Below are 288,358 nucleotides of genomic sequence, written 5' to 3'. Positions count from 1 at the left end.
TCTTCACTGAAACTCCGCTACCGTGGCACCCCTGGAAAATGTCATCACAAAATTTGTAAGGCTAGAAAATGGACATTAACTCAGTACTAACGTAACATTTTTCTGTTTTAAATGAAAAACTCTTCAATTTTCTTACCCCTAGACTGACCCCAACCCCATGTATAATTTTCGGTTTACCAAGAGGCAGAGACAATAAATTATTTATTTACTATTTATTACTATTTTTTTAAATATGTATCTATCTGGTCAGTTATAAAAACAACATTCACTGTGGTGAATGTGTAACCTTTTTTTCAAAACCAAACTTAAATGCCTAAAAAAAAGTTAAATTAAGATTTCAGCCAAAGTCTGAAGTAAAATACTTGTATTCTGTGGTTTATTGTGACAAAATACACTGGTCAACAAAGTCAAATTTTAATAAATAGTGAATGAAAAATTCTCTTATATTTTTTACTTTCACTGATGGTTTGTACTTTTAAATATAATACAATTTAGCAGCTTCAGTTTTGAAATGTTTAATTCTAAAAATTTGTTCCTGTTGCTTTTGAGGTGTCTTTACATTTGGTTAATGGTAGTGGAATATTAAATAAAATGCACGACTGGGGCCGCACGTACTTGCTCTTGTGGCTGAAATTAAAGATTTTCCATAAAAATTTAATTTTTTTTTTACATCATGCACTTCAAAATGACAAGAAATATCTGTCTGCAAATTTTGAATAAAATTGGTTTAGTCTTTGATGAAATATGCTATATTAAATAAAAAATATATCAATTTGGCAGAAAACGGCAACGCCATATTTCCGTTTCCCGAAATTTTTATGAAAAACTAAAAACGCAGTTTGGTTAAAATGACTAAGACTATAAGGAACACCAAATTTAATCAAAATCCTTAGAGCCGTTTTCGAGAAAACTGCAATACCTCAAAAAGTTGATCTAGGAGTGCGACTATGTTTATTATATGTTTTTCGGGTCGCTGAAACCAGATTCGAAGTCTTTTTTGCCCTATCACGTCAGGTTTTCGAGATAAACTCAAAAAAGATGTTCGTTTCTTTTTTGATGTTATCTCGAAAACCTGATGTGATAGGACAAAATAGACTTCGAATCTGGTTTAAGCGACCCGAAAAACATATATTAAGCTCTGTCGCACTCCCAGTTCAAACATTTCTGTGACATTTCATAAATTTCATTCATTTCATATCTGTTGAAGAAAAAAAAAATAAAAATAATAAACGGTTAAAAACGGTCAAAAAACCTAGGACAAAAAAACTTGTCTTTCCAGTTGTACGGTCAAAAATCATTTTAATATACCAATTTTTAGCACATGTATGCACACAATCATAGACTACATGTTCTATAAGTTTGAGATTTTTTTAAGGCTACGAAAAATTAAAAAAAAAATAAAAACTCACCCAAAAATACCCCAAAATAAGTAGGTGTTTTTCAAAAATTCATATTTCGAAAAGCAGATACTAAAAAAAAATTCGTATCATCATTCTTTCGAATGACGTTTTTCAAATTGTCAAAAAACATTTCTGCTACCTATAATCACTACTTCGTCAAAGGTCTACTTCATGTTTTAGTTTTAGAAAACCATTTATCATTTGGTTTTGAAATTAAAAAAAAATGTTTTCAATACCTTTGTCGGTCTTGTAATAAAATTATCTATCGATAAAAAAAAATTCAACTCTTTACATTGTCGCGTTTAGAAAATAGCCAATTTTTTGCAATTTTATTTTACCCCTTTTTACCCTATTAAAAGATAGAAATTTGTATAATAATTCAAATGTATTCAACTTTAGGTTATTATCTTTCAAATAAGCTGTAGAAGATTTTTGTATCTCTAATAGTTTATTTTTAATTGAAATTTTTGCCGCACTGCGAAAGTGCGAGAGTGGGACGGGAGAAAATGTCGTCACTTTTTTGTGGTGGCTGCCATGGTTCATCGATTTATAAGACGTTATCACGTCAACAACTAAATCCTAGTCTAGAGGCGAAACGAAAAAAAAACAGCGCAACGAAAAAGTAGACGAAAATTGTGCTTTTCGTTGCACAATACGCAGCTTAGGTAACGAAATTCTTACCTGTGCTGGAATATATGGAGAGTTTGTCACTCCCATTTATTTGTCCAGGCAATTTTTCTTGCAGCAAAAGTTTTTTGACTTTGGAGACTTATGGTGTTTTCGTTTGGTAAAAAAATCAATTTATTTTTTTGAGCTACATAAATCTGTCAAAAAACTGTTGTTGTGACTACTTAATTGTAGTTCAACGATCAAAAAAAATTTTTTTGACAGACTTAGACCAAAAAATAAATTAGAAAAATTTCCGTTTTGCTTCAACACCGTACTAGGTTTAATGCTTTATTCGAAAAATTAGATACATTTTAATTCACAACCACAGTTTTCTTGTTTTCCGTTCAAAAAAAAAATGTTTTCTTCCATTTGAGATCACTTTAGAAAAGCTTTCAAAATAGGCATTTTTACGATTTTTTGGGTAAATGTACCGCTATTTTATGGGTGATAAGATTAAAATAATTAATTATGGAAGCTTAAGATAGCTGAAATAAATCTACAAAGTTACAGATTTATTCATCAAACAGTTTTTTTCTGTTCTGAGGGTTTTTGCAACTATAAATGACTTAATTCTAATCTCTTTTTGTTTGTCTTTTGAGTTTATTTGAACATTTTATTAAAAAACATCGTTTAAGTTCTAGATTAACCAAAGAAAAATTAAAAATTTTCAAAAAAAAAGAAAGTATCCAAAAATGATATGAAACATTTTTTTTTTCAAAAATTAACTTTTTTTTGAAAACTTTTGATTTTTCTTTGGTAAATCTTTAATTTTTTTGGGCTAGTGTATAATTCATCAACATTTATTTTTTCACAATGATCTCAAATTTTGTTTAAAAAATGCTTATTGTTTCAAATCAGGACATCAAAAACCTTAGCCAAAAGAGTAAAACATTTAAGAAATAAAATGTTAAAATGTTTGAAATTCAAATTAGTGAATACCTGAGCAGATCCCTAACCAAATTTCTATAATAAAAAAACAATTTTAAACTGCAAACACAATTGACCAACAAACCATTTTATTCTTCTTAAGCTCTCCTTTTGCAACTTAAAAAAAGGAGTTACCAAAATTCATCCCTTATAAGCGACTTCTTGTCACATACACCACAACCTTAATTCTTACCACAGTTTCTTTACATAACTCTACTCGTTGACAGTAACATTCTTATACTAACATCCCTTCTGACATCCTCGTTTATCGGATGTACAAGTTGGTTGAAAAAATTTATTTTTACTCTAAATTATATTTATTCAATTTAAATAAATCAAAAAAAACAAAATAAAACTCCCTCTTTTTTTTTAAATAACAAAAAAAGTGAAATAAATTAATAAAACTTAAATAAACAAAAGTTTTATTAAAAAAAAAAAAAAAATCTTGTGAAATTTTTAATACCCTACCCATAATCCTTTTTCGCCGGATACTAAAAAAAAGGATACAATAAATTTTCAAATTCCAATACATTGTGTTAACAAAAAAAAAAAGGGGCAAAAAAACATAAATACAAATTCTTTTATAAAAGAACTTTCGAAATTGTTCAAAAAAAAGTAGTTAACTTTATCTTTTTAACATCAAAAGTTTAACTCCTTTAAACAAACTCAAAGAAGAAGAAAAAAAAATTAAAGTTATCAAATTCATAGTTAGTTGAAAAATCGATAGTTATCTCTCTCTCTTTTGAAGTGACTGTCATCCTAGAACGAAAAATAATGAAACAATTTCTTTCCTAAAAATAATGGTGCTTTTGGGTGTACTTGAAAAGCTCTAGACCACTGTCAGACTCACCATACATACCAGTTGATGAAACATCAAAATTTTCCACCCTTTCATAGGACAAACTAATCGTGTCTGGATTTAGTTCAAAGAAAGAAAAGTACATAAATTTAACTTCCTGTCCATTTTTAACAAAACTAACTAATTTGTTTTTATTTTTTAAATTGTGTTTTAAGCTTAAAGTCCCACATGAGAATATAAATTTTGTTGTCGGAATAAGTTACCAGTGCGATACAAATAAAAAAAAAGAGTTACAGTGTGATGCATCTGCATTTTGAACGTAACGTTACTACAAAATGCGATTGCACAATTTTGTCCTTGTCATGGATGGGAAAAGTACCTGATGACATACCGGAGGTAAGTCCTACTTACATTAAAATTAAAAAAAAATAAATTTAAAATAAATAATAATTCATAATAATTTTATTAATGGCCTTTATGTAACTTTTAATAACGCTAAGTAGTTCCTGAGTGTTTGATTTAGGGAGATGGGGGGCCAGATGGGGTAGGGGGTTGAAATTTATGCTCATATATTGTCTTGTTGCATTTGAAATCAATCATAAAGGTGTGTAGAATAATGTGTGTGTAGACAAGACACATATGTACATACTCATAGTTTGATTGGTAGTTTGACTTAAAGCTTATTCTATTATTATACTCGGTGTATGAGGATGAGAATGAGGCGTGACAGTTGCAACCCACAACTCAAGAGCCCTTCTTATACCCAGAGTATCAGTATAGGTATGTTTTTTTTTTTTTTTTTATTTTTATGAAGTGATTAAATTTATGAGTTATGGGTTAACCTATATCTATCTACTTGTCAATGTATAGCTTAGCTATATATTTATATGGCAACTCTAGAAATTTTTTGTATATTAACAATGATCGCCGTAAGTGCTGCAGATTTGCTGCAAGTGTAATTGTGTTTTGCTTTTGAATTGGTCCTAAAGTTATTGTTCAATAGACAAAAACAAAAGAAACTCTCATTGTCTAAATGAATATCCTTTTTATTGTTCTTTTTGTGGAGAATTTTCGATAGGTACTTGTGAGCTATTATAGGGTTGTTGTATGGCAAATTTATTAATTTATTGTAATATTAATAGAACAGTTTTATAGGATAAGTGATGGGGGTAAAATTGGTTTAGGGCATTTTTATTGTTTCCTATCTTTTGTAAATTGAGACTATTTTTTTTTTCTTTCATTTTTCTAACACTTTAGAATTATTTTTTAAACTAAAATTAACACAATATTCATAACTTGTTAGCATTTGATTTCGAGCCCTTTTCCCTTTATGATAGCTGACATTGACCAATATTATTAATGTTCTTTGCAAATGCAATAAAAGCTGATTTTTGTGATAATGTGTTCGAATTTCGCACCATTAGCTTGCAATTATTGAAGGATCTCATGTCAGTAAAAATAGCGGCCTTAATTTAAAGGTATAGATATTAAAATTACCATGTTAAACGGAACCCAAAACGAATTTAATAAGAGGAATTCCACACTAAACTAGTTTTTTAGGTTATAAAAACTAGAACCTTGTGAGGTGAGCTAGAACCCAAACCTATACCTATACCATTGTTCATCAAGGAAATTTCTATAATACATAGAATAGCTTTAGAGATACATATGTCGGAATACAAGACAGCATCAAATTTAGTTGGCTTGTTGAGAATGTGTTTGAGCTCAAAACTAAGTAGTAAGTAGCATAGCCGTAGCTAGGATTTCATTTCGGGGGGGTTAGCTCAGACCAAACAACATTTTTTTTAGGAATCACAATACTTTGTTTCAACTTTAATATGTAATAAATGCAGTCAATTCTCCCGATAATCCCGCTAAAGCAATGGTCATTAGAACTTTGTCGAAGCGAAAAACTTGCCAATTTCCTTTTTAAGTATTTTTTAGGAATGGAATTCGTAGTAAAAAGTTTAAAATAGCTCTGCTTACTGTAATCGAATTTAAAAATGCCCGAATATTGAGCGGCATCTTTAGTTTAAATTGGTACAAAGAGTGATAAGTTGGTTGATATAAATTGCGAGCGTTAGCGAGCAAGAAATTTTTTTTGGAGAAACAAATTTTAACCATTCTTAGGCTTTATACAAAAAATTATTTCGTACAATTTTATATATAAAACATTGAAAAATGGACTTTTTCTCGCACTGAAATTTTGTAGCAGAAAATTTTTAGGTAGGTACATTCTATCTATTGAGTTCTAAATTAAATTGGCAATATTTAAAAACAAAAATTTTAGGGCCAGTTGTACAAATATTCCATCCGTGGTTCAGCAACTTTTATCTTCTGAAATCAGTAGTAATGTTCCGGTTTAGCTCTGGTACAAGGTCCACATATCGTCGGCGTATAGCAAAATTGTTCTAAATCCACTTTTTATCCAAAATGAGTTAATGATGCAGTTTTACTAATTTGAGGGTGCTCTTTCCGAATTTTAAAACCGTTTTTGTCAAAAAAAATTTATTCCGCAGATAATATAATTTAATGGGACATAGAACAATGAAAACAGGAAGTAGCCTTTAGAAAATGAGCCCGAGTATTCTTGATTGTTTTAAGTCCCATCATATTTTGTTCAGGTCCACTTTTTATTTAAGGAAAAAACGTACTTATGTAGGAATTGTTCTATGTCCAATTTTGGGTTTTCAGTTTCAAAATATTATTAATATTTTAAAATAATATCCACCTACTAATGACGTAAACTTGTAAATTTTATTCAAGAGAAAAGAACAAACTTTATAAAAAACATAACTTTAAAGGCAAACGAGCAAAAAATTGTCACTTTAAACCAATTTGAAACTTAAAAATCGCCCATGTAAAATTTGCAAATACCCTATTTTTTTCATATTTTTATCTCTGACCCTTCCTGGCCCTATTTTGATGAGAAGTTACTATAGCAGGAGCGATATTCAGTGTCCAGTATTGGGTAAATGGCGGATGTTTGATCATTTATACATATAAACTTCTTAATCAAAAAGGGTCAGGAATACAAATTTGAAAAAATTAGGGCATTTGAATTGGAACTATTCTAGGGGCGTCCCCAATTTTTTTTCCCTAAGGACCACCCTAGTGTTCACAGGCATTGAAATCCTTGGGATCAATTTTTGTGACTGAATAATCGCGCGACTAAAATCGAATGTGTGCTCCTAGCCTTAACGGTGATATTTCAAAAACGAGATGTGATGGGATATGTCCGTCTTTAAATTCGAGTTCGACACACCGAAACCCTTTGAAAAAGTATAGTTTAGTCTCGGCACCAAAAACCATGCATAAATACTTGTGATATTTAAAGGGTTCTTAAAAGAGCATTTTAAGGTGTTAACATGGTGCTTAAGGAAATGGTCACAGAGGCAAAAACTCGTTTTTTGAAGAGTTCTTTACCAAACGTTGTAATGGACCAAAAAATTTTTGTTTTCCCTTATAAAAACTTCATCAAAAGCTTCTTTAATGATACAAAATTGGTAGAGACTTTAAAGGAGATTTTCAGATAGTTAATCAAATCACTAAAATACAAAAACAAACCATGTAGTGCTACACATATTAGCCATGAATTTGTTAATAATATATCTTTTGATTTTCTAAAAAAAATTTCGGGGGGGGGGGGGTTAAACCCCATACCCCCCCCCCCCCTAAATACGGCTATGGTAAGTAGGTACAGAAAATCTTCATAAAACAATCGTAAAATCGTCCTTAAACAACAATCATATCAGTTTGGTAAATAAAAATCTTATTGAACAGCAATAAGATTTATTTTTTTAATCGGAACAGTCAAAACACATTTTTTTGTTTTGCATACAATATCGTGCAGAATGTCTTCTTTTCGTTTTTATTAGTAAACTTTGAATTAAAAAGATAACCAATAAATTGAAAAGTTCCAATAATTAGATACTTTGCACTGCTCTAACTCTGAAAGTATAACTCTTATGGGAAAATGATGTATAAGAGAATAAAAGATAGTTATATTTTCAATCAGAAAGGTTCTTTGCGAGAAGTCGTTCTCGTGATATTGAGATTTACGCGTTTTTTTTTTAATGCTGCATCCAAACCTCTTCAATGCTGCATCCAATCTTCGCTGTCTTTTTTTCAGATTTTCCCCATTGACTGCACTAACTGTTTTGTTTTGAGAAAAGAAACAAAAGAAGAAGCTTAAAATCGTTTCCGGTGAGAAAGAAATGTTGTATGGAGTTACTATTACATTCGAGTTTCTTTTTGGTAATAGGTAGAGTAACATCATTCTGGGATTTCGGGAAATTCTTATTTTTTTTAAATAATACTTAACGTCACAAAAATAGTATGCAATTTGTGATGTGATCAAAAATGATAAAAAAAGCTACAGCTAGCAAGATTCAAATATAATTAAACTAAAACTCGTTTTTTGCAAACTAATTTTTTTTGGGCACTCAATACCACTATTTGTTTCTAACGTGTTATGAACTCAGGGATTTGAATATCACATTAGGATAGGATAGGTTTTGAGATATGGTTTTTCAAAAATTATTTCGTTTTTTTATCGAAGCATGCATATTATTCGGGCTATAGTAATAAATTATTATCAATCTGAGTAGAAGAACCGGCACCTGAATAAATAAGCAAGAAATACTAGCCATTTCAGATGCTTAAGTGTTAAGTCCAATGAATCAAACAATTAAAAAAAAAAAAAATGAAAGGAAACTTGACAAACAAATTTGTTACTCAAAGAAAAAAGTCAAAATCTTTCGAATCCTCATAGTTTAAAAATTTGTATCTGTTTTCTGATTCTTGACAAAGATAAGATACTTTTTTTTAAATCTTTTTATAAGTTATAAAGATATAACCATTTTTGTAACGTTAAAAAAAAAATCGACTCTTTTTGTTACTCTTCGAGTTATTGTTATAATTTGAAAAGAAAACCGAAATTTAAAATTTGTACAAAACAACCTTTTGTATAAAATGAAATTTCCGATTTCGATAATCATCCTTTCAAAAATTAAAAAAAAAAAACTGAAATATGAAAATTTTGGAAAACAGTTTTAAAAAAGAGAAATAAACGACAATTTTTTAGTTTACTCTAATGCTTTGAAAATTTTTAGATATTGTGATAAATTTTTACAAAAGCTCAAAATACTATACGATTTTTCTATTATTTCTATTAGGACGAAGGATGGAAACTAAACAGAACAAACTACTACCAAGAAGGTTGGCTTGCAACAGGAAATATACGCGGCATTGTTGGCGTAACATTCACAACATCTCACTGCAGAAAAAATGTCGAATATCCATTGCGAACCAATTACAATCTTCGAGGACATAGATCAGATGTTATCTTAGTTAAATGGAATGAACCCTATCAAAAGTTAGCATCATGCGACAGCTCTGGAATAATATTTGTTTGGATCAAGTATGAAGGTCGATGGTCAATTGAGTTGATCAATGACCGTAATACTCCGGTCACACATTTTTCCTGGTCACACGATGGACGGATGGCTTTGATTTGCTATCAAGATGGTTTCGTCTTGGTTGGATCGGTTGCAGGACAAAGATACTGGTCCTCGATGTTGAATTTAGAATCAACAATAACTTGTGGGATATGGACACCCGATGATCAGCAAGTTTATTTCGGAACAACACAAGGCCAGATTATAGTGATGGACGTTCATGGCGCAATGGTGTCACAAGTTCAATTGTGCAATGATGTTGGAATCACTGCAATGTCATGGTCTTGTGAAAAATTCAAAATGGAGGAAGGCGAAGAAGCTGAACCAGGTGTTGTGAATGCTTGTGAGTTTTGATTAATTAAAAAAAAAAATGTATATTTCTGAAGCTAATCAACCTTTTGTTTCAGCTAAACGAACCTTCGTTTTAGCAGTAAGCTTTCAAAATGGCTACATTTACTTGCTAAAGTCTTTCGATGATGTTTCACCAGCTCATATCAATACCGGTTTAAATGGTTCCCTAGGCTTGGTCATGGAATGGAGTAATTCCCGTGAATTACTTGCAGTAGCCGGTACACAAAATTCCGAACACACAACAGTCGACACTCAGGGCTCACCGATTTTTATAAATATTTTGAAATTTTATACCGAAAGTGGAAATCTTTTATACACGACGCGAATACCAAATACCACAACAGCAGTTTCGGCACTAACTTGGGGTCACAATGATAAACGGCTATTTATAGCAACTGGGACACAAGTCCATATTGCTTGGGTATCGCGGAGAGTTGCATCTTTGCAATTATTGTGCCGATTACAAATTCAAGCGAGCATTGGTACTGAATTGACATTGCCACTATTGCCTTTGCCATCGAGGATTAAATCTTTGATTGGGAATCTCTTTGCTCAAACTATACGGGTTTGTATTTCTTAAAAATTAGTTTTTAAGATGAAAACAGTTTTATAATATTTTGCAGTGCTGTGTACCTGATCTGAAATGTTTAAGAGAATTCGTGGCCCGGCCACCGATTTGTTCAACAAGGTTGCACTGTACAATGATTAGGCACGATGATGATTCTAACTTAAGTTCGGGGAACTGCTACACATTATATCTGGAGTATCTGGGAGGACTTGTGCCTTTGTTAAAAGGAAAGAGAACTTCAAAAATTCGACCTGAATTTGTCATTTTTGATCCACAAATAGAGGGTAAGGACTCACTTTCAGAAAATAATAATTGGCGCCCAATGCGGAACTCAATAACTATTTATTTGTTAGATTCTTCAATATATTCGCACTATTCTTCGGATACAAAAAGCTCCTCTGGGTCTGGGTCTCATCAATCAGGAACAGGTTTTAGTGGCCGAACTGATTCATCTGACAGTGAATATGAAGAGCGCTTTAGAGGCTCTCCCCGGACGCCAAGAAAACGGAAAACACGATCAAAAAAACGGAATATTAATGCAGCTGAAACAAGAGTTAATGGAGTTGAATCGGAGAACTTAGATGAATTGGCATATATCGATACCCTCCCTGAGGTTTGTATTTTTATAAAATCTATTTATACAATTTTGCTTCTATAAGGCTTTACAGAAGCAATATAAACTCCAGTAAAGCCTTACAGAAGCATAATTGTATATTGGGCTATCAACTACAGTTAATTGTTTATTTTTTCAGGAAGTTAAGTTGGTGGAAGTAACTTCAAACATTTGGGGAACGAAATTTAAAATCCATGGACTTGCGAAAACCGTCCCAGCCAATTTAGGCCAAGTAACATACAAAACGTCCTTACTTCACCTCCAACCACGTCAAATGACTTTGGTTATAACTGAGCTCCGTGATGACTATCCACCTGGTCCAGATCCAACATTCAATCCAAATGTATTCTCCGAGGATGAAGACGATTCAGCTCCAATCGACCCCAACACCGATGACAAAAGCGAGACAAAATTTGTCGGACCTCGCCGTTTAAATGACAATTCACCTCCAATTGCCCCAATGACCCCGCGTCCAAATCGAATAGTAACCAAACGTAGAAATTCACGTCCAAGCACCACTGCCGTTGGAATGAGTCCATTGGCTAGAGCCGAATCCTATGATGATGACTCTTCGAATGAGTCACTCGATTCGGGAAGTAATAATTTAGCGAGCAAAAATTACAGTGGTGCTCCATCAGGGACAAGTAGTACAAACAATAGCAGCAAACACATTAGGCCTAAGCACATTGACACATCATCTTTTGGAAATGTGATAGCTGGGGGTCGAGCTGGAACATCATTTTCAGGCTTTAAAACCCAAAACAATCGATCATCATCAAATAGTTCGTGTCAATCGAGACATGCCATATCACCGCTGTGCTGCGAAGGATCTGTTCCAACTCTGCAATCACCTAAAAATGCCGTCGCTCCCAGTGACATTATATTTGAAAGACCACCAGCTTCTGGTCAAACAACAATGATGAGCTATTCGAGTAATAATGATTATTCAAATAATGTTGCACACGTCAAAAATGCCTTAATGCCCGAAATGACACGTAGCCCCAATTCGCATGTAAATCCAGTTCCATTAAATTTGAATTTAAATTTGGAACGAATAGATGCAAGGATTAGAGAACGATCAGTAGCTTGTTCGAAGAAGAAAGATCTTCTATTTATTGATGAGGATTCACAATCGCCTGTAGCGCCAAGTGCACCATCATCAATGGCAACGGAATTACGCATGAAAAGGACTCCTACGGTTATATCTATTGCACCGGAGTTACCCGATTCGATAACCAGGAGTTGCAGTGTTGGTTATTTAGATTCTGTAGAAATAATTCCATCGGATGAGGCATTATCAGCTTTGCGCAAAGAAGCACCCAACAAACGTTTAATTTTAGTTGACAGCAAGAAAACCACTCGCAGACGGAAGAACAATAATGGAGTAAGTTTTAATAATTTTGAAAAAAAAAAAAAAAAAAAAAAAATAGCACAGTTTACAAAATTGCCACTAAAAAGACAATTGAAGGGTTGCAACTCGAAAGGGTCTAAGTGCCATGCATGCAACGGTGTAAACTCTGCTTAGACCTGGTATAATGGTAAATGTGATAAACGAGCTGTCAAACCCATACAAAATTTTGACACATTTACCACGTTTACCAAGTGTTTGCATTGTTTCAATAAAGTTGAGGTAACAATTTTCCATGATATTACGATGATAGAGAATGCGAAAAAAGTGGTTCTCGAAAGTCCGTCTGCCTGTCAGTCTGTCTGTCAATCTATAAAAGGAGCTACAGCCAAAATGGATTTGCCGATCTACTTCAAACTTGGTATGCAGCAGTTTTTGGATCATGTACAGAGGGGTTTTTGAAATTATTTTTTTTTTTGACCAAAAATAATGGTACCTGTCATAATACCAATTTTGGAAGTTTAACTTTCTCAAAAACGGCTCCTACGATTTTTATTAAAAAAATCAAGTATTAGTTTTTAAATAAGGTCTTTCTTCTAATGAAAGAAGTTTTTCTCAAAAATCTTTAATAAATGTACCTCCCATAGAACCCATAATTTTTTTAAATTTCAAATTATCTTCCAAATTATTTGTTCAATTATTACTAATTTTTTTATTCAAAAATATCTATGACAATAGGGCCCAATTTAATGACTCTCCATTAAACTTAAATCGCCATTAAAAAAGGGAATTTTAAAATTAAAAACCAATTTCGTTTAATTCAGCCTCTTTTAAGGATTTTTTTGAAGTTTGGCATCATTAACTAATTGAGCATTAAATTTAAAAGTAGTTTTAGTTAAAACACCAAATTCGACCTTTTAAGAGGGATTTTTAGAGCTAATGGAGGTTTTAAACAGAATTTCTATTTATTCACTCTCCATTAGTGTCAAATAATGTCATTTCATTTATTTTTTTTATTTGAATTGTTATTTTATTTGAAAAATGTCAAATGAGCTAAAGAATTATTAAAAAAACATCAAAATTATGAAAAAAGTCCAGACTAGAATTTTTTGTAGGTATACATATACACACATGCATTTGTACCATAAAAAAGAACAAAATTCAAAGAAATTAATGCATTTCTTGTCTACTTCGCACAGATAATACTAGATTATATTCTCCACTTCAAAACTAATCATTTTTGAGATGCTGCATAATACATACATAACATACATAACATTGCAATTGAAGCCATGAGAAGAAGAGATATAAAGCTTACTTCTAAACCAATGATACGAGATGAATGCCGATAACACTTAAATATAAGTTGTTATTTGACACCGATGGAAAAAATTAAAAATTTCACTTAACTCCTTCTTCTTCTCATGGTTTCAATTGTAGGTTGTAGCATTCTTTGGTTACCACTGGTATATCGTTAATCTCTTGCATTTTCTGGCGTTTTCAGCTGCAAAATACTTACGGGTCATAGTTTTTTGGTTTTTCTTCCAATTCAAATCTATTTGATTTGACAAAATTGTAGCTTTTGACAGATTATTTTTCAAACAAAATAAAAAATCCCTAGGATATTTTTAACAGAGTTTTAAATTTAAAGTTTCCATTAAAAGTATACTTAAAAAAAAAAACAATATCAATTTAACATTTTTTAATTATCAAATTAACATTTTTTAAATATCAGCCAAAAATGCTCTATAAAATGTGTTTTATGATATTTAAAATGTTGAAACAACATTTTTATTATCAGGATGATATTTAAATGTCACATTTTGGAAATTTTTTTTGATATTTTATTATCATTTTTTCATATCAATTTCTCATTCCAAATTATTGAAAAATATTAAATAAAAAATTCTTAATGTGTACTAATTTAAAGGCGCTTTGTGTTTTTTCGAAGTAAAATGTATGATTTACTGAGAAGATTTGATCGGCACTAAGATTTTACTTCACATAGTTTGGGAGAAAATAACAAAACAATTACATATATCACCTATAATAGAAAAAATAATATCACCATTATTTTGTAAAGAATATTCCCTATCAGTAATGTTTTGAAAAAAGAAAGAAAATTCTTAAAATAATAAAAATAATAAAAATGAAAAGGAAAGAAATAGGTTTCATTATAATAAACTAAAACGTAAAATCTAGTCAACATTGATATTTTAGTTGTCAAAGTGAAATTTTCACTATACACTTAAACTTAAAAAAATGTCAAAATGATATTTTAATTGTCAAAGTGAAATTTTCACTATCCCACCTGAAATTAAAAAATGTCAAAATGATAATGATAAAATATCGAAATTGATATTTTAATTGTTGGACGACTTTTGTCACTGAAAAATGTTAATTTGATAGCTGTTATTATCAAATTTTTTTTTCGGTGAAGGACTTTAACTAAAGAAGAGTGAATTAAACGAATTTTTAATGATGTATACTTAAAGGCGACAATAGTTTAACGAGGCCGTTAACTAAAGCGATAAATTTCAAAATTTAATGGAGGCTCAATAAATTGGTCCTAAGACATAACAGCTTAAGTTTAAAAAAAAAAAAGTTTTCAATTAAAATTTAAAACCATACAAAAATAAGATTAAAAATTAAATTTTCAAAAATTCGACATAAGCTACTCTGTCTTAAGATATAACAGATATAAATCAAAAACAAAATTTTGAAAAAAATAATTTTTGGATTTTTAAAGAAGTTTTGAATTTTTTTTTTTTTTTTGAAAAATCAAATTTTCGAAAATGGTATTTTACTAAAAATACATCTTTATACAAGAAATTAAACTGCATACTTTATTTGGAGCTCAATTTCATTTAAAGAGTTGTTTTTTTACACTTGAAGAATGAATATTAAGTTTTTTTTTATACATTTACCAAATTTGTATATACAAAGTTTTTAGTTCTAAGAGTAAGTTCGTGCGACCCAGTCGTGCCTTTTATTTGTATTTAGTTGCATTTTTTTGCGACTGTCGGGATTTGACAGGATTTAAAAAGCCGGTTTATAATTAATCGGAATTTTGAATCAACGGGATTTTAAAAAATCGGTATTTTGGAAGGCGGGATTTTAAAACTTTTTTTCGGGACTTTTGAAAAACGGGATTTTAAAAAACGAGAAACTAACTTTGACGTTGAAGACAAAGGGGTTGCGTGTGCCGGTGTTTAGAGAGTAATATTATACCTTTATACTTGCTCTACACAGAGAAAAATAGACCACATAAAATAGAACAAAAACAATAAGATTTCTCTATGGTTTTCATCCAAGAAGGAAACCTTATTAAAACAATCGGGTTTTCCTTATTGTTTTAAAATCTGCAGAAAAAATAAAAAAAACGATGACCAGGCTGGGAATCGAACTGGAGACTTCAAATCATTAGTCGCCCACCTTACCACCTGAACCAACCTGCCATGAAAATATTGATCGCGATTTTTGTTCTAGTGCTAAGTTGCAAAAAAAAAATCAACTTTTCAGTCAAATTTTAATAAGATTTTCTCTATAAAAATAATAAGAAATCTTCTTAAAAAAACCTTATTAATCGTTGATTTTAATAAGATTTCCTTATGAAATGTATGGACGGTAAAACAATATGGCAATCTGTTAGTTTTTAGCGGGTCATATTTTTCTCTGTGTATAGGGCAAGTATTGGTTTCGTGTAGAAAAAAAATTCGAGGTTTTAATCAAAACCAACATTACGATAATGGAGAAGATCAAAAAAGTGGTTTTCGTCATGCCGTCCGTCGGTCTGTGCGTGTGTGCGTCTGTGGGTCCATCTGTACATCGAGCTAGGGCCTAAACGGATGGATGGATTTACTTGAAACTTGGTACAGATGATTTTTGCGTAATACCCTAGGTCCGTTTTTTTTTAGTTTTTCAATATCTCTTTTTTAACGCATACCTCCCATATACCGTTTTCGAGGTATTGCAATTTTCTCGAAAACGGCTCTAACGATTTTGATTAAATTTGGTGTACGTTATACTCTTATTAATTCTAACAAAACTGCGTTTTTAGTTTTTCTCAAAAAATTCGGAGAACGGAAATATGGCGTTGCCGTTTTTCAAAAATTGACATTTTTTAAGTTCATATATTTGATCAAAGCACAAGTGAATTTTATTAAAATTTTTAGACATCACTTTGAAGTGTTAAATGTTAAAAAAAAATTAAAAAAAAAAGTTTTTGAAAATATATTTTTTTTTTATTTTGGATTTTTTTTTAACTTTCGATTTTTTTTTAAATTTTTTTTGTCTCGACACTTAACAAAATCTTTAATTTCCAATAGATATTTAAGATAAAGATACTTTGAACTACAAGAGCAAGTACGTGCGACCCAGTCGTGCATTTTATTTTAAAGCACAACCCCGTAACTAGCTTTCTGAATATTAGAAATTCGATGCTTGATTTAGGAGAGTCCTTAAATTTGTTAATCTGGGAATTAGAGGCTACTTTCTGAGTTGTCGTATCCTTTTCTTTAAGTAACTTTAACTTTATACGTTTATTTATTACATTATACCTTTTACACAAGTTTGCTTGAATTTTTTAATATTTTTTTTTTAATTTCAAGTATTTTCGAAAACCAAAACTTAACCAATGTGGCAAATCAAAGAGCTTAGATTCGTGCATCATTCTGCCATCACCAAATAATGAGAAAAGCAACACAAGAAATGACAAAACTTTGCCCAAATTCAAAGGCATTTCCGAAGGTCATCCTCTTGATTTGAATAGTGAGGAGAGTGATAAAGGACTTAAATTCAAAGTTGTGGAAAACTGTCTCGAGGACATCTACAGTGATAGTATGCTTGAAGAAGAAGATGAATGTGTTGCGAAGGCAATAACACCTCAAAAAAATATTAATAACCCCAAAGCAAATCGCCAGCTTTTTGACGCTTTTTGTCAGCAACAACAAAAACAACAAAACCGTAACGGTGATTCAATCAAAAAGAAGACTGAAGTATTAACCAGCTTTACCGATAGTCCGCTCTTTACGAGAAAACATCGCTTTGGCAATAGATTCCATAGAAATTCGAAAGAAAATGAAACTGATTCGCCATCGTTACGACGTAAAGCTGATAATGGTTTTAACTTTGTTAAACAATTATCAGAGGTACGCTGGAAGCGAAAAGACACACACGCTAACGCTAGTAGCCAGGCGGAAAGTACATCGGGTAGTAATAATAATAATAATAATAATAATAATCAAGTTGAAGCTACCCCAGTTGAGTCGAAAACGTCGGTTTCGTTACACACACAGGTTTTTTGTTTCCATGCTTAAGAAATCTCTTTATTTCTTGACCTTACTAATTTTCTTAAATCCCTAGGCTTTGACAACACTTGAGAACATTATAAGCCGACTTCGAGACTTGGATGAGGGTAGGCTAACACCACCATCTTCACCCCAACGCTTGCCTAGGAGTTCGCCAGCATCACCGGCAGTTAGTAAAAAGGCTAAACGGTACCAGAGTTCTTCGCCAATTAGAAATATTCTTAATTCGCCACTGCTTAATAGGCGCCAGCGGAAGAAACAGATTATAGAAAGCTCAGACGATGAAAGTAACTTTACCAATGCTTCGGGCGAGGAGAGCGTTACTTACAATAAACAATATCGAGACCTGGAAACATTTCAAAAAGCACAATTGCGACAAAAGGTGAGATTATAATGGTGAATAATAGTGTAACGCAAGGTTTAACTTAGGATCTTCTATTGCAGTTGAAACGAGGGAAAATTGAACCGAATGGTAGTTCGGCTTGCTTTAGTCCAGCTCCGTTGCGACGTGAGTTTGTTATGCACAATAAAGCGCCAATGTGGAATGAAATGAGTCAAGTATATCAGTTGGACTTTGGAGGACGTGTAACGCAGGAGTCTGCGAAAAACTTTCAAATAGAATTTCGAGGAAAACAAGTGAGTTGAATCAAAATTGATTGAAGTTTATGGTCTTAGAAATAGCAGCTCATTTTAGATTTGAAAGTATGAGGGTATTACCGACGTCACCTTTGACGTTCGTAAACAAATTTTTTAAAAATATTAAGAAATTAGTTTTTAGAAATTTAAAGTTGAATGGAACAAATTCGTTCAAGAGTTTATATTGCTGAATATGATTCCTTGGCATCATATTATATACTCCAGCTAAAAATGCTACTAAACCCATTGGTGCATTTCTGAGAAAACGCTGGTCGGTTTTCAGTTCTTTTATTTAACTCGAAAACAAAGCCTTCCTTTGTATTGGTTAAAAGACACTTTTCATAGCAAATTAAATTTTCTATCAAGTTAAGGTGGTTGCAAAATTTTAAAAATTAGATTTGACTAAAATTCTAACCTAAAATCAATGAACAAAAAGTTAAAAAATTGAGGATTTTATTTTTTTTTAACTAAATCAAAGGGCATTTTGTGTATGAACCCCGTACGTCCAAACTTTGTGCTAATAAAATAAGATAGAGGTAAAATCCTTTATGTTCAATTTTTATTTCCGCCGATTTCTGAGGTCAACCCGGCGAACCCCACAGGCGGATCACTAGTGTGAAGCAGATACGTGGGATAGTTATGATCCCCTCGACATCGAGATCATAACAGCGCCGAGAAAAAGGAAGAAGAAGACTTTTTTTAAATTCGATAAAAAAGTAATAAATGGTTGGTTTTAAACTTTTCAAGTAAACAGACCTGGAGAGATTGATGAAATATAAACTAAGTATAACAAACAAAAAATTTTATTTGCATCCTTATGGCCTTGTGTGCAATTTTGTGTATGTGCATTTTTATAAATACGGATCGATTGGGTGGAGCGACAGCCATTAGATTTGGTCTATTGCAAAGGAGATCATTTAATACGACTAACGAAAAGCTTAACTTGAAAAACGAGACAAACCCAAATAAGTTTTAAATAAAACTGTTTGGCAAAGTGTGAATAATAACACCGGCACACAAAAAAAAAAGTGTCATGAACCAGAAACCAGACCTATCTTTCTATATGTTTTTGGGACCGCTGAATCCGAATTTCAAGTCCGTTTTGCCCGGTCACCCTTCAGTTTTGAGAAAAATGCAAAAAACTCCAAAAAAGTCATAAAAATTCAAACAAAATGCACTCACAGCTCAAAACTGGAGGGTGATGGGGCCAAACGGACTTCAAATTCGGATTCAGCGTGCCCAAAAACATATAGAAAGATAGGTCTGGTTTCTGGTTCATGACACTTTTTTTTTTTGTGTGCCGGTGTAATTGCACTGTACTGATTTTTTGAGATATTGTTAGGATAGATACCAGTAGTTTAAACCCAAGTTTGCAGCTTTGAAAGACCGGTGCTTATACCTCAGTGCGCGAAAAACCGCGAAATTGTTGGACTTTTTTTTCAGTTTTTAGCTTTCAAAATGTAAATGGTGCATATTTTGGAAAATGTTTATAAAAACCAGTTAAAGATGATAAAATTTGGTATAATTTGAGCGTAACCACAGCTCTGTAAGTCCAAAGCTTCTTGAAATAAATCACTCCAAAAGTTGAATAATTTCCCCACAAAATAGATAGATTAGGCAAAATTTTAATGGACTTAGGTCAAAGTGGTACAGCGATGAGACTGGTGTCAAATTAAACCGGAAAGCCTCTGCTTATAACTTGTGAATTCGTTTGAAAATCGTATGAGTGGTTATAGAGATATTACCGTGTGAAGTTCATATTAAGAATGCATTTTCTAGGAGAATTTTGAATTTTTAAAAAATTCTTCTTGAATGGTTTTAACCTCCAACCGAAAATTCCATACAGACATGCAACACCAATTAATGCTTTTCGGTATAAAGACTATTATGTTCATTAATGAAATATTTTTTAATTTGTTCTTAACGAAAAGAATATAAATTTTTAAAAAAATTCTAAAAATTTTGGTAACATTATATTTTATTTATTTCAGGTTATGCAATTTGGTCGGATAGATGGAAATGCGTACACTCTAGATTTCCAATATCCATTTTCTGCTGTCCAAGCTTTTGCTGTCGCTTTAGCAAATGTAACACAACGTTTGAAGTAAAAACCATTAAACAAAAAAATAGTCTAATGAAATAGTTATTTATGTTCTTTTTTTTTGTTTCTTAGAATAAGTTAACATCTAATAAAAACAAAAAAAAAAAAAACAAACATTTTTAATTTTTATCTACATATATAAATGCCCGTCCATTCACAAACTTATCTTTAATATTAAAAAAAAATAAAAAACAAAATACATTTAATATCGATATAATTATAAATAATTTTTTTATTAATATTTATCGGGACAGGGTGAATATAATTATTTATAAGAAATAAATTAAAAAAAAAAAATAAAAATTATAAATTAAATGTCGTGCAATATTTGGTTATTTATACATACAAACATTTTACATATACATATTTTATGTTTCTATTTATTATTAAATTTAAAAAAGAAAACTAAGTTGTTAATATCTGTATATAGTTTTAAGATAATTTCATTATTCGATTTATTATATACATAAACATACACATAAATGATATGGCATAGTTTTAATATGAATTTTTCTGTTTTGTAAATTATGCTAATAAAAAATATATTACTTAGTTTTTACTATGAAAAAAAAAAAAAAAAAAAAAAAAATGTGTTAATTATATAATTTTGTTAGAAATAATTAAATTATTGTTATTTTTTCTTTCTTTTTATAATAATATTGAAGACAAATTTTTTTTTTAAATGCTGGATTATGGTAAATTTTGATTAAAAGCGATACAAAAATTGGCAGTGGTTATCATTTTTTTGTATGCAAAATTATGTGAATTGGTGGAGTTTTGTTTGTGTTTGGTTTGTGGCTTACGTCAAAAAAGTTTTTCAGTTCCTGCAATTTGAATTTTCTTAACTTTGTTTCAATGAGCATAGAAGGACTTAGAGGATATAATATATTGAGTGCTTGTGCTGTTAGTTCCGTGAAGCTTTTATATAGGGCTCTAGTTTCTTTAAGTTTTTCGATGAGTGCATGCCTCCATTTTATTTTCATTTGATGGCTGTCATCAACAAGCGTGTTTATTTACAGCTGCAGAATCGGACTTCTCATTGAAAAACGAAGGCAGCGACCCATTGGCGTTACTATGTATTAGGTATAGGAACAAGCACTCCATATATTATATCCTCTAAGAAAGTAGAAGGAGCAAAATGGTATTTATGGTAAGAATTTGGCATTCATACTTAAATGGAGAAATAACGATTAAAGAAGTAAAATACTCTTTTTTAAATTTTGTCTGTGTCAATTTTCAAAGTTTAAACGGTCACTGTGGCGTATGCGTACCCTATTTTTTTGTTTTCGATTTTACTTGTTATAAGTAAAAAGCAACTTTAGGATTCTACGAAAAAGTTTCAGTTAATCATGAACATAATACATTATGATGAAATCACCTATAAATATTAACATAATCTTGGAGGTTTGGCAGAGGCTTGAGCACTCTTAACCCTTAACTCTAAAAAAAATTATGATATTAGAGAAGAGGTTGCACGAAAATTTATCAACATTTAAGAGTAAAACAACCAAAAGTTATCATCAAATTCGTCAAGAATAGGTAAATTTAGTAAGAAAATAACTCTCAAGAATAATTATGACTCTCAAACGAAGAGGCACCCTAAAAGCGTGATTCACCGTTTTTTTTTTTAACAATTAGTATTTAAGGTCTAAAATAACGAAAAACTCAACATTTAGCATTCAAGACTTGCGATAATGTTTAAATTACTCTCACGCACATCTGTCATCTATTATCTGTCACCTGTAACCTGTAATTTCTCACCTGTTACTTGCCATCTCTAATCTGTCACTTGGCTCATGTTATCTGTCATCTATCATCTATTACATGTTGTCTGTCATCTGTATCTGTCACCACTCACCTTTCATCTGTCGATTGTCACCTTAAATGCAATACAAAATTGAATTAAACAATTTATTATGATCATGACGCGATTATTTTGTCAGAGATAGAAAATAATACACCAAGTGTTAATTGATTTTCAATAACAACAAAAAGATACGCATACACCACAGTGACCCATATTTGTATTATAGGATATGTTTCTTTAAAAAAGAACGGTTCCAAGCTTCAAACTTATTTGTTTTTAGCATTACACTTTTAAATCTATTTTAAAGTTTATTTATTTTCGATTTTTGCGATAAAAAAGTGTAATCTTACGGGTTATAATTAAGATATTTTATGTTATCTGCTTCCAAAAAAATCACCCTTATATCCATTAAATCCATTCCATAAATATCCTTAAATAGATAAATACTATTTTTTGCGCATGAACCTTTTTTGGGAAAAATTTTTCTTGACAGAAAATCAATTAAACTGAAAAATCAAAAGTAAAGCCCTTTTGGTTTGTTGGTAAATAAAATTACGACCAACAAAATCTTTGTTTTTTTCACCTAAAAAAAAAAGTTTACTTAATTCAATTTAATCATGAACACCGTACCTAACCACGAGTTTTTAGAAGTTCACACTGTCCATCAGCATCAGCCACATTGTAAGCAGCAATGTTTTGTGTTCACCGAAATAGCTGATATCGAACTCCCACCGGAAATGAATAAATTTACAACAGAAAAAATACGAAACGGTAGCATATCTTCGTGCAAAAAAGAAGTTATGGATTATGAGTCAAAACGAAGCAAAGGAGCATCTTCCAGAGGACGTAAAGTCCTTATTGCACTTGGAGTTATTTTGGTTTGCATTGCAATGGCTGGAGGGATACCATTGGCTCTGCAGCTTCGTTCGTCGTCTTTGTTGGAAGCACGTCTTGCATTTATTCGTCGATTGTTAACAGAATCTCCATTGGTTGAGGGATATTGGAGTCCCAAGAAGGATATGAACTTTACCAATAGCATTGGGGAAGTGAGGAAGAATTTTATCGGTGCAGTTTTGTGGCCAATAGCAGTACCTTGTGGGGCACAATATCTCGATGCGGTTCAACTTGCATTGGAAGGAATCGATGAAGCAAGGCGAATAACGCTGAACTCTGAATCCATGCATATTGTTGAATCAGCAGATGAAATGGAGCAAACCCATATTCGAGGAGAAGTGGCGATACTCATGGGATTGGGCGGTGGTCATGCTATAGGAGCTAGTTTAGCTGTTCTCAGATCAATGTACATGTTGGGGGCCCGATTTGTTTCAGTTACCAGTTTGGAATGTCCCACACCATGGGCGGCAGCTTCAATAAGAAGACACGACTATATAATTGAGGATAATTCCACCAATACTCTCACCGATTTTGGCAAAGTAAATGAACACAAAGTTCATTTTAGTTCATCATTTAAAAAAAATTAATTCATTTCAGACAGTTCTTTATGAGATGAATCGATTGGGAATGTTGGTTGAGGTGTCACAGTTATCCGAGTCAGCAATGACTACTGCTCTGAGATCCGCTAAGGCTCCGGTATTGCTGATTAACGCAGCTCCACTTTCAATCTGTAACAATACGAACTTGGCTTCGATTCCTGATCATGTTCTAAGGTGGGCTAAAAATATGAAAATTAATTTTAAATTTTATGTTTTTATTTTTGTAGCCTTCTTCCGGATAACGGTGGTGTTATCATGCTCAATATGGAAAAATGCGGTGAACGTTCTTTGGGTGTTCGTGAGGCTATAAAAGCCATTAATTATGTCCGCAAGATTGCAGGAGTAGATCACATCGGTCTAAGCGGTGCTCCTAAAAGTTATGCATTTCTTCTTGCCGAATTAGCCCGGGACAGAGTTTGGGGAAATGCTGCCATTAAAAAACTTATAGGTGGCAATGTTGTGAGAATTCTTCGTGAAGTGGAAACATTGAAAAATCGTTTGCCTTTGTATGAAGATTGGATTCCTCATGAACTAATTGAAAGTTCTTCCTATTGTCGCTATCCAGAGTCATAAATTATCATTGAGACTGCAGGACATGCAACAAATAAAAAAAGCAATATAATAAGGCACTAGTTTTTTGAAATATCAAGTCAAGCGTCTGCATGGCAATTTGTTGTCGTTATCTATACTTTTTGGCTATTTGTTTTGGCGGGAACACTATTTTATATTGAATTGGAGTTTTTGAATTAATTAAAATTTGTTGCATCAAATTTCACAAGCAACAAATTGCCAAATAGGCAACACTGGCATCTAATAGGTAAAATGTTTAAATGTTAGTTCTAAATGTTTAAGATAAATTAACTCATATAATTCATTAAAAAATTAAAAAAAACCTTTTGTTGTGATAGTTCATCTAAGATCTTTTAAATAAAAATAAAAACAAAACAATTTAAGTGTTGATGTCTTTTTCGTTTTAAAAACTCAAGGCCTTTATTATAGAAAAATATGCAAAGAATACTAGACTAAACAGAGCTTAGTTTTCAGAATTAATCTTGATGTATGTATGAATATTTTTTTGCAGGCAGTTCAGGACTTTTTTCAAGGTTAAATCGAATGTGTGTTAATATCAAGGAAAGGTATGCCGTAGTGGTACGGGTAATTATAGAACAAAACTCCACACCTCAACATTTATGTTTCAGTTTGGAATATTTTTCATACATTTACCCGTTCCGGTGTGGTCAAGCCTTTACTTTGAAAGTGGTAGAATCATGAGTAAGAATCTCTAGAGTATAGTACTAGCTCTACATTTTGTCATGTGTAGTCTCTATCACCTCCAAAGTGCCGGGCTACACGGTGATTTTTCAATCGCCTAACCAGTTAGTTTGTAGGCAAGAGGGGTGAGGATTTTCCTCTTTTTGACGTTTGTTCCTAGAAAATGTGAATTGGAACGTGATTGGGCACAACACTGTGTAGCCAGGCCCAAAGGCAAGCGGCCTAACAATTTACAAATTGGAAAACAACATACTTAAAAAAGTGTTTGTGCCCGGCTACACGGTGATTTTTCAAACGCCTAACCAGTAGGTTTATGCGAATCGGAACGAAGTTCATACATAAATAAAATCTTCCACTGGGTCGCACGAATACTTCCCAACTAAAAATTTCGCTTTTATAACGATGATGAGAACCTTCTCGTCATGATAAATTTCACACCTAAAAGACTCATATAACCCTCATTAGGATAAAAAAGTGACCTTTTTTCCTATTAAACCTATTAGTAGTACAATGTAAGACTCCTGTAAAGTTTCTCATAGATAGCCGAAAGTTATATTCGATCCTATAAGTGTGCGAAGAAGTACACTGTAAGACTCCTGTGAAGTTTCTTATCAACAAACGAGTGGACGAGAAATAAAAAGTGATGGAGGAGTTATAAAAGGAGGAAAAATAAAAAAGAAATAAAATTGTGTTGCATTTATATTGTCTTTTATTTTAATGTTAACTTATATTTATAAACCAAGTTTATCCGAGCAGCTTTGTTGATGCTAACGGCCATATTATTCACTAGTTTAAAAAATACATCTGGATGGATGTCAAATGTCAAAAATAAATCCAAAGTAGTTATCCCGATTTTAACTATGAAAATAGTTAAAAAATAGTTAAAAATGACAATTTTTTTCTCTATGTGATAGTGAATATTATGGATTTGGATTTATTTTTGACATTTTAATATCTTTACATCTAGATGTATTTTTTAAACTAGTGAATAATATGGCCGTAATAGTGTAAAAGAGAAATACTTAAAACTTTACACCAATTTTAACTGTTTTTATATTTTATTTTAACTATTTAACACAAAAAATAATTACATTAACGCACTTAAACATTTTTAAGTGTGAATAAAAATCAAACACTTCCCAACTAACGTATAATCCAACTATAAGATACTCCTTAGAAATTATTTCGTAGAAAAATAAATATCAGCGTTTACTGATAATTTCTTACTGTGGGTAATACACTAGCTTTTTAGGTGCAATAATAACCCTTTTGGTTCAAAAGTCGGAAGCACAAATGTTAGTTGGGATATTTCAGCTATGTCATCCATAATAAGGTATAAAATAAAAAACATTGAACAACGGTGCAAATATTTGAACCTATAACTCCAAGTTTAATACATCAAATAAAAAATTGCTGTTTTCTCAGACCTTCTGAATTTGTGTGGTCTTACCAAACAATATAGTGTCATCCGGCCTTATAAATCTTTTGTTAAAGAAATAAATAAATATGGACACATCTAATTTTTCAAGTGTTCGCTGAACGCACTAACTGTCAGTGTCAAAATTAGCAGCCATTTTTACAAAGCACATGTAGAAGAAAGTTTGTTTTTGTTTACAAATTTTCTTAAAAATAAAAAAAATTTAAATTGAAAAATGCCCGAAATAAATGGCTATAAAGGTAATTAAACATTAATTATTTATAACCTACTTACAGAATGCACTAACAATTATATAATTTCAGTTCTTCCTATTCGGTTAACTGAAAATTCAACAAATTCTCATGTTGCGTACGTGCGGGAGCACTTTATTCGACAAGTAGATCCAAATAAACCCAAAGGCCGAACTCTATTTCTCCTAAACATACCTCCATATGTAAGTGAACATAATTTAAAAACCTGCTTTAGTAAAATCGGCGAAGTGACTTCGGTTCGTTTCTCCGAACAACCTGGTCGCGAGGAAAGCAAGAAATGGGAACAACCTTGTCCCTTCACTTTGAATCGTATTCCTTGTGTTTTTAAAGTTGCATTTGTTGTTTTCAAAAACACCGACAGTGTTTCGAAGGCTTTGAAGCTAGATTCAATTGATTTATTCGATGAATCTGGAAATACACTTGTCGTATCGGGAATACAAAAATGGAAAAAGGATTACGCAAGTAGTTTCCTTAAAGACAAGAAAATTCAACCAATTATTGATGAATACATGGAAGCATATGACAAACGAGAGAAGAAAAAACTCCAAGATGAACGTAATTCGGCGGCAGACAATGACGGCTGGGTGACGGTGGGCAAACAAGGACGTAATTCAGGTTTCGAGCAGAAGGAATCGGTTGTAAATCGGTTGGAAGAGAAGATCGAAAGAGGTCGGAAGAATAGAGAATTGAAGAACTTTTATACGTTTCAAATTCGTGAGGCAAAGATGCAAAATGTTGTCAGTTTGAGAAAGAAGTTCGAAGAGGACAAGAGTAAGATTGAAATTTTGAAGAAGAAAAGGCGTTTTAAGCCTTTTTAGTTTTTTGTATAAGGGTTTGAATAAAGTTAATTAACACAAAATATTTTGGTTTGTAGTTTAGACTTAAATTACTATTACTATTTTATTTTCTTATTCGTATCCCGTGGATCGATGTTGAGTGCTATGGAATGTCAAGACATAGGTTAAAATCCAGCATTCAACGTATAATATTAATTTTTTTCAGGGGTACTGCCTCTTATGAGGAATGGACAAAGCCCTTAAGAGTACCATTGTCATAAATAAGTGCATCCTAATTTATCCGGCGTAAGACTCTTCATAGAGTTTATGATAATCTATAGAACAGATATCAAAGTTATTCAGAAAAGAGATAGAGTGACGCACGAATCAGAAACAGCAGCTTTTTTGATGTAGGTATTTTATAAAAGAAACCCTCCGTCATGGGTTTTAAATTTGTAAATGGTAGTTTTAACAATCTTTTGCAAACAAGAAAAACAAATTGAAAGTGGTTTAAGCAAAATCCGCCCACTGTCTACTTTTGTTATTGCTTGGTTTCTCAAAAAACAGCCCTACAAATTTGAATTAAAACCCACAATTTTATAAATAAGTTTTATTTGATAAAAAAGAAATTAATATATACATTATGTACATTAGACTGATTCAAAAAATAAATTTTTTTTTTGTTCAAAGCATTATTGAAAATATTGTTGGAAATGACGAAAAAAAAAATACTGTAAAAGTTTCAGCCCTTAATATTAACATTTATAGCGTTTTCGTTTGGTCGTCCGGGACTGTCCGGAATTCTCCCGAACGATTCTGAAACTGATCGTTTGGCACTCAATGACAGTTCTAATTCTGAAAAGAAAAGAAAATCGATTCCGAATTTTGAGACAGAATCAAAACCAGAATCACGCACACATGTTAACACTTAAGACGTCAAAGTAATGAAATGTCATTCTTTGTTATTCTTTAAACTTTTAACTATATTAAAATAATGTGGAGAAAGAAAACAAAAATAGATAACTTAATGATAATAAAAAAAAAATAAACAAAACAAAACTTTCATCAGACGTTCGCATTTGATGTTTCACAAATACAAAGAAACCCAAACTTCAGAATAAAAAAAAAGTATCTAACTCTGATCGTTTGGCATTGCGGATCGGACAGTCCCGGACGCTTCTAAGAATTCCCAAACGAAAACGCTATAAGTAAATCTATTTCCCATATGATTTACATGGGAAAGATTGTATTTTTGAGTTTGGAATTTTATAACTTTTTAATGGTTCATCAAAAAGGCTAGATTTAATCATTTTCTTGTATAAAATTGAACGCTCTACAAAATTGCATTTATAAATTTAGAAAAAAAACGACGCGAAAAATTAATAAAAATAATTTTTAGTTGAAAAAATTATATAAAAGGATCTGTGAAACCAAAACACAACATAGAATACAAATATTCGAAAAGTTTGCCAAAGTTTTTGAAAAACCTAATAATTTCGTCAAAAAATTGAACAAAAATGAAGAAAAAATTACATTATACACTCCTTTTCATCAGAATAGGTACACAACTTTTCAAATGTTCAGTATTCGTTTTTTTCTTACAGTGTAGGAAAAATAATAATTTTTTTATGTCAAGTCATTGTTTAAGATGTTAGCAGAATCAGAAAAAAAAATAATTCAAAACGTGTGGTTATTTTTCTTGTTTCTCTATGACAAAGCATTTCACATCGAAAAACTGAGTTATTTTTTTGTTTCATCAGAATAGGTACACAAAGAGAATGATGTCAAAGTAGTCCATGAAATGAATTTAAACCAAGTTCTTCTTAAAAATGTATTTTACTTATCTTATTCTTTGATAAAAGAATAACAAAACTGTCCAGTAACTGCATTGTTAAATCTCTTTACGCAATCTATCTGAATCTCTTCCCTAAATTGTTAAATGGTGGGTTAGGAAATATTTTTGTCTTAAAATAGACTATCACAAATTTCATCAGTACGTGCTAGCCATTTCCAAACATTTTCAACAAGGTTCAGGGTTATTTTATATGGCAGATACTGAAGTGCTTCCTAAATTTACACTTCCTCCCAATATTTTCCAGAGCATTTTTTGTGGTAGGAGGCATGGTCCTGTTGAAAAATTCAGTATACTGGTTCACAAATACTAGAGAATTAAGGAAAAGTTTCTTGAATATTCATTTACAAATAATTGTGACCATTCTTCACGTTTGAAATTCATTATTTGTATTATCGTAGTAGATTACTTTCTTCCATGCCTTAACACTTCTTTTTTAACAATGAAGTTGGTCTCAAAATGGTTTCTCCTTTCGCAGAATATTAAACTGATAGTTTAACTCACCAATGACATCAAAATTAAATGTTCGTTAAATGTTCGTTGATACAAAAAACAAGAAATACCACTCAACTTTTCATGTGGTAAAGGATTTCAAAAACCTTAAACGCATACAATTCTGTTCTTGGTGTAGTTATGGTGTCTTATCAAAATTTAGCCATTTTAGAAGATTGGGACTAATGACCATTCTATTTACTGTCCTAAAATTACAAATAACAACTGTTTTTCACCTTTATTCTTGTCGTTAATCCACCAAAACTGGTAGCACCATGTAAAAATTTACTCGTGTTAAAGTGTTTTTTTTTGCATTTTTTTACCACCATTCATTTTTTTTACCCCCAGAATGTTTGTATCTGAAGTCTGGATAGAGCATAATTCGTAATTTTTTAGGTCAATTACATTATTTTATAGTTTTCAGTACGTGGTAAAAGCGTACTTTTAGGTTTTGAAACTATATGCATTATGTATTTTCTTTTGAACTTTTTAGTCTTTTACTCGTAATAATGGAAAGTAGGTAAAAATTGACTGGGGTGGTAGTGTATAGTTGTCCAGTTGCGGCCGTCTGCAGATTCCGGCCACCTTTCGGAAAATCGTTTTTTTAACAATTTTCCGAAAGGTGGCCGGAAACTGCAGACGACCGAAATAAGGCTTCTCTACCCTATGAGCTCACAAAGCCTCTCTGTTTCGCTGGGTGCAGGGAAATAATTCCACGGGAATCTGCTCCACATGGGAATGTATTCCACCTCATATGGGTATCTGTTCCACTTTTTGAAGTGGAATAAATTCCCGCGCCGAGTGAGAATTTATTACACTTTGAATTGGGAAATAACTTCACCTTCAATTTTGGTGATTTATTTCTTGTCATTTTGGAGAATGATTTTACTTTATGTTTGTATTGTATGTGTAATCTGGAAAAAAGCTGCGTTTTGCGGAAATGGATAGTACCTTCAGTTTATAAACCATAAACATGGCATAAATAATAGTAGGGATCTGGGAAAATAAAATATATATCTATTGTAAGTTTCTGAAACATAGCTACATATGTCTTGGATCGAGCCAACTGGTACACATTAACTACTTACATGCTCTTCATACGAAAACTGATCAAAAACTTAAAAAATAAAACAGCACTGTCACTTATAAGTAGGTAGTCTAAAGCCGACTTTGATTTTTTTTTGTTCCAAACCAAAGTAAGACATAGCAAAACAATAATTTACTGAAAAGAGGAAGAAGCAGTCCCAATCTTTGACCTTCCTTTGATATTCGTATCATTATTCACTTTACTTATTAAAAATATTTCTTTCAAGTCTCATAGTTTTCAGTTCAAAAAAATACCAACCCTTCTTGTAATAATTGGTTGAAAGCGAAGCGGAAAAAAATTTTCTCACATGAGAATGTACTTAAAGGAGATGGGGCAAAATTATATGGGACTTGGGCCATGAGCGTACATTAATGAGACTAGTCTCGAATTGAAGCTGGAGCTTAGTATATTCAATATATGAAGTTTTTTTTTAAATCGAAAGTCAGGGTCCTGAGATATAAGGCTCCAAAGTTCGTTCTGATAACCATTTTCTGTCCCTTTTATATGCAAATATCATTAGAACTATAAGAGCTATATGTAAGTTTTTGATGTCAAATGAAAGGTTTTTTTTGTGCCTTTTCAACAATATATAACACATATTACACATAAAAAAGAAACGGCGAAAAAATAAAGAAAAAGTAAAATATTTATGAAAAAGAGAGTAATCCTGAACAAGTTTAAGGTTGACCTGAAAAAACGACAAAAACTAAGGATGAGGCTTTGTTCCTGAAAGCCTCTGCAATAATAATCCGCTTTTACCAAAATCGGATTAGATATTTTTTCGAGATATCCCCGTAAAAGGGTTTTTTTTTTGTGAAAAATTCATACCAAAGCAAGGCACGAGTACGATAACTTAGGCGCCGAGAATTGACAACGGCTATTTCTAGAGGTGTTCAAAACAAATATTTTTTCTTACGGGAGGGGGGGGGGGGTCAATGTCCCTCCCTTTAGGCGGGAGGGGCAATTTTCAAAAGAAATACTTGAAATCATAAAAAAATTATTAAAAAACAACGGCAACACTTACAGTTATCAATTATACTTTTTTCAAAAGCTAGAGTTATACACTTGATTTTAATTTTTAAATCAAGATATTTCAATCAATCGTTTTTGAAATAATCGATTTCAAAATCAACATTTGGGAAAAATAAGATTAAAAAAATACATTGGATACTATTTTTGTCAAGTTTTTCAATGAGAAATTGATTGATGAGTAAATTGTCTCAATAATTTCCTAATCAAATACTGAAAACCATATCTTCTTATGCTTTCTAGTTTTTGAGAAAATTGTAAAATAAGAAAACTTTTTTCAAATCCTTCAGTGGATTAAGTTTTTGGGGACTATTCTCTGCACCATCAGGGCTCGCCTGTGGTGAGCGTACAATGGGAATCTAGTTTTTTTTTTTAAGAAGAACAAAGCTCTTTACTGACTCTATGTATGAATATCGATCTTTTCTGATTTTTGATAATGGTAAACAGCCAAGAAAATAAAAATCTGATTAAGAAATTAGTTTTTCTATTTTTCATTTTTCTCAAAAACTAGAAGCAAGGCATAAGAAGATATGGTTTTCAGTGTTTGATTAGGAAATTATTGAGACAATTTACTCATCAATCAATTTCTCATTGAAAAACTTGACAAAAATAGTATCCAATGTATTTTTTTAATCTTATTTTTCCCAAATGTTGATTTTGAAATCGATTATTTCAAAAACGATTGATTGAAATATCTTGATTTAAAAATTAAAATCAAGTGTATAACTCTAGCTTTTGAAAAAAGTATAATTGATAACTGTAAGTGTTGCCGTTGTTTTTTAATAATTTTTTTATGATTTCAAGTATTTCTTTTGAAAATTGCCCCTCCCGCCTAAAGGGAGGGACATTGACCCCCCCCCCCCCTCCCGTAAGAAAAAATATTTGTTTTGAACACCTCTAGAAATAGCCGTTGTCAATTCTCGGCGCCTAAGTTATCGTACTCGTGCCTTGCTTTGGTATGAATTTTTCACAAAAAAAAAACCCTTTTACGGGGATATCTCGAAAAAATATCTAATCCGATTTTGGTAAAAGCGGATTATTATTGCAGAGGCTTTCAGGAACAAAGCCTCATCCTTAGTTTTTGTCGTTTTTTCAGGTCAACCTTAAACTTGTTCAGGATTACTCTCTTTTTCATAAATATTTTACTTTTTCTTTATTTTTTCGCCGTTTCTTTTTTATGTGTAATATGTGTTATATATTGTTGAAAAGGCACAAAAAAAACCTTTCATTTGACATCAAAAACTTACATATAGCTCTTATAGTTCTAATGATATTTGCATATAAAAGGGACAGAAAATGGTTATCAGAACGAACTTTGGAGCCTTATATCTCAGGACCCTGACTTTCGATTTAAAAAAAAACTTCATATATTGAATATACTAAGCTCCAGCTTCAATTCGAGACTAGTCTCATTAATGTACGCTCATGGCCCAAAAACGCCCCATCTCCTTTCAAAACCCAAACGCGAAGCGGAAAAAAATTTTGATCACGGGAGTATCAATTTTGCGGTGTGAATATAATTGATTCTCCCGTGGTCAAAATTTTTTTCCGCTTCGCGATTGGGTTTTGAAATTTGAGTACATTCTCATGTGAGAACATTTTTTTCCGCTTCGCTTCTAATGTTGGCCTTATTTCATAGCATTATTATCAATGTAATTGCTTATATCCACAAGATGTAGTTACATTACTAAGAATCCCGCCGAAGCAACTTCTGCAGTTGAAGGAAAAACTCTATAATCGTTTGTTTTGAAAAAGAATACAACGTCGTTTTATAAAAATAAAATATTTTAATAAAACTATACCTCCTATTTCCGTATACATAAAGTATTGATTAATATGAATTCAAATGGTTCTTAAAATATTCAGAAATCAATCTTTTTTCCAAAGTTTTGGTGGGTAATAATTCCACAAAAAAATAGGTGTAGTAAATTCCCTTCCACGGTGAGATTTTATTCCACTTCAAAAAGTGTAATAGATTCCCTCTTGAAGTGGAATAAATTCCCATGTGGAGCAGATTTCCGTGGAATTATTTCCCTGCACCGTTTCGCTTGTACCTCTAAACCTCTAAAGTTTTGGGGTGTTTCGACCCCAAAGCAACTCCCCAGGTCCAACGTTTCATTTACTTCCGTAAATCGAACATCCTGTGCAGTTATTAAGAACAGAAAGCTAACAAACCAGACTAATAAATTTCAAGGATTTAAAACAATTGCTTCAATCAATAATTGAAGCATATCCTCTATTATGAATTTTTTACCGACTTCCAAAAAAGAGGAGGTATTCAATTCGTCTTTATTTTTTTTTTTTAACCTCATAATTTTGGACTAAGTGAACCAATTTTGATAATTCTTTTTGTATTGGAACACTGGTCCCATTTCAATTTTGCCCAGTTGTTGCTATAGAAACTATGAGAAAAACCATAAAACCCAGTGGAAGTCGGCTTTGTTTTTTTTTTTTGATAAAAATGATTATTATCAGGCACTCATAAACACCGTTTAAATAAAATACCGCATATCCGCTCAAAAGCGTTTTCCCCCAGACTTTTTTGGTTCTATAATTTCTAAAAACTTCAAACACCTACAGGTCATATTATACATGGGTATACCAGTGCAAATAGAGTTATCGATCCAAAGTGCTCAATCAACAATGTTGTACAATTTGATAAGAATCCAAAAGAAAACATAATCCTAACCAACTTCATTTTCCCAAGTGAATGCAACTAGCTAAAAAAGCCAAAAGTATGAAAAATGTTGTATACCTACCTTTAAGCTTCGATATTCTTCAAATGTGATAATTCGATATAAAGTCCAATTAATTCTTATTCAAGCTGAGTTTTTATTAACTTTTATAACAATTTCCATAAGACTATTCTGCGGCAAAGTTTCCAAATTGCAAAGTAATTGCGGTATACTCCCATACACACATTTCGCTGTCAATGCAACTTGTATCGACTGAGAAAAACGTTCAAGACTTTTCTGAAGATTTCCATCATCTTCAGGTTTAACATTTTCACTTTGCAACTTCTGAGCGTAAGCTTTTAAAGGACTAACGATCAGTAGAAGATGTTGAGCATTCAGAGCTGTCGGTTGTCCAGATGGAACAATTTGCAGCAAAGTCTGCAACACAGCCAAATGCAAATCACTATATGTTGGTTTATTATTCAATATCGGTGCCAATACAGTCCATTTGATGAGTCCAGCAATTGGAGTAATAACTGGCATTGCTATCGCTCCCGTTGGCAATGCAAGTGGTTGCTGTGAAGCTAGACACAGACTTGGATTGTCAGTGACCCATTCAGTGAATACATCTAAAAGCATATCTGGTGGACTGACAAGAGCACCCCGCTGCTCATTCATATACAAATCAGCCACGGCAGTCATAATGTTGGCTGCAAATCTAGGTGCAACCATTGGCAACTGTTTAAGTTGCTCAGAGGTTTTCTTGGCAAAAGTAACAAAGTCTTTTACCAGACTTTGAGCTATTTCTAGACTTGGCGCAGATGTGCAACCAAGTTGTTGCATCCATGTGCCAGCCGCGCATAAAACAGCAGAAACTGAACCCGAAACAGAAGTGCTAATGAGTTTGCATAGAACACTCGATCGATTTGGGGTCAAATTGCCACCGAAAAGGGAAAGAAAGACAGCATTTCTTGTGGCATCTGGACCAGGTCTAGAAAAGAATTCAATAAGTACAAGAATCAATTGGAATTCTTGGACAGATGTCATTTGGGAAGTTAGAAAGGGAACTGCGTTAGCATTCTTTCGAAAGTCGGTGTCTTTGAATTTTTCCAAAAATATAAATTCAGAGATGAGATTCATTGCAAAGTTTTGTTTACTTCGACTCATGTTGTCAACAATGTTTTCTGTGAGGGAAAATTAATTAGAACAATAAACTTATTATTATTTTTCAAAATTTGTATACAAACCTATTTTTGGTAGAGCTTCAATGGCACATAGGGGAAACTCTAATTTTCTTAGATTGTTTTTAAAATCAGCTTGATTCATGATGGATGCACTTAGTTGGTAATAAAGGTTATTATAAATTTTATTTTAGAAAATATTTGGATTTTTTTTTATATAAAACAGGCAGAACAAAATTGAAAAAGCGGCGATAACAAGCGAAATGTAAACAAAATGACAAATGGTTTAAGGTGTCAAAACTTTCAAATGATGAATCCGTTCAGACCGAAATGCCTCTTTTTGAGTGAAGTGAGTTCATCAAAAAAGGTCTGTTTGGTAACTTTTTAAAGAAAAATGTTCAAAATCTGTAAAATTCGAATTTTAAAGAATTTAATTTGAACTTTTTTACACCGGATCGTGAATACCCCTAATTATAATGGCAAACTCTGCTAAAAATAGGTGTGATTTTTGGTTGTCTATATAGATTTTGTACAAAAAAAAAATGACATCGGGATATTTAAAATCCGTGCAAAATTTTTCAGGTCGAAAAACTATACAAAAATGCGTTTGAAAGTTTTCACTTTTGTACTTTTTCACTTTGGAGGTAAGGCTTTACATATAACATTAGTTGAGGTGTTCTTATGTTATAAGCGTTTGAAGGTATATCCATATTGAATTTTTTTAGATTTTTTTTTTTAATCAAACGTGGAAACTTTTTAATTTATTTAATTTTTCGACAAAACTTTTGTAACTTTATATTTAGGTATATTTGTTCAACAATCTTATTAGAATTCATTTAAGACTTTTATCTGAAAAATGCATTGCGTATATCTCAAAATATTCCCATTTCAATGCAACTATGTCGAACAAAACTTCGCACATTTTCTCCGACTTTTTTTCTAGATATTTTTGATATTTCTGTATAAATCATCGATAGTCCTGTTCCATTGGAAGTGGTAGTTTACTACTCAAAATTATGATTCTAAGTGGGCTGTAGGTCTGTCTTGGAGATGTAATATTTCGTCGACGAAAATAGGATAAATTATAGTTTATTACTAGTAGATGTTTTGGCTAATCTAGTACTATAATCTACTCATGCTCTTCTTCCCGAGTAGATACCATTTGTATTGAATTCGTTCAAAGTGAGTTCCATTGAAAATCGCTAGTAAACAACTTGTAGTACTTTGCCACCTCCCAATGGAACAGGGCTGATAACACAAGAAATAAAGTACCTCTTAGCACTACTGTTTTTATCGAGATAAAAGCAGAATCTGGATAATTATCTAGATTTTTCAAATACCTATACAGATAAAGTTGTTAATGTTTTTAATACGTAAATTGTTTTGATTTCAAATATCTTATCGTCGTTTTTTTTTTTTTGCAAAATCTATAAAGAGAAACAAAAAAACACACCTAATCGGCCTTATCACGTATTCTATTGTATCGGAAAATTTTTACGATTCCCGAATAAAACAATCACAAAATTCGGTTGTGGTGACGATTTGTATGAAATTTTCGACTATGGACGGATTCCGTGATTATTTTTTAGGGATTCGTAGCAAATTTCGGATACGAATAAAATTCATAATAACGACGATTGGGCATAAATAATTTTGATTTCTATGAATAAAATCGCTTCTCTTTTTGAGAATAATTTAATCCGTTTTTTTTTTTTTCATAAAGCCTTGTACGTAGATCACGCTCAGAAGAAGCTTCCATACAAAATTTTCTATAAATTTTTGCCTAGCCAAAATTAAATAAAAATTTTGTAAAATTTTGCAAAAAAGTGACCAATGTAGTAAAGACCTTAAAATGCCCAATTATTTTGAAAACAAAACTTTCGCATTGGATTCGTTCATTCCAAAGAAATGTGTCACAAAAAACTTTAAACCTTTTCACCTGAACGCAAATTGTCAAATTTGACGTTAATGTATGAAGCGCTTCAAGCAAGAAAACGGAGTCCAGAAAAGACAGTCCGACCTCCGACCGAGAAAAGCGGGGTTGCACTCACACACTTGCAACTTTTTGTGTATGAACACAAAGTCTAAGAGAATCGTGGTGAAAACTGAGAAAAGGAAAAAAAAGTAGACAGACATATAGGCTATAGCCAACAAGAGCAAAAGCGTCATTTTGTTATTTTTTGTTGAAGTGTTTGGTCGCGTCGTGTCTCGTGTAGTTGTTTGTATAATGTTAGTTTATTAATTATAAACAATTTTATTAAATTATAAACAATATGGAAAACAAAAAAGGTATGTTTAATATATCGCTCAAAGTGTTTGGGTTAAAATGTTGTTTCTTCTTGTGTTGTAGATGTAATCTCTAATGATGAAGAAAAATCTAGAAGGTGAAACATGCGATTGGGTATCTAAAAAAAAACCAACAACAGCAGCAGCATCAAATGAAATAAAATAAAAAAAATGTATTGTATTTTATATTGTATTTATTGTGAAAATTTCGTTTGCCAAAATAAAATAAAAAATAAAACAGTTTCAGTGAAAAAAAAAAATAAATCTTGTTCTTTTTTTGGTCGCAAATACGAAATGTCATCCCTTTCTTATTCCTCTTTCTGGTAGGTTTTCGCTGCTCCGGCTCAGGTCCGCCTTCGGCTCCGTTTTCTCGGAATGGAGATTTTCACCACACCAATACATATGCAATCGACTTCGCGGTGATTATAATTTCCATACTAATTTGAGCCGCCTTCGGACCAGTTTCTGATCCGAAGTCGGACTCAGCTCCGCCTCAGGCGGAGCGGATTCGGACCGAGGTCGGACCTGTTTGCTTGAAGGGGCGCTTGTTAAAAATTTGTTTTCTGCGATAAAAATGCAGTAAGAAACTTAAAAATACATAATTATTAATTATAATTTAAATAATAACAATTATTTAAATCATCTATCAAGTTTTCTATTAAACAAAACTCAAACATCATTCCCCAATGAGTCGTAAAACCTCAAGCTCAGAGCAATCGCTCAAAGGAACACCAACTGATTTCAATGGACTCTATGAGAAATTTAAGGTAAAAATATTAAATAAAATACAAATAAATGCGGTTCACTAGTAGCTTACCCCTTAACTGATATAAATAGATCTCCCTTATGGAAGCATTCGAATCGAAAGATGTAAAAATCCTCCGTCAAACATTCGATTCATACAAATTCAACAACGACGCTGACAAAAAGTCTCCCCTAGACCAAAATTTCCGGGAACTCCTTTTATTCGAATTGAGTGAAGATATTGAAAAGGTTGGTCAACTTATTACACTTTCAGTTGATGCAGCTAGAGAAGAAATTGTTTCAGTAACAATTCCCGTCGTTCTTTTGGGAGACATTTTCGATGCAGTCACTTTAGACAAATGTGAGAAGATATTCAATTTTGTCGAAGATAAAGTCAATGTGTGGAAGGAAGATATATTCTTTACCTCCTGCAAGAACAATATCCTTCGCATGTGCAATGATTTGCTGCGGCGTTTGTCCCGTGCTCAAAACACAGTTTTCTGCGGACGAATTCTTCTCTTCTTGGCCAAGTTCTTTCCATTTTCTGAACGTTCCGGATTGAATATTATCTCCGAATTCAATTTGGATAATGTTACTGAATTCGGTGTAGATGGGAAAGATTTGGATGAGGCATTGGAAGACACTATTGAAGATGTTCCCGTTAAAATCGATTACAATTTGTATTGCAAATTCTGGTCGTTGCAGGATTTCTTCCGGAATCCAAATCAGTGTTATAGTAAAGTTCAATGGAAGATGTTTCAAACTGTAAGTATTTCATTTTTATTCAAATGTACGGATATATTTAAATTTGTCTTTTCAGCATGCAACAAATGTTTTAGCAGCTTTTTCTAGTTTTAAACTTGAAGAACCACGTACAAGTCCATCATCGAAAGAAGAAACTAAAGATATGGTTCCACAAGATATGAAAATGGAAGTTGATGAAACTGTTCGGAAGGCAGAGAATTTCTTTGCGAAATTCCTAACAAACCCGAAATTGCTGGCTTTGCAATTGTCGGATTCGAATTTTAGAAGATCTGTTTTGGTGCAGTTTCTAATTCTATTTCAATATTTGCAGCTTACGGTGAAATTTAAGACGTAAGTTTTAATTAAATTTGAAATGCATAAATATACTCAATCCTAGTAAACGCACAATAAACTAATTAGTAGGGATTATAATCTGTTATGATCTCGATGTCGAGGGGATTATAAATCTTGGTTATGTTTTGTTCCATTTCTGAGCCCAAATTAATGATAGTGTTTTTGTATTTTCAGGTGTTAGAAGTTTTAAGGCCTACCTTTCTTATAGTTTGCGGCCTATCGAATCATTTTTTTTTTTAATAGGTTCTCAGGGTGTCCTTTGAAAGTGGAATTACTGTTCGTGTTCTATTTTTGAGTCATACGTTAGTTGTATGTATATAAGTTATGTAAATCTTGATTAAAAGTTACACTTTGCTATTGCCATTAGCCATTGAAAATAAATAAATTGCAAATTGATTCCCAATTGGAAAAATGGCTGCATATTTTCAAGTCAACTTGTTTTCGGTCGGTCAAAGACTCTTAGGCAACTTTGCAACTTTCCCCCACAACACATTCATTCAAGACTCTTAGGCCCAATTTATTCGGACCTTAGAGTAATTTTGTTCACTTGAAGTTGAATATAACTGGAGAATTTTTAAAGTCAACTTGCGAATTTGTTTTTATTCACTTGACGTTCAATTTGAAAATATGCAATTTTTAACTCTAGTTGATAAAATCCGGGTTCAACGCACGATCTGAACTTAAGTTCAGATTTTTTTTGACGTTGAACGCAAAAAATCATCTGAATTTCAGGTGACATTAACGAGAATCTACTTTTTTTCTTTACTTGGATTGACTGAACATTTATTTTTCTAGAATAATAAAAATAGTTCAAGTGATTGTAAAAAAAGAGTTATTTATTAATATTTCCAGTGAGATTACTTCAGTATTTGTAAAAATTATTTTGTTGGATTCATAAAATCCCTTTCTGCTATCCACTTACATATGTATGTTTAATTTTGCTTTGATCCCACACTTCATTCAGCTTTTTTATTTCCTCATTTATTTTCGTTATTCCATTTCTGCACATAAACATGCGGAGTAAGGACACAAAAATATATTAATTACATAATTATGCATTGTAATATCATATAAACAAATAACAATAACACCCAAACAAATTTCCAAAAAAAGAAATATAAACAAATCCATTTATAACTTGTATTAAAATCACAAAGTTCAATTGTGGTGTGTAGCACATTTGGTACGTTTACCAACTTCACCAACACAAACACACACCCATCTGAATTTTCAGATAAAAATTTCCACCTGAAAATCGTAACTAAATGTGAAAAAAAAGTAACTAAATGCCACCTAACTTTTTATGACATCTGAACAATCAGAGTCTCTGAAAATTCAGATCTTATGTGCAGGTGGCCTGCGTTGAACGCGGGGAAAGTTATCGTTTTCACAACTTCCTCAAGCTCAAGTGTAAAAACTTTCTCCCTCTAACAATTAGTGAAATAGATTGCATTCGTATTCAAATTCAGCCGCAATGCTCTTTTTTTATCTTGATTGGTACCTTTGCTTTTTTATTTTCTCCTCTTAGATAAAATAAACAACTTTTGACAATTTTTTTTGTAGAGTCCTTGCAATTCATTTTTCCCTTTCCTTTAATAGATTTGAAATTGAAAGAATTTGTATTGACTTCCACAAATATGCAAAGTTTTCCAAGTTTTGCTTTTGAAAATCGAGAGTTAAAGAAAAAGTGAAGAAAATAAACTATCAACTTTTGTTTCAACTCCCGAGGTGAAGTCATGTCTCAAATTGGTCAACTCTCAAGTGGGACAACCTGAGATTGCTTGAAAAACATTAAAAGAGTTTAAAAACTTTCATTCTCAAAAGAGGTACTTATCGATAGTCGATACTTATTATGATGAACAATGGCGGCTCATAATGTATGTTGATATCATCACCTTAGCATTTTACCAAGATTGAAATTTTGTTGACTGCTCTGATTAAAGAGAGATTCAGAAAAAAGTTAAGTTTAAAAGTAGTTTATATTCATGCTAAAATGTTTGTGGGTTCACAGAAAAAAATCTTCATATATTTTAAGTAACTTTGAAGATGGAAAAGTTCGATGTTTTTAAAAACATCAAAGTGTATTATTTTTTTTTTTTTTAACAAAATCGTTCTTTATGTGTGGCTCTTTATGCGCTAACTGCCAACTTTGATTTTTTTAATAGTTTTTTCATTACTCTAGATAAAGTAAAAATTAATTTGAAAGTACAGCAAATAAAATCCTAAATAAGCAATGATTAGCATCTGGCTTTTTCAATCAGAATTTCGTTCAATAATAACATTGACGTTTGTTATTTCCAAAATACCCCTCAAACATGCATAATTTTTTTTTTTTAAGTCAAAAATATTTTTTTCTTTTTCAATTTTGTCTGTACTATTTCGGTTTAGATATTTTGATAATTTTATGCGAATCATCGAATTGCGTTGAATTCTTGTAAGAAAATTGTATCCCCTTCTTCATTAAAATATGTAGTTACTTTTCCTTAACAGTTTTGTTATTACAAAAATTGTTAGCCATGTATATATTGACCAATTCACATGAAATTTAAAAACAAGGTTAAAAAAAAACCTAACTACACTTCCTAAAAATATTTTTTTTTTTTTCATTTAAACATTGCTGAAAAACTTTGAAGAACCAGTTAAGAAAACGTTTTCTAGAAAATATCTTAATTAATATGTGCTCTAAGCAGTTCCGGTCGTTAATTGCTCGCCTACATTCCTCAATATATAACATTCGTGGCGGCACATCTGTTGGCCCTCTGACAGTGTTTTCATTGGTCTACTACATTTGGTCCTGGTAGTAATAATATCTGTGGTACAAACATGATAACTGCCAAAATGGATAAATGCTTCTTGCTGCAGCGTGAAGAAATTCTGAATACATACATGTCGAAAATGTAGCCGAAAAAAATAAATATTTGATTGTGACTATTTCAATTCCTGTCCTATTCGTCTTTAATTGCTAGTACTTTGTCACCTTCATTGTTTTTCAATATAGCAATTCTTATTACGTTTTTCTTTCAGCGATTCTCTTACTCTGACATCATCTCAATCAGAGTTCATCAAAGAAACTGAAGCAAAAGTGTATAAACTGATTGGAGAAACTCCACCAAATGGCAAGAAGTTTGCAAAAACCGTTGAGCATATGCTGCAGCGTGAAGAAATGTGGAACAATTGGAAAAACGATGGCTGCAAAGAATTCAAAAAGCCCGACTCAAATGAAGAAGGCTACAAACCGCCTTCGAAGCGGCAGAAAAAATCACTTGGTGATAATATTAAAGAAGCAAATCGTCAGGGAAAATTCTTCTTGGGAAAGTAAGACATTTTTATTTTTGTTAATTTATCAGTACACAAATACTAACTGAATTTTTTCTCCCACAGTGATGTTCTCACAAAACTTTGGAATGTATCACCAGATAATTTGCAAGCCTGCAAAAGTGAAGATCGTAATTTCCTTCCACCAGTGGATACATACATTGAAAATCCACGAGAGAAAAATGATCCATCATTCGAGTGGAGAGCTCTCCGTTTGCTGGCCAGACAATCACCGCATTTCTTTACATCAGTCAATGCACCTTCATACAAAATTGCCGACTACCTCGAAAGTGTACGAAAGAAGATCCAAAAAGAAAAACATGAAATTAATAAAGTTGGTGGTCAGCCAGAAAATACAACCGAAAGTACTGTAGAAGTTCCGGAACAAGAACAAGTTGCTTTAGAAACTGTAACGGAAGAATCGGAACTTTTAAAACCAGAGCCAATGTTGGTACAAGATGATAAAAATACGCACAAAACAATTACAGCGAGTAAAGAAAACATTGAAGAGCTATCACCGAAAATCGGCACCGATTGGAAGAAGCTTGGCAAAAAATTAGGCTACACAGCCGATGAGATGTTATACTTTGAAACAGAGAACCCAAATGCCACTGATGCTTGCAAAGTAATGCTTACACTTTGGTTTGAGGATGATGATGATGCGAGTTTGGATAATTTGGCGTATATTTTAGAAGGCTTGGAAATGCATGGAGCTGCTGAAGCTGTAAAAACTATTATTGATCCACCTAATAAAATGGAAGATATATCGGATTAAAAATAAAATTATTTTATTTAAGAAAATTTGTTTTTGGGAAGAAAAAAAAATAAACAGAACTGTCTTTAATGAATAACGGAAAATACGGAAAAGTAAATCTTATTTAGGGTTCAATCTTTCTATCGAATCTTTTTCTGTAAGATAATAATTTCAACTTGATAATGTCCCTCTTGGCACTAAAACACAATTTCTGATACGAAAGGTACTGGTAGCTCAGCAGGCAATAGTAAGCTTTTTATAAAAAAAAATGATAAAATTTGTTAAAAGGCTTAATGTCGGTGTTCTAAGTGCCAGTTATAGTAGTAAAATTATATTATTTTATTATTATTATTTCTAATAAAATATGACGGTTATTTTACACATCAGTTTCTTACAACTCAAATACTATAAATTTAGCTTAAAAAATTCCATCAAGATTCGTTTGCTTGAGCATGAAACATTTTTATTGGTTCCTAAAAAATTCAAGTTGTTGGACTTATGAAAGTGGTTTTTGAAATTACCGAATCAATTTTAATGGCGAGAAAATTGTTATGAAAAAGGTCAACTGATTTCATTATTTCTTTAACGTTTTCTTTTAAGTCCGTACTTAATATTTCAGTTCGTTTAGATTTTTGCTTTAATAAATAATTAATATAAAAAAAGAATCTGATATTTTAAGTCAAACAAAAATTCTTTTCCGAATATGATAAAAAGCGATGCGATGAATATGATAAAAAGTAATAGAAATTTGTTTCGAAAATTATAATTTCTAACTGCTGTGGCCTACATAGTTTAAAAAAAAATATATCGCATACGCCACAGTGACCGTCTAAGTATTAAGCTTAACAAAATTTGCTACGGCTGTAAGAAAAAAAGGTCCCAATTAGGCTTTCCTTGAGTCTTCTCATCTTTTTTAAATAGAACAAATATGAGAATGTTGCCATTGCAAAACTTTAAACCATTGCATTGATTGAAATTTTAATGTTTTTTTTTCCATTAAAACCAAACAATAGCAACAAGTGCAATTGTATCCCATCTTGCTAAAACAATAAGATTTCGTATAGAAATAAATAAAATAACAATTGTCAAGTGATCAAGGGACATTTCTACATACAAATAAATAAAATACAAATTTAAATTTTTATTTTATAAAAAGATTATTTTTTTATTAAAAAAAGGCTCATGTTAACAATTTAAGGTTTAAAGTAAAATTAAATATAATTGCGTTGTTTTTTTTTTTTTTTTATCACATATGAAAGGTTACGATTACGAGAACTGTTTTTTTTTTTGTTGTTACATAGGATACAATCAAGATTTTTTTTTGTTTTCACTTAAAATTTAAATTTTAGAGTTAGTATCAACTACCAAGGTGTTTAGCTCATGTTAAGCCATGTTAAAAAATATAAAAGTCTAAGAATTAATCCAAGAAATATGAAACTAAAAGTTCTATAGTCATTGGATTGGACATGAAGAAAAAATTAGGAAAACAGTTTAGGAGTATTTTGTTTATCTTCGCTTGGCAGCAGGCTTAGGTTTATTATGAAGCATATTGGCACATTTTGGTATGTGACGATTTGCTGCAGCTTCATTAAATCTCCTCGAACAATGTGGGCAAGCTATGTAGTCGGGATTCTCTGATGGTGGAGGTGGTGGCAAATCAGAAAGCTTACCCCCTTTAGCCAAATGTGCTTGAACTTCCTTTGCAGCTCGGATAGCAGCTATGAATTCTTCGTGTTTCTTGCGCCAATTACTCTTCTTTGTTGAAGCATCTGTTGAATTTGCAGTCGTCGATGTGGTTGAAGAGTTCTTTGCAACGGTCTTTGCACCTCGCAGAGGCTTCTTTAAGTATTTCTCGGCTTCGGTACCCTTTACACGATGTTTTGATGCATCGAAGATCTTACGTTTTTTCATTGCCATCTTTTCACAAACTTCTTGGTGCTTTGCCAAACGATCTTCGTTGAAGAAACGGTTGCATAATTTACACGCAGCAGTTCCTGGAGGCTGTGTTGGGGGTGTTTTTGCCCTTGGTACTCTCAAAGAAATCTGTTCATTGAAAAACATTTTTATGAAGGTTTTCAATCTTAAAGATTTGTATAGAAAAACCTACCACTTTTGGACTTGCCAAAGGTTTAGCCATTTTAGTTGAGCTTTTGACAGTTGAAGCCTGAATAAAAATTTTTAAAAATAATCAATTTTCAAAATTTTGAAAAAGTTTTTCGAAATACCTTAGGTGTCGTCGAAGCAAGTTTTTGAGTAGAGTTCAAATTCAAGCTGCTCTTACTTGTAGCATTCAAAGTCGATCGAGTTGGTTTTGCGGGTGTTTTCGAAACTGCAACTGGGGGTGATTTTTTAGTCAAAACAGGGTTCAATTTGATGCTTGAATTTAGCCTTGTTTTAATCTCTGGCATTTGATGATTGTTATTAGTGTCTTCACCAAAGCTATCAAGCATCAGAGCTTCAAGTTTTGACGGTAATACTATATCAAAATTGTCAAGTTGTTGTTCTAAAATAGACAAACCCACAAATTCAGCTTAAATAAACTTCGAATTTAAAGGTTTATCAATGCTTTACTTACCAGGAAATGTTTCACTATTCAAATCATCTTCATTTACTCGATATGTTTCAAGGGCATTATCATTACCCATATAATCAACAGAATCATTACCATTCGAGTTGTTCCTTATAGCTGTAAGTCTTCTTGTTGTAGTTTGATCCAATTTGCGGACAACATTTGTCTTAGATGAAATTGATGTTGTTGTAACAGTGCTCGATGATGAGGAGGATCTTGATGTAATGGGTTTGAGTGGATTGCTTCGATCGATTCCGGCACCTCTTCGACGTTCATTAAACATTTGACGTACTTTGCCATTGCCAATAGTTGAATTGAGATTCTTTGTTGTATTTGATTTAACATTATTGAGTGCCAATGTTGGTTCACTTTCGATTATATCCGAAGTAATAGTCTTTGGGGCAGTCATCTCGATTTTTCGTTGTTCTCGAACTTGTAGTTGTTTTTGCTGAAAACGCATCTGTAATGGCAGAAGTGAGATAAAGTTTGCGATGTAAGTGAAATGGAAAAGCTAAATAAAACTGTAGGATGTATCACATCTATGAATAATCCCCATTCACAATTTTGATAGAGTCAAGAAATGATCTAAAATAATTTTTGGGTTCATGAAATAATCACATGACATAATTATTAATTATGCTTAAAAAAGATTTTGGCATCAATTCTGCGCATTGATTGCATTTAATAAAAATTTATTTTGGTTGTTTTAACTAATCCACAAGTAAATTTAGCTTTAGTTTATGGGTCTTTAAAGAGCCGCTCTCAAGTTCAAGTTTAAACAGGGATGGAATCGGCTATGGCGATAAAGTTTAAAATCAAAAAACATTTTTTTTTGAGTATAGTACGCATACACCATAGTGAACAAAAGTGTTTTCTTTTGTGGACGATATATGATCGGAATTATTTGAAAAAGTGATATGGTTGCCCTCCAAAACTACAAACATTTCCTACATTTGTGCATATAAATTAAACTCGATACGGACATAAAAACTTCTTTCTTAACACATGAAAACCCTCATTTCTGTTGAAATATGGAGCGGTAACCCTAGCAAGTTTTGTTTAATTCGACAATAAATTGTAAATAACAAAGTCTTAGCGTAAAACTCGTTGAGGGAAGATCGAAAGATGGCTGGATCGTGTACTAATGGATAATGTGAATAATGTTCAAGAATAAGGTTAATATCTTATATTTTGCTATCGATAACAAATATTAGGGGAGAGTGGGGCACTTTTGAACACGAGGCACATTTGAACACTGCAAATAACATTTAAGTTTATCAATTTTTTTTAGAAGTGATTCGGTATTTGAACCCGTCAACACCATACCCATAAATGTCAATGACATCCCTTGGTTATCTCAGCTGGCTTTCAGATTTATAGGTGGAAGGTGATTTTTATAGTAGTTTTGTATTATTTCAGTTTTTTAGTTGTAAGAGTTTAAAAAAAAAATTGATGCGTGATTTCAAAACGCAATACAATTTTTGTTAATGTTTAATTAATTTTAAACAAAATCACGGTTAATTTTTGAATGAATATATTAATGTTAAATATTTATTCAACATTTTATGTCATTGACACAGTTGGGGCAGTTTTGAACAAGTGTGTTGGGGTCACTTTTGAACATGTTCAAAACCGCCCCCAGCAGTTTGTATCAGACATTTTAAGGAAACTTTAATGTGTTTCATTTAATAAATCGTAACGTTCTTATAAAAAAAATAATGAAACTATCAATTGTGGGCAAAATTAAAGACAAAAATGGAAATATGTATGTACAACATTATTGAAGATTTAAAAAATGACTGAATTCTTCAAGTTCTATGAGTACTAGACTGATCTCGATGAGAACTCGATTATATACCGCTAAGGGGACCTACAGAAATTAAAGTCAAGCTGCTTACACTAATTAATGCTCCTGGTACATGAAGAACATCCATTTGTTAACATTTGCATTTAATGTCTAGAAATATAGGTTGATTACAAAATAAATCTATTTTATTCTGAGAAGCATAAATGGTATGAATTCCATTTTTCTAAGTTATGTTTTAAATGAATTTTTCTTGTTTTTTTGTTTTTCTTTTCAACTAAAAAATGTGATAACTATAATTTAAATTTTATGTGTGTGTATGTTCTTATTAAAAAACTAATAAAAATTTGAGTGTTATTTATTCATTTCAACGAAACTAATACTGCTGTTCAAAAGTGCCCCTTCCATGTTCAAAGCTGCCCCATACATAGGGCACTTTTGAACATAATAGCCTATATTGGCTAAATATAAAAAATTAATATAAATATTTCGTCTAACTTACCTACCAAACGTTATTTTAAATTAAAGTTCAATGTTACTGATCAATGTTCGTAAACTTTACAGATCAAGAAAACGAACATATTTCGTTCAAGCAGCTGCGAAACAAAAAGTGTTAAAATGTGCCCCACTCTCCCCTATAGTTTCTCTAAGGAGCCAGAAGTAATCATTGCAATTTTTTTTGATTTAAGCTGTTAAAAATTGGGCAAACAAATGAGGTATCAAAATGAACATATGTACATATATCTGAGTTATGAGTCCATAGTAAAGGGTTATCAATACAATTTTGGGTGTCATTGCATGCTGGATGTGATCATTTCCAGTAAATTTGCAGTTTGTAAATTTCCGTTTAGCCGCGCGTACTATACCCTTTTGTAAAACAATAACTTTTTTCTTTAATTTCGTTGTTCTTTTTAATAAAGTTATTTTTAAGGAATAATTTTTGCAAAATTTTAAACCTAAACATATTGAAAAAATCTCGAAATCATACAAAATTGACCATTTTTTTATTTTAATACATTTTGCTTCAGAAAGCGTCGTTCTTGAATTATTTTTAGATCAGTAAGATCTTTTTTAAAGTGCCGTTTTGTTGAGGAAACAAATCTTTAAAAAGTAACACATACACCACAGTGAACACAAAACTTTCTCTTAAATTTCTCTTATATTTTGAACATTTTAGTTAAAACTTATATTAAAAAAGTGGATAAGAGAAAAAATTGTGCATTTCGTTACATAAAAATCAAAATTCAAATAACAAAACAAAATACAGTTGAAACTCGATTATCCGGGATTCGATTAACCGGGACGCTCTATTATCCGTGATGAAAATATTTGAAATTCTTTCTTGACAATAAACAAAATTTATTTATTTAAACTCTATTATCCGTAATAAACTCTACTATCCGTAATATGAGAACAGGAAAGAAGAAAATTTAACTAAAAAATACAAAATCAGCACTCAAAAATAAAGAAAGTATTTTAAATTTTTTTTTGTAGAGAGTTATTTTCTTATTTTTTTTTTTTTTTTTTTTTTGAAAAGTAGAATTATTCTGGAACAACATATCAGGATTTACTGATAGTTGACCGCATTCACATCAATTCAATCGAAGAAAAGCAACGGGTAAAATCCCCTGTCACACAATAGGTGTGTTTTTTATTACCACCGGGCTTAGCTGGACAAAAACAGCGCCTCGGGACTTAACCGGAAATCTTGGCAGCACTGCTTATTGAATGTTCTGAAATCAGCAGACACAAAGAAAATTTAGGGTTTTCATATTTATCGCTTTCGGGTTTTCTTGTATTTTTCTTGTATTAGACCAGTGCCGATGCCTTCAAAAAATCATAGTAGGATGAAACGCATTGGAAAAGGAGGTGAATACCTATGATGAAAATTAAAGGAAAAATAAATTACGGGCGAGCCGAGTTCGGGAAGTGGGTGGGTTGAGTTTTTAATGGTAAAAAATGGTATATCTCGATTTCCGGCAAAACTACAAGTCCTATAGAAAAAAGTTGTATGACAAAGTTGTAGGTAATAAAAAGATCTACAACTTTTGTATCAACAAGTTTTTCACATAACCTCAAAATTTATGTGAAAAATTCAAAAAAACCGAGTTTTTGGTTTTTTATTTTTATCTTTTTCAAAAACAAAAATTTTTCTACGAAATTTGGTGAAAACTTACCTTATTATATCTAAAATACACTGTAATTTATTTGATTTAAAATATTTATTTTTTAACCTTTTTTTTGACTTAATACCAAAAAAACACCCTAATTTTCAATCGAAAATTCACGTGTCAAAATATCAGCTTTTTTAAAAAAATCATAGGGGAAAGTGGCCTAAAATGGCACCCCAAGGTAAAATGGCCCCCTTGCTAGAAATCGTAGAATCGAAAATAATTAGAAAGTTTTATGAACGCGATTCTTTAGTTTATCTGGCAAAACCAACATATAATTTCAGGAACTTCAAGTCATTATTTGAAATTTGACAGGTCAAACTGTCTCTTTCCACATCAAAAAGTACACTCGTTAAAATTTTGTGAAATTTTTTTTGCAAAAAAAAAGTATAAAAAACATTGTATTTTGGAAAAAGAAGTTAATGTGTGTACGCATGAAGTATTTCTTATTAATTTGCTGAAATAAGTTGGTTTAAAACGATTTTAAATTTTTTGGTGTAAAAATTAAATTGAAAAAACTCAAAATGGGCAAAATGGCCTACTTAGTGCTCGGGTAAAATGGCATACCTATTTCACATGTCATTTTAAATTTTTTTCACATTTTCATTTTTTTAAAGTTGAAAATAGTTGCTATTTATGAACGATGTACAGAGAGGAAGTCCTGGACTGAGTAAAGCCCTTGATTCCGTAAAAAACCTGGAAAAAAGCATCCAAAACACTCAAAGTAGCAAAAACTACAAAAACGAGACGAGCAACCAACATGAACTGGGTTTTGAATGACTCGATGAAAGATCTGGGGGGATTAAGCACCACTTGTTCCAAAAAAATGGAAAAGAAGACCTTTGACTCAATTTTGCATTTAAAATCACGTATGTTTGGACAGTGTGCCATTTTACCCGGGTAAATTTGATCAGTGAAATTTGTAGACGTCTTGAAAATTAAAAAAATTAAATAGTAATTAAAGTGTAAATTTGAATAAATAGGCCAAAATTGTAAACAATGATAAAAAAAATTTTTCGAATTCCAGCTTTTTTCATTTTTTGCATTTTACTAAAACATGTTCTATAGTATACTTATGTAATTTTTTTTTTAACACCATCAGAAAATAGACATTTTAACAAACGAAATGCCCACCGACTCTTTGAAAAAAGCTGATATTTTGACACGTGAATTTTCTATTGAAAATTATGGTGTTTTTTTTGGTATTAAGTCAAAATGAGGTGAACAAATTAATATTTTAAATCAAATAAATTACAGTGTATTTGGGACATAATAAGGTAAGTTTTCACCAAATTTCGTAGAAAAATTTTTATTTTTGAAAAAGATAAAAATTAAAAACCAAAAACTCAGTTTTTTGAATTTTTTGACATAAATTTTGAGGTTATGTGAAAAATTGTTGATACAAAAGTTGTAGATCTTTTTATTACCTACAACTTTGTCATACAACTTTTTTCTATAGGACTAAACCTAAACATGCAATAATTTTTTAATTTTCCTTAAAGTTCTCGTGATATTGTAATGTATGTTCAAACAAAAATATGAATTGTTACGTTTATGAAATAATTTTCTAATTGTTTTCTGTTTTTTTTTTTTTTATTATTTTTTAATAAAAACTTAAAAACATATAAATTTTTTCTTGAAAAAAAAAAAGTTCTCTTATCCGGGATTTTCGATTATCCGTAATGGGTTCGGTCCCGACCATCCCGGTTAATCGAGTTTCAACTACTTAAAATATCCTAAGAACTTTATTAATAGGTAACACCAAAAATGCTTACCTTTTATTTAAAAAAACTTTTGAGTCCATGATTTCGTCGAATATCAAGCTTTTTTATGTGAAAAATCTGCTTTAAATTAATTATATGAAATAGTTCTTTGAAAACTTTTTCGAAATTCTTAAGTTTAAATTATGTTGGAATTTTTATGTGGTCGAAAATAGTGCTAAAACAAATTAGAAATGAGACTTTATGAGGGAAAAATCTTGAGTTTATCAAAGTTGCTTGCAGTAAATATAAACTTTATTGTTTTCCCGAATTTCCAATAAAATTTTCCGATTTTGTGCTTTTTATTTCAGAGTTTGTCTGTAAATTTGTAATTTTATTTGATTAATTGTGGATACATAATGGATTGGTTTGGTAATCTGTCGGATTTGCCTTTTTAAATATCGAATTTGTCTTCATTACAGGTTTGCTCTTTGTCTCTTTGATTTGGCGATTTATTGAAAAGTCCAAAAACTTCTAGAACTTTTTAGCAAAATACTCGTGAAAACACCAAAGAGAAATAAATGGTCACTAAACCAGAAACTTCCCAGTGCTATTGTATGGTAATTCGATGAAGAATAAAACTGTTTGTTTTAATCTAGAAAATATATTTGACTTTAGTGTAAGTACCAATCATACACAAGTTCATCAATGCAGTCATCAAATTATAAATCCTTTTGAGTTGTGACTCTGCATAAGAGAAAAATTCGTTTTTTTCTCCATTAAAATTTACAACACCCACAGAAAATATTGTTTATAAAACAAAAATGTTAAACCACAATTAGGTTATAGAGTACATAAACACATCTGTATAGTTACTTGTAACGAAAAGCCGTGGGTTGAATATAATTCCATCACCTTTCACACAAAATATAACCTATCTATTCTTACGACGTAGATTAACACAGAGAGTCACGTAATCATTCTTTTATTATTTAATATTAACAACTAATTGCTTTTACAGCACAGTCATGCGTTTCACACACAAAACAAAACATAAACAACACAAAAGTAACAATACAAAGCAACAGAGAAACAAAACTTACATCTGTCGATGAACCAAATTTGGAAGGTGGCAATTGATTAAGTGCTTCTATCAATCGTCTTCCAGCCCATGACTCATTCAATTTGGTGGGAACAATGTGATGGTAGTTATTGTTAAGTGCACCATCCGATGAGAATCGTGCCAAAGTACTGAATTCCGGAATATTCATGATGGTTTTTTTTTTTTTATTAGATTTTGGTCGGAATTCGGAAGGAAATAAAAAATTATGTTTGATATAAGAATAGAGGATTGATGATGAGGACAAAATAATGGTTCTATTCTTTGTGGTGTGTTAATACCACTCCTCAAACTAAACTTAACGAATGAAGACAAGGAGATATACTAAACTAAGTGCTAGATATGTGCACCCAAAAAAATATAGCCGACCATTTGTTTTGTTTCGTTTTTTTTTTTGACATACCATATGCATTAATATACAAGCTCCATGGTAATTAGGGGTAGTGTGACCAGTGCACAGTGGGTACCAGCCCATACAAAATGCCCACTTTTTTTTAAAGAAACGCCTGTACTATGATTTTATTTTGTTTTTTGGTGCAAAATGATACATCAAGTCAGTTTTTTAGAAATGGAAGAAAAAAATTTTTTTTTTAATTTTTTTGATGAAACTTGATTGCATTAAAAAAATTCCAGCTTTTTTTCTACATGTCGTACAGACATGATTGAGGTGAATATTGAAAGCTTAAATAATAAGCTTTCAGAAAATATAAAATTTGTTATAGGTTGTCATGTAAAAATATTGACAATATGATGTGTAAAACAAAAAATTAATTTTTTATACTTTTTACAAAACAAATAGGCTTTAGTTATGGTATATTTCTTTAGAAGAAATATAAGGCTTTTTGAAGGTAGATAGTATTTTTTTGTATACTTTTCCATATAAACAAAAATAACATAATGAGAAATGCAAATTTATAATTTAATTATTAATTTTATTAAAGTAAAAAGGTAGTCAAAAGGTAGTTTTCTATCATTAAAGTCCATTTTTATGATTTAAAATAGCTTCTTTTCCAAAATTCGATTCACTGGAGTATGGCGTATGAGTACTTTTTTATTTTTTATTAAAAAATAGAAATTTAATAAAAGCTGTTAGTATGGTCACACTAATTAGTAAGGGTAGGTGTAAGGCTAGCATTAGAATAAAGACAAGGATGTCTGTCTGCGTTGTGGAAATTTCATATTATAAATTGATAAACATTATCAAGTAAACTATAATCTCAAACATGCGTGGTAGAAACACAGCCTTTACTTTAAAATATCTACGAGTATATGTAAATTACTAAACTATTTATATGTCTAAAAACAAAATAAATAAATAAAAACTAATTAATAAACCTGAGGAGTGTGTGTGTATAACAATTGAGCCAATGTTTTTATTTTTGCGGCTACGCGCGGAACGGATATTATATGCACGGCGAATATAATTATTGGTTTGGCCTTGTTGTCATAGCAAACGTTTATACAAATACAAAGATGTTTCAATAAATGTATCGTTATTAATCTTAATAGATTTTATTGTAATTAAAAAAATCCATTGTCACAAGCTTTTAAATAATTTAAAAAGGAATATATTGCCATATTTTGCTTTTTAGAGTTAAACCATAAAAGGTTAAACAACAATAAATTGGAGCTAAGGGTAAACGTTGAGCGAACACATGCAATCATATAGGGAAATGAAAAGTTTTAGTAAGTGGGAAAGTTATATATAGGTTCGTTTTACCTTCTGTTAAAGGGCAAGTAATGAAAGTTCACAAAGAGAAATATTTTTTTAAAATTTATTACTTATTGTTAGTGGAAGATACTGAGCTTTTTTTTCGACACAATCAGACCACAAGTAAATATTTTAATTATGAAGCATACAAATTAATACCAGTTTATAATTGCTTCGATAAATTAACACTTAATAAAATCAAATTAAAATTTCTAGAGGATAGTGCCCAGAAATGTTTGCGTCCATGCATGTTTGAAAGTCAAGAAAAAATGTGGAAGTCAACTTTTGTCATCAGTAGATTTCAAAAGATGATATTATCTTTTAAGTAAAAATCATATTTTATAACATTTTGCAATATTCGACAATAAGGTTAGATTTTTGCATTGCATCTTTTCAGAAAACCAATTTTTTTTCTGCCGTTTTAAAATTCGTTCTATAAAATCGTTTGAATGAGTCAATCTAGAAATATTATGAAATGAAAAAACAAGTATGAAGCGACTATTAACCCTCTGTATTCCACCCTTTTTTGTGACGTGAAAGGCACACGGCTGCGAATTTGGTTTTTACTTTTTCATGTCGCTATAACTTTTTTCGGTGTCAGTATTTTAAAGAGAATATTGATATGAAATTGATGTAGAATTTTTCCAAGAATTTAAATATTGTATTTAGGTACAATTCATAAAAAAATATAGTGTCAGCATTATAAAGAGACTATTTTGCGAACACTTTTTTTTTGAAAAATCGGTTATTTTAAAACTTGTATCCAAAATCGCACCCGTGTGTGCCGACAGAGGGTTAAATATTTATTTTTTTGAAAGCCTATAAGCCTGCATTGGGTCACAATTTTGAGCACATACATATTTGAACATTTTCAACGTCTTGCTGCGACACAATAGTTCAATGTTTTCGTTGTTCCGGGGCTATTTAAAAAAAAAAAAAGACATATTATTCCAACTTTACTTTACAAAAACAATGAACTCCAAGTGGTCTCCAAAAAGGAGCAAAAAAAAAAAATCGGTTTAGCCCAAAATAATGCGCTATCTCATAGCGGTTGTTACGGTTTGGACTACTTCAACTGATTGAACAGAGGAACATCCCCCCTTCAGGCCACACTCACATTTAATAGGTTTTTTACTGCTTTTGTGATTTTTAGATACTTTGAAGAAGCAAGAGAAATTTCTCTTCTAAGATTATTTTTATGCTACCATCAAACCATCACGTAGGATGGCTTCGAAAATTGATGAGCGTGATGGCTGCCCTGCAAAACTACGCAAAGAAAACAGAAATTCTAAAAACAAATAGAATCTGTATTAGACCAAGAGCAGATAGCAAATTTTAGGATGGAGGTATAACCAAAATGTTAGTATGCAGTTTTATAGCCTAAAGCGTTATAATTTTGAATTCAAAAGTCTTTTAGCTTAAATTCGCGGCTTTACATAGTTTTCTGAGGGTAAAACAAAGCAAACAATTAGTGAATGAATAGGCTTAATTTTAAAACTTCAGATATATAAGATTATAAAATATAAAATAATAGTGAAAAGATTTAAACATTTTTTGAAAAAAGAAAAACAGTTCTTATAGAAAAAGTTCAATATCTAAAATCTGATAATTTTTACTAGAATTCAGTTTTCTTAGTAAAACTTCGTCAGAAAATTTTTTTGTAAATGTTACCAGCCTCTTGGTTGATACCAACAGATTTCCTAATAAGATCAAATTAAACAGGAATCTGGTAAATAGAACCAGGTATTTGTGTTTCTGGTATTTTTCCTGATAAATGGTGAGAGCCTTTGGGTACAAACAAAATATTCCCTGGTATATTTTATCAGGAAATATTATTAAGTCCTATCAGAGTTCTGGTATATTTTACCAGGAAAAATAAATTGTTGTAAATACCACCAGAATTCTATTATATTCTTCATTTCTAGAATCGACTTTTTCCTAGCAAAAAAAAAAACAGGAAATTTTTCGAGTATAGTCAAAAGCAATCAAATTCAGCAAATTGAAAAAAAATTCAGAAATTACTGACTGACCGAATAAATCATAAATTAATTTCTGTGGAGCGTAGCAAACGCTTATGTTTGCGTGGTACTCACCCTTTGATAAAAATATGTACCTAATACTTTCAGATAATGAAAACGTGTTTCGCGTTTTTCAAATTGCGGATGTTCACAAGACCAAACATTACGCAAAATGAGTTTTATACTCAGACTCAGAGTGAAGATCTCTTCAAAACTGCATTAAGAATTTGCTGACATCACAAATTTTTGAGATCTACTATATTTGATTCCTCTATCACTGAATTATACCTTAATTAGTGTAAAAACATTATTTAGAGCCAATTTTTCAATCTTCTAATAAACAGTCAGTTAACTGTTCGACGAATAAAGTTATTAGGCTCATAAATAATCAGATAAAAACATTGAATTTTTCAATCAAGAATAATTTATTCTACAGAATAACAAAAACAAATTGTCGAATTCAAAAATATTTAAAATTAAACGTCATTTTTATTCATGATTGTTTTTGTTTTCTTGTGTTCCACTGTATTTTTTTCAAAATTCTTTCAAAACAGCTTTGACAACTGACACAATATTTTTGTTGAGATTATTCCATAGAATAATTTTTATTCGTCTCTAAAAGAAACAGATAGTTTTATTCATAGGAATAAGGTATATCTGCTTCTTGAAAAATTGATTTTTTCTCTATCCTTAGGAATAACTACTAACTGACTGTTTAACTGACTATTGAAAAATTGGCCCTTAAACAAAAATTTTCAGATTCTTTCGTTTGAACAAAAGGTCAATAGAGAAATAGCTTCATCTTAAACCCTTTTAGCCTCTAAGTATAAATATTAACTAAACAGGCTATTTTTTATCGTATTCATCATACAAATCTCTAACTTTTGACATAACTACAATTATTACACCGTTTTCAATAACAGTCATCGTTTATCTTAGACCTCCTACATCAAGCCGGCTACATAATACTACCCACTTATAAATTTAAAATTAATTATAACGTTCACGTTTTTTATTTAGCACCTAATTAAGTGGAAAAGATTTAAAAAACTGCACAAATCAATCAAAGGTGATTGCATTTGAAGAACACACACAGTTAACTCGAAATATTAATAAATTAATAAATAAAAAAAAAAAATAAAATGACAAATCAAACAAAAATATTATTACCTGTATTTGAGATAACCTTGAGGTGGAAGTAGTACCTTGTGACGCCATCGTTAAATTTGAATTTTTCTTTTTGTCTAGGCTTGAGATGTTTTTTTTTTTTTAAATTGAATTTCCTTTACTTTTTTTTTGTTGTATTTAAACCGTGGGTTGCATAAGTCAACGTTTTATTTTTTATTAACGTTGCCTTTTGATCAACTTGCTGCTACTTTTGAGGGTGACTCAGATCGAGATTTGAGATCTTGCATACCATACAAAGACTGCTTATTTATTCAGTTTTCAGTCAGCTCCAACACAAGAGTAATGTGTGTTTTCTTGCAAGGTTGATAGGCCTAAGGCGACTTCTCTCTATGAGCTATTACAGTAGGTACCTTAACGATATGTACACAAAGAATGCGGGGTCCCGAAGCCGAGACTCTATAATGTTGTTTCTGCAAAGAATGAATTCATATTTTTTTTTTGATTTTCTAATTTAACTGACAAATAATAGTTGTTTATAAAGATTAATTAATTATGTTAATATAGCTTTCAAAATTGTATAAATGAGGTTTTTGTTGTGTGACAAATTTTACTTTACCTACTTTTTTTTTGTTTTCTAAATATTTTTTTATTGTTTTGTTTTTTTTTTTTTCGTTTTTTGCAAATAAAATCTTTGAGGTTGGCAGCCCACGTATGAAATTAAATCAATCGCTATCCCATGCGAACTTGTATAACCCCTAGCTAGCTCCAACAACGCTTTGGAATTTCTTTTTATGAAAAGGTTTGTGTGAAGTGATAAAGCTTATAATGTGGTTAACGCAGAGAGACAACAAAAGAATATATCAATAATAAGAAATAGTAAGACTGTAATAGATGCGAATTGGTTTTAAATGATACCCTATACGTTATTGTATCATTAGAACATAATTTTAAATATCTTATATTCCTTCCACCTGTGAAATTATGAGAAAAGAAAGAAAATATCTTCAAGATGCAATTTGTGTATGTTTCATTAAAAAAATGTTGAGTCAAGCTCTCCACCTATGTCAAAAATTTAAAACAGCCAACAATCTATAATTTTCCTAATCACTGTAGCGTGTATCAAGCTAAGCTGAAAACCTGGGAATCAAAGAGATTCTTGCTATTATCCACCTAAACTAAAGCTTTTGCGTTTTCACAAACTTGATTAAAATACTCATCTAATTGTGAGTTTTCAAGACATGGGTGTTTTTCGTCAATCTAATGGGTTAACTAAAATAAAAACTTTACTTTTCATTAGTTTATGGACGGAGTTTGATTTAAATAATTTTTACAATTCTAGTCTTTAGGGCTTGAGTAGCTTTGTAGCTTGTTAATGAATGGTTATTTAAATGTGCTTCTCGCTCCCTTAAAATTAACGAATACCACGTTGATTCAACTATTTTTTACAACATTAAATCAACGTTGACCATATTACATTTTACGTTGAGTTTTTTCCCTCAGTGTAGATCGGGTCCTACCTAAAATGGTTGCGACGTAGAGACATTCGGGAAACTGTGAAAGGAACTCATAGCCTTTTCACGTCAAACGATAATCTCGGATTTCGGCAACAAGATTCCGAAATCTTATGAATTGTTCATACCGCAAGTAAACAGGACAGGTTAGATATTTACGAATTTGATTAGTCTTCAAAGAGCCTGTCAACAAAAGTTCCAAATGAAAATAGCTCAATATCTCACGTTTGTTTATCATGTTTTTTGAACTAATGAAAGTTCTGGTCTGTTAAGGCTTCATTAAATTTTCTATTTCTCTTTTTTCACTCCATTTCTGAGAAAACGGCAATACTGGTCTATTATCAGTTTAAGTCGAAAAGATTTAAGTCGAAAACCGAGCTTAACTTAAAAATGGTTCGAAGACTTTTTTCATAAAAAATTAGGTTTTCAATGAATTTAAGTTGGTTAAAAAATTAAAAAAAAATTTTTTGACTTAAATTATAACCTAAAATCAATGAAAAATAAAATGTAAGACTGGGTCGCGCATAGTTGCTCTAACAGTTCAAAACAATTTTATGTTTGTTTACTTGTAGATTTTAAAAGCTGCCTCTTCTATATTAATTAAAGAAATTTTGTCGATGTTGGGGAAGAGCCGACATTAAGGACAAAATTTTGTTAAGTGAAAAAACTTTTTATATTAGACTTTTTTGAAAAAATTAAAAATGCATTTTTATTGAAATTGCTTTGAATAATACGTCTGAAAAGTTTAATCAAAATCGTTAGAACCGTTTTCGAGTAATTTGCTATAACTTGAAAAATTTGTGTTTGGGGTAGATACACTTTTAAAGCGAGATATAAAAAAAACAACATTCAGAATTCTATAAAAATCATCTTTACCAAATTTGAAGAAAATCCGTCCACCCGTTTAGACTGTAGAAATGTGTACAGATAAACGCACAGACCCACTTTTTCGGACTTCTTCATTATTATAATTTTTTGTCGACGCGAAACCAATACTTGCCCTATAGAGCAAGTAAAAAGTTAAAAAATTGATGATTTTGATTTTTTTGCACTGAATCACTTGTTTTTTGGTTTCTGAATTTTTCCAAACATTGTACAAATAAAATAAAGTATAAGTAAAATCCTCTCATAATATGCATCTTTTAATATTTTTTGTTAAGAACATAAGAACGACAGAAATTCACCTTTTCAAAAATTACCACATACCACTTTTTCTTTATTTTTGATTGAAGCAACATTTTTTAATGCGATAAAAAGGTAATAATTGGTAAATTTTGGACTTTTAAAGTAAACTGAAATCGAGGAATTGATTAAATATAAACTAATAATGACAAACCAACAAAATTTAAATTGCATCCTTATTCCTTATGCCTTTGTTTAATGTGCAAGTGCATCTCACTTTGGACATTGAAAATCGGATTTTTTTTGGATTCGGATGCAGTCCAACGGAATAATAAATAATACCTTGGAGGGCCCAGCGGTGCACCGCCGCAACTGCCCCAAGGTTATCTAAGTCCCTGGTTCCTAATTTTTGTGTAAAGTGCGAAATACCACAAAAAATGTCTACAAAGTTAATTTTTGGTTTTTTTTGCACTTCTCAATAGTTGGTCTTTTACAGGTCAAAAGGCGAGTAATTCAGGATTCAGAGCATCGAAAATCGAAATACATTAACCTAGTGGGCCACTTTTTCTTTTTTGTGTGGCTGTGTAATTGTTGACGATATTTCATTGTCCCGTACATCATATAAGCCTAATTTTGACATATTCCGATTCTCACTTATATAATTTCAATAGAAGGCTATAATTATTTTTTATTATTTAAAGATCCTCCTTTTTGAATTCATGGGTTTACAAACCAAATTCAACCTTTTGCAAATCTTTTTCACCTTTTAAAAATCAAATTTTTTTAATTCGTATTTATTTATTCAGTAAAAGAGTTGTTCTTCTATACAATAGACCAAAGCTAATGGCTCTCCGTTCATCCATTCGATCCGTATTTATAAAAATGCACAAACACAAAATTGCACACAAGGACATAAGGATGCAAATAAATTTTCTTGTTTGTCATAATTAGTTTATATTAAATCAATCCCTCGAAGTCCGTTTACTTTAAAAGTCTAAAAGTTATACCATAATTAATACGATTTTATCGAGTTTTAAAAATTTGCTTTTAACTAAAAAAGTCAAAAATATAGAAAAAGTGCCAATTTTTGAAAAGGTACATTTAAGTCGTTTCTTGACAAAAAAAATTCAAAATGGCATATTATCAAAGGATTTTACCTCTACTTTATTTTATTATTATAAAGTTTGGACGTATCGGCTACATATATAAAATTTAGTAAAAAAAATTAAAATCGTCAATTTTTTAACTTTTTTTTCTTTGATTTTAGGTTAGAATTTTAGTCAAAAATAAAAATTTAATTTGCTATGAAAAATGTCTTTGAACCATTTCAAACTTAGGCTTGTGTTTCGAGTTAAATCAAAAAAACAGAAACCCGACCAGTGTTGCCGTTTTCTCAGAAATGCACCAATGGATTTAGTAGCACTTTTGGCTGGAGCATTCTTTTATGCCAAGGAATCATTATCAGCAATAAAAACTCTTGAACGAATTTGTTCCATTCAAAAGGGTCTATTCAATAGACTAAAAGTAGATTTTCTATGAATTTAATTTTTAATTATTACAAATTGAACAAAAAAATTTAAAAAAAAACTAGTGTTCCAATTTAGAAAATAGAAAAATTGAAATTGATCTAAGCATCGCTTCAATACTTTTATATTCACTTTGGCTAAACACTTTTCACTAATTTAAATAAACAGATCAAATCATTTAATTCAGAGTAAGTCCAAATCGTTTAAGGCAATCAAATCATCCAACGCATGCAAAACACTTCCTATTGACCTAGTTTATAAACTGCCAAAATATAAAAAAAAAAAAAACTAACCCACATTAAATTCAAAACGAAAAAGACGATAGGTATAAAAATTTAATTTATTATTTCCAACTCTTCCATTCAATAAAAAACAAAACTTAACATACCCTATATGTACACTTAGCATAATCAACACACGATTATTATTTTGTGAATGATTCACATTTCAATCCGAATGGTTTATTAATAAATTAAACCGTCCTTGTGTATATATGTATGTAGTTTGAAGTATCGAAGGAGTGTTGGAGCGCGGAGGCAAGTCTTGTGTAAAGATAAAACAAAAAGACGTCAAAAAAAAAAAGAAAAACACACTCATACCCACTCTAAAACAACTGCAGACCTATAAATGAATAATTCAAAAGTATTAAGAGCAAAAGTGCACTTAAATCGTTTGGATACAAAACCATTTTGATGTCAGATGGCACTAATGCTAACAAACACGCACTTCAACTGTTTTCTCCAAAATGGAACTTAAATACAAAAAAAAAAAAAAAAAAAAAAAAAAAACAAAGTTCTCCCCGTCCTCCCCTATCTTTTGGCTGACTGACCCGGGTGACTCATTTTAGGGATTCACTTGGAATTCATATAAATGTAGGTAGCTTCTTGTAACAATTTATATGTATCTGTGTGTAAAGTACAAAATTGACACACTCATAAACTCCCTATGAGGATGCACCTGACTAAATTGCTCCCCATACCAGAAACAGGTAAAGTTTATCTCCAAGCTCACAGCTGTTTCGATTCGATGTGAAATTTTTCAGCCGGTTTAATGGAATGCGAGTAATTAAAAAATACTTCAAGGATTGATTACCTTTTAAAATCACGTAAAAATGGCACAAACAAAGCTTCTTTTCGTTGCGTTTTGTTACGACTTTCGACCGAATTTAAAATTTGTTTAATCAAATTAAAATGAAATTTTTAAATAAAATTAAATAAAGATGTCTTCTTCTTCGATTGTCCGGACAAACACACTCGATTAGTTAAAAGCTACGACTGGTAGAAGTTGGGAGATTTTTGCAAACTTGTAGATACAACTCGACAAGTGGTCGTGACGTCATATGTAGGTAAGTATCTATTCGATAAATTGTGTTCTATGTTGTTGTTGTGTATCTATTGCTAAAGAAAAAAAAAAAAAAAAACTTTAAAACGATACAACTGGCACAGTCACCAAACACAGTATACCGACGACGAGAATGAGAGTACGAGAGTATCTTTGAAGTTCGATTGTCTGATTAGGTTGAGGAGAAGTATGAAAGAAATATACAAAAAATCGTGAGTTTTCTTGGGTTGATGTTAAATATTCTTATAAATATGACTATAGTCTGTAGCGGCCTTTGCAATGGAGTGTAGGAAGTATATTGACACAAAGACATATAGTTAAATTTAACCCTACTTACTTGAGACTTTGACTTGACTCATCAACATCATCATCATTATTATCAAACCGCAATAAAAAAAAATGTATATTATCTGGTCCACTGGTGGGTACGTGTATATCTTGGTCTTTGGTGGTTTTGTGAGTGACAATTCAATGAAATCAGCTGAGTTAAGTAATTTAAGTCATACATTGTAATTTAGATAGATTAAAATAAATTGATTTTATGATTTGTATTTGCTGAGTTTATATATTTTAACTATAGAAAATTGAGAGACACAATGCACTTTATTTGATTTGTAGAATATTGTTTAATTAATCTTCAATAAGTAGAAATTACTTGATGTCCTGGAAAAGTAATTGCTAGGAATATTTTATCTAGGTTAAAGTTTTACATAGAACAGATTTAAAAGGAGTTTAGAAAAATATATCCTCAAATTTTTGAGAAAATAACTGATATCTTATGTTGTTTTCGATTGGTTTCACTCAAGAATTGACACATTCTAAAATGGAACAGGTCAAATCGCTTCCACTCAATTCTATTTTTATTTTATTTCTGTGAAATTTCAAATGTCAAATATTTTTAATTTTATTATTTTTTTTTTTCTTGCAAATGAAAATCATGGCGTTAGAGTTGGAAAATTATAAACTAATGTTCGAAAAAGTGGTCATTTATCCATTATTGTATGAATTTTTGATTTATAATTAATTTAAATTTCAGAAAACAATAAATTGTTGAATCAAAAACAAAAAACATTGATTGAGTGTTTTTTTTTTGACATGTGAGTGAATTCCGATTTGAATTCTGATTTGAAATCGAGAAGAGAATTTCTCTTCTCAGAAGCGTTCTAGCTGTCAAATTCGAGCGAATAAAACACTATCAGAAGGCTTCTGAATGATTCCGGACGCTTCCGGAGAGCCAATCGAAAACGACATTAATGTCTCAAACAAATTTGACATTCTGTATCACTTATTTTGAATATAGTGAAAAGGCACGAATATGTATACAAAAAAAAAGGGATCGGGTCAAAATTCTGGCTTCAAAATTCTGCTTTTCAAAATTCTGCTTTTTCAGCGAAAATTCTGTTTTTCAAAATTCTGCTTTTTTTCTATTCTGTTTTTCAAAATTCTGCTTTTTAAAATTCTGCTTTTCAAAATTCTGCCAGCATTATATTTGAACAAAAAAAATTCTGCTAATTCTGTTTTTTTTTTTATAGCATATGCGCTGGCTAAAGAAAAATACACCTCATCAATGTAATTCAACATTGGTACTTTCCTAAATTTTTTTATTAAGTGTCGCAAATATTTTTTGAAATGCATATACTGACTTTCTTTCAAATAAAATATGCATACTAATTGGAACCGATGTTGTATATTCCTTTTCTTATTCAAATTTTTGAATATTCATCTTTATTTGATAAATTAATAAATTTTTAGTTATCTTCGGAAATGTTTAATATTAAAAACCTTCTCTTAATATTTTCAAATTTATTCATTTATAAAACAAAAATTAATTCGCATTTAAAAAATGACAAATTATGTGTGTAAGTAATCAAATAAGCAGATAATTTTTCAAAAAGATGATTTTACAGAATTCTGCAAAAAATTAAAAAAGGGTTTGGAAAATGTTTTTTATTTTTTAATTTTTGCAGAATTTTGAAAATCAGAATTATGAAAAGCAGAATTTTGAAAAACAGAATTTTGAAAAACAGAATTTTGAAAAGCAGAATTTTGAAAGCAGAATTTTGTTAAGCAGAATTTTGAAAGCAGAATTTTGACAAAAGAATTTTGACCCCGGCAGAATTTTGACCCCAACCCATTTAAAAAAAAAATACTTTCAATTTTTTTCAAAAAAATATTGATACAGTTAAAAAATACCAAAAATATTATTAAATGAACTATTTTTTTTTGTTAATCATTGTTTGTTTATGAAATATTAAATATTTTTTTTTAAAGTCCTCAACATAATTATTTATTACATTACATTACATATTAAACTAGTCTGAAGATAAATCTCCGGACTAGAAACACTGCAGCTTCGGAATCTAGGTCCATTTTGCTGATACAACACAAGACATTAATACAACACAGAAAGACAAAGAGAGAAAGAACGAGAGAAGAACATACAACACTGAACTACGTGGCACAGAGGAGGAGACATAGTTGAAAATTGTCTCATGTTATCGCACAGGTGGCTTCAGTTAAGCTGGCGATTTAGAAAAAACTTCTGAGCCGACCGCTGGGTTTGAACCCACGATGTCTGGCTCTGAAGTCATCCATCTATTCCTCTGTGCCATGGCCACCTGCAATTATTTATAAGATTGGAGATTTCCACCAAATTTTCAATTACACATTTTGTATGAAAAAATGGTTCACCATGGTGTATACGTAACATTTTTTCGTAAACAAAATTTAAACAAATAGTCAAAGCCATCTTGACCGACATTATTAGTATTATTTAATGATTATTATTGAAAAGTAAGAAGAAAGGTAGGCCTGAAATCTCCTAGTACATATAAACAAATTCATAAACACCAGCATTCACTTAGCTTCAGCAATAGAACAATACAAAACTGGGAGGCTTGCCGGTGAAACCGACAGGCGGATCACTAGTCTGAAGCAAGTACGTGGGAGAGTAATTATGATCCCCTTGACATCAAGATCGTAACAGCGCAGCGCCGAGATAAAGACAGAAGAAGATTAATAGGGATGGGAAAAACCGACCGACGACGCGACGGGACAAAAAACTAAAAACCCTCAAAACTTGCATTCCCTCTCTCAACTAACTATTATATATTATAAATTTTAAATTTTAAAAAAATTTCTCAAAACTTCTACTAAGAGTGAGTTAAGGGTGATTTTGTTCACTAGAAGTTGAACATAACTTGGGGATTTTTATCTTCAACTTCTGAATTTTGTTTTGTTCACGCAAAGTTGACGTTTTTAACTTTCGATTTCAAACTCGAGAGTTGATAAACTTTCGGTTTTCTCAACTTCCGGAAAAAGTAGAAGTTTGCCAACCAAACTTGAGATTTTGCTTCAAAATTATTTTTTTTTTTTAATTTTCCTGTCAAAATTTAATTTTGCTGTTATTGTGAAAGCAAAATTAATGTTCCAAAGTAACGAAGTTTCGAAAAATAGGCCTATTCTTTTAAGAGAAATCGATACAAATGTTGCGCCGCTAATTTTAAGAGCAAATTCATAAACATTCATTTTTAAACAAAACAAAAACCAAAACAATTTTTAAAAAATTGAGAGAATTGCATTATATATTTTCTTATGTATTTCAATAAAAAAACTTTAAATAAAAACATTCTATTCACGAAAATATACAAATATACAATATTTTCTGGTGGTATCGATCGATGCAATAAGGAATTTTTCAGGTTTTCTTTAATGATTTTTTGATAAAAATTTCTGTTTAAGATTACTGTCGACGAGGCGGACGCTAAAATGTTTTCACTTCCATCCAATTACATTTAATTCAGTTCAGTTATTACGCATTTTATATTTTTTTTTTTAAATTAACCATGAATTCGAATGCTGAAATTAATTTGATTTGGATTTTAGACTTTTGAAAAATTCGTCATTTTGAACACTAGCAATGCAAAATAATACACAAACTTTAATAAAATTCTAACCGATGACGTAAAACATTCAAAATATGATTATAAACTGTCAATATTTTTGTTTGTTGTCACAAATATCCCAGGGATATTTTAAAAACTAAAAGTTAGCCAACTTTTGTTTTTTAAACTCAAGAGTTAAGAAAAAAATAGTGAACAAAATAGATTCTCAACTTTTGTTTTAACTCTCGAGTTTGAGTCAACTCTCAAGTTTGTTAACTTGAGAGTTTGCTTCAAATTGAGCAATAGTGAACAAAATCGCCCTAAGAACTCTTATAACGAAATCAAATTAATCAATAATTCCATGTTTTATAAAAACACAATTTCTTAATTTTTTTTTTCAGAGCAACACCCTGAAAAAAATTTGTATGGTGTGATACAGGTTAATTTAAAAACTTGCCGTGTTATTGCTCTTTTAAAAAATGTATAAAAGTTTCCAAACTTGAAGTTAGAACAAAAGATATTACAATTTAAATGCAACAAAACAGGCCTTTTCAGAGAAAAATAACAAAGAAAAATAAACACATTTCCTCGACTGTTGTTTGTTTATTTCTTTTTGAATAAAAGCCTCGATTTTTGTTGGTTATTTTACTCTGAAACCCCCTGTTTTTTTTGCATTAAAATTGTAATATCTTCCGTTCTAATTTTAACTTTGGAAAACTGCAATAACACGGCAAGTTTTTAAAATAATAAACCAGTATCACACCATACAATTTTTTTTTTCGGGATGTTCCTCTCAAATAAAAGCAAGAAAACTGCACAAAAGCTGCATTAAATCGAAAACCGTAAGGATTTGGGATGAACAAGTTAACAAATTCTGAGAGTCATTAGGTTGGCCTATCAGCATATTGCGTTTGATCCATTACTTTTGGGACACCCTGTATACATAAGTCCATGTAGAAAAAAACGACTAGAAACCGTATCTCTTTTCTAAATAAAATATTAGATGTGTGAGTTTCTATTTTTGCAAAAAAAAAACGACTAATTTGTTGTATTTGATTTAAAAAATTGACATTTTTTGAAAAGCATGGAATAACGACTCATATTTGTCAAGTTTCAAGCTCTAGAAAAAGAAATATCAAAAAGAGCTTAAAAATATCTAAAAAAAGTAAACATATTTTCTTTTTTTATTCTCTATTTGAAACTGCTTTCTTTCCTTTTTTAAAAGACATATTAAAAATAAGAAAAAAAAATACAATAGAAGTTTAGACTGGTCTCAGTTTTCAAAAAATTTATTTTCCAATAAGAAATTTGCCCTATATGTGAAAGAATTGATAAGATTTCAAAACTTTTGTATTTTTAATTAATTTCTTAAAAGATTTTTATGTGGAGCTAGCTAATTAGCAGTTTTGCACTCCAGGCCGACGCCGATATAGTACATGAAATTCTTGACTAACCGTTAAAATTGTTCATTAAAAATGCATTAAACAAGACAACAAATTATCGCTGACTATACACAAACAAAGCTGGGAAGTTGACTATTCATTTTCTGTAAAAATAATGCTCTCCCTGTGACGAAGCCTTTATTGGTAAAGTAAATTTAAATCATTATGAATTTATATAAGTTTTTTTTAAGAAGTTACGTTACGCCATACAACAATTTTTCAAACAAGAATTTGAAAAATATTCGTAAAATGTTATTTCTTTATTTTTTTCTTTCTAATTGTCCTCAAACACTTTCGTCTTTAATTTGAATTTAGAACTGTTTATTTTGAAGGAACTTTTCAAACTACTGCATACTTACCACAAAAAGCTTTGTTTAAAAAAAAAAAAAATAAACAACACAAATAAGTTTTAACCAAATTCTATATTTGGGGGTCTTTATTTGGCATTGGAACACATTTTCTCTGATTTGAATTTATTACAAACCAAGTTCTTGATTGCAGTAGTTGGTAGTTTTTTTTTTGTTTTTATTTAAATTTTTGTTTTTTGTTTCTTTTTACTTAAAGTATAGTTGATTGGCTACAATTTCACATTTTCTCTAAAATCTGAAATCCAACATAGGTGTGATGTACTTAATTTTTTTGTTTGTATTATTTTTTAAACAATATAATCACCTATGTTTAATGTATTATATGAAACAAACTACAGGGTACATAGTTACGTTTATATATCTATCTTCGAATATCGCTGAAGTTTCGAAAACTTTTTTTTTTTGTTGTTGTTTAACTTAGACATTGCAAATTTATTTGTGTATTTTTTTTTTTTTTTATATATCTTCAAAGACACATTTAACAATTTTACTATTACATAGCATCTATATGTATATATAATGTATATATATATATAACTATGACCATACACACTGTTTGTTGTTACATCTAACATTTATTTTACAATCTCGAGTAAATTTTTTTTTTTTAAATTTATTATTTCAATAAATTTAATGTTATTGATGGTTTGCCATTTTTTTTTTTTTTGTTTTGTTTGTCATTAAAACATTAATTGACAATTTAATTAAAGATGTTTTATTTTTTGTTACTGTTTCATCGATATTTTTGTTTATGATAAATTGTCTCGAACTACAAAAATCTCAGCTTGACATTTATAATCTCGAAAATAATTTCAAGTGCTCCAAAGTTTCGAACATGAAGTTACACAATCTTAAATAGAAGAACCTGAAAAATTCCTCAAAACTCCTGTGGAGATCAGTTGCCGATGACCAGCCACCAGTGGAGGAAGTACCGTTTTTTCAGTTTGAAATTTCGACATGGTTGGCCTTAAAAGTTCTTACTTTTTTTGTAAGTATCGTAGAAATGTGATTGAATCGTCATATAAAAGGTGAAATAATAAGCTTTCACACGATATAAAATTTATTATAGGTTGTAATTTAAAAAAATGGATTAAATGGTGTAACAAGAGAAAAAAGATTGATTTTTGCTTGCTTTTTTTTTTGATGAAAACTGATTGGGTTCTTTTTGTAGATATTGTGGTGGTCGATACAAATATTTTGAACTGAAACAATAAGCTTTCAGATGATATAAAATTTATTATAAGTTGTCATTAAAAAAAAAATCATTTGTGCAATTCAAATGTGGTAGAAGTTAAACCTTAAAAAATCATTTTTCTTGAAAGAAAAAATCGAAAAAATCTAACTTTACTCCATCACCTTTAAATTCATTTTTATATATGAAAAATTATTTTTTAAGGTTTCACTTCTACCACGTTTGAATTGCACACAGGATTTTTTTTCTCACTATTTCATTTCTCTGGGTAGACATTAGAAGTCCAAAAAATATCGGTTCACTAAATGGGATTAAGTCGAATACGAAAAATGTTTCTTAAGAAGGATATTACATCCATTCAGGACAGTTTTGAAGGCCCCTTATCTATCGTTTCCCTGTCTCTTAGAATTGGTTTGCCCACTTTATTAAGAAAGGTTGAACCCAATTTTGGCAAGTGTACCCAAAATCGCAACCAAGTTGTTCGGCAACATGATCGTTTTTGGGTCATTGTGTATTCTAACAACCAAAATTGTTAAAAATGACAATACTGTAATAATTGTAATACTACTTTATCCTGGCTTTAGAACCAGGATTTATGACTTTTGACCATACCTTTTGTTATGAAGCCTCTGGATTATTTTCTTTTGATGAGAAACCTAAAGTTGATGGTTGACGGAAGAGTCACCAAAAAATACATTCATACTTAAAAAAAAAATGGTTTTTGGACGACATTAAAGTATCCTTGGGGATTTTACTTTTCAGCTAGGATTTTAAATAGACAATATATTTTTTATCTAAAAATCGATTTTATGTATTCATGCGGAACTTTGTAAACATTTGATTTTCGAGAATTCATTCATTGCTCATTTAAGCTTTGGTTTTCGAGATTTTGGTTGTTTAAATTGTTGGTTTTCAAGATACATCGTGCTTGACCCATTTACTTGATTTTTTTAAATGCTAAATATATTTTTTTAATTTCTTATTTTTTTTTTTATTTCATTTTGTTTTTAGTTTAAACATTGTGTGGCAAGACATATTTAAAAAATAATCGTGTATACGTGTTTTCAATATTTAAATAAAGTCTTTTTTTTTTGTTTTTTAAAATTTTTGTAATGCAGCTTATAAAATTAATTAGATAAATATTTAACATCTAGACATATCGGCACGCTTTTTTTAGTTTACATTTATATAGTGTTTTTTTTTCTTTTTCCATTTATATTTTTTTTTTGTTTATATAATACGCTTGTGGGTTTGTTTGGTTTGTTTTTTTTTTTTTTTACTCGAAATTATCTATGCAGAATTAAAATTTTACCGATTTGCAAGATATCTTAACATTTTGCATTAATTTTTCTAGGTTTACATTTTACATTTAAGTATATATATATTTTGTATAATGTTATTTTTTTTTGTTTTGTATTTTACAAAATATCTCTTATAGACTTGGAGGGGTGGTTCAATTTTCTGAGAATTTAAGAAAACTTTTTTTCATTTTTTTAAAATATAAGTACGCACGTATATGTACCTTGTACCTATATACATTACATACCTAAATTTAATAATTTTTTATAATTTTTTGTTTTTTTTTTTTATTTAAAGAATTCCCTTGATTGTTATATTGGTGAGTTGTGCATTATGTGGTATTTTTGGCACATTATTATGGCATACACTTAAGTATATTTTACATTATAGGTAAAAGTTTTGTTTTTTTTTTTTTTTTGTTTAACAAAACAAAAAACAAATTAAATACAATAATTTACAATTTAATTATGTATTAAAATATTTTCTTTTTTTTTTGAAACAAAAAAAAAAAGTTCAAAAATATATTTTGTATAAGAACTTGTTTTTGTTTTCGTTATTTTAACCAGTTTTTTTTTTTTTTATTGGAATGTGATTTATATATACAATAATCACGAATTTTATTCAACATTTTTTGCAAATTGGTGTTTTATTCTTACATTGAATTTAAAAATTTTTGTGTAAGTATAAGTATGTAGTTTTTGTATATAAAAATGATACATGTTTTTAATGGGATATGAAAAAAAAAAAATAAATAAAGAATTGAAACAAAAATATCCTCAAAACTGTATTAGAATTTGAACTTGTTGAGTGAAGCTTCTTCTTGATGTCCTGGTCTTAAAATTTTTTACTGAATGTTAACACAGTATTGTATTATTTTGCATTTTCAACCTACAAGATATTAATAGTTTATTAAGAGATTTATATTTTGGCTCGAAATTTTGAGTGAAAAATTGATCCAAAAAATTTCAATAAAGATTTTTTTTTATCATTAAAACGTTTCCGCCAGGAGTTCACTCATAATGAAAGGTGTTAGACCTTGGATTTACAAACATTGGTATATTGTTCATATTTAATGAAAAAAAATCCAAAATTTTGAGAACAAAGTTCAAAAATTGCCAAATTTTGAACCTCTTGTTATGCTATTCATAGTTCGTTTTTTTTTAATTAGGACAATTTTGACTTAAAAATGAATGTATTCAAATCTTGGTATTTATTTCGGTAAACCAAAATGGACTTTTCTTATAGAATTCAATATTTTAATTTTAATCCAAAGTAAAAAAAAATAAAAGAAATTCCAAGAAAAATTTTCAGTTGTGTTCAACATTTAATCTTTAATTTTTTATTTATTCATGTTTTTTTTAATTTTAGAGGAAAAACACTCAATTTTTTTAAAGAAAATAAATTAGAAAGTTGTCACAAAATTGGAACTTATTAAAAAAACTTAAATAAATATGGTCCTCCTCGGTTGCTAGTAAAAATCAACAATTTGTATTGCCAACGCAAAATCAAACACAAGATGCAGTTGATTTTATCATGGGTTTTCTTTGAGTTTATCTATTTGTTTCCTCTAGTTTAAATTCTATAATGCTTCAGCCTAAAATATAATATTTCTTCACGCTATGTTCTTGAATAAGTTTTAGTAATAACAAAAAATAAAAAAAAGATTATATAATGTTTTAAGATTTTATAATATTAAATTAAAATTTAAAATTAAATTATTTGACATTCTTTTGATAATAATGCATGAATGAATGAAAATGCTTTTTATTTACTCTTTTTAATACTTTGACGAATATTTTCTTTATAAATAAATCATTTTACGTACGCTTCTATGTGTAATAAAATGTTTGTGTACATTTTTCTATAATGATTTCGCTTCAATAAAAATAATGCAATTTTTTTTTAAATTTTTTTTTAATGTTTGCCAGAAAACATCTAAACATATAAATATATATAAATGCACTAATTTGCATATATTTTTTTTCTTGTGTTTTTTTTCTATTTTTTTTTTCTTGACATATAAATATATCTATAATTATATTTTTTTTTATTATTATTACATCTAACATCACATTTAAAAATCCTAAGGGCTAATACAATTTATATCTCTGTTCTTTTTTTGTTTTTTTTTTTGTGTTTGTTTTTTTTTTTTGGTTTTCTTTGAAATTCCATTTATTTTTAATAACATTAATCTAAGTTTATTTTTTTGTTTATCATTTATAATTATAATATAATATAACTCCATTGATTGTGGGCGAAATTCTCAGTTCAGTTCAATAAAATATCGATGCTATCGAATGGATGAATATCCCGCTCATTTAATGAATTTTTATGTTTTTTTTTCAATGACAAAAACCGTTTTTTTTTTTTTTGTTAATATTTAATGCTGTGAACACTCAAATGTTATGAATTTCATCTTTATTTTAACATTTTTGATACTATTTTTTTTGTATTTTTTTTTATTGAAATTGCAAATTAAAATAGTTTCGGTAGTTTGTTTTTGCTAAGAAGTAGGTAATTTTGCAAAACTAAATTATTTTCTTACGGAAATATTAATTTTTAACGAAGGTTAAGAATGTTTTGTTCAAAGTTAGTTGCAATGTCGTTTTTATTAATATAAGTATTGTATTTTAATTCTAGAAATGAGCCCATCAAGGTAGAAATGCAAGAGTGAAATATCACGACAGGCAGAGAAATTTTAGGATTTGCAAAGTAAATTTCTGCGAAAGTTCTACTCTTTATTTGAATCATTTTTCATATTAAAATCATCCAAAAATCGCAAAATAGTAACTATATCTTTAGAACGATTGCGAAAGCCCATTATGTATTTTAAAATAAGCAAATCATGAAAAAAGTTGCGCAAATTATTTTTTGCAATGGAATATTACGCTCAAAGATTATGACTTTCAATGCAGAAATAATTCATTTGCAAATCGCAAATAATGAACACACTTGCGCAAATCATATGTGACATATGCAAATATTATGCAAAGCACCCTAACTTGTGTGTTTCAATCCAGAATAATGTCAGTATTCATTGGAATTATTTTCTGTTTTGTAGTCTGAATGATTGCAAACAGAAGAAGTTTTAAAATCGCAGTGGAAATTACCCATTTTCCCAAAACACAAACAAGAAACCCGTTTAAAGGTTAATGTCATGTTCGCAGATTTACCAACAATTTTGTAAAACAGGATCAACATTTTGCAAAAGGTTGTGAAATGCTACTCTTCTGCACAGTCAAAACACTTTTGCTGATAAGTAGACAGATTGTTGATTCCATTAACGAATCGTTGCAAAGACATTTTTGAGATTCAAGTAATAAACCGGACATTATTTGAGAGTACCTTGATAGAGATAATAACCCCCTTCGCAAAAAGCTTGCAAAATTTCGCATTAAGGCAGCAAGAAAGTTGATTTCATTTACGAGTACCATAATCGCAATTATTTTGAAATTGTCTTCTTCATATGTGAACATTTTCGCAAATAGGCTTCAAAATTTGGTCTTCTGTTTGCGAAGGCAAATACAAAGGGACTTAAGAGTATTTAATACAGTATAATGTAAACCTAAATTACTATATATAGTATCTAGAAATGAAAGCTCCGAAATTCAGTTCAGTTTGCGAACAAATGCGAAGTCCTAAATTTCGGCGAATACAGCAAACAAACAACTATGACGGACTCATTTTAAATCAAATTTATAGTCTCAATGTTTAAATAAAATTTGCAAACTTAAAAGCAAACAAAAATAAAAAAAAATGTATTTAAAATAAAATGATGTATATATTTGTATTTATTTATGTATTATGTACCCGTATCATTAAGCGTTAATAACTTTTCAGTAACTTTTCCCAAAAAACACATTTATAAAAATATACATTACGTTGATTTTAACAAATTTTTAAAATTAAAAAATATTTGCGTCTATTTTACGTTAAAAATATTTCATTATTTTATTATATTTTTTTTATTTTTGCTATAAAATGAATCCGAATTATTTGTGCATTTTTTTTGTTTCTTATTAAATTTTTTGTTATTATTTTTTCTAAAAAAAAATAAAATTAAAAAATAAAATCGCCGCAATCCATGGCATAGTCGAAATCTTCACCGCCAAGATCTTCTACACCTGTTGAATGGAAATCGAAACCACCAATGTCGGTGTGATAGATTGCTCCATTGCAGGCTACAGCATCGACCAAATTGGTGCAGTGGGTGGTCGGTAAGGCATGAAGGGTAAATGTGTCTTCGCACTGGGACCATGTTAAACCTGACAGAAAAAAGAGAATTTTTAAAAAGGATTCAAGATTTCAGACGTAAGCAACACCCAATTTTTGTCCCAAAATTTTAATTAACTTAACTTACCGCCACTCCAAACACCATTGGGCAACGTAGCCCAACCCCAGCCATGTCCCCATGGTAGGACACAAGCTAATGACGCCTTGGAGTCTGGTTTTTTACTTAAAACCGCTACAGCTGCATCGCTCTTAACTAGAGGATTCTGGACCGGAACTGGTGCTACCGCTTGTGCTTGCGAGCCTTGTGATTGCTTTTTTCGGGCTTTAACTTCGTTTGCAGTAGCCGCTATAAATTACAAGAAAAAATAAATAAGTAAAATTAGTGAATCTTATTCTATTCTCGCAAGTACTATCGTGAGAGAAAAAATCCTGGAAACTTGAATTAAAATTGCATTGGTATTTCGGTATGGGTACCAAATTTTATTTTTCAATCATATTTTTTTGACAATATGCGTTTTGTTAACATATAAAATGGAATTCTTTAATTTTTACTATGATTTTATTAAACATAGCAGTAGCAAAAACATGGGCCACATCAAGTCACAATGCAAGAAATCAAGAAAGAAGCACCGAATAAATGCAAAATCATCAAATTAAGCTTTCGTTTCTAAACTACTGAGTAAAACATTGAACTTCTTACGGGCGATGATCAATTAGAAACATCTATGAATGCATGAAAACAAATACAAGAAGAGCATCCATAAAGTTTATCCTTGACTCATGTAGCACTGAGTTCATGGCAAACAGCCATTCAAATGTTAATGAACTGAGGGATTATTGAAGATATTGATATTTTTGTTACAAAGAAGAATGTGAAGTTAAAAGCCAAGAAACACGTGGTGAAATTCTGTTGAAAACGTTCAAAAATTGTGACATAAAAGTTATCAGAGATATGTTACTTGTAAAAGGCTTTCAGTGCTATTTGTTGTGTCAGGCAAATTACCCGACACACTTAGACCCTTATGGATCCATTGTGATTAGGGATGGGAAAAAACCGGCCGGTTTCGGTTTTTTTGCTTCGGTCAACCGGTTTTTTCGGTTTTTTGTCCTCGCGGTTTAAACCGGTTTTTACATAAAAACGGACAAACCGAAAAAAAATGGGCTGAAAAAAACGTTTCAAAAAGTTTTTTTTTTTGGTTGACAAATTAGGTTCATTTTTTTGTACTCTCAGGCAAAAAAAACCGAAAACCGGTTTTTCCAAAAACCGGTTTGTTGGCCCGTTTTAAAACCGGTTGGTTTAACCGAAAGGAAAAAAACCGGAAAAACCGAAAACCGGTTTTTGTACTAACAACCGCCATCACTAATTGTGATACCACAAAGGACTAGCAAGTTAGGAACTCACTAGCCGAAGTAATTTCGTTACTTTCAATAATAATTTCCTAACACTCAATTTTTCAATAGCCAGATAAACCCCAGTTAAGGCTTATTCCTAAGAATAAAAGTTTTTTTTATACCTATTTACATTTATTTTTCTGATAGTCTAACTGACGATTGAAAAATCAGGGCTAAGAGCGACAACGATTTATTCATCCAACAAAAGAGCGAAATATTAGAAAGCTTTCAAAAGTTTGCTGCCAGAGTGCAGAAACTTAACATGGTTGTAAGGTTGCAAAATTAAAAGTAAATAATGGTGGCTAGTATGATTCAATTAAATTTAAGCAGTTCTGCAGAAATAGGGAGATTCAGGTGATTTAGACACTACTCTTTAAACTATAAACTGAATTGAATTTGGTGCGCAGATGCGCAGTCCTACAATTACTAGGTTTGAACAAAAATCTGTTAAGTGTATCATTATCAACAAAGTCGAAAATTTATATGTTAACAGTGTTCCTCTTACCATTAGTGAGGCGAAAAATGTAATGCTAAGTTCAATCAATTGTTGTCGAAAATTGGTTTAAATGATGTTTGTACACGAGGCACGAAAGTGGTGTTATTTTGTTGTATGTGGATGATTTGCTCGTTGTGTGCATCGATAAGCGAAAAATTATTATAAAGAATTTACTCAAGAACGAACTCGAGATGACCGAACCGACACGTCGAAAAAAAAAACATGGAAAAACAATAACTCTTAGCCAAAAATAATGCTTCAGCAATGTTATTCAAGAACAAGTTTGGCTAGAGTGATTGAAAGGGCGTAGAAACTCCAATAGAATAAGAACTGAATCTTGACCAGGGAAATCCAAATAAACTTCCTGACGTTTCATACAGAGAATTGATTTGTTGTTTGTTGAGAATTGATTTACATATTTGTGTTTTGCAATTTTGAAATATTTTAAGTTGAGATTTCGCAAGCATTTCGTTTTTCTGATGCAGACCGACGAAAAAATTAGTTTCGCATCAGCAGCGTGCTATGCTTAGTGAGGATTTGTTTTATTAGTCAAAAAAGGCTACTTTACATAAGTTTTCCCACTTCAATTGGTGTGCAAAAAAAAGCTCTGATATTCCAGATTAAAATATATTTATTAAGCCAAAGTAATGACATAACATAAAAACTCGAAACCTATACTCCAAGGAAGTTATAAGATTTATGCAGCAAGCATGTCCCCCAAGGGCTTTAGTTTTAAAACTTAAAAAAAACTTAAAGTTTAATCATCACTGGTCTGCAAGGAAATCCTCCTTTTAATAAAAGTATACTTTTCTAAAGGATTTTTGTATGCTGATTCCGAATCAGAATTGACCTAGCACGTCACATTTTTTAGATATTCCCGTTAGAAAATCTCAAAAACCCATTTTTTTTGCTGTTTTCGAAGAAATATTTTGGCATAATGTAATCTTTTTCAATTTAAATTGTTACGGTTTATACCAAAGAACTTATTTTTTTCTTTCAAATTCAGTTTCAATCTTCTCAATATCTCTTTTCTTCTCCGAGATATCTTAATTTAAGTAAGTTTAGTAGATTTGGCATATCTTACGATAGAGAAACTGATCTCTAAAAATGAATATATCTTTCTCCCTAGAACAAAAGTATACTTTTCTAATGGACTTTAGTGTGTTCATTTTAAATCCGAGATATAGATATAGGTTTTTGAGATATAGTAGTTTTTTGAGATTTTCTAAAAAAAAACTTGATTTTGTCATACTTTAATGCGAATATCTTAAAATCTAGAGAGATTCTAACTCAACACATCAAAAACTATAAGAAAAGTATACTTTTGTTTCTAGGAGAAACAAATCTGAAGCCTTACAAGGCAGTTTATCGAATGCTTTATTAAAAATAAGATATTTATAAATAGAAAAATAGTATGTAAAATTACAAAACACGTAAAAACTTTAATTAATGTATTTTATTATGGTTTTCTTCACATATTTGACTTTTTAAATATATAATGGGCATTGATATTTTACATTTTCCTTTATTAAGGTACTTTTGTTCATGTAGGATTTACTAAAAAGTGAAGGATTTCGAAATGTCTGCTTTTTTTGTCAATTACCTAGTAATTTAAAAAATGATTAAAAATTAATCGATAGGTCATATTATGAAGAATAAGTCCTCTAAATTTGAGCTCAATGCGATAAATAGTTTTAAATTTATACAAGTTCAAATGAATTTAAAAGGGTGACTTTTTAGAAACTACCCACATTTTTCAAAAATCATTTTTCCAAAAATGGTACCCCTGATAGAATTTTTCTGAAACCAGATTTAGATTCAGGAAATTCTAATCTTTCATAATATCAAAAAATTATTTGAAGGAGAAATAAAAAGTTAAATTTTGCAGACCAGTGTCATCAAAGGAATGTATGTTTTAAATAAAAATTAAGAAGTTTTTCTAGAAATTACTTCAACTAAAAAAAAAAAAATAAACTAAAAATAACTTTCAACTCTTTTACTCACGTCGTATTCGCACTAAAGGTCTTCTTAAAACATTCATCAAATGTGGTTTGTCAACGACTAATTCAATTTGTGGTGGCGGTGGTAACTGTAAAAATAAAAAAAAAAAAAAAATAAATAAATAAAGAACAATTCAATCTTAAAACAAAATCTAATTGGTTTTTCAAAACAAACATAGCATAGTAACTACCCTTACCGTTTTTGTAATAGCCTTTATCCATTCACTGTAAAGAAAAAAACAAACAGAAAAAAAAGGAAAACATTATTTATTTCAATCAAAAGTTAGAAGATACAAAAAAAAAAACGGTCTTTATATAGAATTGGAGATATATATATTACTTATATAAGAAAGAGAACAATTGTCAAATGTATATTTACACATTAACTATACTTTCGAAAAGTATCTTATAGATACTGGAGAATTATATATAAAAATGGATACTCTGTAATTTAGTTCTTATTTTTTTTTTGCCTTCTCTCTAAGCAGTTTGGGTTTCTTCTATTAAATAAACGGATAATCGTACTTTGAAATAAGAGGACTCCCATTAGATAAAAATAAAGTTTTCCCATTTTTCCATTTAATACACTTCCTTTGCCACAACTCCGCCCGCAGTCGCTTCGGATACGTTCCTACCTATTCATCCGTCCTTAATTCAACAAATGGCTGCCAACTTAAGAAAATTCAATTTTATCGTTTTATTATTTCTTTCTTCGGTTGCCCTTGACCCAGTCTTATTAAAATGTGTCAAGGACCTTATTTCGTCCTGTAAAATAAAAAAGTTTAAAAATACATTTTCCCATAGTGGCAACCATGCAACCATTCTATTCTAGGCAGAAGAAGAAAATTGTCATTAGAAATCGGAACGAGAACGACTAACAATCATTATCCCTATTCGTATTCGGTCACACACAGCTAAAAGTCCAATCTCTAACCCCCCAGCGCCCCAGCCCATCCAGCAGCAGGGCCAACAAATAGATAGAATTCAATTCTTGTTTTGTTCTCCTAATCCCATTCAACCTTTGACTATCAATAAAAAAAAATAGAAAAAAAGATACAAAACAACAATAACAAAAAAAAAGAAATAAATAATTTACAGCGAGAAGAGACAAAATCAGGAGGCTTTGTGTTGTGGAGGTGGCGGGTGGATGGCGGTGTTCCTTGCTAGAAAAAGTATAGAAACGGCGGCAGTGTGGCTGTCCCCATTTTTCTGTGTGTAATTACACAACGGTCTTCAAACGTCCCCGAGAAGGACTCTTGTCTTTCATTTCAAGCTTTCATCGTTAATGTTATTCTCTTGAGTACGTTGGGAAAAACGTTTTTTTTTTTTCAAAAACGAAAAAAAAAAAATTATAATGCATTTTCGCTTAGCGGAGCATTTCATGAAGAGGACAAACCAAGAGTATAGGCATGTAGGTGGTATCTAAGGAGAAGGACAAAAACAACAACAAACACAACAAAAAAAAGGAACTCTAAATAAATAAGTTTTATGTATATATTCGTCTGTCATATAGGCCCGTTATTCCACCACCGTATAAGTATATTCCACCGAATGCATCTCACTGCATAATATTTTCCTGTCATTAAGAGCGGAGGAAAATTTATGTTCTGGATAAGAAGCAAAAAAAAATTCTTACGAATTATAAGGCGAAAGATACATTTTGATGGAATTTTCAAACGAGAAATAATCCAAGGGCAGTTCACCATACTAAAGTTTGCAGGGGCGGGTGAACCATAGTGTGTTACTCGATGGGCCCACACTTAAGATATTTTGCATTTAAGCATTCGCAAAATTCTTGAAAGAATGTTTTGGCGCAATTTTGTTACACTTTGTTAAATTTGGTTGTTTAAACAGAAGTTTGGTACTTTTTACCCACGGTCTTTGAGATCGATTAGGCTCTCAAAGTCATAAGAAAAATGATGCACCATTGTTATCCATGCGCAAAATTATATTAGAAGTTGTAGATCTTTATCATGCGAAGAACAAAAAGATTAGATTACATTTTTGGGTCTAGGTTAAAAGCGGGTGAGATGGCATATCTTTTTTGATTTTGGCATATTTTTCAAAGTAAACCACATTTCACATTTCTAACAATGCAAAAATGTTCTATATTCAATATCCAACGTATTATTTGTTTTACACAATTTTATATTTCTAATTTATATTTTTAAATTAATATAGCAAAAAAGTTTAAAAATCATCTCCCCCTATAGGGTGGGTGAGATGGTGCATGCGTTTGTTTAAGGTTTAAATTGCCACATTCATTGCAAAAATGGTTGAATGATGTGCAAGAGTCAAGCACCAATGCATGCCATATAATAGATTGCAACTGGTCGTCGTTTTCACAAAAATTTTAGAGTAAAAAGTGGATTTTCCTTTAAATTTTAAGCTAACTATTTAGTTTTTACCTGTTTTTTTAAGGTAAAAGAATGTTTTGTATGTCAACTAAGCAATATAAATACTAATTATGTCAATGCAAACGTTTAAAAAGTTCACTTACACTACCTCATTCTAAATTATGTGTTTTAATGAAAATTTGAACTTGGCTGAATTACTTAAAAAAAAATTCTAGTACGGAATGCGCCATTTCACCCGAAAAAAAACTGCGCCATATCACCTTTTTTCGCGTATAATTCCTATTCGTAAATCGTAAGCACCCATAAAAAGCAAAAAGAACTAGACCTCAGATTTCCCATGCAATGCATAATTATACTCTCTTGTATGTATTGGTGTATCAAAGGCATCTAAGATCCCAACGACTCACAAAATATCGGAACAATAAAAAAGAGCAAAAAAAAAAAATTCGAAAAAAATCATCACATGATTTGCTTTGATTTTTTTTTTAATTTTTTGTATCACAGACAAAGAAACATACTGCCTACTTCGATTTAAAATATTTAAAGAAAGTTACAAATATTTTTCATACATTTTTAGAGCAATAAATATACAAGATATTTAAAGTGCGCCATCTCCCCCGCCAAGCCATCTCACCCGCTTTTACCCTATCTCAAAGCTTGAAACCAAATTCTCACCACCTGACTATTTCTAAAGATATTTTGGTTCTAATTGAATATCTAGGCTCTAGTATATTTTCCATCGGTTTAGTGTAAATTTATTGTATTTAAAAGTAAATACAAATTGACAGTCAGTCAAATTCAAAAAAACCATTTATCGCTATTTTTAATAGATACGCTTTTGTTAGCTTCACTTGTAACTTACTAACTAAGAATAATGTAATAAAATCTTGCAAATAAATTTTGACCAACTTCCAATTACACGGTGCGACACTGAAAATACACCCGACAAATTGCGTAGTGTAGGCTGTTCGTATGGTCGAATAATGCATACAAATATTTTTGTTAAAATTTTGGAACCCTCCATTTTTTTTATATACAAAAAACCATTTTTACAGACTTTACGATGTAATCTATCAATATCTCAGTAATTCTCAATATGTTCTATGTTTTTGGAAAGAAGATTTCCAGACCTTTTGAATGATGTATATAAGTCTATTGTTTAAACAAATTAAGTGTAGGTTTTTATCCCATAAATCTTGAAAAAGTGATTTTTTTCTCAATTTTTTCAACTTTACCCAATTTTTTTTGCAAAATAAAACAAACAAAAAAAATTGGGTTAAGTTGAAAAAATTGAGAAAAAAATCACTTTTTCAAGATTTATGGGATAAAAACCTACACTTAATTTGTTTAAAATAATAAAACAAATTAAGTGTAGGTTTTTATCCCATCAATTTTTTCAACTTTACCCAATTTTTTTTGCAAAATAAAACAAACAAAAAAAAATTGGGTAAAGTTGAAAAAATTGAGAAAAAAATCACTTTTACAAGATTTATGGGATAAAAACCTACACTTAATTTGTTTAAACAATAGACTTATATACATCATTCAAAAGGTCTGGAAATCTTCTTTCCAAAAACACACCAAATCAATTTTAGTCTTGCATAAAGAGAGGTTTTGAAGTCTAATACAACCCAAGTCCAATTGAATTTACTTTCAATCATTATAAGACTAAAAGTAAAGTAAAAAATAAAATATAAAGTTTAGAAACTAAAAATACGCTTTTATTACGCACTAAATACTATACCTAAAATAATTTAATTGATTTATAGGAAATGGTAAGATCAAAAAGCGTAGAGCGCATTTTTGTTTCTTTCATGTACTTTCATACAGTTTTGAACAAAGCACTCGACGCTTTTTGATCGAACCATTTCCTATAATAAATTAAATTATTTTATAGTTTTTAGTGCGTGATAAAAGCGTATTTTTAGTTTAGTAGGTATATTTTTTATAAACAATTTTAAGATGCAAAATGAAAAATGAAACTTCGATTGCTTGGCAATACATACAAAATGGTACTAAAATGACACTAAAAATGAAACACCTAAAATAATAGAATTTCAAATCAATGTTAATATTACTTAAAGCGCAATTGTGGCTGCGATATCAATTTTAAGCATAACGCTGATTCCTATGACCTTCTTGTGACCTCTTACTGTAAATGCCTCAGTTTTTTGAGGCCTTTTGAGCAAATCTCGGAAAGAAGGATATATTACTTTGACACTTTCTGCTCTGCAAGATAACACTTCTAGATTCGATTCTAGTTCTGTGTTTTCACATTCCCTTGTAAACATTTTCACTTTTTCCATTTGTTTGGTCTAAAAAGCGGTTCGAGTTATAAAAAATTGTTACACTCATGTAACTTTGTTTTTGAATAAGAACCAAGGATAAAAAAAGGCTATACAAAAAAGGTGGGTGCAAAGGTGTTTTTTTCGCGGACAAGAGGGTGAATGTCAAAAATATACCTAGTGAAAAAATTGTTTATGGAATATGATCATATGACACATGTTTTTAAGGTATTTTTAATGCCTTTTAATGACATAAAAATAAAATCAATACGAGTGCTCTTTTGATTTATAAGTTCAAGTGACCTCAACTCCAAAAATTTATAAAGCGTTTCGCCCCGGTACGACAGTGGGCTCATCAGTTAGATCTGTCGTACCCTTACTAAAAATAATTTTAATAATTTTTATTATTTTAGTTATTTTTTCTTCGTTAGTGCTCTTTTGATTTCAACAGGAACAATATAACCGAAACCCATGTGAAAAACATGCTAAACTGATGAAATTCGTTTTAGATAAAGCGGTAACAAAGGATTCAAAAAGTTCTTAAAAATATTTTTGGTGAAAGGATGTTTTTTTTTTTTTGATGGGTTGAGTTATGTGTGAGAAAGGTATCGTAACAGCTGACATACATTTTATTAATTTTTTAAACTTGGTGAAAAAGTTTCATTTCTTTGAAGAGTTAAGAATCGAAAAAGTCTACAAAATTATCTTGAGTAAAAGGGTGTTTTTTTTTTTTAAATGATGAAATTCGGAATAAGTACAACAAAAACGTGGACAAAATTGTTGATGTGGTAACGTTTTTTTCTAGTTAAGGTACCATCCTCATTTAAAAAAACGGAACTATATTTTAGAGTTGCCTCACCAGGGTCTGCAAGAATTTCAACAATTTCTACATCTAAATCAAAAAACCATCCAAGACCCCAATCATTTTATGTTATCACCCACATCCTCATAATTTCAGTGGGTCCTTTAAACAAGTTTAAAGCGTCATTTAAAAATCAATCTTTGTTTATGGCACATTCCAACTCTTTCGGAACTAAAACCAAGGCAATAGGACTTCCCTGAAAAATGATGTTTTGGGTGAAAAAAAAAACACTTTATAGCTTGAAAATAAGAATCGTCATAGCAAGTTCCGGGGATATTTTTTTTCTTTAAAAAAAAATCATATTTATTATCTACTATTGATGCCCTTTCAAGTCATATAGGTCTCATTCGTATCGATGCTGTGATTTTTTTTGGGCATTCTCCTTTTTATATTTTAATTATTTCAATACTTTTGATTACATTTTTTGTACTAAAAATAAGATTTTGAATATAAAAATATTTGAATTAAAAAAACTAATATTTAAAAAACCGTTTTATTAAAGTCCCTTTGTATTGAAAAAGGTTTAATTTCACTCTTTGGCTTAAAAAATCCGTCAGTATCACGAATTAAAGTTAATTGCAGTAAATCACAGATAACTCTGATACAAATCGAGGACTATAAGATGTTAAAAGCTATGTTTGAAATTAAATGTGAAACTGGTAGAAATGAGGTAGATATCAAGGAAGTTATAGAGGTTTGTTAGTAAACAATTTCCGGGACCGACTTTGCATACCTAAATACATATTATGTTCAAATTCATTTGCTCTATAACTTCCAATAAGGCCATATGAGCAGATGGCAAATTTTCAAAAATTAGGTTTTGTTTCACAACTTCTTTGTTCGTTAAGAATGTAAAGCACATGCATTTTGTGAGCTATAAGAAGCAATCTAAGCAAACACCTATACAGAAAATTCCCAAAAAAAAAAAAAAAACAATATTAAAACTTGTGGACAAAGTTTTCGACAGGTAAATACCCTCTAGGTAACGGTAACGGCCTTCACTATTCCATGCATGGTAAATCCGCTATTTCAACCAGCATATATACATTATATATCTTCCAGTTGAATGCCACAGGATGATGGCAGCTCAGTATGAGAATGTATATATACCTTAGTATCCACCAAAGCATGTATTACACTTGACATACTTTGTGAGCAAATGCTTTTACATAAACCTCTCGAGAGGGTGGTTATCTTCGTCTATACAAATATTGTCATTCAAGTGATAAAAAACTACCATCCAAGACCAAGAGGCCAGGACCAGAACCAGAACCACATCCACACAGAGCTAAAAGAGAACCAAAGCAAAAAGGAAGGCTATAACATGGTAGCGGGAGGTTTTTGGCTAATTGTTTTATCTTTTCCTTTACAAACGATATTTAAGCACGTCTTTGTACCGCACCGCACCGTGCTTTCCTCTCTTTCAGCTTCGTTCGAGTTCCGAATATCTTACACCACCATTAAATGACTAATTCCTTTGTTTGGGGATTGGTTTTCAATGTTCCGCATACTTTATATTCAGTTTTTTTTTTTTGCCTTGTTATACTTTTTTTTTTGCTGTATTTTATGTGAAAGGAAAACGTGTTGCCAACCTAAGAAAAAACCTATTCAAGCTACTGACGACGACGACCTTTATACTCCCTCTGGAACCGGGTACAGGAAGGGGAAAAGTAGAAATTTTGTACATGCATCTTTGCACTACTTGTCTGATACTTGTTACGGCTATGGCACGGCACTATTATACACTGAGACTCAATAACGCAATTTTTCAAATTGACTTTCGAGAGAGAGTGAAGGCAAGGAAGACAAAAAAAAAAAAAAAAACAATAATTACATTGCTACTATCAGCGTGTCGAGACAAAAATGCTTTTAAGTTGATTTTAAGACTAAAAGCAAGTGCGTGCTTTGAATAGTTTTACAGTTTTTTTTTTTTTTTTGTTTAAAGAAGTTCTATACGATCCTTATAGAAGCATCAACAGTAGCATCAGCACAGCCATTATGGATGGACTTTAAAATCGAGAGAGGAAAAAGAGAGGGTGGCGGTATCCGCATATAATAGTTAAGGCAACCCACGTCTTGAAAATGATAATGCTTTGCTCGCACACAATATTTATAGTATATATATTCACAGTTCCACAGCCAGGGCACCAAACAAAAGAAGACAGAGAAGACTTCGAGCTGAAATCGATAGAAAATTTATTAGAAACGAAAAGTTTTGGCCTTTTGTTTTTTTTTGTTTTTTTTTTTTTTGTTGGCAAGAAGAATAAATTAGCTTTTGTCGGAATATTGTTCGTCGTCGGTTCGGTTGGGTTCCCTAAAATATTAGTTTGGCACGTAAGGAAATGATTGAAATAAGGAAGAAAATTTGTTGAATTATTAGCTCTGCCGTGGAGCTATAACAGTCTAAGTTTGAAGTGTTTCCAAGGACATTTATATAAATTCACAAATAAAAAAAATACAAGAGAAGTTTAAATTGGCGTATGAAAGCTTGTTATCAGCTGGAAGGTAAGAGAATTTTGTTTGATGGTGGGAGGACGTCGATATTTGGTTGGCCAAAGACCAGGGTAACTTTCTTAGGAACCTTTAGCTGGAGGAATAAAGTTTTTGTGTTTTTTTTTTTATATTTAAATTGCAATAAGTCCCTTGTTTTAGAGCTTGGTCCGTTTTATTTTGAACCACAATTAATTTGGAGAGAGTTTTTTTTGTAATAATTGTTGAGGGAATTTTATTAGGAAAGAAAAATTTTCTTATTTCGGAATCAAATTGATACAAGTGTTACGAAATGATTTCCTTAAACCTTGTTGAAAATATTTAGTGCTAAAGTCTGTTTTCAGTGAAATTAAAAGCCGCTTAATATTTTCTGTTGTTTGGAAAATTTAGTACGCAATTAACCTCGAGAAGTTAAGTTGGCATAAGTTTTGAACTTTCAATCATTTCGTTCAATTCCTTAAAAATAAAACTAATCATCAAATTATCACTGGCACTTAAAAATTGCTGTGGGCTTTCGAGATGTACATAGATTGTATGGCGATAATTAATACAAAACGCATGGTTATACCAATGTTTTTGAACGTGTAATTAAGAAAATTTCAACGAATTCTTCGTTCAATTAAAAAAACAAATTTTTGTTTATATAAATACTCTTTCTTGTTGATTCTCACGAATTCACATGGTTCTAAAACTATTTTCGGAAAAAAAAAGAACGGTACCTGCCATAGGACCGCTTTTTTCAAATCTGATTTTCTGCAAAACTGCTTATTGTATTTCAACGAAATTTTTTATACAAAAGCATTTATATAATTTTAATATAAGCCAAAAATAAAATTTTGAAAAAAATAATTTTTGAATTTCTAAAAAAATTTTGAAATTTTTTTTTTTTGAAAAATCAAATTTTCGAAAACTTGACATTGAATTTTTTTGAAATTTTGTTTTTAGATGCTGATTAGTGATTTCTACAAAATGGCATTGACATACCAATTTTATTTTATAAAAAATTAGTTTAAAAAAACGGCAGTAACGATTTTGAAAATTTTTTTCTAAAAAATGCACCTTAATATATCAAATAAAACTGCATACTTGTTTTGTGGGGCGATTTGATTTCAGATGTTGTTTTATTTTTTTGAAAAATCAATTTTATTTTTTTTAATTTGTTTTTTTGTATTAAAAATTTAAGCAACTTGAACTCTAAGAGCAAGTCGTGCATTTTATTTTATTCTAAACTTGGACCATATTAATAATTCGAATTTATTTCTTATTAAACGAGAAATTCATTGCAGAGTTTGTTCATTTATTTTCAAATAAATTGACTTGCAAACATAAAAACTGCATCATGTTAAAAATTATTGTTTAGTATTCTGTTGATATTTACAAGTTTTCCAATTAAATTCTTTCTTACGTTACAGGAAAAAGCGTTCAAAATTTTTTCAGAAAAAAATACCGTCTCATTTTAATGTAATTCCGCATTCTCTTAAAACTCTTTGATCCGGTTTTTATGATTGCAAGTGTAAAAAAGTTAACAAATAGATTAAACAATTGTTATTAAATTGTTTGGTTTTTTTATATTTATTGCAATTTTTGTTTTCAATATCATTATTACTAAGACTCTAGATACAAAAACCGTGTTTTTGATTTGTGATTTTTCAGTTTTAAAGATTTGAAAGCAATTATTTTTAAGCAACAGTCAATGTCAAAAATAGGTATGCCAATCATTCAAGCTTCAAATTTTTTTCTCTTGTTTTGTTTTAACAATAATAATATTATAATTTATTTTAATATTACATTTGAAACTACTAAAACCATATATGTACAATATAATTGAACTATTGACAAAAGTAAGGGACACCTTAAATATATGTATATATAAATCACGTTTTTTGTATAGAAACCAATGTTACGCATACACCACAGTGACCCAATTTCGTATTATGAAAACAGTCACTGATACAGTATACAGCTTTCTTTTAAACCTTAACATGTAGATATTGGAAGCGTAGAGTCTTATAATACTTAAATTTTAAGTCGAGAGAACTAAAATTTTTAAGGACAGAATAACAAAATGATAAAATCCTCATTTTGGTTTAAAAAAATGGAACAGTTTTGAGTAAACTTCTTTACAATGTTCAAAAAATGGATCGTATACAAAAATGAGAACTTGAAGAATTTTCTCACTTTTCAGAATATTGAGATCGACTTCAAGAAAATGTTCTGAAAAGTGAGAAAAGATTTCGAGTTAATTTTTTTTGCATTATTTCTAATGACGCAACGGAATTGAAAAAAAAAAATTAATTCTTAGCAAATTAGTGGAATCATTGAAATTTTGAATCTTTTTTCTAATATTTCTATTTGAAAATATTTTTGTTAACTATGTGTAAAATGTAGTGAATTTTAAAAATATTGATGTAATCGGCTTAAGGGGATATTAATCGGATTTCTGTGATCTTTAAAAAAAATTATTAATTAATCCTTATATGTTAATACCAGCAACTCAGTTTTTATATGTATATAAAACACAAATACTAACCCTGTCTTTATATGTCATGTAAAAAGATGATGGAAAGTTAATAGGCATCATGCTAAAACATTTCTAATGAAAATGTCAAAGAAAGGAAATTTATTCATCAATAAAGTTAAATGTTTTTCAACGGTATCAATAAAACAAACAAAAAAAAAACAAAAACAAAATCGATACCTTATACTTGAGAACTTGAAAGATAATAATATACACTTCATTTAATGCACAGTGATGTGCAAAAAATTTGTATTTTGTATTCTAGAACGATTTTTTAGGATGTGTAAAGAAATAAAATTTGTATCCTTTAAATTTGAACATAAAACCGCAAAGAGCGTCCTTTCAGTTGCAACTACAATGTTTTTGAAAATTTTAGTTTGTTTTTGTCACATCACTGTTAATATATGCATTCCTGTTTTTATATCCCATACAGAGACAGACAAGAAAATAACAAAAACAACAAAGAAAAAAAAAAAAACGAACTTAGGTTTGATGGATGAGTTGGTCGTCTCTTCAACAAAAGTTTGACTTCCAAAAAAAAACTTGAAACTTTTTCTCACCACCACCACTTCTCCTGGGGTTATATTAAAACCCTAGTCTCGTTAGATATAAATATCAACTCTCCCAACCAAGTGTTTTTTCTTTCCTTATTTTTTTTTTTAAAGTTTGGCTAAAGGATTACCTACATTTTAAGTACCATGTTCAGGGACTTTTCTAAATGTTCTAGGTTGACATGTTTTATTCATCATTCGAATTTAAAATGAAAAAAAATAAAAAAAAGGAAAGAAAAATTGAATGAATCATTTTGGTGAATATCTTTAACACTTTTATCAAGATTCTAGAAAAGAATTAAATTAGCTTTGATTTCATTGAGAAATGATTTCAACGGCGTATACAAGGGGGGGTCATGACCCCCCCCAAGAACTCAGAACTTAAAAAAGAATTTTTTGTGTGATACTGAAATCTCTTGAGTAAGATTACACCGGCACACAAAATAAAAAAAGTGTCATGTACCAGGAACCAGACCTATGTTTCTATATGTTTTTAGGCACGCTGAATCCGAATTTCAAGTCCGTTTGGCCCGGTCACCCTCCAGTTTTGAGCTGTGACTGCATTTTGTTTGGATTTTTATGACTTTTTTGGAGTTTTTTGCATTTTTCTCAAAATTGAGGGGTGTTCGGGCAAAACGGACTTGAAATTCGAATTCAGCGGGTCCAAAAACAGGGCAGGGCTTAATACAACTGAATGTTTTTTATATTGTAAACCGCTGATTAATACCTGAAAACGGACGAATCCCAAAATATCGCCAAAATTATTCTTTTTGTCTTTACTATTTTAATAGAGGTATTTTAAATTCCCATTCAATTTTAAAATAAAATTTAAAAAAAATATATTTTCAAATGCAATTTTTTTTACAAAACTTTGCGATTCGTTTGCCTGAGGTTAGGAAGACTTTTAATTCAAAAGTTAAAACTGTTATTAAGTAAAAACGATTTTTATTTTAACTTTCTGGGCTAGCGGAAAACAATGAACAGTTGTTTTAAGGCAAATTATTCAATCGAAATACTCGTACAGTACATTTTATTTTTAGGAGAGGATAGCCTCAATTGGTCAAAGTTAAAGCCTAGTACGCTGCTGATAAGAAACGAAAAATCCCATACAAAAATGAAACAACGAAATGGTAAACCAAAAATTTCGTTCAACTTTTCGTTCTGTAGTACGCTGTTCGGCACAACGAAATTGAAAGTCTAAACTTCTTTTTCGCACACAAACAATTGCCGGAGACATTCATTGTGTGTGGAAAAATGACATTTTGATTTTTTTTGTTTGTTTTTGTTGTTCATTTTGTCATTGCATGTCTTTCTGCGATGCGTGTTTGCTTTTTTTCACTTATGTTTTGCAATTTTTGAGTATTTTTCGGTCCAGATTTCGCAAGCATTTCGTTGTCCTCGTGGAGACCGACGAAAAATTTCGTTTCACATCAGCAGCGTTCTAGGCTTTAAGGCTTAACGCTAAACTTAAACGAATCTCATACCGTTTTTGTTTGGTTATTTTTAGAACTACATTCGGAACTTTTCGATTCGAAATGCAAGACGCACAAATTTTAATGTTTAATAATTCAAAAAGCCCATTTTCAGGTTTATGCCTGATATCAAAACTTTTGAAAAAAAAAAAAAAAAAATTGGCATGACCCCCCCCCAAGAAGCAAACCTGTATACGCCCCTGAATGATTTTAATAGTTTTTTTGTTCGTTCCTACATCATGTTTATTGGAATTTTTAAGAAAATCCTTCTTTTCCGAATTTTATTGTTATTTTTAACGAAATCCATAATAGATTTTGGTATTCGTCATAAGGATACAAAAAAAGGATTCTTCGAAAAATTTTGTGCGGAAAATATTGGTGACTGGACTTCGTGTAAGAAGTTTAAATTGCCTTTGTTTCTGAATGTAGTAAGTTGTAAATAATTTTGATCTGTGAATTTAAACATTTTAAGCATATTTACAAGAACACATCTCCAATTGTGAATATTTGCCATTTATCGCTTGAAAACAATTCAAGTTTAATTATCTCAAGAACACGCACATAAAGAGAAATATACAATATAATAATTACATTCCATTTGGAAAGCATTCAAAGTCTTTATTCTTCAATTTTCAAATTTCTTTTTTCATGTAGTTACCTAATAGATCTCAAGAAAATGTACCTACTGAAAAGTTAAAAAGAGCTTAAATTAATTATTCTGCATATCGTCTGCTCGGAATCTTTTTGAAGGTTTTTGCCTACAGATCGAAAACGGTCTCACAAATCGAAAAGTCGTTTAAGTAACAAATGAAGGTAATAAAAAGGTGTGCAACTTTTTCTACGAACTATTTTTCAAAAAAAAATCACAATAAAAGAAGGGATAATCGAAAAAGAATTTAACATATATCGTATTAAATTAATTTTTCTTAAAGTTTTCTATAGGTACTTTTTTTTCTGTAGGTTCAAAATTGCTCGAGTTATGTGGAAAAGTAAAATTTTTATAAAAAACAAAATGGCAGCAAAATGTGGTTTTCGTTTCGTGTCTTGATACTTTTCGAGTCCCGAAGTCAAAATGCATTTATGAATTTTTACCAGCAAAAGTCTATCTCTCCCGTGCAGGGTCTCAGGATCCGAAGTAGCTGGCAAATACCTTAACTATATCTTAACTGTTTGTAATCTTACAAAAAGTTGTGATAACGGATGAAAAAGGAATCTTCTTACCGATTGCACAGACCGTCGTCGAAGCTATTATCTTCATTCGGGTATTAAGACAATGTTTCTTCAGACAAGCTTTTTCAGTCCTCAAAATATCCTATGTGGACCTTTCTTCAACAACTCCGAAAAAATACTGACCAATGCAGTGAGTAATTTGTAAGCTGCACCAAGAAGGGTTAGTGAAAGGATATACGTTTAAAAATTCTGGAGTATTTTTTAATACAGCTCTTGTATAAAACTTTCAATACAAAAACTATTACATTTTAATACTTCTAAAATATTAAAATATTATTAATCTTTTTGTATTAAATTTCAATATTTTAGTATTAAATTTACTACTTGTAATACAAAAATTACTAGAAAATAGCCTCTGTGGGTTAAATTTAGTGATGGAAACTATCGAATGATTTGAACTATCGATAGTTTAGTTAGTAACTGAATGATTTGAACTATCGAATAGTTCATTCATTCATTCATTTATTTAGAGCCAATTTTTCAATCTTCTAATAAACAGTCAGTTAACTGTTTGACGAATAAAGTTATTAGGCTCATAAACAATCAGATAAAAACAATGAATTTTTCAATCAAGAATAATTTATTCTACAGAATAACAAAAAAAAATTGTCAAATTGAAAAATATTTAAAATTAAACGTCATTTGTATTCATGATTGTTTTTGTTTTCTTGTGTTCCACTGTATTTTTTTTTAAAATTCTTTCAAAACAGCTTTGACAACTGACACAATATTTTTGTTGAGATTATTTCTTAGAATAATTTTTATTCGTCTCTGAAAGAAGCAGATAGTTTTATTCTTAGGAATAAGCTTTATCTGCTTGTTGAAAAATTGATTTTTTCTCTATCCTTAGGAATAAGTACTAACTGACTGTTTAACTGACTATTGAAAAATTGGCCCTTATTCGAATAAAAACTATCGAAAAAACTATCTAATAAAAAAAAAAACTATTCGAATGAAACTATCGTATAAGAAAACTATTCGAATGAAAAAACTATCGAACAAAAAAAATCATTCAAATGAAAAAACTATCGTTTAAGAAAACTATTCGAATGAAAAAACTATCGAACAAAAAAAAACATTCAAATAAAAAAACTATCGTTTAAGCCCTGATTTTTCAATCGTCAGATAGACTTACAGAAGAATAAATGTCAATATAAAAAAACTTTTATTCCTAGGAATAAGCTCTAACTGAGGTTTATCTGACTATTGAAAAATTGGTCCTATTCGAATGAAAAACTATCGAACAAAAAAACTATTTGAATGAAAAAACTATCGAATAAAAAACTGTTCGAATGAAAACAGTAACTAAATGAATGAATGAATATTTTACAACTATCGATAGTTTGATAGTTTTTATTCGATAGTTCCCATCACTAGTTAAATTCTAATCTTGTATTGAATTTTAATATTTTTGTATTACATTTTAATATAATTTTATTACATTTTAATATATAATTGTATTAAAATATAATACAAATTTATTAAAAAACTAATATAGAAAGTATTAAATTGTAATACAAGAATATTAAATAAAAGAAAAAAAAAATCTATTGTTTGAGGTACCTTTAAAAAAAAATTGAATAAAAAATTGTAAATTTGTACTAAATTGATAGCGCTTTGTGTTTTTTCGAAGCAAAATGCATACATTGCAGATAAATTTTGATCGACAATAAGATTTAACATGCCACAGTTTGTGAAACAGATAAAATAGAGACAACAATATCACCATTATTATATTATTTATGATTAATATTTATTTTCAGTAATGAATTTTGGAAAAAGAATACAATTTATTAACTTTTAATATATTTGGTATTGAATTGAAATATTTTTGTATTATCTTTGAATAAAATTCTTATTAGAAATTAATATAAAAAGATTAAATTTCAATATGCAATGCTTAAAATTTAATACAGTTGGTATTAAATTCTAATATAAACTGTATTATTTTTTAATACAACTATATTAAATTGTAATACAATTTGTTTTAACTAAAATATTTTAATATTTGTCATGTATTAAATTTTAATACAATTCTGGTACCTAACCCAAAAAGTATTACAAAATACTCCAGAATTTTTAACCGTGTACCCAATATTTTGGGTCTGAAGGCGTTTAGCACAGTCACTGAAAGTGTGAAGATACAACTTTCTTTTGAGGAGGGAACAGAACTCTCCTTCAAAAAATTATATTGCTAAGAATTTGTTTAGTACTGTTCATTAAAAAGTTCCAAATTGTATGTACCTTCATGATTTTCTTCCTTTTTCCTAAATTATTCATTCCTTTTTTTTTTTAATTTGCTTACATACCTGTGCCAATTTTCATACAAAACGAACTTTAATTTACAAATTAAAATAATTCCAGGAAAGCACATAACGTACAAAAAATAAAAAACAAACTTTTTTTTTACGATTTCACAAAAGAAACATTCTCCATGATTTGTTCGAAAAGCAACAAAAAAAAAAAAAAAAAAACGATATTTGATTAAATAAATGCGATTTAAACTCTATCCATTTGAAAGCCATTTCATACAAAAGAAAAGTAAGAGATCAATTTTTTTAGGCTTCGGGATAAGAAAATTCAATTGAATGCTTTATGCCCTCACCTATTCAAAATGCAGCTTCTTTATCTTCATCCATTTATCTAAATCTATTTTCGATAAAATCATAGTTATCTACCTTAGGGACACCTCCTCCCACTGCTCCTTTTCCTTCATGCCTCAATCGTTTGCCACTAAAGCAGTAGCAGCCGTGGTGGCGTAGGTTTTAGGTATCACAACACCCCCCCAGAGATTGACTTCCGAGTCCGAATTTTAATTTTGCCTCCTTCCTCAACATAACCTCTTTTATTTCCCCAAATTCAATATAATGTTTGTTGGTATATATAAATGCGATGGAATAGTATAAAACCTCTCAATGTGCCCTAATTGAATTGTAAGCAGGCAAGTTGGAATTTCTCATCGGAATAAATCGAACATATATAATAGAAGAACTGATGACGCCGATTAGGATGAAACGACGACGTTCGTGGTAAACGATAATTTATTCAAGTGGTTTCTTTTCTATTTTTTTTTTTCTTTTATTTTTTTTTTCTTTTAAATCAATATAATCTCGGCAAGGAATTGTACTCTCTCAGATCAGTTCAGCCGTCATTTCAGCTCGACTAGCTTCAGGCCGCCCGCGCCCCATCCGTCCTAACCCCGACCCCAAAAAAACCAACCTCAAGCCCATCATGCAGTGAAATGGATTGAGTGATATCCGTTCGAATTAAACTTAACTATATAATGAATTCGGATGATTTTTTTTTATATGTATATTTTTTTTTCATTTTTATTTCAATACTCAAAAAGGCACTTTGTCTGAGATGTTTCTGGATGAGGAATTTTATGGAATTAATAATGAATGCATTCTTGGGGGGCTTAAAGCCTTAACCTATGTATATTGAAATTGTTGAATTATTTTATGAATCTGGGTTCAGGGTTGTGCAGAGGCAGTATACTGTTAGCTATTTAAAATGATCACATGAAATAAATTAAACATTGACCACAAGCTTTAAATTTAAAATACAAAATTGAGAAAAATTGAACTTTAAATAATTCTAAAAGCTACAGGGTTCTTGAATTTCTAGCGTTAAGTTCGTAATAATTTTTATCATTTATAACTTACCGAAAAAGCCAATGATTCGCGTAAAACGTGTAAGAACTTATTTATAAATGTTTAATTTGTCATCAAAACCATAAATAAAATGAATCATTGGCTTTTTGGGACCAATTACAGATATTTTACTGTCTCTTCGAAAAAAAAAACACCCTTTCACCAAAATTTTTTTTTATGAAAACTATTTATTCTTGCTTTCTATCCCAAAATCAATGTTTTAACCAAATTTCATTAGGGTAACCCATCATTTTTGTTTTCACTCAAAAAAAACACCCTGTTAACCATGATATTTTTATAGACACTTAAGATTCTTGTTTCTTATCTTAAAAGTAACATAATTGCTAAATTTCAATAGGGTACCACTAATATTACTCTTGTATTTCACACTTTTTCCAATAAACTCATATTTTCTTTACTTCTAAAAAAAAACACCCTTTCACATAAAAAAATTTATAGACTTACATTATTCGTAGTTCCAATGGGAAATAGAACATATTTAATGAATTTCTAAAGGGTACCATTCATACCATTGATTTTATCGGACTTATCGCGGATTTTTCCCTATTTCCCAAAAAAAAAAACACCCTTTAACCTAAAATATTTTTATAGACTTTTTGAGTTCTTGCTTTCTGTTATAAATGAAACATTTTTACCAATTTTCATTGGTGTAACAATTTTTTTCCCAGTTTTTGTGGTACTAATTCCGAATTTCATCATTTCTTGAAAAAAAAACACCCTTTCACTCAAAATAATTTTTTACTTTTTATAGATTCTTAATTCTTATACCAACCAAAACTATTTCACCAAGTTTTAAAAATTAATAAAATATAAGTTAGCTGTTATGATACCTTTCTCACACACAAATTAACCTATCAAAAAAACACCCTTTCACCCAAAATATTTTTAAAAACTTTGTCCTCACTAACTTTGTCTTAAACCTTCATCCCAAATTTTGTCAGTGTAGCATGTTTTTCACATGGGTTTCGGTTATATTTTACCTGTTGAGGTAAAAAAACATGCACCCTGGTTTTTAATCGGAAATAACTTTTCTTAGAGCAATCGTATTGACTTTATTTTTATGTCATTAGATTCAGCATCAAAAAATACCTTGAAAACATGTGACATATGATGATATTCAACAAAAAATTTTTTTCAGTATATTTTTGACCTTCACCCCCTCCCTCTTGTCCGCGAAAAAACACCCTTCCACCCACCTTTTTTTTATAGACTTTTTATGTACTTGGTTCTTATCCCAAAAGCAAACTTTTTGCCAAGTTCCATGAGTGGAACATTTTTTTTTTTATTTCTTGGTTTTATGTACTATTTTACCTGTACTAATATGAAATTAATTGAAATTGTACAATTATAGCTTGTTCTATTATCTATTTACAGTATAAAATTCACTCATTTATCTATTAAAACAAAAAATTTATAACCAATTGATTTTTCCTGTCGCTTTTTCGTTTCGTAGTGTTTCAAATCATTACGATACTAAAGAAGTTTTCACTTCAAAAAGAAAACTCACTGTCTGAACCCTTCTTTCATTGCTTAATGAACTTTCCCGATAACATCTTGTTTAGAAACTTTTTTGCTAGCCTTAAAAAGCATTCGGATTTTTCTAGAACTTTACAACTTTAATGCGCACCAGTCTCTGCGATCTGGTTAATGATTTACGTTTGACCTCACCCCAAATCAACCAGTCCTTCTACAAATGAATCTGCACCCTTTTAACCAAAAAGAATCTTGAAAACGTGGAATTTTACAGCGCGACATTGGCTTGAAATAAAAATCAACTGTTCAGTTGAGTAACTTAAGCAAATTACTTCGGAACCCGGCCCGAAATAGCTCCGTTTTATAAATCGTTTATTTTTAAACGTTAGAAATTAAAATAGCTTTAATCTGTATGGGTTCAATATTGCCAATATCAAAAAACATAAATTTTATATAAATTAAAAATGGTATAAAAAGATTCAACGTTAACCATATTACATTTAACATTGCTTTTTTCCCCAGTGTATATATTTTTAAAAAATCCAGAAGTTTATTCCTATCTGTAAAATTTAAATCAAGTAAATTGAATGAAGTTTTTTTTGAAAATTGGTTCTCAAACTCAGAAGAAAGAAATTTGAAAATATAAATCTTAAAAATCAATTGGTTTGAAATTAAAAAAAAAACATGCCATTTAAAGATTTTTGATCTTCAAATGAAGTATGCCATTTAATTTCTTGTTCAATAAGGAATTTTGAGAAAATTTCAAATAGTTTTTTTTTTTTCTACATAAAAAAAAAGTCAATATTTATCGACATATAAAAACAAAGTTTCAATATAATTCATTCGGCCGTTTTCAAAAGATTGATTTTTCAAAAAAAAAAAAATTGAACTCTTTGTTTAAAACCCAAAAAAAAGGATTAGTTTGAAAAGGAGAATGGGCAATTTTGTATGGAACTTGGACGTTCCGTGGCCAAGAACGATTTTGTTATTTTTTGATGTAGTTAAGTCTTACATACTAGAGTTGGGCACTTTAGTTCATTTGAGTGATCGATCACTTAAGTTCAAATCACGATACTGAACTAGTTCATTTTAGTTCAATTTATTTTAATCATTCCGGTTTTGTTACAAATAAAAAACAAAATTAGTTTGTACAAACTGTATCCAAATTTATGTAAAATTGACGCATTCTACATAATAAAACAAATACAACCTTAAAATAACAGATAGGGTCAATGTGGGTAAATGTAAACAGGGATGAATGAGAACATGGCTCATAACGAGCTTCAGTTAAATCTCTTTGACGCATACATAAGTCTAAGAGGATATAATATATGGAGTGCTTGTGCTGTTGGTTCCGTGAAGCTTTTATAGAGGGCTCTAGTTTCTTTAAGTTTTTCGATGAGTGCATGCCTCCATTTTATTTTCATTTGATGGCTGTCATCAACAAGCGTGTTTATTTACAGCTGCGGAACCGGACTCGCACTGAAAAACGAAGGCAGCGACCCCTATCCATGCATATGGCGTTACAATGTATTAGGTATAGGAACAAACATAAGTACAAATCGCGGACGCATGTGTCTTTTAACTTATACGTCAAACTCATTCCTGTCAAGAGAAAACTAATTCGACGAGCGTTTTTTCCGTGAAAGATAGTTTTTTAAAGTGCCAAACAAGTCGTTAGTCTTTCAGAAAAATTAAATATTTTTGCAGATTCAATTAAGTCAGTATAATTTGCAAATACTTTTTAGTTTTGAATTTTGATGTAGATTCTATGTGAAACAAACAAATTTTAAAATAAAGGAACATTGCTAACGTATTCTGGGGGTAAATGTAAACATATACAAATACATACTTTCGCTGAAATTATTGGTTTTAATATAAATAAAGTATTTTTAGTCAATTACTATGGCTAAAGTGCCACGGAGTGACGGAGTCACATTTTAAAGTAGCCAACACCATCATTTTCAGTGGATGATCCCTTCAAGCAAACGAGTCCCACCTCGGTCCGAATCCACTCCGCCTGAGTCCGACCTCGACTACGAATCGGGTCCCACGGCGGCTCAAATTAGCATGGAAATTATAATCACCGCGGAGCCGATTTTATATGTATTGGTTTTTTCACCACGATTTCTCCTTCGACTTTGTGTTCATACACAAAAAGTTGCAAGTGTGTGAGTGCAACACCGTTTTTCTCGTTTTGAGGTCGGAGTCGGAGTGTCTTTTGTGAACTCAGTTTTCTTGCTTGAAGGGAAGTTGCAAAATCGGTCTTTGACGTAAAAAAAAAATATGACGTTCAGAGCGGCAGATGATAGTGCCTAGCTACACGGTGATTTTTCAATCGCCTAAGCAGTGAGTTTGTAGGCAAGAGGGATGAGAAGTGAAGGGGGAAGATGCTCACGAAGGGAACTGAATTTTCTGAGGGCAGTACAGTTCCATTGCTAAATTTTTCCTCTTTTTGACGTTTGCTCCTAGAAAAGTAAAAGTGGAACGTGACTGGGCACAACAGTGTGTAGTCACCGCATGTGATTTTTCAATCGATTGAAAAATCACTGTGTAGCCAGTCACCTAGGTTGCTGTTTAGTTTGTTGAAAAAAAAATATTTTTTGCTATTTTCGCGAACTAAATTGAACTAAGTAGGTGAACTAAGTTCACTAGTTCACCAAGATGAACTAGTTCATAGAACTCTTTTTTTATTTTTATTTTAACCTTTATTTATTAAATGTCAATAATTTATATTTTTATTTTAGAAAATTCAAAAGTTTTTAATTATTAATTATCTGTCAACTTATAAATGTAACAAAATAATATTTTCATGTAGGTAAGTTTAAACAATTTTTGTAATAGTGTAAAAAATTTTCAATATTATGTAATATTTAACAGATTTAATAAAATACCCTTGAAGAAGTCGAGAAATTACGACGAAACGTAGGGAGAAAGTATGAAATAAAGATTTTTATTTGCATATAGAAGGAAGTGACCAAAAAAGCCCGATTCAACATAAACAAAAAGCAAAAGAGATTACACATGTATTTTTCAGTATTCAAATACTGAATTATTCACTCTTAAATAAAACAAACCTATCATTACGTATCATGTATTATGCCTACGCTTGAAACAGCTCTATTCCGAAAACGGTTGGATTTACAGCAAAATGCATACAGCAATATTTGTAGATAATTTTATGACGAACAGATTTTCTATAGACCCCTATTGACCTCCGAGCAACAGTTCACGAGATATATGCGAAAAACTGATTTTCGTGACCTTTTGACCTCTATAACTTCTAACGCGGAAGCGATATACGCCGTAACGAAGGTCTATACCAAAATCGAGCCCAGTAGGAATTTTTCCGCTGATAAAACCTAAAATTACTACTATAACAATTGTATGAATTTTTCTTAAAATCTAAGAAACTTTTCATCAACATGTTCAAAAATTTTCGAATTCGTTTATGAACAGAATTCATACAATTTAAGAACTTATTCTTTATTTTTAAAAAAGATTCAATCTCTTATGAATTTGTTCTTAAAAAGATTCTTAAATTTAATGAATTTTTACATTCACTCATTTGCCATGAATTTTTACATTAATTTAATGTACAAATTCATTAATTTAATGTACCTTTTTGGTTCAGACGCAACACAACGCGTTTCGTAAGATTAGTTATTGCAACGTATGTTTTTAATATTTATTTTCGAGGTAAATATGTTTGTATGCATATACTGAGATATATTTTCATTGCAGGAGTCGCAAAGCAAGGCAAAAAGTCATATTACGCATTTTTATTGTGTAAAAGTACAAGCCTATCTTGAGGGAAAAAAACATCTTAAAATCAACGAAAACCACGTTTTTTTAATTTATTTTTCGGAATGATTTTGTTTTGAAGACGATAATTTTAAAAGCAAAGTAGAACATCGTTAGTTTGAAGTAGTTTGTAGTTATAAAACATCCTTAAATCAAAGTTGTTTCAACTTTGAAAAAAAAGCATTATCTAATTAAAATTAAAAAAAGAATAAAATTGGGGATCCATCTTACAACTCCTGGGTTAGAGGCAAATGTTTTACCAACGTCCTATCTCACTGTTAAAAATTGGGATGATAAAATGCAACAAAAGATAAAGTCCGACAAAAATTTCAAATTTTCTTACATGGAATCAATTTTAATTTAAATATGTTTTATTTTTGTTTTTTTTTTTTTTTTTTTTTTAACATTAAATCAGCGTGATCCATATTTTTTTCCCTCAGTGTATGCCAAAATAAATAGAAATCAATTAGAAACTGTGTTTAGTTGAATAAATACTAATTTTAAGGTTGAAAAATAAATTTGATCAGGTTTTTGATGCAAAAAAAATTAATAACAGAAAAAATCGCAGTTTTTTAAGGTCGTTACTATGCCAGTTTAGTTGGTACTTTTTATCTGGCGAAAAAATTATTTACGTTGGAAATTTCTTGCCTAAAAGTAACTTCCATGTTGGAAAGCACGTCATGATTTTCTTGCACTACAAAAAAAATACACTGCCATCCACCAGAAATTAATCTTCACATGTCCATGGGATTTTGAATTGAACGCATTCAGGGCCAAACTGTACATCAATCACACATTATGCAATGACTGACTTACTTGTCAAGTTCAGCGATACCTTTATATTCATTAATTAAAATAAAAAAATAAATAACTTGCAAAAGTATTCTAGATTATCATTCTCATTTAAAAGTTGGAAAAAAAACTCATAGAAAACTTATATTTGTTGGCAATATACACTTTTCAATTAAAAGTCAACTTTTTCATATTTTAATTTAAAACCTACATAATTATTATAAAGTATTATATAAATAATGTAGGTACGTGTAATTGTTTTTTTTTTGTCACAAATTAAAAATGAAAAGAACCTCATATTATTGTGAAAGAGATGAAAAAAAAAAAAATTAACGCTAGAAGAATCTTCATTAAATTCCACTTCAATAAATTCTGAAAAAAAAAAAAAATATATAAAAAAATACAAGCTATCAACTTTGTTTTGTAGCAATCAACAAGATTTCAAGCAAAAGTTTGACTTTGACAGATGAAATGTCTGGCTGGGCACGTCCGTTGTGCCAACGTGTAACAGAAAACATTCAGTTCAGCCTTTAATCATTTTTTTTTTTTGTTTTTTTTTTTTAACTTGAAAAAAAAAAGTTTTGTTTTTAAATATTTCATTGTCAGTTGTCAGTATGATGGCGTGATGGTGATGATAAATACTGTCATATTTAAGTTTAATAAGGTCATTGATTAAAAACAGGTTTTTCTTTTTTGATTGGCTGAATAAAGAGGAAAACATGTGAATGGTCTTTCGAATTGTAATTTTATAAGTGAAAAATAAAGTGATGAGAGATTATTGAGAAATTGGAAAAGTCATCTTTTCTTTTTTAATTGGTATTTTTTATTTGTCAATAAAATGGAGGAGTTTTTTCCGTTAAATTAGCAATAAGGCAATAACCAATTAATTATTTAGACATTAAGAATACCAAGTTTTTACTGAAGAGAGCAGTTGAAAATGTTTTTCTTTACTTTTCACTCACCTAACTTCTTGTTCCGATTTCGCTAGCATCCAATAGACCTTAGATTTTTTTCGTCTTGATCCGAGAGCTATAAGTTGAGAAACGGCACAGCCTTCTGGTAGAGGTGGCCTTCGAGGTATTTGACCGGTCCAATGTGCAATTGCTAACATCTCAGGAGCTTCCTTAACGAGGATTTTGCCCGCTGGTGATGATCTTCCTGGTTCCTATAAATAATTTAAAAAATTATAAAATTGGTTAAATTAATTTTTATAAAATAATAAAAAAAAAAATATTTACCGTAAACCAGGCCATAGTTGAATCATCATATAAAACTACCCATTCTTCTGACCAACGATTCCATAGGAGCTGTTCTGTAATGTGAAAGAATACGTATCAAGTATTTTCTAAGACAAAAAAATATTATTTAAGGAAATGTCAATTTTTAGGATTTATTTTTACTCAATGTTAAAGTATTTAAAAAGTATGCGGAAGCTTAATATCTGGACGCAATAAATTTGGGTTAGACAAGGGGGAAAGACACACCTAAGAGCCCCCGCACACTACAAACTTTCTATCGGCCGACAGTTTAGTCGGTCTCTTAATCAGTAAGGAAATGAATGAAAGTGCGCACACTACAACGATTAGGTATCAAAAAGTTTGTTTGATCGAAAAAATAGTTTGTTTTGGTACACAATTACCTTCAAACTAAAACATTTCTTACCCAGCCGACTATTTGGTCGCCTGCCTGTGCGCCCCAACCCGACTAAACTATCGCCCGATAAAAAGTCTGTAGAGTGCGGGGACTCTAAGCCTCCAAGCCGTAATTAAGATATTATAGAAAATCAATTGGTTTGATTATTATTTGGTGTGCGATAGAAATTTTATACCAACTACATATCTAATTTTGTCTAGTAAAGAAAAATGTTACGTATACGCCACAGTAATCTGTACTTATTATTACTTTATATCTTAGTATTATTGTTATTTTGTCAGATGAGACAAGATTGAGCTTAAATTCAAGTTTAAATGAAACACGTGAAGAGAAAGTTTGGGGAGAGTTTGCTTCACAACATGTAAAGAGTTAATGAACTTTCCTAAAATACGTGACTAATACCTAGAACGGCAAGCGTAGCCAATCAGTCCTAGCACTAATCCACAGTATATTCTGTTGGACGATAATGCAATAATTTATCAATGTAACATAAAATCTAATGGTTTTTGAGTAATTAAAGTGATAATTTAAATAAATAGGCCAAAATTGTTAATAATGAATAAATTTTTTTTTCGAATTTAAGCTTTTTTCATTTTTTGCATTTTCCGAGAATATGTACTATGGTATACCAATGTAAATTTATGTTTACACCATCAAAAAGAAGAGATTTTAACGAACAAATTACCCACCGATTTTTTGAAAAAAAACTGATATTTTGACACGTGAATTTTCGATTGAAAATTAGGGTGTTTTTTTGATATTAAGTCAAAATAAGATTAAAAAATTAATATTTTAAATCAAATAAATTACTGTGTATTTGAGACATAATAAGGTAGGTTTTCACCAAATTTTTTTAGAAAAAAACATCTTTTTGAAAAAGATAAAAATAAAAAACCAAAAACTCGGTTTTTTGAATTTTTCATATAAATTTTGAGGTTATGTGAAAAAATTGTAAATGCCTAAGTTGTAGATCTTTTTATTACCTACAACTTCGCCATATAACTTTTTTCCATAGAACTTGTAGTTTTGCAGGAAATCGAGATATACCATTTTTTACCATTAAAAACTCAACCCACCCACTTCCCGAACTCGGCTCGCCCGTAATTTATTTTTCCTTTAATTTTTATCTATTCACTTCCTTTTCCAATGGGTTTCATCCTACTATGATTTTTTCTTACTTTTTAATGTTTTTGAAGGCTTCGGCACTAGTCTAATACTGTTGTGTTTAACAAAACTAAAAAATACTTATTATTTTTAAAGTCATTTAAAATAAAATAACTAAAAATGCGTTAATTTTTTGCTTGCGTTAATTTTTTGCATTACTGTATTATTAGTAGTTGTTGTCTTGTCGAAACTAGGTTGACAAGCAGTCAGGTTCTGGATGCTTGCGGATTTTAATTGATTCTAATTTTTGGAAATTGCATTTTTTATAAGCTTTTACTTCGTCTGAGCTAGTTAAAATTTGTTGTATAACCCGATCATTTAAAGAAGTATGAAATTTTTGACTTAGTTAGGTTCCAAGATGGAGTAGCGTATAATTATTTAAGACCAAAATTTGTAGTGGCGTTTGCCCACATCATCTCCTCAAATTCATTTACAAAAAAGTCATTAACATTCGCTCTACAGCGTTCTCCATTCACTGTGGCCGGCTTCTTTGAAGAAATATGGACCAATGCTTTCCTCTACCCATAGTCCATAGAGCTTACCAAGCAATGACTCTTTAAAGATGTAACAATGGCTTGTGGATTGCCTATGATAACTCCAAATATATAAATTTTGCTCATTAACGTTGGCTGAACAAAATTTTCTTATGAAAAAAAAAAAAGGATTGAAAGGTTGAAAACCACACGTCTACAAAAACACCTTTTATGAGAATATTACTTTTTCGGATTGTGAGAGGATCGAAAAAATGTAAGAATTATCAATATTTTACAATTCGAAAACGATGTTTTACAAACCCTGATTTATTATAGGCTTTGAGAATTTTGAATTCCTGCTTTTAAAGTTCTGCTGTAGGTTTAGATGGAAATTGTTCTTTTCTAGGTGATTGTTTGAGGAGTACTTTTTGTTTTGATATTCGTAGCAGTATTCAACAACGTCGTATTTTTTTTATTTAGTATATGGTTTTGAAACCTTAAATTCCTAAAAGTAGATTCGTCGGTCTCACGAGAAAACCTCGTAACTCCACTTTTTTTCAAAAATGACTTTTGAATGACATTCTTTAGAAAATATGTCAGCGGAGCAACCCAGAAAAATTGTGGGAGTTACGAGGTTTTCTCATGAGACCGACGAATATGTGTCGCATTTCAGTAAGTTATAAGTTTCGTCGATGCTGAGGTAAAATTCCTTTCCTTTCCTATCAAGAGTTAAAAACAAAGTACTTTCTACTATTTTTAAACGGTCTTCTCTTAGAAAATCTTTTCTATTAGATACTAATTATAAACAGTCCATGGTTTTCGAAAGTTCAGAAAAAATAGGTAAAGATTAAATCAGAAAGTTAGAAATTGAATTAGAAAATACCTTATTAAGTTTGTACTATCTTGTTTCATGTATTTCAATGTTCATACTCGCTCTCTAAAATCTTGAGAAATCAGCAGTTGGTTTTATAATTCTTTCATATGCTCTAAATTTTCAACTAAATAATCAGTCAAAAAAGGTGCGGGGAACTAAGTCCACGGGAACTAAGTCCACTTTAGTAAAGTGGAGTAAGTTCCCATGCTAGGTGGGAATCTAATTCCCAAAAAAAACGTGTGGTTTTCGTTCCCTCTGAATGTTAACTTAATTCCCATTTGACCAAGAAGAAGTAAAATAAGAAGAAAAAGAGTCGCGAGTTTTTAATTTGACCTTTTACAGAATCTGGAACATCAGCAGTTCATTTCGAAATCCAGTTTTCAAGAAACTGAAAAGAGGGTAACACTCACGGAATTAACCCAATTGGATGTTAGTTCCATTTAATTTGGAATTAACATCCACGGGACAAGGCCCAGTTTACTTAAAAAAGTGTTGTTATTGGCGCCTTCCTGGCGATTTAACATACCCTTAGCGGAGCAACGAAGTTACATGAGCGGGACAGAGAACCCTAAAAGGGATTTAAAATACTGAGAACGCGTGAAGCGAGCCGGGCAAGGTTTCAGTTAGTTAAAAAGACCCCGACATTGGCGACTTTAAATATCCTAAGTGGACCGCTCACGCAAGTTCGTTCCTCTGCTTAGGTAATGTTAGATCCCCAGGCAGACGCAAATGTTTGTATGTTAGTGAAGTGTTATAATTTTCCAAACGCGAAGCGGAAAAACATTTGCTAACATGCGAATCTATTTAATTTGTACAAGCCAAACGCGAAGCGGAAAAAAATTTTGCCCAGGGGAGAATCAATTTTGAGGTGTGAAAATAAAAATTCGCGCGAATTTTTATTTTCACACCTCAAAATTGATTCTCCCCTGGGCAAAATTTTTTTCCGCTTCGCGTTTGGCTTGTACAAAATAAATAGATTCGCATGTTAGCAAAAGTTTTTCCACTTCACCGTGTTATCAACTTAAAAAGAATACATATCAAAAATATTTTCGAAAAGACTTTTACTTTCCATGATCTTATTTTGTCACGATGCTATTTCGACTAACCATTAAGTTTGCCAACTTCTTTTTTGTTTTTCAACATCTTGTAATTGTGCTTTGCATTGGACTAGGTACTACCGACAAAAATAAATCAAGACCGGTTCTACTATTGCATCAGCAGTGGTCAGATTAACTTGTCTCTTCAGGTACTTATACGCAAAAATAAAAAAAAAATACATGTGGGAAATGAGTACCGAAATTCTTCTTTTGGGACTTATGTCTCAGTAGTGAGGGACATACCTAAGTCCCGAATTAGATTCTAGTAAAGTGGGACATAAATTCCGAAAAAAAATCGGGACTTATGCCCCTGCTCGATTTTTTTTTACTAAAAAGTACTTATACGAAAAAATCTCGCTTATTTGATTACTTTCGTTTTTCGTTAAAAAATCGTTGTTGAAAATAAATTCTCTTTTGATTTTTTTGAGTGTGTACTAGGTTCCCATTAGGGAGTGGAATTCAAACCCACCTTGAATGGGAAAGAAAACCTCTTCACTAAAGTGGATTTCGTTCCCACTCAATGAGAACGATGTCCCTCAGTGGACTTAGTTCCCGTGGACTTAGTTCCCTGCACCGTCAAAAAACGCATGTGACCACCGGACCTTAATCTCGTTGCACTTTCTGAGCAGCTGAGATGTCATAGAGTTGGCTTGGAGATATCGATCACATAGTTTAAAGTTACGTAGTGAAAATTGGCATAAGCCGTTCTGCTACGCTTTAAAAACAACCTACCCTATGTAACTAAACTATAAGATTCCATGCAACAAATTCCCTTAACCTGTGACTGAATTGATTAAGGTGGTTTGTGGCAGTTGAAAAGTCACAGTGTATGTTAAACTACCGCTCATTAGGCTACAACAAAAAAGTGAATGTTACTGTCGATTATCAAAAATTTTACTAACCAATTCCAACCTCAAGTCTATATGAAAAGTTTTTTTTTGTAATGAGCTATTACAATAAAATTTAATAAAAAAAAAAATAATTCTTATACTTACTTTTGTATCTAAGTAAATATCCGCCTTTGACTTGCTTCCCCACCGCACCTGCAAATAACGAAAGAAAAATAGTTAAGTTAAGTATTTCAAAGTTTAAAGGTTCAAATATTCTTAAAAATTCTTTAACAAACAACGACTTGGTGGCCTCAATAGAAAACTAATAAAAAAGAACAAGAAGAAGATGATTTAAATTGTAAATGTTCGAGTAGAATTTTAAAGACAAAAAAAAAAAACAAAAACAAAAAAGAAACAAAAGAAAAGAGGAAGCCCCAGATGTACCTATGCAATTAATTGAATCCTTAAACATGTACAACATCCCATCAAGGCCCCCGCCTTACCTTTTACTCAACAATTTCAAAATAACTTAGTATATATACTCCTCTCTTGCACTTGGTCTACATTTTCTCCTCATACTGAAGCTGATGCTCTCGAACGTATAGTTTCGTACATATACACGATTCAATTATGCATACCCAGATATAAAAGTTAAAGTTAAGAGCTTTAATTTTGTATCCCTATTATCTGCTTTAAAGTTTTTTGCCCAGGACCCCAGCACCAGCACCAGCAGCATTAAAATAAGGGATAAGCAGCCAAGCCGGAAGAGCATTATGAAATTTAATTGAGAACACAAAAATGTTATTCCAAAGTAAAATTGTTTTAGTTAATTGAAAAACTCGGATTTCGCATTGCTAGCTTGTTTCATTTTCTCCGTTTTTGTTTCATTTATAAAGCCCCTCTCCGACCCCCTTGGGGAAATGGAAGCATCATAGGAGCAGGAAAAGGAAGTGATATTATAGCACAAAACGGATGGCAGCAAAAAAAAAATAAGCAAACAAAAATAAAGAAACATTCCCTTTATCGACTAAGAATACATTATTACAAGGCGTTCGTATCCGCAAGTGACGTTGCGTTTTGCCAAACGCAACAGGAGGATGATGGTGCGCTGCGATATGCTCTGATGTACATGTTCTCTTTTTCTCTCTCCGTCTCTCTCTCTCCATGACTCACAGCAGTGGGCCATGTTTAATTTTGACGGCTGGAAGCTTGGGGATTTGTCTTAAGGAAGGCGGATTTAATAGAAATTGTGAGGAGTTATCGGGCGGCAGCGGGGGGAGACTGAAATGTGTGTGTGGTTTGTGTGAAATCAATTAGAGAAATGTAACAGAGAAAGTGATGTTCTTGTTTTCCCCAGAGATGCAATTTATTTGTTTGTTTATTAGTTAAACAGATGCAGGAACGTTTTTACATTTTTTTTCTATTTACTTCAAAAATTGACTGTCAGGTAAAATTTTGTTATAAGCCAAATTAACTATTTTTTTAAATTTGGAAAGTAGGTTTCTTTAACAGGTATTGAATTTCTAAACCTTCATGATGTCATTCCTTATGATTTTAGATTTCCATTTGTGGGTTACGACAGAGGTGTGTGACAGAATAGGGTGACTAAAACCAGGGCAGAATTAATTTGCTTGCATTTTGTACTTCTGTCGTGTATCCTATTTTGTCAGTTTAACCTTTTATGAGTTCGTAGATGAACATTTTGAAATCAAGTAATAGACATGCGAAATTAAAAACTGCAATTTGCAGGCAAGATGACTTTATAGTGTGTGTTGGAAAATTCAATCCACTTCATGTAATTTTAAATTTCCAACAAGTTCAAATCAATCTTTGGCAGTATGGATATGATTAAAGGTGAGATGATGGCAAACTTCTGGCTTCTATTGATTAAAATTTGGGTTTAGTACAATATTTCATGTTTATTTTGTGATAAAGGTGAGTTTTGCAAACATCTTCTTTTTTACTTTTCATTATTATTCATTATTATTATTATTATTATTATTATTCTTCATTCTTCAATACAGGTACCTGTTTTTTTATTTTTTGAAATAATATGTACGTGGAAGGGAAAAAAATTCAGAAATTGTAACAAAAAAGTGTTCAAAATAGCCTTGATAACACTGGTGTGGAAAAAAAACAAAAAAAACAATCAGGAGCAAGAATTTTGTAAGGCGATTTAAATTGACTTTATTGTGCTGAATTCAAAACTGTTTACAGATTTATTCTATCACGCCTAGTTTTTGAGCTACACTCATCACTATTTTCGCTATAAACTCCCAAAAACTAATTTTTAATTAAGTTCTTTTTGATGTTTAGTCAAAAATACATATTTTTGCGTAATATGTTACTTTTTTTAAGTCCAAATCAGAAGACGCAAACTGGAATTTGGTTCAAAAAACCATTCATTATTTTAGAAAAAACAAGCAAGATTTTGAGGTATTTATCATAAATTTCTTTTTTCAATATCTTTGAGAAAAAAAAATAAGTAAAGGAAGGTCACGCTATTAGGAAAAATGTAAAAAAAAATTTAAATTTAAAAAATAAGTACCTTAAGGGCGTTTTTAAATGCCGTTTCGAAATTACATAAGTAGTTTTGCAAAAAAAAAATAACTTAACGGTGATGTAATTTGACGTCAAATGTATCAAAAAAAAACACGTTTTTGACCTGTTAATATTCAAGTATTTCGAAAACGTGACGTGGCAGTGAAATTTTTACTTCGGATTCGGACTCAGCTCACAAAAATCCTTTAGAAAAGTAGGGTTTTCTTCCTGCTCTATTTTCGTTGCCGACTAGTTTAATCTAGACATTGGAAAACCACAGACTGACCGCAATATTAGTCAAGAAAAAACTAAGTCCGAGCCGAAGCCAAAACCATTTTTCAAGACTCCTCATCGCGGTTAACCCAATGCTTTCAGATTTTTGGATGATAACCCCAGGAGAGCTTGACAATATTTTGTTTTTATTCTAAAATTTTTATTTGAGAAATGACAAATTTTCGGAATGACGAGATAAACATTTTCTCATTTTTAAAAATAAATTTTTATTTCATTTATCGAGATATAAAAAAAAAATAGTATTTTTTCGGGTGTAGTATTTTTTCGGATGTGGGCTAATTTCAGGGTCATCTTGCCCAAGATACCTGCCAGAAAAGTCGAAGCTTACATTCAAAAACTGTATGAGTTCTACAGTAAATGGTAAAAACTAAATAAAAACTGAACGGATTTTATAATCTTTGGACAACAATATCTTAAGGTGCTGCCACCTTATGGCGTTTATGGCAAGAGTTAGAGCACTGTTTCGCGGATGCCAATCAGATCTTCAGATTTCTTTATTACATTTTTATGTGGTGCTTAGTCTAGTAATTTTTCATTTAATTCGAAAAACTGTTTCCGTCACACTTGTGTATTAAACCTAGACCAAGCAAGTTAAGAAGCCAGTACACTGTAGCCTATCAAAAGATTTTAATGAATAGTTTTAGCATAAGGGCCTAACCTTGCGCACAAAGGCACTGTCAGTTTTTATTTCATGGATCGATAGGGGTATATTTAAAAGGCTTAACCCCAATTTCTCACCACCTGATCATTCTTTTTAGCGGAGTTATTCACAAAAATGCATTTTTTGGGATTTTTACTTCCAAGCTAATATCTTTGCTCCAGTATGTCGTAGACCAAAAAATGAACATACATTCTCTTCCTTATAATATTTTCTATCGTTGTATGTAATTTCATTGTATTAAAGTGAGTTACTACAAAATGCCAGTCAGTTAAAGTCAAATTCTAGTTGTTAAAAAACACATTTTCGTTTTTATTTCGAAAAAAAGCTTATATTATGGTTTTTCTAACATTTTTCTAACCTATTTTGTATAATTTTAAGAAAGCATCATTCCGTAAGAAAATTTAAAAAAATTTCTCTTGTTTATAAGTCGAATAATAGTTCTCAGTGATTGGGGTTGTTTTCATTGTTTCTTGTTATAAGAGATTTTGTCTCATGTTTTTCGTTGGTCATTTGGAACTTTTTTAAAAAATTAATTTCAGGGCTCGTGTGGGTCGTAGAGAGCTAATTTTTTTTTTTTTAATTGTCGATAATTTAAAGGACTACAACAGTATTTTGTTTTGTTAGCCAATACTTGCACCGTTTACAAAATAATAAGGCAATAGTTTGCTAAAGAAAAAAACGTCTTTGACTTAATATTACTTATTTTTTATTTGTTTCAACAAAAAGAATGTGCACTTAATCGATAGAAAATGTTGTAACGAACAATTAACAGCTTTATTTTTTGTCGTGAACATTTTGAAGCCGAGTGAAATAAAAACTGACAGTGCCTCTGTGCGCAAGGTCAAATGACGCTTTGACTGGAGTAATCTCTTCGCGAACAAAAACCCTATTTTCTTACAAAAAGTTTGCATAACAATAATTTTTCTAAAAAAAATGCCAATGTTTCATCAATTTTGGCAGCAATTTGGCAATTTGAAAATCTAGAAAATCTTAGCTTTTGGATATAGTAAATTATAGTATAGTATCGGCTGCAAAAATTTTGCTGCCCAGTGTTAATGGTCTTATTAAAATTTCATAAAAAAATTTTCTATAATTTCATATCGAACCATTTCCGTAAATAAGAATTGTAAGGGACTTTATCTTTAGTGACAACAGAGTTTATAGAAAAACTTGTTAAGGCTCGATTTATAAAATTTAAAAGAGATTGCTCAAATAATATACAGGGTGTCCCAAAAGTTAACGTCGAAACGAAAACGGTAGATATGGTAGGTGGTGACAGTTATCAGTTATTTTCTTAAGAAATCCGACTTTTTTATTAGGTAATTTTTTCCATATTATTCTAGTATTCTGAAAGGTTCTGAAAGGGTACAAAACTTAAATAATATGGAAAAATTACCTAATAAAAAAGTCGGATTTTTTAAGAAAATAAATTTTATCTCGGTTATTTATGAAATATTCTCAACAATGGGTGATATGCATAAAAAAAAGTAAATGCTTTTACTAGAGAGTTTTCAAGTATATACTATTTTTGATATGCAAAAAAATCAAGTAAATGCTGAAAATTAAGTATTTACTATCATTCATAGTAACTACTTTTTTGGATGAACTTTTTCAGTAAATACTTTATTCCGTATGCATAAAAACTAGTAAGTACTTTTTTTCTTTAGGAATTACTAGATTTTTTCAAGGTTACAAAATACTAACTTGTAAAATTGATAGTATATACTTTTTTGTTTTAAAACCGCAATTATGAAGCCGTGAAACTTATGAATAGCAGTCTTGAGTCATATTTTGACGAATTTGTATGTATCAATTACCAAAAAGTTTAGAATGATCGATTATCGGGCTCAGAGTTAAATTTAAAAAAAACTTTATCAATAAGTCATTATTGTAAATGAATAGTAATTTTTTTTCAATAAGTTTTTATTTTAAGAAGTAATGTCAAGTTTCAAAACTGTTGAGATAATTTCAACTCTGAATCATATTTGAATTGCCACTAGTATATTAACTTTACTAGCCATGAATAATATATTTTAAGGAATTCGCAATGAAAAAAAAAAAATGCAAAACTGTGTCGCACGTACATGCTCTTATGTCAAAAGTTGATTGAAATATTAAAGCTTTTTACAAATTCATAAAAGATTATTTTTAAAAATATAAAAAAAAAAAACTTTAAAATAATATAAAATTTGGTTTAAAGTTAAATAACGTTTTTTTTTTTAATGCATCACAAAGAATTGGAAATCTAGAGCCGCTTTTTAAAAAAGAAGTTTTTTTTCGTATAAAAATGTTTACAAATTTTTTAAAAAATAAAAATGGTATTCCATTAAAAAGAAGATATATTAATTGATAAATAAAAATAAAGTTTCAATAAAATTATTGAGTAGTTTTCAAAATAGATTTTTCATACAAAAATTCGAGCTTTTTTTAATCTAAAAATGATTTTATTGAAAATTTTGTTTTATTTTAATATTAAGGCCACTAAAAAGTTTTTGTTCATATTTTTTTTTATTGAAATTGGTGGTGTCGTTTACTAGAAAACGGTTCTATGGGAAATACCGTTAATTACGGTCCATATTTTCAATAATCTGATTGTTATCTGATTGTTATCTCAAGTTCAATTTTTTTATGCTGCTGTTAAGTTCACTTTTGACTCACAAAAAAAGCACGAACAGATGTTCACATCACAAACTCAAATTTAAGAAACAGTAAAAATTTTTATTGGATTACACAGTAAAACTTTCAGAACAATTTATTTGTAAGCCCTAGTACGCTGCTAAAGCTAAACGAAAATTTGTCTAGGTCTCCAAAGTCAAAAAACTCTTTTTTAGCAAGTAAAATGACCTGGACAATTAAATACTAGTGACAAATGATTTTAATTTTTCCAAATGTGCGGGCATAGCTAAGAATTACGTTCAATTAAGTTGTGCTTTTTTTTGTAAGAAAATTTTCGTATCGCTTCAGCAGCATACGTACCAGGATTTTTACTTTCACCTTTTACTTTAAGTAAGTACTACTTTTTTATGCATATCACCCATCGTAGTGCATTTTTTTTACACTACGGTTCATTGAATTAATTCAAAAGTTAGTACTTAGTTGGGCAAAAAAGTAATATTTGCTTTAAAACTGATGCAGCTGAGTTAAAATTTTTGAATGCATTTGATAGCAGGGTTATTCGAGGTTCTGTAACAAAAGAAAATAAAATGCACGACTGGGGTCGCACGTACTTGCTCTTATGCTTAAAGTTACTCTAATGTTAAAGCTTTTTATTCAAGAAAATTAAGAAAATTAAAAATTTGATATTTTCAAGAAATTAAAAAAAAATAAAATCTGTTTTTATAATTAATTAAATACCGTTTAAGATGATCTTTCACAAAAAACGAAGTATGCCAGTTTACTTCTTGTATAAAAAGGAATTTTTAGAAAAAAAATTTCGAAAATCGTTAGAGCCGTTTTTTAAAAAAATAATTTTTTATATATAAAAATTTTCTATCATTTTTCAAAAAAAAGGTTGGTATGCCATTTTGAAGAAATAATTTATTTACGTATAAAAACGAAATTTCATAATTTTTCATAAGCCCGTTTTCAAAAAATTTATTTTTCAAAAAAAAATTTTGAAATATTTTTTAAAAATCCAAAAATGAGTTTTTTGAAAATTTTCTAAAATTTTAATACATATTACCTTTACTTAAACGCTTTTGTATAAAAATTTTCTTTGAAATCGGGGTATTCTTGAACGAGATATTCATAAATTAAAAAAAACCGTTCTATGACAGGTACCGTTAATAACGGTAAAAAAAATAATTTTTTTATTTCGAAAGCTGGCTCTTATGTGCAATACTACACTCAAAAATTTTAATCAAAATCGTTAGAGCCGTTTTTGAAAAAAATTAACTTTTCTATTTCCGTTATATGACAGGTACCGTTAGTTTTGGTCCTAAAAAAAAAATTCAATTTGTCCTCTAGGGAATCACCCAAAACTGTTAACTACCAAGTTTGAACAAAATCACTCGAACAGTTTAGGCTGTAGCTCGAGGTACATACAGACAGACAGACAGACAGACAGAATTGCCGGACCCACTTTTTTGGCACTCTCCATCATCGTAATGTCATGTAAAATTGTTATCTCGAGTTCGATTTTTTTTACGAATCCTAAACTTGCCCTATAGTACCTATATCGCAAGTAAAAATGAGAAAAATTAAGATTTGTAGCAACGGCACATGAAAAACCGTCACAGGATGATCATTTTTTTCGACTTTTTTTCAAATGCCAATAACTCACAAAATATTTGGCTGCGATTTTTTTAAATTATTTTTCTGATAACTGTCACCACCTACCCTATCTACCGTTTTCGTTTCGACGTTACCTTTTGGGACACCCTATATATGAAAGGGTACCAATAGTAGCAAACTTAAAACAATATTTTTCTCAAAAAACTACCCCCAATTCTAATTTAAAAATTATTAAGTGATTTTTCAGAAAAAAAAAAAATATTTTCAAGGAAGTCTTAAAGTCTTGGTTTAACTTCCATGTCTTCCACGTCTCTTTAAAGCCAATCTAGCTATATAACTCAAAAGAAATAAAATAAAAAAAAATTATAAATCTGTAAAATGATTAATGAGAAATGTATGTTTTTTTCCAATCCCAGTTGTTTTATTATTCAACAACCTCTGCTGCTCTGTTTGGAAACTCAACTCTTTGTTTTAATAAAGAAAAAAAAGAGGGAAAAAATAAAACTTAAGCAAATAAATCAGTTTTGATTAAATTTTATAACGCTGAGGCATCCCTTACAACTAAGAGTCTCATCTTTTGTTTTAAAACTTTAAGTCAACCTGTGCTATGTACTTTGTAGGTTTTTTTTTTTTTTTTTTTTTTGTTGGAAAAAAACATCAACTTGTTTTTTAACTATAACCCTCCCACATAGTATTTGTCTCGAATGTGTGTTGCATTAAAGCTGTTTGCTTAGAAAAAAGCTTTTAAAAGATGCTTCATTCAAATGTGAATGCAATTTAAGCAACGAATATGATGTACTCTCCTCTCGTAGTTGTGGGGCTATACGCGATATGATATTCTGCTAGTGATTCTGCTTCGTCTGCCTGTAGTAGCTACACTATTTAAAGATGTAGTTGTGTTAGCGTTCGCTATATGTGAGGATATATTCGTGTGGTGCATCATACTTCATCCTTGTGTCAATCTATTTTTCTAATAAGGGTGCTTCGGGCTTACATCTAAGTATTCTTTATTATGATGACAAAGCATAGAAGGCATTCGCTATTGGAGCAGAGAAATTTAGAGAAAGAAGGGGAGAGTAGGGGGGTGGAATACGTGTAGGCAGGAGATGGGCCTGTGCAAGTATACAGAATAGTAAAAGAGCTGGCTATAGCTGGCTAGTGTGTCTCCCAAATGTGCGAATTCATCAGTTTTGTTTTTTGTGATTCTGAAAATGCTCTTGAATCCTAAAAATAATAATGGAATATTATGTCTGAAATAAAAAAAAATATTTAAATACTTAAAATTTTGTAATGCTGACAAATAAGCAATCCTTTTGTCCTTATCCAAGGCAGTAAGTTTAGTCAGTTTATAGTCCCTATGTTAATACAACTTCGATGAAGATATAAGAGTATAAAGTACTTAGAACTTCAGCAAACCTTTAGAGACAAGGTTGTATTGAAAGGTACCTAAGGGCATTTTCCAGGAGGAAGAGATGTATCTTTAGATAAACTTCAATGTGAAGACCTTCAATTGCCAAAGATAAGTTCATGAAAAAAAAAGAGATACTAACGGAATCATACACTTATATTGTTTTTTACGTATTAACACCTTAGGATTGTTTTCGAAACCGAAATCCCGAAAAATTATATAAAATGAAAAATTTGCGCAAGTTAATATAATATTTTGGGATTTCGGGATCCCATTCGGGATTTTGGGTTTTCGGGATTCTAGGTTTTCGGGATTTTGGGTTTTCGGGATTTTGGGTTTTCGGTATTTTTTCCCCAATCCCTTTTATTGCACTGCTGGATCGTATTACATACACATACAAAAAAAACAACATTCAGAATTCCATAAAAAAATGTGCAACAATTTTGAAAAAATCCGGCTGATAAAATGTTACTTTTATTTATTCTTAATACGGTTTATTTGACTCAAACTGGATGGGTCTCTTGAGCGAGAAAATAAACATTTTCACAGTCACAGACATTGTAAAAATCGAAGAATGCATTTCAAATTTCTTGATAGTTTTTGAGCACAATAGTGAATGAAGACGAGGCATATAAGACGACTCAACGTTTGACGATTTATTAAAATGCTTTGAACAAAGAAAAAAGGCTCAAATTTTAAGAGGGGTAAAGATCAAGAAAACAAAAATACCAAAAATAACGGTACCTGTCATATACCAGTTTAATTTTCTCAAAAGCAACTCCCTCGATTTTGATTAAAATATTAAAGTATTAGTTTTTAAACAAATAATTATACTTCCCAAATAACTGCGGTTCAATTTTAACGAATTTTTCTATGCAAAATCATTTATGTAGCCTGAATTTTCAAAAATTAGATTTTTGGATTTTGAAAAAATGTCGTTTTTTTTTTTGAAAATCTAATTTTCCAATAATAGGTTATTTTATTTAAAATTTTGGTTTTGGTTGTTGATAAACAATTATTACAATGTGGCTTACCGTTTTATTTTTTTTTAATTTACTTAAAAAAAAAAACCCGTTCTAACGATTTTTAAAAAGGTCCAACAAGCGTTAGCTCCGTTTTGATAAAGTAACTCTTGTGACCTAAATTGTTTGTGGAATGGTTATATGGTTCTGGTCAGGAAACGAAAAAAACTATGATCACTGAATGATTTGATCGCGAAAGAGTATTGGTCTGAATCCACCTCAGTCAGTAACCTTTATGAGCTTAGTAATATTGTTTTAGTCGCTGTCATTAAAAAAAAATAAAAAAAATGCCGGTCCTCAAGATTTTTCTCACGAAAATTTGTAGCTTCTTCATGACTGTCTTTAAAATGGTCCATTCTAGCGAAAGGATGCAAAGTTTGAGATAAAACGTGAGTGTGAGTTCAATCGAAGAAGTTGGTTGAAGTTGATGTTGACTTCTAGTCACTTCGCGTTACGGTTTGGCTGATAGCTTGCTAGTGCTTTCAAAGTGTTAACTGCTCAAAATTCATCAGTTTTATGCATCTACAAAATTTAGCAGTATTTCTTCGATTAATTAATTAATACTAACCGATACTAACTCATTAAAGTTGATAAAATGTTTGTTTGTGACAGCTGAAAAATATTTAAAATTGGAGTCATTACAGAAGCAGGAAAGATCACCCACTGGAAGCTCCTCACAGAAACTGTGTTTTGGGGAAAAAATGCAACCTTTTGGATACTCCTGATTGGAAAAAAAAATAAAGTTCAAATTTGAACAGCTTGAATTAAAAGAGGATGAGAATACCAAATACAAATAAAAGAATACAAAAATTGTACAATTAACCTTTTTAAATGTCTCTACGGAATGACTGTTAATGGTTTTTGTTACTAAAATTTGAGATTTCTTTGTAAAAGTTCGATATTAAATTAAGATGATCGAAACTTATAAAACCTATTTCAAATATCATTCCTACCCGGCCATCTTTTTCAAAAATAATCTCAAAACATCAGTATTCAATTGTAACTAATACCCAAATCTCCCAGGATTATAAAATAATATCCTCCCAGATTCAAATCTCTACACATAATTCTTTCTGTTTTATTCCCGATTCCACCCCCCCCCCTCCCAAAAAAAAAAAAAAATTCTTAACAACCTCATAAACCTACTTTATACTTGTCTTTACGTATTGTGTGTACATTTAGTTCATTTCTATATTTCCTGACAATTCAAAAAAAGGTAATATGATACGCATTTTACCATCTTAAAAAGAAGATACGCCAAACTGAGAGAGGGGACATGAAAGTAATTTATCACAAAAAAAAAAGTTATATAAATTTATTATTTTCTCAAATTAAGTTAAGAAAACAAAGAAGAATATAATATCTCATAAGGGAAACAAAGCTCAATCAATCAAGCCTAAAACAGTTCTAAGGATAATAATTACAAAAAAAAAAGACCTCTCTACAGATTTTTCACACACAAACACACACATGATATTCTTGTATAGAGAAAGAAAAACCCTTTCAATTTTCCTAAGGTTTCAAAATATTATAAATTTCTTCAAAAATCTGCGACACGAGAGAATGAAAAATAGGTTATACTAGATACATAGACATAATTTTTCTATATAAAAACAAAATCCAAATCCCCCCCAAAAATGTGATTATATATCCTTTTTTGGAGACATAATTAATAATGAATGGGCAATATAGAAGGATGAAGGAGATGTATATTTATGAGGAAAAAGGCTTAAAATCTAAAAAGACAAGAAGACGACAAAAAAGAAAACCCATTAGTTGTATAATTAGTTTTTCAACTCAACGAATTGAATAATACTCTCCTTTTGCTCCTCGTCCTTCCATTTAAGAAGACTCTACTCCTTTTCTTCAAACTTTCCAACCAACAAACCAAAGATAATAACCAGCTCCTAAAATACATATATAAATTGTGTGAGTTGTCAGCAGAATGCTTATCGGTTGTGTATCTAATTTCATTCAATTTGTCACCGAGAAAATCAGAAGAAATAAAATAAAGGAACACCAGGACGATACGATGAAAAACAACAACAAAGATTTATAGATATACAAAAATCTAACCAACCAAGTCAGCCCCCGTCCGGAAGTCGTCCTTTATATTCTTTTTGATATTAGATATTTTTGTATTTATTATCTCGACATCGTTCAATCAATATTCTTTTGTTTTTTTAAATTGGGCGTGTCCTTGGTGACATTTTGTTTTTTTTTTTTTTTATTTTTTTTTTTTTTGTTGAAAACAATGAAATAAAAACTAAAAACTCAAGCCACTCAAAAATATATCTCACACGGAAACGTATGAGATTTTTACACACAAAAATGTCCTTCAATTTCCAACGAAGACCAACCGACCGACCGACGAGGAGCATCAGATACAAAATAATGCACATTTCGAACATATACACATCCCACTTCTGAGACTTTGTTACCCTCCCTCAGAGCCCCGAGTAGGTAATTGTGATTATTTGAATACAAAAAAAATACAACAAAGAAACAACGAAAAATAACTTTGAGACACTTAAGAGTTTTTTCTTTTTTTCTACACGCCTCTTCCGAGTAGTTGTTGTTGTTGTTTTTTTTTTTTTTTGTTAAGAAGAAGGTTTAAACATTTTTATTATTCTAATCAAAAGGACGAATAAATTGCAACATGTAGAGTGTACAAGACGACAACAACAACAACACACACTCTTCACAAGAGCCCCTCTGTACATTAAACTTTTTTGTGAGCGTTATAGTGAGGTAGTTTTTTTCTCTTACCAGTTGGCTGCTGGTGCTGCTGAATGCTGGGGGAAGTCCTCGGTTTCACTTTGGAGCACATGGAGAACATTGCGAGCGTTTTCCCTGTCTTTTTTTGTTGTTGTGAAATGTCCTGTGTGTTGATTGCACCTCAACCAAGTTCTTATTTCTTCGAGACGATAGAGTGCGTTGGAATTCCTTAACAGCTGGGCTTTGGTCTTGATGAGATGGTTTTTTTTTATTTGACAAATTCGGTTCGTTTTCTTAAGACTAAGAGCACACGTATAAAAGGTTACAGATAATACACGTACAAAAACAACAAAAAAATCATAAAAAAAACAACAACAAAAATGATGTCAATAACACTAAGGCTGAGTGAGAGATGGGCTTTTTCGCTTTTTTCTATATACTTTATCGACACATTTCGTTCGTTTTCGCTTTTTTCACTCTTCTTCTTCTTTTGCTAACTTTTGCTTATACAAAAAAAAAAATATAAGACTGATAAGATTGTAAATCCTTTTATTTTTTTGGGAACTTTACTTCGCGCAATTTTTCATCTTTTTTTTTAAGAAATTCTTGTAAACTTTTCAGCAACAAAGTTACACCCGTTTTTGACCCGATCTCAAAGGACACAGAGCACACAGAATATACAAAAAAAAAAGGATATCGTCGATAAAATGTACCTATGTGTACTTTGTTCCTTACAGTATAGTGTCACCACACCTTAATTGAACAAAATGCAAACTTATACTGCACGACGACAAGAGGACAACAACGACACACAATGAGAAACAGAATGACGACGATGAGGACGAAGACGAGAAAAAACGACAGCGACACAAACAACGACGATGGTGATATTATATGAATGCAAGGATAAAAGAAAGAAATCAACTTTCTACCCAGGAGCGGCAAAGCACACACCATACACAAACAACACACACACACTGAATAAATCCTTCTTCCTTGCCGAGTTCCTGGCTGAATTCTGAAAAAAGAATTCTGAATTCTGACGACCGACAGCGACAGCGACAGCGACAGCAGACGAACAATAATCAAACACAACGACCACAGTTCTTAGGACAGTGACAGGACTCGAAAGGACTCATCTGAACTCGAACTTGCGAACTCTCTGGGATTTAATGCACACATTCTCTGAATTCTGAAATAGAAACAGATGATTTTTCCTTTCGATTTGTTGTTGTTTCATACAGTTTTTTTCACTCTCTAACAACAAAACTGAACGAAGGAATTTATATTCTTTTTAACGAATCAAACATTCGTTATATCGTTGTTGTACCGAAAAAAGCTCACTGATTTTGCTGATTGTAAGTGTGTTAGTAGGTTAAACGCCCCCATCATTTGAAGTGTGGACGAGACAAAAGCAATTATTCAAGTGGAAAAACTTTGGGCAGGACTTTCGTTAAGTTTTTGTGTTGTTTTTGTTTTCTCAAAAGTTTTTTTGACCAATTTTTGTGTATAGTCAGCGTGAATCCTTTTTTTTTTTTTTTTTGAATTTTTTGTTATTCAACGAATCCTAGAGAATTGATAATTTGACGAAGTGTTGTCAAAATGACAACGAAAAGTCACACCATCCAAACGAAACCAACAAAAAAAAAAAAAAAAACGGATGTATAATTTTGTTTTAGAGATGCATGTGTAGAGAAGAGTTGTTGTGTGTAAGTATAGAAAAGAAAGTCCTGTATTTAGTGAATGAAAGCGTTGTATGCTGGCTGGCTGATGATGATGCTACTGGTGATGCTGATGGGTGCTTTGGCTTGGCTCTCTCTGCTCTCGGTGCAGTATGTTGTTTTTGTTTTTATGTATTTGTGTGTGAAAAGACATTCGTTTGAATGAAAAGTGTTTACAAAATGGTTTTTTGGTTGCGTTGGGGTCTTTCTTTTTTTTTGTTTTTGTTGTCTTTCATACAAAAAAAGGTGTTTCAACAAAAAAAAAATATATATATATTTTTTTTATTCATCTTTGAAGAGAAACAAAGGAATTTTGAATGAATGACGTTATTTTTTTATTTTTTTTTTTGTTTCAAATAGATGTGAAATTATAATTTTTGAGAAGAAAAGTTACTAATTGAGCAAGAAAATGATGAGTTTCTGACAGAAAAGTGAAAGAAATTTGAAGGATATCTTCTTTTATGCATTTTCATTGATGAATTTAAAATTGAGATGAGAAGTTTTTAAAGTTTGTCTATACCATCGAGATCGAAAATTTAGTAAACTACTTGTAAACTTTGATTTAAGACTACAGGCTATAATTTGACAAGTCTTTAAATGAAAATGCATCTCTCTTTTCCCTTTCTATATGAATCAATTTTTTTTAGAACAAGTCACTGGAATCAAGCTGGAAAACTTCAAGAGAAAAATTCTGCAAATTCCTTGAATCAAGCGTTGCGATTTAGCTTATTTACCAAGTTATTCGAAGAATGTGATTGTTTTAGACTATCAGAATAAATGTCAATATAAAAAACTTTTATACCTAGGAATTAGCTCTAACTGAGGTTTATCTGACGTTTGAAAAATTGGTCCTAAAAAAAAAAATAGTAAGTATACGCCCCAGTGACTAGATTTTTTTTGAGTTTACTTTATGTAACTGTGCTCTTTTGATACCATCTTTGTTGAAATCGTTAAATATAGCAGATATATGGCGTGTTTTTTCTAATACTCAGTAGCTACTCATTTTTCATTTTTTCGAATAAAATAAAAAAATGAGTAGCAATGATTAGCAATCATTGAAGTGAAATGTTTTTTCAGGGCTATTCATAATATTAAAAAAACCTAACCAATCTATCTATGTAGGTTTGGGCCACCATCTTGAAACAAACTATGTAATACAATTTTGAATGTATATGTTGGCTTTATCGATAAAATCGAAGGAAGCTGCTCGGTGTATGCTGAATTTTAAAAGACTATAGCATCAAAGACCATTTGGCAACTTTTTGTTCTCTTAAAATCACCTCTCGCTGAAAATCACCTTCAAACAGTAAAACTTCATAATGAACTGTTTTGATTCTAGATTCATCTAAGAACATTCATGCCAACCATTATCAATGTAGCTTTGTATTTAAAAATATGACGAGTCCATAGGCAAAAACAAAAGATTGCGTTTAGTTGATATGTTTACACATAACTGCAAAAAAAAATAAGTATACACCACAGTGACTTTCAAATTACATAATACATATGTATGTGATATACTAGGAAATATGCAACAAACCTTCAAGTTAAGTCGAAATATGAAAAAATCTTATTGAAGTTAGAAACAATTTCTAAAGTTTTACAATAATTCAAACCAATATGGAAGTTAAATTTGGCTCTTTTTTCTAAATCCACTTATTTAACATCAAATGTTTTGCAGGGAGTAATGAATTTTAAACATAATTTTTGGTACCTATTTATGGTTCAGAGTTACCAACAAAATTAAAACAAATGGTTTAATAAGTGTTTTACTGACAAATACTATTTACTGCAAATAAGTTATTTGGACATAATAAATTATGTTAACGCTTTCGCTTACTCTCATGTAACATACATATATTTAAAAACTCGTAAAAAATATTACATTTAATAATTTTTTAGGTTTAGGTTTTTAATTAAGAGATAATAATATCTAGTTATTGGAATTGTACAAAAAGTTAGTCAAATATTATACTTTTGATTTTTTTTACCGACTTAAATTCATATTTTTATTTGCTAAAGTTTTTTTTTACATGGTCATAATTTAAAAAAAAAAGACATGAGAGTAACATATTAGGTTTGCTATTTATTATTTTGGAAAATAACTTTTTTGTATTCATATTTCTTAGTTGTAATGTTTATGACACATTAATACATACAAAAAATTTGAATATTGACATTCATAGTTTGGGTTCGAAACGGTTAATTTTCTACGATATAAAATTGTGGTCACGTCTCTAGTTGGTGCGAAGCAGATGATCTTTGAAATGGATTCAAGTTTCAAAAAATATGCAATTTTTTAAGTCGAACTAAATAAATTTAAAGTAATTTGTTCTTTTTGTAATGAAAAGAAAGTATTTCGCCGATATATTGCAGACACCTTTCGTTATTGAACTTGTTTAGTAACAAATTAACAGTTTAATAAAAAAAAAAAAAACTGACAAAAAAAAATAGATTTTCACAATCTCTCGGTAAGAAACTGGTCTTATAGTAATTTGAGTGACGTAAAGCGAAAGTGAAAAACAAGGGTTGGGGTCAAAATTCTTTTTTCAAAATTCTGCTTTCAAAATTCTGCTTTACAAAATTCTGTTTTTCAAAATTCTGCTTTTCAAAATTCTGCTTTTCATAATTCTGTTTTACAAAATTCTGCAAAAAATTAAAAAATGGTTTGGAAAATGTTTAAGAACGCGCGCTTTTAAACATTTTCCAAACCATTTTATTTTAATTTTTTGCAGAATTTTCTAAAATTATCTCCTCGCAGCTTATTTGATTACTTACTCACTTTGTCAGTTATTTTTATGTTCATTGTTTAATTGATAAATCACATTGTTTGTTTGCTAAACCAATAAATGAAAAAATATTAAGAAAAGATTTTAAATGTTAAATAATTTCGAAAAAAATTTAGAATCTTATTAATTTATCGAAAAATTGATTAAGAAAGGAATATTTTGTTGATATGTATATTTCTTTTTAGTTTCTTATAGTTTTCAACGGTTTATAGATGTGAATTATAAGAACGTCAGTCGATGCATTACCTATAACAAATGTTTGGGACAGTTACACAATAAACCGTAAGAAAAGTAGTTAAGTTGCTATGAAAAAAAAAAAAAAAAAAAAACAGAATTAGCAGAATTTTTTTGTTAAAAAAATATGCTGGCAGAATTTTGAAAAACAGAATTTTCGTAAAAAAAGCAGAATTTTGAAAAACAGAATTTTAAAGCCAGAATTTTGACCCGATCCCGAAAAACAATGCTGACAAACTTAGAATAGATCCTTTTAAACAACTAAATAGATTCAAATCGCTGCAGTTTAATAAAAAAAATATTCACATGAACTATATTTTTACCTTAAGCGTAATACGCAGCTGAAGCGAAACAAACAATTTTTAAGTCTCCAAATTTAACAGTGAACATGTTAAAAATACAATCGAGTATTATGTCAAAGTAAAAATAATACAAATAAAAATAAAAAAGTCCATAAAAAACATCAGAAAATAAGTTTTAAAACAAAAACAAAATAATTAAATGTCGTTCAAGATTTCGTTGTGCAATTTTTATATAGAAAATTTCGTTTCGTTTCAGCTGCGAACTAGGCTTTAATTATAATCTTTTTCTTATTTTGCTACTTCAATTAAAAGAAACAAATTTTATTTAATTTTTTTTTTTCATTTTTTGAGTATTTTTTTAATAAAAAGGTAACATAAATAAATTATTAAAAAATTTCAAAACTTACATTTTTTAATAAGAAATCATCTTAATAAGAAGTTTACGTAAACATGGTCTAGCTTTTAGTACCCCGCTATCCAAATCATTAGGTTTTTTTCAATTTTGCCGGTTCATGTATTTAAAAAAAATAGTACGTATACGCCACAGTAACTAATTTTCTTTTCAACAAAAAGTATCTATTCATTCAGTTTAAAAAAAATGGAGTTCCTAGCACATCTATTGGCTGCAATATTTTATTAATTAAAAACTTGATCCACTCTAGAAGCTGGAAAAAACTGAGTTTAATTGTTAAATTGATTGAAAGCTGTTAGCTATAAACTTCTTATGTATGATTTTAAGCAGGTACATGATTATAGGTAATTATAATAATTGCATACAAAAATATTACAAATTTCCATCTCAGTAGTAAATTTATGTATGGGCCTTGTAAAATATAGAGGCCCTTAGTAACACTCAAGCTTTTTTTCAATACTTTCACTTTAAATCATTATTTCACCTGTACGGATTTTTTGATAATTTAAATAAAATATGTGCTATTAAGTTTGTAATTTTACAAATTGCCCTAAAACAGTGACTGGAGTTTACTAAACAATTAAATCCTCTTCCTTTACAGTATTGGAAAATTGTAAGGAGCACCAAGAAAAAAGTGTTCTAGATGGTTCTATTATAAACTGTTTAGGGTGACCATCATTTTTAAATATTTAATTTATTTTTCATCGAAACCCGATAAAGGATATTAATGAGAAAAAAATTTTTAACGGGTACAATTTGTTTTATCCTTCCTCTTCGCAAAAGCGAGTTCAAAAAACACTTGTTTCATGAGTTGGATGTAAATTTTGGGTTTTTATTTCAAGTTCGATTTTTTTACGAATGCAAATTGTTCATGTTATGAAATATCTATGAATATTTCTATACATTTCCTTCCCAAAAAAAATATTATCATAAATACATAATACATTTTATGAAATAAGAATTTTAATGTTTTGACTAAAATTTACTGAAAAAAATTTATTACTAAATTCTTCTTGCTGAATTTAACGATTTCCTCTTAACAAGCTTAGTCAGGAGATTTGTCATAAGTTTGCTTTAAAGAACTTGGCCTTCTGAGAAATATTTGGCTCATTTTATTTTATTTCAAATCATTTTTCTTGTTTTTTTTTTGTATTTTTTTTTTGTAGTTCTTGTGCTATTAAGTGTCCTCAATTTAACATACCAAGATCCAAGAGACATGTTTCACATTTCCTTTCGATTAAGTGAAGCATATTTTTTTTATCTTTTTGTGTGTACTTGTGTGGGTACGACTTAAAATTCAGAGATGTTTAAGTGTCTCGAAGTAAGAATAAAAAAAAAGTACTTTTGAGTCATTTTTTTTCACAGGATAAAAAAAAACAAAAAAAAAAAAATATATGAATACGACACATCATATTTGCCAGGTAGTAGAGAATATAAAAAGAGGTATACGAGTATAAGAATTGAAAAGACGACTGATTGCACTTGACATGAGCAGGACAATTTTTGTATCTTTTCATGCACAAGACTTTTCTTTTATGAAACTAAGAATAAAAAAATAAAAAAACAACAACAACAAAAACAACAATCAATACGTTTTTCAAACTTTCTCCTGTATATCGTTGAATGAGGGGCTTAGTGCAGGACGCCATCGAATCAATGTCAAGGATGGATTTGGTTCAAGTATTCCTCATAATTTTTTTTTTTTTTGTTATTATTTTGATGACAATTCTAAAGCCTCCTCTTAAATCTGTAGATTTATTACGACTTTTTTTTTCTGTATAGAAAGAAATTAATTTCTTTATGCTTCAATAAATATTTGTATCTCTTGGTTTTGGACATTAAATTTGGGTTTCTATAGATTTTTTTTTTTTTCCTAAAGCTTCAATCAGAAAATGTTGGTATCTTTACCTGGAGTCCTTTCCTGATGTCTTCATATTCTTTCATTTTATCCTCTTAGGAGAGTTTTTTTTTTTTTAATTTCTTTTTGCAAACTCAGCTGGTGTATCAATCATTAGTAAGTAGAAGTTATCGATGGGAAGTGAATTGCTTCGATTTTAAAATATATTTAGAATCTTTATTTAATCCGAAAGGGCTTAATAGAATATAGAAACCTTTAGCTAACATAACCAAAGGTATAAATATATGGAAACTACATGTTTACTTGTCATGGGGACAAAGTCAAAAAGTGGAATAATCAAACTCCAGAAATTCGTTACTACATGAAATCTGTAAGCCTTTAGATTTATGATTGAAAGTATGTTGAAATAAAAGAAGATTAAGTCAGAATTCAGTTAGAAGTGCAAAGTCTTATGACACTTCAATTGGTGGAATTTGATTCAAAATATAACTTATTTGATAAAGAATTAATAATGTTAACGCAAACATTCAAAATGTTGTTATTATTTTATTATATGTACATATTTATATAAACAAACATAGACTGAAGCTCAAAATTGAATGAAAGCTGAAAAGTTTAATAAAACAAAGTTTTTTTCAGAAGTTCTTTAGAATTGTGCATTTAATAGAAATCCATGATAACTTTAAAGCTAAATCGAATTATAAGTAAATGTCACTGAAATAAAAGTTTTTCAACAGCTTATTTTGATTTGACTTAAAGCTCAAAAGTTAATCAATAAGCTTTAAGCAATTTAAAAGGACATGAAATAAATTTATAGAATCTAACTTAACGAAAGCTTTTAAGGAACGATTTTTGCATAGCATTTTTAACTTTGGCAAATTCTATTTTACATGCAATGTTTTGTTATTGTTACTGTTTTGTTATTTTTTTTGCGAAAATTCTATAGGTACCTATATGAATTTAGGCAAACAGGTGCCATCATCAGGATCTTAAAACAGTATATCACAAATTTACTTCTTTACAATTGTAAATATGTATATCACAAATTTACTCTATAGCAACAATAAATCAAAATCAGGTTACATGCATTTTTAGAAATAAAATAAAATAAAATAAAATAAAATAAAATAAAATAAAATAAAATAAAATAAAATAAAATAAAATAAAATAAAATAAAATAAAATAAAATAAAATAAAATAAAATAAAATAAAATAAAATAAAATAAAATAAAATAAAATAAAATAAAATAAAATAAAATAAAATAAAATAAAATAAAATAAAATTAAATTAAATTAAATTAAATTAAATTAAATTAAATTAAATTAAATTAAATTAAATTAAATTAAATTAAATTAAATTAAATTAAATTAAATTAAATTAAATTAAATTAAATTAAATTAAATTAAATTAAATTAAATTAAATTAAATTAAATTAAATTAAATTAAATTAAATTAAATTAAATTAAATTAAATTAAATTAAATTAAATTAAATTAAATTAAATTAAATTAAATTAAATTAAATTAAATTAAATTAAATTAAATTAAATTAAATTAAATTAAATTAAATTAAATTAAATTAAATTAAATTAAATTAAATTAAATTAAATTAAATTAAATTAAATTAAATTAAATTAAATTAAATTAAATTAAATTAAATTAAATTAAATTAAATTAAATTAAATTAAATTAAATTAAATTAAATTAAATTAAATTAAATTAAATTAAATTAAATTAAATTAAATTAAATTAAATTAAATTAAATTAAATTAAATTAAATTAAATTAAATTAAATTAAATTAAATTAAATTAAATTAAATTAAATTAAATTAAATTAAATTAAATTAAATTAAATTAAATTAAATTAAATTAAATTAAATTAAATTAAATTAAATTAAATTAAATTAAATTAAATTAAATTAAATTAAATTAAATTAAATTAAATTAAATTAAATTAAATTAAATTAAATTAAATTAAATTAAATTAAATTAAATTAAATTAAATTAAATTAAATTAAATTAAATTAAATTAAATTAAATTAAATTAAATTAAATTAAATTAAATTAAATTAAATTAAATTAAATTAAATTAAATTAAATTAAATTAAATTAAATTAAATTAAATTAAATTAAATTAAATTAAATTAAATTAAATTAAATTAAATTAAATTAAATTAAATTAAATTAAATTAAATTAAATTAAATTAAATTAAATTAAATTAAATTAAATTAAATTAAATTAAATTAAATTAAATTAAATTAAATTAAATTAAATTAAATTAAATTAAATTAAATTAAATTAAATTAAATTAAATTAAATTAAATTAAATTAAATTAAATTAAATTAAATTAAATTAAATTAAATTAAATTAAATTAAATTAAATTAAATTAAATTAAATTAAATTAAATTAAATTAAATTAAATTAAATTAAATTAAATTAAATTAAATTAAATTAAATTAAATTAAATTAAATTAAATTAAATTAAATTAAATTAAATTAAATTAAATTAAATTAAATTAAATTAAATTAAATTAAATTAAATTAAATTAAATTAAATTAAATTAAATATATATAAATGATATTGAGTATTAATAAATGGATTTATTAATAAAACAAAATTGCAATTTCTTACCGCCCGCTTAGGGTGAGCAGAACCCTTAATATATTGTGAGTTCAAAATATTTGTATGAGCGATTGAGTCGATTTTTACCTCCGTACACTTTTAATTCTTCTTACACCGAGAGCCGGGAGCAGATTTCTTGCGTGAGAGGTAACCGATTCATATGAATGTCACAGGTAGTCTGGTCATGGTGATGAGTGATGACGAATACCTTAGTCTGCATGCATTTATTGGGGGCTTTGTCGAGAAAATCGCATCAAATGCAGGCTATGCGAAGTTGGCTCCCCCAACGTTAGCCAGGATAACCCAACTTTTTTTTTCTTTATTCCACTATTTTTTCAAAAGAAAAAATCGTAAGTTTAAAATCGTGGTTTGTTTGCCTTACTTTTATTATCGCTATCCTTCGCTTAGTTTAAAAATTATAGAAGCAATAGTTTTAATTCACCTCACAAACAAAAAATAGTACGCATACACCACAGTGACCTTTTTAATTTATAATTTAGAAAAAGTAAATCCACTGGTGTGGGCATTGTTCCTCAAATGTTATTTATTTGACTTAGAATTCTTACTCGATTGAATGTAGTCCATATAACATTCCTGTTAACTTGATTTGTTTCATTTTTACCTTAAAAACCACAACATAAAAATATTTTTTCAAGTGCAAAAATCATCATTGATTTTTAGTTTGCCATATAAAAGCACCTAGAAAAGCTACCTGCTTAGTAAAATCTATCCAAATATTTTTTCAAAAGCAACAACAAAAATGAAAGGGTGTGTGAACGTGTTAAGTGATTTCTTTTTCAGTACACGAATAAAAATTTGTAGACCTTTCTGAACTAACATTGGTAGGTAATTCCAACAAATTACATCACTTTTTTTTCCTTAGTTCAAAAATAATTATGACAAAAAACTTTTTTCAAATTACCAACCTGAGTGTGAAATAACTTTATTTTAATTTTTTTTTTAAGTGTAGGTATGCAGAATTAAAAATACAAAACTTTCGATTGTGATATAAATAAACTACAAGCCTACAAGAGAGAGAGCATATATGTACTATAGTATGTTAATGTATGTTTTTACACCATCCGAAAGTACAGATTTAAACGATCAAAATGATATTTTGACACGAGAATTTTCGATTGAAAATTAGGGTATTTTTTGATATTAAGTCAAAATAAGGTGAAAAAATAAATATTTTTAGTCCAATAAATAACAGTGTATTTGGGACGTAATAAGGTAAGTTTTCACCAAACTTTCTAATAAAAAATTTTGTTTGAAAAAGATAAAAATAAAATACCAAAAACTTTTTAATTTCAATTTTTCATATAAATATTGAGGTTATGTGGAAAAATTTTATATATTTTTATTAGGTACCTATAAATTTTTCATTTCACTTTTTACCGTTTTTGAAGGCTTTGGCCCTAGTCGAAATTTTGAACTTTAAATTTTCTTAAAAAGAACATGAAATATACTAAAAATAAGGGAAATTAATGACGTTTTCGATTGGTTTCACTCAAGGATTCACTCATTCTGAAATCCAATAAAACACTTTGAATCGCTTCCACTCAATTCTGAAGTTTTATATCTGTATTGGTTAGTAAACAAATAAATTATTTTTTGTTTTTCGATCGAAATATCAAAGTATTCAGTGGTGATATGTACTTTTTTTTTGTAATTATTACATATTAATTATTATTAATTCTATATATAAAAAAGTTCTATAAATCATACAAAAACCTTATAATTTTTTTTGCTTTTTGGATGAAATTTCATCGAGTTCAAAAAATTCTAGCTCTTTTTGTAGATGTCTCATTGACCTGATCGATACATATATTTTGAGCTTAGACTATAAGCTTTCAGATGATATAAAACTTATATAGGTTGTCATATAAAAAACATGGATTTGAAGGTGATAGAATAAAAATATGTAGATTTTTTCTTTTTTTTTTTTTGCAAGAAAAATGATTTTTTAAAGTTTCACTTCTACCACGTGTGAATTGCACACATGATTTTTTTTTTTGTATTCAGTGTAAAAATGATTAGTTTTGCACTGTGGTTTGTTTGCCCAACATTAGCAAAATACACAAAAACGCGCTGAAATAAGCCTATTAACTAATAAGAATAGAAACTAGGGTAATCGAGTTATTCGTATATACCCGAATACAGTATTTTTGTGTACCCGAAATCATACTTATGTATGTATGCATGTATCTGTATATGAATGTTTGCATTTATAATCATTTATTCCATCATAACTTCTGAAATAATTATCGTGATTTCACAAATCAGATATCACTAGGTAGCCCAAGAAAAATAGATTTCTTGTATTATGCATTGTTTAGAAATTATATCACTTCAAACTCGCATATGTTTTTCTTAATATCTTTATATTTTTATTATTTTAATCACATTACATGGGATAGTTTGAAATGTTTTAATTTCTAAACGGTAAGCGATACAAAAAAAACTTTATACGACAATTTTTATTAAAATAACCTCAGCTACAATTTTGTAGCTCACCTTTTGAGAGGCAAATACCTAATATGTATAATTTTTTTTAACAAAGAAAAAGATTTATAAACAAGAGAAATACCTTTCATTTGATACCAATATTATTTTTGTACATAGATTATTACGCATTCTACGATTAATTGTTTGAAAAAATACCTGAATTCTCAGCTTTGAAATCCGAAACTTCAAACTCCAATATCTCCAAAACCCGACTAACGATTTTGAAAATATTTTACCCACGTAATGTGCTTATCATGACCTTTCATTTGATACCAATTTCGTTAGTGTACACACTGGGCCCAAAAATGTGCCATCTTCTTTAAGTCTGATTGTTTTTCTAAATTAAACTTGAACAAAAATGTTTAACCTGATTCATTTATTTATAAGTACAAACATTTTTAATAAATTCAATAAAGTTTCAAGCTTCTATCTATTAAAATTAATTATAGCAGACAGGGAGCAGAGAGGTGGTAATTATAAACAAAGAAGCTATTAACACGTGAGTTTGTATTATCTTGCTTCTTTTTTGTTTCTTTAAAAGTCAAAAAAGTCATGTACATAGTCTTTTTTTGTTGCAAACACACGTTAGAGAAACTTTTCCTCTTCGAAAAGTCTTATCGTATCTCTCTAACCAAAGCGCAATGAACTGATTCCCAGCCAGCCTACAAAATGTACAAACCATGTCAACAAAGTGTTCCTTAACTTCCGCAGACTTGACTGTGTTGTGCAAAACGGAAATCAGGGAATAAAGTTCTCTGCCTACTACTTGACACTCATGTATACAAATCGAACTGATTAAATGACACATTCAGCTCCATCCACAGCGATACCATATGAAGGAAAAGACAAACTGTATTTAATCTCATTGCACTCCTTCGAAAGTCGAAACATTAGTTCTCGAGTTCTCATATGTCTCTTTCCTAGGTACTGGAAAACTGGTGTTTTGTGGACGTTGAACTGATAATTAAAAAGTTTCATGTCATCCCTAAATGCATTTCTGCTGATGGCAAAACTTTGCAACTGCAACTCTTGGCTTGAAAACCTTTAGTTTTGATAGAAATTTATTTCAACATTGCCATCGCCATCGCCATCTCGCCAGTGGAAAGTGTAAACGACTTTTGTGTAATAAAAATGTACAAAAAAGTTTGTTTTTGCGTGCAGCGTTGCGATAAGAAAAGTTTATAGAGTTTCGTTTTTGAGTTTCGTTTTGGTTTGGTTTGGTTTCGTTCTCGTTTTTGAAGCTACTTTCAAGTGCACAAGGCTGTCGTTTTAAAATATGCAAAACTAGGTTTAATTGCACGCGAAGCTAGCATAATTATGATTAATATTTTTCTGCACTACACCTTGCACTCGTGTTTTTATTGGAGTGTAGTGTGGGTGGGGAAGAAGTTTTTTTTTCAAAAATTTTATTTTTAAAGTAGGTTTTTATATTTTGATGTTGTTGTTGTTGTTGTTGTTTTAGTTTTTGTTGTTGTTTAATTTCCTTTTGTTAGGAATAAAAAAGTTACTGGATTAGTTTTTATTTTTTTTATTTTATTTGTGCCATATCGCTTGCATCGAAACGCATTCATCGCACGATACCTGTGAATATGTTATTTCTGTTTACAAGTTCTAGCCATAGCTATGCATTATAAAATTTAATGCAATCCTATGATTAATGGGCACGCGAAAAAATTCCTATTCTGGGAATAGTGTGATATGGAGTAATTTTTAGTATATAGCAATTCGACCTATTCACTTGTTTTTTTTTTTCAGGTTTAAAAAGGATACTAATTTAAAATGTTGTCAAAAAAGTATTACTGCAATTTTCAATGCAAACTAATTGAGTTAAAAAGGATAATGTTAGATAAGATAAATAGCCACATTTTATTTAAGAAGGTTAGATTCAGACGAGTATATAATTATTTTAAAAATAGATATTAACTTATTTGTTGTTAAACATTAAATGGAATTCTTATTCCTTTTAACATTCATTAAAGCAAGGATGCTTGTTTTTTTTATGCACTAGAACAGGTAAAATACAACCGAAACTTATAAGAAAAACATTTAACAGTATTGAAATTCGGGATAAGGGTTTGAAATTAAGCAGGGACAAAAATTCCAAAATGTTTTAGAAATATTTTTGGTGAAAAGTTGTTTTATCATATATCATAACATCTGACATTATATGTAAATATTGTTTGTTTTTTAAACTTGGCGAAAAAGTTTACAAAATTCACCACAGAACCAAAGCAGTCTATAAAAATAATGACCAAATGAAATTTGGACATAACGTTACATTCATATCTTACCTGATGATCTTGATATATTTTTTTTTATTGTATCTTTACGACTCCCTCTTTACGAAAAAAAAAATAAAATAGAAAAAGTTTAAAATTTTAATTATTTCACTTAAAAATAAAACTTGCCTACTTTTCAAATTAACGATAACGATTAGTTGAAATATTACAATACACGTAGAAAACAGACCGCATAGAATTAAGCGGATCGCACCTTAATTTAAGTGGATTTCTGCATGGTTTTTTTGCTGAGATGACTTTAACCTTAAGTTAAGGTGACATCACCTTAAATTAAGGTGACAAGTCACATTAATTTCTTGAGTGCGCAAATTAAAAAAAAAAAAAAAACTGGCATGTACCGGGGATCGAACCTACACCTGTTGGGTTACTAGGCCAGTGCCTTACCACTGTGCTATGTCACTGTTTTAAATAAGTATGATAAAATGCAAGTATAGCTAAAGTGTCACTATGATTTTAAAATTTTTATTTTTTGTAGGTATTTTTATAAGATGAACATTCACATTAAAATAAAATGAAGTTCATATCAAAATTTAACTGAGTGGAATCACCTTATTTTATTTAATGTGCACCTCATCTATTTTAAAGGTGACATTTTTTTCTCCGTGATTGTTAACACTACCTGCCATAAACTGTTTTCTTGATTTCTGACTTTCTTGTAAAACACATAAGAAAAATGTTAAAAAAAAGTCAAATTTTGATAAAAAAAAAATATTGCCAATTTTTTTTTTTGAAAAATTATTTTTTTCCAAACGAAAATTTTAATAGAAATAAATGTATGTATTATGCATAAACAAAAATGTTCAAAAAAATCGAAAACTTTGTTATATCAGAAATCAAATGGCACGCTTCATTTTCAGATTAAAACCTTTTTAAAAGGTGTTTTCATAATTTTAAAATCAACTTTTAATACTTTTTACCTATATTATTCCTTTATATATATGTAGATTTTAAAGCCTTATCATTCTAAGCAGCTTTAACCATAAGAGGAAGTACGTGCGACCACGTCGTAATTTTTTTTTTTTTTTTTTCATACAACATAGTACAAAAAATGTCTTGCCCCACTTCCTTTATTCATATTCGATGAAAAAAAATAAAATATTTTACAACAAAGTCCAGAGTGCCAAATAAAACAAAACACACTTTTAGACCTTTTATTGTGCTTGGATTTTTACATCTTTCCAATTTATTTTTCTAAAAAATTGACAATTTTGGCGTTATATTGTTGCCAACTATGTTTTAAAGTAAAATCTTGGTAGGCATGCCTAAACTAGACATGGCTCCATACAACTCGCCCCTATAGAAACTGTCACACGAGTTTTTGAAATAGATGAAAAGTTGACAAGTATCTACGTAATCTGAACATTTGGAGATGATGAATTTTTTCTGGTCTAAGGCCACAATGATAAGGACACAGGGTTTCAGACGTTAAGTTCGCTTCAGTTCTAGGTTTATAACCTTGAAATGTTCATTTTACCTTCTGGTTAAACTTCCTTTTTCTATTTTTTTGTTTTTAGAGTTTATTGACAGCTCATGGTCCTTCTTTGCAGTGCCGCTTTGTAAGCTTTGAGGTTATCTACATAATTGAATAAGAAGAACAGGAAGGGCTGTATATTACACCTATAGAGTTGGTGACTGAAGCACCAAAAAAATGTTAAACAAAAATTAGTCTATACTCTGTCAAAATTGGTCTATACTCTGTCAAATTTTGAGCTAGTTTTCCAGGGACAAACTCCCTTTTATTGGTGATGACAAGGCGATAAAATCATTGACCGCTAATGTTTCAGCTAATCTTGATGATTTAAAAACTATTTTCAGTGTGTTTTCAGTTCAGGAAAAAAAAACATTTTAAAATTCGAATATAATTATGATAAAAAATAGCACTTAAAGTTACATTTTTTTGCGCCCCTTGAGTGGACAATATATCTGCACTCCGAACCTTTACCAATGTGCATCTGTACAACTCACACTAATTAAAAGCGGCTTCACTGATTTGGATAAACATCTACCGGTGCTTACCGGCATTCATAATCAAGGGGTTAATCGAGACGCTATCGAAATAAGACTTGAAAATCTCTTGCGATTGTAGTTTTCTTAGATTTAAATTCCTGAATGTATTTTATTGTGTTGAAGATAATTGGCTACTACCAGATTGTTCCTCCTCCTCGAATTGTTCAGACGTCAATAATACTGTAGAAATGTCTAGGATCGTCGATCCAAATATGTTCAATTTGGTTGACGGTTGATTGATCTGGAGCTGGAACTGGAACATTTTGTCCCGTAGCATTGAAATCACCCAGGACAATTTTAAAAGTAGTTAAAAATTTGCTCGTATTAACTTGTAAAAATTATCGTTTGTGTTATCGTTTTTCTTTTGCAAGAAGAAAGACAACAGAAAATTAAAATAATGAAAATAAATTCATAATTTTTTTTTATGTTTTGTGGACTTTATGAATAATATTCAATTCAATAAAGATTTTATGACCTCTTTAGTCGAAAATGCGTTTCGCCCAGGTACAACAGTTGGGCTCATCAGTTAGATGCTGTTGTACCCTTTTAAGACGCAAACTTTTGGTCGATGATTACCGACACTTATTAAAATTACAGCATAAACATACTGTGAATTTTAATATTTCTAGACTCTAGGATTTTGATTAAATTCGTGCACCTTTTCCTTAGAGCAAATTCCGTTGCGTCCAAAACAGGCTTAGTTTTGCGAATTCAATCAAGATGAGGCGCTCGCTGACGCAGTTAAAATTAAATGCTTTGGTCTCAAACAATATATAGATTTGAATGTAAATAAAACAAAATTCATAAACTTCTTCCAAACAACTATAAAGGCTTTAAGAATAAATTATGAACCACACTACACATTGATTTTTTTATACTGAATAGTTTTATTGAATAAAAATCTATTATTTATTTATAGGTTTAAATGTCTGTTACAAATTCCGATACTATCAAAAATACAATCAATTAAACATTTACCTTGAAAATGGAACCCAGCATTAAAGCCCAATTTATGTATAAGCAAATGTAATTCATAAATATACTATCACAATCGTTTATGTGTTGCATTTATTATGAGTATATAACCATTGTTTGAACCTTTTTAATAAATAATGAGAACCAGCCTGGATTTTTTATGAATTTTATCTAAAATCTGTCACAATTAAATAACAATAGGTAAGCAAATACCGAATAACAATTTTTTTTTTTCCTTTTTTTTTTAATAAAATTTTTTGTTTAAGTAGTTGTGTTCTTCAAAAATTAAAACAATTCAATGAATAACCAAAAACTTCAAAACCGATTACTTTTTTTACCTGAATATCTTTTGTCACAAAAAAGGACATTATTTCTTAAATCACTTAATTTTTTTTTCTGAATAAAAACAACCTTTCTATAGAATCCCCATTAGGGTGGGTCAAAAAAATCGAAAATTTTTTTTTTGATTTGGTACTTCGAAAAATCGATTGCTAGACCCCTCTAGGATATACACACCAAATATGAGCTCTTTATATTAATGGGAAGGTCCTCCGCTTTGCAATTTTCCATTTTTACATCAAGCTTCTACTAAAAAAAAATAATTTTTTTATTAATTGACTTTTTAGCAAATTTCTTTTCATATTCTTGTAGGAAATTGAACGCTCTACAAAAAATGCCTTATACACTTTTTTCGTTTATCTAACCGTTGAATAGATATTTGAGGTCCAAAAATCGAGAAAATCTTTAAAAATTCGTTTTTTGTTCTTAATTTTGTAACAAATTGAAAAATTATAATGATCAAACGCGCAAGACATATTCTTGTTGAAAATTGATTACTCCACAAAAAAGGTCTTATTAACTTTTTTCATTAATCTAACCATTCTAAAGATATTCGAGGTCAAAGTTAAAAAAAAATATAAAAACATTTTATATTTTAAAAAAATTTCTAATTCACTGAAACTTCATTATTTTCAAATTAGCAAGATATATTCTTGTAGGGGCTTAAACGTTCTACAAAAAATTCCTTGGAATGAAGTTGATTGCTTTAACCGTTTAGAAGATATTCGTATCCAAACCAATGCTCAATGATTTCAATAGTTTTCTTATGACCCGTATGCATTGCGATTTGGATACGAATATTTTCTAAACGGTTAAAGCAATCAATTTGATTCCAAGGAATTTTTTGTAGAACGTTTAAGCCCCTACAAGAATATATCTTGCTAATTTGAAAATAATGAAGTTTCAGTGAATTAGAAATTTTTTTAAAATATAAAATGTTTTTATATTTTTTTTTAACTTTGACCTCGAATATCTTTAGAATGGTTAGATTAATGAAAAAAGTTAATAAGACCTTTTTTGTGGAGTAATCAATTTTCAACAAGAATATGTCTTGCGCGTTTGATCATTATAATTTTTCAATTTGTTACAAAATTAAGAACAAAAAACGAATTTTTAAAGATTTTCTCGATTTTTGGACCTCAAATATCTATTCAACGGTTAGATAAACGAAAAAAGTGTATAAGGCATTTTTTGTAGAGCGTTCAATTTCCTACAAGAATATGAAAAGAAATTTGCTAAAAAGTCAATAAATAAAAAAATTATTTTTTTTTAGTAGAAGCTTGATGTAAAAATGGAAAATTGCAAAGCGGAGGACCTTCCCATTAATATAAAGAGCTCATATTTGGTGTGTATATTCTAGAGGGGTCTAGCAATCGATTTTTCGGAGTACCAAATCAAAAAAAAAATTTTCGATTTTTTTGACCCACCCTAATCCCCATATATGTAATTATTTGCAGATTAATTCCTTTTGATATAGCATTTTTTTCATAATTTATATCTTATTTTGTATGTAAATAAAAGTCGTTATCAGCACACCAAGTTCAATAAAAATCTTTCTTTATTCAATAAACAAAAAAGGACACCTTTCATCTTGAAATTCCAGCAAACGATACAAAAAAAAAAGTCCTTATTGAATATACCTTTTATGTTTGCCATATCTTTACCTTCTCCCAACCACCTTTTATTCATTATTTTATTTCTTATTATTCTTGATACAAAACATTTAAACTCCCAGACTCCTGCAAAAAAAAAAGGACTTCCTCCTTTTTTGTATGTGAATACACTGTACACTTAAATATGCGACAGTAGGAATATATTGACACTGTAATCTCTAAAGAATTGAGCTCAATATAATATTCAGCAATTCCTTGGTAACGGTAACGGCACACAAAAAAGAACTGTTTATGTGTTCTTTTTCCGAAATAAGGCCATTCGTTCCAGATATATGTATATAAATATTCCCTTATCACAAATTACCGCCCGACTAGAAATCCAAACAAACTCACAGAGTATCATCTCTATTTAGTAGGCTCTACCTCCATCGTTATCACTTTTCTAAGAAGGAGGACTTTTGATATGAGAGCATCCAGAGGATGTGGAATTATGTTTGCATGTGCCTCCACTATCTGACATGAAAACAGAAACCGATCCGATGTCTGTCACTCATCAGAAGCAACTCTGTTATGTGTCCCACAAAATTGTGTCTTAAATTAATTCCCTGAACTACGTAAATGACCTTTTGCTAAAGCTTGAATTATTTCAAATAATCTCGTCCTCCTGATGCATCAGCTTGAGGGTCTGAGTTCTGAGTAACTCTCCACTCCACTTAAGCAGTAAGTTATTTCTGTTGTCATGTGTGAGGGCGCATCATAATGTATTATCTTTCCAGGACGATACCGAAAACCTTACCAAAAAACCGGCAGGCATTTCACCCCAAATCCAGTTCATCGGACCTTATCCTTGACTTGACAGGCGAATATCGCAGCCATTCCAGTGTGTGGGCCGGCCAAACTATGGTCACTTTGCTTTAAAATTTATGTAATGGAAGACAATAATTTAGTTAAGCTTACTCAAGTGGAAGCGATGATGATGATAGTATCTTTGCCTCACATCTTGCCAAACACGAGAGAGACTTCTTTTGGTTTTCTTTTCGAATGAAAATGAAAATCGTCCTCGCACGATATCCTTCATCTGGCATCTGCAGTAAAATAAAAAAAAAAACTCACAGAAGAAAAAAAAGAAGAAGGTTCAAACTCTTAAAGTAGATAGATAGATACAGGCAATTTCCTCAGCGGAATGAATGCTATTACACCTTTAATCTGATAAGCTTCAGTTAAAAAATTCCAATTGGATGGAAAGCATCCTTGAAGTGTTTTTTTTTCCCTATTTTTCTTTTTTTATTCACTAACGTTTCCCCATTCACATTTTGGTAAGCAAAAAAAAAAAAAAAAAAAGGGGAGATCAAAATCCCCTCTCAAACAAAAGGAATTTACATAAACTTCAGTATCCAGTTAAGGAACTAATTGGCTGTGTAGCAATGCGAAGGTTAAATTCGCAACTAATGAATGCATCGACCGCTCCGACTTCATACTCGAAAGCATCGCACATATACGACAACAACAAGAACAAAATACAAAAAAAAAAAAAAAATAAAAGGGTTAAGAGGAGGAATTCACACAGGCGAGGAGTTCCGCGCGAGGGCAGGAAATCAGCTTTGTACTATAACTTTGTAGAGAATATAATACTCCGAGCCCCCTACTACCCTCTTTTTTACCCTACATATGTGTGCACTGGCACGAATTTCATCTTTTTTCACCCTCAATTTACCACCAACCCCACCACAGTACCAACCAGCATGCAAATGTGACAGCTTTTTGTCAATAAGAATTACAGGCCATTTATTTGTCAGAGGACACAAAAGCTTTTACTATACACTCTCTTTTGTCAATCAATAAATCGCATGCATGCTCCGGCAGTGTTAGCTTTTTTTTTCCATCATCATGACACACACACATTTCGCATAAATACAGGGTGTCCTTCGTTTTTTTTTTCATATCCATTCACATCCATTGACAATACAGGATGAGTTTTCATACTCACGAGCTTTGTTATCGCGGGGACATGCGCTTTTAACAAACAAGTCAGAGATGTCGAAAGTATTAACAACGAAGAGCTGTTTACTGCAGGTTCCACATTCGTCGATAAAGAAGATATTTTTGTTCTTAAACCATTTTAACTCAATTTGAAATCTTGATTAAAATGATCAGCATTTTTGGAGGAACATGAACAAATTGCCTTGTGTTTTCACGACATCAAAAAAGTGATGTGACATGAGACAGCAATTGATCGATATTTACATATTTACTGAGGCCCAAATTATTTAAATTACATTAAATTTAAAGCCGCCATTTAAAATTGGAAATTTTAAAATTTGTATGCGATTTGACAGATTACTAATTTTTAATAGAGACTTTAAAAATAATTGAGACAGGAAATTTTACGTTGTAAGATATGAAAAAATAAATTTTTAAATTACCTATGACGGGACAAAAAAGGTCTAAATAACATCCATGGTAAAATATTTAAAAGAACTCGAAGGAAAATCACTTTGGTAATTATTATACAATTTCAGGTCAGGTATGGATAAAAATAAATTAAAATTGAGAACGGTTTGATTCAAACAATTCTTTATTCTGTATCTGTCAAAAACTTTCTTTCGTTTTTGAAATACGAATGATCGTTTTCGTATCGTTTTTTTTTATGGAACTACTACCAGAATAGGCTCTTTGGTTGTCAAAAATTAGTTTATACAAAATTTATAATTAATATTACTACCAAATATTCTCTCAAAAGCATATTTCGAAAATTGATACCCAAAAGTGACCATATTTCCAACTGTTTATTCTTGTTGATAGAAGTGCCAAGTGGCGAATTATTTTGTGAAATAGACTGACACCAGAGGTCTTGTTCTTTTATGGGGTGTCGTGCCACAACCATTAATTATATTGACCATAGGTTGTATCATTTGTTGACTATTTATAGAAAAATCAAAAATTCATTACTTTGTTGTTCGATAACTGTAGTTTTTTTTTTTTTATAAAATATTTACCTAAAAAAATAAATTAAATGTCACACAAAAATTAAAATTTTCATTTATTTGAATATTTTTTTTGACCAGAAACTGTTTCTTCTTTTGTAAGTTTTTCTTTTATTTGTTTATTTTTTTTTTTTTTTTTAATAACAAAAATTTGCCATTTCAGGTCAATTACATTTATTAAAGATGGGAAATTGTTGCAACAAGAAGAAGAAAATTAAGAAAATTCAATATTTAAGTGTATGATTCACACAAAGAACTGCAACATTATATTATAACATAATATGTGAACACATCCATTTGCATACACAATATAATAAGCAAGTTATTCAAGCAACAAGGTATGTTCAAAATTTTATTTCAAAAATTCCATAAAGTATTTTTTTTTTTTTCATTAATCAGTAAAATGGCTCTATGTATACATTTTTATTTTGATAAATACATACATTTTTAATATTTTCATGCATGGAAAAAATAAGGTCAGACTGGACCTATTTTTCGTAAAAACAAATTTATTTTAAATTTCAGAATAATAATTAGTGTTTTCAAATATTTATGGGGAGTGTTTTGTATAATGTAAATTGGTTAATTCTATTAAAAATATAATTAAATTTTTGTCATACTTTTCAACCATAAACCATTTTGTTGCTGATTGGTTAGACCAATAGCCTACTCGATTAAAGGAAATGAAATAATGGGTGATATGTAAATAAAATAGTAAATTCTTGAAAAATTGTAAAATATGAACTTTTTTATCCGCATTTTGTGCATATCAAACCTTGTTTATACTTATTAATTTCCTATTGCTAGTATTTACTATTTTTTATGCATATGGGCCAATATCCCAGACAAATTTCAAATTATGAATAATATGAAACATGAATGAAGCCAATCGCCGACATTTGACCTGTTTAATAAATTGATTTTTCTGCTTAAACATATTTTCATTCGGACGTCAAACTCACTCTTTAACTTTTAGGAATCCTTTCAAATAAAAGATTAATTTTCCCCACAGTAATCTGTATCCTAAAAATTACTTCAACTTTTTGTAGAACTAATCACAAATTATCTTTCTAAATAAATAAAAGATTTTGATTTGTGACCATGCATTTAAAGAATAAATAAGACAACAAACAAAATATAAGAAAAAGGACACTGTGGCGTATACGTAACAAAAATATTTATTTTCGTTTTAAAGAGAAAAAGTAAATAAAATCATAGGAGAATCAACAAAAAACATTTTGTTTATAGGACTATAGATAGTAGAAATAATAAAAAAGTAAAAAGTATATTTTAAATGAAACAAATGAATACTTACATCTTTTGAAGGCATCTACCTACATCTTTTGAAGGGGTTATCTTGGTTTATTTTAAAATAACCCCTAAATTATGAAAATTTATATTCCTTTTTACTTGCGTTTAGGATTCGCAGAAAAATCAAACTCGTGATAACAATCAGACATAACCTAACGATGATATAAATTGTAAAAAAAAATAAGTTTCTCCATTCCGTCTGTCTTTTTATCTATTTGCACCTCAAGGTGCAGCCTTGCCTCCCTGGAGCAATTTTTTTTTCCAAAATTTGGTAATTAACAGTTTTGAATAATTCCTTCGAGGGAAAAGTTTTAAAATAAAAGTTTTGAGTGCAAAAACGGAAATAAAAATGAACACTTGTGATAAGAAATATTTTTCGGGATGTTATAAACGGTAGATTTCGGAATTTCTTGTTAATAAATTTAACCGATTTCAACTTAACTTTTAATTTAAAAATAAATAACACGTACAAATACAAAATTAAAACTCCAAAAGATAATTTTAGATTAAAAAAAAAAATAAAAATTAGATTTTGTAAAAATTAAATTTTTTAATTTCGTTATTAAGGCCCAATTTATTCACTCTCCATTATTTTTAAAGGCTCCATTAAAAATTATAAAACTGTCAAATCGCATACAAATTTTAAAATTTCCCTTTTTTAATGGCGACTTTAAATTTAATGGAGTGTGAATAAATTGGACCTAAGTGTTGATTATTATTTTCTGAAAGAAACATTTTTGTAAACATTATGTCTAAAAAATAAAGGCTCAAACTAAATATGGTGAAATGCCAACTTAAGGGCTCTCAGAATTTGGTAACTTGTTTTTTTCCAAATCCTTACAGTTTTCGATTAAATACAGTTTTTGTGAAGTTTCTAAAAAACCTAATTCTTTTTTATTTTTACAAATCTTTTACCTAAACGTTGTATCATAATAAATTAAGAACAATTAATTAATCAAAACATTTTTAGTTTAAATCGCCATTTCAGTAAGAATTCGTAAACAGTCCGAGCTCAATTTCTTGCTTTTATTTGAGAACATTACCGTGATTTGAACTCAACAAAACCGGGTTTTTCAACACAAACAAATAAAAATACACACATTTCCTCGAACTGTTGTTTGTTTACTTCTTCAAAATTTTCATAGGCTTTTCTTTTTCTCGTATCATCGTATCATTTTTTTTTTCTTAAGAAATCCGACTTTTTTATTAGGTAATTTTTCCATATTATTTAAGCTTTTGTATTCTGAAAGGTTCTGAAAGGGTACAAAACTTTTTATCTCGGTTATTTATGGAATATTCTCAACAATGTTATACCATTTTAAAAAGAGAATTGAACACACCAACTTTTAAGGTAACTTGCCGAAACATCATTTCATTTGCCGAAACATCAGTTCATTTTTTTTACACTGCGGTTCATTGAATTAGAGTCATGTAAATTTTTTTAGTACATTGTTGGGCAAAAAAGTAATATTTGCTTTAAAACTGATGCAGCTGAGTTAAAATGCATTGAATGCATATGGTAGCAGGGTTATTCAAGGTTCCGTAACAAAAGAAAAAAATGAGAAAATTTAAGATTTGTAGTCACGGCACATGAAAACCGTCACAGGGTGACCATTTTCTCGACTTTTTTTCAAATGCCCATAACTCACAAAATATATGGCTGCGATTTTTTAATTATTTTTCTGATAACTGTCACCACCAACCCTATCTACCGTTTTCGTTTCGACGTAAACTTTTGGGACACCCTGTATACTAATGGCCAGTTAAGTAAAGCAGTAATTAAATTGGATATTTTCGAATACATCGACCAAAATTTTACATGAAGTCAAACCGGCAGCGAGCCCCAGAAGCAGGATTCCCGCGAAATGTTTCATCTAATTTAAATTTGTTAAAAAAAAACTTTGAGCACTATAAAAAAAAAATTTTAAAAAAAGAAACCTCTATGGATTTTCTGATTATTTAATTTTGCTAAAATTCTTGACCAATATTTGCTTTTTGTATTTATTTCCTAAAATAGACCATGTTTTGTTTTGACTTTTAACCTTTAATCCACCTTATCTAAATCCCAGAAAAAAAAGAAATATTTTAAGAACCAAGCTAAGAAAAAGTTCTTACCTACATTTTATTTATTTTTAGAACAATTTCCCAAAACAACAAAAATCTAACACATATTTAATGATGAAATATTATGACAATATATCCACCAACGCAACTCAAAATGTCTGATGATTTATCTTGCAAAAAAAAAGAAAAGAACAACTTTAGTTCCTAAAACAATACAAGAAAACATAAAGAAAACAAAAAACTTCAATTGTTTTCATAGAATCTCTTGCTACTGAATGTTATACATTGAATTGCAAAGCTTTCTTCTCAAGTTTCCATCACACAAAGAGTACCTTACCCATTCACTTCAGAGTAAAGAAAAAAATCTTCCCCAAATAGTACCAAACTGATACAAATTTTCTCAACCCCCCATTTCCCACCAACTAAACAAAAAGCCACTTTTCCATGTGTTTTACTTGGCAATTAAGTATTAGCTGAGTATAGTTAGTGTGACCTTTTGTATATTTATAAGAACACGAACGAAATGAAAAAAAAAATACTCTCTAGGGAACATCTCTTCTCGACTTCATCATATTCAACTTAATATTCAAAGTCTACAGCACTGGTCGTAAATGCTTTATCGTCGATTTGCCAACGAGCGAGCGAGTGGGCGCAATTGACTACCAAACCAACTATTACCATGTGCATCACATAAATAATAATATCTAAAAGCTTCCACGGAGTCACAAATCATACAGGAGCAGGAGGAGGTTGAATGAAAAATTCCTTCACATTGCGCGAAGTTCCATATCAAAACCGTTTTTTTTAGCCAAAAACTCCAAAATGTTTGTGTTAACTTTCTTCACAGCGCACATGTGCGCTAGAACGAAGTTTTCCACACACAAATATACTCAAATAACCGAGAGGGTAGAAGAAGAAGAAGTAAATCAAACCCCCAACCACCACCAGCAGTATCAGTATCAGCGGCAGCAGCAGCAGGCAACACCAACATGGAGGCTTAGTTCAAGGTACTTGATGTCAAAGACTCTTTTATGAAGGCAGGCACTGTAAGCTTTTCACTCTATAAGCTTTCACACTCTCTCTCTCTCTCTATCGGTATTTTTTGGTTTTGAATATTCCTGTAAAGAAAGATACGATACAATATTTCGTTCGTTTCGTATATCCCCGCATTAAGCTGACACTCGAGAGCGAAAAAGTTGAATTCCAAAATTTTAGTTTCGTGTCGGATGCAGTGTGGTTCGTTCATGAAATTGTGTCGACCTCGCAAAACGGTGGCTAAAAAAAAAGTGAAAAATACACAAAAAAAAAAAAATAAAAAATGGTGTCCTTAGAGGTTTTTTCTTCTAAATTTTACTTGAATCCTTAAAAATATATATTACATAAATTTGCAATCAAAATTCTAAAATATCCTTTTGACAAAAAATTTGAAAAAGGAAAAAAAAATTTTAGACGAAATATCAAAGTGAATTATCCTACAAAACCATGGGAACTTATCCTGTATAATTAAGAAAAAAAATCAAATTTACAACTTCAAAAAGTATATTTTGAAAATTTATTATCCTTTTTGTTAAAAAATTTGTGAAGAAAATCCAAAATTTTAGATAAAATTTTGTGTGTGAAAAAAATGTCGGAAAAAAAATCATATACATGCAATTGATTTCTGTGAAAAAAGCTCTCATCCTGTGTACGCGGGGGGGACACACGGGACAGACACACACAGTGTAGAGTAGAGTAGAGGATCAAAAAAGGCCAATAAATATATACTCCTTGCTCTCCTTGTGCATACAAAAAAAAAAACGGATATCCCGAATAAGACAAAAAACAACAAAAAAAAAAAAACCATCAACATGATAGTGAGAAGAATTATAATATAGCAACTTTTCAGGATACCAAATAATGAAACATGCATTCTTTCGCAAAATTACAGCTAAAAGAAAATTTTTAAAAAAGCTTTTCTCCTAAAGCTTTCCATCCACCATCTTCATCTCCTCCACATATGACCCTTACTAATTGAATTAAAAAAAAAAAACATAAAACTCCAAAAATCTATGAAAAGCTATCTTTTTCAAAAACAGCTAATTTGAGTTCAAAAACAACCGTTTTCAACTTAAAAAAACGCACAAAAAAAACAAAAACAACAACTCAATAGAAACTATTATACGCACGAAAGCTTTTTTTGAAAGCTTTCGCTTGATTAATAGGTTTTTGAGATTTTTTTTTCTTGATTTTTTTTTTTTGTATTCTTGTGTTCATTATTTTTGAGTGAGTGAAACGGAGTGACGAAAATTTTTACACTGGTGAGAGGAGCAGATATAGACTCTACTTACCATCGACGACACTCTACCAGTGACCGCGAATGGTGTGAATAGCGAGCGCTATCGAAAAAAAAAAAAAAGTTCGAAATCGAAATCTAAAATGGCGGCTCTGTGTGTGCCGAGGAAAAAGTTCCTCCTTCAGCCTGATGGTGCTGCTGCCGACATCGACACAATAAAGCCATCGTCACCATCGTCAGTGTCGTCCCTGTCCACAAATACAATTGTTGTTGGTAGAAAATATCGTAGTAATTGTAGTAGCGAGCGTTTTCCATCTAAACTTCAATTAAACTTGAGTCCTCGTAGTACAAATGGTGTCCTTGTTAGCGGTGACGGTGGTGGTGATTGTGATGTTGGTAATGGTGATGGTTATGGCTATGGCGGCGTCATCATCAGTAACAGCAAGGATAATGATGAAAAACATAAAAACAACAACAACAACAACAACAAAAATATAAACAACAACAACTTAAAACATAGGTCAGTACGATTACGTGCGGCTGCTGATAGTAGAAGCAATAATCGTGAAAAAATCGTCAACTTTATAAAAAATACGAGTGTTTTTGAAATTCCGCCGTTTCCGCGTTTGACTATGTTGCAATTGATTACATTCGGGCTGATACTGCAGCTGGGTTTACTATCAACGGTTTGTGGAGCGTTTCAATTGGACGGTTCGCAAAGTTCGTTTGCTCAATTTCGAAAATGGTATACGGGTCTGAATGGTTCGCTAGAATTGGAATTTAAAACCGAACAGCCAAATGGGTTGGTGCTGTACACTGACGATGGGGGGACTTATGACTTTTTCGAGTTGAAACTTGTGGAGGGGGCATTGCGTTTGCGATATAATTTGGGAGGTGGTGCTCAAATTATAACTGTGGGACGAGAATTGCATGATGGACATTGGCATAAAGTTCAGGTAAGTTTTTTTTTTTTTTTTTTGATTAGGAAACATATAAAATTAATTACCTAATTGCAGTAGCAAAAAGCTCTAAAAATAAAGAAATAATTGTGGGGAAATGTAGGTATAGGTAGATATATTCTTATAGTGCATATACTTTCAAGGTCATAAATGCAACTTTGAAATTTTTGGTATTGTGTTGTGAGAGTAAAGTATTGATGGTTACTGAAGCACACACTCCTATGAAGGTATACATACTCAATTGTACGAGCCTTGGAGCGTGCAAAACCTTGAGTAAAATGATTAGTTTCTTTTTTTTGGTTTTATTTGATGAATTTGTATTCGATTTTCATGGAATTTTATAAATTTACTAGAAATTTGTTCTTTTTTTTGTATGGGGAACTTTAGTTTTATTATTTGCTTTTCAACTCAGTTTAACTTGAAATCGATATGATAGAGTACTCGACCTACTGTTTGAAGGAAGAAAATGTTTTCATAAAGTTCAAATATGCAGAGACTGCATTTTAATTAAAAGTCAAATGATATCAATATTAAATTGCCAAAGTTCATAAGAAAAATATAAGGCCACTTTTTCATTTCGAATACTTGCAAATCAAAGGAGCTTTCTCAATTTCAAGAGAATAGATTGAGACTGATCAAGAAGGTAACACGTGCCGTTTTACCTATGGGAGAAATGTACTGAATTCTTAGCTAATTTTGCGATTGAGCTTTTGCCTCATAATTTATTTCAAATAATATGATTCGAAGACTCTTGATATTAATATACACAATTTATGAGAGTAAATAATAAATATATCACCATCAATCTATTTGCAAGGACTTGACGTTTTTTTTCATTTTTAATTGGACGACAAGTTCGTTTTTTGTTAATAGGTAATTTCTTTTCTAGAAATGTGATACAAGATCAGTATTGTTCTATTTTAGTGTAATGTATTTAATTTGCATAAATTATCAAATCCATTGCGTTCGTTTTTAGTTGAAAGCATTTGAATATACAATCATTGAATAAAATGATGTTTTAGAAATTTGGAACCATCTTTAAAGTTTGTCTAAGATGCAAAAACATCACTGATTCTAAATACCATAAACACATAGACCGAGAGCCGGGAGCAGATTTCTTGCGTGAGAGGTAACCGATTCATATGAATGTCAGAGGTAGCGTGGGTCATGGTGATGACGAATACCTTAGTCTGCCTGCATTTATTTGTGGCGTTGTCGAGAAAAAGCGCATCAAAATTACCATTTTTCTGAAAATCGATTTAGTGAGGGTAACCACTTAAAATTTATTGATAACCAACGCCACATACTCACTGATAACAAATATAACAATGGCAGACATTTTAAGTGCGGCCAAAGCCCCGGCAGACTGTCCCGAAAATGCGTTTTTTTTGGCGTTTTTAGACTTTGGGGTAACCACCTAAAATTAATCGCATCCTGTAGCGGTGGACTCCCTGATAACAAAAATACCCATGGCAGACATTTTGAGTGTGGCCAAACCCTTGGCAGACGGTTTTGAAAATGCAGTTTTTCTGAAAATTGATTTATTTAGGGTAACCACTTAAAACTAGTCGCATCCTGTAGCGGTGGACTCCCTGATGACAAAAATACCCATGGCAGACATTTTAAGTGCGGCCAAACCCCCGGCAGACGCTCCCGAAAATGCAGTTTTTCTGAAAATTTATTTATTTTACTTTTTCACATAACTCGCGTATTATTGGACCTAGCAGAAAAAATTGTATAGCAATCTTAAAGATAATTGAATTTCCTGCAGAATATGTTAAATAAGTTTTTTTCGATTAAACCTTCGGTTTAAGAGTTAGGGTAGTTTTTTTTAAGCAAGTCAAAGGGTGAATTTCTTATTTTCGTCATACCTCTTTTATTTGAGCTTTTTTAAAAATTAATTTGAAGTAAAAGTTGTAGATCTTTTTATTACCTTCATTTCTTACATTAACGGTTTCTCAATTTGACAGACCGTTTTCGATCTGTAGGAAAAAAACTTCAAAAAGTTTGCAATTTTGTATATAGCTTTTTCCTATATAAAAAATTGCAATCTTTTTGCCCCTCCCCGCCTAAAACTATACGATTTTTTTCTTGCCTGAGTGCAACCTACACGCCTAGGTTTTTTGTTACATCTATTGCAAACTACCCTGTAGTATGTAGAACCTTTTTCCTTTATAAAAAATTGTAAACTTTTTGAAGTTTTTTTCCTACAGATCGAAAACGGTCTGTCAAATTGAGAAACCGTTATTGTAATAAATGAAGGTAATAAAAAGATCTACAACTTTTACTACAAATTAATTTTTAAAAAAGCTCAAATAAAAGAGATATGACGAAAATAAGAAAATCACCCTATGACTTGCTTCAAAAAAACCACCCTAACTCTTAAACCGAAGGTTTAATCGAAAAAACTTATTTAACATATTCTGCAGGAAATTCAATTATCTTTAAGATTGCTATACAATTTTTTCTGCTAGGTCCAATAATACGCGAGTTATGTGAAAAAGTAAAATAAATAAATTTTCAGAAAAACTGCATTTTCGGGAGCGTCTGCCGGGGGTTTGGCCGCACTTAAAATGTCTGCCATGGGTATTTTTGTCATCAGGGAGTCCACCGCTACAGGATGCGACTAATTTCAAGTGGTTACCCTAAATAAATCAATTTTCAGAAAAACTGCATTTTCAAAACCGTCTGCCGAGGGTTTGGCCACACTCAAAATGTCTGCCATGGTAATTTTTGTTATCAGGGAGTCCACCGCTACAGGATGCGATTAATTTTAGGTGGTTACCCCAAAGTCTAAAAACGCCAAAAAAAACGCATTTTCGGGACAGTCTGCCGGGGCTTTGGCCGCACTTAAAATGTCTGCCATTGGTATATTTGTTATCAGTGAGTATATGGCGTTGGTTATCAATAAATTTTAAATGGTTACCCTCACTAAATCCATTTTCAGAAAAATGGTAATTTTGATGCGCTTTTTCTCGACAACGCCACAAATAAATGCAGGCAGACTAAGGTATTCGTCATCACCATGACCCACGCTACCTCTGACATTCATATGAATCGGTTACCTCTCACGCAAGAAATCTGCTCCTGGCTCTTAGACTAACACTGATTCAATTGCTTGAGGTTCCTCATTTTGCACTCAGTTTCCAACTAGCTGCTAAAGTTTTTAAGCTGTTCGAATAATTATCGAGTGTTTTCTTCACATTTTTAACAAGATTAGAATTAAATTAAATGTATATTAACATCCACTTTGGTAAACAATTGAATACTTTTCTTAGAGTAATTGATGCACGAACTCAAGTTTGGTCTCAGAGTTAGTTACTCTATCAATTCGTGTTTCACGAATTCTAAGACAAACATTCTTACATTAAAATTTATATATTATGAAAACAAAATTTGTTTTGTAACAACATTTATTCAAATATGAAATTAGCGACAGAAATATGTACAATTTGATTCAATTATAAAATATCAAACAAACCAGCTAGTCCTACTTTTTATTACACAGTAATGTCCACGAAACTAAAAAATGCTTCGATCAGCAGTAAATTTTGTTTGTTTAAAACGCTTGACGACTAATTTCGAAAACACTTTAAAATACATGAATTTAAAAACAAAAATATTCAGAACAAATTTTTACTACTTTAACATTTGCCCTATTTTTTTTTCCAATTTGTCAGATCCTTTTATATGTTTTTTTTTATTTAGTTTATTTATTTTTTTTTAATTAGGTACACGAAATACGAAGTTTTAAAAATATTCAGAAATAAAAAATTTATTAAATCAAAAACAATTTCAAAATTCTAAAAACAAAAACTTTCACACTGAATTATTGATTTCGAAATTGGAAAGCTAGTACAAATAAGTTTCCTCGTGTACAAATTAACAATTTGCTTAAATTTGATACAAATAATAAACCATCATTATTTTAAACGCATTTTGTTGCTCAATTCTACTATAAACGCATTTGACTTTTTATTTTTTCTTCATTTTACTACCTTATATTTGGCCTCAGGTACCACTTGATCATTCTTTTTAGCGGAGTAATGCACAAAGCGCTTCTTTTTTTCTTATTCGTATTGCAAAATTTGATTTTCCCTAGAACTTTCACAGACCAGACCTTCGTACTTAGGGGGAAGTGGTCACCCTTTGTACACGGTCACCCTTCGTACAGTGAGCTTAAAACAAAAACTAAACGGTATTCAAACACGTGCTTACTAGTGTGTATAGACATAGTAGGCGCCGCGGCGTGCCGAGCTGCTAGATAAATTTTGAATCCTAAGTGCAAGGAATTCGATCGCCACAAGAATTTTAGTGTTTTTTAGTGCTCTGAGTAATTTTTTTATGTACATTTGATGTCATGTTGTGTTTAAGTTAAGTATGTTTTTGGCTAAACAGTAATGAAGAATTGTGGATTAAAGTGTTAAATTTGTGTTTTAATTATAAATATTGCAAAATCTAAGTACATTTTTTCAAAAATCAATTTTTCTGCATTATGTACAGCTTGGGGAGCATTCGTACAGTCAAACATGGGGCACATTCGTACGCATACGTATGCCCGCCAGTAAATTTTCTTGAGCAGATAACAATCAAAACACGCAGTTACAGTTTTATTGAAATGAAATTTAAACCTCTATAATAAGTTTTTCGCATTCTATAGTAAATTAAGGTTGGTATTTTTATATATGTAAATAATAATTTGTTTCAGAATCGTCGAATCGCGAAAAATTAAGTTTTTTATTTGTTTTTGTTTTTTTCTGAGTCAAGTTCAACTAATTAATAAATTAATAAGTAATTAAATGTTTTAAAACTCAAATTTGGCATTTGACAAATCAAAAGTTAGTCAAATTAACGTTTTAAATATCCTGTACGAAGGTACCCCACGGGTGGGGAGGATTCGTACAAAAATCTAATCCCAGTAAAATAGCTATAACTATTTAAGCCTTTGACTTAGAAGTGTCAAATTTTTTTGTAAAGTGTAATAATATACATATTACAAATAAAGTCCATTTTCTCGAAGCTGGAGTGAGTAAATAAATAACTAAAAAAAAATAAGTAAAAACTGTACGAAGGGTGACCACTTCCCCCTACTTATTGCATTAAACGTTCAGCAATAAAGACAATTGAATAATAAAAAACAAAAGCTTTTTATTTAATTTTTGCAATTTAATCAGTAAAAAAGGATAGAGACGTATAATCACCAATACGATAACATAATGATAGCAATCGAATGCCGCAGTTCGGCCTCTAATTCTAAGCACCAGTTTGTCAAAAACTCTTCCTCCAATTTACTTGGTTTTTATTTTAAAGGTAGGAGCAAAGTTCTGGCTTTTGAAAAGTGTAGGATAGTATAATAGGTGTTGCCGTTCTGTTAAAATATTTATTTCTGTGTTTGAAGTCAATTTGTGGGAAAATTACTTCTACCGCTAAGATGATGGAAAACTATCAATTGCTTAAATATAATTTGCTTAATTTTAATGTCGGAAGATAGTGCAGCAATTTTCAACCCATTGAGGTTTAAGTATTTTTCACGGCTTTTGTAAAAAAAAGATCATCAAAATCGGAGCTGGGCCTACCGGTTTCCTTATATTTCCATTTGAGTTTTATTTACACAACTAATATGAAACTTTAAAAGGACCATTCTATTTTTGTGAGGTTAGCTAACAGTCGTTAAACTCATTACATTTTAAAGGGAAAAAATTAGAAAACTACATTTTTGAAAGTAGTTTTTTTTTTTTTTGTGTAAAACACTCTGACATTCTTTTGTTACCAAGGTTATATTAAAAAGTTGAATAAATAAAAAAATTTGAAGTCCTTTGAATTTTCACCAATTTGTACCATTTTACCTGAAATAAAAAAAAGACGGGTATTTCCGCAAAAGGTATTTTACTTTTGTTTTCATTGTTTTTTTTTGTAAATAGAATTTAAAGTATCATTTATCATATATTTCCATTCAAATACAATTGTTTAAGTTAAGAAATGTTATTTTGCGTGCCTTCTCTTCCTTGAATTGATCTATAGTTTTAAAACAAAATGTTCGTTCTTGTTGATTCTCACAATTTGATATGACCAAATGAACCGTTTGCTTTTATTGACACTACTGACATTTTTTCTTTGAAACTAATAGGTTTTGAATAGGTTTTGAATTCTTCACCGATTAAAATCTTTTCAGGTTGTTACCAAACTGACTCTTAGTTCTAAATATTTCTAGTCTATCTGCCAACACATTTGATCATTTTCTTGATTAGGCACCGTGTATCATTGAGTCGTTATTATTTCCTTTATTCCTTCTTTTTAACTACACTCCAATTTTTAGTTTCTCCGACAAAGCCAACTTTCTGATAATTCAACGCTTCCAAACAGAAAATTGGTCCCTCCCGAGCCCTTTTCGCCTAAAAGTTGCAATTTTATTGTTGAATAAAGTCATGTTGATCCTTTGATTGCTAAAAGCTTTAAATCCCATTTTTATACATATATTCAAATACTCTTCTATCTAGTTTTACATCGTCTTGAAAATCAATAGAAACACTCAACTAAAGAATTGTAAACAAAAAAAAAACCGTTATATTTCCGCTGTAAACCCATGTTGACAAAATAATCCTTTTTAAAGTGCATATAATAGCAAAACTTTTGATGATTTTATTTCCATTGAATATATTAACACCATAAGCCTTTTCTTTCTGTCTGGTAGTCTGCTGTACTGCTTGATATAGCTCAACCAACAAGCAAAGAGGCAAGCTATACACATTCACACTTATTTGTATACGCTTGTACCCATTGCATAAAACATTTCAATTTTCCTTACAGAGCTTTATATGCACCCAAACTGATTGATGTTAAAATCTCAAAAGTTTTCCGGTTTTATTCAATTAAAAAAAAATATATATATGTATATATACAAGAACCTGTTGCTATTTTATGGTAAACAAACATACGTATAAATGTTGTATACCCGAGTCCTTTAAACGAATTAGACTTTAAAATCATTTGGAAGTCTCTGACAATGTCAGATTATGGATTTGTTTTAAGGCGATATATTCTAGCAACACAAGTTGAGAGTGTGTCGTCTATACGAGACAATGCTGGGGCTTTTAAAAAGGATTATAAATTTATTGATAGGGGTTTATAATGAAGAGTACTTTACTTTTGAGGCACACGATACAACATATTTTGAGACATTTTACTTATTTAGAAAGTGCTCTTGTTCAATGAAGAAAATTGTCACTAAATTCTTTTTGACAATAAGAGGATAATTAAGAGGAATTTTGAGAATAACTCAGTTTAGATTCAAATTCATTGAAAAATTTGTATGGAACATATCTTTTACTAAGAAATAATTATTGTATTAAAGGATATTTATTAACTTATTATGCACAAATTAAAATATAATTGAATTATACTAGTCTTTTCAAAAGATAAATTAAAAGTCATAATTATTTACAAATTATAGAAAATTTATATAAGGAATTGGTACAAAAATAATATGAAGAAATATTATCCTATTATTTAAAGAAAAAGATAGGCAGATGTTTATTAGTATTAAAAAAAACTCCCGAACACCCCCAAAATCTGGTGAAAAAAATTTTGCTTCGTCAAATTCTTGCCTATTATAAATTTTTTAAGGTTTTGGATAGAAGACATTCAAACCTTTCAAGAATGTATAAAACATGTGGTTCGGTTAAACCATCTAGAGTTTATAAGCTGACAAAGTTCAAAAATTCCATTTTTTTGTCATTTACCAAACTTCGACATCAATTTAAAATATGTATATTAGGGCGGAGTGAAACTGCACTTTTTTTTCTTTTTTTTTTTTTTTTTCTTCTTCTAAATACCAGGGACGGGTGCCATTAGTCATTAAAAAAGAGCATACCAAATCTCAGCCCGATCAAAAAATATCTTGAGGGTTCACAACGCCCTTGAAAATTTACATGCTTTTTGGAAGTAATGTACTGGGAGCAATTTTCAAAAGAGATGGAGCAATGTGCCAAAAAGTTAGAGCGTGTAGGTTCGGTCGAGACAAGAAAAAAATCGTATGGGAGGAGGGTCTATTCCCCTTCGTTTAGCGGGAGGGGCAATTTAAAAAAGAAATTATTTAATTTGAAACAAAAAAATATTAAAAATCAACGGTTATACTTACAATAACGTGCTATACCTTTTTGTAAAGCCTAAAACCTCGTCTTTTACAAAAATGTTTAATATGGCCTTTTTCTGGCATAGTTTTTGAAAAATAAATTTTCGAAATCAAAATTTTGAAGAAAAAAATTTCAAACTATTTTTTTTCAAAATTTTATGTAAATAAGTACTACTTAAGTTTTTAAAATTCGATGCTGTTATTTGTTTTTTAAAAAAAAACAGAAAACCGCATCCAAAAACATCTTGTCATTTTCGAGAAATTAACAAAAAACCAAAACTATTTTTGTCTAAGAAATTTCTTTATTTTTTGTTTTTACGTGGCTGGATCATGGGGGTTGGGAGTGCTCGCCGCCCATGGATTCTTGCAGTAAGGGCCTTAAGTCAATAAAATCGCAATTTTTTAATGAAAATTGAACAATAAACAATAATGTACATGTTTTTCGAATCAAAAAAACTGAGTAAAACAGAAAAAACTCAAAAAACTCCATAAATTAACCTCTATGGTGTTTTCATTTTTTTCAAGTGACTTGTGAACCCTCTAAAACTTCTTTGATCGATCTGAAACTTTTTTGCCGTTATTTAAGTTCCAAATGGCACCCATCCTGGCTATGTAGAACAAAAAATAAGACAACTTTTTTTTTCACTCCACCCTAATGTATATGTTTTCAAAGCAACATGCTGTTTTAAAAATATGTGCTAAAATAATATTTATTTCCAAAACCAACGAAGTATTTTTTATGAAAATCGGTTGAAAATTGGCTTAGAAACAATAATTCTACGATTTCAACCCTGTTTTGTTCAATGGGTGAAGGTTCGAAAAACCTTTGTTTTGCCGCTAGCTCCAGATTTTGGGGGTGTTCAGGAGATTTTAAATACCGTTTCGTAACCAGTACAATTAGCTGTACAAAACATGAAAATCAAACTCTAAGTTCCCATTATCTAACCTAAAATTTGTGTCATGTTTTTGCAAATAATTTTTTTTTTATTGAGTTCATATTTTTTATTTTTTACCGACTTACAAAAAGAATGAGGAATTCAATTCGCCTGAATTTTTTTTTAATTTTTTTAATTTTTTTAATTTTTTTTTATTTTTGTTACCTCACGACTTACGACTGTGTTAACCAATTTTGATAATTCCTTTTGTATTGGAAAGCTGGAGCCTGCAGTGTGGTCCCATTTCAGTTTTTTCCAGTTATGGGTATAGAGACTATGAGAAAAACCATAAAACCCGGTTTTGAATCATGGAAGTCGGTTTAGTTTTTTGATAAAAATGATTATTTACTTATTTATCTACATAGGGCTGTAAAAGTAACGACAAAATGAGTACCCGCATGTATACGTTACTTTTGATACTAGTACCCGCTTCAATAATATCGTTACTCGTTACTTTCGTATGCTTCGTATTTTTCGTATATTTCGTATGTTTCGTGTGTTTCGTATGTTTCGCATGTTTCGTATGTTTCGTTACTTTCGTTACTTTCGCATGCTTCGTACGTTTCTTACATTTCGTATATTTCATGTAGGTATTTGATACGTTTCGTATGTTTGGTATTTTAAGTACCTATGTTTCGTACGTTGGTATAAGGGTGAACATTTTTTTTTTGAAAATAACCAAAAACAATTTGTATAATCTAAGCTACATTTTAAAGCCAAAAGTTGCGGCGTTCTCATGTTATAAGAGTTTGAAAGTAGCTATACTGATTTTATTTTCGATTTTTTTTTAATCAAACGTGGAAATTTTTTTTTTATTTTTTTCTAATTTTTCGACAAAACTTAAGAAATTTTTGCTTATATTCGATTAGTCATCTTATCACAATTCTTTAGAGACCTTTATTTCAAAAGTACATCGCTCAGATCTCGGAATATTAACACTTCAATACAACCATGTCGAACAATTTTTCATTTTTTTTTTCTATTGACAGTGATTTTCAAACCTCGTTTTCTCGGCTTTTTTTTAGTTCAAAATTTTGCACTGAAAATTAACAAATTTTTTTAAAAACCAAAACACTTTTGTACATTCTTAAGCTACATTTTAAGACCATTAACAAAAAGGTCATAAACACATTGGTTTCGGCATGGGTATATTTTTTGGCCACATAGAGAAAATACTAAAACGTCTTTTTTGATATTTGTGTATAAATTATTATCGATAACTCAACTATACCTAACTAACTACTGTTATTATCGATACAAAAGTAAACTCCAGACAATTATCTGGAGTTAGCATTCCGACTACGGTAATGATATCGATACGAGATGCCAAATGCGCCAAATTGAGTGTATCACTTCGTTTCGTATTTCATATATCGGATGATTTAGTATTGAAATTGGAATGGGGTCGTTACTCGTATGTTTCGTATCTCGTATGTTTCGTTACTTCAGTACCCAGTAAAGAAACATGCGAGTAACGATACTGTTTAGAAAGTAACGTTTCGTTACTCGTTACTGAAGCAAATACCCGCATTTAAGTAACGAATACATACGATTTGCTACAGCTCTAATTGGAAAGCTGAGGCCTGCAGTGTGGTCCCATTTCAGTTGTTTCCAGTCATGGGTATAGAGACTATGAGAAAAACCATAATGGTCCATAAATCCCAGTTTTGAATCATGGAAGTCGGTTTAGTTTTTGATAAAAATGATTATTTACTTATTTATCTACCCGTATTTATCTACCCGTATTTTGTAGTTTAATAATTGTAGGTTTTTAGGTACCTACATAAATCTAAATCTATGCCAAAATATTTTTTGATGCCTAGTGCAATTAATATAAAAAATAAAATGCTCGACTGGGTAGCATGCTCTTATTGTAACATATTTCTATAGCTTTTTGTGAAAACAATTTAAGGAATATAGTGGAGTAACTAAAGCTGAAAAATTGGCAATATTAGGGAACCCGGCCGAACAGCTTAGATTTTGATGATCTTTTTTTTCAAACGTCGGTAATTAAAAATACTTTAAAGTCTATAGATTAAAAATTGCCGGTGTTGCCGTTTTGATTTTTTAAATTTAATTGAAGATTTTTGTGAACAAAAACAAATTTTTTTAAAAAATTTTTCTTAAATTTCATAAATTAATTGATGCCAAAATATTGTCTAGGAAATTCAAGGAAAAAAAAATATATGGGAGTGAGGGATAATCTTCCATAGTTCAAGCGATAGATGCAATTTTCTTATTAATTGACTTCAAACACAAAAAAAAATATTTGAACACAACGGCAACACCTACAATATTCAAATATACATTTTTTAATTTAATTTAAGTTAATTGAATGAACGGCTTTTGAAAGCTTGGTAATTGAACTCAGATTTTTGAAAAAAAAAAATTATTGAAAAAATTTTAACATGTCGTTTTTTAAACTTGGTCGTAATATAAAATGCATTTATTTTCAAATTTTTTTGGCCGCATTTATTATGATTTTAAATTATAAAAGAAAATTTCAATATGTATTACGGTTTATGAAAAAAATTAAAAAGTATTTCATTTTCGAAGAACTTTTTTTAATAAAAGTTTTGATAAAAAAAATGTAACTTATTTTTTTTTTAAAGTTCAACATCTAAACATAAAATTATTTTTTATTCATTTAATAACCCTCACTGTTGAAAGTTAAATAGCAAAAATTTAAAGTTCCTATTTACCACAGTCTTTGAGAAAATTAATTATTTCAATGCAAAAATTAAGTTTTAATAAAAAAAAACAATTGAAATTGAAGTAAGTTTGAAAGTAAGTAAGTTTTCAAAAGTGTGATATATTTTAAATTTTTTGCTTCGAAATTCAACTGATAATATTTATGGCCAAACATTTTTTTTAAATAAATTCATATTTTATTAGAAAAAGTTTGGAAAAAAGTCATTTTAAATTTTTCTAATAACATTTTTTTTTTAAATTCTGAGGACCATTTTTTCAAAAAGTCTTGATTAAATTTAGTGGATTTAAATTTAAGAGATAAAAATGAGCTTCTGGCTTTTTAAAAATGTATTTTAAAATATTGTAGGTGTTGCCGTTGTTTTCAAAATATTTTTTTTGTGTTTGAGGTCAGAATGTTAGAAAATTGCATTTATCGCTTAAACGATGGAAGATTGTCCCTTACTGCCTGTTATATATTTTCCTTAAATTACCTAGAGAATCTTTTGCTATCATTTGTTTTATGAAATTTAAGCAAAAAAAATGGTTTTGTTAAAAAAAAAATTAATTTTAAAAAACAATACGGCAACACCGGCAATTTTTAATCTATAGACTTTAAATTACCTACGTTTGAAAAAAAAATCGTCAAAATCAGAGCTGTTCGGCCGGGTTCCCTAATAATTTGCTTTTGTTACTCTACTAAAAAGGAAATAATCAGGTTTAAGATTCCTAATTATGATATTCTGAAATCTTGACATTTTGTACTTGAATTTATTAGGTACAGTTTTAACCTTTAACCATCAGACTAATTTCGTAAGCAAATGGTTCAGTCTCCGGATTTTGTCCTACTAAAACTCTTTTGACGATGAATCAAATTTGTATTTTCTTTTACCATTAGCAATAGAACTTTCGAGAAAACATTTTTTTTTTTTTAAGTACCGGCGGAAATAATCCTTTCTTAACCATGGAGAAGTTAATCATTCATCTCTTGTGTTGTCAACAAGAAACGTCCATAAAAACCTTACAAAGTATAATCCATCCTAATGGATGTATATAATCTCTCACCTACACTATCCACATCATCACAAAACGACTGATGGAAGGAAGTTTCATAAACTCGGAACTGAAAAAGAGAGATGGGGTAAAATATGGTTTAATCTCACGCTGAGCATCGAAATGACTTTTTCAAGTGAAATTAATTTATGAATCCCAACAAATCACATAAATGAGTTTATATTTTTTTCGACTATTCGATGACGCAATCATTTAATATATTTACACACATTTACCCCAAAAACTCATCACAACACATACTTAATTTCATTTCCGCTTAATCCGTCATGCTCTGGCTGCCATGCTTTCATATATAATATTTTTGAACACAAAAATTTTTGACACTGACAGTAAATTACGCATTCAATTAAAAAGCTCACACTTTTCCAAAGAAAACGACAACGTAGCATTTTCATATAAAAAAGAAGAAAATCTCTGAAAACTTGCTGAATTGCTTCTTCATGTTATATTTCCCAAAAATAAAAATGTAACACAATAGATACTAAACTTTATCTACCCTTATGTTTCAGGTGAGATTATATTTTTAGGTGTGTGAAGGTTTTTTTTTTTTTGGGAAGAGAGAGATTCACACAAGTCTTAGACAAAATGAAATACAGGAAGTATACATATATAAATACTTTAGCAAGGCAAAACTCCAATCCCACAGGATGTATCTGCAATTTTTGTTAACATTTTTTTTTTGAATGTTACTTTTCATTTCAAAAATATTAAAATTTTGAATTTTTGCCACCAACCAGCGCCATACTCACACTTAAACTCACTCAGGTGATATTGCGGGGTGTCAAAAAGTTAACTTTTATGTGTCACACAGCGTCGTTTCAGTTATTACGAAGTTTTCGCTTAATGTCGTTGTCGTCGTCGTCACCGTTGACGTGACATAATAAATACACTGAGGTGTAAAAATGTCCTTTTAAAATGTTCTTTTTTGAATACTATTCCCGGTAGAAGTTGGATAACTTTTTTCAGAAGTTTTTAATGCACAATTTCGGACAAGTCTTTTAATGCCACTTGGTGCATTTTTTAAATTAACTTTGACAGAAATGGTATTTTAAGATGAAGAAAGTTTTTTTTTCTTATTCTCAATTGTCATTTGTGGAAGATTGTTCCTTTGCAAGTAGCATTATTATATCTCAACAAAAACAAAAATATAAAAAGTAAAGCTTGTTTCTCCTGTCAAATAAAAAAAAAAAAACAGTTTGAAGTATGTACTTCTGGGCCAAAAACCACTAAGAAATGAACTTCTCTAATGGGTCTTCCGACTCATCTGCCTTTTTTTCCAATGCGTCCAATGCATTGATACTAACGTCTTTTTATAACGATTCAATGGGTTTCAATGAGATCTTGACCCGATTTCCTAGCTAGTTCTTTGTTAGATATACGACATTCCAAATGGGTAAATAGCAGTTCAGATTCAATATTTGAGCGGCAAAGTCTTACCTATGTAATTCTTGAAGCTAAAATAGTTATTCCTCCAAATATTCGACAACGTCTTGAACGCAGTCTTTGCCATCCAGATTTTGCTGTTGATATCTCTTGTTCCGTTCCATTTTCGGAACCATACTCCCTTATTTTATTACTGGCTGCTGTTGAAAAACACTTATTTAAAAAAATTACTGATCATGTGATCATTTTTGATCTTTTCATATTGATTTCAGCCTTTGATTTTATAGAAATTATTGGTAAGGGTAAGAATATTTTGTTCGAGTGTGGAATTGTTGCTGAAGAAAGGGAGGAAACACCTTTTTAGCCAAGCTTGAAGCATTTTACCAAAAAAAAAAAGAAATGGGTATTCGAAAATGTAATGGGAAAAGTCATTTAACCTATACATTCTTCGAGCACTTTAGTGCATTGCCCAAGTTGCTTGGTAAATTAACGGAAAAGCAGTTTGAAACTCAGGCGGAATTGCTCTGACTTACCGATAGGTTGAACTTCCACGTATAACTCGAAGGCCTATCTAACACCTGCTAGAACGACATCAAAACTATATTGAAGTCAGGAAAAGAATCTTCATGAACCGAAACACTAACATGTAAATGTCAGTAAAAGAGAGAAAGAAAAAATAAGGCCCTATCCATTGAATCAACTACCTTGTGCATCTAGGATGATCACGATTTTAAACGAACCTGTTCTGTGATTACTGTATATCAGCCAGTATCAGCTACTTGACGGACGCTAACTCAAACGCCCACCTACTTACCGAAAAATAAGTGAAACTTTTAATAGATGCTATTAGCTTGTTCCCATCTTCAGCTTTATTGAAGGCTTAGGCTAATCCTTAAACTCGGTATCATATAGAAGTGAATTAAAACGCTCGGAGCTCTCCAGTAGTCCTAACCACTACCTAGACTACAAGAAATTTAATGCCAAGACTATAGAATGCGATTTCGGCTTTCACATAACTGTTTCATTTCGAAAGTGGATCTGAAGGATGTGTTCTGGAATATCATGTTAGAGAAATCTACACGGGACAAGACTGGCATATCCCATAAACAAAAAATACCAAGACTGGAAACTTTCGTACGTCTTTCCCCCCAAAACCCTTTTGTGTACAGCGTTGTCTGTGAATATATGTGAAAGCCACCACGTTGGTAAATGACGTTAACACGCACACATTTATAGATTCACGACATTCACCACACATCGGACACGAACACAACGATAGGTTCACGACATTCACCACACCTCGCAGCTTGTAGGCAAACGTCAGTTGACCGCCGAGTTTCCAGTCTTGGTATTTTTTGTTTATGGCATATCCTTATTGCAGATTACAGTTAAGCGTCTTTGGACTCTGCAATGCCCTACCACGAAGATCAGATTAATGGACAAAGTGGTTTTCCATCAACTGATATAAAAAATCTGATGACTTGTTGGTGGTATAAACCACGTTGGAAGAGCATGTCAAGTTTTTGAAGATGAATAGTACCAGCGATAAGCGATTTTTCAATACCCTTACCAGTGAAGCAAGTCCACCATTTTATGGGAATGCCAGGATCGTATCGGTGCTCTAATTCAGCTCCCCCACGGACTCAAAAGGGGAAAGAAGTTTGAGTTCACTCGTGAAGCCATGGAAGCGATTCGATTTGACAGACCGTTTTCGATCTGTAGTAAAAAAAACTTCAAAAAGTTTGCAATTTTTTATATAGGAAAAAGGTTCTACATAGTACAGGGTAATTTGCAATAGATGTTACAAAAAACCTAGGCGTGTAGGTTGCACTCAGACAAGAAAAAAATCGTATAGTTTTAGGCGGGGAGGGGCAAAAAGATTGCAATTTTTTATATAGGAAAAAGCTATATAAAAAATTGCAAACTTTTTAAAGTTTTTTTTCTACAGATCGAAAACGGTCTGTCAAATCGAAAAACCGTTAGTGTAATAAATGAAGGTAATAAAAAGATCTACAACTTTTACTTCAAATTAATATTTAAAAAAACTCAAATAAAAGAGATATGACGAAAATAAGAAAATCACCCTTTGACTTGCTTCAAAAAAACCACCCTAACTCTTAAACCGAAGGTTTAATCGAAAAAATATTCCTAGAAAATTCAATTATCTTTAAGATTGCTATACAATTTTTTCTGCTAGGTCCAATAATACGCGAGTTATGTGAAAAAGTAAAATAAATAAATTTTCAGAAAAACTGCATTTTCGGGAGCGTCTGCCGGGGGTTTGGCCGCACTTAAAATGTCTGCCATGGGTATTTTTGTCATCAGGGAGTCCACCGCTACAAGATGCGACTAATTTCAAGTGGTTACCATAAATAAATCAATTTTCAGAAAAACTGCATTTTCAAAACCGTCTGCCGGGGGTTTGGCCGCACTCAAAATGTCTGCCATGGGTGTTTTTGTTATCAGGGAGTCCACCGCTACAAGATGCGACTAATTTCAAGTGGTTACCATAAATAAATCAATTTTCAGAAAAACTGCATTTTCATAACCGTCTGCCGAGGGTTTGGCCACACTCAAAATGTCTGCCATGGGTATTTTTGTTATCAGGGAGTCCACCGCTACAGGATACGATTAATTTTAGGTGGTTACCCCAAAGTCTAAAAGCGCCAAAAAAACGCATTTTCGGGACAGTCTGCCGGGGGTTTGGCCGCACTTAAAATGTCTGCCATTGGTATATTTGTTATCAGTGAGTATGTGGCGTTGGTTATCAATAAATTTTAAGTGGTTACCCTCACTAAATCGATTTTCAGAAAAATGGTACTTTTGATGAGCTTTTTCTCGACAACGGCCCAAATAAATGCAGGCAGACTAAGGTATTCGTCATCACCATTACCCACGCTACCTCTGACATTCATATGAATCGGTTACCTCTCACGCAAGAAATCTGCTCCTGGCTCTTAGACTATTTTAAAAGAAATCAAGAAAGATCGAGCAAAGGATTTTGATGTCGAACTTAAGTCAAAAAAATCAATTAAGAAAACATTGAAATGAAACGCAAATGTACATTGAAAGAATTTGGCAAGAATATTTAAGATGACTTCATTACATTTACAATGGTTTGAATTTTTTTTCGACTGTACCTACTAATTTTTGGCAAAGTGGTTTTAATTTTGGATAAATGTTGACCCTTGTCTGGAGTCTTACGATTTGAGTCCCCTATCCAAATATGATAATATGTATGTGATAAGGACCTATGTACCTTCATTATTTTTGAGGTATTTAAAAGAGTTGATAAGTTTCAAAAGGATTTTGTCTGAAATGTAAGAAAATGTCTATAAGTCATTGACCAAATGTCTTCAAAATAGTGCACAGTTACAACAAAATGCCAAAGCTTTTTCTAATTCCAATTTTCGACTGAAAAAAAAAATATTTATAGAGCCTTTTTTTGAGATTATCGGTGCTAAGTCAGGTGGGTACCTTTTTTTTTGAAACTTACAAAATTTGATTATTCTTAGGAAAAAATGATCCTTCAAAATGTTTTTCACTGATCTTTATGTAATTTCAAACAGATTTGTAAGTTTACAAATGTCAATCCCCGATCAATCGGAACCTATCATCTTGGAACCGTCTCGTTATACCATATCACTTCCATCTTTTAAAAACTGCAGTCATGACAGCTTTCGTTTGTCACGTTTTTTCCTATAAAATCTGTGTTTTAACTTTCAAGCAACAAGTTTGGACAAACCGCACTACTGACTGCCAATTTTTTGTATTAATACATAGAACCCCTCCAGCTACGAGTACCTATAGCTTTCAGACTTGATTTGGGGTTACTTTGATTGGTGATGCCAACGCACGTTATTCCTTGTTTTTTGGTCAGACTTTCAAGTTTGATAACCGAAATTGGGTCCAAGTTTTTAACATGTATCTTCTTGCAGGGGAAGTATGTCTTAAATTTCCAAAATTATCATAAAACTTACACACAGCATCGTACATCCGTACTACCTATACAAAAAGTATGTTCCTAGAAAACACTTAGCCTGCAGGTTATATTCTACCCCACATCTACATCCCACAGAATTTGGTGTCGTCGTGTCGTTGTCGTCGGTCGATAGTGGTACATATACGTAAAGACGATGACGATGATGATCATGATGATGAATATAAGTTGATTTTTTTTTTTTAACTTTCGTCTGACATATTTCTATATTGCACTCTTGAACAATTCATATTAGAGAGCGATAAAAAGTTGTGACAACATGGAATTAAAACATATATATAGCGACTATAGTAAAATAGAAAATAAAATAAAAGAAGAAAAACTGCCAGCAAGAGCACAACTTGAAACTATAATTCATAAAAAAAAAAAAAAAAAACCCCTCGTGGATTTTTGGTTCCCTGTTAGGCACGTTTGTTCTATTTCTGCAGGTCAAGTTTTCGTCGGATTCAGTTTGTAGGGCGCGCGCGTTTGGCAAATTTTATATCAGATCCCTATCTTTAATGGGGCATAGGCTTAAAATTAAAAAGTTTTCCCATTAAATAGACAAACTGACGACGAATTAAAAAAAAAAAAAGAAAAAAACATCGATAGGGGACGATTTACGTGTCCTTTTTTATTACTTCGATCCTTTAAGATGGAACTATTTTTCACAGGGATGTATTAATAATAGAAAATTGTTTTTTGCGATAATATAATTCAAACTCAGTTGGTATTGGAGATTTTAAAAGGAGGAAATAATATTTTTTGTTTAAACGGTTTCACAACAAGACAAGGTCACCAATCTAAAATGAATCGAATTTATTTTCAATATTAAATATTAAAAAATATTAAAAATATTTTTCGAAAAAAATTGGAGAAAACCAAGAAGTTCAGAAAATTCAAAAATAGAAATCATTTTATGAATTCAATTTATAGTGGAGTAACTAAAGCTCAAAAATTGGCAATATTAGGGAACCCGGCCGAACAGCTTAGATTTTGATGATCTTTTTTTCAAACGTCGGTAATTAAAAATACTTTAAAGTCTATAGATTAAAAATTGCCGGTGTTGCCGTTTTGATTTTTTAAATTTAATTGAAGATTTTTGTGAACAAAAACAAATTTTTTTCAAAAATTTTTCTTAAATTTCATAAATTAATTGATGCCAAAAGATTGTCTAGGAAATTCAAGGAAAAAAAATACATGGGAGTGAGGGACAATCTTCCATAGTTCAAGCGATAGATGCAATTTTCTTATTAATTGACTTCAAACACAAAAAAAAATATTTGAACACAACGGCAACACCTACAATATTCAAATATACATTTTTTAAAAGCTAGAAGCTTAGTCATATATTTAAAATTAAAATTAAGTTAATTGAATGAACGGCTTTTGAAAGCTTGGTAATTGAACTCAGATTTTTGAAAAAAAAAAAATTATTGAAAAAATTTTAACATGTCGTTTTTTAAACTTGGTCGTAATATAAAATGCATTTATTTTCAAATTTTTTTGGCCGCATTTATTATGATTTTAAATTATAAAAGGAAATTTCAATATGTATTACGGTTTATGAAAAAAATTAAAAAGTATTTCATTTTCGAAGAACTTTTTTTAATAAAAGTTTTGAAAAAAATGTAACTTATTTTTTTTTTAAAAGTTCAACATCTAAACATAAAATTATTTTTTATTCATTTAATAACCCTTACTGTTGAAAGTTAAATAGCAAAAATTTAAAGTTTTTATTTACCACAGTCTTTGAGAAAATTAATTATTTCAATGCAAAAAAAAACCATTGAAATTGAAGTAATTTTTCATTTTTTTTATTCAAAAGTGTGATATATTTTACCTTTTTTGCTTCGAAATTCAACTGATAATATTTATGGCCAAAAATTTTTTTAAATAAATTCATATTTTATTAGAAAAAGTTTGGAAAAAAGTCATTTTAAATTTTTCTAATAACATTTTTTTTTTTAATTCTGAGTTTGAGGACCATTTTTTCAAAAAGTCTTGATTAAATTTAGTGGATTTAAATTTAAGAGATAAGAATGAGCTTCTGGCTTTTTAAAAATGTATTTAAAAATATTGTAGGTGTTTCCGTTGTTTTCAAAATATTTTTTTTGTGTTTGAGGTCAGAATGTTAGAAAATTGCATTTATCGCTTAAACGATGGAAGATTGTCCCTTACTGCCTTTTATATATTTTCCTTAAATTACCTAGAGAATCTTTTGCTATCATTTGTTTTATGAAATTTAAGCAAAAAAATGGTTTTGTTAAAAAAAATTTAATTTTAATTTTAAAAAACAATACGGCAACATCGGCAATTTTTAATCTATAGACTTTAAAGTATTTTTAATTACCTACGTTTGAAAAAAAAAATCGTCAAAATCAGAGCTGTTCGGCCGGGTTCCCTAATAATTTGCTTTAGTTACTCTACTATTATGAACATTGTGATTTGAAGAATTTCATAAAAAAAGGACTATTTTTATACCTTCAAAGGTTTTTTTTTTTCATAACAAATCTAAAAAGGTATTGCAAACACATATTTAAATCTTTCAAATGTGGTTAAAAAGTTTGTCTTTTGTTATCATTTCTGTTTGTCATTTTGCTGTGGTTAGAAAATATTAAGTTGATTTTGATAATATTTTTAAAAGCGGATAAGGAAAGAAAAAAAAAATAACAATTAATTAGGAAATTTTCGGAAGAATTTTCTATTTAATTGGAATTTTTTTGTCATTAAATTATTTCCAATAACAACTTAAAGTCTATATAAATATTGAATGAAATCTGAAATTATTCATGATAAACAGTCTGAAGGAATTCAAAATCATCGAATATTAAAATACCCACATACGTAATAGGTACATAGATTTAATATGACAAGTTTAGTTATGCATTTGTAAAGCAATTAAGGTCAAGATTTTCATCAAAAATTAATGCTTTTATAGAGAATATGAGAAATATGGTTTTCGTAATTATGTTTAATTGTTTTCAATTTGTTCAGTTTTGTATTGACTAGGTCTTGGAATGGAATTGTTCAAGTGATTTACTTCAATTTTTCTAGAACCAAGATAGTTACACAAACATCTTACAAAATAATATTAAGAAAGTTTTGTAAAGAAGTCGAAAAATTATAGAGTAAATTATTTTAAAATGAAGCTTATTTTTCATTATTCTGCTAAGATAACACTGGTCATCAAAATTGCACCTTTTTTTTGGTTTTATAAAGTTTTTTTTACTGTTTTTTACTAACTTGGTATCACTGATTGCAAATCTGCCCTCAGTTTTTTTTTTCTAGCAGCTCTACTAGGGAAATGCTTAAAAGTATAGTATACAATCGATTACACAGCTACACAAAAAAAAGTTCTGACCTGGGGTTGCGACTAGGTTTTTCATATAGTTTTTGGGTCGCTAAAACCGAATCCGAAGTCTATTTTGCTGTATCACGTCAGGTTTTTGAAATATCCTCAAAAAATGTCTAAACTAAAAAAAAAGTTCTTATCTGACATTTTTTGAGTATATCTCAAAAACCTGACGTGATAGGGTGAAATTGACTTCGAATCTGGATTCAGCGATCCAAAAACTATATGAAAAGCCTAGTCGCAACCCCAGGTCAGAACTTTTATTATTTTTTGTGTGGCTTTGTTTTTGAGATGTTATCTCGAAAACGGAAGCTGATAGGAAAATTCTGATTTCCGATTCGAGTTGAGTGCACTCAAAAACAATGTTAATTGTATTGTTTTGTTTCTGAAACAAGACCACTGTAAGCTTAAAACTACTTTAGTAGTAAAAATCGAATATTCAGATTTTATAACGAAAACGCAAGCTGAAAGAGAAATTTTGATTTCAGTTCACCACATCCAAGGCCTTATAAAAAGTATTGTTTTGTTCCTAACACAAAATAACTATAAGTTTAAAACCACTGTAGCTTAAAAATTTGCAAAAAATCTATAATTAAGATTTAACAATAGGAATACCTCAAAAACGCGAGTTTTTGACTTTGACTTTGTATTAAAATTAAGCACAATCAAAACCTTCATAAAAGTATTGTTATGTTCCTGAAATAAAACCTCTGTAAGCTTAAAACCATTGTAGCTTAAAAAGTAGCAAGAAATTGATTATTATTGGATCTTATTACGGAAATATCTCAAAAACGCGAGCTGATAGAAAATTTCTGATTTCTGATTCAAGCTCAACACACTCAAAACGTTTAGCCGTTTTCTTGATGAAACAAAACCACTGTAAGCTACAAACTACTGTAGCTTAAAAAAGCATCAAAAAATCGATTAGTGAGATCTTAGAACTCGAATATCTCAAAAACGCGAGCTGATAGAAAATTTTGGGAGCTGTACGATTGATCGCAAACTAAAATCTCTTATAACGAAATCTCGCATTTTTGAAAAAATCACGCAAAGCAAAACTTCGCATTTTAAACATCTCACATTTTCAAAATCCTGCAAACTAAAATCTCGCACTTTAGAAAAAATCTCGCAAGTTAATTAAATTCTTGCAATATCAAAATCTCGCATCTAATAAGAATTAGTTTTGAGCGTAAGGTACCTTAAATTTAAATTGTTTTTTTGGCAGCAAAATGTGTATGGAGCAGATTAAATTAAGAGAAAAGGTCGTATACAAAAAATTCACATGCATTAAGTCCTTTTGAATTCAACATCCAACAGTTGACCTTGAACACTATAAAGAACTGACATAGGCGCCTCGCAGTCAAAAAACCTTTTCCTTTTCTATTATTCTCTTCGAAACAAAACGAAAACACAGAAGAGGGAGGTTCTGGGCTTTGCTAAGCTAATAATATCATGCAACTTTATAATCTCGCATTGAAATAAAATATTTATTAATGCGGGCGCGCGAATAAATAAATATTTTATTTCAATGCGAGATTATAAAATGCCAGATTTTAGTTTGCGAGATTTTAATCTTGCGAGTTTTTGGTAGGCGAGATTTTGAAATTGCGAGATTTCGATATAAGAGATTTCATAATGCGATATTTTAAGATGCGAGATTTTAAGAACAATATTTTAAAATGCGGTCAATCGTACCCAACCTGAAAATTTTTGACTTCGGATTCGAGTTCAGCGCTCCAAAAACCTTGTGAAAAATTCAACAAACTTAATAAAACAAAACCCTTATTGCCCAGTGTAATAGTTGTCTTCTCTTTCATTTACAGAAGTTTTATTCGTAATCAAAACAACTTTCAAAATGTTTTTAATATAATATAACTTAACCCAAATGACATTTCTTTCGTATTTGTACATATTTCTGACTCAATTGTGATTTTATCACTTCAATATTATTTGAATTATTGATTGAAAAAAATTGATGATTCATATTTTTCAACGAAATATATGTACTTCATTGTAGCCCTCAGTAATTTATGTAATAATTTTATTAAAATGCTATATAAATCACCATTAAAATAAAAAAAAAAACATCATAACATAATGTTTCATCTTCAATTCAGTCAAATTTTTTTAAACAAAATTCGTCACATAATCTTCCATAATATGAGTCAACATTGAGATGAATCAGTTTTATTTTTATTTTCCAAATTATAAAGCAATTTAGAATCAGCAATTATATCAGAATAAATTTAACACAAGTGATGACATTATTGTTGTTTTTTTTTAACAATTTTCCTTATCAAAATGTTGACATTGTTTGTTTTGGCTATAACTTTAAAATGATTATGGGTTTTTGAACTTTTGCAATTTATGAATTTATATGTGACGTTACAATTGAATAAAAAAATTTGTTTTTAACATAAAGGAAGATAAGTTCTAGGTTCATAATATTCAATTATTTCATTTTATTCTTTAACTTAAAAAAATAAGGCAGGTTTTTAAAGTTTTTTTTTTTTAATAATCTCCTGTATTTTTGCTTAGGATTTCTTGATTTATTATCACTAACAAGCCAAGACACATGAATGATGTCATGTCTATCGTTTTGAACCTAACCAAACAATCCTATTTGTTTATTTGGACAAATGTTATTGTCCTCCGCCTACTTGAACAAAGACCTTGTTGATTACTTTTTAAATACCTTGCTGATACCGCCAAAACATCAAACAATATGCATTATTCAGAGCATTGTAAAAACGTGTGACGATTGCATGTGTCCACGGCTTATAAATGGCGATTGGGTGGATAAGCATTTTGTCAAGGACCCATGTAAAGGATTTTAGTAAAGAAACAACAATTCTTTTTTTTTTTTTCATTTATGTAGTTATGCCACCAAGAAGAAAATAGCACGAGATATTAACTAAATTTGTCTTTTCAATCACAACTGCAAATGTTTGCGGATACAAATAAAATAGTTGATTGAATTTAATAAAGGGATTTTGAGACCACTATTAAACTGAAAATTTCGTGTTCGTGTCATTTAATGTACTATTTTATTTATCTAAATTTTCATCTGAAACTGATACAATAAAATTTTAGCTTTGATTTTTAGTCTTTGACGTGATAATGTCTTATAAAACGATGAACTATGCTACTACATTTTTGTAGTTTTGAGCTAAATGCATTTTACTGACAAGGGAAAATGTTGATTTTAAGCAACTTGTAGTAGGAAAATTATAATTTTTAGTTTACACAATAATTATATATTGTTCAAGCTTCCCAAATGCGTACCTAGTTTTTTTTTTTTTTTTTATTTTTAGAGTTAGTAATAAATGCATTTTTCTATTGAGGAATAAAGCGGAGTAATAACGTTGTGCTCATATTCATTGACTATTTTGAGCCACTTGGAATTGAAAATGCGCTGTTTTTAGTTAACATATAAATGAGGAATTGTTTCAGGATGTGAAATATGCCTTTAACTCAATTTTGGATTTTTGGCTCATGCGCCCTTTTTGCTTAGTACGTCAGTATGACAGCATCCACGAAAATGTGATGCCATTTTCTCCCGTTCCACCTGAAATTTTTAGCTGTGAGGCAAAAATTTCAATTAAGAATTAAAAATAAACAGCTTATTTACAGCTTATTTGAAAGATAATAACCTAAATTTGAATACAAAATTAAGGATCTTTACAAATTCTATCATTTCATAGGGTAAATAGGGGCAAAACAAAATTTGAAAAAAAATGGCTATTTTCTAAACGCGACGTTGTAAAAATTTGAATTTTTTTAAATCGATAGATAAATTTATTGTTAAACTAACAATGGTATTGAAATTTTTTTTTTTTAAATTAAAAACCAAGTTATTAATAGTTTTTTATTTAACATAAACATGAAGTAGACCTTTGACAAAGTGGGGATTATACAATTTGAAAAATTCCACTCAAAAGATAATGAAAAAAAAAGATAAGGTATCTATTACGGAGTTTTTTCTAAGTCTCTGAGTTTTGAAATATGAATTTTGGAAAAACATCCCCACTTTCGGGTGAGTTTTTATTTTTAGAATTTTTTTTTTGAAGCGTTCAAAAAATCTAAAACTTATAGAAAATATACATAGTTTATGCTTGTTCGTATGCATGTGTAAAAAATTGGCATTCTTAAATAATTTTTGGCCGAATAACAGGAAAAACAAGCTTTTATGTCCCAAGTTTTTTGAACGTTTTTAATCTTACAATATATTAACCCTTTTAAAATACTGTAGATAGATAATAGAGAAGACTATATTTGTGCAAAATTTCAATCAATTTCGTATTCACAATTTTGAGATAACGGTAAAATAAAGTTCTATTTTTCAACATGTTCTTTCTTTTGATCTAGGCCGGATAAAAATTGTATTGTTTAATGAGCATTCTGGATAACATTACCTTTCATTTGATATATCACACATAACGGTACATTTACACAAGCTACACAATGTTAAATTTAAAAAACTTCCCCATCACCAGCCACCAGTGTGGGAAGTTCCGTAATCTCAGTTTGAAATTTCGACATGGTTGGCTTTAAAAAATTCTAACTTTTGTTTGTATACATTGTAGAAATATGATTGAAGCGTCACATAAAAGGTGAAATAATAAGCTTTCAGATGATATAAAACTTATTATAGATTGTCATAAAAAAATGGATTAAACGGTGTTAGAAAAGAAAAGCGATTGATTTTTTTCTTTTTTTTTTGAAAATTGTTTTGGTTCAAAAAATTCTACCTCTTTTTGTAGATGTCGTAATTGTTGATATGAATAATTTGAGCTGAAACAATAGGCTTTCAGATGGTATAAAATTTGTTTTAGGTTGTGATATAAAAAAAAATGGATTTAATGGTGTTAGAAGAAAAAAGGGACTGCATGAAATACACTAACATAATCGGATAGCCGGAATTATTTCGGAATTTTAAAGGAGAGCTTCAGTCGTCCTTATATGCTCGCTGTTCTCTGTAATTTCTTGAATTTTTGTATCATGCTTTGTTAAGAGCGGATCACCAAAGAATTGAGCCGTAAGAACTATTAAATAGTTTTTGAGTTGAGGCCCAATTTTTTCCAGAAGGTTTTGCCACGGGCGTACAAAACAGTTCTCACTTTCTTAGCTCAATTTAGTGTCCAGATTCCAGAATTACACTTTTGTACTCTGCCATAGAAGACAGTGTTAATATTTGACCGTTAAGGGATTTAAGGATGGCAGGGATTTTGGTTTTAGTTGTAAACACCATCAATTCCGGTGTAATTTGTTTAACTCAATACAGCTCATGTCGGTTTCAGATACGTGTCCCATACTAGAATAACCAGATCATCTGAATAAACCTTGGAGCAGTGGTTTCGTTTTTTTTGAAAGACCGTTGAAGATGACAGATAATAGAAAAATGCCAATTATTGACAACTTTATGCTCGCATTCATTGAACGTGTTCGAATACCTCCAGATTGTAGCTATTAATAAGGTGGCTTTGATCTTTTACAATAAGCTATTTCACAATTTAATTCTTGAATTGTTCTCCTTTAAAAATCCTTTCTTTAAATATTCTATTTTTATGGGAACGGGTCGTTATTCTGTATTCCAAAATTCTGTATGACCAAAATTCTGTATCTGAAGAAAAAAATCTGTATGAACATAATTCTGTATTCCATCATACTGCTTTTCTATTATTCTGTATTTCAAAATTCTGTAAATCCAAAATTCTGTTTTTCAAAATTCTGCAAATCCATTATTCTGCTTTTAAAAACTCTGTAATTCTAAATCTCTACATTAAAACATGTTCCTCAAGTAAGCATAACAAGTACCCCAAAATTATATCAAGTGCTCCCCTTCTTTTGGAAAAACTTAATGTTCTGCTAACTCGATTTAAAGTTAGCAGAGCAATTACCAGAAAATGCCTCAAACTGTTAGTACAAAATTCGGGTTTGGTTTAATATTTAGGTGCCAAACAAAAATTCCAAAAATAATTTTTTTTTTGTGATCTTCGAAATTTTTTTTTTTGTTTTTTGAAATTATCTTGAATAATTAAGTGCTTTGAGTTAAGTACCCAATTTTCGAAAAAAATTTCCGAGATTTTCCATTAAAAAAAAATATTTTCATTTTCCATACAAATTCATGTTCTACTAACTTAAATTTGTTTTTTTTTTTTTAAATTCCAATTTTTCGAAAAAAATGGACATAAATAATTGAATGTTCGACTAATTTGAATTAAGCGCTCCATTTTCCGATTTTCATGTTATGCTGGCTTGAATTTCATTTTTCTCAAAAAATTCAATTTTTTTTCGACAAAATTCGAATGGAATTATTAAGTGCATGACTAATTTGAGTTAAGTACCCTATTTTCCGAAAAATTTTCCGAGATTTTTCATTAAAAAAATATTTCATTTTCCATGTTTTGTTGTTCTTTCTTCGTTATTAAACATAAAACCATCGACACACAATTTATCCTTTCCTTTATTAGGTTTTAATAATTTAATTTTTCTGAATTCATTTTATATCACGATTAACTCACTTTGTTTACTTAACTTAAGCTGTCGAACGCAAACTTCTTCAAGGTCCTGCATAGAAAATATCAAAATTCTGTACTCCAAAATGCTGTAAATGATAAAAGAAAAATTGTTTTGATAATGAAAAAAGTGCGCACTTTTTTCATTATCAAAACTATTTTTATTTTATCATTTACAGCATTTTAAAGTACAGAATTTTGGAATACAGAATTTTGAAATCCAGAATTTTGTGTTTACAGAATTTTAGAATACAGACTTTTGAGTTTACAGAATTTTAAAATACAGAATTTTGAATTTACAGAATTTTAAAATACAGAATTTTGGAATACAGAATTTTGGCAAATACAGAATTTCGACCCCAACCCTATTTTTATCTGTACGTAATTTTCTTTCATTTTAAGAGAAAATAAGTGCAGCGATTGGTTTATGGATTAGATTTTTCTCACAAGAATTTCGATATAATCAGTACATTCTTGTTGAATTCGAATAATGTTCAGTGTTTGATCGCCATTATAAATCAAAGATTTGATAAAAATTATTAAATTTTCTTTTAAATATCAATATTATTCCATTCACATATTTTTATATATTTAAACAAAATCAATTTTACCAGTAAATTGCCCCAATGACACCAATCTGGATCTTAAACAGAAATACAAAAAAAAAAAAAATTGTGGTCAAAATGAATCAGTTTTTATTGACCATTTAAAGCATATTAATTGCAAATCATAAATAAATGGCCATCAGACTCTTACAACTTCCACATTCACAATTTTGTTTTTTTTTTTTATATCTTTTGAATATTTCAGCGATTTATTCTTTAACGACGAATTTTTATATTTCCGATTAATTTTTTATTACTGCGCGCAGAATGCAGCTGAATAAAACAAAACTCAACCATGGTCATAATAACATTTTTTTTTTGTCAAATATACCTACGTGGTTTTTCAAGCCTTTAGGGATTGTCATGATGATATCCTCAAGTTTGGACATTTTCTTACCTTTCGGGCTTCGGTTCTTACGATGATATGACTATGACAACGACGAAGGACGACCACGAAGTATAGCGCAATAAAGTAGCTACAAACCTTCTTGTCTGGGCATTATTGTCAAAGGGGTTGTCATGCACTTACCCTGAGTTGTTGTATAAAGTCATTAAAAATTAATGTTCATGTGAGTTGGTCATTAGAGTAGAGTCACATGCCATACAAGTGTTTTGTGTGTGTTTTCTGTTGACCTTCAAGCAGCTCCTTTAGATACATTATACCTCTCCTCGTAGGTACACCAAAGTACCTACTTATACTCCGCTTGATTGACAGGACCTAAACATACATACATAGAATTAAGGTGCCTTAACCGAATAATTTGTTTGGCGGCGCAATGCCGTAAGGATGTGGAACACCGAACCTAGCTCTCTCTCTCTAACATCTCTATACTATGCGTCATCGCAGGCATTAAGCTTTCCGTTTCGTGTGGATACGTCATTTTGTGTGGCACACACCACAACCATATTAACCAATCCATCACTCACAAATTTTCTCAAGCTATTTGCATAAAAGCATGTCTGCGTGATTTTATTGACGCAGGCACTTCATTTGCAAGCGTTCGTTGGCGTCGCACAGCACCGCACCAATATGGTCGAACAATTCAATAATGACATGGCAATCTTTTTCTTTTTTTTTCCTTTTTGTTATTTTTCTGATAAAGTTCGTAAAATAGGTGAGAAAGGCAGTAGGCGGAGGTAGGTACCTGCTCTCGGTGGAAAGGTTGAAAAGAAATTTTCCTAAATACCCGAAAAATCGCCTGCCCATTTATTTGGTTTTGTTTGTTTGTTTGAATCAACCAAAATAAACGACTATACTGCCTAGATTCTAGGCCCAGAGTAGGCAGTAGGCAGCGTGGGAGAGCTTGTGTAAGAGAGGAGAGAGCCTTCAGATGATGGTGGTGTGGTTTCAGCTTTTCCGGTCTTTTGCCAGAAGTGGTTAAAGCGCGCAAAGTATAGAAAACTAGGACGAAGGGGGTTTGAGAGATTTTTTTTTGTGTGGGCGCCTATGTTGTAACTTTTAGAAAGTAAAACGAAATAAAAATCCAACAACAACAAAAAAACCAAAAAAAAAAAAAAAAGAAAATACCAAAAGATTTATCTGAAAAAGGTGCGGTGCTTGCTTACCACTTAACACGAATTTAATTTGCGAAACGTCAAGCTCACTGTTGAGATTTCTATGAACATTTGAACATCTTAATATAGTTTGAGAAGAATTTATTGTTAAAAGGTTGAAAGAGGATATAATGGGTCAGAAATTATTTTTTATTTTTTTGCTTAACTAACTGTTTTCAAAGGAATATTACGACTTGCTAGAAAACTAACATGTATAAGCTTTTCTATATCTACGTTTATAATAAAAGAAGGAATCATCATTAGCAGCCCTAAATTGAATGTCAACAATGTGGATTTAGGATTCACACATACAAAAAAAAAAAAAAAGAAGAGGAAAAATATCAACTAAACGAGTGAAGTCAGCAAAATTTTACTCTGACGAAATCGTTTCTAATGTTTGGCATTTTTATAAGACACCTACCATCTTGTTTTTTTTTTATCGATTTTAATGACAATTTCCTGGAAGTAAGACGAAATTTGTTTCTTTGATTCAGTTTTTATGTGGAAATTGGGATATACATTGAGAAGAGGTTGGAGAAAATCAATGTCAAGATGTACTTCTTAGAGCCAGGTAATTATTAAGAGGATTTCATTTCGGACAATGATGTATTTTGTATAAAGTATTTAAGAGGTAGAAATCGACCTTCGGAGAAAAGTGGAATTAGGATGGAGATACTTTTAACAGTTTGGAGATTTCAAATTCAAGGAAATTTAATTTCATCATTTTTCGGACTTTTAGGTCCGTGGTTTTGGTCTCGTAATATTAATTTGGTACTGCAAAAGTCTCTAGGCACAATATTTTTGCAGTTTGCATGAGAGTCATTATCCAAAAAGTATTAAATAAAATTGGAGCGAATTTGCCTTCGGAAGTGCAAAATTCCTTACTAACAAAACTGCAAAAAAAATACCTATTCGACTTTTACAAAGTTGATGATATATGAGAATAATATTTTTTAAAAAATTTACCTGATCAATTCAGATATTGTCTCAAAACTAATATTGACAAATTTAAAGCTTTTTTATGTGTAATTGCTTTAATAGACTACTGGCTGAAAATCTTTAAGCATCTTTTAAGTTAAATAAGTACCCTGTACTATTATAAATTATTAGTGCAATTATTGTTTGATATATTTTTTAAAAATGTTGCTCCACTAGGGTCAGCAAATAAATTCATGAATTTTTATGATTGACAGCGACGCATAATTTCACTCTTTAAATGTGGTTTAAAGTCCTCCCAAACCCAGTAATTTTGGGTTGTCTTGAAATCGCATTTAAAGTACAAGAAGATGATGAGGAGAAGGTGATGGTTAATCAAGCTGAAAAATGTTTTTTGATGCAATCTGGCCATATGACACATTGTTTTTATGTATAATTTTATTTTTATCTACATACCTTTATGTATTTTTTAATGCTGAATTAAATTGAGATATATTATATATGTATTAGACTGGGCCAAAAAAATAAAATATTTTTTTTTTTTGAAAGTTACTTCGAAAATCTTGTTCAGGATGATGAAAAAAAAATTTGGTGAAAATTTGAGCCGTTAAAAAAAATTTTAAGAGGTCTATCATCGGTGTTTTTTATTTTTATACATGATATGATGTTTTACAACAGAACTGCTAGACGATCAAAGTAAAAAAAATTTCTGTTAATTTTTTCTTATATAAATTTAAATTTCCTACAAAAAAGATCTAATTGAAAATTTTCGTCAGACGAGCCGTATTCGAGTAATTAAGCTTTTTAAATCGAAGTGTTTTTTCAATTTGCCTGTTTCACTTTGGAATTTTGTGATGAGCAAATAAGTGAATAGAAAAATAAAACCTCGAAAGATTCTTAGGAAATTTAATTCTCTACAAAAAAGGTCTCATAGTAATTTTCCCTAAATTGAGTTTTGAAGAAGTTATTCACGATTTAAATCGAGAAAAAAATTAAAAAATCAATTTTCAATTTCAAAATTTTCTAATTCACTGAAAATTCAATATTTTCAAATTAGCAAGATGTTTTCTTGTAGGGAATTAAACGTTCTATAAAAAGTTCCTTGGCAGCAAATTAATTGCTTTAACCGCTAAGAAGATATTCGTATCAAAACCAATGCCCACTGATTTCAATAGTTTTCTTATGACAAGTATGCATTTGCGATTTGAATACGATTATCTTCTAAACAGTTATTTTTTAATGCTGAATTAAATTGAGATATATTATATCACAACAAAAACATTACTGTTAAAAAAGGAGCCAAGTTCTCCTATGTTGAAATTATGCTGGCACAAAAAGTACTGAGATGTAAAAGTGTACCAAGTTCTAAAGTTTGGGTTCAAATTCGTATCAATAAAATTTTGATTGTTCTCTTGACAATTTTTCTTTTAATTACCGATTTTTAAAGTTATTTCAAAAATTGCCAAGTAAACAATCAAAATTTTATTGATACGAATTTGAACCAAAACTTTAGAACTTGGTACACTTTTACATCTCAGTACTTTTTGTGCCAGCATAATTTAAACATGGGAGAACTTGGCTCCTTTTTTAACAGTAATGTTTTTGTTGTGATTTCACTACTTTTTGCAAGGTATGGCTGTAGAATTGAAAATCTCTGTTTGATGAAAATTCAGTGAAAATGGGCGGTTGCCACGCCCCCTGGCTGAAATTCTCAAATTTTAAATTTTTTCCTTTGTATAAACTACCAGCTCTACCATTCTACCAAATTTCAAGATTCTACGACAATCAGAAGTGCTCTATTTTATTTAATGAAAATTCAGCGGAAATGGGCGGATGCCACGCCCCCTGAATTGAAAATCTCAAATTTTCGATTTTTCCCTTTGTATACATCACAAGCCCTATCACCGTGTAAAATTTCAAGTTTCTACGTTAACGGGAAGTTCTCCATAATTTTGATGATCTGTCAGTGAGTGAGTGAGTCAGTCAGTCAGTCAGTCAGTTACGGTTTTTGCGATTTTTGAAGCCCTATATCTCAGAAACTACTCATCGTAAAAGGCTGAAATTTTGTGAGGAGTTTGGTTTTGACAAGCTCAATAAATGTAGCGAGTTTGAAATTTCTAGCATCTTTGGTGTGGAAGTTAGAGGGGGGTCGAAAATGGCCTGAGTTGTTTCCTGTAAATAAGGGTGTAGTGCCAAAGTTGCTAGAGAACTTGGCTGGGCACTACCGTGCCCCTTGATATGTAATGTATGTACATTAGGGTGCTTGTTTTTTAAGATTTAGCACTCGCCATTTGAATTTCATCCCATACAAAATACACTTAATTTTTAGTGGAATCTTTTTTTTTAATTTATATAGCTTCGCTTAATTTTATGGTACCTCAATGAATCAAAACGAAACGTTCTATAAAAGCGTCATAGGTGACTTTACTGTAACTTCCACCAGTGAGACTGAACAGGTTATGAAATACCAATTTTTCATGACTGTTTTTCGTTTTTTCGGTTTTATTTCGGTGTTATTTCAGAAATGGGTAATTCTACAACAAAATTTTATATGACAAAGTTGTAGAGCATTCAATTTCCTTTAAAACAATTCTCAAAATTGAATCTTTTTTATTGATATTTCTCGTGATAATAAGCTTAGATTCTTTCATATCTAGCAATTGACAAAAATCGATGGTCGCCTTAAAAAAACACCCTAAAGCCTAGTACATACTTGGTGAAGCAAGTCGTGAAGTACCCTATGTCTGTAGGAACTTCTAAGGACGTGGAAAAGATAAAAACCATTAAACACCTGCTCTGGGATTATCCAAAGATCCTAAAAAACCAACTCTGTTACTTTGAAAACAGGTTTGTTAAACAAGTGGACAATCTAGCGCAGGTCATATTGGCAAACAAAATTCATAGAAGGCATCTTATATTATAAACAAGAAGGTAAGGTTATAGCTTTTTGGCGTGATTACGTCTTATAAATTGATGAACCATGGCAGCCACCACAAAAAAGTGACGCCATTTTCTAACGTTACACTCTCGCGGCATAAAGTTTGCGGCAAAAATTTCAATTCAAAATAAACTATTAGAGATACAAAAATCTTCTATAGCTTATTTGAAAGATAATAACCTAAAGCTTAATCCAAATGAAGGATTTTTAAAAATTCCGTCATTTAATAGGGTAAACAGGGGTAAAACGGAAAGATGAAATTTGGGCTGAAATCTAAACGCAAAGTTGTAAAGAAATAATTTTTTTTTGCTTTAGATAGATGAGACTAATTTAAGAATAACTGTATTTAAAAAAAAATTCTAAAAAATTCTGAAACTAAGCTATAACGTTTTGTTTGAACGTTGTACACGTGTTGGGGCTATGACAAAATGATGATTTTGGGTGGGGAAAATTTTTTTTGAAATTCTAAAGGTACCAGGTTAAATATGAGGGGAAAAAATTAAGCGTCTCATACGGATTTTTTTCCAACACTCTGCATTTCAAAATATGAATTTTTGAAAAACACCTTGTTTTTTAAGGGTATTTTTGGGTAGTTTTTGATTTTTAGCTTTTTTTTGGAGCGTTCAAAAAATCTCAAACTTATAGGACATGTAGGTTTTGGCCTTATGCATGTTGATATCGTTTAGTGAATTTTTAACTGAGTAACGGAAGAAAAAAGTTTTTAAAAAACACGTTTTTTGACTGTTTTTGACTGATTTGCATCGTTTTTTATTTTTATCTTTTTTTCTTGAATAGATACGGGAATAAAGTATATGGAGTAATGATAGATCATGACCACAACTAAAAGTGTGCGAAGTTTCAATCATTTTCGTAAACAAAATTTTGAGATAACGGTAAAATAAAATTTTAGAATTCAACAGGTTATAACTTTTGACCAAGAGCAGATAGAAATTTTATGGGTTGGGGTCGAAATTCTGTATGTTGCAAAATTCTGTATTCAAAATACTGTATGCCAAAATACTGTATGTCAAAATTCTGTATGTGCAAAATGCTGTAGGAACAAAATTCTGAAAGTCAAAATTCTGTATAGCAAAATTCTGGTTGGTCAAAATACTGTATTTCAAAATTCTGTACATCAAAATTCTGTAAATCAAAATTCTGTAAAAATGCTGTAAAAAAATATAAAATGCTGTAAATAAGTGCGCGCGCACTTTTTTATATTATCAAAATGATATTTTTTTACAGCATTTTTACAGAATTTTGATATACAATTTTACAAAACAGAATTTTGCATGTCAGTATTTTGTTCATACAGTATTTTGACGTACAGAATTTTGTATTTACAGTATAATGACGTACAGAATTATGGTATTACAGTATTTTGACCCCAAAGAATTTTGTCGTACAGAATTTTGACAAGCAGAATTATGACCCGCTCCCAAATTTTATTAAACTTTTACAAGATTCTGATACAATTACGTTTCATTGGGTATATCACACATAACGATAGACTAACTACAAGCTACACAATGTTAAATCAAGAAACTTGCGAAAAACCTCAAAATACCAGTGAAGATCTGTTGCCCTCCTAACAGTCACCAGTGTGGTTGTCATTCAGAAATTCAACATGGTTGACTTTAAAAAATTCTAACTTCTCTTGTAGGCATTGAAATGAGAATGATACGTCATATGAAAGGTGAAATAATAAGCTTTCATATGGTATATATTTTTTATAGGTTGTCAAACAAAGAAATTGATTCCATAGCCTGAGAACATAAAAATAAATGTTTTTTTTTTTTGCTTTTTTTAATGAAATTTGATCGAAAAATTCTAGCTCTTTTTGTAGATGTCTCATATATCTGATCGATATATATATTATGAGCTAAGACAATAAGCTTTCAGATGGTATAAAATTTTGCATAGGTTGTTAGGGAAAAAAATGGAACTAATGACGTGAGAAGATAAAAATTCATGTTTTTTTTTTTGCTTTTTTTAATGAAAATGATTGTTTTTTTAGCTTTTTCATGTAAATTATGATTGTTTGAAATAAGTAAACGCTTCAATTGACTCATTTTAAACAAAAGCACACAACCTGTTTTCTGACGACGCGTCGTTATCACGTAATATCATCGTCCGTAAACCAGCTTTACAGACAACCTCTTTTTGTAGATGAACTTATTTCGTTTGAATTTGAACATTTTTACTTTATTTCATACATCTTGCACCATTTTACTCACTCTATCATAGACAACAACAAAGTTGCTTTCCTCAAAATTTAAAGTCTTTTTCTGCTTCTATCAGTTGTTTAAGCTGAAGATTATCAGAAAAGAGCTTATTTAATATATAAAAAAGATAATATTTAACAAGGTTCCCAGGTAATTTTTTCAACTCTCCAATATTCCCTTTATGAATTAAGGAAAAAAAATCCTTTTCCATTAATTTAAAATCCAGTCATATTTAATTAAATTTGTAAAAACAAAATTAAAATTAAAACTCCAACAAAGCCAAATACACACAAACACATACATTTCACTGAATAAATAATTTCCCACGCATCAGTAATTCATCGTTCATTTCCCATCTGACAATCAAAAAACTACTTGACGTCTGAGTTCTGACAGTCATCATTGCGAGCAATTCAATCGATACGTCATCTTGGTGTACATTCATCCTCAATCCACACAATTCCAACATCAAACATAAACGATAAACTGTCCCGACTCTCAACCCAACTCCCATCAACTCTCTCGCGCCGACATCACGCCAAAGCCAAAGCAAAACGAAACAAGCAAACGGCATCATCATCATCATCATCATCATCATCATCATCATCATCGGCAAGAAAGTTGCTTATTTTGTAGGCCAACTTTCAACTTTTCGAAAACCTCATAAAGTTTTCAATTTCAAACTTATACACAGCAGCAGAACACAGAAAAGAGTGTGCACACTGAAAACACTGCTGCACATTCGTCACGAGTGTATTTATTTTCGGTTCGGTTTTGGTTCTGTTTCGGTATGGTTTGGTTTGGTTCTTAAAGTCAATAGTCTCTCTGAGCGGCTACAGGGCAAAGGGCCCTGGCAAGGGGTTAGTTTAAAGATTAATGAAAACTGAAAAACTCAAAAACCGAATACGAACGAATATACGGATTCTATTGGGATTCGGATTGAGGAGATTCGACTTCACTATAGAATGCCAAGTAGGCCGCGAAAATGTAGCGTTGACACACTTATCCAGCCAACGGCAGCAGTATACCCAGTTTATACCCAGTTTGTATTTATTGCCATAAAAAAGGGGTGGTAAAGGAGGCTGTTGCAAAATGCAACTGAGACTGTGAAGAACTTGCAAACTAAAAAAAAAAAAAGCAACAAAATGATATATTCTGCGAAATCCTTTGAGTCGCAATATATGACTAAAATCCTTACAAAAGGCTCTACTCTACACATGATTTGAATATAACAACATCGGGCTTTAAGGCTCATCATTGCTTTGTGATTGTTTGCCATTATGCCCATGGAACCGTTAGGCAATGAATTTATTGCATAGTAGCAGCATCAAAATGCATTTAAAAGCGGGCGGGCGTCACTTGGCTCCCACTTTTTTTTGTCTTTTTTTTATTGAATAGATGTAGGGGAGGTGGGGGTATCTTTTTATGAATTTTTTTGCAAAACAAATTTGATGTACAAACATTTTATTATTCAAAAAAAAGTCTCGTTGTATATAGGCTTGCACACACTAAATCCTTTTTTATTTTTATTTTTTTTTACAGGTACTACGAAACGATGAACAAACTACTCTGGTGGTTGATGGGGTCTCCCAAAGCCGTTCGTCCAGGGGCAAGGAATTTCAATTTGGCAAGTTTGCAACAAATTCGGATGTGTATGTTGGGGGAATGCCAAACTGGTAAGTTTACACTTCAACAAATTATTAGATCTGTTAACAGTTTTTTTTGTTTTTTTTGTGTTCTTTTATTAAAATGAAAAATAATACCCCTTTTCAATGTGGGGATTAAATGAATTACGGGGAATGTATTATATATGGTTTTGCGTAGCTTTTTGATAATAATATGAGAGAGAGAAAAGAGAGCTCTTTAGTAGGTATAACGTTGAGGATTTGGGTTTTAGGTTGATTTGTGGATTTTTACATTTCAATGAGTCCAGTTTGAACAGAAAAAAACTCATTGTAGATTTTTTTTTTGTGAAATACGAATCCTCTGATGCTGATGCAGTATATTTTCTTTCTTGTGTTTGATTATGATGACATTTTGCCAAATGCCAACTGGGGAATGCATTTTATAAGAGATTTAGGACATTGTCCATTTTCAAAATGGATGAAATGGGATTTTTTATTTCGAATTTATGTAGAAATCTTTGGGAGAGAGAAAGATTACGCAAGCACAAATGAAATTTAAATAAAAAGATTTAAAGTTCAATTTCAGAAAAACTTGAATGAATAGTAAAAGAATTTCTGTTGAAAAGGATTTAAAAGATTACATTTGATATTAAACGATTTTTTGAGATATGTTTTAATACTTGGAGTCAGGATGTTTTCATCAATGCACACAGCTACTGGCTGTTTCTATTTATTTAATTTTGTAAATCTTTCAATATAAAAAGAATTTGAAAGTGCTCCTAACAAATCAAGAAGCATTGCTGTTTTTAACTATTTCATGGGTACTTATCCCACTACAAGAATTGAACAACCTTTTCATTCACTTTTGAATAGTGACTCAATTTCATAGATAATCAAACTACCAGATCTCAGCCAAATTTGATGTCATTTTGAATATGAAAATCTGTGTCCTTTTATGACCAGCAACAAAGATTTTTGTATTGAAAAAAAAAAAATTATTAGTACTTTAAGGTAGGTACACTGCCGCTCATCTGAATAGGTTCACATTTTAGTTCATCTTACTTTTAGCCTGTCTTGGTATTTAATGCAATGGCACATCTTTTTTATATATGTAACGAGAGAACATCTTTATGCGCTTAGTTTAGGAGAAAAAAAATTGTCTTGGGGCCTACCGTTCTTCTCACACGGTAGCTAGACCAAATCTAGTCAAAAAATCAAGCATATTTTTTGGCTCATCTGAATAGGTTCAAAAGCAAAAAATGTTAATAAATGATGAGTTGCATGGGTCTGTTTGACTCAAAATTGTGTCTGTAAATAAATCTGATTGTGTATAACCTGTAAGGATGAAAACGGGTCGTGAAAAAATCTTTAGGCGCGGAAAAAATGGGGAAAATAAAAGAAGTCTTTGAATCAGCCCGAAACCAACGATGCATTTGGACAAAAACAAACGCAAGTTAAAATTTAGTAAGCAGTTATTTGCGCAATATCCAAGGGTATAGATACAACATTAAAAGTCGATGCAACTCAGTCACAACATGGGCCGATAGATGTGCAACGATCACAACAGCATGACTTCGGTCTAAAAACTAAGCTGAAAACCGGTATAAAATGCAGTTTAACGACAACAAAACGGGTTGTTAGAAGTGGTTAACATTTGAGAAGAACAAATCTTCGCAAAAATTACCACTTTATAAACCACGGAAAGAAACTCGCCGACAATAGTAAAAAAAAAACTGTGTTACAAATTGCAGATCGAAAATTTAGTAGAAGGAAATAGCTTTGCACTTAATGACACTGCCTTCACAGTTATCTAAACACATTAAAATAATGCTTCTCTCTACGAAGGTCATAAAAATAGGAATTTACCCCTCAGCGCCCACCAAATTAATTTTTTTTTTTGAAAAATCACCGGTTGCAAATTCGACTTTCACGACATATTTTTTTTTTTTTTTTATTGTAGGCGAGTTTCTTTTCGTGGTTTGTAAAGTGGTAATTTTTGCGAAGTATTGTTCTTCTTAAATGTTTCCCACTTCTGACAACCCGTTTTGCCGTCGTTAAACTGCATTTTATACCGGTTTTCGGCTTAATTTTTAGCGCAAAGTCATGCTGTTGTGATCATTGCACATCTATCGGGCCATGTTGTGACTACGTTGCATCGACTTTTAATGTTGTTTCTATACCCTTGGATATTGCGCAAATAACTGCTTACTAAATTTTAACTTGCGTTTGTTTTTGTCCAAATGCATCGTTGGTTTCGGGCTGATTCAAAGACTTCTTTTATTTTCCCCATTTTTTCCGCGCCTAAAGATTTTTTCACGACCCGTTTTCATCCTTACAGGTTATACACAATCAGATTTATTTACAGACACAATTTTGAGTCAAACAGACCCATGCAACTCATCATTTATTAACATTTTTTGCTTTTGAACCTATTCAGATGAGCCAAAAAATATGCTTGATTTTTTGACTAGATTTGGTCTAGCTACCGTGTGAGAAGAACGGTAGGCCCCAAGACAATTTTTTTTCTCCTAAACTAAGCGCATAAAGATGTTCTCTCGTTACATATATAAAAAAGATGTGCCATTGCATTAAATACCAAGACAGGCTAAAAGTAAGATGAACTAAAATGTGAACCTATTCAGATGAGCGGCAGTGTACCTACCTATGTATATATAGATATAAAGGCCTCTAGAGCACCTGCTCCGGAAAGCTCAACTAGCGTCAGCCATTGAGTTTTGTTTAGGGAAATTATAAGGTCTTTACTTCTTTTATTAGAGTGATGAAATATTTATTATATCATCTAACTACAATTGAAACTCAGCTTAGGTGAACAATTTTGAAAGGGAACGGGTCGTTATTCTGTATTCCAAAATTCTGTATACCTAACCAAAATTCTGTATCTGAATAAAAAAAAAATTCTGTATGTATTCCATTATTCTGCTTTTCTATTATACTGAGTTTCAAAATTCTGTAAATCCAAAATTCTGTTTTCAAAATTCTGCAAATCATTATTCTGCTTTTTGGAATTCTATTTTTAGATTACAAAATTTTGAATTAACAGAATTTTGAATTTACAGAAATTTTAAAATATAGAATTTTGTAATACAGAATTTGGGCATAGACAAAATTTCGACCCCAAACCGTCTAAAAGTTTGAGAAAATCATTGAAAATTTATTTTGTATGCTTAATTTTATAACAAATTGAAAAATTATAGTAATCAAACGGAAAAGGCATATTCTTGTTGGAATTACCCACCAGAAAAGGTTTCATAGGTAACTTTTTGAAAAAGATATCCGAGGTCAAAGATAAAATATATTATGAGAAATTTTTTAATTTTTCAAAATTTTATACTACATAGAGTATTCATTATTATCAAATTATCAAGATATATTCTTGTAGGGCTTAAACATTTAAAAAAAAAAGGTCTTACTATTAAATCGATTGCTTTAACCGTTTCGAAGATTTTTAACAGTTTTTAAGACCATTATTGTATTTTTTTTATTATTTGTTATTTTGCAATTAGTAGTCTTGATGAAAAAAAAATGAGAAAAATCTTTAATTTTTTAAAGGTTTGATTTAAGAAAGTCCTGGAACTCAAAATTTGTACCTCCATGATTTCCTTTATCAAATATTCTTGTGAAAGATAAAAATAAAAAACCGAAAATCGTAAAAATTTCATTTTCCACACTATTTTTGAGGTTGCATTAAAAAGAATTTGAGTTAAAGTTGTAGGCGTTTTAATTACACTGGTCTGCAAAATTTAACTTCTTTTTTCTCCTTCAAATATTTTTTTTTGATATTAAGAAAGATTAAACTTTCCTCAATCTAAATCTGGTTTCAGAAAAATTCTATCAGGTACCATTTTTGTAGAAATGATTTTTGAAAAATGTGGGTAGTTTCTAAAAAATCAACCTTTTAGATTTATTTGAACTCGTGCAAAATTAAAACTATTTGTAGCATTGAGCTCAAATTTGGAGGACTTATTTCTCGTAATATGGCCTATTGACACCAAATATGTCCTTTTACATTAGGTAATATTTTCTCATATTTTAAAATACTGATTTATAAAAAAAGCAGAAATATCGAAATCCTTTACTTTTTAGTAAATCCAACATGAACAAAAACACCTTAATTAAGGAAAATGTAAAATATCAACGCTCAATATGTGAAGAAAACCATAATAAAATACATTAAACACAATTTTTACGCGTTTTGTAATTTTATATACTATTTATCTATTTAGAAATATCTTATTTGTAATAAACCATTCGATAAACTGCCTTGTAAAGCTTCAGATTTGTTTCTCCTAGAAACAAAAGTATACTTTTCTTATAGTTTTTGATGTGCTGAGTCCGAAGTCAAAAAAATTCTATCACGTGAAGATTTTAAGATATTCGCATTAAAGTATCACAAAATCAAGTTTTTTCTTAGAAAATCTAAATAAAAACTACTATATCTCACAAACCAGAACTGACCGAAATTTTTTGAGTTCGGATTCAAAATCAGCACACTAAAGTCCATTAGAAAAGTATAATTTTGTTCTAGGGATTAAAAAAAAACTTACTTAAATTAAGATATCTCGGAGAAGAAAAGAGATATTGAGAAGATTGAAACTGAATTTGAAAGAAAAAAATAAGTTCTTTTATAAACCGTAACAATTTTAGTTGAAAAATATTACATTATGCCAAAATATTTCTTCGAAAACAGCAAAAAAATGGGTTTTTGAGATTTTCTAATATCTAAGAAACGTGACGTGCTAGATCAATTCTGACTTCGGATTCGGAATCAGCATACAAAAATCCTTTAGAAAAGTATAGTTTTTATTAAAGGAGGATTTCCTTGCAGACTAATGTTATCTACAACATTTGTATTTAATTTTTACGATAGTGAGTCTACTTTTGCAGGAAATCGTAAAAAGCACAATTTTTTACACCCATCACTTCTTACCCTTTCATGTATTTATATCCTTAATTTTCCCAACACCCTAATGCTACTAATTTTTTTTTTTTAATAGTGCTGAATAAGATTATGAATATTTGTTAGACTTCGAGCAGGTGAAGAAGTTAAAAACTTCTATTAGAAAATTGGTTCTAAATAAAGCCTTACAAGAAGTCTTATAGAATCTTAAACAGAGAAGTGTACTGTTTTTTGCTATCGAAAGTGTTGTATTTTTGTATTAGTTTAACTAGCATTTGACAAGAATATCGTGCTTTTGTGTTATATAGCTTTGTACATTGACTTATTTGATTTTCATAAAAGGACTTATTAATGTCTGTTTTTTGTATGATTTTTGTATTTTTTGTTCAAAAGTTATTGTATGCATTTGTTCACTCTTAATTTTTAATTTTCAGGTACAACTCAAAACTGGCTCTTCTTGCTCTACCAAGTGTGATCTTTGAGCCAAGATTTCGGGGTTCCATTCGTAATTTGGTGTATGCCGATCAACCAGGAGTAGTCACCAGGCGACAAGAAATGAAACAAGCCCGAGATATTAAGGTAATTTTTATATAAATTTTTTTATTTCTCCAATACCATAAAAATAGAGTAGGTTAACTGATTTTCCAAAAAGAAAAACAAAAAGAAAATAAAAACTGTACCCCCTCAATCTAAAACCTTTTTTTTGATAGATAAACTAATCCAGGGTCTCATATTTCCCAATACAAAAAACAAACAACATGCAATTCATTTTTTTTTTTTTGTATTTCTGGAATAAAATTATCAAATTTTCCATCATAAATCAAATCAAAGGTCACTGTGCTGACTGCTGGGCTATATAAAAGATAACCAAAAAGAAGCCACAACACAAAATGTAATAAATGATGATGACCTAAAACTAGAGCAAAGTCTCATGCAACTTGCTTTTGCTACCCATCGCCATCAGACACATAGAGAAATAAAATACATACATATATAAATATTATAGAGGGTGGTTTGAGACACGATTGAGAGAGAAGAGAGGGTATTTAACCCTTTTTGGGTCAGTTTCAGCTTAACCAGGAAATGGAACATGATGCGAAAATCAATAGATGCGTTCACCCGCAATCTTATTAACCCCTTTGACTATAATATGTAGTTATATCTTAGTGTTGCACTTGCCAATTGCTTTTGTGTGCTAACCCTTAAGTTTGTATACACTGCGGTCCATTTGATTAGATAAATTTTGATACATATTTTGGACGTGATAACGTCTTATAAATGAACCATGGCAGCATCCACAAAAAAGTGACGCCATTTTCTCCCGTTCCATTTGAAATTTTAAGCGGTGCCGCATAAATTTCAATTCAAAATTAAAAATAAACGCCACCAAAGAGTGTGGGAAGTACCGTATTCTCAGTTTGAAATTTCGACATGGTTGGCTTTAAAAAATTCTTACATTTTTTTGTAGGCATCGTAGAAATATGATTGAAGCATCATATAAAAGGTGATATAATAAGCTTTCAGATGATATACAATTTATTATAGGTTGTCATATAAAAAAATAGATTTAATAGTGTAAGAAGATGAAAAAGATTGATTTTTTTGCTTTTTTTTGATGAATTGATTGGATTAAACAGACATGGTTGATATGAATATTTTGAGCTGAAACAATAGGCTTTTTTTACAAGAAAGTTGACAAATAAATAATTTTTAGATAATTTTCTTTTAACAAAAGCACTCAACCTGTTTTCTTATCACGTTTTCACGTAAAATTATCGTCCGTAAACCGATTTTACTTTTTTTGAAGAAAGAATTCAAAGGACATTATTGTCGAGGTATAATAATAATTTTGTGTAAATAGAAGGGTCGTTCTAATCAGTTGCGTCGGAGTGTATAAATTATACCCCCGATAGGACTTTCACACCAGCAGATAATACTTGTACCTACTGATGCCGTCGTGTAATTAACAGCCCAAGAGGAGTTTTGTCAATTAAGTAGATAAAATTATGCAAAACCATCAGATACTCTATCTATACCCACCTATACCCTTTGGCTTCGTAGATACCCTTTATAGATAAATACCCTCCCCTTGCCTCATTTCGATGTGCTAAACTGGGTTGAGTTTAGTAGGTGCAGGTTTTAATTTTGTTGTTTGTATAGTTCGTCTTCTATCTAATTGCCAATTAGCGAAAATTCTTCAATTGAAAAAAAAAAAAAAATCATCGTAAATCGATTTTCGATTATTTTTATATATATGCACTGCATGTTCATTGGTGAATAAATAATTTGCGGATGAGAAAAAAAAAATAAAAATAAAACTCCACTTCAGCTTAAGCAGTTGCGAGTAAAAGATGAGGCATAGAAGTTTTTTTTTATTTTCGATTTCACTTTATTTTTCTTCAATCCAATCGGCATCATGTCATGTGCATCGCTCTTATTTTTTTTTTTTTTTCATTTCAATCAATCGATATAGTTCAAGGAAATTCCTTTATTTCTCTCAGGAAGGCTGCAAAATTTATTTTCCGATGCAGGATCATGACGTGTTGTGTTGTGTGGATAGTAAAACGTGTGAGTTAGTGTAAATTGATGTGTGTGCAGCGGCGGCAAGAGAAAATGCAGAGAAAAGTTCGAAAGTCAAATGAATTTTCTTTTTTCTTTTTTTTTTTTTCTTTTTCTTTTATAGTTTTTTATATTTTTTTTTTAAATTTTTTTGTGAAACATGCCGCGAGTCAATACTTTGACTTATTACTCAGGAATCAGTCATGTGAAATCTTTTTGAAACAAATGCTTTCATCGGTTTTCATTATATGAGTGTTGAAAGTAGAAGAGTTTTTTTGTTTTTGTTCTTTTTTTAATCGGTATAATCAATGGAAATCATATTAATGCAAACCAGGTATAATAGGGAGGGATCAGAAGAACTTTTAGTAAAGTCTTGCTTTGTTGTAAAATTTATCAAAGGTTCTTCAGTATTTACAGATAAGGATGTGAAAGTTGTTTATGATAAAGAATCTATTTAGCGAACAACTTAATCAATTAAATGGTATTGTGATTTGAGTAAATGTGAAGTGCTGCAGTTATTAGGTATTGCTCAAATGAATTATTGAAACTTTCTATGGTTGCACAATTTGTCATACACCAGTAATTTTCGAAACTCAAACAAATAAATACCTATTTGAGTTGATGTTGCTCATTTAGATGATTTTAATGTTGCGGAATCGAAAGTGCTTAGTAATAAAGGAGGCAAAATCTGAACCTACTTTCTACCAAAGTGATTTTCAAGAAGCTTTTGATTTTAAATGATTTCAAATAACACTGGTCGGCAAAAAATAAAAAAAAAGGCGGGAGCAAGAACTTTGTAAGTTGATTTTAATTAACTTTAGTGTGCTGAATTTAAAACTGTTTACAGATTTATTCTATCACGTCTAGTTTTTGAGCTACACTCATCACTATTTTCGCTATAAACTCCCAAAAACTAATTTTCAGTTTAGTTCTTTTTGATGTTTAGTCAAAAATATGTATATTTTCCCGTAATATGTTGCTTTTTTTAAGTCAAAAACAGAAGACGCAAACTGGAATTTGGTTCAAAAACCATTCATTACTTTGGAAAAAACAAGCAAGATTTGGAGATATTTATCATAAATTTCTTTTTTCAATATCTTCGAGAAAAAAAAATAATTTTGAAAAAAAAAATAAGTAACTTAAGGACGTTTTAATATGGCGTTTCGAGATTGCATAAGTAGTTTTGGAAAAAAAATAACTTAACGGTAATGTAATTTGACGTCAAATGTACTAAAAAAAAACGCGTTTTTGACCTGTTAATATTCAAGTATTTCGAAAACGTGAAGTGCTAGTGAAATTTTGACTTCGGATTCGGACTCAGCACACAAAAATCCTTTAGAAAAGTAAAGTTTGCTTCCTGCTCTATTTTCGTTGCCGTGTAATTTTACAACTTCAAGTAAATCATGCCTATTTTGTTTTTCAACTTTTAATAGAAAATAAATAATTAAAATTCGATGTATGAAAACTTTACCAACCAAATTTTTTAAACATAGAAAGCGATGCCAGATATTATTAACTGAAATACAATTTTTCTATTATATTTTAAAATACCTACCAAATTTTGGCAATCTTTAAACTCGAAAGAAGATTTTTAAAAAAATCTAAAATTTTATTATTATTATTCATGAAATTAAATTGCATACGGACAGTTCCATGGTAACTCTTGTTACATTCAAAAAAGTTTCCTTTACATAAATAGAAAAATGTTATTATAATGACATCATCACCTCACTCGTCATTAAGGTTTTAAGAATTAATATAAAAAAAATTTCTTTTCAAGCATATACAGTTCTTATGAAAAAATTCTGAACCCATTCTACGCGCTTTCTTTTATTATTTATGTATTTTCTAAAAGTCTTAGTTCAAATTTAAGGAAATTATTGACGGATTATTGGATTATATACCCTCACTAATAGCGTAAAAATAAAACTAAATACAAAAATATCAAATTTTGATTTTAGGCTTACGAGTATCAAGAAAACAAAGCTTATTTAACTAAACAAAACCAAACAAATTTGACATTACCATTAACCCTCTGTCGGCACACGGGTGCGAATTTGGCAGGACAAAAATAAAAAAATTACGATTTTTCAAAAAAGTGGTCACAAAAAAGTCTCTTTATAAGGGTGAAAATATTTTTTTTTCGGAATTGTGAATACAATATTCGAATTCCTCGGAATATTCTACATCAATTTCATACTTGATTCTCTATAAAATATTGTGACCGAAAAAATTTCTAGAGACATGAAAAAGTATAAACCAAATTCGCACCCGTGTGCCTATCACGTCACAAAAAAGATGTGCGCCTACAGAGGGTTAAAGATTAAACATTTAATAAAAACATTGTTTGGATGTGTTGGATGATGTACCAACTTCCAATAGATATTATTTTTTTAAAGCGTGAAGATGGATTTCCAAAAATATCTCTTATCTAAAGACTGGTCAGGTCACTGTTGCGTATACGTAACTTTTTTTATGTAGGAAACATAAACATGTTCATATTAAAAAAATTATGTTGCTGTAACTGTTAGGTGCTTTATTTAGCGTTAAGCAGTTCTTGAGATATTTCTAACAATGTCTGCATGGAACTCGTATTTTGATTCCCTGTTTATAACACGGTGCGACACTGAAAATACACCCGACGAATTACATAGTGTAGGCTGTTCGTATGGTCGAATAATGCATAAAAATATTTTTGTTATATTTTTGGAACCCTCCATTTTGTTTTTATATACAAAAAACCATTTTTACAGACCTAACGATGTAATTCATCAATATCTCAGTCATTTTTCTAACAACTCTCAATATGTATGTTATATGTTTTTGGAAAGAAGATTTCCAGACCTTTTGAATGATGTATATAAAACTATTGTTTACACATGGGGTTTTTATCCCATAAATCTTGAAAAAGTGATTTTTTTCTCAATTTTTTCAACTTTACCTATTTTTTTTTTTGCAAAATAAAACAAACAACAAAATAAAGTAAGGTGATATTCTGAAAGAATATACATTTAGGCACAAATTGGCGTATTTTTTTTATTGAATTGGACCAAAACTGCGGAATCTATGCTACTTTTTCGTAAATAGAAAATGTGGCTTTCATTATGTAAATTGCAAGGTGCACAATAGGGTGTTCGTTACTTTAAAATAATTAGAATTTCTATGCTCCTAGGATCTTATATGGTTGAAAATAAACTAAAAAAAATATTCCCAAAGTTTCAAGTCTCTTACTTAATTCTAACCCGTGTCGCCAAGCGGTTGAAGTTTCTTATGGGAATAACATGGGATTTCTTGGACCTTGTTCGTTCAATTTTAAATTCCAGCCAAACCATTCGTTCATAAAATTTAAAACTTTACAGATTCAAATTTAATAAGTGTAGCTATCATGTGAAAATTTTTCAGATTTTTAATTGTTATAATTTTAGAGATTTAGCTTGTTAAAAAAAATCATTTTTTTTCAGACTTTTTCAAAAATCGCTTTTTACACGTGTAATGCCAAAAAATTAAAAAAACATATATTTTTATTCACAAATAAGCGTAGTATGTATATTTAAAATTTATATTTAATTCAAAGTTATATAATTAACTAGTTTTTTATTTATTTACTTCAGTACTTTTTCTTAAATCGGGAACACGTTTTTTGAATATCGATGTGAGTTGAAGAATGAATACACAACAAATTTTTTATAACACTATGAATTGAATATGCATTTTAAATATACATATACATACTCACTTATTTGTGAATATGTTTTTTAATTTGTTGGCATTAAACGTGTAAAAAGCGATTTTTGAAAAAGTCTGAAAAAAATTATACACTTAATTTGTTTAAACAATAGACTTATATACATCATTCAAAAGGTCTGGAAATCCTCTCCTCCTAAAAAACATATATCATATTGAGAGTTGTTAGAAAAATGACTGAGATATTGATGGATTACATCGTAAGGTCTGTAAAAATGGTTTTTTGTAAATAAAAACAAAATGGAGGGTTCCAAAAATATAACAAAAATATTTGTATGCATTATTCGACCATACGAACATCCTCCACTATGTAATTTCTCGGGTGTATTTTTTTTTTTTTATTTTGTAGCACAGTGTAATTGTACCCTTAATAATTATGAAAGTGGACTGTTAAAAAAAACTATTAAAACTATCATAAAACTTATTATAATTAAAAGTTAAAACTTTATTTAAAAGCGAAATTGCAGTAAATAGAGTTTTTTTATTAGTCCTTTAAAATTGTTTAAATAAAATTTTTAAATTAGTTTATCTTGATACCATTCAAAAAGTGATTTAGTCCACTTTCATAATTATGGGGACAACTGATTTTTTATTTTACAATACTTTCACTTAAACATTGGTAAAAAGTTGGAAAAACGCTTTTTTGGTACAAATTTATTAACACTTTGCAGTTTTAATAAAACTCAAAATAAAATTTTGAACGAAATACACAAAAGTAAGAATTAAAGAGAGCAGAGTTCTAAAGGGCAAAAAACAAGCACATTTATTTGAAAAAGAGATATTTTTTAATTCCTCTAATTTTGTTGGTTTTATTTTTACTCTAGAGGACTGTTATAGTTAATCTTTTTTAAAATAGTTCGACTTGTGAGTCATAATAAGACCCTAAATTGATGCTAGTTCATACCATGCTATAAATCTATGATCAGTTTCAACAGTTTATAATGTTTTTGTAATTGACAGCAGTTTTAGGATTTCATCTAGCTTTTAAGTCAGAATGGTTTAAACACAAAAAACACAGTTGATTTGGGTATCCCTTTCTCATTCTCAACATAAAATAATTCTTTTCACAAACCTTATCATGAGCTGAATATTACAAAGTTCATAGAGTTTTTGAAACTGACTTCCCAATCAATTAGTTTCTTAAAGACATCAATTAAATTTTGATTGTTTACTTGACAATTTTTCAAATAACTTTAAAAATCGGTAACTAAGATAAAAAATTGTCAAGAGAAAAATCAAAATTTAATTTAGACAAAATTTAAACCAAGATTTAGAAATTGGTACACATCTCAGTAATTTTTGTGCCAAAATAATTTCAACATAGAAGAACTTGGATTTTTTTTTAACAGTTATGTTTTTGTTGTGATATAGTTTTAGAAAATTTATTTAAAAATAGTACCTATGCCAATTTTACTTTTAAAGATTTTGAAATATTTATTTTAATTCTTGGAAAATGAAAATGATGTGAGTGTTTATCAGCACAATTGTATGTAATGTTTTCTTAAAATTTTAAAAACTTGTTCCCTCGTTATATCGACTATTATTTTAAGGTTAAAACGTTTTCTTAAACACCTGAACGACCCTAAACAAATCGTGTCAACGAGCCCCTGCTAGCTTGCAAATGATTCTGTCCCAGAGGGTTGTTACATAAAAGCATCTCTTTGTTGGACCGTATACCTTCTTAGGGTGCATTGCAATATACGCTTCACTTGGATACATTTTTACGAACCACAGCCCTTAGGATTATAATAATCATAGGCAAACAAATTTTTATAGAACTAAAGATTTTAACTATTCAAGAATAAAAATTATAGAAAACAACTACTTGATGTGTTAACATAAAATTCGGTCCAATAAGTTCGTTCATTTCTTTTTTCTTTAAATGATTATTTTAAAAAATTTATTTTCTTTCAACTTTTTTATACATTCTACTGAATAAACACAAAAACAATGTAAACGATTCCCATTCCATCTAGATTTTCTTACTATTCCAATTTCAAAATCGGTTCCGGCAAATTCCTTTCAACCCAATCCAATTGTATCAAACCAACATTACCAATTTGCCACAAATCTGGATATTCTTGTTTAAATGTCTCATACCACTTGCTAATTAATGGATAAGCTGACAAATCAAACTTAATTGCCTCCAAGCATAATGTCGTCCCGATTAGAGCAAAATCAGCAACAGTCAATCTATCACTAGCAGCATATTTCGTATTCGAACGTTCCAAATAAATTTCAAAGACCTTCAATGAATTCTCGACTTTCTTCAAAAGTTCCGGAGATCTCTCTCCATCGTACAACATTGTTCCCATTGTATACATTCCAATTGTGGTCAAATAGTAACCCATATTGAAGCACAAACGTTGATTGACTATTGCACGTGCAACAGGATCTTTTGGATATAAAGGACTATCTGGAGCATATTTGTTGCATAAATACTATATGGAAAATTGAAAATGTGCATTTGAGATTAGTTTTGTAAATATTTGTTGGCTTAGTTTGGGTAGGTATTTTGAGATATACAAACAATTATAATTGCGATTGTTTCTTGAAGATAGAATCCATTGTCGTCCAAGGCAGGTATTTCCTTTTGGGGATTAATCTGGAAAATTAGCGATTTGAAGTGTGAAACTGAATCAAGACTTAATGTTCGTAAATGTTGATTACCAGAGCGAAAGCTTCAGTCTTCTGTTGACCCAAACGGCAGCTGGTACTGACAAGCTCGTAGGGAATGTCCAGAGCCTTCAAAGTCATGATTACGGCAATGGTACGAGGTCCGTCGGACAAACCATACAATTTAATTGGCATGTTCTAAGAATTTGAAAAGTTAATTAATTAAATTCAAAACTTCTTCGTTGGTTTAATATGAAACAAAAGTTACTCTAGATGGTTTTATGTTTTAAAGCAAAATTGTATGTCCAGCTAAAACGTCTGTTTCCAGCAAAAGATTTGAACTTACTAAAATTGTTTTCGTATTGATTCAAAACTACACTTTCCAAGCCTTAGCCACCAAATAGAAAATATTCTATTTTCATAAATAAACCTACTTAACACCACTCGCTTTAAATACTTATACCTACTTTTATCTCTTAAAGATTGAATAACAATAGACTCTTTTCCTTTGTTTCCATATTATTGAATTCATCATCCAGGATCAAAAAACGCATTCATCGATTACATTCAATTATTTTAATATTAAAAAGAAGATTGCTGGAGAGAGGTCAAATTGTATTTTAATTTTTAATCAATTTCGGATAATAGGTATAATTAGTGCAAATGTCTGTGATTTGTATTGATCCTTGACACTTGGATAGATTAAAAAATGTTAAGTTTTATTTTTGTAAAGCATGTATCATTGGAGTATTTAATCTGCAATTAATAAATCAAACATAATTGCAAATAAAAGTTCATTTTCCTTGAAATTTTTATTGTGTTTTTTATAATTGTGTTATTATTTGCAGACAAGAGATAAGCGACTCTTAAGTTTTTAAAGATCGATTAATTGTTGTTAGTAGTTAAATATAAGAAAATATACATATATGTAATAAGACTTTAAAATTGACATTTTAAAAGTTGATCCCTATTCCCTTAACAACAGTAATAAAAAATTGGTAGACAAAATTTGGGTATTTTTATAGTTTTTCTTTTTTAAAACAATGAATAGTAACTCAATCATTTTTGATGATTCTACAACCTTTTTAAAGCTAAGGCACGTTAAAGGATATATGTATTTTAATGAATTAAAACAAAAAGGTGGTGCAAAAAAACCTTTTTAAGCATGTAATTAGACATGCACTTAAATATGATAATTAAAGTTTCAAAAAAAAAATAAATTGCTAGATAACAAAAAATATACGTAATCTAAATGAGCTCTACCATATACGAGTGCAGTTTTGGGAACATTAAAATGTACGATTTTGGCAAGTATTTTAAGTTACGAGTTGATTTTTTACACAAAAAAGCAGCCTTAATTGATTTTAATTTTTTTAACGTTATAACGTCTTATTGATATAATATAGATAAACTCTGCTGGCTGCATCCATGCAAAAACGACTCATTTTTTCCTGTTCCGTTTAAAACTTAAATTACAGTAAAAAAAAATACTATAGCTTATTTGAAGGGTTTGATCCTAAACGTGAACATTAAGAAAATAATTTTAAAAATTCAATCACTAAATAGGGTAAATTAGGGTAAAGTGAGATAGTAAAAAAAAAAATGATTGTCTTAAGGGTTGGGCGTAGAGCGAGAGAGAGAAAGGGAGATTAAATTTGGAAGAATGGCAGAAGTAGTGAAAAAATTCTGAAAAAATAAAATACTCAGCTGTTAACGGTTTTTTAAAAACATTGCAAAAGGAAGACCTTCGATAACGTGGTTATAAGGAAGTGGATATTTTGTACAGAAACTTATGAGCTCTGATAATGGAAAAATAATTAAAAAAAAAAATTAGAGGCAAGATTCGGATTTTTTTTTTCTGAAGCTCTAGTTTTCGAAAAATGAATATTCTAGGGTTATTTTTAGTGTTTTTTTTTATTCTTTTGGAATTTTTAAAACCTTGAAAAAAATCTAAGGGCCAATTTATTGAGCCTCCATTAAATTTTGAAATTTATCGTTTTAGTTAACAGCGTTGTTAACTATTGACGCCTTTAAGTATACTTCATTAAAAAATTCATTTAATTCACTCTACTTTAGTTAAAGTCTTTACTTTTAAGAATTATTTACGTAAGATTTCATATTTCAATAACTGTCAAAAGCAACGATTTTGTCAAATTGAATTTGAAGATTTTAATTATAAACAATATGAAAAAACATAAAAACTAAGGCGCGTAATTATTTTGTAGCTGAAAACGCAAGACGAAATCCCACAGATGAGAGTCGCGATATACAAAAGTGTTCTGAAATGTTTTGAGATGATTATATAATGCAGCAATTTCTGGTGAGTTGCAGTCATTTTATATACATATGCATAACTTATTTATGGATATGTATGTATATTAGGGTGGACCAAAAAAATTATATTTCATTATTTTGATTTGCTCTACCGAAAACTTGTTTTCTCGACACAAAATAATGCTACCCTAATTTTTTCAGAATTGTTCGATGATGTTTAGGGGTTGCGCGCACCCCTTTTATAAAAAAAATAAGCTCTTTTAGTTTTTAATTTTTTTAAAGCTTAAATAATTTTTTAATCGAAAAGCTGTTTGAGGGAAAAGTATTGAGTATCAATAGATCTACTTACATCAATTTTTCTTTTTTCAAAAAAAAATATTTTTGACTGATTCCCAGGCGTTAGAAGTCGAAATTACTGGTAAATGCTGGGAAAAAAGTCTAAAAACTATGTTTTATTGTTGTTTATAACGGTTAAAATTATTTTTATCGTATTCCTCATCAAATTTACTTTAAAAGCCGTGCTTTTATATTGCTAAATTCTTCTTAGATTGATAAAAGAAAAATAATTTTTAAAAAAGATCGTACCAAAACAAGTGAAGGAAAAATGGGGGAGGGTACTTTATCTTGCGCGACGAGATTTGATAACAGTATTTTGTAGAGGAGTTAAATACGATCATTTTTCATTATGGGAGGGGTGGTCTATCTGGCTCCGTTTAGGCGGGAATGGCAATTTTCTAAAAAATGACTTAAAATGATAAAAAATATATTAAAATACAATGGCAACACTTACAGTTATGAATGATAGCTTTTTCAAAAGCTGGAACTGTACACTTTATTCTAATTTTGAAGTAAAGTTATTTCAATCAATTGTTTTTGAAATAATCGATTAAAAAGTAAAAAATTGGGAAAAAAAGTTTAAAAAACACATTAAATACTGTTTTTGTCAATAGTGGATTACAATACAAAAAATGGCTGATAAAATAAAGTGTCACAATTGATTCCTTATCAAATACTGAAGTCCATAAGTTTTAATACTTTCTAGTTTTTGATAAAGTTGAAAAATAAAAAAACTTATTTTTTATCAGACCTACTCGAGATCGTCCTTCTGGTTCCACGAAATTTTATTTTGATAACTATCCATATTTTTTAATGATGTTGTTGTTGATGCAGCGCCTTATAATATTGAATATCGGATATGTTTTTTGATGGTGGCAAAAATATTAAAAACAGCCATAAAAATTATAATCTGATAAAAAGAATTTGTTTTATTTTTCAATTTTCTCAAAAACTAGAAAGCATTAAAACATATGGACCTTAGTATTTGATAAGGAATCAATTGTGACACTTTATTTTATCAGCCATTTTTTGTATTGTAATCCACTATTGACAAAAACAGTATTTAATGTGTTTTTTAAACTTTTTTTTCCCAATTTTTTACTTTTTAATCGATTATTTCAAAAACAATTGATTGAAATAACTTTACTTCAAAATTAGAATAAAGTGTACAGTTCCAGCTTTTGAAAAAGCTATCATTCATAACTGTAAGTGTTGCCATTGTATTTTAATATATTTTTTATCATTTTAAGTCATTTTTTAGAAAATTGCCATTCCCGCCTAAACGGAGCCAGATAGACCACCCCTCCCATAATGAAAAATGATCGTATTTAACTCCTCTACAAAATACTGTTATCAAATCTCGTCGCGCAAGATAAAGTACCCTCCCCCATTTTTCCTTCACTTGTTTTGGTACGATCTTTTTTAAAAATTATTTTTCTTTTATCAATCTAAGAAGAATTTAGCAATATAAAAGCACGGCTTTTAAAGTAAATTTGATGAGGAATACGATAAAAATAATTTTAACCGTTATAAACAACAATAAAACATAGTTTTTAGACTTTTTTCCCAGCATTTACCAGTAATTTCGACTTCTAACGCCTGGGAATCAGTCAAAAATATTTTTTTTTGAAAAAAGAAAAATTGATGTAAGTAGATCTATTGATACTCAATACTTTTCCCTCAAACAGCTTTTCGATTAAAAAATTATTTAAGCTTTAAAAAAATTAAAAACTAAAAGAGCTAATTTTTTTTATAAAAGGGGTGCGCGCAACCCCTAAACATCATCGAAAAATTCTGAAAAAATTAGGGTAGCATTATTTTGTGTCGAGAAAACAAGTTATCGGTAGAGCAAATCAAAATAATGAAAAAATGATTTTTTTGGTCCACTCTAATGTATATACGTACAAAAAAATTCGCGCCTGGACTTTATTCATAATTGTTTTGTTGTTTTAATATGTTTTAATAATTCTTTAGCTCATTTGACGTTTTTCAAATAAATTAATAAAATTAAACAATAAAGAAATGAAATTTGACTCTAATGGAGAGTGAATAAATAGAAATCCTGTTTAAAACCTCAATTTGCTCTAAAAATCAATCTTAAAAGGTCGAATTTGGCATTTTAACTAAAAGGGCTTTAAAATTTAATGCTCAGTTAATTAATGATGTGAAACTTCAAAAAATCCTTAAAAGAGACTGAATTAAACGAATTTTGTTTTTTAATTTAAAATTCCCATTTTTAATGGAGATTTAAGTTTAATGGAGAGTCATTAAATTGGGCCTAAGTCCATAAGGTTAATAGTTAATAATTTTTTGACCGTTTTAAACCGTTTTTTATTTATATCTTTTTTTAATAGATAAGTGACATTAAGATATAAAAAAAAATTGTTCATTTATATCTTTGGGAAGCAAATTTTTTTCGAAGGTAGAATTCTTCTTTCAAATGCTAAAAAAAATATTTCAACTGCAATATCTGTTATGTACCTTAAGGCTGTAATTAACTTCTAGCTTTTTTTTAAATAACTGTTATCTTGATATTGTAGTATAACGAAGCGTCATACTTTCCTTCTCACCGAAAACCAATTTGATTAAAACTGTATGGCAACCAACCATCCCGGACTATAAACCCGAAACCGAAAAACTCAACGTCCTGGACTATGCCATCAACAGCAACAACAGAAACCCGACAACTTAGATTTTCGTTTTATCATTAGCTGTGTTTTATTTTCCTCGTGATCCAGATCAGATCATTGTTTTTATTAGCTTTACAACAAAAGTAGGATTTTGTTATTGTTTCGCAAATAAAATCATGATCTGATCTGGATCACGAGGAAAATAACAAATTAACATTAATTTTAAAATTTGATTTTATATAATTCACATTTGCTCTTGATAAAAATATTATTATGTAGAAGTTAAAAAATTCTAATAAACCAGAGATCTTTTGAATCTACTTCGAGTAGACGATTTCTCCCTCAACACACATATTTAAGCCATAATAGATATACCGTATTGTTGTACATTTTTTAATCTCGGCAAATTTCCGTTTTGAAGTTAGCTAGGTAGATTTAGCGTCTCTTTCCGAGTCCCCCTTCTCACTTTGAGTTAAGGGCATTACTTCCGACCATTTTCCCCGTCTCTGTCCGAGGCCACCATCTCATTTGGAGTTTGGTCATAATTCCCGTCTCTCTCTGAGGCCACCATCTCACTTTGAGTTTGGTCATCTCCCTGCCTTCTTCTGAGGTCACCATCTCACTCTGAGTTTGGTCATCTTTGCATATAGTGGTCACCGTAGGATTTAATTCTTTTATCTCCGTTCGAGATCCGCTGCTCACTTGGAGTATTGGGCATTATTTTTTTAAGTACTATATAAGTTTTTATTAAAACTGTTATTAAAAGAAAATAAAGAACGATTTTATAGTGAAAATAAAGAGTTTGCGTTTTTGGTTTCTTCTATAGCCCAGTTTAACTGTGCTTTCCTCGGCAAAACCCTGGAAACCGGCGAGCTTACCTCAGCCTCGATAAAAAAGCATCACAGTAGGTGCTGCCATTGTATTGAAATATTTTATTTTTTTCTATTTGAAGTTTATTTGAAAATTGCAATATTTCTGCACGATTATTTACTTAAAAAATCCTAATTAGTCTTTTGGTATCATTTCCTTTAAAAAATCTGCAGAAAATTTTGAAAAAAAAAATTGTTTTTATTCACAAAAATTTAATTTTTATCTTGAAAACACTATAATAAGAGCATCAATTTTTAACCAAAGGAATTAAGTATTTGAAATTACAGACGTTTAAAAATGAAAATCATGAAAATACGAGGCCGGCCGGGTTTTTATAGTTATCTGCTCCAATAAAATATATGCCTTTCAAACATTAGAATCAATTTTTGAATTTTTGAAATAGGTTCGAATTGGCAGTTACACAGTTTAAAAACGTTTTTTATTTTAGTATTAAATTTTCAGTTTCTAACTACTCTGGGGATATTTATGTTTTGCAAATTGTTAGAGCTGTTTTTGGTTTTTAAATAATTGTTCCAAAAACGTTCCAAAACAAAATTTGGTACATCGTTTTGAAATTTATTATTATTAGAAATTATTATTTAACATATTAAAACAAAACTTCATGAAAAATTCACTAATCCGTTTTGAGAAAATTGAATCTTAACAAAATAAATTGATTTTTATTTTATAAATCAGAAATATTTTGTAGAAACATGCTTAATATTTAAATTTTCGATTTTATGCGGATATGATCAGAATTTTTTCTTATTTAGGTAGGTAATCTCTTTTGTTAATTTTGCTCAGTTTATCACTTAAAATGTTTCAGTTTTATCTTTTAGAAAAAAAAAAAAAAAACCGTGTCAGAAATTTTTTTCTTATTATTCGATCGAATATAGGATCGACAGCTACCAAACTTTTGTGTATAAAAAAGAAAGAATTTGGTTTCTGTGTGTTTTTTTTACCAATTTAATTCAAGTGTTTGCCTTATTTTTTTTGCTTTTCCTCAATAATGTGCACTCATTGAGTTTAGGCAGACAGTTTTCTGGTCATTTACGTTTCCAATAACACTTTTCGAACTTAGATCAGAAGTTACCAAAGGTTATGGTAGTATTTATTTATTAAAATCAAGTACATGCATCCCAGTCATGTATAATTATTACCAAAAGCCATAGTAGCAAAGTTCATAATAAAATTTATTAGACAATCAATAAACTATACAAGCTAAATATAGTTGTTAATTGATAATTAATCTATTTATTATTTAAAAAGGGCGGGCTTCACTAATGACAGGAAACAAATATTGTTACGCACTTCCGTCGTCCCTTTTACACGAAATTAATGCCCACAAAACATTACAAAAACACCAAGCGAACTATGATGTTATGTCTTATCTCGACCTAACTCAACTGAACTCATGTTCACATTAAAAATGCATAATAATTTGTGTCGTTTAGTCAATATTCTGAATAAGGTTTTTTTTTCTAAGTTTGAGTAAATTGAAATAAAAGTTCAAATAAAAAAAAAAATATATAAACCCAACTCATGCTCTTTAGTCGTCAAGGATGCGTTAAGTCAACTCAAGTCGTCAAGTCAATAGACTTTTATGTATTTGTTTGGTTGAAAAGTGAAAGTGTATGTATATTTTGCCTACTTAACTGACTATTCACTATTAACCCTTTGGATATACACAAATTTCTCTCTATCCCTGACACCCCTTTAAGAACTATGAACTAAAAACAACCAACCATATATCAACACAAATGACCGCGGTTTCTCTCCTTATTCATTCATGAAATTTATTTCTTTGAAGCTATCTTTTTTTTTTCGTGTCTATTTTTTTTTTGTTGAAAAGATACTTTTTTAGCTTTAAAACGTTTTTTGTATAATTTTTTTTTTTTTTTGATGTACAATGTGTACTTAAACATTATAGAGAAGAGGGGTACAACACTCTTCATAATGACGATGATGATCATTAGATAGATTTTTTTTTCTTTCCTTTTGGCGACGAACGACGACGACGTTTATGCATAAATTCAAGGCTAAAATGAATTTGACATAGATATTCCTTCTTTAACATAGAAAATAGATATGAAAAACCCTGTGGCTAGGTTTTTTGTAGTATCTTTTGGTCTTTTATATGAAATTTTTCTTCTATTTTTATTCGAAGGATATAATAATAGAAAGGAAGTATAAATGGAACGTTGATTGGACCCAAAAGCACACAAACCTAGCCAAGCCAAGTCGGAGCACTCTTCATGCACCACCTAAATATTTTGCCATAAAATCTGTGATGTGAAAGGATGTGCTTATAAGAAAGATGCTCTTGACACTCATCTCTTTCACAAGGCACAACAGTCACCAGGCACACAAAAACAAGCACAAACAAAAAAACAACAAAAAACCAGCAACAACATGCAGTTACACTTGTGTTTGTTTTTGTTTTTTGTATTTTATTTGAATTTGATGAGGCTCTGAGAAAGAGTCCTGAGAACTATACATGAGAATGCTGATGGTTTTTCATATATCTTCTAGAGTCTGGACTTATATGTTTTTTTCTTGTTTTGTCATTTTTGTCAAAGTATATCTTTATTCTATTTATGGAATTCGGCAGAAAATTTAATAAATCATGTCGTCTGGTGTTGGAGAAATAAAGATTTAGCTTTGGCAAAAAAAATGAGCAAATTAGGTGACAGAGATGACACATTTTTGCCATCCTAATGCAATCATCAATTTGTTGAGCTGAAACCAAAAGCAAAAAAAAAAATAAACATCGAAGAAGATCAAAAAAGAGTCCATAAACATAAACACAAATTACAAATTATTTCGACCTCATTTAACAGGAAAACTAAGAGCATTTTGTTTAGTAGTTTTTCAGAGGAAAGAGGAACGAAGAAAAAGGACAAAAATGACAATAATTATTTACTAAAACAGAAAGCTGCTGATTAATGTCTTATAATAATTATTATTATTATTATGGGTGGTTATTACTTGTTTGTCCTAAATTTGGGACAAAGGAGAAATTTCATTAATGCGTTGGAGGATGATGGTATTTTTTTTTTTTTTATGTATTAATCTTAATGACATAATAATCATTTGATGTTGATGTCGATGTTGATGTTGATGGCATTGAAATGCTAGTTAGATGCTGAGTCTTCACAAAATGAAAATGTAAGAAGGAGATATAACAAAAAAAAAAAGAATATTTGAAGATGGCATTTTTTTTTTCTTTGTCGACATACACACACAAATAAACAACAACAACATAAGAACGATTTTTATGATTGGAATTTTATTCTGTGTGGGAGATTGTGTGTCCTTGGATATAAAATGTCGTGTTTTCATTTTGAGTGGGTGTGTTTAATTCCAACAATTTAAAAAAAAAATTATATACGTTTAAGCGAAATGATATTAGTTTCTGCATGAAAAGAAATGTTGATGTACTCAAATTTAAGAATAATTGGATATGACTGATGTAGTTTCAAGGACATATGAGAGAGGAAAGCATTTCTTGAGATATGTTTGAAATAATGTACGAATTTATTTAGGGCAATTATCGTAAGTCAGTGCTAAATAAGTCAAAAATAATTTCCTTACTAAAATATATTCGGTCAAATATCATCTTCTCATAGCAGATTTCAATTTAAATGAACTTGACGAATTTTAAGGATTTTCGCTCTTAGTAAAGTTTTTTTTTTTCAACCTTTTTTCGTGATGGCGGATTTTTTCGACTTATTAAATATAAGCAAGGACATTATTTTGAACATCACAAAATTATAGCTTTTTTTAACAAACATTTCTATTTCGTTTGGACATTCATTAAAGCTAATTATAACAATTTTGGTTAAAAACGGGTCATTAGTATTATTGTACTTTAAGTACTAGGTAGATAAATGTCCCCAAAGGAATGTTAATGTGTTTTCTTAGCGCCTAGCCACCCTAAAATTTTTTTTTCCTGGAATGTTATGAACATTTTAATACTTTGCGGATCAAAACACTCAATAAAAAAAGTCTCCTCAGATGTTCACTTGAGAAAAATTTCGACCCCAGTGATGACTATGAATAAGTATTTGCCTGAGCGAATGCTTAAGATATTTCTCAACTTGAGTGGAGACTATTAATTTTTTTTGTCAACAGGAAGGTTGAGTCAATGCTATTATTTCAAAACCTTAGTTTTCGACTTTGTACTTTCGAGATCTTGGAAACTGATTGTTTTCAAATTTTTAGTGAATATTTTTAGATACCTACATTATATAGAATGTTAAATACAGGGTGTCCCACAGTCACCGCCCCAAAAGAAAACCATGGATTCCTGAGGTTATTTTAAGTCGAAAAACTCAAGACATAATTTTCTCGTTTTCGTCCCGTTTTCGAGTTACCATGGTTTTTATGATTTTTGCTCTCTTGTCCTTTAACTGGCATTATCTTTGCCAAACTACGTTTGATTTGAAAGATTTTTTTTACAACCAATCAAGAATTTATTACAGTTTAAGTTTGTCTCAAAACTTTTTTTTCTGCGGACAACCGTTTCTACACAATTTTGCATCAAACACAATTTTCTTCGTTTTTTAAGTTGTTTTTTACACTTTCGTATCATTTAAGTCAACAAAACACGTTAATGAATATTAATTTTTTGTGCTATTTATTAAAGCCCAGTTTATTTTCATTAAAAAAAAAAACAGTTTTATTTCATAAAAAAGGCAACTGAAAGCAATTAAAAAAAATAAACAAACTGAGTGAATTAAAAAAAAAATAATTTTTAAATAAAAAATTAATTTAATTGAATTAAAAACTTTTTCTGAGCTATTGTGGTTAAGAAAAGAACAAATAGATAAAGCTCAGAAAAAGTTTTAATTTATTTAAATTGATTTTGTATTTAAAAATTATTTTTTTTTTTTAATTCACTCAGTTTGTTTATTTTTTTTTAATTACTTTCAGTTGCCTTTTTTATGAAATAAAACTAATAATAACACTGGTCTACAAAAAAACATAAAAAGTTGGGAGCAAGAACTCTGTAAGGTGATTTTAATAAACTTGAGTGTGCTGAATGTAAAACAGTTTACAGATTTTTTTAATCACGTCTGGTTTTTGAGCTCTGCTCATCACAATTTTAGCTATAAAGTCCCAAAAACTAATTTTAAATGAAATGTTTTTTGACATTTGATCTAAAAATATTACTTTTCCGTAATATTTTGATATTTTTTCAACCGAGACAGGAGTCGAAAACTGAAATTTACTTAAAATCTGCCTCAAAAACCATAAGTTACCTTAACCACCAAGATTTTGAGATATCATACCTTTCTATACCAAATATATTTTAGAAAAAAATAATTATGAAAATAAAAATAAACGTATGTATTTAAGACGATAAAATATGGCTTTTGAATGTTGCATTATGTAGTTTTGCGAAAAAAAATTTAACGGTGATGAAATTCAACTCCAAAAGTACCACAAAAACGCGTTTTTGACCTGTTAACATTTAAATATTTTGAAAACTTGACGTGCCAGTGAAATTTTGACTTCAGATTCGGAATCAGCACACAAAAATCCTTTAGATAATTATGGTTTGGTTCAAGCTCCATTTTCGTTGCCAACCAGTGTAATTAAAAATTTCTTTAGCAGTTACTATTAATTGGCGCAAAGGGCTTTATATATTTAGAAAATAAAACAATATTTCATATTGACCAACTTTTTCTGTAAATTGATTGTTTCAAAGCTATGCACTCACAATTTTTATAAGTTTTCACTAATTTCAACTTTTATCAACAATTTCTAAATCCTATTTTTAAAAAATATTTTCAATTTGCTTATTCCTTAACGAATTTACTGTAGTTACATGAAGATAGGTTATTTCCATAATTTCCTTTCCTGAAAGAAAATTTTTGGTAAAATAAAAGAAAAAACATGAAAAATTTTAATATTTAATTTAAATGCTTTTTATTTAATAAAATATTTAATGTTTAACAACTTAATTTGTTATATTTTTCACTTTATTTCATCTGGGTAACAAAAAGGCAACAGATTTTTTATCAATTTTCAAAATTAAACTTAAAAGGTCACTATGGCGTATGTGCAACATTTTTTTGTAAACAAATTTATATTGATTAATGGTTAAAGGTTTTATTTTGTTACACAAGTAATGCAACCAATCTACGTTCTAAGACGTTTTCCTTACCAGCACGAAATTATGAACTTTACTGAGCTAAGACCACATTGATAGATGTACCAAATCGTTAGTAAAGAGATCCAGACATAGTGCCTTTTAATTTGGTCAGATTCTAATCGTTTTATAACTGCTTAAAATCAGTGGATTTCGAACCAAGGACAAACATTTTTCCTATTACTGTAAATGTTTAAAAAATGACGAAAATTTTTCCAATAACTAAAAACGTCTAAAATAAATTTGTTTTCTTTGAGTTTCCTAATTTTTTAATATAAATCATACACATACACATTTGAATTGTAATTTTGTGCAAGAGTTTGACACTCTGCTGTCAAGTTATATCTTGCATATATCATAGTATTTTTAATGCCAGAAAATAGTGAAGAAAGGACAACTACTGTTATTTTTTGATATGTTACATTTTGTCAATAGAAAACATATTCTGTGACCCATATCGATATTTTATGCATACTTATTTCTATTTGAAAATTGTGATAGCTACTGTATACATATTTTGTATGTACATATACACAGTAACATGTTCATATCATTCACAATTTTCATTCGATTATTAATATTGAACTTTCAAATCCCAAAAAAAAGTAAATACAACAAACAGGATTTCGATATATCCGAAATTCAAAACTAATATCGCAGTGGGTCACTGTGGTGTATGTGGAACATTTTTTTTTTTGTTTTTTGTTTCTATTGAAAAACTATATCAGTTATTAAAAAGTTTTCTGTTGCAAACCAATTAATTGAATAAGTTGACCTTTATAAAAGGTTCCTATGCCCTTTATTAACAAAAAAGTAAATAATATGAAGTAAAAACAAAACAAATAAGAATGGGTAGGTGAGAACTAAAACAAAATATTTATAGGAACTCGAAAAAAAAACGCACATACAGTATCAAAAGTTTCAAAGTTATTGAAATATTTTCCTTTTATATCATCTTGAAGATTTAATAAAATATTACTTAAGCAAATAATTTAATTTAATTAAATTTATTTAAAAAAAAAAATAATTTAAAAGAAATAATTAAATAATTAAACTAATTTTTTTGTTTTGTTTTCTAATTTCAGTGTGGCGATGGACCATGTGATCACTCTGAATTGCCCAGAGAAAAGGTCACTAGGGTACGTAATTATGTATGTATTCAACATGTTATTTACTATTCTTTTGCACCACACAAATAGCACAGATATTGCTCTCCTAAAAATTCACTTTATTTGTCGCTCCTAATAATACACACTTCCGCTTTAAATGTCCATAATAAGTAAATATATATTTATTTATAACTCTATGGTTTGTATGTGTATAAAATTCAACTTAAATCAAAATTAATTAGATTTTTTTTATAGAAATCCATTACACTTGTATATTTAAGACCTTAATAAAACAAAATTAATTTAAAGATAATACAAAAACATAACAAAAACTTTTTAACAGTGAAGTTTATTTTTTCTGCGAAATAATGTGCCTGTGGATTTCAAAATCCTTTATTTTTCACTTTGGCAAAGAATCTTGAATATAAATACTTTAATATTCTTTTAAATTCATATTAGATCTACACTGGTGCACGTCAAAGCTACAATGATTTTTCCTCACAAAAACATAAATTTTATTTTAATTATTTTTTTTCAATACTTTTTTTTTGGAAAAAAAATTAATTTTTTTATTTCTTAACATGCGAATGCATACAATTTTCTTATAAATGTTGCTTTTATTTCCTATGCACAATAAAATTTCCATGAAATTTAATTATCAAATTGAATAATATCCATATTTGTTTATAAACTAAGGGTTTACGTGGTGGAAATATGACAGATGCTTGTGAAAGAAATGATCCATGCCAACATGGTGGAATATGCATATCAACAGATTCTGGTCCAATATGTGAATGCAGAAATTTAGAATTCGAAGGACAATATTGTGAAAAAGGTAATTATTGTTAAGAAAAAACAAAAAAAAAAAACAAATAATAAATTATTTATTTGATAATTTGTACCAGTCAAGTGTTTTTTTATTTGCATTTTATTGCCCCTCGAAATCTTGAACAATTTATTTATATTGGAATTCAAAAAGAAGTTGTTTTTGTTTTTCTTGTGCTCTGTAAATTTTGTACAATCTTTTGATTTTTTTACATTTAACTCAATTTCAGACAAACGGAATTTCTAAGGCTAAAACAGCAAAACTCTTCGTAGAAAAAAATCAATTAAACTTCCTTTTAATTCTCAGTTTTTTTAATGAACTCCGAGTTTCGTGGCAAATATTATCTAATAAGACCAACGGGAGCCATTATAACTTTTTTTCGGAATTCGTAGTACAAAAGTAATTTTAGAGATTTAAGGCGCAAATATAATAGGCATATGCGCGCATGGGCTTATGTCAAAATGGCATGAGTGAGTTGTCGAACATACATAATTCTTATGGGGTAGCCATAATGCGCATATCCGCACTTCGTTAACTTTCGTTAAGCATATGCCGTGCGCTCTGAACCGCACGACATGAGTAAACTTCTCAGAATAAAATGTAAGCAACATGGATGCAAGGGGGATGCAAAAATTAAATTATAATTTTCACATAAAAACGTGATAAACGAATTGTGAATTGAATAAAATCAGTTTTTAAAATATTTTTGTGCAATTCAACGCGTTTTTTTTTACAAAAATTAAGAAAAATAAGATTGTAAATTGTGACAGAAGGCTATGAGCGCGTATGTTCATTATGGGTACTTCCCATGTTTTCAGAAACTGGAAGAAGCAGTTCGTTCAATAGTTGGGCCTTTAGGCATTTAAATACAGGAATTTGGAGATATTTCGTATTTAATTTTAAATCAAAGGAGTCGTTACATCGATTATTTGGGTTTAAATTTTGTATTCCAATTTAAAAATTTTGAGATCATTAACTTCAAAATTTATGAAGTAAATTTTCTGCAGCAAGCATTTGATTGTAACAATCTACAACAACCGGCTCCTGTTGTTCACTTTCAAGACCTTCAAAAAAAGCCTTCTTTCGTTTAAGCTCATGAATATACTTTTAAACTAGCTACAATTTTCCTGTACTTGAGAGCTTGGACGTCCTTCCTCTATATTCTGCTGAAATATTGCTTAAGAAAGTATTGATCAAAATAGATTAATATTATGTCAGCTTCTTCGCACAGCTTGTTCTTTGACAAAACCTTCGCGTTTGATTTAAAATCCTTACTTACACACTTAAAGGGCTCTTGTTAGATGAAATGTCTTATACAGGGCGACTTTCTATCGTTCACGATCTCTAGGATAACTTCTATACCGATTGATCTAGTATCCGATATTACTTGGTCTTTGAAGCGAAGATTCGTTATTTCTTGGCGTCTCCAATTTATTTGAAAATTCCACAGGCAAGTCACCTGAGCCGGATTTATTGTTTTTAAACCTTTTAATGGCTATCTTTACATTTTCTATATCCAGGTGAGGTTGTATCATCATTTACTGGTGATGAACTTTTGTTCTTGTTCTTCTTGTGAATACTAGGGCTGTAAAAGTAACGACAAAATGAGTACCCGCATGTATACGTTACTTTTGATACTAGTACCCGCATCAATAATATCGTTACTCGTTACTTTCGTATGTTTCGCATTTTTCGCATATTTCGTATGTTTCGTGTGTTTCGCATGTATCGTTACTTTCGTTACTTTCGCATGCTTCGTGTGTTTCGTACATTTCGTATATTTCATGTATTTGATACGTTTCGTATGTTTGGTATTTTAAGTATGTTTCGTACATTGGTATAAGGGTGTAAAAATTTTTTTTTTTGAAAAAAAAAAACAAAAACAATTTCTATAATCTAAGCTACATTTTAAGGTCATAAACATTAAAATTAGTTGCGGCATTCTCATGTAATAAGAGTTTAAAGGTAGCTATATTGAATTTTTTTCGTTTTTTTTTTAATCAAACGTGGAAACTTTTTGGATTTTTTTCCAAATTTTTAGACAAAACTTTGGTAATTTTTTGTCTATATTCTTTCAGGAATCTTATCACAATTCTTTAGAGACCTTTTTTTCAAAAGTGTAAAGCGCAGATCTCGAAATATTAACACTTCAATACAACCATGTCGAACAATTTTTCATTTAATTTTTCTATTGAGAGTGATTTTCAAACCTCGTTTTCTCAGCTTTTTTTTGTGTTGAAAATTCTGCACCGAAAATAAACTAATTTTTTGAAAAACCAAAAAACTTTTGTACATTCTTAAGCTAAATATCAATACCATTAACACCAAGGCCATAAACAGATTGGGATATACATATACATATTTCGGCCAAATAGAGAAAATACAAAAACGTCTCTTCTGATATTTCTGTATAAATTATCGAAACAACAATGATTATTGAACCTTGGCACTACTGTTTTAATCGAGACAAAAGTAAACTCCAGATAATTATCTGCAGTTAGCATTCTGACTATGGTTACGATACCGACACGAGATGCGAAATGCGACAAATTGAGTGTATCACTTCATTTCGTATTTCTTACATCGGATTTAGTATTGAAACTGGAATCGCGTCGTTACTCGTATGTTTCGTATCTCGTACGTTTCGTTACTTCAGTACCCAGTAACGAAACATACGAGTAACGATACTGTTTAGAAAGTAACGTTTCGTTACTCGTTACTGAAGTGAATACCCGCATTTTAGTAACGAATACATACGATTTGCTACAGCTCTAGTGAATACTATTTAACTTTCTTAAGTGATTAGATTATCTTCAAAGTTTCGAAGAACCGGTTTTAAAACCCGCAGCGAGTTATACGGATTGTTTTATAAAACATTCGATTACACTGGTCAACAAAATTTAACTTTTTTTTTGCCACAAGAACAAAAATATACTTTTCTAGTAGTTTTTGGGGTGCTGAATCCGAATTTGAAGTCAGAAAAATTTGATTGGCCTCTGTTTTTGAAATATTACCGTTATAAAATGCTAAAAAACGTCATTTTGGCTGTTTTCGAGGTTCTGGTTTTATGTGGGGTAATTCATTATGAACAAATTTGTAACGGTTATTATAAGAACCGATATTCTTCCTTTAAAAACTGTTTAAATTTTCCCGATATCTCTTTTATTGCTCGAGATATCTTAAGTTTCATTTAATAAGCCAAAGAGAAACTAAACTTAATCTAAAGTTTAAGTCACTGGTCACAGAATTTTTACCACAAGAACCAAAATATACTTTTCTGAAGTTTTTCGAGTTGCTGAACTCAAATCCGCAACCGGAAAAATTCTATTAGCCTCCGTTCTTGAAATATAAATGTTAGGTATAAAAAAACCCTTTTTTGCATATTATAACGGTAATATTTTAAGAACGAAGGCTAATAGAATTTTTCTGATTAGGGATTCGAGTTCAGCAACCCAAAAACCTTCAGAAAAGTATATTTTGATTCTTGTGGCAAAAAAAGTTTAATTTGGTTGGCCAGTGTTGTTTCTGATTCAAAGACCGCTACTTAAATTTTTAAATATCTCGGGCAATAAAAGAGATATCGGAAAGATTTTAACATTTTTTGAAAGAATAAAACTAGCTCTTATAGGCACCTTTACAAATTTATTCACAATTGATTACTCTACATAAAAACATAACCTCGAAAACAGCCAAAATTACGTTTTTTAGCATTTTCCAACGGTAATATTTCAAAAACGAAGGCCAATCAAATTTTTCTGACTTCAGATTCGGATTCAGCACCCCAAAAACTACTAGAAAAGTATATTTTGGTTCTTGTGGCAAAAACCTTGTTGACCAGTGTTATTGTTTCAATCGCAAGACTTTTCGGTCTCTTTGAGCTGGTAGCCTGTTTTTCCTGTTTTCTTTCTTCACAAGGTTTTCTTTTCAACCTTTTTTTTCTGGCTCGATAATCATCCTTTGTTGATCTTTATTGCTCTTGGGCTTTGTTTATTTTTTGGTTGGTCATTAGTACCTATAAAATTTAAATAGAAAAGGTCTTATCGCTGACCCATGTGGTAATCCAGTCTTGATGTTCATCTGTTTGTATTCTTTGGAAGTGAAACTGTTTTCCAGTCTGCCCAAAAATAGCCGTTGATGGGAAAGTTAGTGAAAGTGTAAAAAAGTAAAAGGTGATTTTCTGAAATTTTTTCTTAACAAAATAGATGATGATGACGTTCGTTGAAGTTGATTTCTTAGCTAGAGTAGGTATCATATGCAACGTATTAAGTCACCAGAAAAATATTTTTAAATTCCGTTTTTTTTTTTTCGTTAAACAGTGTATTGAAATGTAAACATCTGTAATTCTTCTAAAATGCACTGGAGCCAAAAAGTTTCAAGTTATTTTCTTTTTTCTCTGTTATAACATAAACATTATTTTAAATACCTTTCAGTCCTGATTTTTGGTGAATTATTTCTCAATTTATATTTTACATTTAAACGTCCAATATCTCGAGTTGCAGATTTTTTACATTTTTCGTTTGGTTTGTATGTGTGACTTTTATATACATATTAACAATACCTATTGATTCCAGTATCAATCTTTTTTCCACCACTTTTTGTTAAGGAAATAGCTTTTTGACCTTTTTCTCTGACTTAATATTTTTTTATACCTCTAACAATAACCATATAAGCAGAATGGCGTTGTCGAAAAAACTCAAAAAATTAACTTTAAAGCCTGTCAACCCTATGCATTGACAGGCAACCCATAAGCAAACTATTTCTTTGGACACTACCTTTAAGAAAATATAACTCTCAACTGGTATAACTTTTACCACCATCATAGTTTTCGTCAATTTCGTTCATAATCACAGTATCAAAACGAGCTACGCTAACTACAGTAGCCCAAAAAATCAAGGGAACAAAAAAAAAATCGTGATTTTTTTTAGTGATTTTCGATAGGCTGTATCTCAGTAAAAAAATGATCGCATCATGACAAAATAAAAAGCATGTAAAAGCTCTATTCTTTTAGTTTTACGATTAAATGTTAAAATATTTTCTTTCTAACGGTAAAATAACTAAATCATTGGAACAGTTAAAAAACAAAAATTTTCCAATTTTTGTTTGTTTTTACTTTTCTCTTAAAAAAGTGGGAAAATTTTTTCTAATAAAATGATTATTATTTTTAGAAAGGCTATTTATTAGGCTTTAAGATTCATTTTGTTTCAAACTTCTACAATTTTTTTTAACTGCAATATCAGTCATCAAACCAAAAACCATACTTTTGACTTTGACTATCAATATCTCAACAACGGATCACTGTACAGAATATTCATGGACACATTCAAAAACTTCATTCAATTCTCTACAAAGAAATTAAGTTTTCTTTGTTAAACAAATTGTTATCTTATTTTTTAGATTAATTTAGAAAAGTTATCAAAATAGGCATTTTTACGGTTTTTTAGAAAATTTACCGCTATTTAATTTCTATGGGTGATAAGATTAAACTGAGGCTTAATTATTGAAGCTTAATATACTTGAAATTAATCTGCAAAGTTTCAGACTTATTCATCAAGCAGTTTTTCTGTTGTGAGGGTTTGAATTTTTGAGATGAAGTAAAACACTCAGCCCTATTTATAAACTCGTCATAGAGAGTGCATAGCATTATGTACTCTTTATAATGTCTTTAAACAAAAAATTGTGATTTATAATATTTATGCAACGTTTAATAGAGGTTGTATAAGCTGAACGCGTTTTCAGGTTGTTTAGAGCCTGAATAAGAATATATTTTGCTCAAATGTCAGTTGAACATCACATCATTGTCACAAAAAAAAAACACAACAATGATTTGTATAATTTTTATTGACGAATTTAGTTTTCCTCTTTCTTTCTTTATTTCATAATCGAAGTGAACAATTTGTAATGAACTAAAATAATAAATAATAAATTTTGTTTTTTAGAGATTTTTCCCTGATATGAATTCTTTACGAGAACTTTTGCCCGCAGTAGCCAAATGTGTGTTTTCATTTTTCATCTTTCTCTTTTTAAGCCTTTTGTTTTTTTTACACAGAAATGATTAATGTATAATATTTTTTAATTGTCAACAAAAAACAAATGAGAAATCGTACTTTCTTTTAGAATTTTTCTTCCTTCAATATGACGAGAACTTTTGCTCACGTTTTTGTTTTTGTTTTTTGTTTATTTTCGAATCAGATGTAGTTATTTTATCGACAGATGGAGTTGTTTGTCGTTATAAAAAGTACTTATTTTGCTTTTTTAGTACTTATTTGGACACAAACCTAGCATAATTATAATGGCTAAGAAAATGTTTTAATAAATAGAAATATATGTAACGTCGCATAGAGGCTACGTAAAACTTTATGCATTGTATAACTATGCAGCCCTTGAGAGCTGTTTAGCGAAATCTAATAAATAAGGCTGTATATTTCTGCAGGTCTAAATGACTTACTTCTTTGAACTTTTTTGTGAGCAAAATCAAATTCTTTTGAGTTTATTTGAACATTTTATTGATAAATATCGTTTAAGTTTTAGATAAACCAAGGAAAAACAAAAAAAATTCAAAATAAGAAAAACATCCAAAAATGGTAGTTTATACCTTTTTTTCAAATTTTTCAAAATTTAGCTTTTTTTGAAAACTTTTAATTTTTCCTTGGTTTATCTAAAACTTAAACGAAATTATCAATAAAATGCTCAAATAAACTCAAAAGAATTTGATTTTGCTCACAAAAAAGTTCAAAGAAGTAAGTCATTTAGACCTGCAGAATGCGATCATTTTTTACTGAGATACAGCCTATCGAAAATCACTAAAAAAAATCACGATTTTTTTTGTCCCTTAATTTTTTGGGCTAGTGTACTTCTAATTTGACATTCTGAGCTTCTTGCATACCTCTGCGTCTTAGTTGGTTTAGCTTCTTTGATGCTGGCTGGTGCTTGTTGACTTGATATTTTCGGGTCTAGGTGAATTTGAGTACATTCAATATTACTGTACCACGAGCAGCATCTTCGACAAAGCCCAGTCCTTTCTTGGTAGCCAACAGTGCTATCTTCTTGACCGCTTTTGTTTGCTCGATTTTCTTTTCGGCAGTTTTCCCTGTCCTTTTCATTCTTCTCTTTAGGACAAGCTATCTCACATTTTTTAATGTTATCCTTTGTATTCTTCTCTTAAAATATCACTTCACAACACAAAACATTTATTTTTTCTCTCAAGCCAAACCGTTTACGGAAACAAATACAAATCGTATTTTTATTTACTATTCCTTATCAAAAAAAACCACATCAAAAGACCAATTTCAAAGTGGTTTTACAAGAAGAATGCAATGCATCTTAAAATAATATTTGCGCAGTTGAACTGAAGCCGTTTCAAAACAACTTCACGATTTCAAAAGTACCTACAAAAAAAAAAAAAACGGTACGAGTATCTCGAGACACATCTTAAATCCTTTCACTTTCGAATATAGTATTATAGTCTCGATTCGGTGTTGTCGACACTCTCTGTGTATCGTCTTGCAATTCAAAAATGCATCGCAATCGCAATGCATATATAGAAAGCTAGTAGAGCTTAGGTATTTTTGCGTCGTCGTTTAGTGTGCTTTGCATTTGTCCATCATTCAAACTGCTTTTGGTTGTTTGGTTGTTGGTCGTTGTGTGGCGTTGTTGTTGCACTCATTTCCGGATGTGTGTTGCTTTGCTTCATTATATTTGTTTAGGGTTGCTGCTTTACGATGTCAGTCAGTAGTACTATTTACAACTCTTACGGCGTTGAGGGTTCAAAATCCGATGATGACGGCATAAATGGGATTAAAAACACATGCACACACAAGCCGAGTCAAATTGAGTCGAGTCGGTGTGTGCTTAATAGTCACACACTGAAGCTAAAAGGAAACGGAAACAAAACCATACATTATTTTATGTATGGGCTCGCTATATCGCTATCAAGTTGTTTGTATTGTATGCTGTGTTTATGCATGAATGTGTGTGGCATACATTTTTTATACGTTCGTTTGTCTTTCCTCAAAGCTTTTTTTTTTTTTGTTGCAAAAACAAGTGGAATTATAGGATATATAAATGTACACTGCCGGTCAATAGAATAGGCTCATCCTATAAACGATAAAGAATTGAATTGTGAATTTACAAAAACCGAAGGAAAACCTTTTTTAACCCTCTGTAGGCACACTTCTTTTTTGCGAATTTGGTTTATACTTTTTCATGGCGCTAGAACTTTTTTCGATCTCACTATTTTATGAAGAATCATGTGTGAAATTGATGTAGAATTTTCCGAGGAATTCGAATACTGTATTCACAATTCCAAAAAAAAGTATTTTCACCCTTTTAAAGACACTTTTCTGTGACCACTTTTCATTTTTGTCCAGCCAAATTCGCACCCGTGTGCCGACAGAGGATTAATGATTAATATTCCCTTTTTCTGACTTATTTATAATAAAAAGCTGGCTCAAAACTATTAAAACCATAAATTAATATAATTTATTGCAATGCTGCCAAAAAAAAACCTTTTTTCATTGGTCAAAAGGATAGGTTCACTTGTCTTATTTGGGAAAATGTGACGAAAACGACTAAATTGTTAATGTAGAATAGTTTCTATCGATAAGATTGATTTTATTTTACTGAATTTATATTGAAAAAAAAAACCTTTTAATAAACAACTATCTCAAAAAACTCCATTAGGTTTCGGATAGTAAAACTTTTTCATGTAATTTAAGTATACTTTCTTAAGGCTTCTTTTTTTGGATTTTTTGATTATATTTCATTCGAAAATTATTATCTTCACTCATAGAATTCACGAACAAGATATTTCCGACCTTTTACAACAAGTTAAAGGTCCGAAAAGTAGAAAAACTATTACAAAAGTGCTAGATTTTACTCTTTTTTCTACAGTGAAACTGTTCTGACGGTGTGAATACCTCTTTATTCTGCGGAAAAGTCTATTTAAAGGGTCCGGATAAATTACTAAACTCTAAAAAAGTCATTTTAAAAGTGAGCTTGCATGAATTAGCTGTGAAACAAGACGACGGAAAATCAAGGCCAGTCTTATCAAAATATTATGAAATATCGACTATAACCATTACTTCGACCTTATGACTATAATTTCGCTGAAAAAGCAGTTCGCTCCTTCCTAAATCAAATTAGAAATGATTTAAACTAGAGATGCCGCGAACATTGGTATTCGGCCACGCTCCTCGGCCGAATACCGAATATTCGGCCAAGGACACTCAGAAAAAAACGTTGGTAATTTCAAAAATTTTATAATTTGTCTCAAGAATAGATGTAGCTTAAAAAATTCCCAACAACATCGTATTGTAACGACGAATAACTGAAATACTTTTAAGATAAATGTCTGAACACACTACCTAGTACTGCAAAGGTAGACATCTAAAATCGAATTATATATGAGGACTGTTCGCCAAGATCGAACGGCGGACCCATACAAGTGGTGGTCAACACATACTACAAAATTTCATATTTTGACAACATTTGAGGAGCTGATTTCCAGCTATCGGAAAAAAATTGGAAAATGAGATATGCATGTCATTTTTTAGGTCTTTTCAACGCGCGTCTGATTCAATCAAAAATAATTTTCTTAACAGCACACAGAGATAGTTATTCAATGTCAAAAAACGAATTTATTTCCAAAACAGCCTATTGAACACCAAATATTTTTTCCAAAATGGCCTACGCAAAATGTTCTTTCCAATAAGGCCTCTTCAGTAAAAAAAAATATCAATTTGACGTATGATAAAATGCCTCATTGCGATGATGGAGGAGTTACAAAAGTAGTTTTCGTCATTACTTAGTTCCGTTCGTCCATCTGTACAGCGTGCTAGGACCTAAACGGTCTAACGATTTTAATTAAATTTTGTGTACTTAAGGGTTTTAATAGTAATATTAAGAGTCTGTGTTTTTAGTTTTTCTCAAAAATTTGGATAATGCTTGTGGTTTTTTTGCGAAAATTGACTTATTTTTTAGCTTATTTCGTACCAATTCAAAATTTTCAGACTGTTATTTCTTATCATTTAAGAAAATGAAATATAGAGCTATTCAAATAACCAAAATAGACACTCCAAATTAAAAGAGCAAGTACGTGCGATCCAGAAACGCATTTTAATTCAATTTCATTTATAAAAATGGTTTTTTTGTTTCTTGTTATAAACTAAAATACTGATATTGATAAAGGTTTATTTACAAATTTTTTTTTTTTTAAATCGTGATTTTACCTGCAAAAGAAGATTTTTTGAATAGTTTTACTTCCAAAAGAAGACATAACGCAATTATACTCGTACTTCCAAAAGCAGATATACCGACTTTTTAATAAAGAATTTTCAATATAAAGACTTGAGATATATTTATTTTGAAAACTTTAATTTTATTAAAATTTCGTAAAGAATAAATTTGTAGAAGATTATTTTGCTCTATATCTTCTGTATTACGAAGTAAAGGTTTTTGGCATTTTACTCAAAACTACCTTCAGGTTAGATAGCTGGTTTCAGAAATCACCTCCTCATTTGCTAAAGCTTACCTTTCTTCTCCTGGGACAAATGTTTACAGTGAAAGACTATATTTCGAAGCAGAAATAGTCTACGAAGATAAACGTAATCGTTTACTACCAACAAATGCGGAACAAATAGTTTTCACAACACCACAACTTGCCTTTAGTAGATATTAAGTGCTAAAATTAAAATTTTTTAATAAAACACACATTTTGGTATAATAAATTTATGTCTTTTTTCTTCTCCATTTGGTATTCGGTATTCGGCCGAATAGTTAAACTATTCGGCCGAATACCAAATACCAGAAAAATAGTGGCCGAATGTTCGCGGCATCTCTAATTTAAACCTTCAAATTTTATTTAAAGAATACACACACATCAAATCTCTTTTTTAACTCACATGACTCTTTTCGAATTTTCAATTCTTTGAGGTTTTAACGAAGTTTTCTTTTTTTTTTATACATATAACAAGGGCGCACTAGCATTAGGAAAATAGATAGGGGTTTGAAAGGAGATACCGATGAACATTAGCTCTGAGTTTTGAAATGGGATGGGAAAACAGACAGAGGCGGGTAACGCGTTCCACATTCGTGTAGTGCGGCTGAAGAAAGAATCTCTGTATTTCACGGTTCGTCCGCAGTTGGACTCTAGGGTAAACTGACGAGCATTCCCTGAAGCGCGAGTACATATTACGGTAGAATTGTTTCACGGGAGGAATGTAACTAGCTATATCATCGGAGCCCTCCTTATAAAAATAACGATAGAACAACGTGGAGACATGAGACATTACGACTATTCTATTGGATTTGCATGCGTTCTAGGTTTGGACACTTCTGATCAATCTATCTACAGTTCAAAGACTAAGTATACTTACAGGGGAAGATTTAATTTAGGATTTTAATACGGAAACGGAAGAATCAAATACCAACCAAAGGATAGTGCGCTTTTCTTTTAATTTTTAGGCTCTTTCCCCGTCGTTTTTTCGTAGTTTTCCTTATTTTTAAAGAACTTCCAAATAGGCTTTTCGACATTTTTTCTCGATTTTACACACACACACCTACATTTTGTCGGCCTACAACTTGATTTTTAATTTTTCTTTAAAACTAAGGCACTTGGACTGTCTCATTTTTCCTTAAAACATGTTTAAATAAACCTCACTTTACTCCACAAAAAAAACCCGACCACTAATCTAAGCTTCTTTTAACTCAAACTTACTTTTAAGTGGGTGAACCTAGTCTATTGGCCTATCAAAATAAGCTGTTTTTTAAAAACATTCCAAAAGAGGATATACATTTACCATAACAAAAGTTTTTCAACCACTTCTTTCTGATTTATAGTTGGGAAAAAAGACATGCTTTGAAACTGCATTCTCGAAAACGTTTTTGAAAAGTTTGTTTAAAAGGTGAACCTATTTTATTGACTGACAGTGTATGTATCTACAACATAAATGTTTGATTTTTCTTTTATAGAAAATATTTAATTCTAACGAAACATTTATATGAATGTGTGTTTGTGTGTGTTGAATGTGTGGGAAATAAAAATATTGTAACATTAGGTACTTAAACTCCACATCAATAAAAAAAAAAAAAAAAACTATACAAGTCTCTATGTGTATTTGAGTACATTTTACATCTCATGAATATGTCAATTTGGAACATTTAGGGGGATAATCAATAAAATGATAACCTTTTTTATTTTTCTATTTATATATAGATTTTTATATATCTTTTTCTCATGTTGTTTTATCTTCTCTTTTTTTTGTGTCTTTATATATTTTGTTTGATATTTCATGCACACAGAAAAAGCTCCTTCAGAAGCCACGTTTCGAGGGACCCAATTTCTTTCGTATGATTTGGGACAAACCGGAGCCGAACCGATAGTCAGCGCACAAGATGCTATAACCCTATACTTTCGAACACGCCAGCCAAATGGACTACTCTTTTATACAGGTAAGTTGAAGCTCTCCTCTCCAAACAAACGTGAAAAAAAAACAAAAGAATTTTATTTTTAGACGAGAATATAAAAGAATTGCACGTCGTCGTCGTCTTCGTTTTCGTCCTCGTCGACTATGACGACAAGGATATATACGAAATACGAGTAATAATAAAAAAAAAGTTAAAACAAAAAAAAAAATAAGACAAAACCAGAGGTATTGCTGGGAGGTGTATCTATACTCGTATACTCTTGGTTTATCTCTTGAAAAAGTAAAACTTGATATACCTCTACTACCTACCAACCTATTTTGTGTAGAAATAGATGTTGTATATTATATGTAATGAAAAGTACCTTCAAGCTACATCATACAGTGGGATCATATCAAAATGCTTGGAATAAAATTTTAAAAGACACATAATATTGAAATAGAAGGACTTTAGGTTTAGAGTTTTTTTTTTTTTTGCCTTCTAGATATTAAGAGGATGTCATATGGGATGGAGAAACATGGTGTTTTATTATGAATTTGGTTTTGATAAAAGAAATTCTGGTTAAAAGGGAGACTATAGAGTAGGTAATCCAATGTTTACATTCATACTTCGATGTACTCTCAGGGTCGAGCTGTGAATATGAACAAGGTTTGCAATTTAAAAGGGCTCTTAACTTTTCTTGAGCTTTATAGGAGTGCTAAAGAAAAGTTGAACTCAACTTTAACCTTTTGATTCGAAGAAAAAATGAGCATTCAAAATTGTTAAAGGAGTAAAATTTAAATTGATAGTTCTTGAATCTCGAATCTACATTACACTAAAATTCATTCTGGGTTCGGGAGTTCGGGACTCAACCAACAATCTTGTGCTCGCTCACTCGAAAGAAATTATTCAAACGCCAAAAAAAAAAATCCTAAAAAGTAAAGCAAAACTAATGAAATAATGTAGCCGTTCAAAAATTTCAGCCGTATTAAAATGAAAAAAAAAAACTTCAAAAAATCTTTTTTTGAAAAAAGATTTTTAGTTTTTTTTTATAAAAAGAGGCTTAACAAAAAATTACGAACAGTGAAAACTATATGTTTCTATGTCTTCTAGTTTTTGAGAAAATTGAAAAATTATTTTATCAGATTTTTTTTCTCTCAAAATATTTTTTGTTTTTATTTTTTTCAATTTTCTCAAAAACTAGAAGACATAGAAACATATAGTTTTCACTGTTCGATAAGAAATCAATTGAGGCAGTTTTCTGTGTGAGTAATTTTTTTATTAAAATTCACAGCCTGGACAAAAATAGTATAAAATGAGTTTTTTTCGCCTATTTTTAACTTTGAAATTGATTATTTCAAAAACTATTGGTTATAATATATTGATTTAAAAACTAAAATTAAATATACAATTTTGCCTTTTGGAAATGGTATCATTTATTACCGTAAGTGTTGCCGTTGTTTTTTAATAATTTTTTTTTATTTTGATAATTTTTTTTTAGAAAACTGCCCCTCCCACCTAAACGGGGGGAGATAAACAACCCTTTCAAAGAAAAAAATGTTTGTATTGAACTCCTCTACAAAAACCCGTTATCAAATCCTGGCGCCCAAGTTATCCTACTACGTGCCAAAACAACATTTTTGTTCTATACCTAAAAGTTCGAATTTCTTTATCTGGGTTGAAATCGTAAAATTTTGTCTTTCTAAGCCAATTTTAAACTGATTTTCATAAAAAATACCTCGTTTGATTTAGAAATAAATATTATTTAAGAATATATTTTTAGAACAGCATTTTGTTGTGAAAATATATACTTTAATTTAATGTCGAAGTTAGGTAAATGACGAAAAAATGGAATTTTTGAACTTTGACAGCTTATAAATTCTAGGTGGTTTAACCGAGTTACATGTTTTATACATTGTTGAAAAGGTATATTTATCTCCTAACAGAAACTGAAAAAAAAAATCGAAAATGGGTAAAAATTTGACGAAGCTAGATTTTTTTTCAATGGGTGAAGGTCAAAAAAGACGTTTTTTGCCCCTAATACAGATTTTGGGGGTGTTATGGACTTTTTAAATACCGTTTCGTAATCAGTGTGACTAGCTCTACAAAACGCGTATATTTTAAAACCTCATTTTTGTAACACCGTGTTATTAAGAAATATCCTGTTTTTGATTTTTAGCATTTACATTCGCAAAATTTGGTGAATTAATTAAACGTACAATTAATTAAAAGGACTATTACCAACTAATCTCTATAAGTTGGTTTATGTGGTTGCAGTCCTCGGAAAAAGGCAATATGTTGCAAAAAAAAAAAAATAAAATGTCCTTAACAATTCCTGACAGATCAACTCTTTATATTTTAGAAAAAGGAGGTTCAATAAAGAAGAGATCCTTAATAAAACATCGTGATCTGTTAAAAAATATTTCTAATATTTTTTACTTATATTAAGAACATACATACATTTTGAAAAGAAAGAGCGTGTTTCTAATAATTTTTCCACCACTGTACATCAATTTTTAGCTGATACCTACTCTTTTCTATTTAAAAAATGTCGTATGCCATCTCTAAAATGCGAATAAGTAAATACTCCGCAACCCTACTCAAATGTTAAAAATCATTAAAAACACTTAAGGTCAACACACATCACATTTTAGGTGTTTAGTTTCTTATCAATATCCTTTGGAGAGTAACCAGGTGTAATCTGTAACATTGATCTTTGCAAAAATTGTCTCAATTAGCCCAATAGACTGACCCAAATAATCTGAGCAACATCTCCATAGCGATGAAAAGAAATACTCAAACAAAGCTAAGTAGATCATTTATAAATACAAAAAAATAACAAATATTGGACCTAATATTGACTCCTGTGGAACCCCAGCTAAAAAGGGTTTAAGATCGGAAAATCTCCTATCATGAAAAACTCTTTAAAATCGATTATGTAAATAACTAATTAACTTAACTGACCTATCTTTTAAACCAAAATAAGTTCCATATAACCTGCAGCCAAGAGGCAGGTTTTACAGTGTGTAAAGTACTGTTTACAAGGCATTAAGAAAACGTTTTTTACATTGTACATTTCTTGATTTTAACATTAAAAAATATGATAATTTTTTACTTTTTTAAAGGAATTTCTATTTTAAAGTACGTTCATATCAACAAGGCTCTATTTTTCTTTGAGCCGTCCCTGATTTCAATAAAAAAAAAAAAAGAAAATTCTCTCTCAGTAACACATAAGAAGGTTTGTGTATTTGATCAATAAAAATAAAATTTTATAGGTAAATCAAAAGCGGTTGGCAAATAAAATTTATATTCCTTTAAACATCTTAAAAGTAAAGTTCACCTTAAGAAAATATGATTTCGCAAAACAAAAAACTGTTAATATCCTCTCTAAAACATAGTTAGGATAAAGGGGTTGAATTTTAACCTTCATTTTGTTATAAAACAAGAAATAAAAAGAATCTTCTGTTTTGCAATAAATTTTATGAATTTAATTTAAAAATTTAAGATTTGTGTTTAAACCTATAACAAATATCAAATCAAATCAAATAAATATAGAAAAACCTTGAATTTATACAGGGTGTCCCAAAATTAAAGGGCTCTCAGAATTTGGTAACTTGTTCATCCCAAATCCTTACGGTTTTTTATTGAATTCAGTTCTTGTGAAATTTCGAAAAATCCCTACTTTGGAACAATATTTTGCTTCCTCCGCCAATAAATTGATTTTTGTTGTTTAATATTAATCGGTTTTCCTTAAGATCGTTAGACCATGAGACAATTTCAATTAAAGTACCTTAGCTGAAGTGTTCATATAGATGTTCGTTCTTGTTGATTCTCATGAAATCGTATGACCAAAATAAATTTATAATTTAAGAATTTTGTTGATTTTTCTGCAGTATTTGCAACATCTTTCTTTTTACTCTCTATACTGCTCTTACTTCAAAGAAACGAGGCAATTAGTACTTAATAGTACCTACAGGTAAAATAGGCGTTTCAAAACAAAAAAAATTGTTACACCCATGAAACTTGGCAAAAAGTTTGCTTTTTGGATAAAAACCAAAAATCACAAAAGTCTATTAAAAAAATTGAGTGGAAGGGTGTTTTTTCGGGAGGGGAAGAAGGTAAAAGATATATTGAAAAAATTGTTTGTCGAATATCATCATATGACACATGTTTTTAAGGTATACATATTTTGATGCTGAATTTAAAAACATAAAAATTAAGTCAATACAATTGCTCTAAGAAAAGTTATTGCGGATTAACAACAAGAGTGCTTGTTTTTTTTACTTCAACAGGTAAAATACACTAATGAAATTCGGGATGAAGGTTTTAAATAAAGCAGAAATAAAGGATTCATAAATATTTTAAAAATATTTTTGTTGAAAGGGTGTTTCTTTGATGGGTTCAGTTGTGTGTGAGAAAGGTGTCATAACAGCTGACATACATTTTATTATTTTTTTAGACTTGGTAAAAAAGTTTTGTCTGTTATGAGAACTATCGAATCAACAGAGTCTACAAAATTATCTTGAGTGAAAGGGTGTTTTTTTTTTTTTAAGAAATGATGAAATTTGTACCACAAAAACTGGGACAAAATTGGTACAAATGTTTCATTTATAACAGAAACCAAGAATCTAAGTAGTCTATAAAAATATTTTAGGTGAAAGGGTGTTTTTTTTTTTTGGGAAATAAGGAAAATCTGCGACAAGTCCGATAAAATCAATAATATAAAAGGCACGCTTACGAAATTTATTAAAAACGTTGTCTTTCCCATGGGAACTACGAATAAAATTATTCTAGGTATACTTTTATTTTTTTATGTAAAAGGGTGTTTTTTTTTAGGTGTAGAGAAAATGTGGGTATATTAAAAAAAAGTTATTAATAATAGTGGTACCCAATTGACATTCGGCAATCATGTTACTTTTGAGATTAGAAACAAGAATCTAAAGTGTCTATAAGAATATCATGGTTAAAAGGGTGTTTTTTTTTTTTTGTGAAAACAAAAATGATTTGCCACGCTAATGAAATTTTGTGAAAACTTTGAATTCAGCATAGAGATCAAGAATAAAGAGTTTTTATAAACAAAAATTTAGGTGAAAAGGTGTTTCTTTCGAAGAGACAGTAAAATCTGTAATTGGTCCTAAAAACGAGATCTAAAAAATAAAAACTGATTTTTTCCTTGTACCTAATAAAAGTTTACTTAAGACTTTAATCAACGAACTTTCAACTCATTCTTTCAGTTAACTTAACAACTTCTCTCATTATTTTAACCTTCAGGACATGGAACTGACTACCTTAATCTAGCCCTCCGCGATGGAGGTGTTTCTTTAACAATGGGACTAGCTAATGGCAAACAAGAAATGCATATCAAACCTTCAAAAGTACGATTTGATGATCATCAATGGCATAAAGTTACTGTTCATAGAAGAATACAAGAGGTATGAATTTATTAAACTTGTCAAAAAAAAACTTTTTTCAAATCAAATTATTTTTCCTAAACTCTTGTTTAGATATCATCCATAACAAGTTTCTGCAGGGTAAGTACTTAATTTTTAAAACGACTTGAATATTAGGGACTAAATGTTATAAATTGTTTTCAGCTGGTAACAGTTGTTGATGATGTTTACACCGATCATTCTCATATCGCTGGTAAATTTACAATGTTATCATCGTCACGGGTTTATGTTGGTGGAGCTGTTAATCCTAGAGCTTTATTAGGTGCAAGAGTTCATAATAATTTTGTTGGATGTTTACGAAAGGTTTGAAACCTAAAAATTTTTCATCGAATTTTCTTGCTGAATTTTCTTATTTTCTTTTAAAAAAAAGGTGGAATTTTCAGCTGATACACTTTGTTTAAATCTCATTGATTTGGCAAAAAGTGGTTCGAAATTAATTCAAATTGCTGGCAACTTGGAATATCAATGTCCTCTAGGTGATCCACAGGATCCTGTCACATTTACAACAAGAGAATCTCATTTGGTAAGAATTTATATTCGCTGTTCTAAGAGAAGTTCTGGTATTGATCAAAAAAATGTTTATCGAAAAGGTTCTTCCACCATGGGAAACTGGTAAACAAAGTTCCATTTCGTTTAAATTTCGAACGAAAGAACCAAATGGTCTTCTTATTCTTACCACCGGATCACGTCCACCCAGAGCTAAGAATGTAAGTCAAGTCAGTTTCTAGTTTTACCTTTTTTTCCTGCGAAACAGAAGTTAAACTTGTCTTTTATTTGTCAAGGCTGTTCTTTTTGCCGTCGAACTACTCAATGGGCATATTTACATTCACTTGGACCTCGGATCAGGGGCCGCTAAAGTTCGAGCATCACGAAGACGAGTGGATGACGGTGACTGGCATGATCTAATTCTTCGTCGAAACGGTAGGGACGCAAAGGTTAGTGTTGATGGGGTTTGGAACGAGTTCAGAACTCCCGGGGATGCAACTATTCTTGAACTGGACGGGCCAATGTATGTCGGCGGAACTGGACCAATCTACAGCACTACTATTTGGCCTTCGGCAATATGGACAGCGACTTTGCGACAAGGCTTCGTCGGCTGTCTTCGGGATTTGGTACTCACTGGAAAAGCTATTGATATAGCAGCCTTTGCTAGACAGCAAGATTCAGGTTTTAAAACATTTTCGAAAAATTCCTTCAGAGGCCTTATTTTTTCAATTCAGCTTCGGTAAAACCATCTTGTCACGTCCAAGCGAATGTCTGCACTGGGAACCCATGTCTAAATGGAGGAACTTGTACGGAAGGATGGAACCGGCCGATCTGTGATTGCTCAGCAACCCTCTACACTGGACCGACTTGTGGAAGAGAATCAGCAACGTTGGCTTTTAATGGTAGCCAACACATGACCATTTGGTTGGGTAATGGTCAAGGTACAAAAACTCAAACCGAAGAATTGATACTTCGGTTCAAGACAGCTCGCCCAGTGGGCCTGCTCTTGCTCACTAGCGCCGAGTCTAATTCGCCAGATCGATTAGAAATAGCTCTTGTTGCGGGACGAATTCGTGCCAGTGTGCGACTGAGTGATCGAGAAAAGGTAAAAACAAACCCTATTCTCATCCGAAAATCTCCTTCTTATTCCAAAAAAAACCCTTTGCTCTTATTTGTTTTCCAGAATCTTCTTGCTGGCCAGTCAGTTTTGAACGATAACAACTGGCATACAATTCGTTTCTCGCGCAGAGCTTCCAATTTAAGGCTACAAGTTGACGGGGCTCCCCCCGTCAGGGGTATGTTATGTATGTATCAACAGCACTTATATTTGCCCTAATACGTGTCGTGACGTGTCGTTTTTTTAAGGAAAATAATCAATAATAATCCGAAATTTAATTTTTAAACTCATGTATCATTGAAAAACAAATAGAATCATTTCGGAAAATTATTTTATCTAAATTTTTGCAAAGAAAAAAATAATCGCGATATCAAAAAATATGATGAAAAATAATTTATTTTATCAAAAAAAAAAAAAAAAATGTGTTTTGTTCACTGAAATTCCCAAAATCAATACAAAAAAAATTATATATCTCATTTACATTATTATATATAAAAATTTTTAACATCTATATGTGTGTTAATCAATATTATATATATATATCAACTTTTGTAAAAAATTGTTTCCAAAAAAAAAAATAATAATAATACAGTATTGTTTTTTTTTTTTTAGTTTTAATTTTTTTTTATTTAATTTGTTTTTTGTATTAGAAAATTATATAAAAAATTATATTCCAAAAAATTATTCCATCCGATATTAAGAATTTTTTTTTCTTGGTTTGTTATTATTTATTTTTGAAAATTTTTTAATGGAATTTTGTATAAAATATTTACAATTTTTTTTCGTCCTATACATATATTTATATATATATACATCAAAATTGTTTATTTTTTTTAACCTAATTGAAATTGTAGGAAATTGATTATTATTATTAATATAACATTTTTTTATATTTAAACATAAAAAAAATTCATTATTTTTCCCAAAAAAACATATCTAAATGTCGTGTGTTTTCTGTGCGATAATATTCCCCTTGAATTTTTTTTATAATTTTATTTTTAATTATTTTATTATATACTTATTTAAATGACTATTTCATTATAATCATCTAAGTTTGGCTATTTTAATTGATTTTTAGTTTTTTTTTTCGAATAACAATTATCAACAGACGATTAAATTGTTATTTAGTATTTTTTTTTTAATTTATGTATTCTATAGTTAAATTATTTCAACAAAAGATTTAAGATTTTTAACAGAGGGAGGGAGATATAGCGGCAATTCTATTTGTTTTTGGGTGAATTATATTCACAACTTTTGTAGTTAATAAATTTGACACAAATCAACTGAGATTACAAAATTTACCACAGTTTAAAAGCGTATAATTTATGATCTTTTTTTGTATTTTAAAGAACCCAATGGATTCATTTTAAATAGGATCAACCCAACAGGGACAGATTTTGGTGGTTGTTGATGATATGTGTTGAATAATACTTATGATTTAAATACGGGAAGCCCGAAATTCTTTTTGGCCAAAAATTTGAAAATTAATCAAAAATTCTGAATTTTGAAAATCGAATTTTACCGGATTTATAAAAAAAATCAGCTAATTTATTAACGCAAATCTTGTTGGAATGGAGAACTTTCACGATACTAAACTCAGTCTTTATTTTAACAATTTGATTTGACCATGTCACTTTGCTTTTTAAAAGACTTTCACAGCTAAAAGTAAAGTTAAGCGGTTATTGTACTTGATATTTTTCGATGGACACAATAAATATTCAAGTTCTCAATCCAATATTCAAGAAAAAAAATTCTGGTGTACCACAAGGTTCAGTTTTGTCTCCAACTCTGTTTCTTACACCTTGGACAGCTTGAACATAATTTTAAAGCTGATTTTTGAAACTTTCATGATTCATTAGAACACATTGTTTTACCGCTATTTTTTTTATCATTTTATCAACTTAAAAGCCTAACAAATGATATTAATTGAATATTAATCAAATTTGTTCACTTGATTCAGAATTAACTTATCCAATTTGGTGAGATGACGGAGATAACTAAAATCTAGCACTGGTAAACTAGGCCTTAGTAAAAAAATCATACTTAAAAATTCATAACATAAATTGAAATTTTTATCTATTTTTCACAATGAAATCAAAGATAATTTTTTAAATTTTTTGTTTACCTATGCATAGTTTAATCAAAAACTAGTTCTACCGAATTAAAATTATTGAAAAATAACTTGCCTACCCCGAATTCCAAAATTTGTTATAAGAATAAAAAAATTTACAGAATCCGTTCGTAAAAAAAAATTTCATATTTATTTTCGTATCGAAAGGAAAATACGAATGCAATTCGCGATTAATGCGATTGATTAATTGAGAGTTTTGATGTTTTTCGGTGTAGATATTATTTTATCATCTTTACTTCACAATATCAGAAAGAAAACGAAGCTATTGGATCAAGCAACAAAAATCACTCTTTTTAACAACAAGGTTACTCTTCTTTCCGACACTCGCCTAGTGACCCAAAAATTGTAGGTTCGATCCACGTTTTTTTATTTAAAATGTTTCCACATAAAAATAAGATGATTTGGCCGCTTAATTTAAGACGAAAGGCATGGCAAAAAAAAACCATGCAGAAATCCGCTTAATTTAAATGTGGAATCCATTTGTTTTAAAGTGGTCTTTTTTTCTCAGTGTAGGAATAATTTATTCACACTCCATTAAATTTAAAGTCAACATGTAAAACGAGAAATTTTAAAAATTATAGTATGTATACGATTTGAAAGATTTGTCATTTTTAGTGGTAATTTTAAATATAATCACTGGCCAACAATTTTCAACTTTTTAAAATTTTCCAGAAAGATTTATATCAAATTTTATAGATTTGGGTTCAGTTAGCCCAAAAATCATATTAGTTTCATTCTAGCAGCTCTAGTTTTTGAAATATTTAATTTTTCATATTTGGGGGAGTACTCATACAAATTTTTAAGTTTTCCTTATTTTGAGCGTTTATTAAAACTTTCCAGAAAAAATTATATGAAACTTAATGTAATTTCGTACTAATTTTAAAGTTATGCTTATTTCAACTGTTTGTTGACATTTTCCAGAAAATTGTTTATAGAAAATAATGCCTTTGGGTTCACTAAGCCTAGGGTTGCCAGATATATTTTGACGAAACTAGTAATCGAGATGCAAAATCCCGGACTTTCCCGGACAAATAAGGACAAAAATAAGAGTACAAAACTAGGACAAAAAAAAATGCATAATTTTATAAAAAAAATTTTTAAATTCCATTGAAAACCAATTGCGCAAAATTTCAAACGATTTAGTTAAATGCAAATAAAATTTTTAGTAAGTTACTAAGTAAAGAAATGGTCTTTTTGACTTAGCAACTTACTTAAGTGTCTTTAGATTTTCCTTAATCGTTTAAAATTTTGCCATATTGTATATTTTTGAGTTTTGATTATATTGGAACAGAATACAAAACAGAATTGAGCAGATAATAAACCAAAATAAAAACGAATCGCTTTTAATGAACTCAATTCGTTTTTTGAATAATAAGGGCCAATTTTTCAATAGTCAGATAAACCTCAGAGCTTATTCCTAGGAATAAAAGTTTTTTTTTATATTGACAATTATTCTTATGATAGTCTTACTGACGATTGAAAAATTAGGGCTAAATGAATTAAGAGTAGCATACAAGTAGTGAGATACTTAAAGGCTAGAAAAGAGTACAATCCCGGACAATTGATGGAAACTATCCCGGACGTCCCCCACACAGCCAAAAAAGAGTACATGTCCGGGAAAACCCGGACGGCTGGCAACCCTAACTAAGCCTAAAAATCACACTGGTTGCTTTCTAGGAGCTCTATTTTTTTTAGATATTTTAATTTTTCACATTTTTTGGGTAATTTCTTACTATTTTCTTTAGATTTTTTAATTACAAGCGTTTTTAAAGTTTTGCTGGAAAAATTTATTTCGAATGTTATGTATTTCGGTTCAGTAAGTAAAATAAAAATAAAGAAAATTTTAAATAAAAAAAAATTGTATGAATTTCTATGCTTTTTCATGTATGAATAATTTAAAAACTAGAGCTGCAAGAAAAAAACTAATGTTTTTTTCGGAATGAAATTAAGTAAGAAATGATAAGCAATGGTGTGGAAAATTTGTGTGTGTTGGGCAGTGAATTCATAGTTAATAAATTTAAGGCTTAGACATTAAATGAGGTTGTTAAATTTAAACTTTCAGAAAGTTAAACTACTGTAACTTGTGCGGGGGAACTTTTTTTTTGTTCCATAGATTGAATGGACTAGTTCCCCGCAAAGTATAATTTTCTGGCAAGCGGGCATAAGTGAAAAAGTATTTTTTTTTTTTTTTAAAAGAATACCGCCCTTTTCTGACCAAGTACAACAAGTTAAAATTCAACGACTTTCTGAAGAATAACTTAAAGCTTTCTTTCAAATGTTAAAAATATCCTCGTTCCTATCCTCGTTCGTCTTCAGTGACGCTTTAGGACACAAAATTTTATTATCTTAAGGGCCATAGAAATGTGTTGGGGAAAATGGCTCCCAATCAAAAAAAAAAAAAACATACATACCTACATTTTGCTCTCATTTCATTCATTTCATTATTATTATTATTAAAGAAGGGGAACGATTTTCTGGGGATTTTAAAATTGAGAGCTCTTCTATCGAACACAATTTTCCCAGGAGTTTTTATTTGGTGAAAAAATCTGATAAAGATTAGTGTTTTATTGTATTTACTTGAAAACGTCCTTGAATATTATTTTTAATAAATAAATGTGATATGAGTACAGGATATACCTTTGCTATAGAAATAAAAATTACATCTACTCTAGACAGAAAAAAATGGCTCCCAACAACTAAATTAATTAAAGTTTTAAATGAACTTTGACAATTTGAATTGAATAATAAAATACAATATAATTGGAAAACACTCTTTAATGGAATGATTTTTAGCTGTTGAATAATGTTTTTAAAAGGCTCCCAAAACACAAGCTTTTCAAACAACTTTTAATGCGTCAACTTCTTGCCAATGATTTTGAACTCACAAAATTATTTTGTTGAAATAATGTCCACCTTAGTTTATTTTTTAAATAAATTCCTTTTCTGTTTCTTATTTTTTGTTGTACATTTTCTTAAAAAAAAAATATTATTTCCTAAAATAGTTTATGCTTTGTATGTAAAAAAAAAAGCCCTTTAAGTTTAAATAAATCTTTAAACAAAAAACAAAATATTCTGTAAATGTTAAGATTTATGAACCAAAAAAAAAATTAATAATAATATTTCATTAAAACCATAGGAAATCATAAACATGTAAATTGATCCCTAAATTATTGTCAATCCCTTAATTTTGTTTTTTTTTTTTTTATTTTTTGTTGTACATTATTTTAATTTATTTATTTTTTTAATTATAAATTTAATATTTTTTATATTCAAATTGAAAACGAGTTTCAAATAAGAAAAACATAAATAAAAAGAAAAAAAAATTGGAAAATTCTTTGGCAAAAACATCAAAATTATTAAGAAATCAAAAAAAAAAAACGGTACAGGGTGTTATTTGAAAATCGTGCATTCAAACCAAAAAAAAAAAAAAAAATCATGATTTAACCAAACAAACAAAAACAAAAAAAAAAAAACAAAAATCGACACGCAAAAGTTGCAACATTTTTTTTACGAATTATGATACTTCGAAAGAAAAAAAAAATGTTACGAGCGTTAGGGCGCTGTTTTATTGCACCAACAATGAACGTTTTTTATTTAATTTTTCATTTGATTAAGTAGATTTTTTGAAATATTTTAATTTTTTTGTTTGCATTTTTGAATTGTTTAGTTTTATTATTTTTTATATTTTTATTATTGTGTGTGCATTTTTTTTCTTATATACATAGGCATGCATTCAGAATATTTGCCTAGCATAGCAAATAGATGAATGGAATTTATTTGATTGAAATGATGAAGAATAAATTTTACAATGACAGTGTGTGGTTTGGTTTGGTTTGAATATAGAAATTAAATATTAACTTATGACTGATAAAATAGAAAAAAAAACATTAGTTATATAAGCAAGATGCTTGTAATAAAATGAATGAGCTAAGAAAGGTCTTTCTATAAACTATATTTTTCTTGGCTGACTTTCGAAGTGCTATTTAAAAAAATCCTGCATGGCTTTTGAATCTTGATGCACAAATACTTTTTCATTTATTATGAAATTTTTTATTTATTTGATCTAAAAAATTGAATATTTCATTTCATTGGAAACATTTTTGAGTTTATTTTTCTTTTTGTGAGTCTTAACTATGTATTTCAAACGTTTATTATCTTACCTGATGAAACAGAACAAAAAATATTTTGGAAATTTAGCAACACTTAAATCTTGCAATAAAACTTAAATTGCTTTTACTGAGAAAATTAGTTAAAGTCGACGTATAGTGGCAATGATCACAAATATGCCCAGTGAATTTGAAAATTTGAACTTGGACATTTTTTTTTTGTTATATTTACATTTCAAATTTAAAAATATACATAGGGGAAGTGGGGGCAAGACGGCCCACTTAGTGTTTGACTGTCTTAAAAAACATCTTTTAAATAGAATAAAGTTTTTATTCATTAAATTTAATATTTTTTGCAGAAACTCTCGTTATTATAAAAAAAAATAAAAAAAATACTGAACAAAAGATAATACGTTTTGAAAAAACATATTACCAAAAATACGTCTTGCCCCCACATGGGGGTAAGACCGCCCTATCAAATTTTGTTGGTAGAAATATCATATTTGATGTTCTGTATTATATTTTTAAATTTATCTTTACGACTCCTTCTTTCGCCGAAAATACTTTTTAATATTCTCACTTTCTGTTATAAAAAAAGGAAAAGATACAAATTTTAATTATTGTAAATATGCAACTGACTTTTTGATGAAAAATCAAAAAATTTACCTTAACTCTTTGGGGTCTTAACCGAAATTGCTACAACTTACAGACATGATCGATCGCACCAAAGGGCACCTATTTTATATTGCAAGTGTTGCCAATTTTACTTTTTTTCATACAACATAGTACGAAAACCGTCGTGCCCCCATAGGAGGTCTTGCCCCCACTTCCCCTACATATAAATTCGAAACAGTTTTGGAAAATATAGAAAAGGGTCCAAATCGTTATGGCCTACTCACAGAGAGACGTTGCGGTTCCGTCTCAACTTTTTTTTGTGCCTTTTCAAGATCTGTCCAGTGTAAAAATTTGGTATATTGGAGTTGGCCGAAATGATTAATTGCAGAATGGTTTACTATATATACAAAGGTATTAATAGCCGTGTTTTATTGGTACTCAGTATTTAACTGAGTAAAAATTTTGTGCCGTACACAATAACAAACAATTTAATATTAATTCATTATTAATAATAATCCTTTATTGTTGAAGGGTCAAAAATGTTAAACTTTAGAAAAAAAATGCCTCTGTAAACCAACTGAAAAAAAACTTGTTTGTATCCTTAATAATCATTTGTTGTTGTTGAAAAATTAACTGAGCTAAGTACTGAGTTACCAATAAAACACGGCTAATAATAAAGAATAGAAATCACTTTCTATGAAGATGGGAGCGTTCATTTTTTCTTAACTTCAAACAGAATAGACTTTTCTAGCACTATAATATAATATTTTAAAGTTGGTTATTCGATTAAGCTTTACCGGTTTTTTTTCAGCATAATTTATTACTGGTTAAGTTATGGTTAGCAAGCAATGTCCAGAAGATTTTTTTCCTTTTCCGTCCAAGAAATTACAGAAATTCTTCACTTAAAGCTGGTCCCCCTTGCAAGTTTGCGTTTATCATTCATCGTTAAGAATTTTCGGCACTTCAACGTTATATTTATTCCTCAAAACTGTGCTTCATTGCCAAAAAGATGCATGAGCGTCCTGAAATCTTTCATGATTATTGTTATAAAAGTGTTTAAGGTGTTAACATTCGATTCGTTGACTATTTAAAAGGTATGAACATGTTATTGGTATGCTATTGTGAAAACCACCACTTAAAGAAGGTTGCATACTCATGGGCGTCACATTAAACTTCTCAACTACAAAAATACGGTACAATTGACTAAGGCAATAGCATAGTCATAGTCAACCAATATGCACTCTTAGTTTGACTAACCTTGTGAAATTACCAAAAAAGTACGAATACAACGTGTTTTTTTTTTTTCGTAGGGCAGAGTTGCCTATTTTCGGCCGTCTCCAGTTTCCGGCCACCTTTCGGAAGATCAACTAGGGATTTCGTAGGATTTATTCCAAAATGTTGCTCTTATGCTGCTCTCTTATATGTTAGAACAGCATACGAGCGAAAATTTGGAATAAACCGCTTTGAAATCAGTAGTTATAACCATTTTGCTAAAGGTGGCCGGTAACTGGAGACGTCCGCAAATAGGCAACTCGAACCTAAATGGCGTGTTTTTTTAAGATCAATCCTGAAAGTCTGTTTCACTTACACTCACGACTGTACCTATTAAAATTGCCATAAAGCTTTTGTTCAATTGGTGAACTGGAAAATTTTCAGCGAGTGTATCATTCATTGGTGGTGATGTATGAATCTTTGTACTTTAGGTCAAATTTATGGGATTATCCTGTTGGTTAAGGATCATTGTCCATAACCGTGCTAAGCCAAATCCAGTATGCTAATGCTACTTATGGTTTTTCTGTTGTTGTTCTGATATTCTGTTTTTTCGACATTGGAATAAACTATCATTATCAGAATCCGTTTCTTCTTAAAAAAAACTTAGGGCTAAGAACACACAAGCGATTTTGGTCGCGCGATTATTCAGTCGCAAATTAGATGACAACGATTTCAATGACTGTAGACACAATTTTCAAATTTTTAATCGTTGGAAGCACGAGTGTGAACAGGTGAACACACACACAGGCATTGAAATCCTTGTGATTAATATTTGGGACTTCCTGACCTAAGGGCTCAGAAAAAAAAATTATTTTTTTAAGGCCCAGTCCACACTCCAAACTTATTGTAATTAAATCTTTGAAATTCGATTTTAATCGAAAAAGTTACATCACTCCAGCTGTCAAATCATTGAATATTTCATTTTTTATAATTGATTTTTTGAGGTTTATATTTTTGCTTGCGCTTGCATGAGACTTTTCTTTGGCTTTAAACATAAATCTTCCAATGATTTGAACAATTAAACAAATGGCATTTTAATGAAGTATCTATCTTTTTTTTTCAGTTCAATGCCAGTTTCTATTTATTTTTTTAATTGATTTAATTTTATTAATATAGCAAAACTATTCACACACATCGTAATTATCCCTCAAAACCAAATTGTTTTATTGAAATCGCGAGAAAAATAATTTAAAAAAAAATAATAATATTTTAATGAAATAAACGTATTTATGTTTCAATAAGACAATCACTTATTCCCCCATTTCCATTTAATATATTGCAGAGCACATTTTTTAAGACTTTCGTTTATATAATATTTAACAAAAAAAAAAATATTAATAATTTTTTTTCTAATTTCATTTAATTTCTTTACATTTTTTTATAAAATCAATAAATTTAGAAGAAAAAAAAATCCTTAAAATTACAAAAATCTCACTTGTTGTTTATACTTATATTTAACAAAAAAAAAACAAAAAAAAAAAAAAGTATATAATCTGGTACTGCTTGCCTGAGTCTATATATATAATAAATATTCGTATATAAATATGTAATTCACAACTAAGTGAAGATCCTAGTGCATTCACGTGTGATGTGTTTGTGTGGAAGTGTTTTATCATTAGTATTTATTCTCAGCTGAAACAATATTGGGACGACACAGTACAATGGAAATAAGATCAATTCATCTTGGTGGACTATTTCATGCTGAAGAAGAAATCCAAATGACATCGACAATGCCGAATTTTATTGGACAAATGCAAGGATTTGTTTATAATGGTCATAGGTAAGAATAACTTTGTTTATGGTTTCCTTTATTTTACCGAAGGTTAATAATATTCTTAATATATTGTTATTTAAATGAGGCTTTCAACAATAACGGTTTTATATCCCAAAGTTAAGGGGTTCTATCTAAAGATATTTCAAAGTTCTCTTGAATTTCAGAAACATCTTTCCATCATGTCATATTTCAATTTTTGTCGTTTTCTTCTAACAACTTTTGCTTCTTTTCTATTTATGTGTTGTCATTTTATGAAGAATAACTATCGCAATTATAATCATATCTATTTGTTTTATATGAAGTCATTACGGACGAGATCTATCTTCACTTTCACGTTTGCCTTTGCCATTATTTGTATTCATCTTCATACTTTGGTCAAAACTTTAAACTAGCCTAATGTCTATCATTAGGGGATTATCAAATACAAATTGTGGAAACATTTTACAAGCATGATTTTCATTCAAATATATTTCTATAACAATTCATTTATTGTGAATTGAACGACAAATTTTCTGACAAATTTTTCCCTTGCCATCTATTGGGACTGCTGAACGCCATTTTAACGTAATTACGTCAAAAGTCCCTTTCAAAATCCGTTTTTATTTCATTGAAATACCAAAAAAAAATTATTAATAAAAAGTACCTAATTTTTTTTAAATGTCGCTATGAATCGTCTTCAATCAAACTGCCAACCATGTCAAACAACAAGAAAAAGTCAACGAATCAACATGATTCAATGTAAAATTAACCCTCTGTAGGCACACCTCTTTTTTGTTACGTGATAGGCACACGGGTGCGAATTTTCGTTTATTCTTTTTCATGACGCTAGAACTTTTTTCGGTCAAAATATTTTATAGAGAATCAAGTATGAAATTGATGTAGAATATTCCGAGGAATTCGAATATTGTATTCACAATTCCGAAAAAAAATATTTTCACCCTTATAAAGAGACTTTTTTGTGACCTCTTTTTTGAAAAAATCGTAATTTTTTTATTTTTGTCCTGCCAAATTCGCACCCGTGTACCGACAAAGGGTTAACAATGCTCTTCTGTAATATCTGTGGTAGGAATTCTTGGCGCGATGCTCAGTGCGATGAACGATCACGCCGGATATTCTGGGTTTATATTGAGCCTTTAACACTTGGACAGTTTCAGTTTTCAGGGATAATACCATTTCGGAGGAATTGAAAAAACTCCAACAGTATTATTTTCATGAAAATGTGCATCTCTAGCGTTTTGGAATCAGCAGCAAATTGTAGATCTTTTAAAATTTAAATCAAAAATAAAATTTTGAAAAAAAAATAATTTTTGGATTTTTAAAAAAACTTTGAACATTTTTTTTGGAAAAATCGATTTTTCGTAAACGGGACATAATTTTTTTGAAATTTTTGTTTTAGATGTTGAATAATAAATACCACAAAATGGCATACCTGCGACCCCAGTCGTGCATTTTATTTTGATTTTGCTTAGGGTAAAACTATACAATACGCCCCAGTTTACAAAACGCCCCAACAGTCTCGTACGCACACAGGTGTTGTTAGACAAACAAAACGAAAACTGTTCAAACTAATTTAAGTTGCTTGCCAATTGTGTTATTGAGTTGTAGTAATCTGTGTACCTACCCTGAAAAGAAAAAAACTGCAAAACAAAAATTTGGGACCAAAACATATTGCGGAGAGCGCAGACAAAATTTCATTTTTTTCAAAAAGTATAAAGACCATATCAAATTGATATATATACTTAGAAAGTTCAAAAATTGGGCTTCTTAGTCCTTTTTTGGCAATTCCTTGAAATCAGTTTGGATTGCTATATTTTTGCATGCGCGTATTGCACTTCGAAATTTACAAAACGCCCCAGTACAGTGAGTGTAATACGCCCCAGTAAATTATGAAGTAAAATACTCATTAACATTTTTTTTTACTGCTATATGCTTAAGAATTGCATTAAATTACAAAAAGACGACACTGAGGCCATTATGGTCAAAAACGAAAATTATTACAGGGCCGTTTTTAAAGAAGTTTAGTTTTCAGCGCATATCTTGCCATTTGGCCTTGCACGATTTTTTTTACCATGTATAGATACCAGATTGCAACATTTTCGGCCGCAAAGCATCTCAAAATTCTATATTCCAAAATCAATTAATTTAATTTTTCTAATTTAGTACATTTGTACCTACTTTTTCCTTAGGGGCGTCTTGTCACTGGTGTGGGGCGTTTTACCCAGCAAGTGAATTACAAAACGCCCCACTTGAACTTTTTTTAAACGATTTATATATAATATATGCTAACATATTTTAGTACATATGAATATGCCAAAAGTAAGAAAAAAGACTATACTTTTTATATTTACCAAAAAAACTATTAATTTCCTTTATTTTCTTTGTTTTATTGAAGATTAAAAAAAAGTGGGGCGTATTGTATAGTTTTACTATGTGAAATCTGCTCTTGGGCTCTGTTTGCTTTCAGTTTTCTTTGTTTAAAATATATTTAGATTGTCAAATCCTAAACCGACTACAGCAAAGCGTCAAAAAGAGCCTCAGGTTTAAATACGACTTAACATCAAGTTTTTTGCAAGTTGCAACTCTAACTTGCTTTTAGATTGCAAGTTGATTCAAATTTTTAAACTTTTATATACAAATTTTGCAAATCTAATCCTATGAATAGATAAAAACAACATCTTAAATGAATATAAGCTCCAATAAAAGTTTCTCTAACAATTGCATTTTTAGAAACAAAATTTGATAATCGTAGAAATTACCAATGAACAAGTGAAATAAATTTTTTAACAAAATTCAACGTCCCGTTTTCAAAATTGATTGAAAAAAAAAATCAAATATTATTGAAAACCAAAAAAATATAGTTTTTGAAAATTTTGATTTATATTTAGTCAATGCTTTTGATTAAAAAAATTCGTAGAAATTGAAGTTTAACAAATAATTTTTGGAAGGTGCCGTAGAAACGGTTTTTTTTTACTAAAAAAATAGATCTTGTCCTTATACAGACAGACAGAATTCTGATTGACAGACGGACCTGTATGTGAAACCTAATTTTTCACATTCTCTATGTCATGTTTGATTGTCATCTCAACTTTTTGTTGAGAAAGAAAGGAGATGGGGCGTTTTTGGGCCATGAGCGTACATTAATGCGACTAGTCTCAAAATGAAGCTGGAGGTTAGTATATTCAATCTATGAATTTTTTTTCAAATCGTAAGTCAGGTTCTTGAGATACAAGGCTCCAATAGTTCGTTCTGATAACCTTTATTTGTCACTTTTATATGCAAATATCATGAGAACTGCAAGAGGTATATTGATGTTTTTGATGTCAAATGAAAGGTGGTTTTAGTGCCTTTTTAACAATATAAAATACATATTACACAAAACAAAGAAACGGCGAACAAATAAAAAAATTAAAATATTATTTTAAAAAATCGATTTTTGTTGCGGTTAAAATACGTAAAAATAGCCACATCCATGCATGAACCGAAGTTGACCCGTAGCTAATCCGCCAAAATCGGTGGGTTAAATTCCTGATCCGAGGCTGAACCACGTTTGTACAACTGGTCCTTATTTGACCAAATTATGTTAGAGAGACACAAAAACTGTAATTTCTTGTGATGAACTCTGAGCTAAACTTTGTTTACATAAACTAGATTACAAAATACGTACGAAAGAAGATTTCCGATAAATCTACTTTTATCTCTGTTTTAGCTTAAAATATAGTTCTTGGAGCTTTTTGAAACTATAATAAACTGAAAAGTTCTTTAAAATTAATGAAAATGGAATTAAATACAATAAACCAATGTTCTAATAAAACTGTTCTTTAAAATAACAACATCTTATCCGTTCCTTTTCTATAAGTGATCTCCCAAGTTTTTTTGAAAAGTGTATTAACCAATTGGTTTTCCCCACATAACATAGCACAAATAAACAAGCTTCTAAACCGGTTCTAATCGCATTCTAAAAAATTAAAACAGTTTTATAACTACACATGCGTACGTGTCGATTACAAGCATATTTAATTTGAAAATAAATGCCATTAATGTCGAACATGAATCGATTTTTTCAAATTAATATTCTACTTTTATTTATTTTTTCGCCGTCTCTTTGTTTTGTGTAATATGTATTTTAAATTGTTTAAAAGGTTAGTACCTTTAATAGTACTTAACAACCTTTCATTTGACATCAAAAACATCAATATACCTCTTGTAGTTCTCATGATATTTGCATATAAAAGGGACAAATAAGGGTTATCAGAACGAACTTTGGAGCCTTGTATCTCAAGAACCTGACTTACGATTTGAAAAAAAAAAATCATAGATTGAATATACTAACCTCCAGCTTCATTTTGAGACTAGTCTCATTAATGTACGCTCATGGCCCAAGTCCCATATAATTTTGCCCCAAATACCTTCAGCACTATGAAAAGTATACCTACACGAAAAAAATTATTGTAATTAAAAACAAAAGTTATCCTGTTTAAAATAACCGTCAATTATGTTGTTTTAATTGTTGTTGATGATTATCTTTTGCTGGATAAACTTTGTTTGAAATAATTTTATATATTTTTTTAAATGCTCTTTATAGACCTGGAAATATTTGCTTGCAATTTTTACATTGTCTGTCAATTTTTTTCAGTTTTTCTCGAATTTTTAAGTAAAATACCTCAAAGCCTCGTGTTATTTATCGAGGTCTATTTTGTATTTCTTTCTTTTACTCGAAATTTTCGAGTGTAAGTTAATAAATATTTCTACCTCTTCGATTTGTTAGTAATAAAATCAGGTGTTTTGTATCCGAAACGTTCTCAAAATATATTACATTTACACTTTTCTTCAAATTTTTTTATTTAAGAATAATATTCTTAAATGTTTAAATCCTTCAATAGTTAATTGTATTTTCTTATTTTGTTGGGACCTATTTGTAACTTATTTTTGCATTTCAAGTAATTCTAGCCTTTGACCTCATACATACCTCGAAAAAAAACATTAAGGTCCAATTTATTCACACTCCATTAAATTTAAAGTCGCCATTAAAAAAGGGAAATTTTAAAATTTGTATGCGATTTGACAGTTTTATAATTTTTAATGGAGCCTTTAAAAATAATGGAGAGTGAATAAATTGGGCCTAAGTATTTGCTTTGTCTCTTTTGTTAACCTTCTTTTAAAAATAAAATAGTGATTTCCAATTTCTTCTCATCGAAGTTTTTTTTAACTTTTCGTGGATAACCCAATATTTTCAAAATTTCAAACCCAACCTTAATCTCTAACATCTCTTAAGAATCACTTTAACAGAAATTAAAATTCCTCTGTTGTATTCTCAAAACAGCTCTACTTTTAATCCACATCTATGAAGTCTTTTTCCATTCTCTCTTTCATTTCATGATTTCTTTCAAGTCTTTTCCAGAAAAAAAAAATAAATGAATTAAAAATTTTCCAAATCCATTTTGTTTTTTTTTTTTTTTACTTTTCATTTCCACAGATACATTGATATTGTTAACAATCTCGGTCCTGAACTATCCGCATTACCAACAACAACATTCAAACTAACAGCACGCTTTGTCAATTCACCGCCCGGCAATCCATATCATGCAGCAACGTTTCGTTCCAAGCATTCATACGTAGGCCTCCCAATGTTAAAAGCCTACGCCACGATTTCAATAGATTTCAGATTCAAAACGGTCGAACCGAACGGCCTGCTTCTGTACAACGGTGGAAGGCGTAATGATTTCGTGTCCATTGAACTCGTAAATGGTCACATTCACTACACCTTCGATTTGGGTGATGGGCCGGTAACGATTCGTGACAAGTCCAGAATTCACATGAACGACAACCGATGGCATTCGGTTAGTATAAGACGTCCCGGCCCCAAAACCCACACCCTAACCGTTGATGACACATTTGAGATTGTCACACTTCCCGGCAGCAATATGCATCTTGAATTGTCTGGCATTTTGTACATTGGAGGAGTGTTCAAGGACATGTACTCGAAATTGCCATCGGCAATTTCCTCGAGGTCTGGCTTTGAGGGTTGTTTATCCTCGCTAGACTTGGGCGACACTTCACCCTCTCTGACGAGCGATGCTGTTGTGCCAAGTTCCTTGGTTGTTTCCGGATGTGAAGGACCGACAAAGTGCAGTCAGAATGCTTGCGCAAATCGTGGCATATGTGTACAACAATGGAATGCCTATGCATGTGAATGCGATATGACATCTTATACTGGACCGACTTGCTATGATGGTGAGAATTCCTATTCGAATCAATCTTTTCTTGCTCTGGGTGTTGAAAACATGTTTTTTTTTTTTTCTTTTCTTTCTTCTTTTTTCGTCACACAGAATCGATTGCTTATGAATTTGGTGCCAACAAAGGAATTATTCAGTACACCTTCCCAGCTGGACTTCAACCAGACACCGAGGAGGATAACATTGCTCTGGGATTCATCACAACAAAATCGGATGCTGTATTGCTGAGGATGGAGAGTGCCACTACACAGGATTACATGGAGCTTGAGATTGTGGAAGGAAACATTTTTATGGTCTACAATATTGGAACACGCGACTTGCCCCTCGGGGAGATAACAACCAAAGTCAACGACAATAACTACCATGTGGTGCGATTTATCCGCAACGGGGGTAATGCGTCTCTTCAGCTGGATGATTACAATGTTCAGACAGTTCATCCCCAAGGTAAGCGAAAAGAGTTTGTGTATATTCAAAATTGATTTACTTTTTAAGTTGGCAAAAAGAACAACAAAAAGATAAAGATTTACTCTTGTGTGGGTGGGTGGCATGGTTGGGATTGAGATAACACTTAAAAAAGTGTTGGAAACTTAACGATGTTTTCTTGGAGTGTATGAAAGAAAGTGTTGGCTTTAGTTTATATTAACGGATATTGATGTTGAGTTTAAAGTGATTGGGGTTAGAGATTTCGAAGGTAGTAATCGACAGCTTAGTGTGTCAAAAACTTCAGATTGAAAGTGAGAAAAGGTAATAAAGATTTAATCAATTTTTACTGTCAGGTGAAACTTTATTGTTTTTTTTAAACCTATTTAAGAAAACCGAGTTGGGTAGAAGTGACACCTCGATTTTTGGTGCTGCTGAATATGCATTCCCCGAATTTACTATAATTTTAAATGAAATGTTTTTTGACATTTGATCTAAAAAGATTATTTTTCCGTAATATTTTAATATTTTGCTATTTTTTTAACCGAATCATGAGTCGAAAACTGAAATTTACCTACTTCAAATCTGCTTCAAAAACCATAAGTTACCTTAACCACCAAGATTTTGAGATATCATCTATTACACAGCCACACAAAAAAATATAAAAGTGCTGACCTGGTTGCGACTAGGTTTTCCATATAGTTTTTGGGTCGCTGAAACCGAATCCGAAGTCCGTTTTGCCCCATCACGTTTTGCCCCATCACGTTAGGTTTTCGAGATAACCTCAAAAAATGTCACGAAAACAAAAAAAATTTTTCTCTGATCTGGATATGCGAATATGTTAATCATATAGTTTTTAGACCGCTGAATCCAGATTCGAAGTCAATTTTGCCCTATCACGTCAGGTTTCTGAGATATCCTCAAAAAAATGTCAAAACCCCAGATAAGAAATTTTGTTTTTTTGGTTTTGACATTTTTTTGAAGATATCTCAGAAACCTGACGTGATAGAGAGAAATTGACTTCAAATCTGGATTCAGCAATCTAAAAACTATATGATTAACATATTCGCACATCCAGATCAGAGAAAAAAGTATTTTTTTTTCGTGACATTTTTTGAGGTTATCTCGAAAACCTGACGTGATGGGGCAAAACAAACTCCGGATTCAGCTTCAGCGACCCAAAAACTTTATGAAAACTTAGTCGCAACCCCAGGTCAGAACTTTTATTTTTTTTTGTGTGGCTGTGTTATATATCGCACCTCCGGTGGTACAACGACGTAAGTGCAAAAATGTTGATTCTTCAGAAAACTCGATTAAACATTTTGAAAACGTTTGAAAACAATGTAACGGTCCAAAGGAATTTCTGCTCCCTGGATTCAAATAGAACATTTTCAATTGGGTCTTTGTTTCATCGGAAGGAAATACCTTTTCTTGAAACTATGGCATACTTAACTCAGAAAATTCAAAATTTGCACTTACGTCGTTGTTCCACCGGGGGTGCGATATATTATTTATTTTCTTAATTTTTTTTTTAAATCAAAGAGGCATAAGAGGAGAAGGTTTAAGGCAAAACAAAAATTTAAGATTTTATAGGGTAAATAGGGGTAACACGACATTGAAAAAAGAGGCTATTTACTAAACGGTAAGTCGTAAAGAGTTGAATTTTTATTTAAATGATAGACAAATTTATTGTATAGTTAAAAAAAGTATTGAAAAAAATTTTAAAAAAATCAAAAATTCACCAAGTTTAGAAGGTTTTTTTGCAGTTATAGACCTTCGACAAAAGACTAATTACAAGTACGCAAAATTTTGTACAGAAATTTGAGTTACACCTTTAGAAAGATATTAAAAAAAATTAGGGGTCTAATACGGATTTTTTTTCATAGGCCTGTACCCTGTATTTTGAAATAAACATTTTTGAAAAACAACTAATTTTTATTTTTTTGGATTTTTTAAAAGTCTGAAAAAAATCTCAAACTTATAGGAAATATAGGTTTTAATCATGCGCATGCATGTACAATTTTTTGAATTTTTAAAATAATTTTTGACCGAATAACTGGTAAAACAAGTTTTTTTTGTCCCAAGTTTTTTGGCCGTTTTTTACCGGTTTTTTTATTTTTATCTTTTTTTCTTCAACAGATAAATGAATGAAATTTTTGAGTAGTCTTTTATTTTTTTTGGAATTTTTAAAAGTCTGAAAAAAATCTCAAACTTATAGGAAATATAGGTTTTAATCATGCGCATAAATGAGTATTTGGCATAGGCCACTTTTGCTACAAGTTTAAAAGTGAATATTTTTAAACTCATTTTATGAACTTTTCGAGTTTTGATCCTCTTTATCATTTGAAAATTAACTAATTATAGAGTCGAAAATTGGAAATAAATACAAGAAATGGCGAAACGAAGTCCGCCGGGTCAGCTAGTACCTTTCTATACCAAATATCTTTTAGAAAAAAATAATTTTGAAAATAAAAATAAACGTATTTAAGACGATAAAATATGGCTTTTGAATATTGCATATGTAGTTTTGCGAAAAAAAAATTTAACGGTGATGAAATTCAACGCCAAAAGTACCACAAAAACGCGTTTTTGACCTGTTAATATTTAAATATTTCGAAAACTTGACGTGCCAGTGAAATTTTGACTTCAGATTCGGAATCAGCACAAGCTCCATTTTCGTTACCGACCAGTGTAATTCTTCAGTTTTTTTTTTTTATATAGGGAACAGTTTATTCTATCTTTAGAGCAGAGACCTATTTCACAAAACTATTAGTCTAATATTAATAATTTCTAAATTTTTAGTTCTAATAAAGTATGGGGAATTATTAGTGAAAAATTCAAATATTATTATTAAATATCCCAAGCAACTTGGAGTATTAAACAGGAAAAAAAGCAGTGCTGACACAATTTTCATAAAAAGTTAAATAAGCTTACTCTAGTTTATGCCTGAACATTGAAATAGCAGTGTGTTTGTTTTTTTTTCTCTTTCAAGGTAGGTAAACGTTTTTTTTATTTAAGTGTAACTTCTTTTATAAGCCTGAATCGGCATTGTCAAAAGTTGTGAAAATGGACATAGAAAGCATTGTTCCGAAAAGTTCATGACATTAAATACAACCAACTTTATGCTAAGAGGAAAAAACTTACCAGTGCTTCCGAGATATCGTAGAATACAGCAACATCCAAAATAGTAACATTTACATTAGCTCGAAACACGTAGGTAATCTAAAAAGAATCAGGGGTCGAATTACGGCATACGTTCGTTAACGAATGGTTGCTATGTGTCCCTATCGTTTTCTAATAATTAACTAGAGACAGAAATATTCAAAACGTTAACGTATGATCGTAATTGTGTGCCGTATTTCGACCCCAGGACTTAGCTCCAATAAACAAAAAAATTACTACAAGTTTCTCTTAGGCCCAATTTATTCACTCTCCATTATTTTTAAAGGCTCCATTAAAAATTATAAAACTGTCAAATCGCATACAAATTTTAAAATTTCCCTTTTTTAATGGCGACTTTAAATTTAATGGAGTGTGAATAAATTGGACCTTAGCGCTATAGCATTAACAGAACATGTGCTGGAACTGGAACCAAAATTGCTAGCCTAAAAAAGCATGGAGGAAAGAGAATTAAATTCGTAAAGATTGGCCAAAGATGCAAGTGAGGAAGTACCGTGTTTCTTAGTTGATGTTTTGGCCTATTTTTTAACCAGAACATTTTCTCCGGAAAATTTCCGGATGCTTTGAAGAGTTCCGATATTCTTACCTTTTTAAAAAAGCTTCAGCGAAAAAAGTAAGCAATTATAGACCAATTTCAATTCTATCTTCAATAAGTAAAATTTTTGAAAAATTTATTAAAGAAAGACTTATTTATTTTTTAAATCGATACAACTTTATCTGAACTGGAAAATGAACTCGAAAATAGAGCACTACGAGTTGAAATTAATAAAATTAGAAGTGACTTCAAATTTTTAAATATATATGAGTGCCACAAGGCTAAGTGCTTCGTGCAATATTGTTCTTAATTTACATAAACTCGTTATTTAAATTAGGTACCATTTGAAAATTACCGCTTTTGCGGATGATGTTGGTGGTGCCTATGGTGCTAATAGCCCCCTTGATCTTGTTGCTGAATTTAATTGGGATTTGAATCTTTTTAGGTGGGGGTTTGGTGAACATAAATTAGTCATAAGCTCTAAGACCAAAATTACGTTTTTCAGCCTTTCTTCTCAGATTTTCTTCGATCTGGAAATGTTCTTCAGATTCAAGTTCGTTCAATTACTTTGGCTTCTTAATTTTTAGTGATCAGTCCTATTTGAGAAAATGGATTTATTTCAATATCTGGGACTCTTAATCGATGACTTTTATTAATCAAACTGAGAATGTAACTATCTCCAAAAAGTTTGCTCATCTAATCTTCTTACTTAAACAAAGTTAAACCAATTTTAATTCTTCAAAAAAATGTGATTAGAAACGATATATGTATGCAAGAAACGACGATTACAGCATAGTTATGAGGTTAAAAATTGTTTCAAGGTCCTAAAAACTTACTTTATGATATCTGAATTTTAGAGCATTAGACATTCATAACATAACCTGCGTAGCAACTTGCAATATCTTGTACCTGTTTTCAACTTACAAAACAACAATATTTCGTAAATTGTACACGGTTTTTTCTTCGATTACACAGGTCAACACGAAATTTGTGCTTGGGTTGCGACTATAAAATTATGATAGATATATTGATACTCATCTGGAAAATATTTTTTTTTTTAATTTGCTTTTGAAGTCAGCAGAGCAATTTCCAGTTTTCAAGTACATAGATCTGTTTTTTACAAAAAACTGTCGTGCGTAATTTTTGCAAAAACGCGAGAACGTCTTACCCGTTTTGGCGGATTTTTGTTTTGTTTTCTTCATTTTAATGCTGTTTTCATATTCAGAAAAATAAAAAAAAAAGGAAATTTAAGAAGAAAAAAGAAAAATTAAATCGAAATTTTCGTTTTTTTTCGGATTTTTGTCAAATGGGAGCCTGAGGCATTATTTGATACCTTCTATTTTCAATATTTATGGTAAAAGTAATTCACTCTGATGGTATTTTTATTATACAAAAATAACTGCTTACACAAATAACTGTATCCAAACTGTAGCCAAACTAGTTCATATTGAAATTCTTTATTTATTGAAAAGCTAAATTAATTTGTTTGCATAGTTTCTTTTTATTATTTTGTTGCATATACATACATACAGTAGACTGATTCAAAAAACATTTTTTTTTTGTTCAAAGCATTACCGAAAATATTGTTGGAAATGACGAAAAAAAATACTGTAAAAGTTTCAGCTCTTAATGTAAGCATTTAGTACCGCCGCCGCATCGCAAATTTCTATTTCCCATACACGATTTGTATGGGAAAGATTGTGTATTTGTGTTTAGAATTTTTTATCTTTTTAATAGTTCATCAAAAAGGCTAGATTTAATCATTTTCTTGTATAAAATTGAACGCTCTACAAAATTGCATTTATAAAATTAAAAACAAAACGGACGCGAAAAATTAATTAAAATAATTTTTAGTTGAAAAAATGAATAATTCGAATTTATTGAAGAAATCTAATATGATAGTATTAAGGGTTTGAGAGTTATATAAAAGGATCTGTGAAACCAAAACACAACATAGAATACAAATATTTGAAAATTTTGCCAAATTTTTTGAAAAACCTAATAATTTCGTCAAAAAATCGGAAAAAATGAGAAAAAATTACTTTTTATATTTTAAAGTTGAATAACTTCGAAACGCGGGGGTAAATGAAAAAAATTAATAAGAGCTGAAGTAATGGATTAAACGAAATGGGCTGATAGGCTAACTTAAGATCTCTCAGCATTTTTGGTAACTTGTTCATCCCAAATACTTACAGTTCTTGTGAAATTTCGAAAAATCCCTACTTTGCAACAGTATTTTGCTTCCTCTGCCCATAATTGATTTTTGTTTTTTTACAATTCTTTCACTTAAACATTGCCTAACAATAAGAAACAATTAACTAATAAAAATATTTTTTATTTCATACGCCATTTTTTTGCAAATTAAATAACAGTTCCGAGTTTTATAAAAACTCAATTTCTTACTTTTATTTCAGAGCAAAAAGACAAAAAAATTTGTATTGTGTGACTCTGGTTTATTATTTTTAAAACTTGTCCCGGTATTGCAGTTTTTAAAAAAGTATTAAAGTTTCCAAAGTTGAAGTTAGATAAAAAAATATTACAGTTTGAACTCAACGAAACAGGGTTTTTCGGAGCAAAAAACCCTTGTATTCATCATAACTTTTTTTGTTAAATTATCTACATTTTATACCTTTACAGTTTTTTTTGTACAATGCACGGTTCTTGCACTATAGCTCATAAGACTTGAGTAAGGCTCACAGGGTATGAAAATTGTATTTTTGCTCCCAACACTACAAAAGCAAATCTTAGGAGGGGAAAGGGTGATTATCTATTGTTTTGGTTTACTTTGAACCCAAAAAGTGCAAATTAAACCCAAGCACAAAAAATATTTTTATTTTTGTCGACCTGTGTTATTTAATAAACTTCTTATTATGTTAAGATCACTTACGTTACCAAATCTTTTTAAGAAACATTTAAAGGGTTGGTTGTTTGATTTTGATTCCGGTGAATTAAAAAAAAATTCTGCTTTCTTTAAGAGCAAGTACGTCGTGCATTTTATTTTATTTTTTTTACTTTCCACAAATTATGAAAAACTTGTTACCTATTGATAGAGTTTTGGCAAAGAAAGATCTTGGTGTAACTTTTGTTTCAAAGTCAAACTTTTCAATCATAAATAAAATTAGGGGTAACTAAAGCAAAATTCCATGTTAGGCCCTAACTAACGCATTACAGCCTTAAAAGGTTTATAATTATCCCGTTTTAAAAAGGTAACGTTATCAGCTTGAGTTAGTAAGTTGTCAATATCATTTGTCAAACATTTAATAATAAATGCAGATTAATCAATAGAATATCCTATCAAAGATTAGTGCAAAAAGTCATTAATAAAAATAAATTCAAAAATCGTGAATTACCGGCGTATTATCCAGTGCAAAGATCTTCGATACTTCGATATTTTAAAAATTATTGTACTTTCAGAAAGGCTTAGATAACTCGTGGTTCAAAAGGTTTTTTAAGTCTTTTTTTTTTTTGTCACTAGCCCTGAGTAAATAAGTATCTATTATTTCCATTTATAAGAAAAAAAAGTATACTAAAACAAATCGAAACACTTAATTTATATTTAAACCTTTTTTATTCCCCAGGTCATCAGTCAACAGTATTCAATACAATGACAAACATACAAGTCGGTGGCAAATATAGTCGTTCGGGTCGATTTCGAATTGAACGACCATTTGCCGGAGTTATAGCTGGATTGTCCATCAACAAACTACGCATATTGGATCTTGCCGTTGAACGCGACCCACACATTACGATACGAGGAGATGTACAATTGGTAACTGGAGTATTAGATAGAAATGATCTGCAAAGAATGCAGCAGGTTAGGGAGTTTATTCAAATCAAATCAATTCAATTCCAAATCAAAAGAGCGCGAATCAAAAACTGGTCGCCTCTCGTTATTCGTTCGTTCGTTCTTCTCTTTTCTTATTATTTTTCGAATCAAGTCGATATCAAACTCTCAAAATATCAAAAAAAAAATATATCAATCAGCATTGTTCTCCAATTCTTCTTTTATTCTCATTAATGTGTATGCAAATATAATAAGTAAAACAAAAAAAAAATATCAAAACAAAACATTTTTGATTTGCTAATTTATGATTTTTTATATATTTTTTGTTTTGTGTGTGTTTTTTTTTTAGTTTTTTTCACAAATTTTTAATTTTAAATTTAATTTAATTTTTTAATTAAAATTAATCAAATAAATTATTATGTATATCAAGATCTGTGTATTTCAATCCTTGCATCTTTGTGTATATTTGCCTATAATAGCTTTCTCTCGTATTTGTGTAGGATTGATGCAAAATAATTTATTAAAAAAAAATAAAAACAAAAAATAATAATTAGAATGCTTAAGCTAATAGTCCTTGCATTTTTTTATAAAAAAAAAAAAAACACAAAAATACTTAATTTTGTTATTTTCTTATAATTTCACTACATGGGATTTTTATTGATGAATGTTTTAATATTTTTTATTTTAGTTTTTGTATTTAATTTTAATTTGTGTTTATATTTTTTCAACCACATATTTATGAGTATGTTTAAGAAAAAAATCGTTAAGTCAGATCAAAAGCTGTTTAATACAGAAAAATTGTTTTAAATTATTTTAATTTCGGCTACGGGTTTATATAAAATTGCAAAGTAATTTCTCGAAACAAAAAAAACATTAACTTAAACAAAACCAGCTGCAATCAGTCAGGTTCATTCACATTTAAAAAAAAAAAGTCCCTATAGCATTTATGTTTATACGTTTTTTGTTGTTATTGCTAAATAAAAAAAAAAAAAAACACAAAAACACAAAACTCAGAACACTAGAAAACACCATAGGAATTCTCAAGTTAAATTGATAAATTAAGAAATCTGAAATTAAGAAATTTGAAATCTTTAGTGATGCCGAAATTGTGTTTAAAAATTGTACATTATTCTTTCACGAATATGAAAATCTGGCAAAACTAACCAGAATTCCCAATTGTTGTAACTAAAGTTCAGACGCTAACGGCTCTTAAATCAGAGTGAACTCCGCTTATTTCAAATAGAAAATAAAAGAACCTCGAAGAATAAAAACTTACCAAATTTGGTGAATCTCCTTTGAATTCGCAAAGGCATGATGGGACCACATTAATGTCCATACATAAATACCTTAGCTTTTGCATTTTTCTACAGGTAGGCAGGTAGGATTTTACAGCTCAGCAATACACTGCATATTAGACTTGATTAAAACACACTCCAGCATCTTTAGTCGTTTTAATAAAGTTAAAATTTTGCCTATCATCCCTAGATAAATGATCCTTTTAGCCAATATGAAAACAGGATTTCGTAAAGCCTCGAACAAATCTGAATTTAAGGGGGGAAATCCCTCAATAGAGGTCTATAGAAAAATTGTTTGTCATCAAATTTTCTACAAATATTGCCTTATGCATTTTTCTGTAAAACTAACCGTTTTCGCAATAGAGCGATTTCAATCGAATATTTGTAGATAATTTTATGACGAACAATTTTTCTACAGACCTCTATTGACCTCCGAGCAGCAGGTCGCGAGATATATGATGCGAAAAACTAATTTTCGTGACCTTTTGACCTCTATAACTTCTAACGCGGACGCGATATCAATGTCGATTTTTCACATCTTCATAACAACGCTGTAACGAAAGTCTATACCAAAATCGAGCCCAGTAGGAATTTTTCCGCAGATAAAACCTAAAATTACTGGACTATCTGGAAATTTTTATTTTTGCATTAATTTTTTTTGCCATATAAATTCATTTATCAACCGAAGAAACTATTTTCAGTGGTCTAAGCCTTAAATGAAGCCTCAAATGCCCCAAGATAGTCCCGAAACCCATGCCCATTGAACATACCTCAGTACGAAAACGAAAACTTTAAACGCTTTTTCCTCAAAACGCGCTTATTTCCGCGCCGTGCAACGTAACTCAAAAACTAATGAAGCTATCGACTTAAAATAAATTGCAAATTACTAAATTATTGGCCATTGCATGAACCTAAAAGTTCAACAAAATTTTTACAATAAATATTTTTTAACAATTTGTTTATAAAAAAACATTGTGTTTTTTTCGATTTTTTGGTCTCTTATTTTTATTTTACACTTTTTTTTTACTAAATTTAGGTTCATGCAATGCGTATTAATATATTTTATTGGAAAAAAATTTCTTTTTTGATTATAAATAGTTTTCTGGACCTGGACATTGCACGGCGCAAACTCGAGGCGTCAACTTTAAAGAGCTGTAGAGCCGCCATTTTGTTTTTTTTTTGTACTTCAAAAAAATTGTGTCAATACTTTATAATGTCAATAATATCACATACTTTCCCAAATTTCTATAAATGCTTTCAGTTTTCCAAAAAAAATTATTGGAAAAGCTGTCGTCCCGAGGGATTTCCCCCCTTAAGAAAAGATTGTTCGCTTTTTATCATAACATTTAAAAATGTCATGCAAAAGTATCGTGTTATTTTCAGTTGAGATTAAAACTACAAAGCGTTTTCGAATTGGGCTTTTTTTCTGATTCGCATTAAAACCAAACGAGGATGTTGTCTATGTTTCTTGTGTTAATTTCCTTGTAACCAAAAAAGAGGGCCGACAATGATAGATGGGGCCAAACCTGCAAATTTAATTTCCAAGACTTTAATTGTTTTTTTTTTTTTTTTTTTGAAAAGCCATTTTGAAGTTAGGACATTTTTGAAGGTTGCGCGAAAATGGGCATATTTGAAGTTAAGGTATTTTATTTTTAAAGTTAGGACAGAAGTTAACTTACTTAAAAAGTGTTAAAAAGTGCAGGAGCTCAGGAATATTCTGCTTCTATTTCTTTTAAGGACTGAGATTCTTAGTACAAAGGTAAAAGTACCCCATGGGGTGCATTTACCAGAGCAAAACCTCCCTAAAAACAAATGGCAGATGCAGGGGCGGATCCAGGATTTTTTTCTGGGGGGGGCACAAGGGACGGATTGGCAAAAAAAACAGCAATAACAGTTAGAAATAAAGTGAAGTACCATACGACTGACTAACAAGCAGAAAATTTTAACGACCCACAGTGGTCTTAAACCTGGCCAAAAATATTTAGGCACATTTCCCACATCAAATAGGTACCAAATGACCAAAAAGTTATTCGGAAGGAAAAATTTTCATTTTCTTGTTACAGTAAAAGCCACTTAAGTGCTAACCCTCTTACTCCTGGATTAGCCGGAAGAAAAAAAATATAAAAAATCAGAAAATGCACGTACAATTCTGTGCTATATTAAAGTTAGTAATCTATTCTTTGTTTAATTTTTTGACTTAAGTTGTTTCACCAAATAGATTTTGAGAAATTAAGTTTTAAAGATGAAATTTTGAAAAAAAAAATGTTTACGTTTTTTAATTGATTTTGTATAAAATTTTGCAATATTATGGACATAATTATACCATTAGTTAATGACCTAGTAGTTTTTAGTCAAATACTAAAGACTTCATTCTAATAAATATTAAAGTTCCTAAGAATAACAAAAAAACTGAATCCTACTTTTTAACCTTTTGTAACCCAAGGTCGTAAATTTAAAAATTAATAAGTCAATCGATTGGCCTTTATCTTTAATAAAACACGTATTTTTTAAAAATTCAATAAAGTCATTATTTACTTAGTTATTTCGATATTTTGGGAGTAAAAAAAAGTTTAAATAATTTATTTTTATATAAAAACTCAAAAATTCAAGCAAAAAACTATCTAATATTAATTTTTAGGCACTTTCCTAAAATCCAAAAATAAAACCCCGTGGGGTTTACTAACAAAAACAATTTTTTTTCTGAATTTCGTAGTTTTTATACAAATTTGCTTATTTTCAAAAAAAGCCCAACTTTCAACATTAACTGTCAATTAAAAACTATTGGTGCTATTTATTAGAAATTTGAAGTACTATTTCGATAAAGCAATACTTAAAGATTATAATATTAGAAGCTTCAAAAGAAAAAAAAATAGTTTGTAGAGCTTTTATGCAATCTTTTTCGGTTTGTTACAGAAATGTCACATGGGGCTACAAGGGGTTAAATTGTTTTATACCTCAAGAATATTGTGTTCAAATCGTAGGTCTCTTGGAGCCAAATTGACCAAGTTATAAGTATTTTAATACTACCCTTAGGAACGTTTTAGTCTTTTAGTCCAGAGTTCAAAACTTTAAATCGTTATCCCCACAACTAATGTTTTCAACGCCGGTGCTCCTCATAACTTCAAAACTACTGCACCGATTCTTTTGAAATTTGGAACACTATTATTTTTACATATTTTTAGAGGTATCCCTGGAGAAATTTTCTCAATAAAATAATATTTATAAAAATCTATAAGTAAGGGTCGCTTTTGAGGAGTTTTTTTTTTTCAAGGGGTCTTTATTTTTGGGGTGCAAACTTGGGCAAACTTCTGAAATGCAAGTTTGTTCTACATATATTGCAGTTCTATAATGTATAGTTTATGCAATTTTGTGACGTGTTCCGCTATTTTAAAAACACTAATGTTGAAAAAAAACAACGAAAAAAGTGCAAATTTTTTAACCCCTCTGTATGAAAAAATAGAGTTGCATATACAATTATTTTTTTTATATCATTCAATGTCATTCGATGTCCATATCAAAATTTTTCACCAAAATCACTTTGAAAATTCACTTTTTTTTAAATCGAAAAATCGTTTATTTATTTGTGAGGTGGAGCTTTTCATGGGAAAGGGATGAAACAATCAACAAAATTCGCATTTTCAGCCAGAAATAGACAAGAATTTTACTCAAGTTCTTTCTGTTATTATTCATATATTTTTAAAACTCTTATAGTTTGATTTCCTTTAAGTATGAACTTTAAGTTCCGGGGGGGGCACGTGCCCCCGTGCCCCCCCCCCCTAAATCCGCCTATGGGCAGATGTACCCAACAAGCTGATCTTTCGAAATTTTAGTTATAAATTTTTTATAAGTTAAACAGAAAAAAAAAATCACTTCTATAAACATAATTATCAAAGGATATTTGTATGAAATACATATTAATTTAACAAGACATAGACAAACAATAAAAATTTACGACGGTTATGTACCTTCATATTTTGGTTCCTCAACACTAAAAAACTAACAAAAGCGTCTTATTTATTTCGTGTCCAGCCAAAAGCTGTCAAATTTTGTGGAAAGTTTTCAATCAGGGATGTGCAACAGAAACTGAATTTTCGGTATTTAATATTCTGTTAGTTTGGAAAAAAAAAAACTGGACAGGCAAAGGTACCCCAAATGGTGCCCCTACTACCCTACTAACTGTACCTGTAATAAAACCGTTTTCTTGATTTTTGTTTTTTTTTTAAGTTTTTGAAATTTTATATTAAACAAAAATGATTTAAAAAAAATCGTTCCTACAATTTTCGAAAAAAAATATTTTAATGCAATTTTAGAGATTTAATGAGATTTAATTTGACAAGTTGAAATAAAAGATCATATCGTCGGTCTCATAAGGAAACCTCGTAACTCCCAAAATCAAAATTTTAAAGGAGAGACGAAAGAGTAGAGAGACTACAGATTAGTTGAGGAGTAAAGTGCTGTGCAAATTTGAATTTAAGTCTATTTACTTTATGAGACCGACGATATGTAGTTAGTTTCATTTATCAAGCAGCGAAAGAAAAACATTATTGATAAATTTAAAAATGTTTTTATTGTCAATTTTTACTGCGAAAAAAACACTTTTTTCATTTCAGTAAACAGAGAAAGTTTAAATTTTGGATTTTTTTTCTTTGCAACTAAAAGAAACCAATCTCATTCACCAATAAGTGAAAAATGTTCAAGCCTTTAAAAAGATGCTTTGCTAATTTTCTTCCTCCGACAGACTGTTATCAAAATATCGTTATTCTAAAAAATTGAAAGTTGAATTTGATGGAAAAAATAGTAAATCCTTGAAAAAAAAGTTTTATAACTGAAAAAAGTTTAGATATTTGATCATTTTGCGGTCGATGCTCGAGATCGAAAACAAGTAATCAAAGTATCTGTTGTATAATTTTCAAATTATGTGTTGTTGTTTTTTTCAGTTTGAGTACATTTTTTAAAAGGTTGTTAATATAAAAAATATGAAATTTATTTATGCCATAAGTATAAAGGTAGTGAAAATCGACAAGAATTATCAACCGGTTTATGTACTGTTTTCAATATCAAAAATGCACCTAAAATATCTAAATTCCTCTTTTCGAATATTTATATTCAGCTCTTGAGAAAGAAAGTCAGTGCAGGACAACATCAGTCTAATCAGTTTAAAAGACAGAAATGTATAGAAATATTTTGAAATGAGGCCGACCTCAAACGTTTGCACTTGTCAGCACAAACAAACACAATTGTATTTCAGCTTTTGCAATAATAAACTCCTTCAACACTCAAAAATTAAATGAATTAGTACACGAAAATCTAAAAAAAAACTAAACACCAAGAAAAAACAATTAGGAAAAGAAATTACATATAAAAACATACAATTTACGTTTTTTAATTTAAATATTAATTTAATATTTATTTTTATTCCTTTTATTTGCATTTTGATTTATTTAAAAAATTAAAAATCCATTCATATTCATAAATGGCATTAAAACTCATTGATCAATTTTTTTTTTAGAAATTCTCTTTATGTTTTTTTTATTCTTATAATAAAAACTCACATTTTAAATTTATTAATTTTTGAAAAAAAAATTATTCTTGCACCTTTTTTTCTATCTTTCCACCCACTTTTTTTCGTTCTTGATTTTCTTTTTGTTTTTAATTCAATTTCATGCCAACACCAATCATTTAATTGCACCAAAAATTGCATGTTTAAATGAATTTCATACAAAAATGGATAAGTTAATATTTTTGTGTGTAAAATTCCAGACACCAGCCAGTGGTTATCCAGGTGCAATGGATGATCTTATATTTTCTGGAGCTGGATCTGGCTGTAGAGGAGATGATGAAGATGAATGTACTCCGCCATTTGAATCAGGAAGTGGTGATGATTTGATTACTCCTGTTTATGTTCCACCGACAAAACAACCAACAAGTCCACAAAAAGGTGTCCTAGATAAAGGTGACACAAGTGTAACCGAAAGAACATGTGATGATGAAGACTGTTTGCATGGATCTGGGGATTATGGTGAAACTACAGAACAGTTTACATCAACAACATCAACTAAAGGAACAGGTAAGCTTCCTTACTGTCAATCAGGATCTTTAAAACAGTCAAACTTCTTTCAGAATCTATAGTTGACACTTCAAGTTCCACAACTACCACTGGTACCTCAAAGAAACCAGATGCCGTACTCACTACTGAAACCCAACACACTACAGCTACTAGCAAAGCCGAGCCCGAAACAACCAGCACAATTCACGACACAACTATCGCCGTTACCACAACTGGAGTCAAGACAACACCATACCAAACCACAGCAATTGTCACAACTCCCCAAGGTACAACCACAACAACCACCACTCACCACCAAGTCCACACCTCGCCCCCAGAACGGGAAACAACACCCTACGACATCAGCCATACCGTTCCCGAAACTCCTGACAAAACTCCAACAACCGAAATCGAAGAAGTTCCATTACCACCTCCACCACCACCGCCCGAACCGGAACCGGAAATACCACCTTACAACTATCAGCCCATACCGCCACCAGCACCGCCATACAACAACAATGTTTACAGACCAAAGAGCAAAAGTGGCCGAATCAATTCAATCGAAGAGGAACGCACTGCCATGATTATCGGAATAGTAGCAGGCATCCTAATAGCAGTTGTCCTAGTTATCCTGCTCGTCCTGTGGCTAAAGTCCAACGGCGACCGCAACTACAAAACCGAATCGGAAAAGGCTGCAGCTTACGGAAGTCACAATCCGAATACGGCTCTTTTGGGTAACACTAGCACAAATGGATCATATCACCAACAACGCCAGCAACATCTCACCAATGGTCACAATAATTTGCCTAGTCAGAGTGACCGTGGAGGTGGGTCGTATGGAGGCATGGGCAGTAGCGGGGTTAATGGGGGAGGTGCAGGAAGTGGTGGTGGTGGTAGCGGCAGTGGCGTCATAAACGGAACCGACCGTCAACAATCGACAGCGGGCCTGGTGCAACCCAAACAGAAAAAGCGTGACTCCAAAGATGTCAAAGAGTGGTATGTGTAAAAAGTATAGTCATAGGAACAGTTAGCAATAAAAAAAAATTATTAATTTTAAAACAAAACAAACACACCTACATGAAAAAATGAATAAGTTACACCAAGCGAATAAAGAAAAAAATATTGCATATTTCCTAGAGTTTAACTAAAACTAAAAAAACAGTTGAGAACAACAACAAAAAAGAATATTTCAAAAAAAAAAATAAGTTTTAAACTAAAAAATTCAAATTATTAACAAAAAAAAAAATCAAAAAAATTTAAAACAAAAAACAGAATCTTATTCAAAAGGACTTAAGCAATTTGATTGAATTTTTTTCTACACAAAAAGCTTTAAATACAAAAAATTACCAAACAACATCAAACATCTAAATATTAATTAAAAAAATAAAAACAAATTGACGATTTATTTATTTTAAAATCTGGCTTCAGCTTAAATAAAAAAAAAAAAAAATAAATAAATTATTATTATTATTATTGCAAGTAAAAATTTATATTTTTTACAAAATTAAAACAAAAAAAAAATATATTATATAAATATTATTCAAAAGAATGGTTTAGTTGAAATATTATCATAAAAAGTATAAAAATTGAGATTAATAAAGGAAGAAAGTGTATAGATAAAAAATATAAAAAGAAAAACAAAAATAGAAGAATTTTTTTAAGGTAAAAGTGTTATTAGTTAATTTTTAGAATAAAAAATATACAAATACGTGGTGCTGTAATTTAGTCCCAAATAAAAAATGCATTTAGTTTAATGATATTAATTAATATTATTATTATTATTATCTTTGTATGTACTTAAACAAAAAAAAAAAAAAAAACAACACAAAAAAATTACTAAGTCCTCGTGTGTTAAATTAATTTCTCTTTTAGATAAATTTAGCTTTGCACAAAAATTTATATTTTATTTATAAGCTGTTCAGTGTTTATACTGATATTCGCTGTAGTTTTCCTGTAAATTCGATTTTATTTTAATCATGAGAGTTAATCTTGGCAAACTATAACCGTTATACACTGATAAAAATGAATTGAGGTTAAACCCTAGGCCTTAAAATTTCTTGCCACGGAAGTTTTTTTTTAACTTAACGTTTTTTATATACATCATAACATATATTTTGCAAGATTTTTTCATTTAATTAAGAAATTGTAGGCTAACAAGAGTACTATAGCATCATAACACTTGCGTCCCAGCAAAGGAGACAAAAAATCTTTTTTTCGGAGATTTCTGAGACGAAAATTTGTTTTTCAAAAAAACCGTTTTTCAAAGGACAAAAAAAACATCTTAAATCAAATTGAGCTCTAAAACAAGTACCTATGCAATTTTATTTCTTTTATTAAGATGCATTAAAAAAAATATATTTTTATTGGGCTCAAGCTTAGACCTTTATAGAATGAAATGATAAATGTTCAACACTATTTTACTTTTTTTGTCAACCGAACAGATGGTATTCATGTTTCGCTCATCAAGTATGCTCATTTTACAAATGAGTTGGTAAATTTCTTACTTCATATTACGAGTATATTAACCAACGTGTTTAAAAAGCTCTGCCTATCTTTGATCAGTTCTTTGGGCATTGCTTGATATAAGCCTCGAAACATTACCTTAAACTCATTTCGGTGATTATAATCCACGTTACCTTCTTGTTGTGGGTGGTGGTGGTGAGCAACTGGTCGAAATCGTCTTCCCATTATGTTGTCATTGCTTCCATTGCTTATCAAATATTAGAAAAAAACACCTGAAGGCAATTTCCCCATTAATTATTATTTGGGTTAATTTCTGTAGATGAAGAATTTTTCGCAGACTCCAAGTACTGGAGTCCAGACAAAGTTTTTTAGCTTCCGCTATGTCGGTTGAACATCCCACTCATAATTCTATTTCCTTTGAATCTTAATCTGGACGAAGAATAGATCTATGAACTTTGGGTAATCTTGTGCCTAAGTCCATTTCAGTATAGTGCAGATTCTGTATATCGGCTGTCATCTGTAATAAAACAAGAAGTACAACTTAAAAGGTGGGCCCTTTGTTTTGACGTGGGTCGTAACAGGGTCCGATCTAGGGGGAGTGGCAAAATCGGGAGAGCAAGAAGCACATTAAATAACTTTTCATTAACAAACTCCTCAAGTCTTATAGAGTAAAATTTATAAAGTTATTTAAATCAAAATTTAAAAAAAAAAAAAACATCGTCTCTAGGGCACAAGCGCAAATCCAAGTCGAATTGCCAACAAACAACCAAAACTACAAATTAACTGGTAGTACAATTTTGGGAACACTTTTCGTTTTTATCATTTCGCCGTGGATTTCCCACCTAGAGAATGAAAATGAAAGAGGTTAAAAAAAAATGTCTGAAGCTTATCTCTAAACTAATGACATAAGGGGAAAAGCAGTATGATCAAAATTTAAGTTGTCATTTGACCCCTTTATCCGCTGAAAATAAAGATTTTCAATGAAAAAGCTCATTACATTACTATTGAATTTTTGTGCTTCATACTGCCCTAACAAATTGCCCCAAGCAGGATTGAGGTCATGGCCTTATGTTGAACACGAAATTTTCTGAATTTTTTTATCTCCGACGCAATTATTGACAATTTTAGAGGTTTTGGTGGGGTCTGCTTTAAACTTGATAAATATGTACCAGTACCTCCTGCTAAATGTTTTTTTAGTTTTGGCTGGTAGCTGGATCTGAATTCTATTTCTGCTTTATTTACATTTTGTTCGTCAAACTAAACTACCTTTTCCCATTGCTCAAAGATTCATTTTGTGTGGCCTTAGGGCCTTAATTTTTGAAAAAAAAATCCAGGTTTGGAAAATAAACCAATCATCAGACTGCTTTAAGTGGTGCTTAGTAGCTTTATGTTCAATTATTTTTTGAAAATTGCCCGTGTAGGACTCGAGTAAGCAATAACCTAGCAATTTGGATGCCAATACGATTTCACTAACATTTAGTTTTAACAACTTTTTCACAAAAAGGCAAAACATTTATTTTATCAAAATTGTCCGTCTCTGAATACGGTCGTAATAACTTTTTTATGCCTTTAGACCTAATGATTTCAAAGGGCTGCAAATAATACTTTTGCCCAGAGCGGCATAAAAAATGGATAGGGCTTTGGGTTGTAATAAGTATTCCACTGGAAATGCCACCAAAAGTTCGAATGGGTTCAACAATAAGTGCAATTTATCCGAGGCTATTTTATATTTCAGAAGGTTAACCAACAGGTTTTTCATTTCATTTTCAATATAATCTATTCTGTCGATGAAGAAATTGGCTTGAAACATTTTGACAGTTGTTGGTAAATCACTGAACAGCGACTTTTCTTAATCGTTTTTTTATTTTATTTTGTTTTTCAAATTAAATAAAAGAAAATGAAATTTTAGTTTTTAGCTCTGCAAGCGACATCATTTTAAAAATGCATAATATATCACAGAAACGAATCATTTACAATATATTTAGCTACAAAAAAAGTAGATTTAATGCAAAAAAAAAATGTAAACATATCATAGGAAGGATACAAACTCGTACCAAACAAAACAAAAAACCAAAAACAAAAAAAAAAAACTCAAACTCAAAAAAAAGAACAATTTGCACTTCTTACAATGACACTTCTTTGTGTTGTTTTATCAAGGACTAAATATATTTTAAATCTTTATAATATTGTTTTTTTTTTTATAAGTACGCTTATTGTACTTGCTAAAAATATATTAAAAAAATAAAAAGAGGAGACTAATTTTTTCTTTAATCTATTGTATTTCTGAAGACTATTATACTATATGTATTAATGTATATTGAACAATTTAACGAAGACTATCACGTTTCTATGCGTTTTTTTTTTTTTTATTTTATAAATTTTACTTTGTCTTTTTTTAGTTATTTTTTGAAAAAAAAAATATAAAAAATAAAAAATTAAAAAGATGTCGCTTTGGCTTTTTTTGTGTAATATTTTATTTATAAATATACTTTTAAAAATCATACAAGCAAAAAATTATTGTAAATTTAATTATAATTTATTTTGCACTGTACATACAAATTATATTTAAATTGCAACAAATAAATTTAATATTAAACAAAAAAACAAATACATTTTTTCATTCATATCAAAGTAAATGATAAATTTAAATGTAAATATTAGGTAAAATTAAAATTATAATTATAAACAATAACAAACAACAAAATGCAAATTTAAAACAAAATTTGATTCTCAATGAAAACAAAATATTATTATTATTAATAAAAAAAAATTATGAAATCAAAAATTATGTAAAATTGAAAATTAGACAAAAAATATAATTATTTAATTTGCTATTTATTTTTTTTTTTAAGTTTAAAAAGTATATTTGAGCTTTATTATAATTAAAAAAAAACAAAACACACAGCTGATATTTATTTTTACATAAACATGATAAATGGTATAGTAGAAGTGAAATTTTATTGTTTAATCATTGTTTTTTGCTTTTGCATTTATAATAACTCACTCACTTAACAACTCAATAAAGTTTGACAATAAAATAGTAAACAAAAAATAAATGAAAACAAAAATAATAAATACAAATACAGAATAATAAAAGGCACATAAGTTACATACACCTATAAAATGCGTTGAAAAACAAAAAAAAAAATAAATAAAAAACGCAAGGTAGAATAATTTAAACAAAAAAAAAATACTTATTTTAGTCCCAAACAGTTGTTGAAAAATGCATGTTTCAATAAAATAAAACAAAAAAAAAATAAATTAATAAAACAAAAAGCATATAATAGACAAATTCAGTATTAGCAACATATTCGGTATAAATCGTTATAATGAATGGGAGTGTTAACAAACAAACAAACAGATAAAATGGTTAAAAAATGTAAATAAAAATGAAATTAGAATTTTGTTGATAGAGCCATTTATATTTATTAAATTGTTTTGTTTGATCATTATTATATTAGCTCGATTGTTATTATTATACACATTTTACACTTTTAATTTTATTTTTTTAATTTATTGTTTAAAATTTCTTCACAGAAGATTTGCAAATATTTTAAAGAAGATTATAGAGAAAAAAAATTGTTTTTTAAATCCTTGTTACTCTTATTTAAAAAAAAAAAACAGCTTAACTTTTTTAGCCAAATGGAATAAGTCGTTTCTGCTTAACTTTTATTTTATGTTTTTGACTTCAAACTACACATACTATCAATATTTTGTTTATTTTATGTCTTTAAAAAAAAACTTTCTGATGAACTTGATTTAAAAACAACTTCTTAAAAGAAAATCATAGCAATGTTTATAACATTTCGGTAAGAACTTGTTAGTAAACAAAAGATAATTACCTACAATTTTTGGAACAAAATTTATTGAAAAAAAAAAAAAAAAAAAATCAACAATTCTTGGAGCAACAATTCATAAAATGAAAATGAAATGAAAAAGCAATTTCTCCAATGACCACATGAAAAAAGAATTATCCGGGGACACGGTAGTGCTTAAATACCAAAGAAGCCAGAAGCTTCAAACAACATTTTTTGTTGAGCCAATCCAAAGCAGGGTTCGGACTTTACTTCGATCGGAGTAGATTTACTTCGATTTTGGGAAAAAAATAAAATCTACTTTCCTACTTCTCTTTTTCAGAATCTACTTCTATTTCTTGATTGAAAAATACTTTTCAAATAATAGCTGCGTTTCTTTGGAAATATTTATCTACCGCTTAGTACTTAAAACTACTTTGAACTACTTTTGCTATACTGAAAAAGTAGTTCAAAGCAGCTTTAAGTACTAAGCAGTAGATAAATATTTCCAAAGGAACGCAGCTAATAAATAAAGGGATTTAACTTCAATTTTAAATCTGGTCGAGGCATTGAGAAATAAAGCTCAACTGAAATCTCAAAAGATGAATGGAGGTCAATTATTCTTCGAATTCAAGATATAAATAAAGTTTATCAAAGTAATTTTTACTGATTTTGAAGAATTCCTGATCAAAATTTGTAAGATTATGCTGAATTAACCGTTTTACACTAAAGCACCGTTACAACCACTAGATGAGAAAGGTTTTTTGGAAAAGATCACAATAAAAAAAAGTAAAGAAAAATAATTTTGTTGAAAAGTAATTTTTTTAGAATACATTTTTGTAAATAAATGTTGTGAAAGCTTAATTTTGAAATCTACTTCCGAAATTTTGGATCTACTTCACTTTTTTTTCAAATTTGCTTCGAAATTTTGAAACTGAAGTCCAAACCCTGATCCAAAGCAATCACTAAAGAAATTTTAGCTATTTCGTGGTAATCCCCCATTTTCTCTGAAATTTTCAAACATTATAGAGCACTTCTGATAATCGTAAGGTATTGTTAATTGTGTAGAACGGTAACACTAGTAGTTTATATAAAAAACATATTTTGATTAAGAACCTAAAAACTTGAGATTTTTTAGGAAGATGTGGCGTGGGTGATCCCTAACAATGAATAATTTAAAATTTTTCAGCAATTGCTTGTAAAAAGGAGTGTAATTTCAACAAAAACATAGCCACCTACCACTGAAATATAAAAGGTACAAAGTTCTATAGATTTGATTTTAAATTACATATATTTTTTATTATATTTTGACTTGGAAAGTTAAAAAACAACTTTAAAAAATGGTCAATAGTCAAGAAAAATTTGCAAAACGAAACAAATTTAAAACCAAATTTAAGAACTTGGTGCCTTTTATATTAAAGTGACACACAGCTTCGAAAAACAATTCTGGGTTTTGGTCCTTTTCTTCTTTTCGATGGATAGTGAAAAAAATTTTCCACCAAATATTAGTGATAGTCATCTCAGTCGATGTTATAATTGTGATCTAATTTGATATCAGCTATATAGAGACCTTTCTAATGTATGACGAACTTAAATCGTAATTTTCCAAAATACTTTGTTGTTTTAAAAATATAATTTGTAAAAAGGTACCTTTTCACCAAGCCCCATGCAATTTTAACCCCTCGTATAGAGTTTTTTTTTACAGTTCGTCATTACTTTATCTTTTAAACATCACTTTTGTGTGTATCCACCGATTTTTCTCCTATTTTCCGTGCTCCTGAGATTTTCATTTCATTGCTTCTTCAAATATCAAGACTTGCAATTCAAATTGGTTTGGTCGAGTCTAAATCATAATTGTAAATTTTATGAAGCGGGAGCTGCCAAATTGAACGGAAAATGATTACAAACTCTAAACTAGTAATTTGTGAAAACAAGCTTAAAAGCCCCATTCCCACTTTTCGAAACAATTTGGTTTTACAATTTTTGCCAAGTTCTGAAGAATGAAACTCACAAAAATTGAACAATTCTTTGATCTATAGAAATCAAGAGTTTTAAAACATCATTTACTAACCAAAATACTCAATGAATTAAAGACATGTTTACTAAAAAGTTCTAACACCGATTTATTTCTAAACTAACATTAATAAATCAATGATTCCTTCCCAGCTTCGTAAAACTTTTGAACTTTTCCTACATTTTTAAATATGTATAATCAATATTTAAATCTTTAATCAGCACACTGCACTTTACCCTACTATATCTAAAATCAAATCAATAGAAAACAAAAACAAAAATCTTTAAGAATTTTTCATAAATTTAAATTTAAGGATTTGTTCAAAAAAAAAAAAAAATACTCACCGTATATAATCGGAAATTCCGTCCGCTATAATTAATAAATTGGCTCTAGCAGGATTTTTTTTTGCAAAGCTATTTAAAAGAAAAAAACATTATTACAACTTCCAGATGTGTTCGTTTAATAAACAAACAAAAAAAAACTTTTAAATTATATAAAAAACAAAATCAAATATTTATGCCTTTTAAAAAAAAAAACTTTTTAATCTTGTTTTATATTTTTGACTCTTCAAAATCAAAGTGATAGATTCAAACAAACAAAAAAATAGTCGTCTCGTAATTTTTCTTTGTAATTCTTCAAATTCAATAAATTTTTAATTTAAATTTTCTTTATTAAATAAATTCTTTATAAATTTTAAACATTTTAATAAACGCTCGCTCAGCACCAAATCGATTTGACAAAAACAAAACAAAAAAAAAAAAACACTTTATATTCAAACTATAATCTGCATATTTCCATTAATTATACTCCGCATTACTTAATACAAACAAAAAAAAAATAATTATTTATCTATGTAAAATTGTATATCAATTCTCAAAAACATAAAAATTAACATTAATAAATTTAAACAAAAAAAAAAAAAATAACTATGTGTAACAATGATATTGTTTTTAATTTTATTTTATATTTTATTTTTTCCTTGCACAAAAACTAGCCAAAGTTTTTTTTAAGTGTCATTTAGACCGCAAAAATACAAACAAAAAAAAAAACACTGCACTGGTTTTTTCTATATTTATCCAATAAACTAAAAATTAATAAAAAAATAATTCTTATTTTTATTGCTTAATCGAAATGTTAATTTTGAAAAAGCAAAGTTTAGAAAAACACTCAAAAATGAACCACACACAAAAATGAAACAGTATAAATATTTATGGATTATTTTGTATTATACAATGATTATTCTAATAAATTTATATATATAATAAAAAATGAAAGGAAAGAATGTAAGGGATGAGAAAAAAAAATATCGTGCGAGGTTTATGTGTATTTTTAATAAATAATAAATAATTATTATTTTTAATAAATATGCAATGTGTATTAAATAAAAAAAAAAAAAACAAAAAATTGTTGTAGTATGCTTTTAATATTATACTGCATCATTATGGAAAAAAAATTAAATTAAAAAAAATTATAAGTAAAGTGCGATATACGAGAAATAAGCAAAATTAAAAAATAAATATAAAATAAGTATATATACTTATAAATATATATATTTAATGTATTTAGATTAATTTATTTAAAAAAAAAATATATATATAAAACAAAGTGTGCGACTGACTGTTTCAAAAAATATTTAAAAAACGATAAAAAAAAAACATACGAAAATGTATATATATGCATGTGAATAGGTATACCTATATATTAATGAATAAATGAACACACACACACTTGCATATATATATGTATTCTTAGGCAAGTGTAATAGAAATGAATAGAAACAATTTATCTATGTAAAACAGATAAATAAAAAAAGCAAAACCTATAGACTTATAAGATGTAAATTAAAAAAACAAAACAAAAAAAGAAAGTGGAAATAAAAAGTAAATATAATAAAATAAAAATTGTATAGGAAATAAAAATTGTTGTTAAGTATTATTTAAGTATAAACAAAAAATATAAAAAAAAAAACAAACAAAAAAATGATAATTTAAGAATTACACATACACAAACAGACACAAAAACAAAAAAGGAATGAAATAAACATAAATACAAAAAAAAAAATATATAGGTTTTTATTATAATATAATAAATAAATTATGTAGCAAAATTTAATTTAAAAAAAAATATAAATATTATTTAGCATAATTAATTTATTTTAATTATTATTGTGTTCATAATCTATTATGTCAATCAGTTTTTTTGCCCAAAAGAAGTTTAAATTATAATGAACTTGAAGTTGAAGAGATTTTTTTGTAAGAACAAAATAGCGGGCATTTATTTTTAAGCAATTGTTTAATATGTTTATTTATTTAATAAAAATATATATATACTTTGCTAAATTATTTTATTTATTATTGTATATTTTTTTGTATATGATTTTAAGAAAAAAAAAAAAATAAATATTATTTATACACATTTTGTATGAAAATACGTAAAAGTTGAGAAAAAAAAAATATAGAAATGAATGGTATAATATATTGTTATGATGGTTTATTTTTTAAATTCGATTATGTAACAAAAATATCGACAAGGAAAAATAAAAAAAGAAATAAAATAAATAAGATGTTTGTTTTATTTGTTGTGAATACAAAAACGTAGGATAAAATTCATTTTGGTCTGGGTTCGTATCCCAACCTTCAACACCTAAAAAAAAAAATGATTATTTTCAGGGGTATTGCTGCCTCTTGCGAGGAATTGACAAATCCTCCCAGGCATTGTCATATGTAAAAGTGCAATGATATTTTGCTTCACCTGAATATTTCAGTTTTTAATCTATTTTTTGAACTCATATAAAGAAGATTCCATCGCTGTTCATTTGTTTTATTACAATGACATTTTTGTTGGTAAGAATATAGTTTAATTTAACTACTGCATTTAATTACAGCATTTGCCAAGTCATTGTCAACTATGATGAAGTCATATCGAAAATAGAACAAATTAAAATAAAAGTATCAATAAAAAATGAATGCGAAAGCCCATTTTTATATTTCAGAAGTGCAATTTTTAAACCAAGATAAGGTAAGTCGATAACACAAAAGCTTATCGTAAATTACAGTAAGATGGTTATTCAGCAAAAAGTCATTATCATTTCCTTCATTGATAAGTTAAGTGAAGTCAAAGAGATAAAAAAAAACTAAATTTCACAATTTACCGGAAACTATCAGTACAGTAGCACTGAAAAATTTGCGTTTCGAAAAGGCACATTATACACAAAATAAACTTCAAGTTTAATTTAATTCAAATGGTGCTAATTTTAACAAACAATGTTTCCTTAAAGCTTTAGATCTATTATATATATTAAAGTTTGGTTTTGTGTACGTTCGCTAACCGGCCACACAGACTGACTCATTTTCTTAATTTTTTTTTTTGAAATCAAAGAGGCATAAGAGGAGAAGGTTTAAGGCAAAAAAAATTCAAGATTTTATAGGGTAAATAAGAGTAACACGACATTGAAAAAAGAGGCTATTTTCTAAACGGTAAGTCGTAAAGAGTTGACTTTTTTTTAAATGATAGACAAATTTATTCAATAGTTAAAAAAGGTATTGAAAAAATTCAAAAAAAATTCAAAACCAAGTTGTGAGGGTTTTTTTGCAGTCATAGACCTTCGACAAAAGACTAATTAGAGGTACGCAAAATTTTGCACAGAAATTTGAGTAACACCATGAGAAAGATATTTAAAAAAAAAATTAGGGGTCTAAAACGGATTTTTTTCATAGGCCCTATATTTTGAAATAAAAATTTTTGAAAAACAACCTAATTTTTAGGGACATTTTTGAGTAGTCTTTTATTTTTTTTGAATTTTTAAAAGTCTGCAAAAAATCTCCAATTTATAGGAAATATAGGTTTTAATCATGCGCATGCATGTACAAACTTTTGAATTTTTAAATCGATTTTTGACCGAATAACGGGAAAAACAATTTTTTTTGTCCCAAGTTTTTTATTTTTATCTTTTTTTCTTCAATAGATAAATGAATTAAATTTACAGTGTAGATAGATAATAGGCAAGACTATATTTGTACAAAGTTTCAATTAATTTTGTAATGACAAATTTGAAATATCGGTAAAATAAAACTCTATTTTTCAACATGTTACATCTTTTGATCTGGAGCTTACAAAAATTTGATTTATCTTTATTGAGCATCCTGATAATATTACCTTTCATTTGATATATCACACATAACGCTACATTAACTACAAGCTTCACAATGGTAAATTAAAAAACTTAAAAAACGTTTTTAACATAGGCCACTTTTTTTTTTAAATTTTTAAAGTGAATATTTTTAAATTAATTGGACGAACGAACAAGTTTTGATTTCCTTTTTGTATTGGGAATTATGACAAATTACAAAGTCGAAAATAGAAATAAATACAAGAAATGGCGGAACGAAGTCCGCCGGGTCAGCTAGTAATAGTATAAAACGACATACATTTATGAAGAGTCCCTGAAAAAAAAACTTTTTTTTGTTTGAAAGCTGGTACTTCGGGTATGTTCCCATTTGGTCCAGTTCTGACCAGAGACCAGAAATAACAGTCAACCTTTATTTTCAATAGGTTTCTCTCTGAGAGTTACCACATTACTTTAAATAGTTTCGGTTAAGGTTTAAGATTTATTTTTAAAAATCAAAAATAAAGGTTATCGGTTGAGATTTATTTTTTATTTTTTTAAATATCTCTCAATGGTTGAGATTTTTACAAAAAAATATATGGAAAAGGTCAACCTTTAATCGTTTTCGCTGAAAATATATCAAAAATGGTCAATTCAAAATAAAATGGAGAATATTTCAAGAATGTCTTTATATTGCAAAAATAAGTATGAAAAGGATGGTTTTTCTAAGTTTATGTATTAAATAATGTATAAACTAAATAGACTCTCAAAGTTCTTTAGACCCAAGATTATATCTCTTTTCGTTTAAAGTCAAATCTAAAGACGAAAATGTGCTTTCCACTGTGATTTGAGTCGCTGGGACGACAAGCACAACCAATGCAATTTCGAATATTTCAGGAGACCGATGTTCTAATATCTAAGTCAAAGCGTTCAAGTTCCAGAAGCGTTTTCGCCCGCCCAACTTCAAGCGGCTATATCTCGGAATTTTGAAAAAAAAAAATTAAAAAAAATTTTTGATGCCAAAACGTAGCGGGGACTCTAACCTACATTTGGGTACCACTCCCATCCATGTAGGCGTAAAAAAAAGTTAAGCCCGATTCTGAAAAAATAGGCATGATGTGGCGGTTTAACATGGAAGAAGATTTTTTTAAAATCTAAAAATGTGCAAAGCGTAGGCCCATGACACAAGCTATCATTTGGCATCACTCCCAAAAATTGCTCTCAAGCAGATTAGCTTCCAGGAGCGTTTAAAGATTCGGGGATTTTTCGAAAAAAAAATGTACCCCAACTTTCAAACGCGATTTTCTCGGGATTTTGAAAAAAAAAATCCAAAAACTCGATTATACCACTATCGGGTAGCTGAGAATATAAGCTTTCATATGGCACCACTCCCATGTCTTTAGGAAAAGGAATTGATACATTTGCAGATGAGATTTATTTTTTTCTCTCAGCGATAAATCTCACTGGTTGACCGAAACATACAAAAATACAAAATAAAGGTTTCTCTCAGACCTTGACCGAAATTTTTCTTTTTTTAAAAATAAAGGTTATTTTATGACCCTTATTGAAAATGGCGACAAATAAGAGTTAGGCTAGGCGCACACATGCGATTTTAGTCGCGCGATTATTCAGTCGCAAAAATGGATCACAAGGATTTCAATGCCTGTGAACACACATGCTTCCCGCTATTGAAAATTTGAAAATTGTGTCTACAGTCATTGAAATTGTTGTCATCTAATTTGCGACTGAATAATCGCGCGATCAAAATCGCATGTGTGCGCCTAGCCTTATTAAGATTTATTTCTGATCTCTGGTTCTGACTATGGCATCTATGAGAAAAAAGTCGGTTTTATTTTTTTTTTTAATATTGATATTTTGTTGTCAGTTCACGTTATCACTCTTAAACTTGAGAACGTCTAATTACTTTTTAATTATTACTATTACGGACAACTATGAAGTCATAATTGGTGGAAGCTATCACGTCAATCATTTCTTTTTGACTATTGCTAACGAAAGTTGGTTTATAATCTCTTTTAAAGATCAAAATAAAATTTTGTATAATGTATTCAAATAATGACTCATCCAATTAGGTTTGAGTTGGGGCTTCCCCATTAAATATAAAATCGTCATTAGCATCATAGTCTGGTCTACCAGCGCTTTTAAGCTGTTCCTTAATGTTGCCTGAACTGTTTTGTATGTATAAATATTAATGAAATAAAATATAAATATCGCTTGGTTATATTCAATAATAATGATTATAAAAAAAAAAAAATATTTTACCCCATCCAAAAAAAAACACAATAAACTAGTTTTCGTAAACAAAACAATATTGTTTGGGTTTTTTATGGCTATTTTATTTATGTTAGTGAAGTAGTGAAGCATTTTAAAATTATAATATTCATCATAAATGATGTCGGACCTTATTGATATAAGTTCTATCAATTTAGCTACTGATTCACTTCTTCTCTATCACTTCGTTTATTTTATATTTAAATTGTTTATTTATCTTCTTATATCCAAACGAATATTATTTTTTAATGAATAAACGTAAATAAGTTTAATGAAGGAGGAGATTCCTTCATTTAATTTTGTTTTTTTTATGTTAATTTTACCAATTTGAAACATTTACTTATAGATTTTCAAGTAAAATATCTATCACTTTTTGTCATTACGAACACTTGAACAAATTTATCTTTGTTCAAGAAGTGAGTTAGGTACCTTCGAATGTATCGCGGTAGTAAATTCCATTGGCGAAAAGAACTTACTAGCACTTGGAAAAGATTGAAATTAATTTTTCATAAATGATAATTAAAATATTCCACATACGCCACAGTGACCCTTTAAGTTTAAACTTTATAAAAATGATTAAAAAGAATTTATGTAGTGGAACAAATTATTTAATGGTTGCATATTAGTCGGCAGTATGTTTCTTGTGTGACAGTAAACCGATTTATATTTATATTACAAGGAGGTCCATTTATAGCTATAACAAACACGTAAGTCTGTCGGCTCTTGTATCTTCTCTTGTATCTGAAAAATCAAAACAATTTAAATGCATATTGTGGGCTTAAACTTTCATAAATTATATTTTTGCTATCAAAGATGAAAGACCTTTTGTACAGCTAGCGTTTTTGCATAGCACTGCAAACATATTGCAATTTTTCACAGAATCGCTGCCTATACAAGTCGGCTATAATGGGGCATCTTTGTAATATTAATATAAATCTTTTACCCCTCGCCTAAAAAATCTGCTGCCACCTCTCGGTCTAAAATGTGTTCAACGATAGAAACTTGTTTAATTATATTCTCAAAAGTTCAAAATTTGAGGTCACTATTAGTAGAGTAACTAAAGCAAATTATTAGGGAACCCGGCCGAACAGCTCTGATTTTGACGACTTTTTTTTCAAACGTAGGTAATTAAAAATACTTTAAAGTCTATAGATTAAAAATTGCCGGTGTTGCCGTATTGTTTTTTTTTTAAATTAAAATTAATTTTTTTTAACAAAACCATTTTTTTTGCTTAAATTTCATAAAACAAATGATAGCAAAATATTCTCTAGGTAATTTAAGGAAAATATATAAAAGGCAGTAAGGGACAATCTTCCATCGTTTAAGCGATAAATGCAATTTTCTAACATTCTGACCTCAAACACAAAAAAAATATTTTGAAAACAACGGCAACACCTACAATATTTTAAAACACAATTTTAAAAAGCCAGAAGCTCATTCTTATCTCTCAAATTTAAATCCACTAAATTTAATCAAGACTTTTTGAAAAAACGGTCCTCAAACTCAGAATTTAAAAAAAAAAATGTTATTAGAAAAATTTAAAATGACTTTTTTCCAAACTTTTTCTAATAAAATATGAATTTATTTAAAAAAAATTTTTGGCCATAAATATTATCAGTTGAATTTCGAAGCAAAAAAGGTAAAATATATCACACTTTTGAAAAAAAAAAATGAAAAATTACTTCCATTTAAATGGTTTTTTTTTATTAAAACTGAATTTTTGCATTGAAATAATTAATTTTCTCAAAGACTGTGGTAAATAGGAACTTTAAATTTTTGCTATTTAACTTTCAACAGTAAGGTTTATTAAATGAATAAAAAATAATTTTATGTTTAGATGTTGAACTTTAAAAAAAAAATAAGTTACATTTTTTTTCAAAACTTTTATTAAAAATAGTTCTTCGAAAATGAAATACTTTTTAATTTTTTTCATAAACCGTAATACATATTGACGTTTCCTTTTATAATTTGAAATCATAATAAATGCGGCCAAAAAAATTTGAAAATAAATGCATTTTATATTAGGACCAAGTTTAAAAAACGACATGTTAAAATTTTTTCAATAATTTTTTTTTTTTTTCAAAAATCTGAGTTCAATTACCATTCTTTCAAAAGCCGTTCATTCAATTAACTTAATTTTAATTTTACATATATGACTAAGCTTCTAGCTTTTCAAAAATGTATATTTGAATATTGTAGGTGTTGCCGTTGTGTTCAAATATTTTTTTTTGTGTTTGAAGTCAATTAATAAGAAAATTGTATCTATCGCTTGAACTATGGCAGATTGTCCCTCACTCCCATATATTTTTTTTCCTTGAATTTTCTAGACAATATTTTGGCATCAATTAATTTATGAAATTTAAGAACAATTTTGGAAAAAAATTTGTTTTTGTTCACAAAAATCTTCAATTAAATTTAAAAATCCAAAACGGCAACACCGGCAATTTTTAATCTATAGACTTTAAAGTATTTTTAATTTAATTTAATTTAATTGAAAAAAAAGATCATCAAAATCTAAGCTGTTCGGCCTGGTTCCCTAATATTGCCAATTTTTGAGCTTTAGTTACTCCACTTTATGGCGTATGTGGAACATTTTCTTAAATAACAAATGATAAAACAAGAATGACTTTTATGTAAAAAGTTTTATAGAATCAGAAGATTTTTTATTCAAATCTAAAAGAGAGTTACTAGGACCAACATTGAAACGACCATAGCAAAGATCATAGATAATAATCTTGTTTTATCATATTTTTGAAGTGAAAAATTATTTAGTACCGTATTGATTTGAAAGACGACAGGAAAAATCAATCGATTATAACTTTTTTGTTTTTATAGATAGATGAATGAAATTTGTACTGTATAAGTAGGTAATAGAATAAACTATAATTGTAAAAAATTTCGATCAATCTGATATTCAAAATCTTGAGATAACGGTAAAAAGATTTTTTTTTTTTGCTAAACACGTTATATCTTTTGATCTAGAGCACATACAAATTTGATGTATCACACATAACGGTACGTGATCTACAATTTACATAATCTCAAATCTGTTGCCGATGACCAGCCACCAGTGTAGGAAGTACCGTAATCTCAATTTGACTTTTTTTGTAGGCATCGAAGAAATATGATTGAAGCATCATATAAAAGGTAAAACAATAAGCTTTCAGATGATATAAAATTTATTATAGATTGTCATTTAAAAAAATTGTTATAATGGTGTCAGAAGAGAAAAAAGATTGTTTTTTTTTTTGCTTTTTTTTATGAAAACTGATTGGGTTCAAAAATGTATATCAAAAAAATATATCTTTTTGTAGATGTTGTATAGACATAGTCGATATAAATATAATATTTTGAAACAATAAGCTTTCAGATGATATTAAATTTATTATAAGTTCTCATTAAAAAAATGGATTTAATATTGTTAGAAGAAAAAATAACAAAAAAAAAACTAAATAAATACTTTTGTGTGTAAATGATCTTATTATCTTCAATCAAAAAAAAAACTAACTAACTTAAAAAAAAAACGAATCAACTTTTAATCTTATAGATAACAAAAATTGAAAAACATTTTCAATTTTTCTTCGTATGCCAACGCTGGCTTGTGAGTTTATTGCGAATATGAATATAAAATGATTTCTCCATTAAATCGCTATTTATTTAGTTCCATTCGGACCGGGTTTTCAGTATTCTCTGAGGATTTGTCTTGTGTCGACATTGTGTCCAATAACTGCGGCTTTTTCAATAATATTTAGAAAAGATCTTTGGAGAAAAAAAAAGACAACGTAAGAAACAAATTTTTGGAAGTTTATAGTTAAATTGTATTTTATTACTTGTTTTTAATGTGGGTACAATAAAGTTGAATCTACCTTAAAGAAGTCAGACTTATTTTAAGTAAAGTGAATTGTTTTACCCCTTAAACAAGTATAATGTCGATATCAAAAGCTAGATCTATTGTTATGTTTGTGAATAAATTAAGTGAAACCAGTCACGATTACGAAGACAAGAATTTATAGCCACTTTGTTAGAATTAGAATGCATTGAATCAAATGAATGAAGGAAAAAAAAACATAATTAAAATACAGTAGCTTCATACATATCTTTTTTTACACTACACTTTTAGATCATGCCAATGAAGCTGTACGGTGTTTCTGATGGACCTCCAACTTTAGGTGTCCGCATGACTTTGAAGGCCCTAAACGTTCCATATGAATATGTCAATGTGAACTTTAATAAAGGTGAACATATGACGGATTCTTATGCAAAGGTTTGTTAATTTTGTACTTCTCAGCCAAAGTTTCCATTCTTAAATAAATTCATCATTTATTTTGAATCTAGATGAATCCTCAAAAAGAGATTCCAGTTTTGGACGACAATGGTTTCTATTTGCAAGAGAGTAATGCTATCATTCAGGTGTGTATCTAGGCTTTTCTAAATACTTTCAAATTCTTCTCATAAACCGGCTCTAATTTAATTTTTTTTTAGTACATTTGTGATAAATATGGCCCAGATAGTCCATTATACCCGAAAGATCCAACTGCTCGTGCAATAGTCAACCAACGTTTATTTTTCAATATGGGATTCTATTATAGCAGCATTGGAGCCTATGCATTGGCACCAATTTTCTTCGATTATGAACGATCAGCAATGGGTTTGAAAAAAGTCGAGAATGCTCTTAAAGTTTTCCAAACTTATTTAGAACGTTTGAATACCAAGTATGTTGCTGGCGATAACTTGACTGTTGCTGATTTTGTTCTAATTACTTCTACAATGTGTTTGGAAGCAATTAATTTTGATATTTCTGGTTATCCATTGATTAAAAAATGGTATGAAATGTTTAAGAAGGAACATTCAGAATTGTGGGAGGTTGCAAAGGTGGGAATGTTGGAATTGGCTGAATTTGAGAAAAATCCACCAGATTTATCGACAATGAATCATCCATTCCATCCAACGAGAAAAGCAACAAAGTAAAGAAAAATTTTGTATTTTTTATTTGTATAAAAATTTATTGTTTTGTATTAGACACTTTTTTTATGTTACATCGAGTTAAAACTTTTTTTGACAAAATATTAATTTTATTGACATAATTTTTTCGAAGATATCCTTAATAAATAAATTAAAAAAAACAACTACTTAAACGATTTTGAGTTCCAGAAAAAATATTTCTCTATTTATAAAATAATAATACATTTTTAAAGCACAAAATTTAAAATTTAAATTAAATTTAACAAAAAAAAACAATCACATGTTTAAGAAAAATTTATTTTCAAAAATTATGAAATAAAATATTTTCTTAAAAATCAAAAAAATTAAGTTTTTTGATTTGATTTGATTTGATTTGATTTGATTTGATTTGATTTGA

The 288,358-nt window shown here is 29.8% G+C and overlaps 10 protein-coding genes across 24 annotated transcripts; 6 read left to right on the top strand and 4 right to left on the bottom strand.

Annotated features, from left to right (window-relative positions):
* Positions 1-3,363: 3,363 nt before the first annotated feature.
* LOC129914396 (tubby-related protein 4) lies at positions 3,364-20,444 on the top strand. 3 transcript variants are annotated; one of them, XM_055993621.1, is made up of 12 exons: positions 3,364-3,934; positions 4,011-4,191; positions 8,973-9,597; positions 9,662-10,170; positions 10,229-10,457; positions 10,527-10,786; positions 10,926-12,170; positions 16,745-17,431; positions 17,499-17,632; positions 17,687-17,825; positions 17,873-18,079; positions 20,071-20,444. In XM_055993621.1, the coding sequence occupies exons 2-12, from the start codon at positions 4,096-4,098 to the stop codon at positions 20,185-20,187; spliced, it is 4,248 nt and encodes a 1,415-aa protein (XP_055849596.1). In that variant the 5' UTR covers positions 3,364-3,934; positions 4,011-4,095; the 3' UTR covers positions 20,188-20,444. The 3 variants fall into 3 exon arrangements, with proteins under 3 accessions (XP_055849596.1, XP_055849595.1, XP_055849597.1); XM_055993620.1 differs by having other exon boundaries at positions 17,499-17,825; XM_055993622.1 differs by having other exon boundaries at positions 3,365-3,934; positions 17,499-17,825; positions 17,888-18,079; positions 20,071-20,440.
* A 2,049-nt stretch (positions 20,445-22,493) lies between these two features.
* LOC129915276 (dipeptidase 3) lies at positions 22,494-24,384 on the top strand. The gene is made up of 3 exons (XM_055994762.1): positions 22,494-23,420; positions 23,479-23,654; positions 23,708-24,384. Exons 1-3 carry the CDS (start codon positions 22,605-22,607, stop codon positions 24,051-24,053), a joined length of 1,338 nt encoding a protein of 445 aa, XP_055850737.1. The 5' UTR covers positions 22,494-22,604; the 3' UTR covers positions 24,054-24,384.
* Positions 24,385-26,294: 1,910 nt separating this feature from the next.
* On the top strand, positions 26,295-27,300 carry LOC129915275 (ribosomal RNA-processing protein 7 homolog A). The gene is made up of 2 exons (XM_055994761.1): positions 26,295-26,429; positions 26,493-27,300. The coding sequence occupies exons 1-2, from the start codon at positions 26,405-26,407 to the stop codon at positions 27,257-27,259; spliced, it is 792 nt and encodes a 263-aa protein (XP_055850736.1). The 5' UTR covers positions 26,295-26,404; the 3' UTR covers positions 27,260-27,300.
* Positions 27,301-34,489: 7,189 nt separating this feature from the next.
* LOC129914219 (integrator complex subunit 15) lies at positions 34,490-35,813 on the bottom strand. Its single transcript, XM_055993360.1, has 2 exons — positions 35,600-35,813; positions 34,490-35,536 (listed from the first exon to the last, which is right to left on the bottom strand). The coding sequence occupies exons 1-2, from the start codon at positions 35,676-35,678 to the stop codon at positions 34,497-34,499; spliced, it is 1,119 nt and encodes a 372-aa protein (XP_055849335.1). The 5' UTR covers positions 35,679-35,813; the 3' UTR covers positions 34,490-34,496.
* Positions 35,814-38,366: 2,553 nt separating this feature from the next.
* LOC129915882 (THO complex subunit 1) lies at positions 38,367-43,844 on the top strand. Its single transcript, XM_055995579.1, has 5 exons — positions 38,367-38,586; positions 38,657-39,328; positions 39,384-39,658; positions 42,686-42,976; positions 43,043-43,844. Exons 1-5 carry the CDS (start codon positions 38,506-38,508, stop codon positions 43,749-43,751), a joined length of 2,028 nt encoding a protein of 675 aa, XP_055851554.1. The 5' UTR covers positions 38,367-38,505; the 3' UTR covers positions 43,752-43,844.
* Positions 43,845-44,851: 1,007 nt separating this feature from the next.
* Positions 44,852-63,366, bottom strand: LOC129915322 (zinc finger C2HC domain-containing protein 1C). 3 transcript variants are annotated; one of them, XM_055994811.1, is made up of 6 exons: positions 63,203-63,366; positions 57,994-58,421; positions 46,306-46,759; positions 45,956-46,233; positions 45,838-45,894; positions 44,852-45,773 (listed from the first exon to the last, which is right to left on the bottom strand). In XM_055994811.1, exons 2-6 carry the CDS (start codon positions 58,039-58,041, stop codon positions 45,237-45,239), a joined length of 1,374 nt encoding a protein of 457 aa, XP_055850786.1. In that variant the 5' UTR covers positions 58,042-58,421; positions 63,203-63,366; the 3' UTR covers positions 44,852-45,236. The 3 variants fall into 3 exon arrangements, with proteins under 3 accessions (XP_055850786.1, XP_055850785.1, XP_055850784.1); XM_055994810.1 differs by lacking the exon at positions 63,203-63,366 and having other exon boundaries at positions 57,994-58,547; XM_055994809.1 differs by lacking the exons at positions 57,994-58,421; positions 63,203-63,366 and adding an exon at positions 53,078-53,383.
* A 12,316-nt stretch (positions 63,367-75,682) lies between these two features.
* On the bottom strand, positions 75,683-123,318 carry LOC129916400 (uncharacterized). Its single transcript, XM_055996315.1, has 8 exons — positions 122,285-123,318; positions 109,522-109,569; positions 104,504-104,577; positions 104,228-104,430; positions 79,955-79,982; positions 79,762-79,846; positions 75,997-76,215; positions 75,683-75,901 (listed from the first exon to the last, which is right to left on the bottom strand). The coding sequence occupies exons 1-8, from the start codon at positions 122,352-122,354 to the stop codon at positions 75,696-75,698; spliced, it is 933 nt and encodes a 310-aa protein (XP_055852290.1). The 5' UTR covers positions 122,355-123,318; the 3' UTR covers positions 75,683-75,695.
* A 21,562-nt stretch (positions 123,319-144,880) lies between these two features.
* Positions 144,881-269,708, top strand: LOC129916399 (neurexin-1). Of its 10 annotated transcripts, XM_055996314.1 has the most exons (21): positions 144,881-144,998; positions 145,064-145,238; positions 189,370-189,503; positions 194,805-194,949; positions 216,642-216,707; positions 217,362-217,500; positions 229,789-229,938; positions 235,162-235,322; positions 235,395-235,421; positions 235,485-235,643; positions 235,711-235,863; positions 235,931-236,056; positions 236,123-236,507; positions 236,561-236,931; positions 237,010-237,130; positions 246,700-246,847; positions 252,315-253,072; positions 253,168-253,518; positions 260,788-261,023; positions 268,049-268,355; positions 268,409-269,707. In XM_055996314.1, exons 3-21 carry the CDS (start codon positions 189,493-189,495, stop codon positions 269,338-269,340), a joined length of 4,746 nt encoding a protein of 1,581 aa, XP_055852289.1. In that variant the 5' UTR covers positions 144,881-144,998; positions 145,064-145,238; positions 189,370-189,492; the 3' UTR covers positions 269,341-269,707. The 10 variants fall into 10 exon arrangements, with proteins under 10 accessions (XP_055852289.1, XP_055852281.1, XP_055852282.1 ...); XM_055996306.1 differs by lacking the exons at positions 144,881-144,998; positions 145,064-145,238 and adding an exon at positions 149,411-151,503 and having other exon boundaries at positions 237,010-237,121; positions 268,409-269,708; XM_055996307.1 differs by lacking the exons at positions 144,881-144,998; positions 145,064-145,238 and adding an exon at positions 149,412-151,503 and having other exon boundaries at positions 216,642-216,695; positions 268,409-269,708.
* Positions 202,517-203,753, bottom strand: LOC129916402 (glutathione S-transferase 1-1-like). 2 transcript variants are annotated; one of them, XM_055996318.1, is made up of 4 exons: positions 203,636-203,753; positions 203,344-203,487; positions 203,204-203,278; positions 202,517-203,114 (listed from the first exon to the last, which is right to left on the bottom strand). In XM_055996318.1, exons 2-4 carry the CDS (start codon positions 203,482-203,484, stop codon positions 202,659-202,661), a joined length of 672 nt encoding a protein of 223 aa, XP_055852293.1. In that variant the 5' UTR covers positions 203,485-203,487; positions 203,636-203,753; the 3' UTR covers positions 202,517-202,658. The 2 variants fall into 2 exon arrangements, with proteins under 2 accessions (XP_055852293.1, XP_055852292.1); XM_055996317.1 differs by having other exon boundaries at positions 202,521-203,114; positions 203,558-203,693.
* Positions 269,709-286,657: 16,949 nt separating the features above from the next.
* On the top strand, positions 286,658-288,017 carry LOC129916401 (glutathione S-transferase 1-1). The gene is made up of 4 exons (XM_055996316.1): positions 286,658-286,781; positions 287,120-287,263; positions 287,335-287,409; positions 287,482-288,017. Exons 2-4 carry the CDS (start codon positions 287,123-287,125, stop codon positions 287,965-287,967), a joined length of 702 nt encoding a protein of 233 aa, XP_055852291.1. The 5' UTR covers positions 286,658-286,781; positions 287,120-287,122; the 3' UTR covers positions 287,968-288,017.
* Positions 288,018-288,358: the final 341 nt, after the last annotated feature.

The sequence above is a fragment of the Episyrphus balteatus genome, chromosome 3 (genome assembly GCF_945859705.1).
Source record: "Episyrphus balteatus chromosome 3, idEpiBalt1.1, whole genome shotgun sequence".
Taxonomy (NCBI): Eukaryota; Metazoa; Arthropoda; class Insecta; order Diptera; family Syrphidae; genus Episyrphus; species Episyrphus balteatus.
This window is presented reverse-complemented; position numbering and strand designations above follow the sequence as displayed.

What these genes read in the sequence shown, in the direction of transcription:
- LOC129915276 (XM_055994762.1), top strand. Translation starts at nt 22,605, where the DNA reads ATGAACACCGTACCTAACCACGAGTTTTTAGAAGTTCACACTGTCCAT. An exon ending in CTCTCACCGATTTTGGCAAA is followed by an intron (nt 23,421 to 23,478) that starts GTAAATGAACAC and finishes AATTCATTTCAG; the next exon opens with ACAGTTCTTTATGAGATGAA. An exon ending in ATTCCTGATCATGTTCTAAG is followed by an intron (nt 23,655 to 23,707) that starts GTGGGCTAAAAA and finishes TTATTTTTGTAG; the next exon opens with CCTTCTTCCGGATAACGGTG.
- LOC129916399 (XM_055996304.1), top strand. Translation starts at nt 150,691, where the DNA reads ATGGCGGCTCTGTGTGTGCCGAGGAAAAAGTTCCTCCTTCAGCCTGAT. An exon ending in TGGACTACTCTTTTATACAG is followed by an intron (nt 229,939 to 235,161) that starts GTAAGTTGAAGC and finishes TTTAACCTTCAG; the next exon opens with GACATGGAACTGACTACCTT. An exon ending in CCATAACAAGTTTCTGCAGG is followed by an intron (nt 235,422 to 235,484) that starts GTAAGTACTTAA and finishes AATTGTTTTCAG; the next exon opens with CTGGTAACAGTTGTTGATGA.
- LOC129914396 (XM_055993620.1), top strand. Translation starts at nt 4,096, where the DNA reads ATGCATCTGCATTTTGAACGTAACGTTACTACAAAATGCGATTGCACA. An exon ending in GACGGAAGAACAATAATGGA is followed by an intron (nt 12,171 to 16,744) that starts GTAAGTTTTAAT and finishes TTTAATTTCAAG; the next exon opens with TATTTTCGAAAACCAAAACT. An exon ending in CGGTTTCGTTACACACACAG is followed by an intron (nt 17,432 to 17,498) that starts GTTTTTTGTTTC and finishes TTAAATCCCTAG; the next exon opens with GCTTTGACAACACTTGAGAA.
- LOC129914219 (XM_055993360.1), bottom strand. Translation starts at nt 35,678, where the DNA reads ATGAATCAAGCTGATTTTAAAAACAATCTAAGAAAATTAGAGTTTCCC. An exon ending in TGAAGCTCTACCAAAAATAG is followed by an intron (nt 35,537 to 35,599) that starts GTTTGTATACAA and finishes TTTCCCTCACAG; the next exon opens with AAAACATTGTTGACAACATG.
- LOC129915322 (XM_055994809.1), bottom strand. Translation starts at nt 53,245, where the DNA reads ATGAATATTCCGGAATTCAGTACTTTGGCACGATTCTCATCGGATGGT. An exon ending in TTGCTTCGACGACACCTAAG is followed by an intron (nt 45,895 to 45,955) that starts GTATTTCGAAAA and finishes ATTTTTATTCAG; the next exon opens with GCTTCAACTGTCAAAAGCTC. An exon ending in CTTTGGCAAGTCCAAAAGTG is followed by an intron (nt 45,774 to 45,837) that starts GTAGGTTTTTCT and finishes TTCAATGAACAG; the next exon opens with ATTTCTTTGAGAGTACCAAG.
- LOC129916400 (XM_055996315.1), bottom strand. Translation starts at nt 122,354, where the DNA reads ATGTTCTCCATGTGCTCCAAAGTGAAACCGAGGACTTCCCCCAGCATT. An exon ending in AAATCGGAACAAGAAGTTAG is followed by an intron (nt 79,983 to 104,227) that starts GTGAGTGAAAAG and finishes TTTTCTTTACAG; the next exon opens with TGAATGGATAAAGGCTATTA. An exon ending in CAATGGTGTTTGGAGTGGCG is followed by an intron (nt 75,902 to 75,996) that starts GTAAGTTAAGTT and finishes TTTTTCTGTCAG; the next exon opens with GTTTAACATGGTCCCAGTGC.
- LOC129916402 (XM_055996318.1), bottom strand. Translation starts at nt 203,484, where the DNA reads ATGCCAATTAAATTGTATGGTTTGTCCGACGGACCTCGTACCATTGCC. An exon ending in AGACTGAAGCTTTCGCTCTG is followed by an intron (nt 203,279 to 203,343) that starts GTAATCAACATT and finishes CTAATTTTCCAG; the next exon opens with ATTAATCCCCAAAAGGAAAT. An exon ending in AAACAATCGCAATTATAATT is followed by an intron (nt 203,115 to 203,203) that starts GTTTGTATATCT and finishes TTTTCCATATAG; the next exon opens with TATTTATGCAACAAATATGC.
- LOC129915275 (XM_055994761.1), top strand. Translation starts at nt 26,405, where the DNA reads ATGCCCGAAATAAATGGCTATAAAG. An exon ending in CGAAATAAATGGCTATAAAG is followed by an intron (nt 26,430 to 26,492) that starts GTAATTAAACAT and finishes ATATAATTTCAG; the next exon opens with TTCTTCCTATTCGGTTAACT.
- LOC129916401 (XM_055996316.1), top strand. Translation starts at nt 287,123, where the DNA reads ATGCCAATGAAGCTGTACGGTGTTTCTGATGGACCTCCAACTTTAGGT. An exon ending in TGACGGATTCTTATGCAAAG is followed by an intron (nt 287,264 to 287,334) that starts GTTTGTTAATTT and finishes TTTTGAATCTAG; the next exon opens with ATGAATCCTCAAAAAGAGAT. An exon ending in AGAGTAATGCTATCATTCAG is followed by an intron (nt 287,410 to 287,481) that starts GTGTGTATCTAG and finishes ATTTTTTTTTAG; the next exon opens with TACATTTGTGATAAATATGG.
- LOC129915882 (XM_055995579.1), top strand. Translation starts at nt 38,506, where the DNA reads ATGAGTCGTAAAACCTCAAGCTCAGAGCAATCGCTCAAAGGAACACCA. An exon ending in AATGGAAGATGTTTCAAACT is followed by an intron (nt 39,329 to 39,383) that starts GTAAGTATTTCA and finishes TTGTCTTTTCAG; the next exon opens with CATGCAACAAATGTTTTAGC. An exon ending in GGAAAATTCTTCTTGGGAAA is followed by an intron (nt 42,977 to 43,042) that starts GTAAGACATTTT and finishes TTTCTCCCACAG; the next exon opens with TGATGTTCTCACAAAACTTT.